This window comes from Hesperophylax consimilis, chromosome 7, assembly GCF_061612785.1.
Source record: "Hesperophylax consimilis isolate HC1 chromosome 7, BYU_Hcon_1.0, whole genome shotgun sequence".
Classification (NCBI taxonomy): Eukaryota; Metazoa; Arthropoda; class Insecta; order Trichoptera; family Limnephilidae; genus Hesperophylax; species Hesperophylax consimilis.
The window spans coordinates 22,803,826-23,083,895 of record NC_142842.1 but is presented as its reverse complement, the minus strand read 5'-3'; the positions used below and the strand labels follow the sequence as shown (position 1 = coordinate 23,083,895).

General features: G+C 35.0%; 12 protein-coding genes across 14 annotated transcripts; 7 read left to right on the top strand and 5 right to left on the bottom strand.

The window, feature by feature from the left end:
* Window positions 1–45,507: 45,507 nt before the first annotated feature.
* LOC149422503 (sodium-dependent neutral amino acid transporter B(0)AT3) lies at window positions 45,508–114,812 on the top strand. Of its 2 annotated transcripts, XM_089633330.1 has the most exons (8): window positions 45,508–45,668; window positions 104,040–104,282; window positions 105,676–106,245; window positions 107,275–107,949; window positions 109,018–109,379; window positions 109,888–110,151; window positions 111,425–111,637; window positions 113,847–114,812. In XM_089633330.1, the coding sequence occupies exons 2-7, from the start codon at window positions 104,154–104,156 to the stop codon at window positions 111,609–111,611; spliced, it is 2,187 nt and encodes a 728-aa protein (XP_089489456.1). In that variant the 5' UTR covers window positions 45,508–45,668; window positions 104,040–104,153; the 3' UTR covers window positions 111,612–111,637; window positions 113,847–114,812. The 2 variants fall into 2 exon arrangements, with proteins under 2 accessions (XP_089489456.1, XP_089489455.1); XM_089633329.1 differs by having other exon boundaries at window positions 111,425–114,812.
* A 5,914-nt stretch (window positions 114,813–120,726) lies between these two features.
* RpS28b (Ribosomal protein S28b) lies at window positions 120,727–121,659 on the bottom strand. The gene is made up of 2 exons (XM_089633839.1): window positions 121,358–121,659; window positions 120,727–120,802 (listed from the first exon to the last, which is right to left on the bottom strand). Exon 1 carries the CDS (start codon window positions 121,560–121,562, stop codon window positions 121,365–121,367), a length of 198 nt encoding a protein of 65 aa, XP_089489965.1. The 5' UTR covers window positions 121,563–121,659; the 3' UTR covers window positions 120,727–120,802; window positions 121,358–121,364.
* Window positions 121,660–128,823: 7,164 nt separating this feature from the next.
* On the bottom strand, window positions 128,824–144,418 carry LOC149422501 (major facilitator superfamily domain-containing protein 12-like). 2 transcript variants are annotated; one of them, XM_089633838.1, is made up of 10 exons: window positions 143,957–144,418; window positions 141,926–142,195; window positions 140,577–140,784; window positions 139,107–139,191; window positions 138,340–138,522; window positions 137,445–137,630; window positions 135,936–136,047; window positions 134,383–134,533; window positions 133,067–133,173; window positions 128,824–130,382 (listed from the first exon to the last, which is right to left on the bottom strand). In XM_089633838.1, the coding sequence occupies exons 2-10, from the start codon at window positions 142,185–142,187 to the stop codon at window positions 130,195–130,197; spliced, it is 1,482 nt and encodes a 493-aa protein (XP_089489964.1). In that variant the 5' UTR covers window positions 142,188–142,195; window positions 143,957–144,418; the 3' UTR covers window positions 128,824–130,194. The 2 variants fall into 2 exon arrangements, 1 of the variants encoding a protein (XP_089489964.1); XR_016302422.1 differs by having other exon boundaries at window positions 130,249–130,382; window positions 132,969–133,173.
* Window positions 144,419–148,271: 3,853 nt separating this feature from the next.
* LOC149422499 (alanyl-tRNA editing protein Aarsd1) lies at window positions 148,272–172,983 on the top strand. The gene is made up of 7 exons (XM_089633837.1): window positions 148,272–148,488; window positions 149,509–149,616; window positions 157,164–157,323; window positions 161,257–161,569; window positions 169,360–169,500; window positions 169,896–170,201; window positions 172,550–172,983. Exons 1-7 carry the CDS (start codon window positions 148,450–148,452, stop codon window positions 172,689–172,691), a joined length of 1,209 nt encoding a protein of 402 aa, XP_089489963.1. The 5' UTR covers window positions 148,272–148,449; the 3' UTR covers window positions 172,692–172,983.
* LOC149422500 (uncharacterized) lies at window positions 152,351–154,086 on the top strand. Its single transcript, XM_089633520.1, has 6 exons — window positions 152,351–152,355; window positions 152,610–152,811; window positions 152,892–153,074; window positions 153,190–153,291; window positions 153,429–153,675; window positions 154,031–154,086. Exons 1-6 carry the CDS (start codon window positions 152,351–152,353, stop codon window positions 154,084–154,086), a joined length of 795 nt encoding a protein of 264 aa, XP_089489646.1.
* A 2,604-nt stretch (window positions 172,984–175,587) lies between the features above and the next one.
* On the bottom strand, window positions 175,588–176,267 carry bc10 (BLCAP apoptosis inducing factor bc10). The gene has a single exon (XM_089633836.1). The coding sequence runs from the start codon at window positions 176,066–176,068 to the stop codon at window positions 175,811–175,813; it is 258 nt and encodes an 85-aa protein (XP_089489962.1). The 5' UTR covers window positions 176,069–176,267; the 3' UTR covers window positions 175,588–175,810.
* A 2,629-nt stretch (window positions 176,268–178,896) lies between these two features.
* On the top strand, window positions 178,897–192,396 carry LOC149422497 (GEL complex subunit OPTI). Its single transcript, XM_089633835.1, has 4 exons — window positions 178,897–179,048; window positions 179,433–179,536; window positions 186,477–186,606; window positions 192,089–192,396. The coding sequence occupies exons 1-4, from the start codon at window positions 178,941–178,943 to the stop codon at window positions 192,134–192,136; spliced, it is 390 nt and encodes a 129-aa protein (XP_089489961.1). The 5' UTR covers window positions 178,897–178,940; the 3' UTR covers window positions 192,137–192,396.
* A 385-nt stretch (window positions 192,397–192,781) lies between these two features.
* On the bottom strand, window positions 192,782–207,528 carry Tcs3 (Probable tRNA N6-adenosine threonylcarbamoyltransferase Tcs3). The gene is made up of 6 exons (XM_089633834.1): window positions 207,355–207,528; window positions 195,801–196,022; window positions 194,992–195,142; window positions 194,791–194,897; window positions 194,210–194,376; window positions 192,782–193,336 (listed from the first exon to the last, which is right to left on the bottom strand). Exons 1-6 carry the CDS (start codon window positions 207,467–207,469, stop codon window positions 193,097–193,099), a joined length of 1,002 nt encoding a protein of 333 aa, XP_089489960.1. The 5' UTR covers window positions 207,470–207,528; the 3' UTR covers window positions 192,782–193,096.
* A 5,124-nt stretch (window positions 207,529–212,652) lies between these two features.
* LOC149422495 (5'-3' RNA helicase armi-like) lies at window positions 212,653–226,122 on the top strand. The gene is made up of 6 exons (XM_089633325.1): window positions 212,653–212,943; window positions 213,125–213,612; window positions 216,491–216,888; window positions 217,811–217,966; window positions 218,693–221,011; window positions 223,773–226,122. The coding sequence occupies exons 2-6, from the start codon at window positions 213,435–213,437 to the stop codon at window positions 224,109–224,111; spliced, it is 3,390 nt and encodes a 1,129-aa protein (XP_089489451.1). The 5' UTR covers window positions 212,653–212,943; window positions 213,125–213,434; the 3' UTR covers window positions 224,112–226,122.
* eIF3e (eukaryotic translation initiation factor 3 subunit e) lies at window positions 226,117–236,248 on the bottom strand. Its single transcript, XM_089633327.1, has 9 exons — window positions 236,049–236,248; window positions 235,741–235,857; window positions 235,313–235,480; window positions 233,862–233,984; window positions 229,645–229,877; window positions 229,107–229,241; window positions 227,607–227,801; window positions 227,283–227,517; window positions 226,117–226,238 (listed from the first exon to the last, which is right to left on the bottom strand). The coding sequence occupies exons 1-9, from the start codon at window positions 236,142–236,144 to the stop codon at window positions 226,212–226,214; spliced, it is 1,329 nt and encodes a 442-aa protein (XP_089489453.1). The 5' UTR covers window positions 236,145–236,248; the 3' UTR covers window positions 226,117–226,211.
* LOC149422494 (uncharacterized) lies at window positions 231,051–233,062 on the top strand. The gene is made up of 2 exons (XM_089633326.1): window positions 231,051–232,247; window positions 232,344–233,062. The coding sequence occupies exons 1-2, from the start codon at window positions 231,094–231,096 to the stop codon at window positions 232,651–232,653; spliced, it is 1,464 nt and encodes a 487-aa protein (XP_089489452.1). The 5' UTR covers window positions 231,051–231,093; the 3' UTR covers window positions 232,654–233,062.
* A 153-nt stretch (window positions 236,249–236,401) lies between the features above and the next one.
* LOC149422492 (type 1 phosphatidylinositol 4,5-bisphosphate 4-phosphatase) lies at window positions 236,402–253,285 on the top strand. The gene is made up of 4 exons (XM_089633328.1): window positions 236,402–236,662; window positions 243,431–243,615; window positions 248,321–248,530; window positions 248,766–253,285. Exons 1-4 carry the CDS (start codon window positions 236,554–236,556, stop codon window positions 249,036–249,038), a joined length of 777 nt encoding a protein of 258 aa, XP_089489454.1. The 5' UTR covers window positions 236,402–236,553; the 3' UTR covers window positions 249,039–253,285.
* Window positions 253,286–280,070: the final 26,785 nt, after the last annotated feature.

Below are 280,070 nucleotides of genomic sequence, written 5' to 3'. Positions count from 1 at the left end.
GTTTTTGTTTCATCACTTTCCGTGACTTTATATAACTTTTTTTAAATGTGATGATTTATCCGGTCACCCTTATTGACACTAGATGGTGTAATTGTACTCACCAATATTGCGGTTGTACATCATTTGACTATTTCTTGTGCAGCGATACGTACAAGGGGCCATGTGTTTCATGTTTTGACTTACAGTATAAGTGGCTAATAAGATGTGAACAATTTCTACTTTTAGAAGACTTCAGAATTCGATTGGTGTAGAGAATCTATAGTATTTTTTAAAGGACCACACCTAGCAAAATTCGTACGCCAAGGTCTTGAGCATAAAGGTTTGTGAGAGTAAAGAGGTGAGCAAACTCTATCTGTCTGACTGCTAGTTGAACAACCTAACCACCGGGCGATCACTATCTTTTGAAGATTTGTATTAATAAAATAAATAAAAAGAACTGATACTGTTTACATATTTCTCGTGAGCACTCAGGCCACAGGCCCATTGTGCTATTTTCCATGTTACCTCACTCTTTTGTCAGTAACCCGGTCCCTTTGATAAAATTTACCTGGTTTATTATTGAATATGTCTTCTGGTTTCGCAAAGTGTCTTCCCTTGTAGCTGAGCCTTGTTCCATTCCCATCAGGGCGAGACATTGGCAACGGTGACCGGGTATCTCATCAAAATGACAGTTCAATACACCTACAAAAAGTGATATAAAGTCATGAAAAGTGATGAAACAAAAACTAGGTTACATGGGTAATTATTTAACCTAGTTTTTGTTTCATCACTTTTAATGACGCCATATCACTTTTTGAAGGTGTGTTTAATTGTCATTTTGATGAAATATCATGGAACCGGTGTAAAAAACTGCCATTCCTATGGCCAGCTCAGGGTCCCACAAGCAGTGCTTTCTTTGCTAGTCCTTCATCCTGCTTGTTACCTTCAATGTCCTGTGAAAAAATTTGTAACTCTGTGGTGAAACATTACTAAAGATATAAATGACACAATACACCTTTCACAAATAACACAGTTTACATAATACTAATAATAGACTGAGAAATTACTTATTTGATATGTGTATGTTTATATATCGTGAAGTTGTTAATTGAGGTATATAAATAGAGTCTACGTTCCTTTTCTCGTCAGAATTAATATATTGAACCAAAACATCGCACATTGGAAGCCGCGAATTTTCCTAGTTTCAACATTTAGATGTACTTCACACAGACTTCAAAACTAAGTTTGAGGACATTTTGACTGTGGAAATAGAACGTTGAAGAATCGGATATCATGTGACAAGAAGAACTGACCGGAATAAGCACTGGCAAAGAACTTAAGGGGCAGTTCTGCAGGGCCAGCTACAGAAAGTAATTCCCGTTGCTTATCCTGCTCCGTTTTCATTTGGTGTAATACCTCACAAGGGCGCCCCTGTCGGCACAATTCAAAAACAGAGTAACTATATTGCTACCCAGTTGTAGGGCAGGCAAGCGAAGGGAATCTTTTTACGAAAAAAATAAATGATTATCACATGGGACGTTAATAGTTTTAGGAAAATTCAATATTCGGCAGGCAGGGGGTCTACGGCAAAAAACAATGTTTGGCAAGTGGTCTACGGGGCAAAAAAGTTTGGGAACCTCTGCTCTAAACTATCCAACCACCTGAGCTTAGGCCGAATGAACTAGCCACAAGTTTAATGCTCACATTCATGGATGGCGGCACTACTTAGTTTATTTTATTTACAACACTTGTCCATATAAAAACAAAATAAAATAATTCATCTTTTAAAGAATAACTGGTAGAAAGTGTTTATATATAAAATATTTTATTTACCGCTATCTATGAATGCGAAGTTATAATTAAAAACAGATTTTACCAATTTGTCACCGACAAATAATAATTCAGTATCATCCTATTCAGAAGCGACACAACATTGAAATGATTTTGTGTTTTACATTGGAGGTGTAATAATTATAAGTATATAATAATTTATATTATGTTCCTAGCTTTGAGTACTTGAGATACTTATATGGTAAAAGTTTTGACCGATCGTTTTTAATTTGTTTGTCGAGTTTTTGCGAATTGTGTGTGGGACAAGGAGGGAGGAGAGAGATATTCTATGTAGAAGAAACCTCTTCCCACCAAGTTTTCAGATAATATACCAGTGGCATCTCGTGAATGCGGTATTTATTTTTAATGCTTTGTATTTATTAAGCAAAAATAAAAAGATATACATTGTATCCGGGGGTAATTTGTCCAAACTTCGGGAGGTGATTCTACGTGATAGTAAAAAAAAATAACTTTTTTAAGTATGATTTAAGATTTTCACGAAAAGTATTTTTGTTATTTGTTTTTGGGGTGTTATGCCGTGTTGCGCTAACTCCTTTTTTAGCAACACATCTGCCCTGATGATGGACACTGCAATGCTGTCCGTTTTTGTTTAATTCAAACTTTTTAGGGAAGATTTTAGGTACAAAAGTTGAATTGTGTATATGGAGAAAATAATAATCTTCTATGGAAAAATATTTTTGTATTTTCCAAAAATGTCATTAAACTTTTTTACTTCTACCATCATGTAAAATCACCTCCCGAAGTTTGTGCACTTTACCCCGGACACCGTGTATATAATTACAACTTTTTAAAGTTCTACTAGGAACTGGGAATAATTAATAGTGTGACGCGTGATAGTTATTTCACAATCATTTTCAAACTGTTTTTGATAAACAACATTCTTTTGCGCTCAGTGTCGAAATCCGCGTTGTCACCATTGCAAACAGCTACCCATAAATATACCATTCTGCAGCTACTTACAGACTACAGAAAAATACTTCTAAAAACCAAAGCAAACATTAAAGAAATTCCTAAAGTTCTTTCTGGGAGCGAATCTTTTACATGAAAAACGTACGTAAGTACCTAAATAAATAATTTAAAATGTCATTGTTCACATTCGGTGGTTGATTTAAGCACGGGAGAGACGAGTGAATTGTAAAACCACTTACTTACGATGACGATCGTATTACATATGGGTAGATCTGAAAGTAATACAGTGCCAGTATTCTAATATTAGAGGAAGACTAATGAACAAGATAAAGAGAGGGACGCTCGGATGGTATTGACATTTAGAGCGGAAGGACGGAGGAAAGAGAGTCAAAAGAATATATTTATATGAACGGATTTAGTAGTCAGGAATGTCCCAGGAATACATTGCGCGATCGAGCCAATCAAATAAATACTGGAGTCATGTCATATCAAGAGTCGGCAGTCAGCACTGAAAAATAATATGTATGAATGTAAATAAAGCAAGAGGTGTGAGTCAAGGTAAAGTTGCCTACTTCCAACCGCGGAATTTTTTTTACATTAACTCCACACAGGAGGCCTTGAGGAAAATCGAGGAGCGGAAGGAGTGGGGTCTTGAAAGACCCATATTGTGGGAGGGAGGCCCACAGAGGCCGGCAAATAGAACGAGTCGCAGAAGCGACCCGTTCTCCTGTGAAAAATGACAACAGTGTACATATGTTGGACGCGCGTTTGGCGTGCTTTCCGATTATGCACCGGTGCCGAGGGAATCAATGACTCTAGTTCCTCGGAGCACCTTCCATTATAAAACCGGTAGAACAAAGACAGCATACCTACCTGACACTTGTGCTTTAAAGATTGCAATCCGCTCGTTTAGATAAGGAAATCGGACCGAATCGGATAACGGACTGCTCGTTTCTGCACAGAGTCAAGGATTTTTTTCAGGTATTTTGGGTCTCCAGACCAGAGGTGGCTGCCAAATTCAACAACTACGCAATAATAAGTCAGTTAGTTACTTATACATTTAAATAATAGATTTTCTGTTTTGTTTTTGGTACGCCACTGTCTTATGAAATAGACATGCGCCGGCGCATTTTCATCTCTGGTATTATTGATCTGGCCTTCCGCTATAATTGGTCCATTCATAAATTAAGTAACGCGATTATATGTATTTTTTTCTAACACAAGTTAAGCGGAAAAGGTTTTTTGCTAAATAAATGTAATAAATATGGACGAGGGTTTAAATAGAATTACGACAAGAAATTAATTTCAGGGGTTGTGGATAATTTATGACACCGTCGACCAAAAAATAAGCTTCTAATGTGTTTTTTGCTTGCACTATTGTGGGTGAAATTGACAAACTATAAAGTTTTATCGAAATTTGCAATTAGAATCGGATCTCGGAATTTTTGTAGGTACCGATCCACCCATGTAGGTAATGACTACTGTTCTCGCCTGTCTTTTTCTCCTCTTCATAGGCTGGCTTTACATTCATAAGTAAAATTGCAAGAACAGGAGCGTTTACATATGCATCCAACTTATGGTAATTAATGCTTACGGAAGTTGTTCGGAAGTTTAACTTACGTAAGTGTTCACAGCGACCGCTAGAACCGTAATTCTATTTGTAAGATGTATTTCTGTAAACAAAGATTTGCTGCTGTCAAATTTATGCGGTTTTGTCAATAAAGGCGAAAAGGTCCAAATAAAGTGTTGGAATAGAAATTGGTTCGAGAGAAACAATTATCCAAGCGCTTTCATTCCGTTAACGACGAAATTGAATGGAGTTATAATTTTATCCGAATAACAGCCAGATGACATCAACTATCTTAGAATTAAAATACGTAATGTTATAAGGAGAAACGTTGAGATTAGAAAGGATTGGATCGATAATTAAAAATAAGAATGCTCATTTGCAGAAAGCTTTTTCCGCCTGAAAAATAAACGATATCTCTTCGCTTTTTGGAATCAGAAAATTTTCTTTCCTTTTACATTCGTTTCCGTTATTCTTATTTGAGTTCTATCTGTTATTTATTTATATTTTATTTCGAGATTTAATAATGTACTTATCCACTTATCCTAATCAGATTTCAGTTCACATAATAAATAAAGCTAGTTTTTATAAGAAAAAAATCCTACCAAAATCTGTCTTGATTTTCGACTTCTCGCATTTGGGTATTATTTCTTAAGGCGATGTACTACGTCTTGTAATATTTTAAATTGAACCGCTATCAATAACAACCCTTACGTAGATGGCGATAAGGTTTAAATTCCCGCTTAACACCATCCGCCTGTTTTGATTTATGCAAGAAAAAAACATGGCCAAAAAGTGCCTTTTATTTTATTTTGTGGATGTTCAGGCATAGATATATTATTTTTTCGATCATTTTATAAATAACTTAATTTTTCACATTATGCAATGAAATCATAACCAAAAATGGGTTCATAAGTAGTAGATTATGAACTTTAAAGAAATTTTCATAAGCGTTTAAATTATTTTTTTTCTGGGCTTATAAAAAGACTTATCTAAAAAATACTCGATTATTTCAAAGGCCAAGATGTATTCTACTCGCAGTATTTAATTAAAGCATCTGAAACATTTCTAGATGACCAAATTTTCAAACCAAAAACAAATGATTTTGAATTACTACGTATGGCATCACCTTAAGGTAAGCGTCTCAACTAATCAAACTGATTTCATAAGCTATGAGAAGGCTAGAAGTTCGCGCGGACGCGATTAGATCTGCCAAAAATTTACGCCTCTTACGACTTCTCTAACTTGTTATAAATTTCGGTAAAAGACTTAACAGTGTCGTTTACATTGGTATTTTTGTCACTTACGTGAGCGACTTACAGGAAAAAAACTTACGTATGTAAAGGCAGCCTTACTCCTAGTGCTAATTTATAAAATGACACAAGTCGACATTGTAATATAGTATATTATTATATTGATTTGAACTTCAAACCTCTCAAAAAATCTTTTTTTATTTTTGTGTTTCTTTATTCATAAACTTTTAAATGATTACAGTTTTCTACAGCCACCATACTAGGCACATTCCCGTATTATGGTAGCCATATTTCTTTGGATTACAATGTTAAGATCTTAAGATATACAGAAATAAGAGAGAGAAAAAAAAAAGTGGGTGTGTCAAGCCTACGCAAGACAGAAGTGAAACTTCTTTTGTTAAACCGTATGAACCACAATCAATTACGTATTTCACTCGTATTACACTCACGACGCAGTATACTAACCAAGCAGCTGATGCTTGGCGTGGCGCAGTTCGCTGGTGTCTGAGAGAGAGGAAAGAAGAGAAGAGAGAGAACGTTCGTGAGCGGCTCCCCCACCTCAACAAGCGCATATGGTGAGAGAGGGACAGTGAACGGTGAGCGGTGGTGGGGGTACCCGCATTTTCGTGTCGATCCTGACTCGGTTTTACTCCGTCCCCGAATTACGCGCCTAAAGAAGTTTCACTTCAATATAATATATTTTTAAAAATAATGTACAATGTACAGAAATAGAATCCCACACAAGATCGCGTAGTGCGCTCTAGCGAACGGATATTTTATCAGAGGGAGATAGTTTTAATTTTTTTTTCTGTAAATTATTACATATTATCAAAATAAATAAATTAATTAAATAAATGTAATACAATTATCATAATATACGGATTAGATAATAATTTTAATCCAACACAATAACGCAAAGCGCGCTCTAGCGGAGTAATGTTTTATCACAGTGAGATAAGTGTTTTTATTATTTTGCAATATTATTTTCTTTTAAAAAATGTTCTGACCTACTAAAAAATAAGATATTGAATGAAAAAGGCGTTAAAAACAAAAAAATAATGTGCGATGGCCGAGAATCGAACTCGGATCAACTGCTTGGAAGGCAACTATGCTGACCATTACACCACCAACGCCAGTTGTCGGGATGAGCTAAGAAGCATTTATATGTTACTTCAAAACTTTGAAAATTATTACATATTATCAAAATAAATAAATTAATTAAATAAATGTAATACAATTATCATAATATACGGATTAGATAATAATTTTAATCCAACACAATAACGCAAAGCGCGCTCTAGCGGAGTAATGTTTTATCACAGTGAGATAAGTGTTTTTATTATTTTGCAATATTATTTTCTTTTAAAAAATGTTCTGACCTACTAAAAAATAAGATATTGAATGAAAAAGGCGTTAAAAACAAAAAAATAATGTGCGATGGCCGAGAATCGAACTCGGATCAACTGCTTGGAAGGCAACTATGCTGACCATTACACCACCAACGCCAGTTGTCGGGATGAGCTAAGAAGCATTTATATGTTACTTCAAAACTTTGACTAGATCAAATGAACTTTAATCGGTGGTGGGGGTACCCGCATTTTCGTTTCGATCGTGACTCGGTTTTACTCCGTCCCCGAAAATTCATTACGCGCCTAAAGAAGTTTCACTTCAAAAAAAAATAGAAATAAGAAGAAAACATATTAATATAATGGAATAAAAGAGCAGTTAATTTAATTTAATGACGCGAGACATTTTTTGCAATAGTTCCTTCCCTTTACCGATATTCAGTTTCCGATTTTCTGGTACCTATCTATATTGAGTGAATTAAATATCTTGGGAGCAATATAGGAAAATTGTCGCTGGGCAAATGCTGTTTTTGTTGAAGGAATTACACATTTTAGGTGTGACGAGTAACGCGTATGAATATTTTGTTGTGTTTTTTGATGATATTTTTTTTCCATATGTATATAAGAATAGTCTTAATGTATAATTGACGAATATCTAGGATTATAAATTTTTCGGAAAGTGGCTCTGATGGGTGTGACGGGTGACATTTGAATATTATCCTTAGCAATAGTTTTTGAATTAAAATCTTAAGACCTTTCGACTTCTAGAAAGAATTTTGAAAATTAAAATGTTTGATTACTTTCACCGTAAGTAAGGACACATTGAGCTTACTTTGCGCCCTTAAGACACTTCTATCGGTTAAAAAAATACAGACAATGCCTCTACACACTACACAGCAATCAACTAACGTATTTTATAATACCGCTTATAATCTCAGTGCGCATGTGCACGCATACAGATTTTGAAAGCTTTTAAATTGAAATATACAACGCCTTAAAGTTGGCAAACTAAGCTACATCACGTTTCATAGATAGTGTTTATTGCTACATATACATTATTGCTTGTCAAGCCTCGAATTATGGGAAAGGAACAAAGCGATCGCAAGCGGTGTTTCGCGCCATTTGCTGTTGCTTCGTTCCTTTCCCATAATTCGAAGCTCGGATCGAGTGTCAGCTTGCAAATGTATTCGCGCTATTATGTATTATCGTATACGAGTAAATTAAACGTTTCATTGGGTTCATTAATCTCGTTTTCTGATAGCTGAAACAACCAAAGTAGAGTAAAGAAACGGAAGAAAATACAAATTTCATAATGATATGACTTAAATCATGTACTCCATAAAACCTTGTAGGTACAGGCTTTGACTTGGTATTATCTTCTGTATGCACATTTCTGTCATAGCTTTATTCATGTGTGATAGGTTTAATGGCCGAGCGGTCAAAAGCGTCGGGTTCCCGCCATGCGTAGCGGGTTAGAGCATCTTTCAAGTCCTCCATCAACTAACATTTTCAGCTTAAAAAGGTCGAGGTATAAGGAATTTAAACATTGTCAGGTTATTCCATGAACCTAAAAGGCCCTACGGAGAGAGCTATTTGAGAAGAATTTGAAGCCGCTGGGTAAGGGGGAAGCTGTACGAAAAATGTCTTTACCTACTTAATTTTATCAAGACATTCCCATTCCATGTCTCATCAAATACCCAAAAATACCAGATAGCCCGTTAATATGCATTAAAAATATAAAAATAAAAGAGTTAATTTTATACCATTTTGCATTTTAAAAGTTTGTCATACAAGATGGCTGAAAGACATATTCCCCTCACCCTAGATTTGAATTCAATGTCTTATATATGTACTCCTCCAAGATTATTTGTAACCCTGGATTGTTTGTCTTTCTTTAAAAAAGGAGAGCATTAAGTAGGTAAATAAAATTACATTAAATCTCCCTCGGCGTAGAAACTTTCAGGTGCTTAGTAAATACATGATTAAAAATAATAAAACTAAGTGCTTTCAAAACATCTATTCAAATCTAATCCATTCCTACCCCATTCATTGTAACTAAATCAAACTTCAAAATGAAAAGATGTTTGCCTCGTCACACAATGTTACTTGACAAAGGGCAACAAACGAATAAACCCCTGGAGGGATTAAATCAACCAAAAACGAAATCAGCCAAAAGTTCTAACATAGAAATAGACCTCCATCGTTTCTTTAGCGGCAAGCCAAGATTCCGGAATGTATTAGGTTCGCTCATATAGGCACTTTTCGGAGAAAAAGCAATGGCGGGGTATAATATTTTCTTTTGGTGGTGGGCATAAAATTACCATTTTTGGGGATGCTGTGTGGTGTCTTTTCATGGAAAGGTAGGAGAGGTAGTTCAATGAATGAAACAGGTATGAATTTGGTAGTCAGTGTGTCCAGGAGTGACAGAAGTTTGAATCCATCCCTCCCACTGAGGTGTAAGGCAATGTTTCGAGAGAGTCCTATTGGAGAAGTTTTCCCGGTCACTCCAAATCCGGCCCGCCAAGCAGCAAGTGGGCAGACGCATCCCTGCCAAGACTGAGAAACCTCACCCCATGAACCCGGACACCTCTGCTAAGTCACCAAGCGTATCGAACCCCTCGGGGAGAGCTATGAGAGTGTTGGTTATCCAATAAAAATGCTTCCCGGGGCGGAGGTACCCACACTTGCCTTACTTAATTTGAAAATTATTTTTATAATTCCGACTCTTAATATTATCCGACAAAAATATTTAACTTTTTCGTCGTGCTACGTATATTCTTCAAGCGATCCAGATTGCTTCTTCTGCGTTATATATTCTTCTGACACTCCTTTCCCGTCTATTCGAACTACATGTCCAAAACAATCTTCTTACATGATAGTTTTGATAATTGAGATTACATTGGCCCAAACATTGTTTTCGATAACCCTCATCCGATCTCTTGGTGTCACACACCTTTAATAAGTGATGTAAATTCAAATAAAGTCATGAAAAGTGATGAAACAAAAACTAGAACAGAAAAACGATAACCCTCATCCGACCTCTTGGTGCCACTTGGTGACCGGATAACTCACCAAAATGACATTTCAACACACCTTTAAAAAGTTATATAAATTCAAATAAAGTAATGAAAAGTGATAAAACAAAACCAAAACCGAAAAACGATAACCCTCATCCGACCTCTTGGTGCCACTTTCACACTTTCAACACACCTTTAAAAAGTGATATAAATTCAAAAAAAGTAATGAAAAGTGATAAAATAAAAACTAGTTTAAAGTATAGGTTATGTTTGTAGGTAAGTTTTTTTATCGCCTTTATTGATATTTTCTATCACTTTTCAAAGGTGTGTTTGTTAATCTAAGAATAAAAATCTAATAGTTCTAATCTAACAAGTTTTTTAATAAACAAAGCAGTTCTAATTACCAAAACAAATAATTCTAGCGTAATCGTAGCTCTCCTTTTGCAGGTGGTATTGCACGTGTTCGGATAATATCTGAAAAACGTTAATAGATGAACAAATAGAAGAGTGTAAATTCAAAATCAATGTAATATGGAACAACCGACCGAGCGCGAAGAAATAATAATTTTAAGTATGTGATAATACGAACGTTTTATATTTTTATTTGGGCACTAGTGAAAAAAAGGCAAGACTTTCTTAATTAAGTTTTCCATGAATAATTAATTTCCTCCCAAGGTTCCACGTTATTAGCGTGGAACACGTTGTTTTTTATAGTTTATTATCTGAGAGCTCTGTTATAACCTATTCTTCCGTTACATAAGAAAGAGTGACAGAATATTACAAAGGTATACACACACCTCCAAACTCACGCGTATACACGACACACATACTATGTTGGATAATTCTTGCACCCCATTCCCGCCATAATAAATTACTGTAGTTTGGAAGCTTATCGAATAAAATTATACGCCCGATGGTAATTACCAACTTATTATTACCATAAATATACAAACAGATATTTGTTATCTCTCTCTCCCCACCCACGTTCCAGAAAAGCAGTCCAAGTCTGGAGGGAAATCGGTTGCTTAATGTTTAATTTGATTAACGACTAATTATTAATTAATTAATTAATTAAACATACTAATTTCCGTTGTCGGTGTGTGGGTGGGCAATTTGAAATATTCCTGCGTAATGCGTAAAATTGTTCAAGTTAATATATAATAAGATAAAATTTTAAGTGGTTCAAAACAGGATAATTAAAAATTACAGCTATGACAGCTGTATAGAGAAGATACGTTACTGACACATCGCGGGTGGTTTCACTGAACTAGGTCCAGTGGACATAGTTTAGTAGGCAATTCACATAACAGATATTTCATTCGTTCACACATATGTGATACTACATTTTTTGCTCGATTAGTATGAATATAACATGTAAGCACGTGTTCCGACGTCGTGATAATGTATTTTTATGGGTCTGCGCCAATATCCAATAACAAGTGATATTATTTAAAATATTGTTAAGACTGGCAGGCATATTATAAAAATATTTTAGAATTTTGGAAAAATATCACAAATTAAATAGTGAAAACGAAGCATTTTTACATATCAGAAAAGTTTTTTTACACTCCCAGCGCGGTTAGTGCACGAGCGCATTCCCAACTAGCGAATAACCATTTTTTTTGTCAAAATGGCTTATAGTGACTATAGTATTATGTAACTTATTATATACTTATCTCATACTTATCTGCTAGTTGGGAATCGCCTGTTCCGAAATGGTGTTGGTATTTCAGAGATTTTCAAGGGCTTCTTAGGCTGACAGCATCCGACCCGTGGGTGTTCAGGATTTGAGTGGTCTGGGGTTTAACGTTTTGTGTTACAATTTTACTACGCACAAAATTGTTTTTTTACCTTGGGGGTTAGAATCCTGCGATACCCCACGAATGGAAAAACTACAGAATAGAGAATCCAAGAGTAAGTGCAAAAAAATTACGAATTACAAAGCACAACAAAAAATAACTTCGCTTGGTGTATAATTCGAACCTTAACATTATTGCGCGATGCGATAATATAACTCTCTCTCTATCTAAAGGAAACGATTTTGGACTGGGGCAAAACCACCATTCAGAATTCAAAGGTTGCTTGAAATGGCTTTAGCCGTAGCTTTGGTGACCAGATCTGAATAGCTAGAGACTCCCCCACCTTCCTCTTCCCCATCTCCTTCCCCTCCCAAATACCTTCAGCCTCACAACAAACCCCATTAGGGAATAGCACGGTTCAGTGGCTCCAAATAGTTGGGACTCTTATACGGTATTCACACTTTAAAAAATGGTGTAAGCCGTTTAAAGCAACGCTTTACCACCAGTAGCGTGCGTTATTACTCTATAAATAAGGATAGGCTAAGATATGTGCATGGTCGTCCTGAGCCAAACGGCGCCTGGCGCTAGTAAAGACATCAAGGGTGCTGTGTTAGGTGTGAGGTATTATCAGCGCCTTGTCGGTAAGTCGGCTCCCCAAGCGGGCTTCTCCTGGACCGGCCCTGGCTATGTAATGTCCTTCAACTGATTATTGTTGCCTACTGAAAAAATTAGCATTCAAGTTATTGTAGTTAATGACTTGTTTATATCTTGACCGGTCAGTGGTTGAGTGGGCATAGCGCTTGGGTCTCACCCGAGCGTCGCGTGTTCGATTCCTCGGCTGGCTAAGTCCTCCATCACAACACAAGCAACATTTTCGGCTTTCTGTGGTGGTAGTAGGAGATTTTCCAACATTGTTGGGTTATTCGTAACCCGGGAATGTTTGTCTTTCTTTTAAAAAAATAAAAAAAAAAAATTTAAAAAAATCTTTGAAATTAGTCGAATTATTTTATTTTTCCACTATCTTTGATTTTCTTTATATAGCTCGTTGTTTTTCTTATGGTAGGCACAGATTTTTTGCCTTTATGCATTACACGCTACTGTCTTACGTAACCAATTTTTTTAAAGCTTATGAAGTTTACGCTATAGTTCTTTAAAATGAATGATCAATTTACTGTTTTACTTTATATCAGTATTGCTACATCGCCGTCACTATCCTAGTAGGTCCCGAGTAAGATGTTAAACAAATAATTAATATCCTCGCTGTGCGTTTGAACCACCAGCGAGTAAATATTAACTCTGTTAAGTAATCTCCCCAATCCCTCGAAGGCTCTATTTAACCTAACTAAATATACACACTAATTGAACTTCCAGCCGAGGAAGGCTTCTTTCCATGTGTTTTACTTATTAATAGAATCATGGTATGAAATAATGTAGCTTTAAAATAACGAGCAGGAAGGGACGGCCATAAAAGACAAATGGAAAGGGAGGGAAAGAATTGGCTGTGACATTTTTGGTTCCATGATATCTCAACACAGTGACAACTCAACACACCTTTAAAAAGTTATATAAAATCACTAGAAACGATGGAAAAAAATTTAAACCTAACCTAATCTTTTAGTTATATGACTTTCCGTGACTTTATATAACTTTTTAAAGATGTGATGAATTATCATTTTGATGATTTATCCGGACACCGACATTTTTTTACACATATTGAGACGACAACTCTTTTTGGAAATATTTGGCCCAAAAAAGTATTATTACGACCTTAATTTGGTATTGTTAAATACCAATTATATGGTTAATTGAAAGAGCTTTGCTTTGTCTGGAACGATGGTGTTTTTCCAACTTGTGGTCATCTAAAATTAAATTTGGAAGAACTTTGGCACGTGGTTAGGTAAACTTTCGTGCTAAACCTTTCAACGGAAAGAGACCTCCAATCGTAATAATATAATTGTAGTGTCATTATTGTACACGTAAAATAATTATAATATTGATTTTCAGATCATGATTTTGTCCGACGGGCATAGTTTATCTTATATTTTGATAAATTTGTTAGTCCCATATCTCATGTCTCTTACGACAGACACTTTTTAGTAGTTCTGTGAATAATAGACCTCACGTCCTAATTTTCACTTATTTAATAAATCAACTAATCAAACCATATTTCAAGAAGAAAAAAAAACAAATCAACAATGACACAATTTGTCCAAAGAAACGTCATATCTCAATGACAATTTCGTTTTACAAATGTTCTTGAGGCAAATAGGTACGATAATATTGATTATTTCGATTTGACAGCTTGTAGTGGATCCACGGTCTTACGAACTCTTGGGGAGAAAAGGTAATATCCAACATGGACATCATCGTGAACCGGAAACGAAACACGCAAACAATTTTACAGGTAGATGAAATCCCAAACGGTCAAGTTAAAACAGTACTTCGTAATAAGTAGATTAATACGTTAATTAATACGTAGATTAATTCGTATATTATAATATAATTCGTAGATTAATTATATCTGATCAAATATTTTTATACAAAATTCTGAATAACGGCCTGGACTCTCCTGAACTCTTAAATAACTCTGAACTCGTAAATTATTTAAGAATTCACATACCTAGGCCAACCAGACAAAACCATTTTTTTCATTTGCCCGCGTGCAGAACCAACCTTAGAAAAAATTCTCCAATTCCCCGTATATGCGCGCAATATAACACGCAATTTAACAATATCGATATACTTAATAATACTCTTGTGAAATACCAAAACGAAGTCAAGCGTACGACCACAAATGTTAATTAAATTAAAGCACAGTTATAGAAAAGGTACAACATGAGCATCTCCTGTCCCCATCCCATTTTCCTCTGCCTCTTGCCCTTTCCTATTCCTTCTTCCTTCTAATATATTTATATGATTTTTTTGTCTTTTTTGTTAATTTCATTTTCAGTTAATGGTTATAACCAATTACAATTTTGTATTATATCATATTAACCAACATTAGAATAAGAAACTATTTTGGCTTACGTCATATTTAACCTCTTGTATAATTCATCCTGTATAAAATTGCTGTTTGTTTCTTACAATAAATCAATAAATAAATAAGTGCTATTTTTCATTTTATATTAACTCCACACGGAAGGCCCTGAGGAAAATAAATTCCCTCGGGCATATTTCATATTTTGTGTTGCTGTGTGGGAGGTTTTTTTAAGGGAAGGAAGGTGAAAAAGTTCTGAGAAGGTAAAGGGTATGAGGGTGGGGTAGGAATCTAGGGATCAGTGCGTGCAGAAGTTACGGACATATGAACATATCCCTCTCACTGCGGCGCAAGGCGATGAGTCTAGAGGACTTTTGTACCTTTAAGTAGTTGCACACTAACCGAATTGCTAATATTATATTGTTATAGATTTATTTATTTATAACTTTGGTGTTAATTTTAAAATGCCGTCATTTATTGGTGAATGATTTTTTAAAGAAAGAGTTTTTCAGTTTATATGACTAGCACGATAATATGTACCAACATGTTTTATTATAATCACATTACGTGACATTTCGTACAAAATATAGCCATAAATAAAACTGTCTCACAAGCATAAAATTCACAACCTTACATTATGTTATAGTATTACTAGGTACATATAGCATAAAAATTATAAAGGGATAAACTTTAAGGGTAGAACCTTTTTACGATCTAGGCTTTCATCAAAGGATTCTAGAACGTTCGTACCAACTATATACATTATAATACAACCGGATAAGGCTATATTTCAAACTTCCACCGACCAGTGCCGCCCAAGTAGAAATGCTTTCTCCCGTTGTAAGTTCCGTAGGGGTACGTGCCCAGAATTCAAGCGACAACCACCCCTAGTTGGCGATACCCTAATTTTAGATGGTTGAATAACCACATATACGTTGTGCCCACTAGGAAACTAATAGGAAGTTTGATCTAAATTGTTTATTTGTGCCTGTACAGTGTGTACACACAGTATATGAAGATGAATAAGTAATTTTGTTAGTGTAAAAACTCAGTTTTTTCAAGAATGGCATACAAATACAATATAAAATCGGTAATTACAATCCAATATTGTATTTTTACGCTTTTCTTGAAAGAACAGAGTTTTATACGAACAAAACTATTTATTCACATTATTTATATACATAATGTAAGCATTTTTGCCAAAGTATGTACATTCTTTGGCTTTTTCGTCATATCCCACAATGTTAATTAATTTTTTTTAATGGTTATATTGGAAAGTTTAATAGTTTTAACGGTAAATTTATTAATTAATTTAAGTAAGATTTCATAATTAATTTTAGGTGTATAAGATTAAATTTGTGGTGTCTTAAATAACTTTCATTACACATTTTTGAAAATATACAGTCAATCCGAGGATTTTTGAAAACGTCAAACTTCATATTCCGTTACCACGATTGACCATGACTGCGACAAAAATTTCATTATAAATATATACCTCTAGATTTTTTTTACCTATCAACTCTCTTTTAATGTAAACCGGCAGAAATTTGCAATTAAGAAGTCGGTGTGTGTCGGTATCTCTGTCGGTGGCTTTCTGAGTTGTTCATTTAAAAGTTCCACTAGTGTGATCACGATTTTTAGAACGAATAATTGCGTAGATCAATTTCATGCAGTAGGACGCACGGAGCTTATCTGACTTACTATAGAAATAATAGTGGAAGATCCTTTCAGCTTCGCCCGTGTGACCACCATTCAGAATTGAAATGTTACCGTATTTGGTGAATAGATCTGAATAGCCAGGTACTTTCCCACTCTGTTCTACCCCATTTCTTTCCCCTTCCTAGTATCTTCAACCTCACAACATGTTGTTGGGAGCTTGGTAGTTCGTATAAGTTTATCAATAAAGTAAGTAAAATATCAGCTACAAACATTTCTGATATATCTAATACGTTACTTTTATTCCGAAACTATATGTGGTGGTAACGTATTACGTAGAAGGTAGATGGATTGCACAATATTGTTGTTTATTTACTGTGTTTAATTTATGGTAATTTTGGTCAATTTTGAGGTTATGGACGATTCTTTATTTTTTAAGTATACATTCCTATATGGTTCCTATATTTCGTATTTGTCCATTATTTAGGACGGATTGTTTGACGGAATTTGAACAATTCAGGGTTCTATTCAAGTTTATTATTAAATAATTATTGGCCAGTTGCTTCACATAGCTGAAATCATAACAGAACTTGAATAGAATGTTCACACAACTTGAAATTTGACGAATTGTTCAAACAGCCCGTCCTTAGTATTTTGATGATTTACTCATCTATTCATATTTTAAAGGCTTCAATCCTTAATTATTAAAACTATTGTTGACGTAAAATCGAATGACTAAAGAATCTTCAACAATGGTCCAGAATGAATTCATTCTTAAGGGCTACAATTTTCTTCTTAGATTGCAATTCTACTCCAACATTATTAGCATAGTAAGTCGTTCATTCCCGGCACCCCATGCAAAGCGGGAAGTTGGTTGTATCCCTACGGACGGGATGGATGAACTCAGAGAATGAACATTGACCTAGTTTTCCCATTTCAATAGCGGTTACTTTTCGTACTCACATTTTACCGGAAAGACATTTTTTAGGCTCGATCGATCGAGGTCTCTAATGAGGGAAGCTGTACTTGATTAGGATCAGGGATCTTATTTAGAACATCAATTTAACCGAGGAATTATGGACTAAGTTATGTTTTAACTCGACCGTTTTGCATTTCGTCTGTCTGTAAATTTATTTTTACGTTCCATTTCAGTTTCAAAAGGGTGGTAGTTTTAATGGTTCAGTAAAAATCATTTTTTTAAATGTGAAATCGTCGTGTTTATATGTACTTTATGATTATCATTTTTAAATATTGTTGTAGGTGCCTACATGTTTGAAGTAAGTTAAAAAAAATAATTGTCATTGAGATGGTGAAGTTTCCTTGGACACATGGTTTAATTCCATGTTTGAAATAAAATAAAATTAATAAAAAAAAAAACAATATTTTTTTTTAAAACCACGTTTTTTATTAATTTATTGACCGACAGGTTTCGTTTAGCTCAAACATCATCGGGGTGCAAATTTACACTCAACTTACAACACTAACTGCATTTAAAAATACGTTTAAAATAGGTTTTGGGCTATCTGGATTTAATGTATAAGCGAATGAAATTAAATGTATAGAATCAATGAAATTAATTGTCAATCTTTTACAAATTAAGATGATTCACCGCTCAACATTAAACAGATTGCTGTCTCTCACTGACATTGTCCATTGGTAGGCAAATCAGTAGCACTTTGACTTTATCATGAGTAGGCAGGGAATTGCCAGGGAATTTATTGGTGGACATCAGCAATCAAAATAAAAGGTCAAAAACATAGCAAAATTTGATTAGAATGACGAATTTATGGAAATGAGTGTCTAAAAGCTTAAGTATTCATTCAATCTTTCTTATGCATCAGAACTCTTCCTTGATTTCTCTCTGACTCCTTCAAATAACTTTGGCTGGGAAATTTATCGACTTTATGGCTTTGTTTCTTTTCAGTTTAAATATTTTCTTCCTGTTGATTATCGATTTAGTGTCAGCCTCATTTCTCAGTTCTTTGTGCAAATCCCAACATGAACTCAATGTCATTAATTTACCCAATGTTGGGTCGGAAAAAGATCCCGTTTCCTGCGGGATAGGATTATACTATTTTGCGAAATTGAAAATGTTAAGAATGCTATACTCTTGCATATTTCGGTAGTTTTAAATATTTTATTCCATTTTATGAGCAGCTTCGAATCAAAGGCAGAACTATCTAGAATCGATCGAAATCTAACAGTTCTGCATTTGATTCTAAATTAGTGGAGGGTTATATCTTTGATATCAAAAACGATTTTCAAATCATTTTTTTAATACAACAGAAGTACGATTTAGATACCATTTTGTTTTTAATTATAAACATTAAGACCTAAATAATAATAAGGCATATTTAGTTTATTTTGTCAATATTTTGGATAGGTTTGCCTTTGATTCTATACGACTCATATATGAATATATTTATTTCTGATTTTTAATTACATACCCATAAATTGAATTTCAATTTTGTTTTTGGGGATGAATGAATGCAAATCTTGGAAGTGGAAATTTACCCACGTTCCGATTGAGCTGAAACTCGATAGATAGACTCGTTATCGATGACAATGCATTCTGTCAACTTATGGCAATGATGTACACACACCCGAACATTACGCATTTCTCTGAAATTTAATGACATAATATATAAAAATAAATTTCGGTGCTACCCGATTGGCACTTGGCGAGGTTGTTAGTGCGGTTGACTCCAGTCCCTGTGAAGGAAATTATCCTCAATCAAACCATTATTTTTAAGTTTTAAAAGACATCTTGCAGAAAAGACAATAGATGTCGCACATTACATTCAAATGTATATATTTATCTAATACACTATCTAGATTGCATTAAGTCCAGGAAGAATCTTATGATCATACATAAAGTAAGCAGCCAGTAAAATGTGTGTTAAGAAAATTAGGATAATGTTGGTAGTTCTTGGTAGAAGTATAATACAGCTAAATGTACCTGAAGGAAATAGGGTCGGATTAGCTCAGTGGTAGAGCAGACCCCCGGCAAGGCTAAGGTCCTGGGGTTAATTCCTAGATGCTACCGTACCTTTTCCTGATTTTTCTGTTTCAAAATTTCATTTGAGAATGGCTTATATTGTCTTCAATGAAAAATAATTTAATTTATTAATAATTTTGATTAGTGATATTTTTGTCGAATTGAATGGCGAGTCTAAATTTAAACTGAATTTATAAACGTTGCTACGCATTAAGTTTCTTTAAGCATTTGGAACTGCATGCAGGTGTTCCAAACTACTTCGTAAAACTTTTGATATTTTCGATGCCAAGTGTCCTCTTTAAAATGATTTTCCTTTAAAAACGTGGTAACAGGTCTCTTAAAATATTAAGGGTGCGCAGGAGCGCCGAGAAATTTTAACGATAGGTATTTGTAAAAATTATTTCTATTTCGTTCATCTCAGCGGGGACAGCAAAAGCGCTATCGGTGTATTGGTGAACCCCAATGCGTGTGTGTGCCTGCTGTTGACTCATCATCTCAGTCACATCGCAACTTGTGCGTAGGTATATACATGTGACTGCCTGCTCCGAGCTCATCTTCTGCACACGCACAAGTCAATGAGACTTGTGCGTGCGTGTATACAGGTTGCTGCCTGCTGCAACAGATAAGTCAATACGCGTCGCGACTTGAGCGTGCGTATTCCTATATAATAGATATCTTCTGCGCTCATAGTTCATTCATTTTGTTACTATTAGTAAAGTAAGATGCACGCTGTTTTGGTTTAGTAATATCGGGAGATTCATACCATCTTTTTTTATAAAACGGCAGCATAGGCGCAGTAGGTCCTTTTTTAATTAAACATATAAATATCGCTAAAAATGTTGTTGTTTTTTGGCTCTCCCTGAATAACGTAAATTCATCAGTTTTGACTGTATGCATAAAGTGCATTAGTGCAAGTCGGTACATTTGTTAACATATCTAGTAACCTATAATAAATATTATTCTACGTCTTAGGCTGCGTATACACACGCCAGCCGAACAACGGATTATGGGAAAGGAACGAAGCAAAAGCAAAACTGCCCGAAACGCTGCGCCGCTTGCGGTTGCTTCGTACCTTTACCATAATTCGTGGTTCGGCTCGCGTCTCTGTCCGCAAAGAGTGGCGTGCACTGATTTTTCAGTGGGCTAGAATCCTAAGATTGAAAATACGACATTAATGATGTTGTCGTAGCTGAAAAATTTTTTTTTCCGAAATTTCAATTTTCAAATTCTGTGCACGCCACTATTCGCAAATATATACGTAGCATAATATATGTGTATTTAGAAATTGAGTTACATAAAATCGACTACTATATTACCTACCTTCAACTCAAAATTTTTTTTCTTACAGATAAATAATGGGTAAAAGAAATGGAAACAAAGCGCGTTTGTTTTTATCTACTAGACGAAAAAAACCGATTATTAGTATCAAACGACAGATTCATGTTGCACCACGTTCGACATCTAGGTAAGTCGAAATATCGCTTTCCTGTTACTCTTACTAATGAACCTTCCTAAGGTTACCTTTACGTACGTAAAGTTTTTTTCCCGTAAGTTGCTCACATAAGAGAGTTATGGCAAAATTACCAATGGGTATCGTTTACATTGATAATTTTGCCATAACTCTCTTACGTGAGCGACTTACGAGAAAAACCTAAAGATTTATGCTATGAGAGCCGTGTATTATGTAGCATGTATAACGGGAAAATGGGATGGACAAATTTAAATAAATAAATCATTTGCATTTACAGGGATATGGATGTCATCGATACTACTTTTGGAAACTTAACTACATCTTCACTAATGCATGAAACTTCCATGGATGAATCATTTGCTCCAAATATAGACGAAAACGCAAGTTCATCATCATCAACAACGCTTGATGATTTGGTGATAGAACCAGACCATATTGATGAAACCCATAATTTCGAAGGTCGCAGAATTGTGGATATAAAATATTTGTTTTCGGAGATATCAAATATAAAGCACGAACACACCAACTGCACATTTTCCGATTTAAAATTTGTGAAGGAACGACGAAATGGTCTTCTAAGCTAGTATGTTTTCGAGTGCAAAATGTGCAAGAAAATAGAATACTACACTCCGAAGACCCGAAATGGAAAATGTTTATAAATACTGCTGTCGTCGAAGGAGTGATGTGTACAGGAAATGGGTATTCACAATGGAATGAAATTTGTGGGGTTTTAAATATGCCAAATATGGATTGTAAGACTTACACGAACATAGAACAATGTTTAGCGCCAACAATTGAAGAATGTGCCTTAGAAGAAATGATCGCAGCTGGTGAAGAAGAAAAAAGGCTAGCCATTTTAAACGGTGACGTAGACGAGGGTGGCTATCCTTTGGTAACGGTGGTTGCAGATGGCTCCTGGGCAAAGAGGTCGTACAAAAGTGGATTTAGCTCCTCATCTGGCGCAGGGTGCATAGTTGGACTACGAACTAAAAAGGTTTTATTTCTGGGAGTGCGAAACTCATACTGCTGCATATGTGCTAGAGCTACTAAACTACACATAGTTGCTTCTGAGCACAGGTGCTTCATAAACTGGCGTGACAGTGCTAATGCCATGGAAGCCCACATTATAGCAGAAGGGTTCTCGAGAAGCATGGAAATGCATGGATTGAAATTTAACAAACTAGTTGGTGATGGCGACTCCAGCATCATGAAAAAAATAATGCAACAAATGCCATATGGTCCTAACCTTATAGTACAAAAAATAGAGTGCAATAATCACTTACTCCGCAATTTTTGCAACAAAATGAAAGTACTTGGAAAAAAAACCAACAACGCTAAAGGCTTTGTACCAGTTCATATAAGGAAAAAGGTTGAAGCAAACGTTTTACGCATGAGAAGAGCTGTAGTTGGAGCAGTAAATTACAGGAAAGAGCAAGAAAACACAGTACAAAGTGATAAAATAAAAAATTTGAAAATGGACATAAAAAATACCGCAAATCATGTGTTTGGTGATCATAAAAATTGTGCATCTTACTATTGCAAGCCGGAGAAGTATACTGGTGATCCAAATTTAGTAAGCGATCTTGGAGATTGTGGAATATGGACTGATATCTAACAATTCTTATTGTCTCTAATAGCAAATGCAGAAAGTCTTATTATTGACGTGACAAATAACACTGTGGAGCAATTCAACAACGTTATCCCCAAATTTATAGGTGGAAAAAGGGTAAATTTTACTACAAGAGGATCTTACCAAGCAAGATGTTTTGGAGCAGTAGCTTCGTGGAATAGTGAATTGGCAACCCATTCAAGAATACAAAAGAAAATCCAAGGCCACAGTCCCGGCAAATACACGAAGCACTTTATAGAGAGAAAACGACGTTCGAAGGAGAATACACAAATGTGTCGAAAAAAAAAAATAGTATAATGAAAATACGACAGAAAAAAGAAAAAAAGTTACAGGGCCCGATGAAAATTATGGTCAATTGGAATTAGAACCAGATATGCCACCTGAAATATTTGAAACGAAAAAAGAGGAATTTCTCAAAGAATTATCTTCAACAAATAAGGAAGAGCTCAAACGGAATACGGTAGGCCAAAGCAATAACAATCTGTGGGCAATTGAAAGACGTAAGCGGATAACGGCGTCTAACTTTGGAAAAATATATAAGCTTCGGCAAAAAACTTCAGTTACGGGAGTATTAAACTCTTTACTGTACTCACAATTCAAAGGAACTATGGCCACAAATTATGGGAAAGAAAATGAAAGCCTAGCAATAGAGCAATTTTCAAAAAAAACAAGTTTGCAGGTATCCGCTTGTGGGCTATTTATCGATAAAACCAAAAACTTTTTAGCGGCAAGTCCGGATGGCCTTATCGGTGAGGATTCTATAATTAAAATTAAATGCCCTTATAGTATAGCAAATATGTCACCAGAAGAGGGAATTGCACAAAAGATAATTGATTACTGTAAATTGGAAGACCATTTTTTAACATTAAAACGGAATCATAATTACTTCTACCAATTACAAGGCCAGTTACATATTACTCGTCGTAATTATTGTTATTTTGTTGTGTGGAGTCCAAAAGGTTTGCTGTAAGAAAAAATTGAGAGGGACGATGAAATCTGGCAAAAAATCGTTCCACTGTTAGAAAATTTCTACCACCAATGCCTTTTACCAGAAATAATTGACGGTCGCATACCAAGAAATTTACCGGCGAGGGAAAGGTCTGGACCATAAATTGTTTTAATTTCATTGTGTAGATGTTAAACAGTAATTTTTTTTACAGTAAAGCGTTTAAAAACAAAAAATATTAGATCATTGAAGAAGATTGAAAATGTCAAGTGATGTAGGAGGTATTCCCAAAAGTGCATTTTTCTGTAATAATATAACGTATTAAAAAATTTAAATAAAAACTAAACTAGTTATGTGTATGTACCTAATATGTAGCACAATAAACAATATGGTGCCTCTTATACATAGATTTCAATATTCATTTGTATAATATGATATTATAATAACATAATCGATTCAACAACATGTGATAGATGCATGTACCACTGAACATACGCTGTACCAGCATTCCATCAAACGATCAGTGGTGTGTGTACTTACCATCACACATTTTCTTGTAAAATATAATTTATTTTTAAATCTAGAACAATATATTTAGTCAAATATAAAAGTTTTTTTTGGTTCGGTAGTTGTATCTTAAAAAAAGTGTAAAGATAAGTCACCAAACAGAAAAATAATTTTAAAAAAACATCGATAACTCGGGACATGACAACACTAGTGGACTAGTGTATCGATATAATTATTGAGAATTTCACATCACTTCGTTGACTGTATACGTATTCAACAAACCCCCCCCCCCTCACCCCCGAATACTGAGAGAAAGGGACACATGCACCTCAGCCTGATAATACCTAAATAAAATTGTCAAAATCGAGATTTTGTAGTCCTCATTTTTCTACTCCAAAACTGAACCGATTTCCAAGATTTTTTTTACCAAATGTATTGGAAGAAAACATTCTATGTCTGTACGTTTTGCTTCTTTTAAAAATACATCGTCTTATTTCGTCATCATCGTCTTTTGTATACTGAACGTTTGTTGATGGCGTTAAAAAAGGCAATTTTAACAATTTTTGAAGGGTTATAACTCCTATAAAAAGTAACTTATCAAAAAAATCAAAACGTACCGACACGCTTGCGGTCAATATTCATATTATGTAAAAAAATTATTTCCTCTAGTGTCAAAATCCAGAGAGGGAAATGAGGAATACGTTTGTATGGAAAAAACACCACCCGGTTTCCTCTTAATATTTGAATTAAGGAGGCGGGTTTGGGTACCGCTGCCCTGGAAACCATTCATTGGATAGCCAACACCCTTGCCGTAGGTCACCCCAAGTGGTTTGATACGTGACTGGATTCATCAGGTGATGTGTGTTGTGCGTGAGAAGCTGGTTTGGAGAGACCCTTTGACCTCTCCAACTGGTGTCTCTTGAACCATCGCCTTGCGCCGCAGCGGGAGGTATAGATTCTTACTGATCCCTAGATTCATACCCACCCCTGATACCTTTTTACTTATCAGAATTTCCTATCCTTCTTTTTCTTAAAAATAAACTCCACACAGAATCCCCAAAAATGACACAGGCCCTAAGGGAAACCAGAGGAAATTCCTGTGAGGGGTTAATGTAAAAAAAAATACTTTGATTCTTTAAAACAAGGAAAATGGCGCTTTCAACGGGGCTTTTGTTGAATATAACGCGAGGGATAAATATATTTCGTCAAGACCATTTAAGATGAGTGGCCAGTTTTACGAGAGAAATTAAAAATGAAGCTGACTGTGAAATATGGTGCTTTTGGATAATATTTAGAGATAGCTTTATCGTGCGTCATCCACCCTAGTATTATGAGGTTCTAATTCAGTTCGGTTGATTATAATATTTAATCTATGCTAGTAATAACGGCCTCCGTGGTCGACGGGTTTACGGCTCTCGGCTAGCAAGCTGGAGGTTGCGGGTCGCAAGTAAATTTTATTTGATTCATTCGTGTTATTTCACAAATTACTCATTAAAAATCATATACATATATTTGCTGCACGTTCCAGTGAGGAAGTCACTCTCAGTATCTCCCTGGTGTAAGACCACCATTCAAAAATTCAGAAATGGCTTAGGCTATTTTTGATGACCAGATATGAACAGCTAGGAACTTCCCCACCTTCTACTTCCCCATCTACTTCCCCTCTCCTCTACCTTCAGCCTCACAACATCCCCAATTTGGGGATGTTATAGTCTCACCGGCTCCAAGCGGTTGGGAGCAGTTGCGACTCTTGTGCGGTTTCACATAAAAAAATAAAAACCGTGTTCTGTGTTTTTTTTTACTAACAAAAAGTATAAGCAACAGTTCTCTGACATTTTATATTTGAAAGTATTTTAAAAGTATGTTTCATCCCTTTCTTTACAACCAATTGAACTGCGCACATCACATGTAGGTACACGATGTTTATACATAATAATAAGAGATTCAACAGTTTTAGAAGCTTTATCTCACATAACCCAACTTGCTGTTTGATGGAGGATAAATGTATCAGTGAAAAAAATGAAGTTTTCTTTTTAGCCCTTTCGAATTTTCAGTATAAAAATCTGTTCACTGATTTTTCTGAGCCCATTAACGCTAGTATTTAAACATGTGTATACATCGAGTTAATACAATGTTTTTAATTTTTAAATGCTAGATTTTTCTTAAAATAGCTGAAGTACCCGGCGCTGCCCGGGCTTTACACAAAGTTTTTTTGAAATCGGACACTAATTTTCCTTTAATAATTTTTCTTATTTTGAAAGTCAAGTGTGCAAAACTTCACCAAGATTCAAAATTCTGCTTTAAGAGTTGGAAAAAGAAGTGGGGGTGGTTTTTTGAAATCTCATGTAGACAGTAACTTCCTCTTGTTTTTGATGGCCAAGTGTGCAAAATTTCATAGATCATCCGGGACACTCTCCTTTGTACATAATATTATGCACGTACCATTTTCGTAGTGACCAACATGCACATTGAAGTTGGTGATAGGTACTTACCCACCTTTTATTTTTTTATGAATACCACACTAGTATTCCAACTGCCCGAAGCCAGTGAAAGGGAAGGAAGCGGGAAGGGGGATAGTAGGAAGTATCTGACAATTCAGGCCTGGTCACCAAACAAGGCAATTGCCATTTCAATCAACGCTTTGATTATGAATTATGGTCTTTCACCACGACGAACTTCCACTCTAATCCAAGGTTCAAATATATATTTACCCAAATGGCTTATAACTTTATAACTCATAACTTTACCAATAATGTACAAACGATTTTCCACGAAATACAATACGCGTTCCCGCGCTAGTTTTAAGCAACTTGATGCCAATATTCTATACCTACATAGACACATTTGCGGCTATCTTATGATGACGTCAGCAGACGGATCGATACCAATGTTAGCGATTTGGATGATCCCGTAAACTATATTATTATCTCTGGTCTGGTATATTCACGGGTAAATCTCTACAAAGTCAACTGTGGAGACGGCCGTAAGAGAAACGAAAGACATCGTGTTTTCTCACTTTAGAATGATTATAAGTTGGTGTAGGTACTTCAAACATTTGTTCTGGTTAAATTAACGAAAGATTTTTCATTTAAGTAAGACGTACATTGTCGTTCACATACTGCAAAAAGGTTCAATGATATTATTTGATAAAGTATTGGGATGAGTTGCTGCCGCTTCAGATAGATATGTTGTATATATGTTTTTGAAGGATTTGCACATTTACCATTTTCAAGAAAGCTAACTTATTTACTAACTAGATTTAAAAAATCCCAAAACAGACAGACACGATAAGCGACATTATTTTAAACTATTTAGCAATAAACATTGGGACGATGTCTAAGGAAATGAAATTACAAATTCATTACAATTACGAGATACACGGACACCTGACGAGAAATGCAAAGCAAATTAGATTGCCCACAAGGAAACAATCAAGCACCCAGAAATCTCTGATGTACCAGGCTGTCCAACTTTACAACAATATCCCGAATTAAATTATTGAGATTAAAAATATAATTCATTTTTAAAAAGAATTAAGAAAGTATGTCTATGAATGAATTAAGAAAGTGTATTTTAGGGGGATTTTCGATCTGCTCTATTTTTTTATTTTGTTTATTTTTCCCATTTTTTACATTAATTACATTCAATATTATATAAATCAATACGAATAATAGGAACCCACTAAGGCGCAGCCTGTGCGTGGGTATTATATTTAAGTTTTTATATTATTGTACCTAGAAATAAACAAACTGTGGGCATATAAAACAAAAACACGACTACATTTTATCTAAGCAGTTTGTATAAAAAAGTGTTTAGTATAGTTTCATTTAATATTTTATTTCAACCTAAATTCTCTAAGCTCGTAACCAAGGATTTCACTACTCTGCCACAGGTCTTAAAAGATAATAACACGCATAATTTTCCCTAAAATGTGAATTATTTAAAGCCTGGCTTAATATTATTACACGAAAAATGTTTTTCCAGCGAATCTCCAACTCGATTATTAAAAGGAAAACTTTTCCCATTGAAAAAGTTTCAGAATGCATTACGTAATCACTTGAAATCGTAATTAACCACCTCGGTACGGGTGATAGAGAACTTGTCTTTTTCCTCGTTGGGGATATTTTACACCTCGGCTAGTTGGTTGGAGAAAGATTGGAATTTGTATGGAAAGAACTAAAGTTACGAGGTACTTCAGCCAGGTTCTTTGAGACAAGAAGGTTTTTAAAGATGAATGACGTGTAATTACGATAATGTACGTTTTCAAATTGCTCAGATGTAAGACTGGGTACAAAACACTGAACAAGAAATCAATAGAGGAGTGATCTACGTATGAAAATTATACGTATTCCAAAGAAAAATGATGTTGAAAATAAACATGTTTTAATATGAATAACGCGCAAGAGTCCCAACTGTTACTGTTAAGAGGCTAAAGGGAGTGGGCAAGGAAAGAAATAGGATAACATGAAGATTAAAAGAGAATCGCACAAAAGTCCCATCTGCTCCCAACCTTCTGGAGTCAGTGAGACAATGGTGATTGGGGTATTTTTGAGTTTGATGGTAGTGGGGAGGGGAACGAGATGGGGAAGAGGAAGTTGGGGAACTATATAGCTATTCAGATCAGTTCACCAAACACAGCTAAAGCCATTTCAAGCAACGTTTCAATTCTGAATGGTGGTCTTACACCAGGGCGGTACAGAGAGTATCTTCCACTCTGGAACGTGTCGCGAATCTTATCTTAATCTTAATATATAAAAATAACGTGTCACTGTGTTCGTACACGCAAATCTCCGAAACCACCCAACCAATTTCAATGAAATTTTGTGAATGTGTATGGTTGGTTTCAGCTTATAGATAGGATAGTTTTGGACCGGATAGCTGTTCAAGATCTAAAGAAAATAAAATTTAAATATTTTTATTATTTCAGATTTCTTATTCAAAAATATATACAACCACAACTTCCCTACACTCCCTCCTTCAATATTTTAAGGATGTTTATAGTGAAACGGTTCGTAATTAAATTTTACGTTGTGTAAGCTTTCGATAGATGGCGGTGTGAACAAATCTATTGCGTGATACACGCATATAGAGAAAATACCGCCTTTAAATATCGTTTCATTTTCAGTGCTGAGTGAAGTGTTTTACGGATATTCGAACATAAAAACCGTATATGTTTAGCTGTATATACTATATATTATGTTATTTTAAATTAAAATGTCGTGAAATATCACAAATTAAACAAATAAAATTTATTCCTAATTTTTGGAATAACTTAATGAGTTAAATCTCAAATTGTAATATTTAATTATTGAAGACAACATTAGCGATTCCTAAACGAAAATTTGAAACAGAAAATCTGAAAAAGTATAGTCACATCTAGGACTCGAACCCTGAAAAAATTGTAGCTCTGAAGGATAAATTCACTCCGGAACATTTTTTAGTCAGTCATTTAAGTTTTCTTAGATTTTACGTCAATAATAGTTGAATAATTAAGGATTGAAGCCTTCAAAATGTGAAAAGATAAGTAAATCATCAAAATACTAAGCACGGGTTGTTTCATATGTTTCATAGAATTTGAACAATTCGTCAAATTTCAAGTTCTGTGAAGGTTCTATTCAAGTTCTGTTATGATTTCAGCTATGTGAAGCAACTGGCCAATAATGATATAATAATAGAACATGAACAGAACCTTGAATTGTTCAAATTCCGTGAAACAGCCCGTCCTAGATAATGGGCAAATACTAAATTTAGGAACCGTATAGGGAATGTAAATTTAAAAATAAGGTATCATCTATAATATTAAAATTGACCATGTTATAACCATTATTAATTACCATAAATTAAACACAGCAAATTAAAAAAAAAACCTTGTGCAATCCATTTACCTTCTACTTAATAAGTTACCACCTCATATAGTTTCGGAATAAAAGTAACGTATTCTATATATATATCAAAGATTTTTGAAGCTAATATTTCACTTACTTTGTTGATAAACTTATAGGAATTATTTTTTTGTATTTGAATACCGCAAAACTCGTAACTATCAAGATCCCAGCCGTCTGAGTATGTTGTGAGGTTGAAGATACTAGGAAGGGGAAATAGATGAGGAAGACCAAGGTGGGGGAGTACCTTCTTATTCAGATCTGTTCACCAAACACGATTAAAGACATTTTAAGCAACGTTTCAATTCTGAACGGTGATCTGACACCAGGGCGATACTGACAATATCTACCACTTTAAATTGGTCCGTATTTCACAGGTCAATGAAAATGTGTATTTGTTTAAGAAAATATTGATAATATTTGATCAATTTCACGAGAAGTAAGATAAAACAGGCCTCACTTCGTACACAGAGAAAACTTACTGATATAAAATATTACAAATTTATAAAAAAATCTCTTCAATTATTCATATCCCTGTTAAATACGAGACTGCAGGCCTTTAACGAATGAATTGACAGATTTCCTTATAAACTATCAGTAAAACACGAATGTGCTATTGCGATGTCGGAACACGTGACAAAACCACCGTACCGATAAAACGACCGATGTGTCAATTCGAATTTTAGGCGGAGTTATAATTAGCTCAATCTTATATCAGAGCCTGTGAATTCCTCCACCATACGAGCGCTACCAAAAGAAAACCAACTCTTCCGTAAGTCACATTTGCGAATATCTATCTTTTTGGTTCAACGAACGGAGCTTTAATTTACATAGGCACATACCTGCCTAGATTATAACCATTTTAAATCTAAATCATGTGTCGATAGTCTGCGCGATTATCGCACAACCCTTTTAACGGAACTTTTATAAATCAGCAATACTCATTTCTCTCTATGTAGTACACGCCTGCAAAACGCTTCTATCGGTTTATCTATTCAGTGGGACAAATTATGTTCTCCCTTTATAATATATTATATATTATGTTACTTACTCTGGAACGTGAGCCCTGGCGTCAAGAAATTCACAGCGTATGTATTTCCAGAAGGCATCATCATTTCCATGGTTATCTATGAAGTTTTGATACATTAAGTTCAAAAAAAGATTGTAAATATATACCCATACATTATTGATCTGAATTTTTCAAAGCTTTAAGCAAAACATAAAGGAATATAAAATTATTTAAAAACCTTCCAGAAATCAGATCCCAGACGAAGCAGGGTAAAGTAACGCTAGCAATCAATAAAATTTTATTACTTTTTTATTAGAAGTCCATAAAAGAGTGCCATTTTCCTAAAAAATCAGTGGGACTATTTACTGCCCCTCCACCCTCCACCTCATCGCATTTTGAGGCGAAGGAATGAGGAAAGGGAATGAGAAACGATAAGAAAAAAGAGTTAAAGCCTGGATATTCCGCCCACTAAAATTGGTAAACCATTTCAAAGAGCGTACGCCTTAAATCAAAAAGGTGACATTCATTTTAACAAAGCGGGGTGGAAAAAACAACACGGCATATTTATTTCTCGGTAGTCAAAATTTTAACTTAAAGCTTCTTGGCTCACGATGAAATCGATGTGGAGTACATATGTCTATGAGTGTGAATTTGACCCCAAATGTCAATAAGGGTTACTAATACCGAAACATTTTAAATTTAAAATAACGTCTGGGGAGTTACATCCTGAACAATGAAGTCAAACTAATCTTTGAAAAATACTGAGTGGTCAATATTTCGGATTTTCGGAGATTGGAAGCTTTCATTGAAAGTAGTTTTTACTGGAGACACACATATTAATCTACTATAAATATACCCAATATACAGATTTATAAACTTGTGCAGACCCCTAAAAGAGAAAATTTTGAACAGAAACTTCTTAAAATTACATTTTCATTTGAAAAATTGAAAGTGAAATTCTTAAACGTTTTTTCCAGTTTTGTAACAATTTTTCAATTTTAAACAACATTTTTATAAATTTTTGATAATTTCGCTGGTAATAAAAAGTACAAATGTTTGTTCAATGACGGATCACCAGGATGGACTCGCCGAACGTCTATGTAAGGTGTCAGCGCTTTATTAGCAGCAGACACATACCTGGATGGATGACGAACCTCGTGCTGGCACTGTTGTTGGACTCTCTTGCTGCAGCAGCTGGTCCAGTTTCTTCACCACCTAGGATTCTTTTGCAGAGTCTCCATCTTCTATCTTTGTCAAATGTCACAGTGGTGCTGCCAAGGTCTGGTATATGTTAGAAGATATTGTGTCAGCGCTTTATTAGCAGCAGACACATACCTGGACGGATGACGAACCTCGTGCTGGCACTGTTGGTGGACTCTCTCGCTGCAGCAGCTGGTCCAGTTTCTTCACCACCTAGGATTCTTTTGCAGAGTCTCCATCTTCTATCTTTGTCAAATGTCACAGTGGTGCTGCCAAGGTCTGGTATATGTTAGAAGATATTGTGTCAGCGCTTTATTAGCAGCAGACACATACCTGGACGGATGACGAACCTCGTGCTGGCACTGTTGGTGGACTCTCTCGCTGCAGCAGCTGGTCCAGTTTCTTCACCACCTAGGATTCTTTTGCAGAGTCTCCATCTTCTATCTTTGTCAAATGTCACAGTGGTGCTGCCAAGGTCTGGTATATGTTAGAAGATATTGTGTCAGCGCTTTATTAGCAGCAGACACATACCTGGACGGATGACGAACCTCGTGCTGGCACTGTTGATGGACGCGGTAGACTCTCGCTGCACCTGTTCCTGTACTTCATTTTACTTAACTTAACTTCACTTTATTTTTGTAACATGTATATTTTTTGTAATACCTGCATCAACTGTAAAGCGCCCTGAGGTGATATCTCACAAAAACGGTGCTTTACAAATTGTCCAATAAATAAACAGCTGCGTGTATTTTTATTGGGTAGATAGGTGGACATTTCCGCCACCTTGTTTCCGTACCTTGCATTTTTGATGTCCCACGATTTTGTTTGACTTTTTCATATTTAAGTGTTGAGAAATATCTACATAAATAAAAATTATTTATATTCGTATGTTCAAAATCTTATAACTCCGAAAGTTCTCCACCTTTGAAATTTCTACACAACGTTGCATTCGAATACGCGTATGTTATTATATAAATATATCACCTGTGCGAGGTAAATATATATATTTTTTAAACAGCGCCATCTCTTGGATGTAAAAGCAACACCCACTATTATTTATCTATCTGCACAGACAGACTGAGCCACAGCAACGCATGGCTCTGTATAGTTAGTTATAAAATATATTTTTTTAATTTTAATTTATTAATTTACTTTATTTAGTTCGTTCAACAAGTATATATTTTGAATGAATTATTTAGAACAAGATCTAGTGTATTTTTTCATGTCCGATATCTATATTCAATCAGCCAAAGTGTTTAAGAAATTAATTTTTGTTGCACAAGATTAATTTTGTTGTGTATTAAACAGCTATATATAGTTTTTACGTAAATTAGGACCGACATTGAAGAAATCACGTTTAACATTTCTGGTTGTTAGCTCCATTATATGTATATTTTTGTTGCTGTTTTTAGAACCTATTTATTAGGAATAGATGATAAAATTATAAACAATTATATTACTTGTACACAGCTTTTTAATTTTTATCTTTTGTATTTTTAAGTGATAAATTGAAGATGTCTTCTGAATAATCCACATTATAACCCTCTATTAGTATTCTGGGCAATGAGGAGTACATATTACGATCGTTAGTCTCAGAATTTCTCCACTGAAAAAAACTGACTTCTAGTAATCTGGTATAGGTGAAAAATAAAACATAAAAGTAACGAAATGGAAATTATACAAATGATTGATTAAATAAACCATTCGGTCAGCACATATATTGAATAAGTGTATTTCAAAATATTCCCTGAAAGGCCGAAATATGCCACGTTTTCAGAATAAGCGGCAGATATTTTTTTTAAGATCTAAGAGATCCTTTAGTAGTACCTTTCTACTTACCCATATTCTTTTACAAAATAAAGTAGAAAGAAGAAATTTAAAATATAACTACACGTCTGCTTTTATGCAGCTTACATTAAACTGATGCTATGTTAAATTAAAAGTAGGTACTACCCGACTTTACCAGAGTTACAGCTTTTTTCCGGAATAATTAAAAAATATTTATAAAACAAAACGGCTTCATATCTTATAAGTGATATTTCAGTCACGGTAGAAATGACATTATTTAGAGTTGAACTAAAATTGTAGAACGAAAAAGCTGTTAAAATTTCATGATGCCAGAGCTAACCGTTCAGGAGTTATGGCTGCTTATTAGATTTCAATTAGATAGATCGCCAGCCTTAGAATCTTTCAGCTAACCGTTATTGAAAAAGTATCAAATTTTTGATATTGAGTAATAATAATTCACCATTACTGTTATTTTTATCGCTTCGGACAGTTTTGCAAAGTTTCTGAGTTGGGCAACACCGTACACAGCTGGTTACACCGTTCACAGCTGGTTGAACGGTACACGGTGGGTAACACCGTACACGGCGGGTAATACCGTACAAGGCGGGTAACATCAAACACAGTTGATAACACCATAAATGGCGGATAATACCTTACAAGGCGGGTAACATCAAACACAGTTGGTAACACCATACATGGCAGATAATACCGTACAAGGCGGGTAAAATCAAACACAGTTGGTAACACCATACACGGCGGGTAATATCGTACAAGGCGGGTAACATCAATCACAGTTGGTAACACTATACACAGCTTGTAACACCGTACGGCGCAGGTATTTACCGTACAAATGCTCACCTACATTTCACGCTCTGAAAAGTGTTCGTACATACCCCTCCCCACCCCTGATAAAAGCGCACGCATCCCACTTTGTATCGATACAAACCTAGGAGGAACCCCCCGGACAGGGGTGTATTGGTGGGATTTAATCAAATTTATTTAAAAAAAAGGATACCCATGAGCTACGATGAAATGCATTTAAATAATGCGGAATAATGTAAAGATACATCTCTTACTGTTCACTTCTTCCGTAATTATTTTTTGTTTGAAGACGTAATAGACGAAGACACCGCACCTAGTGCTTTCAAAACTCATTAGACACATATTTATATTATACGCCCGAACGGGCTTTTACAAACATGTGATATAAAAGCTAACGTTAATATTTACTTATGAGGTATGTTATTATATCCCTCTTGTAACTAAATTCCCTGAAGTTGAACACATGTACTATTTCTATAAAGTATTGCCAACTGCTTGCAATCTAGGTACAAGCGAGTAACTAAATGATTCAGTACAGATATTGTTGTTGCAAATAAAAATAATTTTGATCGAATATCTAGTCAGTATGTGGAAGGTAATTAGGATAAGGAAATCAGGGCTGTGTATAATACCATTAACTTTTTTATAAATATATGTGACTGGTGCAAGTAAAGATTCACTGCGTTGGTTAAAATTCAATGTTGCAGATAAAAGCCGACCTTTAATGGGAGAGAAAGAAGAAGAAAAAAATATTTTCATTACCATATATTTCAAAGAGAAAAGCTGAAAATAATTGATAATAATATGAAACTACAAATATTAGAATAAAATCGAAACATATCAAGTTATCACGATCTTGTTAAGTACCTATAAATATTTTTTTAGAAAATTGGAATTTGAAACTTGCATAGCTTTTTATTTCAAAATTCACTAGCTTCTTTTTAAAACACAAACAACTTTTATCTTTTCGAAACCGAAAAGGCGCTCCTATTTTCAGAAATATCAATTTTTCTCATAAAATAAGATATGACGCCATATTGCTAGTTTCATATTACTTGTTGGTTGTTCCGAAAAAAGAAATTTCGAAAATCTGCTGCATCCACATTATTGTTCATGCAAGCCTTACTTTGACTAGATGGCTAAATTGTACTACTTGGCTTGCAGCATCCACTTTATTATACAAACACGCTTTACTTTTACTAGATTGCTAACTTTGAGTAGGTGCTCTTTGACTAGATATTTGACTGATTTGCGGTTTCGAAATAAATAATTTCCACAGAAACTGTAGATGAAGTATATTTATTCAATTTATTCAGTAGGACTAGGTGGCTAACTTTTTTTTTTTTTTTTTTTTTTCTTTAATATTTGTATGTTTTTTACAATAAATATACAATTATACATATTATACAGTGTTATCAAGGTAAATAATAATAGCTTTTCCTCACCATAAAGAGACGAGGCTCTTGTGTTTGGTGAGTGAATCCTAGCTCAATTATATGGAATTATGTAAGTAAGTAAATAATATATTTGCAAAACTAAAGGGATAAGTAAGAAATAGGCAAGATTTATCAATAATACAGTTTCAAGATTTGAAGGAAATAATAATAAGAGTAAGATATGGACTTTTATAGTAGTTTTAGGTAATTTTTTAATTTTATTTTAAATTTCTGAATATCTTCAATATTTTTTAGATGTAATGGAAAGATAGAATTAAAATTAAAAAACTTTTTTCACTTTGTTCCACTTATTTATTATTACCAGGACCGGTTTCATCCTACTACGGACATTTTCAGACTGGTAGTTGAAACTCTTATGCTACTGATTTTATACAAACTTAGGCAGGGGTATACAACATTGTTTATATATAATGAATGATTCTATTTTGTTAATTTGAGGTAGGTATTATGAGTTATTTTGTTAATTTAGGGTACATTAGGTAATTATAAAGTTTATTTTTACAAATTATGAATGATGTTACAAAGCAAGTAGATATTTATAGTTCATATGAATATAAAAGAATTTATATAATTAAAAAGGTTTGTGATTTCTGATATTTTATTTTTGTAATGTTGGGATATTCCCTCCTTGTTGCTTAGGGCTTATTGTCAAATATTGATAGCACTTAAATAATTATTATTAGGGTTCCCCACATATTTGGGTTATTACATCTTTAAATTGCATACTTAAATTATACCACTGCTCTCTGAAGTAAAATTATTCTAAGTGAATTATAATGGGTAAATTAATGGTGATTGAGCATTATGTTCCAACTGTTTATTCATAACATATTTACGATCTATTTTCTTCGTTAAGCGATTGATTTCTAGTGACTCTAATCTGTCTAATTTTTGTCCTTTGTTGCAAACATGAAGGATTTTTACATCTCTATCTTTGTCAAAGGTATGTTGGTTTTCTAGTAGATGCAAGGCAACGTTCGATAAATCTCCTTTTTGATTAACCCAACTAGCGAAATGTTCTTTTATACGGGTTGATACTGCTCTTCCTGTTTGTCCTACGTAATACGCGGGGCAATTCGAGCAGTTCACCTGGTAGACTCCAGAGTTTTCCAGATTACCTCTTTTATCTTTATTGTTTATAAATATTTTACCCAAAGAATTTACATTATAAAAGGCTGTCTTACATTTTTTATCACTGTCTATTAATTTTGAAATTTTATTTGATATTTTGCCAAGGTACGGTATTTTAGTCCATTGTTTTGTTTCTATTTCCTTGTCCGGCGTAAGGCCATATGTAATTGAAGCTACGGTGAGTTTTTTATTCTTCTTCTTTATTAGATTATCAATCATTATGCTATCGTAACCATTATTTTCTGCAATAGTTTTGATAACTTTTAATTCATTATTGTAATTTATGTCGTTTAGTGGTACATGTAATAGTCTATGGATTAAAGAATGGAATACCGACAATTTATGTGAAATATGGTGTCTTGAGGAGCTGTGAATAATATTATCGCTATATGTCGGTTTCCTGTATATCGAAAATTCTAATTTGTTATTAACTATATTCATTCCTATATCTAAAAAGTTGATTTTATCTCCTCCTATCTCCATCGTGAATTGAATTGACTTATTGATTTGATTTATTTCTTTGATGAAGATATCTAGTTGTCTCTGCGTACCGGTCCATATGATCAAAATGTCGTCTACATATCTCCGATAGAAAATAACATTTTTAAATGATTTTAACTTTTCGATGGTTTCTTCTAAGTGGTCCATCATGAACTCTGCTAATATTGGTGAGATAGGACTGCCCATGGCCAACCCTTTTGATTGTAAATAGAATTTATTATCAAATCTAAAATAGTTTTGTTCAATGCACGTATTTATTACTTGATTAATTTCTCTCTTTTTTATTATATTTAAATTGATTTTCTCCATGTAATTATTGATTATTATTTTTAATTCATCTGTGGGTACGCTTGTAAATAGACTAACAACATCAAATGACACCAGAGAGGCGTTGTTTGGTATATGTATATCCTTGATGAGGTCTATTAATTGCAAAGAATTTTTTATTCCATATTTTGGTTTGAAATTTAAAGTGTTTTTAATGATTCTATTTGCGTATTTTGCTAACTTATAGGCTGGTGCTGAGTTATATCCTACGACTGGTCTCACTGGTATATCTAATTTGTGAACTTTAGGTTGTCCATATAGCCGCGGGCATTGGGGGTTCATGACAGTGAGGTTGGATTTTTGGAATTTATCTTTAATGAGTGTTTGGCATGTACTAAGAATTGAATTTATTTCTGCGGTAAATTTTGGGGTGGGATCTTTTTTTATAATAAAATTACATCACTAGAGTCCAGCACATTTTGGACTTTTTCAATATAAATATTTTTTGGTAGAATTACAGTGCTATTCCCCTTATCAGCTTTTGAAATAATTAAGTTATTTTCTTTAATTTTATTTTTAATTGATTTTATTATACGAGCTTCGCTTGAAAACTTACTATTAGTTATAGCGTTTTTTATTATTTTTGAACATAAATATTTTTTACCGTAATCTGATGGAATTGCAATGTCTACGTCTAATGCAAAATTCTCGTAATCTTTTATGTGAATTGGTAAGTCAGGGCAATGTTTTAATCCTTTATCTAGTATTTTTATTTCATCTACATTAAACTGTACCTTGGACGTGTTTACTACTTTTTCGTAAAAAGTTGTTTGAGGTAATTCTATATTAACATTAGTCGGTGATTTTAATTGTTTTTGTGTCCAATACTTTAATTTTTCGATTTGTTTCTGATATGTTGCATGTATTTTATTATTTACCATAAGGGTAGTTTCGTTAAAAAGGCAATCAAATTCTATTGGATGTAATTTTGATGTGAGAGCAGTGTGTATGTAAAATAAGTACGTACTGACATTATCCCGGATGCTGTACCACTTCTTCATCTCCTGTGTGGTCCAAGTCCTCTGGGCTGCTGCAACTGCAAGTGTGGCTGCTCTGCTATTCGTGTTCGTTTTGATGTTGATGTATTTTGGTAAAAGTCCTCGTTTTTTACACTCACGATTGAACCAAAGGTGTTGTGTCGCCATCCGTCGCTTCAGATTGAGTTTCTTGTATAGTCTCTTCAGTGTTGCTGTGTTTGCTGCTTTTAATGAGTCTAGTTTTTGCACTGTTAATTCGTGGTGGAATTCCATTGTAATAGAATTAAAATTAAAAAACTTTTTCACTTTGTTCCACTTATTTATTATTACCAGGACCGGTTTCATCCTACTACGGACATTTTCAGACTGGTAGTTGAAACTCTTATGCTACTGATTTTATACAAACTTAGGCAGGGGTATACAACATTGTTTATATATAATGAATGATTCTATTTTGTTAATTTGAGGTAGGTATTATGAGTTATTTTGTTAATTTAGGGTACATTAGGTAATTATAAAGTTTATTTTTACAAATTATGAATGATGTTACAAAGCAAGTAGATATTTATAGTTCATATGAATATAAAAGAATTTATATAATTAAAAAGGTTTGTGATTTCTGATATTTTATTTTTGTAAGCAACAAATTTTTTATTTTTCTAAGCAACAAGGAGGGAATATCCCAACATTACAAAAATAAAATATCAGAAATCACAAACCTTTTTAATTATATAAATTCTTTTATATTCATATGAACTATAAATATCTACTTGCTTTGTAACATCATTCATAATTTGTAAAAATAAACTTTATAATTACCTAATGTACCCTAAATTAACAAAATAACTCATAATACCTACCTCAAATTAACAAAATAGAATCATTCATTATATATAAACAATGTTGTATACCCCTGCCTAAGTTTGTATAAAATCAGTAGCATAAGAGTTTCAACTACCAGTCTGAAAATGTCCGTAGTAGGATGAAACCGGTCCTGGTAATAATAAATAAGTGGAACAAAGTGAAAAAGTTTTTTAATTTTAATTCTATTACAATGGAATTCCACCACGAATTAACAGTGCAAAAACTAGACTCATTAAAAGCAGCAAACACAGCAACACTGAAGAGACTATACAAGAAACTCAATCTGAAGCGACGGATGGCGACACAACACCTTTGGTTCAATCGTGAGTGTAAAAAACGAGGACTTTTACCAAAATACATCAACATCAAAACGAACACGAATAGCAGAGCAGCCACACTTGCAGTTGCAGCAGCCCAGAGGACTTGGACCACACAGGAGATGAAGAAGTGGTACAGCATCCGGGATAATGTCAGTACGTACTTATTTTACATACACACTGCTCTCACATCAAAATTACATCCAATAGAATTTGATTGCCTTTTTAACGAAACTACCCTTATGGTAAATAATAAAATACATGCAACATATCAGAAACAAATCGAAAAATTAAAGTATTGGACACAAAAACAATTAAAATCACCGACTAATGTTAATATAGAATTACCTCAAACAACTTTTTACGAAAAAGTAGTAAACACGTCCAAGGTACAGTTTAATGTAGATGAAATAAAAATACTAGATAAAGGATTAAAACATTGCCCTGACTTACCAATTCACATAAAAGATTACGAGAATTTTGCATTAGACGTAGACATTGCAATTCCATCAGATTACGGTAAAAAATATTTATGTTCAAAAATAATAAAAAACGCTATAACTAATAGTAAGTTTTCAAGCGAAGCTCGTATAATAAAATCAATTAAAAATAAAATTAAAGAAAATAACTTAATTATTTCAAAAGCTGATAAGGGGAATAGCACTGTAATTCTACCAAAAAATATTTATATTGAAAAAGTCCAAAATGTGCTGGACTCTAGTGATGTAATTTTATTATAAAAAAAGATCCCACCCCAAAATTTACCGCAGAAATAAATTCAATTCTTAGTACATGCCAAACACTCATTAAAGATAAATTCCAAAAATCCAACCTCACTGTCATGAACCCCCAATGCCCGCGGCTATATGGACAACCTAAAGTTCACAAATTAGATATACCAGTGAGACCAGTCGTAGGATATAACTCAGCACCAGCCTATAAGTTAGCAAAATACGCAAATAGAATCATTAAAAACACTTTAAATTTCAAACCAAAATATGGAATAAAAAATTCTTTGCAATTAATAGACCTCATCAAGGATATACATATACCAAACAACGCCTCTCTGGTGTCATTTGATGTTGTTAGTCTATTTACAAGCGTACCCACAGATGAATTAAAAATAATAATCAATAATTACATGGAGAAAATCAATTTAAATATAATAAAAAAGAGAGAAATTAATCAAGTAATAAATACGTGCATTGAACAAAACTATTTTAGATTTGATAATAAATTCTATTTACAATCAAAAGGGTTGGCCATGGGCAGTCCTATCTCACCAATATTAGCAGAGTTCATGATGGACCACTTAGAAGAAACCATCGAAAAGTTAAAATCATTTAAAAATGTTATTTTCTATCGGAGATATGTAGACGACATTTTGATCATATGGACCGGTACGCAGAGACAACTAGATATCTTCATCAAAGAAATAAATCAAATCAATAAGTCAATTCAATTCACGATGGAGATAGGAGGAGATAAAATCAACTTTTTAGATATAGGAATGAATATAGTTAATAACAAATTAGAATTTTCGATATACAGGAAACCGACATATAGCGATAATATTATTCACAGCTCCTCAAGACACCATATTTCACATAAATTGTCGGTATTCCATTCTTTAATCCATAGACTATTACATGTACCACTAAACGACATAAATTACAATAATGAATTAAAAGTTATCAAAACTATTGCAGAAAATAATGGTTACGATAGCATAATGATTGATAATCTAATAAAGAAGAAGAATAAAAAACTCACCGTAGCTTCAATTACATATGGCCTTACGCCGGACAAGGAAATAGAAACAAAACAATGGACTAAAATACCGTACCTTGGCAAAATATCAAATAAAATTTCAAAATTAATAGACAGTGATAAAAAATGTAAGACAGCCTTTTATAATGTAAATTCTTTGGGTAAAATATTTATAAACAATAAAGATAAAAGAGGTAATCTGGAAAACTCTGGAGTCTACCAGGTGAACTGCTCGAATTGCCCCGCGTATTACGTAGGACAAACAGGAAGAGCAGTATCAACCCGTATAAAAGAACATTTCGCTAGTTGGGTTAATCAAAAAGGAGATTTATCGAACGTTGCCTTGCATCTACTAGAAAACCAACATACCTTTGACAAAGATAGAGATGTAAAAATCCTTCATGTTTGCAACAAAGGACAAAAATTAGACAGATTAGAGTCACTAGAAATCAATCGCTTAACGAAGAAAATAGATCGTAAATATGTTATGAATAAACAGTTGGAACATAATGCTCAATCACCATTAATTTACCCATTATAATTCACTTAGAATAATTTTACTTCAGAGAGCAGTGGTATAATTTAAGTATGCAATTTAAAGATGTAATAACCCAAATATGTGGGGAACCCTAATAATAATTATTTAAGTGCTATCAATATTTGACAATAAGCCCTAAGCAACAAGGAGGGAATATCCCAACATTACAAAAATAAAATATCAGAAATCACAAACCTTTTTAATTATATAAATTCTTTTATATTCATATGAACTATAAATATCTACTTGCTTTGTAACATCATTCATAATTTGTAAAAATAAACTTTATAATTACCTAATGTACCCTAAATTAACAAAATAACTCATAATACCTACCTCAAATTAACAAAATAGAATCATTCATTATATATAAACAATGTTGTATACCCCTGCCTAAGTTTGTATAAAATCAGTAGCATAAGAGTTTCAACTACCAGTCTGAAAATGTCCGTAGTAGGATGAAACCGGTCCTGGTAATAATAAATAAGTGGAACAAAGTGAAAAAGTTTTTTAATTTTAATTCTATTACAATGGAATTCCACCACGAATTAACAGTGCAAAAACTAGACTCATTAATGGAAAGATGTTAAAATATGTTATACCTAGATAGAGATAGGTATTTTGTGTGTGCTTTGTATTAAGTTTTGGGATATTGATAGTTTTTTGATATCTTGCTGATGAATTGAATTGTAAGTTATTTAACTGTATTTCTTTAAAAATTTGTAGAATTGAATATTTTTTATATATATTGTCTATTGTGGGTACATTGAATATTGAAAAGAGAATCTCAGTAGAAAATTTGGATGGTTTTTTCAATATTACTTTAATTATCAATCTTTGAACTATTTTAAGTGGATTTAATATATTGTTATAAGTTCCTCCCCAGCCAATTATACCATATTGTAATATAGATTGTACAATTGCATAGTACACTCTTTTTAGGTTTTCTAGTCTAAGAATATTTCCAAGTCTTATAAATATATAAATACATTTTCTAATTCTTTTGACAAGTTCACAAATTTGTTTTTTCCATTTAAAATGTTGATCTATATATATACCAAGATATTTAATTTCAGAAGTTAGACTAAGTATAGAACATTTTTGATTGCAATTAGTTATGTTACATTTAAGTTGATGTATTATAATTTTTAATTCTGGTATTGATTTAAATTTGTTGATAGAGAATGGGATACATTTTGTTTTTTCAGTATTTAATGAGAGGAGGTTTTTATCGAACCAATTTTTCAGTATATTTATATCAGTATTTGCTAAGTTATTAACATTATTTCAATCAGTACCTTCAATTATTATGACAGTGTCATCAGCATAAGATATTATTTTTCCATTTAATCTTTGATTGAATATGTCATTTACATAAATGATAAACAGTAACGGTCCCAGGACTGTACCTTGAGGTATGCCGAAGTGACTTGTTTTTTGTTGACTAAGAACATCGTTGATTTTTACGACTTGAGGGCGTTTGAAAAGGTAGCTTTTTATCCATTCTATAGCTGTACCACTTAATCCAATGTTTCTTAATTTACTTATAAGTTTGTCGTGTGATATGCTATCAAAAGCTTTTTTAAGATCTATGAAAATGTGCTTTTGATTGTGCTTTTCTGATTGAATGTACTTGCCTGACGAATGTTTGAAAAATGAATTGTCATTGAGTCGTCTCTTTGAAAAAATTTTATAATTCCTTATTTTAAATACAAAAAAAAAAACATTTACTCGAAAAATATAATATGATTATTATTTAAATAGGTGGGTATTTATAAATATGCATATATAAAAATATTTATAAAATACTATAATTCTAATGATTTCAAATTTTAATTTCTATTAATCTTAATAGATAAGAGAAAATTTGAATGGTCATTTTCACGGAATTACTAGCTATTTGGGACACAATAAACGCCACACGATAAACGTTGCAACAGGTTCTCTCTTTCCATCGCAGTTACCTATTATCGGAAGCCGGGAGGACTATGGCATCCTCAATTGGGTATGTTGTGAGGGTGAAGGGAGTCGGGAAGGGAAGGAGATAGTAAAGGGAAAGGTGGGGACGAATATGCTATATTTTAGTACCTATATCTACCGACTTGAAAAAATGCACATGTTTGTCTCTTAATTTTTTTTAACACTAGTTGGTACTCGTGAAAAATCAAGGGATGACTACTTATCAAAATGAAAAATAATTGATTTTTTTTTTTAAATGACCTAAAAAAGTAATCCATAGAGACGCATGAGTAGGTAACTGAAATTTAAATTAATTACATTATTTTACGCTTATTTTACTAAACTTTCGTTTTTATTGAATCAATTTTGATTGTTATTATTTTTCTTTATTCGGTACGCAGATATCAAAATGTCTATGATTTAGTATTTAATTAATCAAAAATACTAATATCGGTTAAACTCTGGTTCGTTAAACTTTTATTTGCTTTGAAATTGGGTGTCATTATCAAAATTTGAACTGATTGTGTGTGGAATTCGAGCAAGCGATAAAGTACCTACCAATAATATAATATTTTTAACAGACAATAATTTTGTGTAATTTTTCAAAATTGGAACCGATTAGTCAAGAATTCAGACTATTAGACTGTTGCCTACGCTAGTATAAACAATGTAATTTCTCTTGTGATGTGATAAGAGTATGTAACATTCTAAAATTCAAAAATAGAATTCTTATTATTTTCAAGGCATTTATTCCGCTGTTTTTACAATAGTTTGAGGTATAATTATTAGTCCGCATAGTTCCAGTTTCGTAGTAGTCGTGTAGTCGGATTCGTTTTATAATTTGAATAATAATTTTCTTAACACGTATTTATGATTATTGACTGTTTTCAATAGAACTTTAGAAAATGTCACATTGCATGTAGGTACGGACAATGAAACCCTCCCACGTAATGTAATATCGATTGGCGGAGCATCCCTTGCACCGGCCCGCGTCTCGGCCAGACGGCAAAAGCAGTGAGAAAAGCGCGGGCTTTCAGTCGATCCCCGTCCGCCATTACGCGGATACGCGCCCTCGCATACCCGCCGCCCGAATATTAAATTAAAAATATTACACATCAATTATTTTTTAAATACAGCCATTAGGCGAGTGAATTTGAAAGTATTCAAACAGGTTTCCACTGCTGCGTGTCCGCGTGGGTAACCCGATTTACACATAAAGGGTGAGTTATTATTTCAAAGTCGTATTCATTCAGTCTAATTAGGAAGGTTATATAACAGGTCAATGGTTTAACAAATAATACGTAATGACATCCACAAAACAGAATTTTATGTGTTTAACATTATTATATAATGAACGAACCTTTGTTTTAGGGGATTGGATATTATTTTCTTTGTTTGATAACGTTACAGCAACAGGGCTGATCGTAGAAACCCTTTTCCATAGGTACCTACCCACTTATGTCTCTAAGGATGAGACAAGTTTCATTTGCAAACAATATAGTTCGGCTATTTAAGGACATACGGCATACTGCATTTAATTACTTTCAAAATAAGAACTTATTAAATAGTACTTGACTGAGATAAATATTTTGATATCAGAAATAAAATAACGTTTAGATTAATTATTCATCATTTGGGAATTAGTTTACGAGTTATGTAAGCATGAAAATCAATATAAAACCTTTTTTCTACGCAGAACAGATTATTAATAACTCTAACAAAGTAAATAAGTAACTAATCACGTCGTTAACCCGTGGGGGTAGGTAGGGAGGATGTTCCGCCAAATAACTCTTTCTTGGCAAACACTATTTGCCTCATTATACCTACTTGATGATACCCATATAATATTTTAGTATTTTCCTGACTTGATGCACGTAAAATATTTGATTCATTTTATCGGACCGTCTTCGTCTTATTCTACTATTCACTTTTCAACTTAGAATTTTTTAAATCTAAAGTACTTTCAATATAGCTCTTGTGAAATACCACCATTCAGAATTGAAACGTTGCTTGAAATGGCTTTAACCGTGACCAGATTTTAATAGCCAGGTACTTTTTCCACCCCATTTCCACTGCTTTCAGCCTGACAATGAGGTATGTACCCCAATTGGGGATGACATAGTCTCACTTTCTACAGGCGATTGGGAGCAGTCGGGACTTTTATACGGTATTCAATTTTAAAAACTAAATGGTAGGATATCTGTTTTCGTGTCCCACTCATTAAAAACTAGCTAATGGTGAGATCTGGCTTTACAAAATTCGCACAACTTATTCCGTCTCCAATTTGAATATCAGAGCAACCATTTTAGGCTCAAAACATTTAAATAATATATATATATAATTGTATATATATAAATACTCATGTTATTATGATGAGCAATGTTGCATTGATGTTCTCACCAAAAAAACAAAACTCTAAATTATTATTTTTTAAAAATTTATCAAAATCTTATCAAGATTATCGAGAAAATGTTTAAAATCAGTTTAGTCGCTTTAATGCTGTCTGTCTCGCATTCCGTGCGTCTATATTCAGTAATATATTCCTAGATCCTAAGTAACTTGTACTATAAACTGGTAAGTGATCGCACGATAAAAATAATTTAACCCTCTACAAGCTCTACCCTTCCTGGGCTAAGACCGTCACCCACTTAGCCGCCGATTCAACCCTTAATAATTTGATTGAATTCAGAGGAAGGGTAAAAGTAGACTGAACGCCGTCTAAATAAGACCCTTTAGGTCTAAAGCGTATGTGCGATAAAGCCATGCATGACCGTATTACAAAAATAGCCAGTTACTTTCTCTAACCTTCCTCTTTCCATTACCTTTCCCTCTCCACTTCACTTGAGGATGCCACGGTCCTACAGGCTACCGGCCGCGGTAGTTGGGATCCTTGTGAAGTTATCACACCAGAAAAACATAATTTCCCGATTTTCACTCTCTTGAAAAATTGTACTTATGTTTTGGGAAAGTTAATATTTTCTTGTGAAACATGCTTCGAATTGAGCTCGTGTAATTAACTTCCAAACTTCATCGTCATTTGTAAAAAACGGTAAGAGTTTGTAAGGATGTCAAAATCGTACATTTGAATTAAGTAATTTTAAATACAACTTTATATTTTAATTATGAAGCACCGTCGTAGAAAAATAGTGTCAAAAGTCAAGTAACGAGTCAAGTCTCACCTTTATACAGACTCTTTTACCGGTTGGTCGTAAAGCAAAAGTGAATAGTAAAAAAGGCAATAAAAGCTCCAAGGCGTACAAAGTCTCTTGACTTAATCCGTAAAAGTCCTAAGGTAAGGAAAATGTACAGGAAAATGTAAATGACATTTCTTTCAAATGGTGATTGCACAGTTTGTTCATTTCCACAGGCAGAAGTCAGATACTCAAAGAAGAAGAACAAATGCAAAATAAAGTTCTCAACTTGAAAATATAATATATTTATATTTACATATATTTTTATATTATTATTTTTTATTTCTTGGTAGAGCAATCTCGATGAGTTATAAAACTAAAACTAAATTCATTGTAGGAAGAGAGGAACTTACAATATATAGGTGGGAGTTAATGGGTACAATTTTACATTGGTATTTTGATGACAAAATTATAAGTTTCACATTCAAAACAGAACAAAAATAGAAAACTAACATAATTTTAAGTTTCACATACAAAACAGTACACAAATAGAAAAAGGAAGGTTAAGTATAACAAACAGGAAGAAACCATAAAGGAAACAGACACATAAGCACAGAGCCAAGTTGGAATTATGCAGAAGTTACTTACCCACTAATATCTACATTTGCAAAAATTGATTATGCTCGATTACAAATACAAGGGATAGAAAAGGAGAGAGAGAGAAACAAAACAAAGTGCAACACGACAAGAATTACGTATTTTCATTTTTATATGTTTTAAAAAAATATTCTTTAAAGCCTTACTTTGAATTTTTGGATTATGATGGCTGTTTTTATACAAATCTGGAAGAAAGTTATAGAGTGTGTAGGCAATAATATTGTTTGCATGCAGCAGTAAAAAATGTCGTACGGTGAGTTCTGGTATAATGAAATTTGCACAGCTGTTTTGTGTACGGGTTTTGAAGGTCAACGCAATTGCTTTCATTAACAACTCATTTTCCAAACTGAATTATGTGGCTTTGAATTTAAAAATGGTATTATTTAACTCTCAAAGAATAAGACAAGATACCATTTTGTCTGTTACGTTTTTAGCAATATTGTTGCACCATTAAAGTAAAATAGCTCAAAACTGCGATCTACAAGTGTTATATTATTTTTATTGATAAGAAAAAATAGAGATTTTGAAATCTCTGAGGAAGCCTTTGATTTTAGTGCTGGAAGTTTTTGACTTGGGTGAGTTGAAGTCATAAGATGAGTTTATAATGTAAACGATAAAAATATTTACTTTGGAACCGACAGCATTTTAATTTAATTGATGCATTATCAGGACTTAATAGTAACCCTTCAAGCCTCGGAAGGACATTATCAGCCCCAAACATCATATTTTAATTAGAGTCACTGAATGACATACATTATATAGATATTATACTATTTTTATAATGTGAAGGCATCTGATTTGTTCGTTGTTGAAAAGATAAATAAATATAAATAAATATAGGAAAAGCTATTATTATTTACCTTGATAACACTGTATAATATGTATAATTTTATATTTATTGTAAGAAACATACAAATATTAAAAAAAAAAAAAAATATTCTTCACAGTTTTTTCTCAAATAAATCCAAAAAATATTAAAAGTGTATGTTAAAAGTTAAACAAAATGTTAACATTTTTATTGTATAAACGGCATAAAAAGTGATGTAACAGTTATCTTACTAATCTCCAACACAAAAGTTATGTGTTTTTTAAATATCGAGTTCTTTCAAAATTATGGACGTTTCGGTAAGTTTTTCTTAACATTTTTGTTTAATTTTTTTACTAAAAAATCAATGTTTATTTCAAATGCAATCATCTCAAAGACAATTGCATTTAGTTTCTAAAGTGGTATTTTTTTTCATCAACTTCAAAAATAAGAAATATTCCGCACATTTAAGATAACTCAGAGCATTCCAAAATTCCATGAACTTTCACAATATCGTTGGGACTTGTAGGTAAACATATTTTAATGCCGGACGAAATCATTATAATCATGTTTTTTATTGTGTCACAATGTCACCCTTTAAACGTTAAATTATTAGTAAACAGGTTCGTAGCATCAATAAATGGCAAAAAACATAAATAAATGTAATTATAAATAAGTAACATACAACAGATAAAATATACTGAGATAATTATAAACTTAAATATGGTGAGCGATCATTTAGGTAGATGAACAGCCTCTGGCTCGGGCTACATTATCTCTAAATAGTATAAAATAAAGACGTTATCCGCGTCTTTCTGTTTGTGCGCTTAGTTCTTCTAAATTACTCAACAGATTTTGGTAAAATTTCACTATCATTTAGAAAATTTCTTTCGGAAGATTCATATATACATAATACATGCATATTATGCTTATAAAAAGTAAAGAAAAGTCGATGTTTTGTAATTCAGTCGTAAAAAAATATTTTGGGGCCCTTTCATTGCTAACGCTGGCTAAACCTTATGAGATATATCAAAATAATGTTCTACGGAATTGTATATCATGAAAATACCTACAGAAAAGTCCACGATGATATATGTATATCTCCGGTGGTATATGTATATCTCCGGTGGTATATGTATATCTCCGTTTGTATATTTATATCTCCGGTGGTATATGTATATCTCCGGTGGTATATGTATATCTCCGGTGGTATATGTATATCTCCGGTGGTATATGTATATCTCCGGTGGTATATATATAGGATAACCCCCAGCAACTCCGGGTACACGTCAGCTAGTATTGTATATTTTACATCCATAAATTTAAAAAGTGTAAATAAAACCGATAAACATACATAGGTAATTGAAAACAGAGCAACATAGATAAAAACATAGGTACTTAGCTATATTAGATTAGAATCATTGGAAGCTGGTAATGGCAAAATTGGACATGGACAACGATCTTTTAGCAAGATAAATGGCGCCTGGCTCGGGCTCCATTATGATCCCGTATTTTAACCATTTACTTTCTGTTTTGCTTACTTTCAGTCCATTACACATTAATAACGCAAGTTCTCGAAATAACGCGTAGACACATTACGAGGATGAATTGGGACATTATTTTTTACAAAAAAAAATTGTCAAATCCTCACTTACATTTTCATGGTGCGTATTTTATAATATACGCATATCCGAGATACGAGTTAGTGGTGATTTGTTGGATAAATATTTGCAATCGGAAATGTTATTTGAGTCTCAAGTTTAAAAAAAACTTCTTTAATTAAAAATTCCAAAAAAATAAATCATTGACATTTCTAAATAAATATGTCTGATAGAAGAAAGAGTCCCTTTGAGATTTCCAGCCGGACTCTTTCGACCTCAACGCCTTGCATTGCAGTGGGAGGGATCCATTCACACGTCACTTCTGGACACAGATTCTACTTATCCACAAATTCCTATCCACCTCTCAAACCATTTGCCTTTTCAGAACTTCCTATCTTTCCTTCCCAAAGACCCTCCACACAGCATTCCCAAAGACCACACAGGACCTAATGGAAATTATTTTCCTCGTTACCTACTATGTGGATTTAATGAAAAGAAATTATAATACACGAATTAAAAGATTGCAACATAAACATTAACTAACTACCCATATATAATTTACAGAAAATCATTTTTTGTAGAAATACAAAATCCTCCTACAACCATAAATATAAGCGGAAAATGCTGGTGTATTTATGAAGGACTTCGCTAGCAAAGAATTGTGCGATGATTGGTTGGAAAACCAATACTTTAGCCAATTTGCTACTGACCGAAAAAGTCGATTGAAAAAGTTTATTACTAGCATTTCAAAATATATTGAATTTGGCGGGTTTAAACCGCAATTTTCTTCGCACCAATCTCTAATACCTCTCAGAAAAGGCAATATATATTCATTGATTTTATTCGTGTGGGTATCTACTCGCTCCATCCACGACATCCATTAATCTCTTCCCACACGTGTCAGTCCATCACTCTCACATCTGACGCCTTCATTGTTGTATAAAAACTGTAAACAGGTACTACAAAAAGCAATTCAAATCACTGAACAGATAATATCAAGAAGTGTGATCCGTACCGATTTCAAAGAAATCTGATGTGGTCAGTCTACATGAAACCTTTCGACTCCTACACTTTTTAATGTGAATACCGCGCGAGAATAACAAATGCTTCTAACCCTATGGAGTCAGTGACATTATTGCTTCACCAATTGGGGAATGTTATGAGGCTGAAGGTAATGGCGAGGCGAAGGAGACGAGAAAGAGGAAGGCGGGGAAGTACTTGACTATTCATTACTTACTTAATGAGCCGGCAATGACAAAAACAAGCCATCAACAAATTCCCGCTCCATTAATTCCCCTGCTGGATCGATGAGTTCCATAGGGCGACGCATGAGGCCCTAGACAGGCTCGCAGACCTAGATTGTCTGTCTGACCCCCTACCACAATACAAAAGAAGAAGAAGAATTCAGATCTGGTCACCAAACATGGCTAAATTATTTTTACGCACCGTTTAAATTCTGAGAGTATCTACCATTCTCAGAATCTAGACTCCATTATTTGTGGGATGCAAACATATTTAACTTATAATAAAATACGTATGATTGACTGGTAAACATATACACTATTTTACGCGTTTACTCCTTTCTGACACCGAACAATTTCAATATTACAATACATATGCCTCATTTCACATCTGTTCAGGCATATGTATGAATGCGTTGTTTCATATTTATCCATAGATACTCCTCCTTACATGAACATTAGGCTGGACCGTCATTCCCAGTTTTTTTTTACAATTTTTAAACTACAGACATTAATTTTTAAATTCTATTGTAGGTTCTTGTGTTCCTAAACCAAGGCTTAAATGTTGGGAAATGAAACATAATATTTTTTAATAATAAATTGAAGCATATATTTAAAACAAATAAGGGCTACTTGGTTTATTTCTGTTTTTAGTTATAGAAAATAGGCCATTAAATAAAGCGACTTTTCACGATTTTATAGGCAAATTTGGAAATCATTTGTGAGTTATTAAAAATACCTTTTTTTAAATCTTCCCTACCTGCTATGTAAATATAATTAAAAATGAAGCAAAAACTGTAAATTGTTAAAACAGCATCATGACTGGCTTAAATTTAAATTACAAACGAAATTGAATATGATGAAACACAAATTTGTAGGATATAAATTTTTATTTCAACCCAAAAATCGTCTTTTTATTTAAATTTCATTTTTAATGTTATATTTACATAGAAGTTTGGCCAAGACTACTTTTTAATAATTACCATTCACTCTCAAAAATAGTCATGAAAAATTAAAATTTTGATGGCCTTTGTTTTATAATTTTTTATAGTTTTAAAACACAAACAAATAAAATAGCACAGATATTTGCTAAAAGATTAAAAAATTATATAATTTTTTTTTTCAAGTATTTTGGTCTCAAATTCAAATTTAAGTTTAATATGAGCCGATGAAAAAGGTCGCGCAGCCGTTTCCCTTATACCATATCAAGTTCATATTCAATTTTAAAGCCAATCTAAAAAAAGCTTTGCATTGACGACCCACCCTAATACAAATGCCTTGTTTTATATTTCCACATAGATGAACATAATATAATATTACATATGCCTTGTTCATATTCCACCGTATGCCTGGTTCATATTATTATTTCCAGTGGTATATGTAGATGTCGGCGGTGATTGATGGCACAACACCAACAGAACCGCTCCCGTCTCTCCTTGTTCATATGGAAACATCAACCATTTTCCAGTCTGGTAATCTCTTTGAAAATAAACACCGGGTTCGGTTGTGCGACTGATTTTATGTTGTCAACTTTATATTTGGTATATTCATTTTAAATGGTCTCATTAGAGTTTGTTTCTAACAGATTTTAAATATTTCACCAACAGGTGTAGAATGTGTTTGTCACGTTTAATATGACAAATCTTTGATTCCGAGATTCAAAACAGGAGAAGGCACTATCTATGTGGAATTTTGAAAAACCACCACCATGAAGAAAATAATACACTTGAAGTTCAAAATAAGAGAAGAATTGATGTCTACATCTGATTATAAAAAAAACTTTGTAAAGTCCAGGAAACGTCGGGGACTTCAACCAGTAAAAAATAATACTTCAGAATCGAAATGATGCTTAAAATGGTTTTAGCCGTGCTTGGTGACCAGATCTGAATGGTCAGTCCCTTCCCTAAATTGAGGATGTCATAGTTTTCTGCTTCAGACAGGAGGGGGCAGTTGGGATGCTGATGCGATACTCTATGGATACTCCGTATTATACACGGTGAATAGATTATTCGCCTCGTGTAAAATACTTACTCTGAATAACCGATATCCCCGATCGGATTCTACATTCACCTGAAATCCGGGAATATATTCCTTTAACGATTGAACAAAGAACACTTCAGCGACGACGGTAATAAAGTCTTTAGAATTTTGGAGCGACGAAGAATGAAGGAAGACGGATGGAGGAAACAGGAGGGCGGGAATAATCTCCGCAATTCAAACAAACGACACGTTCAAATTTACATCTAGCTGTTGACTGTTGAGAATTTCATTTTTTTACCAGCGAAGACTCGCAAAAAATCACAGGATAATACAAGCACTATTAAGCGCTTTTAAAATTCATGTAATACGAGCGAGGGAGATGTATGATAATGATTGCATTTTTCCTTTGAGGGAAGCAGACATACTTACACCGTTTGTCTCATTATTGTTTAGTGTGTAAGTAAGAGCTGCAGCATTATTGTGATTAAGAAGTGCGTTTTATGCTTTTTTATGCGGTTGCCGTAGGAATTTCGAAAGCGCCCATTGTGTACTATCTCGATGAAACGTTCAAAATTATCACGCTAGTAGCAGTGCGCGGGGATCCAATTCAGTAGTTTGCGGTCGTTGAAGGTCAAATAGGACTAATTGGTGGTAAAAAAGTGCAACCAATTTTTTTGCTTAGTGTCTCATCTAAATGGGATAGTTTGGCCAAATCAGTTCCGATCTTGAAAATAGTAATTAAAATAATTTTCTGTCAAAATATTATATATTCTGTATTTAACTAATTTATTGTTTGTCTAAATTCTCCAAACATACACTCCCAATTTTGAAAATGAGTCTTGAATTCAATATAAAAGTTGAACCGGCGTTACAGACAGACAGAATAACAACCAAAATTAGTATTTTTATATAATAATCAATATCCTACTTACGGGTTAGGTTAGGTTAGGTTGAATGGCAAATTTGAATTAAAAAACGGTTTCTAGGGGGTTAATTTCAGCTGTTCGATGCCTTTTAAAATGTATGGAAGCTTAGAACCGGCTCCAAAACTTATTTTAACCCTTTAGATGCCAAAAAAAGTTTTGAAATTTTTTTTTTTTTTTTTCTATTCTGGTCTCGGACCAATCTAGTCACTGTTTTGTGCTACTTCGCTGGACATCGTTACTAGTAGGCTAAGCCTTGTTTCACATGGCCTCTGGAGTTACTTTTCCCAACTTTACCTGGGGAATCGCACTCAGTATTTTAAATAGTCATTACATGTATTGGTACATTTACATTCAAAGCTTGCTATATTTCTGTATCTATTAGAGAAATGCGTAAACAGTTGCTTACTTACAAATTTAATGATGTTATCAGATTCAACATGCTGCGAGATTACTTGCAAGCGTTTTTATTTCTTCTATCCAACAATGAGTGTCTTAAAAATTCACGTTCATTCTTTAATCTTCTCAAACTATCGAATGCATTAAAAAATATAATCCCATTATTGGGCAATACAAAATCTACAAAAAATGAATTTACAAATCGTGGAAAGGTCTTGCAATTTCAATAGATTTGGACCTTGGAACAATTACCTTGGACTAAAGGCGATTTACGCTTCAAAAGGTGGGAAAATCAAGCATCTTTAGTCTGTCAACTAAAAAATTGTAACACGCAGAGACATATAAAAAATAAACAATGAGTTCAAACATGTAGACATTAGAAAATGCCCATGCCATAGAAATGTAACTTCCTCTGGTGAATCTCGTCTTTATCCCCTCGGCAGCCCATTATGGTAAAACCTTTACTTTCGAAGCCTCCTTCAATTGGATTATAGCTTAACCGATGAGTTTGTCGGATAAAGAAAGCGGCAGATAATCCATGTCTCCAAAAACTAACGAATTAAATATTGTGATGCCTGAAGGCAAAATGCCAACCACCGACCATTGGTACTATTTTCTTGAAAAAATACTTGTTTTTCTTAAATTGCAAAATATGTTTTTTTTTTCAAATAGTACCGTCTTATTAGAAAATTTCTCTTAATATTAATAAAAAAAATATATGTCTATCCTATGTAGATTCTCCAGGGTAGCTACTTATATTTAAATATGTATTTTTTTCTAATACTGCAAAATATTTGGTTCAAATACATATAATGACGACATACGAAAATATTCTTGAATTTTATTTTATTTTCCAGCTAAAAAGGCGTTCTTAAATGTAAAAATAAGTCTCATATGAGAATTTCTATAAATAAATACAGTAGGTACTATGACTTTTAAAATCGGAATTACGACATTTGACGTGGAATTTTGTGACGCGCTTTTCTACAGATAAAATAAACATATCTGTTGGTGACAAAACGAAAAGCTAGAAAATACTAAGATACTTCATTTCTTTTCCAAGCGAATTAAACATATTTCAGTAAGCTATGAACATTTTTTAGGTTCAAAATACCATAAAATCTAAGTGCTATGAACTAATAATAAATCCATTGTGGATTTCTTGGCACATTCGGGATGTTAATCCCTGTTTAAAAAACATGGCGTATAGTTCGAACGTTGGAGACACAATATCTACAATATTTTTAACCATTTTTTTTCAATTATCATATTCCTTCATATTTATTTTGTCTTCATGCTGCCATTTAAGATGGTTAATTCATTTCAACTCCGTTAGATGTGTTGCAGGCAAATCGCCCAAATCACTTAAAACTTATTGTATTAACTTCTCACTCAAACATACCGTATGCTCGGATTGTACGTATGTCTCCAAAACGGAAATACCCACTCAGAAACGACTTTTGAATTATATGCTTTAATCACCGCTCACGCGTTTCTCAAAGTCGAATTGAGGCTTTGTAAACTTTGTATTGTTTTTTATCTTCTTTCCACACTTTATTACGTAATGTTTTAAAAAATCACTATGACGTGAAATCTATCTTATCATGATTGATGTTTGAAAAAGTCCAATGTTATGGACGTAAATAAATATTTCAATACTCAGTCTAAATGGTATTGTTGATGACGAAATATCAAAATCTAACATAAAATCCTCTATTTACCCTGTTTCCCGGGATTGTATTGAAAATTACCCAAATAATCGCCTAGCAATGGGAAATTTAAGAGTTCAGGGTAGGCGAGAATGTCGGCTCTTTTTCGGGGAAATATTCGACTTATTTTTGAATACGGGGCCTTCGAAAGGAAATTGATTAACCTTCTTTCTCGTGGAAGCAATTCATCACTTTTATCGTCGCCTTAACACGACGAACAAAAAGGAAACGTCAGTTTTTTAGTCCAAGGACGTTCTGAAATTCGTAAAACACTAGAAAACCTTTTCGAATTATCGTACATTTTTACTATCCCAAAAAAGTTTCTTCAAATATGTGTAATTTAATGCCTTTTCTCTTTTCTTTAATTGTAAAATAAAAAAAGGTTAAGGTAAATTGTCGAATTGAGAGTTTTTGGTAGTTAGAGTAAAAAAATTTCAAAAGTTCCATATCGTTCCATTCCTATAATAATACAGTATACCCACCAATCAATCATAAAACTTTAATACATATTTTTCTTTTGATATTATTGCCAGAACCCATCAATAAAAATCATCCGCAAAGTTTGTTTTTATTTTTATATTGCCTTAAAAAATGGAACACATATTTTTATATTGACTTTAAAAACGGGATACACATTTTGAATAAAAATCTTACTAAAGAACTTACCTTTATCATATTTCTTTTGCTCTTACAATTTTATTAGGTTTATTTAAACAATTACATTACAGCTTTGTAAGCATCTTATTTGACCTATAAATTCCAGTTGTATAAATTTCATTGCACCAGGGCTCATTATTAAGAAATGTTTGTTGTGGCAGCAATCATGTTTTTCGCTTTGTAGTCACAAATAATAATTTAAAAAATTGTGATCTATTTCGATATGAAAGAAAAGTGATGTCGCAATGGCTTTCAACTCATAGTTTCAGAGAGTCCATCAAAATTGTATGCACATTCAAGAAATAAAGTAAATTTTTGAAAAAGGTTAATCAATTTTGTCAGTGGTAAGAAAAAACAATTGAATGAAAAATGATGGTCCTTCTGGCATATTATTTCATGGAATATACAACTTTTAGCAGTTCAGGCATTGCAGTGAGAAATGAACGAATAAGGTTCTGGGAAGGAAAAGGGTGTGGGTTTGTAGGAATAAGGTCCAGGAGGGATGGAAGTGTGAATCCAATCTTCTTACCGTGGTGCAAGGTGATGGGTTGAGTCCAGAAGAAGATATTAAAAGGTCTCCATTAACCGGCCACTCCTGATGCGGTCCACCACGCAGTTGGTGGACAAACGCATCCGCCTCCAATACCAGGGCAAAGCTCATCCCATGAACCCGGCAACCTCCGCTAAGTTACTAAAGAGTAAACAAATCACTCGCGGTGGTGGAGGCCCGAGGCGGCGGTACCCGTACCCGTCTCCCAAACGAGAATGCCTACTGCAGAATACTGAAAGAATGAAATCCCTGATTCGTACATGTGGCAAACCCATTCAATAATAATGCAAGTCTGATATAAGCAAAATGAAACTGGGCGACAGCCTGGACGAGAGTGTTGTCGGCTTTCAGGTAACGCTGATTTGTTCCGGCTTTGTGCTACAAATATTGCCTAACTGCCAGGAGCTCATAATGATGTACCAACGTCTTCATATTGATTTACACCGAGAGAACTTTCGAACAAACCGCTTTCCGGTCCATTACTCCGAGTCGAGCTTCACACTTAACACTTTAATATGAAGTGGGTTATCTGCTCCTAAATTGGTGTCAAGAACACTGCTTCATTTAACTTGAAGCCATAATTAGGCACTCGAGTTTGAACCGCGGACGATCGCAGCCCGACAATTTAAAGTTCACAATACGAGCTTTTACCCGGTGATTGCTTTTATTTACTGATAACTAAAAATTAAACTGCTTACGAAAACACTCAGGTAAGTGTGTATTTTCTATTTTAGAAATAAGCCCTGTGGAAATAAACCGATAGAAGTGTGAATTATACAAATATGAACTGATGTTGCCAGTGGTAACTGGATAAAATAAAACACTGACAAAACAGAACATATAAAAATGAATGGTCAAAATAGGTTAGGTTCGATTAAATTATTTTTATCTTTACTTCTCTTCTATGTTCTGTTTTGTTCATCTGATCACTTTTTTGTTCAGCTTGCAATGTTTTCTGTGTATTTCAAATGCGCCATATAAATTTCTTTTTTTCCGTATAAACAAATACTATTTCAGAAACTAGATATAATTATCTTTTATTTAAAATATTAATTACTTTTTCTAAGTAATAAATTTTAATATCAAACGTGAAAAATTGAGCCAAAAACGCTAACCACATTTTTACTTAATTTTTTACTACAATCATAGAAAAATTGAAAGAACTATATATTTTATTATTTATTATTACACGCCCTAATAGGCTTTTACACACTACAAAGTTTAATAGTAGAGTATCACAGTTATTATAGATTCTACAAAATTAAAACAATAAAGGAAACATAATACAACGAAAAAAGAAAAAAATATTAAATGTTACAACAAAAGCATATAATAAAATGACATACATTAGTAAAAATGATAAGAAGTCTCACATAAATAGATATTCAAAATAAAAATATATATATTGCGGAAATAATAGATGTCTATTTGTGTCTCGATCTATAAAAGAATTGAAATAAACAATATTTATATTGATTATTTTTAAGATGAAATATATCTCCCAGATCAGAGTATTTATTTCCGAGACTGTGAAGTTTATGAATATGATAAACAAAATGGGCCCTAAATGAGAGCCTTGTGGCACTCCACTTGTGGCTATAAATCTGTAAGAGTTTGTGCCATTTATTACACTAAGACTTCTTTTGGACAAATAACTAATAAACCAATTTAATAAAATACCATAAACTCTAAGTGTGGCTAATTTATTAATTAATATTTTGTGACACACCTTATCAAAGGCCTTGCTAAAGTCAGTGTATATTGAGTCAACCTGGCATCTGTTTGCTAAAGAATTGGATATGAAGTTTTCGTATATTAGTAAATTAGTTAAAGTAGATTTATTTGAACAAAAGCCATGTTGGTAGGAAGTTATAATTTTTTGTATGTTGGAAGTTATCTTAGAGAGTACAATTTTTTCAAAAAGTTTGGGTATCGCTGATTGGATACATATCGGTCTATAATTTGTAATGTCCGTTTTGTCCCCTTTTTAAAAAATAAGAGGTGTAAGAAAACTGTGTTTCCATGTATCAGGGAAACAACCTGTTTCTAGAGACTGATTAAAAATTAGGAAAAGAGGAACAGTTAGGCCGTTTAAACATTCCTTAATTAACACCGGTGGAATATTATCAGGTCCAGCATTTTTTCTAACATCTAACAAATTTACATGCTTTTTGATATCATTAATTTCTATGCGTATTTCAGATATATCCAGACTAAGATTTGATGAGAATTGAGGAATTTCGTTGCTAGGTATATCCTCTTCATATACCTACAGACTTAAAATAATCGGCGAATAAGTTTACAATGTTTTCATCATTACAACCAATTTTCCCATTGAAGTTCATACAAGGAGGAATACCCAAGTTATTATTTTTTTGAGAATTAGTGTAATTCCAAAAATGTTCTATGTTTACACGAATATCATTTTCAATTTTATCAATATAATTTTTTTATCACAATTTTGAGATTTTACAACACTCCTTTCTTAACAATTGAAATTTATTGTAATCACTTGACATTCTGGATCGCTTGAAATTTATATGAGCAATTTTCTTTTTATATGTTAATGTGATCAATTCGGGGCTAAACCAGTTTGGAAAATGAGAAATTTTATTATGTCGAAAGGGCACAAAATTTGTAATGGCATCATTAAGAATAGAATAAAATGTATTGACATTATTGTAAATATCTGTGTTTTCCAGAAAAGACCAGTCTGTCGAATTTAAAAATTTGCTTCATAAAAATTATAAGGCGACTTGACATTTTTAAGATAAGTGTTGTTAATAAATGGAATAGTTATATCAAGAGGAGGATGGTAGAGGTCTACAGGCAATAGTTCATCCAAGGATTTACATACGGTAGCAGTGGGCTCACTGCAAAACACTAGATCAAGAAGACGACTATTTATATTAGTGATAGTGTTTAATTGTGGGATTGATAAGTAATTCGACATACCCAGAATCTCTCTCTCGCTGAGATTTGTAGTTGACAAATTAACACCAGATAATTCGGGGTCGTCATGGTTCCAACATATATTTGGCAAGTTATAATCTCCTATTATTATAAATTTAGCACTAGGATATTTAAAACTTAAAATTTCTACATCTTCCACGTGATTCTTGTAAAGCTGTGAATTAGAAGATGGCGGGAAATATACACATCCTAATATTAACTTGCCAGCATTTTTATTTTCGAGCAACACGAATATTTGTTCAACATCACTATTTTTAATTTTAAGCACTTTCGAAGTAACCTTTTTGTGGACAGCTATCAGGACTCCTCCGCCTCTTGTATTGGAGCTGGTTTTTAGACTCCAGTCTACTCGATAGATGTTGTGATTTTGAAATCCAAGTTCAGCCGAGAAGATTGATGGGATTAACCAAGTTTCCGTTAACATGATGACGTCGTGTGAGAAAGTCGGAACATTTATTCTGAAATCATTTAATCTAGTTCTGATGCCTCTGATCTTCTGATAGTAGAGGTTACATTTATTCAGTTGGAGTTTTTTTGGCAAAACATTGATAATTTTGGGGAGGTTATTAATATATTTTATAGTTAAATTTGGTTCGCCATTTTTCTTTCTAGTTTTTAGTTCGTCCCGAAGTATCATAAGTTGTTTTCTTTGTTGACTCGTCTGATTGTTGCCGGTTTTAACACCATCTTTGAAATTTTTGTTATTAATTAAGATTGTCCGGACTAAATGCTCCTCATTGAGTTCTATCTTGATTGGTCTACATTTATTTCAAATTTTCTTCGTTCCCAACCTGTACATTTTAATGTAATGTCTTAAATGGTAATATCAATATTTTTCAGGGCCGTAGTAACTTTTTTAACATCATCGGAAATATTTATAGATGTTAGATCTGACGTACTCTCCGGGACATTGAAGAGAATTACGTTTTTTGCACGAAGCTTCCTCTCTTCAATTTCGGTGAATACTTCACAAATATTAGGTGGAGGATTTGTGGGATTAGTATCAGTAGATTGAGTAAGAGCTGCACTTTTTAAGGTCTATAATTCTCCTTCGAGAATACCCATCCGGACGGCCATAAATCCTGTTGTTCCCAAGAGTTCCGTTGTTAAAGGTGTTATTTTTCCCATTTGTTCCTTTGTGAATTTGTTACCCGGGTCATTTGTAATTTTGATAAGGGAACTAAGTAGATCTTTTACCTTTGTCATGTAGTTGAGCGAGTTTTCGTTTAGATCCATGTTTATAAGAGTTAAGACGATGTTTACACTATTCTTTGAAAAATTTTGAAAACACTATCGTTTTGTTTGGGGAATTTGTAAGAAAACTGTAACTTAACTTTTATCTTGTTCATATAATAAAAAAAACATAATATTTTAAACCGATCGTTACGATAGCGATGCGAAATATGAATTATTCATTTTGGCTATTTTCAAGTTTTTGTTAACGGCATCCAGTATAAATATTTGAGGCAAACGCGAAAAAATTATTTTTTTCTTTCTAACGTCAAAAAATACGTATTTTCGCATGATAGAAAAAAAAAGATAAAAATACTTTTATCAAATATAGATTCTCGGTCATATATGACCCTAAAACACTGGAGGGGTTAACACCATTACTCCTAGGCCCGTCCAATGATATATATCTTCTGTTCAAGTAAGAATTACAATTTTTGCCGATTTATTTCTTCAGTAGGCTCCAAATATAACATCAATACTGAGTGGAAAAAATAACTGTTGCTAAAAAGTCTGACACTTTTCAAATTATTTGTCAAAGTGGAAAAATTAAGTAAAACTGTATATTGGCATGAAAATTTCTCGATAAACGTCAGACTTCGCACATATTTGTACCAGTCACAAGTAATGCGGGTGATGACAGGGGGTGACCCCTGTGACATGACAGTTCTCCCCCTTTTACAGCCCTGAATAGCCCTCAGAAGTCATCGAAACTTTCAACTGTCAACAGAACACTCAAGCCAGACTAGTCTTTGTTCGTGGAATGCCACGTGTCAGGAGTGTGGATTACAATTCATATTTGGATTTCACGTTTATGTATTTTAAATACGGAATATTATTTGAATTTTAAACCAGTTTTAGTGAGATTGAAAGATGATCATTTCAAATAAAGCTGCTAGCAATATAAAATTAAGATTTATGATTTGGAATATGTAACGTGGAAATAAAAAAATGAAAACTGGTTTTCCTAATTTAATGCATGTAATTCGCTGTCATTCCCAATTATTGGGGTATTGTGACATTTAAAATTTATTGTGATGATAAAAGGTTGGAAAGTACCTGGCTATTCATTTTTGGTCATCAAACACAGTGTGTGCCTTTTAAAGTAACGTTTCTATTATTTATATTAGTATTTAACCAGGACGATAATCGTATGTACCACCTGGGACACAATATCAAATTAAATTATTTAAAATTTGAAAAAACACACAAATTTTAAACCGCTTTGACTTCATATAAGTCTGTTATTTTCCAAACGGTGTTCGCGTGTTTTGCTACGTTCATAAATATATATTTATCTGTTTCTGATAAATACTAGAGTGAATCATTCAAAATTTGTCTCAAAAAAAATGATGAAATTTTACTCCTAACATAAGAAAAGAGCGTTTCAAAGATAGTGATATTTTACTACAGTGATATTTTAAAAAAATGCTTCCTTTATTAACAAATAATATATCACTTTGCCGACACTAAAATAGACGAACGATACATTTGTTTAATGTTATCATTTACTGGTATAATAAAAGTACAATATTTACAGGATTAATGGGCCGGAGTTTTTCCTGATTTCGATTCTATTTCCTAAATACATTAATTATACTTAAACGGGAAATGTTTCGAAAGATACGGGACCTAAGTAACATTTTCAGCAATTTAAAATCTTCCGAACAATGCCCAAAGCGAGACAGCTTAATTAGAGACTGTTTCCTTCGAACAAACGAAGACAAAAAAAAGTGGGTGTGTCAAGCCTACGCAAGACAGAAGTGAAACTTCTAGTATTCCTCTCTCTCTATTTTCATTTCATCATCTCTATTTTCTCTCTTAGGTTAGTTTGAAAATTAGAGGTTAAATAATTCAACGACGAAGCATGGATTTGCTTTTTCTAATATTTTCTTATAGATGAATGACGTTCGATTAATGTATAGTTCCAAAAATTTTCAATTTATTCACAAGTATACAATATTACATAAATAACAATATTACAATTAAAAATTACAAAGAAATTACAATGACAATGATGTGTTCATCACCTCTATCTCGTCACTACTCATTTTTAACACTGAAATTCTGTACCAAACCGTATGAACCACAATCAATTACGTATTTCACTCGTATTACACTCACGACGCAGTATACTAACCAAGCAGCTGATGCTTGGCGTGGCGCAGTTCGCTGGTGTCTGAGAGAGAGGAAAGAAGAGAAGAGAGAGAACGTTCGTGAGCGGCTCCCCCACCTCAACAAGCGCATATGGTGAGAGAGGGACAGTGAACGGTGAGCGGTGGTGGGGGTACCCGCATTTTCGTGTCGATCCTGACTCGGTTTTACTCCGTCCCCGAAAATCCATTACGCGCCTAAAGAAGTTTCACTTCAAAAGGTTTTTGTAATTTTACGATATAATACGAATTTCGAATAGATAAAATCTACTTTATTGGTTACGGCCGCCAACACAACAATAAAACAATAATTTTAATTTCGATATTATAACTTACAATCTTCTTTGTGGGAAAGATCTTTTTTTCTTTTTTTTTATAGAAAGACAAACATTCTCGGGTTACGAATAACCTGAGAATATTGTAAAATCTCCTACTACCCCCACAGTAAGAGGAAAATGTTGGATGTGTTGTGAGGTGACCGGATAAATCATCACAATGATAATTCGTCACATCTTTAAAAAGTTATATAAAGTCATCCAAAGTGATGAAACAAAAACTTTATTAACTGGGTTAAGTAGGTTAGGTTTGGTTAGGTTAAAAAAATATTTTTTCATCGTTTCTAAAAACTTTATATCACTTTTTAAAAGTGTGTTGAGTTATCATGGAACCGTGTTGTGATAGAAGACTTAGCCAGCCGATGAATTGAACAGACTACGCCTGGATGGGACCCAAAAGCGATGTCAACTCAGCCACCGGATCTAAAGTTTAAGTCAGTAACGTTTTTTCCTTTCAATTTTTTTTTTAAATTTGAATTCCACACGAGAGTCCCGAACCAGAGTCTTGATATTCTGCTAAAATTATATTCATTTATAAAAATCTGTTATCGAAGAACATAGAACTTGATTTTAAATTTAATATTTTATTTTAATTCCACTTCATCTTTTAAATTTTGAACTCGAATCACGAAAAAACTAAGAATGGTAAACACAGCATTTTCTTTATAGATTTTATTTTATTTATTATTATTGTTTTTTTATGAACACATTATTACATTACATTATAGTTAATATAATACAGGGTTTTCCAATAAGAGGTGTTATTTTGATATTCAATCGTAAAACATCAATGGTTTCGTTGCTTGTGTGGCACGTAGCGCCGTTTTGTTAAAAGTAAACGTTGTCCAGATCAATACCATTCAATTTAGGCCATAAAAAATTATTAATCATCTCTCGATAGCGCAATCCATTCACCGTAACTATTGCTCCAGCCTCATTTTCGAAAAAGTAAGATCTAATGACTCCGCCGGACCATAAACCGCACCAAACAGTCACCCGTTGTAGATAGAAAGGCTTTTCAACAATAACTCTTGGGTTTTCTGAGCCCCAGATGCGACAATTTTGCTTGTTGACGAAGCCACCGAGGTGGAAATGGGCCTCATCACTCAAGATGATTTGCATTTGATTAACTCAAGTGAATTTTAATAATTTCAATGCGTTGTTGAAGCGTGTATCGTTCCATTTTTATTAATGACGTAGTTTTTACTTGTCAAATGTTAAAAAATGACAGCTTCAAAAGTAACATCTACCGAAATAGCGGGCTATTCAAAATAACACCTCTTATTAAAAAAACCCTGTATTACCCTATGTGTTGTGTTGATGCATTTAGTACTCACTGACAAAAATCTTCTAAACTTTCAAGAATACGTCGAATTTATCATCTCCCGTATTCAGATAGCGGGCTGCTCTCCCCGCGGGTTATTTTTTATTAATTATCCGGTTAATGCAAACTTTTTCAGCTTGTATTGTCATTTACTTAGTGAATCACGGAACTTTCGTATTCACGTTTCTCAAAAGAGAGGACGCCATAATGCTACATTAACATGTTTACCAATAGAGTTCAAAATATTTTTAAAAAACTTAACGTGAATACCGCATCCTAATTGCTAACAACTGCTCCCAACCGTCTCGAGGCTTAAGGTTATGTTGTGAGGACGCGACAGCATTGATTTCGTAATTTGGCGGTAGCGCGCCAAGGCTTATATCATAAGGCTTTTATTATATACACATCACTGTATATAATAAATATACACATCACTTATATACACATCACTCTTCCCATGGATTATTTGCCGCTCCTCATAATATACAACCACGATTTTGTTTTTTCAGTCCATCTTATGTTCGATTAGATGAAAAACTGGTTTAGTTTCCATGTTTCAAAATATTAGATGTGTAACATGTTAGACGTCAGTGACGTGTGTAGCATATAGGTGTGTGTAATGTATCTGTGAGTGTAGGTGTCTGCGTACATGTATGCGCATTAAGCAGTTTATATTATTGATATGATGCCACGTTTGAATTTGTGCAGTGAATTCGAAAAAAGATGTCAATGTTTTAGTTTGGACAAATATTATTTAGAGTATGAAGAGCTTTGGTTAATTGGCGAATTAGATGCTGCATTTGTTTTATAATTAGGCGTGTGTAATAATAGCACTGTATGTCGTGCACGTCTTAAAAGTATGTTAAGATTAATTAATTAAAAATTAATTAATTAAACGCACAGAAGTTTACTCTTGAATATCGAATGAATGTCAAATATACGAGGATTTTAAATCCTACTACATTCTGTGGAACATTGTTCAGTTATTCGAAATATTTAATATGGGCTCAATCGATATTCGTAAAGCCACAATGTAAACGTAAGTCAACTTTCTCCGTATAATATTGTTATCACTTCCAGCTATCACTTCCAAAGTATCTTCCCGCCCTGAGGAATTTCGGCAATTGGATGTGCTATGATAATAAGCGCTTTACAAATAACCATTAAAAGGACTCAGAACTTTGAATAGAAATGTAATAATTAAGTGAGTTTGGCTTAGCTTCAAATTTAATATTACACGTTAATAATTGTCAAACAATGGTTAGCATTTTGGAACATACATTTTGTATATTTAGGAATAGGAAAAGTTATTATAATTTTGTTTCGTACAGAATCAAATGGTACTCGACGAATGGACCGTAATTTTTAACCAGAAAATAAGATTAAACAATCGTGTTTATCACAAGGAAAAATAGGAGTGCGAAAGGAGGCTTTTATCTTGTGAATGCTGTTGCTTCAATTGGAAATTCTGATGTTGGTCTTGATTTTTCTGTGATGGGGAAAAGGAAGGATACATGGGTAAAGCCATTTCCAGCCACTTTTCTACATTTGAACGGCGATACTGAGAGTATCTCCCACTCTGAAACCTATCTTCTATCCATCTAATCGGTTCAAGTTAGCACGAAAATCATTCTTCTGAACAATTATAAAAACCAAGGATTAAAAATTATGGCACCTTCCCTTATTTTTAAAAACCTAAACTATTTAAATTTTACATGCAAATATAATTGGTTGACAACTTTAAAATTTCAGAAATTATAAAAAGTGTTTATAGTCAATTAAATATTGTTAATAACCATTTTTTAATGGTCTCTCAAATTTATTTTTGCATTGCATGCTACTCGTGTTTTGATAATATATATATTTTTTTATTATTTGGATATTTTATTTACTTCTTGATTCTTTTTATTTACAATTATAGCTAATTAATCACCGCTCATAGTAAGTTTTTGTCTGTAGGTACTTATTTGTCCATTTAAAATATTTGATTTTTCATTCAGTAGTGGTGTTTACAAAGTTATTTATATTATTTAAATTAAAATGACGCCATAAAGTAATTTAGAATTTATTGAAGAAGTTAAACTTTTATTTTAATACTTCGTATCTCATGATCGAAATAACTTCACGAACTGAAAAAGTTGCACTGTAGTGAACGTCCAGACAAAAGAAACTGTTCAGTCTTCATAACCAAGAGATCACCGTTCTAAAGTTTTTTTAGTGGGACACGATTTTTGTAATGAAATATGTCTAAATGTATGAACGAGACATTTGTGTATCGAAAAGACAATTATTCTGACTAGTATAAAGGGCAGGTCTTTTGTTTCACTTAGCTTTCTTATGAGTAATATGTACCAGTAATGAGGCAATAAAGTGTCAAAAGTGTATCTACACTCTAGTATCACTTATTTACACGAGATTATCCACTAATCTCTACCAGGAGAATACTTAGTATATAAATAAAGAAGATCCAGTCCTCCACAAGTTAGTGTCGTTGAGACCACTACTAATTGGTATAGCTAGCACTACAGATTGGCGCAGTCGAAACATTTCATGAATAAAATATTTTTGTTCATTAACTTTGGTTTGCTGTAATACATTTCAAGAAAATTTTAATTACAGTTTCAAACGTAAAGCCTATCGTTGCCGTTGGAAATTAAACACCGTTACGTTCACCACGTGCCAAATACCTCCCCCATCTCTGAACATCGACTCTTTCAAATGAAAATAACATTTCACGTTTAAGGCCCCGTAATCCGATTTATAATCCTATTTTCAGATAAGCGCTTTATTAAAGAGATTTAATCTGAACGTTTTGTGTACAAAACATTTTTTTTAAGTCGGTTCGTAAACTTTTTTTGCCGCTCTGAAGTTTTACTGAAATTTAAGAAAAAATATGAACCGATATCGTTGTGTTCCGGGCGTGTCTGTGTGCCGTGAAAATCTTCCTTGAACAGATAAACTATTTCACTGGCCGGTTTGGTGCCTAGGAGTTGACATTGGTTTATTTGTAAATTGGTGTTGTTCACACTTACGGCCGCTGTTCCCAATCCTAATAATCAAATTCTAAGCGAATCACCACTGCACTACGTAATTCCAACACACAATAATTGCTTAAGCAAGTCGCTCAGTCTAAGCCAGCCGGACAGCTGGATTAGCTATTTTAGCAATATGTAAGGAAAAAGCTAGTTACAAAAAGTGTCGACTGAGTGAAAAAATACCGCGAATCAATGATCAAATGTCACTCTGACAATCGACAGTCGCGCTCCTTTCAGTTTTTTGTGTTGCATTTGTCATTATCGTTTTAAAATGGATAGAGAAGTTTTAGACATTTTAGATATACTAGATATTGCGGAATGGGCCGAAGTAATTTATGAAAACATCGGGTTATACAGGCGGCGACAGGGTGTGGATGTCAATTACATCAAACTATTTATTTATTTATTAATTTACGGACAATATGTCCATTAAAACCATAATATTGACACGAATAAGAAAACATAGATGACAGTGAATGGAGAGTACATGTATGTGAAGGACAAAGACAATGTAAAATAGAAAAAGTACATATAGAAAATAACTACAAATGAATTAAATGACAAAGAATTTTTTTACCGTTTTCGTATGACGAAAACGTGTTGTTTGTATATGTTGAACCTAATTGAGGGGTATTTAATTTTATTTACGCAAGTGTCATTTTTGCGATGAATGTGCGAAATATTTTGCCCTTACCTCATGTCAGATCTGAAAACCTTTCTATTCTATCAATTTAATCTTATTCTTCGCACGCTTTGCTTTGATCTCCATTTTAAGGTTTGTTTGGGTTTGTTTTGCTGTCGCACATCAAATGGGAAGTCCCGATTGTGGCATCACGTTCAAGTTGTCACTTTATTTTTAATATATTATATACGTTAGTTAAAATATGAAATACCAGTTTATGAATAACGGTATTTAAAAGAAGTAATGTGTATTAATAAGAGCTACAATAATTAACTCTTTCATATTAACTTAACATAGAAAGTTTTAATTTGATGTCATTTTATTGTCTATGGTAATGTGCGGTAGTGTGTGGGGCTACTTAAGATTTTCAAAGATAAAATGATTGGGAACAACGCAAATCGCACGTTCCCTACAAAATGCTTAAAAATCGCTTGGCTGAGCAAAAACAAAGATTTGAACTTAGATAACGATTAAAAAGTTGGGAACAGCAGCCGTTATATTCGTTAACCGTATTCAGTGACTTTCGCTGTGTTTATTGATATATATATTACTAGGTAGGTAAATTCTTCCCAACATTCCTTTTCTTTATCTCCTTTCCTCCTCAGATGTAACAATGTTTTCCTTGTGGTGATGCTATAGTTCTATTGGCTCCGGGCAGTATATGGTCTCAAGTTATTTTTTTTTTATTTAAATACTAGCTGAAATTACTGGCGCAGTCCGGGATTGACAAAGTACTAGCTGAAGTTCCTGCCGTTGTCTGGGGTTCACAAAATACTAGCTGAAGTTCCTCGAATTGTCCGGGATTCACAAAGTACTAGCTGAAGTTCCTGGAGTTGTCCGGGATTCACAAAGTACTAGCTGAAGTTTCTGGATTTGTCCGGGATTCACAAAGTACTAGCTGAAGTTCCTGCCGTTGTCTGGGGTTCACAAAATACTTGATGAAGTTCCTCGAGTTGTCCTGGATTCACAAAGTACTAGCTGAAGTTCTTTGTGTTGTCCGGGATTCAAAAAGATTTTTTCATGATCAGATGTAGAGAGTAATTTTCCTCTTATTTTGAACGTCAGATATGAAAAAAATCATCAAGAAGTTTAAAAAACTTTGGTCTAAGGGGTGGAAAAAGGGGGGGGTCACCTTCCTCTTGTTTTGATGGTCAAGTATGTAAAATTTAATTCTATAAAAGACAAAACCACACCGCCACAGAAACTCTTCTACATGAATATAAACTAGCTGATGTTTTTTATTGTGCAAGTTTTTCCGAAATGATGTAGACCGTAATTTTCCTCTTAATTTTAAAATCAAGTGTGCAAAATTTCATAAAAAAGTATAAAAATTCTGCTTTAATTGTGGGAAAGGGGGATAGGATGGTTTTTTCGAAATAACATGTAGATGATCACCTTCCATCTGTTTTTAAGGTCAAGTGTGCGAAATTTCATGAATTTTTGAATAAAAGTTTAGATTTGCATAGTAATCAAATCCGTATTCCCCCGCCACAGACACGCTTCTTTATATAAATAGATAGACACCATTATATTTATAAATTTCTCTATTTATTTACGTTATTTCCAAGCCATAGATTTTTATGTATATAATCGTTTGGGATTCCGATACATTAAACCACGTGTCTCGTTTATCTAGCGTGATTTTGAAATATTGATATCTGGCACCCCGATTCAGAATGTCATAGTTCTACACTCACTAGACAGCTAGTCCTACACTCACCAGTATTAAACGCCTCGGATAAAAGTTCCATTTTTCATGATTTTCCGACTCTGAGATAAACACGCCGAAGTTTATTCCGGTGATATTCCATCTTTCTGTTTGCTTGGCGATGATATTGGAGAAGCCTCATTGACTACACCCCGTATAACGTCAAAAATATCCCGTCTCAGGGATTAAGTGTGTTTTCTCAGAGCCTTACCGGAAATTGTTACCAGTTTATTCCGTCGAAAAATCAATACCCCAGAAAAGTATTTTGGAAACCGATCAGACTTACAAACAATTTTATGGTTAATTTATTTTTGTGTCATATTGTTTTGCATATCACTGAGATATTTTTGTAATAATCAGAAATCTTTGTAAAATACGTTTCGATTAATAAATTATGTTTTGATTCATACCTTATATTGTTTATTATGATTAAATACATCTTTTCGATTTTCACTTTTGTTTTCGTGAAATATTTTTCAAATCTTGGAAGTTTAAACTAACCCACTTCCCGATATTAAATCGGGATGAAACTCGTCAGACAAACTTGTTGTTGATGACAATTTTGTATATCAACTTTTGGTGGCAATCACACATACACTAACTAACTAACCATCACGCCGTTTCCCCACAGGGGTAGGCAGAGAGGACGGATCGCCAAACAACTTAGCCTTGGCACACACTTCTTGCCTCATTCACATTCATACATCGTCTCATACATACTCTTCTATTATTCTGACTCTTGACATGGCCCGACTCGAGTATCTGATTCACTTGATCGTGCCATGTCTTCCTCGGGTGTCCCCGACTTCTGCTACCATTCGCATTTGCATCATATATCCTCCTTACACTCCTATCTTCGCTCATTCGCTCTACATGCCCAAACCATCTAAGCGTCCCTTTCTTAATCTTACTCACTACGCTTACATCAGCCTTGCACTCTTTGCGGATCTCCACATTCCTCACACGATCAAACATGGTTTTACCACACATATGCCTCAGGGATCTCATTTCAACAGCATTCAATCTACTTTCATCTTTTCTTTGCCAGTTCCATGCCTTACTTCCATACATCAAGGTAGGTACCAGCAATCCGTTGTGGACTGCTAAATTCGCTTATTTCGACAATTTTTTTGTTAGCGCCAACTGCGTTCAGTCCTCCATTAACGGAATTACCTGCATTTACCCTTCTTTCAATATCTCTGTCAGCCTTCCCATCTCTCGTAAACATTCTTCCCAAATACACAAACTCATCATATGATTATATGACATATTCGTATTTCTCTGAAATTGGATACAGTTGTTAGCGCGGTTGCGCGAGGATAGTTCAAGTCTCGTTCAATTTACTGTAAATAACACATAGTATTATCTCAAGTAACAAATGATGTTGAAGAGACAATAAACAACCATTCAAACTCTGTCATGCTCTCTTTGATAATATAAGAAAGACAGTCGCACGGTAGTTACAAATACCTAAAAGATGTTATTCCCAGAAAATAATAAATATTTAACGAAACGAGGCCATCAACTCTACAATTCCGTTTTCAGAATCTAAAATGGCTGCTAAAATTAATTTTTCAACAATTTACTACAGAGATTCTCAGTCGTATTTTCCCCAGAAATTTCAAACGATGTCTTTATTGCGAAAATTATCACTTCCTTCTTTTTACAGCAGGCACCGTAAACGGAGGTATTCTTTTCTTTGTTGTGGAATATAACAAAGGAAAATGTTTCTAGAAACTATATTTATTGTCTTTTGTCTCTCGGTGCATAGAGCTAAGCGATATATGACAACAGTTTTTTCGATTTTATACTTTTGGCATTCATTGGATGTCCTACCGCTCCCCGTTTTAAGCCTAGCCAAAGCTTTGTCTATTATGGGATCCCTGAGGCGAAAGTGTGGTAAAATCATGTTTGACCGAGTTAAGAGGAAGTTACAAGCCAAAAATGTGTATGGTCTTGGTATACCTTATATCGTAGGTAATAGGCATTAAAATCGCTTGACAAACGGAGTCTAGAAACGTTCGATTTCAAGCAAAAAACTGGTTTTTACTTATTTTGAAAATAATTTAGTAAAAAAGCAAAAAAGTTAATCAAGTGAAACTGTCACAGATAATCTTAGCTATAAAACTGTATTTTTTAAAATTGGGAAAAAGGATGGTCAGGACACGTGAAGAGTATAAACGGAGAAAGAAGTGTAATGAGAATATATCTCCAGTTTACAGCTGACTAGCATGGTAACCTTTGTTCAATGTTTTAAAGCCAAGTATGATGTACGAATATGCAATAATATATTAATTAAATAAATGTTTTTAAGTATAAATATGATGCGAAAGTGAATTGCGGATGTTGGGGACGCCCCAATAAGAACATGATACAACAAAGTGAATCAAATATTTGGGTCGGGTCATGTCAAAAGTCACAATAACAGAAGACAGCCTATGTCTGAAACAATGCATGAATGTGAATGAAGCAACGTGTGTGTACTATATTGAGTTGTATGGTGGTCTATCCTCTCTGCTAACCTCTGCTGGGAAATGACGAGAAGATTAATTATTTATTTAATTACTACCTATCAGTTCGGGATCAAAATCAAGACCCCGGGAAAAAACAATTATCAAAATTTGTGCCGACCTCTGAAACAAAATAATAGTTCCCTCAAAAATTTCACCTTCAAGGCAAACCTCAAGTAGCACTTTATATTCGAACAGCTTATTGCCTCACTTCCACAGCCAATTTCCTTCTCTACCAAGTGTAAGTCTATACAATTCAGTGGAAACCGCTTAAGACGAAATATAGAAAAAAAAGACCGGTCAGTGGTTGAGTGGGCATAGCGCTTGGGTCTCACCCGAGCGTCGCGTGTTCGATTCCTCGGCTGGCTAAGTCCTCCATCACAACACAAGCAACATTTTCGGCTTTCTGTGGTGGTAGTAGGAGATTTTCAAACATTGTTGGGTTATTCGTAACCTGGGAATGTTTGTCTTTCTTTAAAAAATTAAAAAAAAAAAAAGTAGAATTTAACGTTAAAAGGAGGTCAACAAACAACTCACTAGTGTTTTATAGCATTAAATATGACACTTAAATACTCCCTTGTCAATTAAAACGTCAATTCTTTTTGGCAAGTTTTTTTTAATGATTTTTTTTTAAATGCGTAATTTACAGCTGAATAAGTAGAACGGAATAAATGGAAACAGAATCCTTTTCCAATTTAACATTAATCAGGGCAATAAATATTACTTACTTAAATATTTCATTATCCCATTTGCTTTCAATGAAAAAAACCGGTAACATATGGGCTTGACTTGCCACGCAAAAGTTTCATTCATATAACCACTCCTTATGCGGCCGGAGTAAGGGTTGTGAGTGCCAAACGATCTCCTTTGAACTTTTGAAAAGGGATCCGTGACACAATAGTCAATAGGAAGTTCAGCCACATTTCTGACAATATGGCTGAATTTCCTATCTACAAGACCTTAAAAAAATTTGAATACTTTTACTGATTTTTTTTACTGATAATGCGGTTCTCTATTGCTCTGAGGTGCGATTTCTTGTTCTAAAAATATTACTATATTTGAAAGTCGAAATGAGAATAATGATGATAATAATGAACGCAACAACCGAACTTATGTGTTAAACATTTTCTTCTAAAACGGTATTCACTATAAATTATTTTTTTATTATTGCGTGGCAAAATTCCCGTGGGAATATAAATCATATTCAATTTGTAACGGATGTAGATCTTAATCCTTTGCAATTCATCCATAAATCGGTTCACATTATTTGAATAGTGCTGTAACTGCTATCGTCGAGGTTATTGGTTGAAAAATTAGTCTTTAAACACAATTATAAATTTATCATTAAAAACAAAAAAGTGAATATTTTCATCTATTACTTTTAAATCTGGTTTTGATTTGACGCTGCACAAGTCCAGCTGTCCCATGTTTGGATTTTGTTGTGAAACTGAAGAAAGTAAACGCGCAGGGTAAGACAGTCAAGTACCTCGCTATATATATATATATATATCCTGTCACGTAACGAATCGGACACGTTCAAAACTCCCGCGAATTCAAATTAGTCAGCGGTGAGTTGTTACCATTGTCGCTGTGCGCGCGCGCCTACCTTGTGCACGGCCAAGTTGGTAAAACTGCTCTACGCTCGACACGCCGGCCATTCAAATCACCAACCGCCCACACTCACAATCTAGCATTGGCCCTGTCAACATGTCTGTTTTGCTATCAACCAGGACGCCATGATTGCGCGCCTAAATTAACGGCCGCTTTGTACAAGTATTTTCGAAGCCTGTACCTAATTGCTGTGCCTACTCACCATGGAGAAATGTACGCGTAATAGCGCGTACAGTACGGAAGATAACCCTCCTTTTGTGGTTCAACATGTACGCGAAACCTACTACAAATTCATGTAAGCGGATTAACTATCTTTACCTTTTATGTGCCTTTTGTGACTTGAATTATGCCTACACACACGCTTGCCAGCCAGAACCTAAATTATCAAGAGAGATTGTTCCTAACGAAACGCTAGGAATATTTAGGATGTAAATGACCCATCTCATTTGTGTATCTGTTTGTAATTGTGCTTTGTGAATATACTATCATACCCCATTAATGCGTTTCCTTTGACGAATTCGAAGTGGTTTGTTTGGCAATCAGTTCCCCGTGTAAAAGCCGTAGCTGACCTGACGCCTGATGATCATGATCTCAACCTCTACCACCTGAGCTAACGCCGATATGAACTAAGGCACCCTTTTTGCAATGGACCTCTCACAGGGAAATTGCGCCCTTTACAATCCCTATATATATATATTTTTGATCAAACATAGATTAAGCCATATTAAGCTCGAGAGCTTAGAGGATAATAAGGCTCTTTAGATCTGGACCGAGGTCCAGATTTAAAGAGCTTCCTGGTTGCTACATAAGTCATCAGTTTAACAAATAAACGATTTTTTTATTTGATTTTTTGATCCAGCAGGATTTAGGAGGATAGTACCTACAATCCAAGTCTGCCATAATACATGAGATAAAACACATTTATCATTTAAAGAGAAAAAGAAAAAAATTTAAAAATTAAAATGAAACATATAATACATAAGTAATGAAAGCATAACATAAAACGTAATTTAAATCATTTAAATTTAATTAAAGTATCGTCCTTTAGGATAAAATTAAAGGGAGGTCGCCGCATTGTCTGTATCCATCGCCCATTGAGGGGGTGGAATAAATGAAAAAAAATCCACAGTTCCAGGAGAATTTATAATAAGAGTTCGTTGTTTGCTTTCCAACCGTTAATAAAAACCGTTATTTTTATCAAGAGATTCTGCCATTTTATTTGACGCCACAAAAAGCGAAGTGAAATTCCAATATTCCCACTTTGAATGTCCCGACGTTCAGCTGGAGAAATATTGGGACTGAAAAACAAGGTATAAATTTGTCGTAGGCGCAAGCTGTGCTGGAATACCACCCCAATAGAATAGAATATTATCATCAAGGATAAATCGGCCAATTCTGGTAGGGTTACCAGGCGTTTGGTTTTCCTCGGATTTGTCCTGATTAAGAATCTGTAAGCTCGACTCTGACTCTGTCCCTCTACATTACGGTTATTCAAAAATGTTCGAAAAAAAAATCTTTCTTGGGAGACCTTTTCAAATGTTTCCATACATCTAAAAACTTACACATTTTTTTCTGATTAATATTAAACTATTTTAGGAGTCGATGCCGGCTGCACAAGTATAGGATTTAACCAAAAAATGAGGACTTGGTGTTTAAACTCAATATTTATTGTAAGCATATTTTCATAAAATGTGGTTTAACACAAAGTTAAATACAATAAAAATAATTACAGAAAACATTAAGAATAGATGAGAATATTAACCTCTCTCTTTTGAAGCACCCTACACAGCATCCCCACATATATGATATAGACCCTAAGGATAGTTGTTTTCCTCGGGGTCTTCTGTGTAAGTTTGATGTAAAAAAAGATAAATTCGTGCTTTGCACAGACAATCTTATTTTTAATTTTGGAGATTTAACGTCCGCCAAGCAAAGATTAATCGTTGTTCGTGGAACGGACGGGAACGGTAAACAACTATCGTTATGAGAGCGAATATTGAAAGCTATGAAGTTCATTTTAGAGAAATGCAGTAAGGTGATTTCATTCTCGTGTATAATGTTTGTGTTTGCAAAGAAATTTTATAAAGGTTTTTTAATCACAACAGCTCAGCTGAGCGAAAACACAGTAATTAAATTTTTTAGAAATATAGATGCGAAAATATTTTTTTTAAAGTCTAACTTAATTATTCTACAATAATTTACTTTGTGAGATATAAACACGAATGGATAAGGGATTAACAAAATAAATAACGTTTTTTTACTTTAATCCCGTTATCTGCGCCATTTTGAATAACTTGCAACCCTGATAGGTAGCATTTTATCGTCTGTAATTCTTTCCCCGTCTGGTATCTGATTAGACTCGAGTCAAAAACGGGTAACTTCTGGCATTATGTATATTTTTTCGTTTTAACACGACTGGGTACTAACAATCAACAAGGGTGAATATTCAGGTTTCTATTAGGTGTATCCCTTTTATGGCCAGTTGTTTCACTGAATTTGGACAATATTTAGCAAAGCGAACTTTGAAAATCGCTCGAAAGGATTGAAATTTGTGAAAATAAAAGCAATAACAAAATCTCAGTCAAGTAGCATTTGTAGAAAAATCATAAATCTTACGGGCGTAAATGTAAGGCTTGGGTTCGAACTTTAAAACCTGTTTTCTCAGGTTCTGTGGCTCTGAACGAACTGAAATATTAGAGTCGTACTAAGTACGATCTTAAACAGAATCAACCACCTACCAATAAACTACGGAGTTCCGCAAGGATCCATACTAGGACCACTTCTGTTCCAAATTTATATAAATGATATCTCCCAATTTGATTTAAACGGTGATATTTTTTTAAATGCAGATGATACTGCAATTTTCTACCGGGGTAAAGATTTAAACATCTTACTAGAAAATGCACAGAGTGACTTAGACAAAATTAACAGTTGGCTCCAATCAAATATATTATCAATGAATGTTAAAAAAACAGGATACATGATTTTAAGCTCAACTCGTAAAATAATTCCTCCTCATGTACCCTTAAAAATTGAAAATAACAACCTGCAAATCCTGATACAGGAGAAATATCTTGGACTGTGCATTGATAAACACCTAACTTTTAAACAGCATATTCAAGATATTAAAGATAAAATCACCCCCTTAATTAGCGTATTCAGCCGGATATCATATCTGTTACCAAATAAAATTAAAAAAGGTTTATATTATTAGTATTATTATTTATTGATACATTACTCTACAGTACTTAACATTTCAATTCAGCAACGTTGGCCTAACTGGGTTGTTCACCCGTGCTGAGGCCCCCATTTTAAAATATACGAGTTTATACATTTAAACAAAAAACAACATTAAAATAAAGATAAATTTACATCAAAAATAAAGATTAGAAATCAAAATCCAATTCTCACACCAAAATAAAAACATTAGAAGAGAATGGAAATCGGCATTTACAATGATCTATGTGCTTGTGCGTGCCGCTTGCCTTATACATTTTTTGTGTTGCGTGTATATGTTTTATTCTCTTGTATATGTTATAGAATTTTGGAAATATTGTCTTTTTTGTTCTTTAATCCATTTTTTTATTTTGTGTTTGAATTTATTTTTATTTTCCTCAATTTTTGTTTCAAGTGGAAGACTGTTGAATGCTTTGATTGCGTGGTATTTATGGTGTCTTTGTCCAAAGGTAGTGTTTACCGTCGGAGTTTGTATGTTTTTTTTATACGCTTTTCTGACAATTATTAATTAATTATTTTTATTATAGCCTCGTACACTCACATTTAAACTACTTGGTTGAAATCTGGGGAAATACATGTGAAACATATATAAACGAACTACAGGTAACACAAAACAAAGTAATCAAAAAACTATTTCACTTCAAATCTAGAACATCAACAAAAAAATTATATATGGAAACAAAACTATTAAAATTAAGAAAATTATATGAATATAATATATGTCTTCAAAATAAATAATAAACTCATACATACAAATACAGAACTCATTAAAACGTCCCAAGTACACACACACTTTACACGGCAACACGATAAAATAAATTTAAACACCATACATACTCATTGTGGCAAGCAATCCATTGGTTACGAGGGAAGCAACATATACAATTGCCTCCCAGACGAAATTAAAAATGAAAAAAGTATACGTACATTTAAAAAAAAATTGTTCAGTTTTATGCTCAATCAACAAAACAATGAAAGTGAATAATATCAGTGTGTAATATATTTATGTGTAATATATATGTTATTTCTAGTTAAATAAGTGAAAAATGTTATTTTCTTTTATCTAGAATAAAAATATTTAAAAAAAAATTACAAAACCTTGGCATTGGTTTGTTGTGAACATGGAAGCAAAGACAAATTGTCAGTAAAGAAGCATTTGCGGAAAAATCATCAATCTTACGGGCGTAAATGTATGGCTTGGGTTAGAACTTTTAAAGCCGTTTTCGCAGGCTCTATGACGCCGAACGGACTGAAATTTGAGAATCGTACTAAGAGTTATGTTTTGATGTGTATGCAAAGGCAAAATCTCAGAAAAGCAGCACGAAAAATCGTCATTCTTACGGGCATAGATTAGAACTTTGAAAGCCGTTTTATCGACTCTGTGGTGAAGACGGAAATGAATAGAATTATACTAAAAAGTTCGCTCTGAAATAGAATCATTGACAAATGTAAATAAAAAAGAATTTGTAGAAAAATTCATCAATCTTACGGGCCTAAATGTCAGGCTTGGGAACAAACTTTGAAAGCCGTTTTCTCAGGCTCTATGGCGGCGAACGGACTGAAATATTCGAATCGTGCTAAGTACGGTCTGAAACAGAATCAATGACAAAACCTCAGTTGAAGAGCATTAGTGGAAAAACCATAAATCTTACGGCAAAAAATGTAATACTTGGGTTCGAACTTTGAAAGCCCTTTTATCAAGCTCTATGGCGAAGAACGGAATTTAATATTAGAGTAAAAAAACGGTCTGAAATGGAAGCGACGACAAAATCCATAATATTTACTTAATTATAACACTTTCCTAATCAATAACAATTCGTGTTAGGATGCCATAATATTTACCTAATTATTTCTTAGAATATAAAAATACCATGAAAATAACATAGCATTTACTTAATTATTTCTAAGAATCCCAATTCTACTTAGAATACTATAATATTTACTTAATTATTTCTAAGAATCGCAATTCATCTTAGGGTGCCATAATATTTACTTAATTATTTCTAAGAATGCCAATTCATCTTAGGATGCCATAATATTTACTTAATTATTTCTAAGAACGTCAATTCATCTTAAGATCCCATAATATTTACCTAATTATAGGACACCAAAATACTTACTTAATTTTTTCTAAAAATGCCAATTCATACATATTAGGATGCAATTATATTTACCTCATTATTTCTAAGAATGCCAATTCATCTTAGGATGCCATAATATTTACTTAATTATTTCTAAGAATATCAATTCATCTTAGTTCGCCATAATATTAACTTTATTATTTCTAAGAATGCTAATTCATCTTAGGGTGCCATAATATTTACTTAATTATTTCTAAGAACGAATTCATCTTAAGTTGCCATAATATTTAATTAATTATTTCTAAGAATGCCAATTCATCTTAGGGTGCCATAATATTTACTTAATTATTTCTAAGAACGTCAATTCATCTTAAGTTGCCATAATATTTACTTAATTATTTCTAAGAATGCCAATTCATCTTAGGATGCCATAATATTTACCTAATTATAGGACACCAAAATACTTACTTCATTTTTTCTAATAATGCCAATTCATATTAGAATGCCAATAAATTTACTTAATTATTTCTAAGAATACCAATTCATCCTAGTTCTCCATAATATTAACCTAATTATTTCTAAGAATTCCAATTCATCTTAGGATACCATAATATTAACTCCTAATTAAGTTCTATTATTATTAAAGTTTTGTGAAGCAACTGGCCTTTAATTATAAAATAACAGAACTGAATAGACCTACTGCAGAACTTGGAAATTCACTTTGAAATTTGATGAATTGTTCAAATTCTCTGACACCATCCTAACACTTATTTTGTAGCTATACTCGTATTTACATGACTTTATTTAGCTTTTTGTCGGTACAAACATGAAACGATCTTTTTTTATTGCTTATCTTTCCATTTTGTATTTAATTCATTAAATGTACCATTTGATGTGCCTATGACCTATGAGAATTGTTCTTTATGTTTTTTTTATCTTCTTGAATACGCTGTAATTACAATTTGAAGTATACGTATATAATAAGAACGTCTCTATTTAAAAACACTATAATCCGTTGCTTTTTAATATCTTTTTTTTGCCATTTTGTTTTGCGAAGTAGCTTATTGTACACAGAGAAAGATTCCCGAAATCTATAGCGACTTATGTTAATAGATAATAAGACAGATTAAAAACTGATATTTAATACAGGAAAATATTTTGTTATAACCTATATTTTATTGGGTTCAAATTTTGCAGTAGCTTTAGGAGTATCGTCCCAAATACATAAACATTTCTCAGTAAAATATCAGTGTATAAACGTCTTATAGAGGACTGAATAAATAAATAAACACTAAAATCTACAGTCAATCCTCCAGGCCATTATATTTATTTTATTTATTTAGTACAGGAAATACAAATTGGACATTTGTAAAATGTTTTGACTCTCCGACTATGAGGAATTCCCGTTTTAGCACAGTCAAAAGCGACCACGTGTATGAGCTTTTACGAGCACACATATTGTATCTTCTTAACAATATAATTTATCTTTATGCTAAACAAAAGTTTATGTAAAAATATCGTATTTACATCAGATACTGGTACCACAATACGAACTAAAAACTTGTTTTCATATTATAAATCTACTTTTCGAATGTTTCCAAAATTTCAATTTTGGGTTTCTAAAAATTTTTATTTATGGAGATACAATATTTTAACTCTTTCCTATTGATTTACTCATCTCGTAGCTGACAAAATAACTTCAACTGGCGGTAAATTATCCAAATACAGGAGCTATCGGAGTTTTGATGGATTGCATTAGTAGAATAGAAGTCCATTAATGTCAATAACTTTGGGATCCCAAATCACAAGAAACATTCGTCTTTAGTTTATCTTTTGGCCGCCTGTTGTTGCTCTATACATACTGAAGGTTTATCTAAATGAGATAATCGTCAGGATTGCTTTCGAATGGGTATTAATAAACAATGACATGTAATAAGTAAATGTAAATATTATTTCACGGTGAATACAATGTTTATACTCTCTGTCTCTTTTCCAGTAAGTAGTCACAATAAGCAGTACCCACAGGGGCATTTACTCTGTCACGGTGAACACAATGTTTATATTCGCTTTTCCGGTAGGTAGTCACAATAAGTAGTAGTTCATGGAAAAAAACTTACGGTCTTACTAAAACAAGTGGTGAAAATTTCATTCTATTGATTAAATAAACAAAGTGATTAGACTATTTTAAACAGTGAAGTTTACTGAGCGACAGCACTGACTTTATAAATTGGCGGTCGCGCGCCTTGGTCTCTAGGTACTCTAGTCAGTCTTAATACGACAAGTTCAAGCTAGTAAGGGCCGAGGAGTCGCGAGGCTGGCCGAATGAAGCATATTTCCGTGCAAGAGCGTCGTCCCGTCTTGCCATGCTTTCTACACAAGAGTTGGTTTTACCCCCAAGACGTGCAAAAGATATTTCACACCAAAAAGAGAAGAAAGACTGTAAAGTGTTCAAAGGATCCAAAAAATTCTACAGAATTCTACAATACGACCTATTTTTGAAGGTAGTCTAAAGACGGACAAACGAAATACCATTTGTTAGACCTCACAGATTTAACTGCAGTAACGATGCCCCGATAGCACAGAAAAGATTTTAGACTCCTAGTACATTTTTAAAACAGTGCACCATCTAATCAGTGAAAGTATTTTTTAATTGCCAACTAGTATTTACGGAAATTAATTTACTCACATTTTACACACTGCAATCTTCTGACCTATGGCAAAGTTTTACAGTTTCCTAAGTTTCAACAAGGGGATCTTCAAAAGGCAGAGAGTTAATCCATTTACTTTGTCCAGGAGAAACTTTTGTTGGAGGACCCATCCACATTTTAGAACACCGACTGCAATAATTGGACTATGTGAACTTTAAACGAACTGAACTTCAAACTAACCGAACTTTAATTTGCGCTCCTTCAAAATACTGGTAGCCTTAAGTCCCAAGCATCATCTGGCATTATTAGGATGCTCTAACTCCTGAATTGTTTAGTAGTTTTACTTGGGTAGAAGAAGCCGGGGATGCCCAGAGGAAGACATGGCACGATCAAGTTAACCGAATAATTTAATCGGGCCATATCAAGAGGCAGAATCACAAGAGAGCATGTATGTATGGGACGATGTATGAATGAGAATGAAGCAAGGAAAGGAGTGTGTGCCAAGACCGAGTTTTTTTTGGCGGCGTGTTGATTTGAAACGGCTGCTGGTAAATTAGTTAGTTTCCTATTGATGGCATGATGACTATTTTGGCGGTGTGTTAATTTGAAACGGCGTGCTTGTTAATTAATTAGTTTCCTATTGATGGCATGATGACTATTTTGGCGGTGTGTTAATTTGAAACGGCGTGCTTGTTAATTAATTAGTTTCCTATTGATGGCATGATGACTATTTTGGCGGTGTGTTAATTTGAAACGGCGTGCTTGTTAATTAATTAGTTTCCTATTGATGGCATGATGACTATTTTGGCGGTGTGTTAATTTGAAACGGCGTGCTTGTTAATTAATTAGTTTCCTATTGATGGCATGATGACTATTTTGGCGGTGTGTTAATTTGAAACGGCGTGCTTGTTAATTAATTAGTTTCCTATTGATGGCATGATGACTATTTTGGCGGTGTGTTAATTTGAAACGGCGTGCTTGTTAATTAATTAGTTTCCTATTGATGGCATGATGACTATTTTGGCGGTGTGCTAATTTGAAACGGCGTGCTTGTTAATTAATTAGTTTCCTATTGATGGCATGATGACTATTTTGGCGGTGTGTTAATTTGAAACGGCGTGCTTGTTAATTAATTAGTTTCCTATTGATGGCATGATGACTATTTTGGCGGTGTGTTAATTTGAAACGGCGTGCTTGTTAATTAATTAGTTTCCTATTGATGGCATGATGACTATTTTGGCGGTGTGTTAATTTGAAACGGCGTGCTTGTTAATTAATTAGTTTCCTATTGATGGCAAGATGACTATTTTGGCGATGTGTTAGTTTGAAACGGCGTGCTTGTTAATTAAATAGTTTCGTATTGATGGCAAGGTGACTATTTTTTATTTGATTTTTTTACCATGACTATTGACTATTTGTGGAATGTTGTGAAACTGCCAAAGGTGTTCTTTATTATCAACTGCCATTCGCTGGAACGCTTAATTATTTTCAGTCGATTCTATATTATTCCGCTATCCCAATTTCACAGTAGAATTTTAACGTTAAGGGTAATAATTGACAGAGCTTAGTAAAGTCCTGTTTTAACTCGACCGTTTTCCATTTCGTCTGTAAAATAAATCAATGTGTACGTTCCATTTCATTTTCATTTGTAGTCGTTTCAATTTGTCAGTAAAGATTTTTTTAAATATGAATAATTCGTGTTTATATGTACAAAAAGTTTAAAAATAGAGTTGACACTGAGATAGTGAAGTTAATAATACATTTTACACCCCCCAAACCAATACTAAATTAATGCAGACACATAGCAGTTTCATTGGTCCTCGTACATTTAACATTATACCACTACAAACTCAAATGATAAATAAAATGATAAAATATGTTAAAGACGTAAAATTATTAGAGATGTGCCGATTATGACTTTCGCCGACTAGCCGACTAGCCGATTAGTCGGTTGTAATAAGACCGACTAGTCGGCCGACTAGTCGGCTAAGCCGATTACGGTTTCGGGGATAGTTCTAGGTACCCTGAAATGTCGCGCATGGCCAAAGTGTACCTCTGCTGTCCCGCAAGTTCTGTTTACAGTGAGAAGCTGTTCTCAGAGGCCGGAAACATATATGAAACAAAAAGAAATCGATTGCTACCAGAAAGGCAGAAGCTTTAGTCTTCTTACATCATAATTTACCCTTAATTAAAAAATATAAGTATGTTATAAAAAATATAAGGAGATTATGATATTTTTGGTTGTCACAATTGTGACTTTGATTTGATTAGATTATGTAGGTATGGTTATAAGAAATATGTTTTTTCATTTTTTTTTGTTTTTATCAAACAGTTCATGTTTAGAATTTTTGGATATATATATATAATATATACATATATTACTGTGCATCTTGTACATACAATCTTGATTTAATACATATAACTGAGATTGTTAATTTAAAAAATCTACTTTTTATTTTAATAATAAGAAATACTTATAAATGTTCATTGAAGATAAGAAGATATTATGTTGTTTTTTTATGTTAATTAGGATAGATACTAATTTTGTTCAATAAATGTCATAATTATGTTTTCTTTACAAGCAAGTAATTTTAAAAAGTGATTACCAAAGGAAAGATTGCTTTACATTTTTTAATGTATAAGACTGATTATAAAAAGAAAATATATATAATCAAGGTTTTTATTTCATGTAGTTCCCCGCATTCATATTATTGAGAAATACATACAACGTAAGAAGCCGGATAGTCGGCGCTCTTTGCCGATTAGTCGCCGACTAATCGCCGACTACAATAGTGGCTGGATAGTCGGCTTTACCGACTAGTCGGAACATCTCTAAAAATTATGGCTGAATGACGCAGATATTGAAAGACTAACTAACTAACTAACTAACCATCACGCCGTTTCCCCGCAGGGGTAGGCAGAGAGGACGGACCGCCAAACAACTCGGTCCTGGCACACACTCCTTGCCTCATTCACATTCATACATCGTCTCATACATACTCTTCTATTATTCTGACTCTTGACATGGCCCGACTCGAGTATCTGATTCACTTGATCGTGCCATGTCTTCCTCGGGCGTCCCCGACTTCTGCTACCATTCACATTTGCATCATATATCCTCCTTACACTCCTATCTTCGCTCATTCGCTCTACATGCCCAAACCATCTAAGCGTCCCTTTCTTAATCTTACTCATTACGCTTACATCAGCCTTGCACTCTTTGCGGATCTCCATATTCCTCACACGATCAAACATGGTTTTACCACACATACGCCTCAGGGATCTCATTTCAACAGCATTTAATCTACTTTCATCCTTTCTTTGCCAGTTCCATGCCTCACTTCCATACATCAAGGTAGGTACCAGCACTCCGTTGTGGACTGCTAACTTCGCTTCTTTGGACAATGTTTTGTTAGCGCCTACGGCGTTTAGTCCTCCATTAACGGAATTACCTGCATTTACCCTTCTTTCGATATCTCTGTCAGCCTTCCCATCTCTCGTAAACATACTTCCTAAATACACAAACTCATCCACCTGCTCCAAATATTCCCCATTCACAATTATATTGCACACTATTTTCGTACTCTCTCTTTCAAACACCATTACTTTAGACTTACTTACATTCATCATTAGCTCATTCTTCATGCATACTTCGTTCATCCTAGACACGAGAGACTGTAGATCATCTATACTATTAGCAATCAGCACCGCATCATCAGCATACAACAGGCAACATACTTTAAAATTATTCAAATTCGCGCCCAATCCCACCTCTTTCAATTCTTGCATACAATTATCCATGTATAGATTGAATAACCACGGTGACATTACGCAGCCTTGTTTAGCACCTTTTGTGATATCAAACCACCCCGTAAAACCACCGTTTACCCTAACACATGCAACGCTTCCCTCATACAGAGACGCAATTGCCTGAATCAGATTCGTATTCACTCCATACTTGGACAACACCTTCCATAGCTTTTTCCTGTCGACTCGGTCGTATGCTTTTTGTAAATCTACAAAGGCACAGAAAAGTTTCTGGTTTTTTGCCAGAAACTTCTCAGTGAGCATACGCAATGAGAAGATCTGGTCCATGCACCCCCTTCCACTCATGAAAGCACCTTGCACATCCCATATTTTATCCTTTGTTTCCTTTCTTACTCTTTCAATCAAAATTCTACCATACAGCTTGCCAACTGAACTAAGCAGGCTAATAGCCCTATGATTCCCACATTCCATACGTGACCCTTTACCTTTGTATAATGGCATGATCACAGCCCTTCTCCAATCTAAAGGCGTGTAACCTTCCTTTAAACATTGGTTAAAAAGATTGCACAACCATGTGAGAATTACACGGCTACCTCCTTTAAAATATTCAGCAGCAATATTGTCAAACCCAACAGCCTTACCATTCTTCATACATTTAATCGAGCTTTCTATCTCATCCATGCTAATTTCGGTAACATTCACTCCATCGTCATTCATATCTGATTCGCCACTGGAATCACTGTCATTCACTTCGCTTTCGAAGACTTCCTCGAAATAATTCATCCATCTCTCTTTTATTTTTTCCTCATTCGTCAACATTTTTCCATCTTTTGATTTTATCACTTTCATGCTTCCGTTTTCTGGGCCACTCCGGGACCTTTTGACTTCTTTCCAAAACAACTTAATGTTTTCTTGGAAATGGTTTGTCATTTTCATTCCTTCTTCCTCTTCCAGGCGTTTCTTTCGTTCTTTCACTCCAACTCTTACTTTTTTCTTACATTCCTTATATACTTCTTTCGCTCGATACTTCTCTTCGCTGGAAGCACTGCCAGCCGCAATCAGACACAACCATGCTTTCTTCTTTTCTGAGACCAGTGCTTTAATCTCATCATCCCACCATGCATCACCTTTCTTCCTACCTTGCGTACTTATTCCACAAACCTCCCTAGCAGATTCACAAAGACACACTTTTATGTGGTTCCATGTTTCGTCTATGCTTAGACCATCCATTTCCTTCGCATTCAATCTTATCTCTGCACAATTCACATACTTACTTCTCACATTATCGTTTTGCAGTTTTTCTATTTTGACTAAGACCTTTTCTATAAATTTATCTATCCTTTCTACAACTCGTAGTACGTAGTACATTATGTTTTCTCTTTACTTTTGATAATAACTAAAAACAAAAAAAAAAATTCTACTTTTGTATTTTATACTTTCGGTACTTGGAAATATAGTACCTAATCGTTTTTATATTACCCACACTCAGGCAGTGCCTTAGTGGGTTTTCATTTCTTGTTTACACTATTTGTTAATATATATAATAAACTATTATATATGTATTATATATGTAAAGAAATTAAAATAAATAAAGTAAAAAATAAATAAAAAAATTGACAAGTTTTATAATTCCCAATTTTAAAATTTTAAATTTGTTTCATAATTTATATAGTTTACCATTAATTAGATAGGTATTTAAGTACCTATTTAAGATTTCCAAATCTTATGATTTCGTAAGAAATTTTGGTTTTGATTTACTACGAGAAAAAAATTGAAACATTATTTTTTGCACACGAAGTCTACTATTCACAAAACTGCTAGAAAAATATACATCATTTTACAGATTTTAAAAATAAGTTATTTCTAAAAATTATATTTAACCTTTTGTTCTCCCACGTTCTAATAAAGTTATATGATTTACGTGGCACTGGCAAGTGACGCCGTGACGCGAATCGGTGGCTGTAGCTAATTTAAGGTGTGTTGTGAACGGCACAACAACCCTAAACTTTCTCCGAAATTCTCTGCGGCATATTTATTGCCTCGGGCGAGCGGTAGGGGCTTGGGGCAAGTTACATCACACTTAAGAGCTCAGTTGCGGCAAGCAATGGGCATAATAGAGATAACCTCCAAGAAAAGCTCTGTAAGTACTTTATCGCTTTACTGGATTTAAAAGATTAGTTTAGATTATTTCACTAACTTTTAATTTTAAAAATTGGAACTACTTATCATATCAGACAAGCGATAAAGTAGGTACCATAATTCGAATTAAAAATTCTTTATTCGAAATGCGTATTTGTTTTTTTGTAATGCTTGACAGATACAGAGTGGTTTATTTATGACAGATACTTTAGTGAGCAATGGTTCAAAACGAAATCAGCCCGAAAATCTCTTCCTTTCCGGTGTTTTGAATGCCAATTATGATTATTGTTAATAGCATGGTTAATATAGTGTAGGTGCGTTACTGAGAAAACGCTTGTGGTTTCACTTAACTAAGTCCAGTGGACATGCTTAGCGGCTCGTTCAAATACATATTTTTGAATGGCTACCTTTTCATAGGCGGTACTAAATTTTTTGTTCGATTATTATGAATATAACGTTTCTTTTGTTTTTAACGTGTTCAGATGAATGTCGTAATTTTGCAAGTTTTCTAACACATGTGGTAGATTTCTTCTTTTGAAAGGCAACTATCCTGAGGCAAATATTTTTAATATTCTTAATAGGTACATCTATTTGAATTTCACTTCTGTTTTCGGTAATGAATGAATACAAATCTTGGAAGTGAGTATTAACCTACTTTCCGAAATCCGATTGAGCTGAAACTCGGCGAATAGACTTCATTAACATGGACCATGTATTTTATCAACTTTGGTGGCAATCGCGCAGACACACTCGGACATATACGCATTTATCTGAAATTTGATGTGACATTAAAGCAGTTAATATACGAAATAAATTTCGGTCCTACCCAATCTGGATTTGGCACAGTTGTTAGCGCGGTTGATTCCGGTCCCTGGGGAGGAAGGTTCAAGCCTTAGTCACACCAAAAAAAATATTTTTAAGGCGATGCACTACGTCTTGTAATATTTTGAATCGAGCCGCTATCAATAACACACCTTACGTAGATGGCGATAAAGCTTAAATTCTCGTTTAACACCATCCACCTGTTTTGATTTATGCAAGGAAAAAACATGGCCAAAAAGTGCCTTTTATTTTATTATGTGGATGTTCAGGCACAAATATTCAAATTTTTTACGATATTTTATAAATAACTTTATTCGACACATTATACAATAAAACCATAACCGAAAATGGGTTCGTAAGTAGGAGATTTTGAACTTTAAACCAGTTCATAGGCCTTATACATTATTTTTTTCTGGGCTTATAAAAAGACTAAAAACTACTTGATTATTTCAAAGGCCAAGATGTATTCTACTCGCAGTATTTAATTAAAGCATCTGAAACATTTCTAGGCGACCAAATTTTCAAACCAAAAACACATGATTTTTCATTACTACGTAGTGCATCGTCTTAAGCAATAATTATTAGCCCGAAATACCAAATTTATTAAATCTTTCGAGAAAAAATACATGCCGCCCACGGGAATTGAACCCGCAGCCTTCTTAGTGTCGGTCAGGTGCTCTACCATTATTCATTTAAAATAATGTTAGTAAGTTTTAAAAAAAACTCAGTTTTAAGCCTATATTTGAGATCTTTTGAGAGATGACACCACGTAGTTAGATAATATTTGATTGCCAATGTATTGAATTTGTTTAGAAATATTACTAGAAAATGTTTTCATTTATAATAAAAAAAGTTTTATTTTTTACGGGTTGTTTTTTTTTTATTTTAACCTAACTGTAAAAATACCGACAGTTATTAAATCTGTCACGAAAAATATGTCACTTTGCGCAACTGGTACGAACGTGGTAACGCAATATGTATTTCTGTGAAAAGCCGGATATAATAACAATATTACAAAATCCAGCATTCTGGCATTACCGAATAACTGAATAAGAATCAATACCAACTGGGCAGTATTAGTATTGACTTTCAAATATGTCGATTTGATATTAATTATTTTTAGGAATATAAAACGTAATACCTAGCAACAGCTTTCTGGCACGTACAAGTTTTTCATTGTTATATCAATATCATTACTGCCCAATTTAATTCTAAGAATAATTTCACAAATTTTCACTGCCCCTTTTCCGAATTCAGGAAATATCCAGTTAAAAGTTTTATAAAACATTTTCAGAGAACGTGATCGGACGTTCCTTTCATGTTTTTGTTCTCGTTTAAGTACGATAAATAAAATTTCTTTTTTTACTTTGACAAGAGAGAAATGCTTCGGAACTCTTAAATACGAAGTTACGACTTTGATACCATTTGTAATATAAAATGTGTAAATGTTAAATATTTCGTTTTAACTCAGAAAAGAATTTCTGGTTTAGATATTTATGAATCCGGTAAAACGACGATGGATTTAAATATCAGATTTTTTCACCTATTTGTGAGAGAGGTGGCATGAAAGCGATACAACTCTTGGTATATAATAGCGGTTCAGACGTATCGATTTTAGTTGATCAACTCGACACGCATATCGACAAATGTGAACCTCTTCTTTCAACAAAGTTGATCATGTTTTTGGTCAGAAATCTTGTCGTTGAATTAAAGCTATAATTGAAAGGTCTGAACACGGTATAAAGAGTTCGTGTGGTTGTCCGGTCTTCATTATAATCTTTTGACTAGTATTATTTCGCCACTTCATTATTATCACAGTACAACCTTGATGTAAAGGGCCAACAAAAATCAAGACATTATGTACATTTATAAATACGTGACATCTCATATGAGCCTCGAGTACGCACACGCGGTTTGACGACATGTTGAAGCGGATTAAGGAAGACACAGGTGGAAATGTGGGTTGTGAAGAGCCCGGGATGAATGAGGAAGGAAATACTATCGCTTTGGAACTAACAGAATCATACGGTGGTTTAACGCTCAATTCAGAACTAATTTTAATGCTTTGATCCAGTTTTTATAGCAAGTCCGAAAATTTTACCAAAGTAATTTGCATTCAAAGACCGCTTGTTGTTTTCTCAATACCGGGTTAGCCCCCAAGTATAAAACAGTATGTAACCACTCCAATATTTGCGTCCAAAGACAGCTTGCTGTTATCTCCATACCGGATTAGGACCCACGTCTAAAACAGTATATAACCACTCTATTATTTGCGTTCAAAGACAGCTTATTGTTATCTCTATACTGGGTTAGCCCCCAAGTATAAAACAGTATGTAACCACTCCAATATTTGCGTCCAAAGACAGCTTGCTGTTATCTCCATACCGGATTAGGACCCACGTCTAAAACAGTATATAACCACTCTATTATTTGCGTTCAAAGACAGCTTATTGTTATCTCTATACTGGGTTAGCCCCCAAGTATAAAACAGTATGTAACCACTCCAATATTTGCGTCCAAAGACAGCTTGCTGTTATCTCCATACCGGATTAGGACCCACGTCTAAAACAGTATATAACCACTCTATTATTTGCGTTCAAAGACAGCTTATTGTTATCTCTATACTGGGTTAGCCCCCAAGTATAAAACAGTATGTAACCACTCCAATATTTGCGTCCAAAGACAGCTTGCTGTTATCTCCATACCGGATTAGGACCCACGTCTAAAACAGTATATAACCACTCCATTATTTGCGTTCAAAGACAGCTTATTGTTATCTCTATACTGGGTTAGCCCCCAAGTATAAAACAGTATGTAACCACTCCAATATTTGCGTCCAAAGACAGCTTGCTGTTATCTCCATACCGGATTAGGACCCACGTCTAAAACAGTATATAACCACTCCATTATTTGCGTTCAAAGACAGCTTATTGTTATCTCTATACTGGGTTAGCCCCCAAGTATAAAACAGTATGTAACCACTCCAATATTTGCGTCCAAAGACAGCTTGCTGTTATCTCCATACCGGATTAGGACCCACGTCTAAAACAGTATATAACCACTCTATTATTTGCGTTCAAAGACAGCTTATTGTTATCTCTATACTGGGTTAGCCCCCAAGTATAAAACAGTATGTAACCACTCCAATATTTGCGTCCAAAGACAACTTGCTGTTATCTCCATACCGGATTAGGACCCACGTCTAAAACAGTATATAACCACTCTATTATTTGCGTTCAAAGACAGCTTATTGTTATCTCTATACTGGGTTAGCCCCCAAGTATAAAACAGTATGTAACCACTCCAATATTTGCGTCCAAAGACAGCTTGCTGTTATCTCCATACCGGATTAGGACCCACGTCTAAAACAGTATATAACCACTCTATTATTTGCGTTCAAAGACAGCTTATTGTTATCTCTATACTGGGTTAGCCCCCAAGTATAAAACAGTATGTAACCACTCCAATATTTGCGTCCAAAGACAGCTTGCTGTTATCTCCATACCGGATTAGGACCCACGTCTAAAACAGTATATAACCACTCTATTATTTGCGTTCAAAGACAGCTTATTGTTATCTCTATACTGGGTTAGCCCCCAAGTATAAAACAGTATGTAACCACTCCAATATTTGCGTCCAAAGACAGCTTGCTGTTATCTCCATACCGGATTAGGACCCACGTCTAAAACAGTATATAACCACTCTATTATTTGCGTTCAAAGACAGCTTATTGTTATCTCTATACTGGGTTAGCCCCCAAGTATAAAACAGTATGTAACCACTCCAATATTTGCGTCCAAAGACAGCTTGCTGTTATCTCCATACCGGATTAGGACCCACGTCTAAAACAGTATATAACCACTCCATTATTTGCGTTCAAAGACAGCTTATTGTTATCTCTATACTGGGTTAGCCCCCAAGTATAAAACAGTATGTAACCACTCCAATATTTGCGTCCAAAGACAGCTTGCTGTTATCTCCATACCGGATTAGGACCCACGTCTAAAACAGTATATAACCACTCCATTATTTGCGTTCAAAGACAGCTTATTGTTATCTCTATACTGGGTTAGCCCCCAAGTATAAAACAGTATGTAACCACTCCAATATTTGCGTCCAAAGACAGCTTGCTGTTATCTCCATACCGGATTAGGACCCACGTCTAAAACAGTATATAACCACTCCATTATTTGCGTTCAAAGACAGCTTATTGTTATCTCTATACTGGGTTAGCCCCCAAGTATAAAACAGTATGTAACCACTCCAATATTTGCGTCCAAAGACAGCTTGCTGTTATCTCCATACCGGATTAGGACCCACGTCTAAAACAGTATATAACCACTCTATTATTTGCGTTCAAAGACAGCTTATTGTTATCTCTATACTGGGTTAGCCCCCAAGTATAAAACAGTATGTAACCACTCCAATATTTGCGTCCAAAGACAGCTTGCTGTTATCTCCATACCGGATTAGGACCCACGTCTAAAACAGTATATAACCACTCCATTATTTGCGTTCAAAGACAGCTTATTGTTATCTCTATACTGGGTTAGCCCCCAAGTATAAAACAGTATGTAACCACTCCAATATTTGCGTCCAAAGACAGCTTGCTGTTATCTCCATACCGGATTAGGACCCACGTCTAAAACAGTATATAACCACTCCATTATTTGCGTTCAAAGACAGCTTATTGTTATCTCTATACTGGGTTAGCCCCCAAGTATAAAACAGTATGTAACCACTCCAATATTTGCGTCCAAAGACAGCTTGCTGTTATCTCCATACCGGATTAGGACCCACGTCTAAAACAGTATATAACCACTCCATTATTTGCGTTCAAAGACAGCTTATTGTTATCTCTATACTGGGTTAGCCCCCAAGTATAAAACAGTATGTAACCACTCCAATATTTGCGTCCAAAGACAGCTTGCTGTTATCTCCATACCGGATTAGGACCCACGTCTAAAACAGTATATAACCACTCCATTATTTGCGTTCAAAGACAGCTTATTGTTATCTCTATACTGGGTTAGCCCCCAAGTATAAAACAGTATGTAACCACTCCAATATTTGCGTCCAAAGACAGCTTGCTGTTATCTCCATACCGGATTAGGACCCACGTCTAAAACAGTATATAACCACTCCATTATTTGCGTTCAAAGACAGCTTATTGTTATCTCTATACTGGGTTAGCCCCCAAGTATAAAACAGTATGTAACCACTCCAATATTTGCGTCCAAAGACAGCTTGCTGTTATCTCCATACCGGATTAGGACCCACGTCTAAAACAGTATATAACCACTCCATTATTTGCGTTCAAAGACAGCTTATTGTTATCTCTATACTGGGTTAGCCCCCAAGTATAAAACAGTATGTAACCACTCCAATATTTGCGTCCAAAGACAGCTTGCTGTTATCTCCATACCGGATTAGGACCCACGTCTAAAACAGTATATAACCACTCCATTATTTGCGTTCAAAGACAGCTTATTGTTATCTCTATACTGGGTTAGCCCCCAAGTATAAAACAGTATGTAACCACTCCAATATTTGCGTCCAAAGACAGCTTGCTGTTATCTCCATACCGGATTAGGACCCACGTCTAAAACAGTATATAACCACTCCATTATTTGCGTTCAAAGACAGCTTATTGTTATCTCTATACTGGGTTAGCCCCCAAGTATAAAACAGTATGTAACCACTCCAATATTTGCGTCCAAAGACAGCTTGCTGTTATCTCCATACCGGATTAGGACCCACGTCTAAAACAGTATATAACCACTCCATTATTTGCGTTCAAAGACAGCTTATTGTTATCTCTATACTGGGTTAGCCCCCAAGTATAAAACAGTATGTAACCACTCCAATATTTGCGTCCAAAGACAGCTTGCTGTTATCTCCATACCGGATTAGGACCCACGTCTAAAACAGTATATAACCACTCCATTATTTGCGTTCAAAGACAGCTTATTGTTATCTCTATACTGGGTTAGCCCCCAAGTATAAAACAGTATGTAACCACTCCAATATTTGCGTCCAAAGACAGCTTGCTGTTATCTCCATACCGGATTAGGACCCACGTCTAAAACAGTATATAACCACTCCATTATTTGCGTTCAAAGACAGCTTATTGTTATCTCTATACTGGGTTAGCCCCCAAGTATAAAACAGTATGTAACCACTCCAATATTTGCGTCCAAAGACAGCTTGCTGTTATCTCCATACCGGATTAGGACCCACGTCTAAAACAGTATATAACCACTCCATTATTTGCGTTCAAAGACAGCTTATTGTTATCTCTATACTGGGTTAGCCCCCAAGTATAAAACAGTATGTAACCACTCCAATATTTGCGTCCAAAGACAGCTTGCTGTTATCTCCATACCGGATTAGGACCCACGTCTAAAACAGTATATAACCACTCCATTATTTGCGTTCAAAGACAGCTTATTGTTATCTCTATACTGGGTTAGCCCCCAAGTATAAAACAGTATGTAACCACTCCAATATTTGCGTCCAAAGACAGCGTGCTGTTATCTCCATACCGGATTAGGACCCACGTCTAAAACAGTATGTAACCACTCCATTATTTGCGTTCAAAGACAGCTTATTGTTATCTCTATACTGGGTTAGCCCCCAAGTATAAAACAGTATGTAACCACTCCAATATTTGCGTCCAAAGACAGCTTGCTGTTATCTCCATACCGGATTAGGACCCACGTCTAAAACAGTATATAACCACTCCATTATTTGCGTTCAAAGACAGCTTATTGTTATCTCTATACTGGGTTAGCCCCCAAGTATAAAACAGTATGTAACCACTCCAATATTTGCGTCCAAAGACAGCTTGCTGTTATCTCCATACCGGATTAGGACCCACGTCTAAAACAGTATATAACCACTCCATTATTTGCGTTCAAAGACAGCTTATTGTTATCTCTATACTGGGTTAGCCCCCAAGTATAAAACAGTATGTAACCACTCCAATATTTGCGTCCAAAGACAGCTTGCTGTTATCTCCATACCGGATTAGGACCCACGTCTAAAACAGTATATAACCACTCCATTATTTGCGTTCAAAGACAGCTTATTGTTATCTCTATACTGGGTTAGCCCCCAAGTATAAAACAGTATGTAACCACTCCAATATTTGCGTCCAAAGACAGCTTGCTGTTATCTCCATACCGGATTAGGACCCACGTCTAAAACAGTATATAACCACTCCATTATTTGCGTTCAAAGACAGCTTATTGTTATCTCTATACTGGGTTAGCCCCCAAGTATAAAACAGTATGTAACCACTCCAATATTTGCGTCCAAAGACAGCTTGCTGTTATCTCCATACCGGATTAGGACCCACGTCTAAAACAGTATATAACCACTCCATTATTTGCGTTCAAAGACAGCTTATTGTTATCTCTATACTGGGTTAGCCCCCAAGTATAAAACAGTATGTAACCACTCCAATATTTGCGTCCAAAGACAGCTTGCTGTTATCTCCATACCGGATTAGGACCCACGTCTAAAACAGTATATAACCACTCCATTATTTGCGTTCAAAGACAGCTTATTGTTATCTCTATACTGGGTTAGCCCCCAAGTATAAAACAGTATGTAACCACTCCAATATTTGCGTCCAAAGACAGCTTGCTGTTATCTCCATACCGGATTAGGACCCACGTCTAAAACAGTATATAACCACTCCATTATTTGCGTTCAAAGACAGCTTATTGTTATCTCTATACTGGGTTAGCCCCCAAGTATAAAACAGTATGTAACCACTCCAATATTTGCGTCCAAAGACAGCGTGCTGTTATCTCCATACCGGATTAGGACCCACGTCTAAAACAGTATGTAACCACTCCATTATTTGCGTTCAAAGACAGCTTATTGTTATCTCTATACTGGGTTAGCCCCCAAGTATAAAACAGTATGTAACCACTCCAATATTTGCGTCCAAAGACAGCTTGCTGTTATCTCCATACCGGATTAGGACCCACGTCTAAAACAGTATATAACCACTCCATTATTTGCGTTCAAAGACAGCTTATTGTTATCTCTATACTGGGTTAGCCCCCAAGTATAAAACAGTATGTAACCACTCCAATATTTGCGTCCAAAGACAGCTTGCTGTTATCTCCATACCGGATTAGGACCCACGTCTAAAACAGTATATAACCACTCCATTATTTGCGTTCAAAGACAGCTTATTGTTATCTCTATACTGGGTTAGCCCCCAAGTATAAAACAGTATGTAACCACTCCAATATTTGCGTCCAAAGACAGCTTGCTGTTATCTCCATACCGGATTAGGACCCACGTCTAAAACAGTATATAACCACTCCATTATTTGCGTTCAAAGACAGCTTATTGTTATCTCTATACTGGGTTAGCCCCCAAGTATAAAACAGTATGTAACCACTCCAATATTTGCGTCCAAAGACAGCTTGCTGTTATCTCCATACCGGATTAGGACCCACGTCTAAAACAGTATATAACCACTCCATTATTTGCGTTCAAAGACAGCTTATTGTTATCTCTATACTGGGTTAGCCCCCAAGTATAAAACAGTATGTAACCACTCCAATATTTGCGTCCAAAGACAGCTTGCTGTTATCTCCATACCGGATTAGGAACCACGTCTAAAACAGTATATAACCACTCCATTATTTGCGTTCAAAGACAGCTTATTGTTATCTCTATACTGGGTTAGCCCCCAAGTATAAAACAGTATGTAACCACTCCAATATTTGCGTCCAAAGACAGCTTGCTGTTATCTCCATACCGGATTAGGACCCACGTCTAAAACAGTATATAACCACTCCATTATTTGCGTTCAAAGACAGCTTATTGTTATCTCTATACTGGGTTAGCCCCCAAGTATAAAACAGTATGTAACCACTCCAATATTTGCGTCCAAAGACAGCTTGCTGTTATCTCCATACCGGATTAGGAACCACGTCTAAAACAGTATATAACCACTCCATTATTTGCGTTCAAAGACAGCTTATTGTTATCTCTATACTGGGTTAGCCCCCAAGTATAAAACAGTATGTAACCACTCCAATATTTGCGTCCAAAGACAGCTTGCTGTTATCTCCATACCGGATTAGGACCCACGTCTAAAACAGTATATAACCACTCCATTATTTGCGTTCAAAGACAGCTTATTGTTATCTCTATACTGGGTTAGCCCCCAAGTATAAAACAGTATGTAACCACTCCAATATTTGCGTCCAAAGACAGCTTGCTGTTATCTCCATACCGGATTAGGAACCACGTCTAAAACAGTATATAACCACTCCATTATTTGCGTTCAAAGACAGCTTATTGTTATCTCTATACTGGGTTAGCCCCCAAGTATAAAACAGTATGTAACCACTCCAATATTTGCGTCCAAAGACAGCTTGCTGTTATCTCCATACCGGATTAGGAACCACGTCTAAAACAGTATATAACCACTCCATTATTTGCGTTCAAAGACAGCTTATTGTTATCTCTATACTGGGTTAGCCCCCAAGTATAAAACAGTATGTAACCACTCCAATATTTGCGTCCAAAGACAGCTTGCTGTTATCTCCATACCGGATTAGGACCCACGTCTAAAACAGTATATAACCACTCCATTATTTGCGTTCAAAGACAGCTTATTGTTATCTCTATACTGGGTTAGCCCCCAAGTATAAAACAGTATGTAACCACTCCAATATTTGCGTCCAAAGACAGCTTGCTGTTATCTCCATACCGGATTAGGACCCACGTCTAAAACAGTATATAACCACTCCATTATTTGCGTTCAAAGACAGCTTATTGTTATCTCTATACTGGGTTAGCCCCCAAGTATAAAACAGTATGTAACCACTCCAATATTTGCGTCCAAAGACAGCGTGCTGTTATCTCCATACCGGATTAGGACCCACGTCTAAAACAGTATATAACCACTCCATTATTTGCGTTCAAAGACAGCTTATTGTTATCTCTATACTGGGTTAGCCCCCAAGTATAAAACAGTATGTAACCACTCCAATATTTGCGTCCAAAGACAGCGTGCTGTTATCTCCATACCGGATTAGGACCCACGTCTAAAACAGTATATAACCACTCCAATATTTGCGTCCAAAGACAGCGTGCTGTTATCTCCATACCGGATTAGGACCCACGTCTAAAACAGTATATAACCACTCCATTATTTAAGTTCAAGGACAGCTTGTTATTATCTCCATATAGGGTTAGGCCCCACGTCTAAAACAATACTCTAAAAATACATACATTAGAAGATAGACGTAAAATAAACGATTTAACGTTCTTATTCAAAATACTTAACCCTAAATTCGACTGTTGTGAACTCCTGCAACTTATAAACATACATAAACCCACAGTAACAACACGACAAAATACAATATTCTACAGCAGTACACATAAGCGTAACTACATTGCCCACTCTCCAATACAACGACTTCACACCATGGGAAATCATTACTTTGGTGATGTTGACATATTCAATACCAACTTGGCAAGTTTTGTGGATCATTTAAAACATTTATTTCAACAATACTCCTAAACACATCATGTAAACCTACAAATAGCTGTAATTTTCTGTTTTTGTTTCTTGACTTGTTGCATAGCTTTTATCAAATGTAATTTTATTCTTATTTTTTATGTTTCAAAGTATCTGTCAAATTAAAATTATACTACCAACCATGTAAAAGCCCTCTGGGCGTTAAATAAATAAATACGTAACCACTCCATATTATCATTTTCTTTATGAGCAGTCGGTTTCTATTACTCACTCTTTTTTTAAGCCCAGTAATCCCTTAAGCTTTTTGAAAGCTTCTGCCACGTTCTCTAGACAATAGACATCCCCAAAGGTGAACGTAGTTCAAAAAGGTTAAGTCCCCGTGATTTAAGGGACGATTCTGATGTCTCGGGAATGTCACTTGAGATTTAGCCACGCGGCGCTGTCTGGGCAAGTTTGTGGATTTTTCATAAACCAACCACACTTTTGTGGTATTTTTCTGTCTGCGAAATCGAAATCATCATTTTTAGGACGGGTTGTTTCGCAGAATTCGAACAATTCATCAAATTTCAAAGTTAATATTCGAGTTCTATTACTATCTAAGTTATGTGAAACCAAATTATAATAGAACTTGTGCCTTTCTCAGAAATTGAATATTAACATTTAAATTTGATGAATTGTTTAAATTCTGTGATACCACCCGTCCCAAGTGGGAAATTACCTGGTGAAAGAGCACAATTCAGAATTGAAATGTTGCTTGAAATAACTTTGGCCGTGTTTGGTGACCATGGCCAGGTGAATAGCCAGGTACTGCCCCACCTTCCTCTGCCTCCACATCCTTCCCAAATGGCTCGCAACGTACCCCAATTGGGGATGTCATAGTCTCACTGGCTCCAAGGTAGTTGGAGAAATCTTGTTCTGAATCCACATAAAAATGAAATTGGTGCTTTACTTGATTTTCATTCTGTATCCCTACGCTGGATGTGACTAATTGAATAACTCAGTGCGGAATGTCACCATTATAGTGGTAGGAAAGGTAGGCTTAATCTACCATCTATGAATAATGCAAGAAAGGTTTCATCGGCTAGTGAAACTCGTGACTCTGACAAAAAGGGTTTAATTTAATGTCAATTTGTTCCGCTACCTACTTTAAAGCCGTCCTGCTTTGGTTTCACTATATACTTACGAAATAAATATATACCTACAATTATTTATATTTAGTAACGCTGTAGACATAGACCGCGTACACCTGAGTAGACGGTTCCATGATAACTCAACACAGTGACAATTCAACACACTTTTAAAAAGTGATATAAAGTCATTAAAAACGATGAAAAAAAAATTTTTTAACCTAACCTAACCTACTTAACCCAGTTAATAAAGTTTTTGTTTCATCACTTTCCATGACTTTATATAACTTTTTAAAGATGTGGTGATTTATCCGGTTACCGAGTAGACCATATTATAGCAAGAATATATGGTAAGCAATTAATCGCACCACTTAAATCAATATTATTGTAAAAAACTTTCATATATACCTATTACTGTTCGCTCTAAAAAATTACTCCACTTCAATAATATAAGTATGAATAATTGTTATCACTTAGGTTTATTCGTTTGCTTGTATTTGTTAAGAAATACTTACATCCCTCAGAGTTTTTGTTGTTAGGAACATATAATATACCTACCTGTACATTATATCATATTTCCCGCACTAACTAACTCAACCACGACTAACCTTGCACAAGCTAACCAATCTTTTTTAATATAATACTGGCTGAAGTCCTCCGTGTTGCTCGCACATTACACAGATTTTTTCGATTCCTAATGTAAACAGTGACCTTTTTATTGTTTTGAAGGTCAAGTGTGCAAAATTTGATCAGTCTCGGAATAAAATTGTAAATTTGTATACAAATCAAACCAGGCTTCCGCCCGGGCCCACCCGGTCATGGTCACGGACTATTTTATATATTATATATCTACAGACAAACTTTATATAAATAGAAAGAGTAATTTCTTTTTTCTATTTCTGTATCCTGTGATGCTGTATGGAAGGTATCCTATTTTTATATTCCTTTCAATAAATGTATATGGTTTTCATACGTCTTTCTGCTGTCTGAAATTTATTTCGAGCATGGTATTATGATTTTGAAAATGCGAGATAAAGTTTTTCATATTTCTCAGTGACGGTGTTCGTAATTTTTTTACATTTAAATCATTTTTATATTTGGTTTCTCTGTCGGTTCAAAAAGGTATTGATTATAAAATTGCGGATTTGTATATTTTATTAGAAATATTTTAACTGTTGGAATTTAATCCTTTGAAGTTTGAAGTGCCTACAAAATAATATAGACTTTTAATATCTTATAAAATACATACTTTTATAATACAGGGAGTCCAGGTGTAAAGGGCGCTAACTTCGGGGGATGATTCTACACGCTAGTACAATAAAAAAGATACATTAATTTTTTCGAAATTCCAACGTTTATTTTTTGGTAAAAAAAGTTGAACTGTTCGTACGGGAAAACAAATATTCTTCTATCAAAAAATAATTTTGTATTGAAGAATAAACATTGTAATTTATAAAAAGTTATTTATCTTTTATACTTCTCCCATCGTGTAGAATCATCTCCCGAAGTTAGCGCACTTTACCTCCGGACTGAAAACCGTATGAACTGTTATTGAAACACCAGAAGTGCCTTTCAAACAAATTTTAACGGAAACAAATGTACCATTTAGCCCAATAGCCTAACCCTCTGTATCACTTACACTCGACTGACATCGCAGATCGTCATCCCATTTGATTTTCGTCAATACAGTTTTATATTGAAGGCTAATATTTGGATCACGAAACACATGGAATTTCTTGTGTTCTTATTTATTCGATGCAAACGACACACATTTAATAATAATATTGGATAACTTGTATGGCGCCGTTTTTGTGAAAAATCACAGGCGCTGTAAACTGTAAACGGTTTCTTGTTATATTGCATGTATTGATGCATATATACGCAGGTAAGTAATAAAAAAGGGTAACCGGATAAAATTATATAATAATAGGTTAGATTAGGTTTGTCGTTTATTTGTTATTTTTCTTCCTTTTCTTCAATGCTTTGTTTTAGCATGGAACCGAAAAAAGACTGCAATAAGAAACACTTCTTTTCAGATAAAAATGGCGCGACAGGTTGATCGACCCACCTCCAGCCTGACGTAATTTCGACAAGCGTGTCCTCATCCCTCTCCCACACATCACCCGAAGAGTGTACAGGAGCTGCGCAACATGGCTAACACGGCGCATCTCATGCGCAGACAGAGCAGCCGCGACCTCTATGCGCAGAAGTCGCAGGACAAGCTCGAGATGAAGGAACTGAGGGGAAGGCTTGTGAGGATGGAGAGTGGAGTTAATAGGGTAAGTTTTTTTATGTTGGCCACACTGAATTTTCTTTTAATTTGTTTTTTTGTGAAATTAAAACATTTCTGGGTTACGATTAAGCTTCTGAACTCCACACAGGAGGCCATCAGGAAAATAATTTCCGTAAGCGCCTGCATCATCTTTGGGGATGCTGTGTAGATGTTTTTTTTTTAAAGAAAAGAAGAGAGAGGATGTTCAGGGAAGGAAAAAGGAATGAGAGGTGGGTAGGAATCTGGGGGTCAGTATGTCCAGGAAGTATGAATCCATTCCTTCCACTGCAGTTCAAGACGCTGGCGATGAGTTGAAAGAGTCCTTTGGAGAGGTTAATAGGGATCTCTCTCAACCGGCCTCCGGAAAAAACTGTTGAAACTTCGGTCGAAACCTGGAGGTAACTATCTACATTATTACTGGTACTTAGATTACACATCTGCCATGATGATGGACACTGCAATGCTGTCCGAAGCGTTGGCTAAAGAAGGAGATATAAGAGGCATAATACCCCAAAAACAAATCACTAAAATACATTATTACTAGTTTATTGTATAACATAATATATCACTGAAGATATAAACCAATAGACGTCCGTTGTGGGAGTCTCATTGTGCCAGAATTAATGTAAATTTGAACTTAATTCAAAATTTATCTTACTTATTTAAAAAAAATTAAATTCTTTCTTGAATATATTGTATGTCATCAATTTAATTGGTTGTCCAGAGGCCTAGGAGTCGAAAATTATTATGTTAATTGACGACAACGGTTTCCTTTCATATCGGAATTGATCACATTTCTAAGGATTATATTGTGAAAAATTTGAATTTATACTTACATTATATATATTTATTTATTGTTTTTGTGTTTAATTCGTAGAACTCCATTTAATTTTTTTTTTAAATTTAATTAAAATCAAATTTAATAATATAATTATTAAGTTCTGCAAGTATTTTTTGGTTAAAAAGTTCCCCGAAAGTTCCCCGAAACAGCTATAACAATAACAAAAACCAAAAAATACTTGCAGAACTTAATAATTATATTATTCAATTTGATTTTGATTAAATTTTTAAAAAAACTTACATTAAACTTTATATCTACATCATGTACAAACTTTTCCATTGAAACTAATTAAAAAAACAAAACAAAAAAATTTCAGTGTATAAAATCATATTATAATCCAGAATTTTTACATGAAATTACAAAAGTGTAAGCCAAAGTTCTGCAAAGAGAACCCTTTTCTGTTGACCGTTTGATTGAGGTAGCTATATTTGCCAACAATTTCAAATTGTGACAGAGGTTCAGGACAAAAGGATTATTACCATCCCTTTGAACATTTGAAATACAAATTCACCTATTTATTTTAATAAAATCTGACATATGACATTTACAACTTTTTCAGTCGGTAAAATATGGTGCTACAAATGCTGCTTTCGAAGACACTGAACAACCGTCAACGACTACAACAAGGCTTGAACCAATCCCAGATCCGGTCGCAAAGATGGGATCAGGAGATGGCAAAGGAGTCTTCAAGCCTGAGGGTGCTGAAGAAGACAGAGAATCTTGGGACAGCAAGTTAACATTCTTACTGGCAACCGTTGGATATGCTGTTGGACTTGGAAACGTTTGGAGGTTTCCTTATCTAGCTCAAAAGAACGGAGGCGGAGCATTCCTAATACCTTATTTTGTGATGCTTGCTATTGAGGGCATTCCAATATTCTACCTCGAGCTAGCTATCGGTCAACGCTTGAGGAAAGGAGCTATAGGTGTCTGGCACCAGGTGTCTCCGTACCTCGGTGGGATAGGCATCAGCAGCGCCGTGGTTTCCTTCAACGTGGCACTGTATTATAATACCATCATCGCTTGGTGCCTGTTCTACTTTGTACAGAGCTTCCAGTCGGAGCTGCCATGGTCTGAATGCCCGAACAAGTACTTTCCAAATGGATCCTACATAGCTGAACCAGAATGCACCGTAAGTACGATTAGTACCAACATACACGTTTTTATCTATCATTATCATTATTATTTATGTTTTACTACATTTGTTTACAGACTGTTATCCAATAATAACACAGTACAAAGCATATAATACAAACTGAAAAACAGTAGAAATGAACGAAGAGAATGGTAGGTACCTAGCTACAAATTAGCTACACCATGAATAAAGCAATGACAGATTGTTCAAAAACATACATCATTTCTGAACATGGTTTTGATGAAATACGTGATTCATCCAATAACGTAGGTTTTCTTGTTACATTTCAGTCCAGCCATGATAAATGTGAGGCTATATACAGAAGTAGTTTTTCAATCCAAAGTAACAAATTTTCAATATCTTGTACAGTGCGTTTTATTTTAATTAAAGTGTGTACTTACATATTTATGTTCTATATAATTGAAGAATATAATACTAATCAATCTGAACGAAATATGAAAATAAAACACAGAAAAATAAAAAGGTAATGATCTCAACTGGGAATAGAACCCAGGATTTCAGTCTTACTGGAACAACGCCTCTAACCACTTGGCCATTGGAACCTAATTATTGTTTATTTTTGTCGATCTTAGAGACTTTTTCTATCATTGATTGAGTTTATTTTATATAAGTACTAACACTTTTAATCAGATTTTCAAAGAATAATGTGTCACAAAAGACCGAGTTCAGGTATTTATACTGTGTTAATATTATTTCAGAATAATAATATACCATCACAATATAATATAATGTTACGAAGTTCTGCCTAAGACATAGACAAATTATAGGGATTATCCCAGATGATTAAAATTAATTCCCACTCGACAAATTTCAGACACTCTATCTCCCTTCGTAGCATATTTAAGTTAATGTGAATTATCCATCATTCAATTAATTCTTCATCCTGAAAAGCTTTTGTCTTATAACAGTTATAACTGATGTGTCTTTCTCTGCAAATTCTTCAGTTATTCTCAAGCAGCAATATTTACAGTGTGAAGTGAAAAGCAAAATGAATTTATTTTTCAGGTAAGCAGTCCCACACAATATTTCTGGTACCGTACGACACTCATGGTTTCTGAGGATATCAACACGCCTGAAGCTTTCAACTGGAAGATAGCCATCGCTCTGATAATAGCCTGGATCCTGGTTTATATGTGCATGATAAAGGGAATAGCGTCATCGGGAAAAGTGGTCTACGTAACTGCAACTTTTCCCTACATCGTATTGGTGATATTCTTCTTCAGGGGTATAACTCTGAAAGGCATGTCTGATGGCTTGTTACACTTCATAACACCAAGTTGGGGCAAAATTTTGGATCCTGTCGTTTGGTTAGAAGCCGGCACTCAAATCTTCTTTTCCCTCGGACTTGCATTTGGAGGCCTAATAGCGTTTTCTTCGTACAACCCCGTGAACAATAATTGCTACAGAGATGCCATAATGGTGTCAATGACAAATTGCCTAACATCAATGTTTGCAGGTGTGGTTGTATTCTCGATTATTGGCTTTAAGGCGACGATGGTGCATGAAAAATGCCTGGAGACGAGGAATGCAACTCTCGTGGCAACCCTTGGCATAGGATACGATCCGATGAATTTGCCTGCAGAGGGATCAATAGTGAATATAACCAATACAGCGGGTGGAATCGATGCAATCATCATGCCCATGCTCAAGGAATGCGACCTTCAAAAAGAATTAGACAATGTGAGTATTTTTAGCGATTTATGTATCGGCATTCCACGTCTAACAATAGTGTTTTAATGATATAGGGTTTTAACTTATGTCAATAGATAGGATAATATGTATTCATAAGTTAATACAATGTTTCCATTTGTGTCAAGAGAGTTCATTCACCCAAGGGATCTACTTACCGACATTTCATTTTATGTAATGTTATATCAAGGTTAAACGTAACATACGTTATAATCTATGCGTCCATAAATGGCAGTATTTTTTTTTTTTTTTTTTAATTCCCTTTATGCAAGTTATTCTTTAAAATATTAAGATGAATTATTTTTTTGCGCCCGTACATACCTACACAATATGAAAATAAAATAATAATTTTTTCCATATAAAAACTCAATTCTTTCAAGAAAGGCATAGAAAAATAATATTGTATCAGTGATTCATTCCAATATTGCATTTATATGCCATTCTTATTCGTCATCGGGAAAAGTGGTCTACGTAACTGCAACTTTTCCCTATATCGTATTGGTGATATTGAGTTTTTATACCGACCAAACTATTTATTCATATTGCGTTTGTACAGGCACCAACAAATATTTGGTCTTAATATTTTAAAGCATGTATTGCAAAAACTGTATTTTCATAAAATTATTAAATTATCGCCATCTATGAACACGTCACTTTTTGCAAGTAATGCTTTAAAGTATTACGTCGAATTACTTGTTTGCGCCCGTACATATGCAAAATGAATATGAATAAATAGTTCTATCTTTGTAAAAACCCAATTATTTCAAGAAAGGCACGTGATTCAATCTAAGTTATTTGAAATTAAAGCACAACTTGCGATAAGTGTATAAAAAAAAAAAATCATAAAATAATTAAATGAATGTGTGAACATTTTTTTAATCTAGGCGTTCATAGATGGCTTTAATTTAATTATTACGTATGTTACGTAAATTACTTACTTTTCCTTACAAAAAACTTAGACGAGTGATATTTTTACCGTATAACTGATTAAATGGAATAAAAAATTTGCAGCATCGAAACTATGCAGTACTAAGCCTAACTTAACTTTTTAATTTTCAGTCAGCTGCCGGCACCGGTCTCGCCTTCATCATATTCACGGAAGCTATCAACCAGTTCCCCGGCGCTCAGTTCTGGTCTGTCCTGTTCTTCCTTATGTTGTTCACCCTGGGCATAGATTCCCAGTTTGGTACCCTGGAGGGAGTGGTTACTTCCATAGTAGACATGAAACTGTTCCCTAACCTACGGAAGGAGTACCTCACGGGGGGAATATGCTTGGCTTGCTGCCTCATCTCAATGGGATTTGCACACGGAGCAGGGAGCTATGTGTTTCTGCTGTTCGACATGTACAGTGGGAATTTCCCACTCCTCATCATCGCATTCTTTGAGTGTATTGGAGTATCTTATGTCTATGGTCTTAAACGGTGAGTTACAGTATTGTACTTTTCAATTATTTTGTCAATCTTAATCATAAAGCTAAAAATGTGTAAGTTTGCAATGTTAAGTTAAACTATTTTCAACTTGCAACGTTAATTCCTAATTAAGCTATGTATGCAATTTCGAAATGCTCATTAGACTGTCAGTAAATAAAACAAGACGCCATATTGTTTGATACATTTTTTTCAAATGTGCTAAAAGGAAAAAGATTTTTAAAATGGAGTGTTGATAGTTAATTTGAACTAAGCTAATGCAATCATATTCAATGTTTAGCAGCCAATCATCTTGAAGGGTTTTCAATGATAACCGGATAAAAAAGAACAATAATAGAACAGAATATGATAAAATAATAGGTTAGCTTAGGTTGGTTTTCTTTAATTCTTCTTTAACTTTTATTCAACGTTTTATTTTGTCATGAAACCGTTTTCAATATATTTGATGTTTGTAGAAGAAAAAAATCACTTAACTTAATCAATGTTTTAATACCATTTTCAGGTTTTCCGACGACATTGAGCTGATGACAGGCCAGCGGCCGGGGCTCTACTGGCAGATCTGCTGGAAATACCTGTCCCCGCTGGCCATGCTGAGTATCCTGGTGGCCTCCTTCGTAGAGATTGCCAACGAGGGCTCGGGCTACCAGGCCTGGGTGAGCTCCACGGGGCAGTCGGAGCGCCGGCCCTGGCCCACGTGGGCCATTTGTCTTATTTCCGTGCTGGTGCTTGCCTCCGTGCTGTGGATCCCTGTTGTGGCTATTGCTAGGTGAGATAATTCAATCAGTCATGTCATCAAACAAACTACTTCGGTGTGAGCAAGGTTCGTAGAAAATATATTCTTAACAAGGTTGGCTAAACGAAGAAGTAGAGCGGTGATTGGTTAGAAAATTTTTGAATCGTTGAAATTCATTATCCACCAGGAGATTTTAATTTACTACAGTACAAATGCCAAATAATTTATTTATAATACATTGGTAATTTTACACTAATTATTACATTAAAACTAATGTTGGGGAATAAAAGAGGAAAATCCAAGTAATATTTGTAGTTACTTCTATATTGATGATAAAGAATCGGTTTTATTATCGCCTTGTTATATTGCCTTTGTATACATCGTAATTTTCAAATTGATCATCATCAATTGATGTGTGATCTAGCAAACTAGGTATCATGACAGGGAAAGCGTTGAGAATATGTTTAGGTATTCATACAAAGAGTTGCACAGGGTGGTAGATACTCTCGGAATCGCGTTGGTGAATGTCGTGAAAGACCACCATTCGGAATCGAATCGTTGCTTGAAATGGCTTTAGGCATATATGGTGAACTGCATTTGTGACCGTATGTGAACAACAGAATTAGCCCTAACGCTTTTCATCACAGCTAACTAATCATACCGAAATATGACAAAAACATGGATAAAGATACAAGTATTTTTTTAACATTAACTCCACACAGGAAAATAATTTCTCCCAGGGCCTAGTGTCAACCTGTCAAAATTTTTAAAATTGGAACCAATAGATACTAGATAAAGATGGCAGTAATACTAGTAGATATCTTCAGGAAATTATCAAATTAAAAATAATCTTTTTAAATCCAGATGAGACATAGATACCCAATAATGTATTTTATTTGGCTTACTTTTGCAGCCACTTTTAATGTATTTTATTTGGCTTACTTTTGAAGCCACTTTTAATGTATTTTATTTGGCTTACTTTTGCAGCCACTTTTAAAAGTGGAACCATAAAGTCAAGTTATATCCCTTGATTTTTCATGGGCAACAACTACTACTATGTAATATAAATATGTATAAATGGACAGATGCTTCTCATTCCCCGTTCCCACCCAGGCATTGTGGGTTTGATTCATCTGCTAGTCTATTATTATGATGTTTCTATCATTGCAAACGCAACATTTTCGGCTTATAATGATGGTAGTAGGAGTTTTTAAAATATTATCCAGGTTATTCATAATCTGAGAAATGTTTGTCTTTCTTTTTAAAAAATACATAATAATTGGTTTTCCTGCATCTTTGCACACAGGTATTTCAACTATTGCGTTATCGATGACAACGAGAAGGCTTGGTTCCCGGGCGAGGAGTTAAAGGAGTTCCACGGCATCGTGGATCACGAAGTCACTGCTGCCGAAAATTTACTGTTCTGCATCCGGCCCGACGGCCGGGAGGGGCTGTGCTGCGTCACTGGAAATGATGACGATGACGAAAACTGATCCGGAATATTCCAGCGATATGATTGGTAATGATGTTTACCTTATCATTTGCAATTGGTCAGGCCAAAATACAATTTTTTTTTTATATTAACTCTACACAGGATGCTATGAAGAAAATAATTTACCTGTGGACTTACTATGTCATCTTTGGGGATGCTGTGTGGAGGGTCTTTTTAAGGAAAGGAAGGAGAGAAAGTTCTGGGAAGGAAAAAAGGTATGAGGACACACCTGCTAAGACACCAAACATAGCGAACCACTTGGTGTGACTTTGGCAGGGGTGGTTGGTTGTCCAATTTCCCGGGCGGCGAATTTACCCCAAAAAGAATAAAAAGGAACAAGAATTATGCAGGACGGTTATTTCTTCGCCAGCTTTTCTTGTAAAGATCACTAATCAAAAATTATTGCCTATGAAATGTTTAAAATGTTTTATAATTTTTGGTAGGAAATGGCTGAAAAATTGATTTTCGATATTGAAATACTTTAAAATTTTTTGGGAAACGAGAATTTTTAGACACAAATATTTACACAAAGGTCAGAAGCTTGACTATAAAAATTAATTTTGATTATTGGTACGAAGTCAAATAGTTTTTTTTTGTAGTTCAAAAAACGGTTAAACAATTTTTTTATGAAACTTTAAGCCAAGATAATATTATATAAAATTGCTGCATGAATTCAGAGCTTGAAATTTTTATTATTTTTTTTTTAAAACCATCAAACCTAACTGAAAATCATTTTACAGATATTTTTAATTGAAATGTGACTTTGGGCATATCAGTCAATTCAAATCAAAAAGAAATCTTAATTATAAAGTGTTTTTGAATATTTACAGATTGGTAAAATAGATGTAAATAATGGCAACATATCTCAATATAAAACAAGTCTGGAATTTGTTAGTAGAGGTAATCCAATTCATAGGAATGCAGTAAATCAATATTCAATACTATGTATACCGATTGAAGAATTTAACTAACAACAGAACTGTGAAAGGCATTTTTTGTGAAAACTTAAGTTTTCGATAGACCATTGTAAAACAATAAACGGTGTAAAATAGTTCAAATAATTACCACCAGGTGGCAGATACAATAATCAACAAAAAATGATTTTTTCAAAAATTTAAGGATTACTGAGCGATAGGTTAATTCCATTCGTCATAGTTCATAAAATACAATGATTAAAGAAAATACCCTTCTTTATTCAACGTTAAAATACAATTTTTTAGTTTTATCTATAATTCAAAGGAAATAATATTTAAAATATTCTTAGTGGGTGAAAATACAATTATTCCAAAATTAGGTTTTAATGTTTTCTCTGACCTGCACTTACTCTCAGAAAACTATTTGTTTCATGGCATCAAAATAATACTATTTTTCATCTTTAAACAGAACAATGTCACTTCTAGCGAAGCATATGTAGGTAATTGGTATTGTTAAAAGACTTACAAGCAGATAACTTCACTGAAAAAAATCAATAAAAAATAGAATCAAAATTTTAAATGCATTATTTGTTTTTATCTAGAGGTAATCAGATTATCTTGAATTAGCCTTAATTTACGCACAAAAAATCAATTCCCATTTACCGTCCTATCCATAGTTCACGCATCTGAGTGCATAAGTAATTGAATGTTTGTAAATTAATTAATTTAAAGTTGATGCTATGTTTATGTATAAAAATTATAATGAAAATGATGATAATACTGTATACATTGCAATGAAATTATAGCTAGTACTTACATTACTTATCTATTTACTCTAACACTCCAATACTCGACTAAACATTACATTGGCATTATATTTGTAAGAAATCCAACTAGCATTAAGTTCAACAAACTTTCGCTAAGCATGAAAAGAATAATAAAAACTTTTTATTTGTATAACTCTGTGGTCTTAGGTCAAAATAAGCATAATTCTAAGAAAAACACAGAAAAACCACAGAATTTTTCAAATATCTATCCCTTTATAATTGAAAGTGTCGCTGGTTTGGTGAATTATCTGTGTAGGTATATTGTAAAGTTACTAAGCTTACCTTCTCAAAATTAAAAAGACAAACAATTACCATCTATATTAATAAAAGTGTAAATATTTGTTTGTTCAAAATCTTAAATCTCCGACAGTTCTTTACCGATTGCTTTGAAATGTTGACACAACGTTGCATTCGAATACTCTTGTGTTTTATATATCTATATATGTTATAGATGTCACCTACGACAGGTAAATACATGTATTTTTTTTAAAACAGATCCATCTGTTGGACGTAAAAGCAACATGCGCTATTGTTTCTCTATCTGCACAGACCGGCTGAGCCATAGCAATGCGTGGCGGGGTACAGCTAGTTTTTAATAAATTGATGTGAGACCACAGATCTATATGTTTAATGAAAACTCCACCGTGGGCTTGTTTATTATAACCGTTTATCGAAGAGAGAATTATTTTGCTGGTGTTTGAATATTTCAACTAATGAATATAAATAATACAGTGCTCTTATATTTATGAAGATTGTTATCGGTGTCCATTCCATACTTATAAGACAGTTTGAAAAAATTTAATACATTAACAATAGGTACACATAATAAATATGTATAATGTAAAAAAAAAAACAATAAGATTCACAGAATTGATGGGAGACAGATACATAAAAGGAAAAGATGAATGCTAGTTTCAAGGTACAAGGCTGAGCAAATGATTGTATTTAAGCAAATAATCAGTTACTTTGAAAAAACATGACTTTTACATGGAATGCAATTCATTTAACGTTCCTAAGCCTCCTGTGAAATTAATGATTAGTAAAAAACACCATAAACGCTAAAAAAAAACAACAGAAAGGGATTAGGTTTGTTAGTTTCTAATCAAATTAGATATGTACCTATTAACGATGATAATAATTATTGCAAATAAATGGTGTAACTTATTTTTAGTCAGTCCTGTTTACTTTGTTTGGAAAAATGTTAAATAATTCTATTTATTCCAGTTTCATATTGTTATTATTGTAATATTATTAAACCAACTATGGTACATACAATTTTTGATTGCTCTTTACAATGTTATTGTGGTGATATTTTATTACTAACTTGTTGATCAGAATTACTCTATGAAGTATTTTACTGACAATAATATATCTTTAAAATTGAAAATAAATTGTAAACCTAGGATTCCATTGAAACCGAAGAAAGACAATAAAGTTATTTATACAAACTAAACGGTTTAGAACATATCACTTGTTTGGATTGCACTTAGAAAAAATAAAAGAAAATAATATTTTGAACTTAGTGTAGGTACAGATTTTTGAAAATTTTACATGAATTTTATTTAACTGAATAACAATATTTCTAACCTATAAGCCAACTGCGGAATAAAAATTATAAACATATATATGTAGCATGTACATTTTTACTTGTTCTTGAAAAATACTTCAGAATGAAGTGTTTAAATTTTTAAACACATGTAACTGAAATTTGTTTGAATAAAGTCGTTAAATGAACCGTCAAATAAAAACATAAAATGACAATGTAGTTGTGAATAATATGATATAATAATTGTGCTTGATTTGTTATTTTTATAGAAAACTTTCATTCCATGGTAAAAAAACAAGGTAGGTAATGCTTGCATACCTATGTGTTATGTATACATCTAAGCAATATGTATTATGTTTGAGAAAATGTCTTCATTATTCAATTTGTGATTAGTGAAGGCCTCTAAAAATAATGACAATAATAAAGTCTTTAAAAATACTGCACATGTTATCAAAAATATCACCTAATATTTTAAAGAATTTAAATGTTTAAACAGTATAAATCTCTCGGTAGTATTGAGACAATAAAAAAATTATAACATTACAGCATGTAATTTACAATAATGGTGATATGACATGAACAATAAAACTAAAAATGTAATTATTAATTATGATTGTGTATTACTTCTAGAATTGCTCAGAACACAATAGTTCAGGTAACTAATATTTCAATACAAGTATATTAAACTAAATAAGTGATCAGTTGACAATATTCCGCAAAAGTAAGTTTTGCTTATGGCCTAAGTATGTTAAATTATTGAAACAAAGTGTTGCTTCAAGCTGATATGCTGCGTACACACTTACAAACTGAAACACGAGCCGAGCCAACGAATTATAGGGAAGGAACCAACCAACCGCAATTGGTGTTTCGCACCGTTTGCGATTGCTTCGTTCCTTTCCCATAATTTGTGGCTCGGCTTGTGATTGGCTTCGCAAATGCATATCCAGTATTATGTTGTTTATTTTATTCAAACATTATCAATAATTTGTAAGAAATTCTTGAAAAAAGTATTGTTTTAATGAAAACGTATTTCAACAAACAAGAATAGTTTCTGCAAGGAGTACTTACTTCAAAATTCTAATAAATTACTTTTCATTACAACACTCTTTCCATGTTTTTACTAGTGGCAGCTTATGAATTTCGGGTGTACTAGAATGCTAATATTACAAAAAATGTCATTATTGATGTTTTCGTAGCCGAAAAACTAAATCAATTATGCCGAATTTTTCGAACTTAGCCCTTTATCTCACTCAAAAGTTACGAACCGCCACTGGTTTTTCCTCTTGTTTACTAGAAGCATATTTATGAAAGTTGTTTTTATTGATAATTCTAAAACATGAGTACTCAAAATGTTTAGTAAATAATGTTAATAAAAATGTTATTCGGTTCACGGTAACTGTTGTCTGTTTTAAATGTAAATGGAATAAATCCTGTTGATGTAAATATTATATTGGTGTTTTACCATAAGTAAATTTGTATTATTTATCCAAAACACATCTGTTAACCATGTAACTGCGGCTGACTCATACGAATGCGATTCGGAAAGATAAGACCACTGAGGACGGCTGTCACATATGTGTGTGATAGACAAAAAATTAAATCAAATATTCATAAAACATATTTCAAAAGGTACTGAACCTGGAAGGTTTTTTTTTTAATAATGTTTACATTTGTTGAAAAGAATGTGACCTTACTGGGATACCCCATTCTGAGGACACATTGTACATGGTAATTTGTGTGAATTATAAATAGTAAATTTGGTCAAGTTATTTTGTTACGTTAATTAATAGATGAAAAACATAACATTATACAAGAAAAATGTATAGTGGAAAAACCTAATATAATAATTAATCTTCGTTACGTTGCAACATTTTATCCATATTCTTCCTTCCCGTGTCCATAATAAATATCTTAATACTTCTTTTGAAGTGGCTTCTTCTTTAATCTGTTGACATAATTCTTTTTTATGTGAATACCGCACAAGAGTTCCAACTGTTCCCAACTGTCTGTAGTGAGTGAGAGGCGTCCCCTATTGGGGTAAGTTGTGAAGTTGAAGGTAGTGGGGAGGGTGAGATGAAGAAGAGGAAGGTGGGGGAGTACCTGACTATTAAGATCTGGTCACCAAACACGGCAAAAGCCATTTCAAGCAACGTTTCAATTCTGAATGATGATCTTATACTAGGAAGATACTGAGAGAATCTACCACTCTGGAACATGCTGCAAATATACTATATATTATTTTAAATAAATGAATTCTGAAGTGACACAATATTATTAAATAAAATTTACTAGCACACGCCGGGATTTGAACCCGGGACCTTCGGATTATCTGTCGAGAGCCTTAAGCATCGATGACACGGGGCTAGTTTACGAGCTGCTAGTCGACGAGTCTATAAGCTAGCGAGTAAGCGAGTTAGCGAGTGTCGATGACACACAAAATTTTCCACTCGCTCAAAGCCAAAGGATCTTCGTCCTTGAACTCTCTCAATAAACGGCTGGAATCACCATATTCATCGCGTTTTTCTATCCTTGATCTTGCCCATTTTCTTTTCTGCTTCAAGTTTTTCTTTAGTTTTCGTTGTAAATCCTTCTTGATAGCACAGGCTAAGATAACTACTGCCGCGCGAACTACTTCCGTTGACAATTTTGCTGACTGCCAAAACGCAAAGATACTCGCAAGTAGTTCACTAGCAGCGATGATGACACACGGCTAGTTGACTAGCTTATAAGCCAACACGCCAGCGAATGGCGAGTAAATTAGCCCGTCTTTTTATTTTACTCGCTGCTTTTTTACAATCGGATAGTCAACTAGCAGATTGTAAAAAAGCCGATGACACGGGGCCAGTTTACAAGCTGCTAGCGAACTCGCTGGCTTGTAGCTTGTAAACTAGCCCCGTGTCATCGATGCTTTACCCCTCAACCAAGGAGGTCGTCATTCATTCTGTTGAAATATTCAAGAAGAAATATCTTACCGACCTCCTGATAGAAGAACCTATTAAAAAAGATCACTCTGGACAGCATGTCGCTGGTATTGTACTTGCAAGCTATTTGAAGTGCTTGTCTGTCTTAGCACCCATTCAAACACCCAGCGCCCATAAAGGTTGTATTTTGATACTCGGTGCGGGAATCAAACCAGCAACCTAAAGACAAATATGTAGGCCTCCACACTATGGAGGCCATGACAAATATATGGCAGCACTAGCGAGCACTTAGACGCCTCTCGTATATATAAATAAAAAAGGGACACCCAAGGCTCGATATGCTATACGTGCTCCACGTTAATTACCCCATATATTATTGGAGTAGGAAAAATGTAAATTTGGTTCAAATCTCTAAATAGTATAAAATAAAGTCACTATCCGCGTCTGTCTGTTTGTGCGCTTAGTTCTTCTAAACTACTTTCGATTTCGGATTTCGATACTCTTAACAGATTTCGAAAGGGTTTTCACTATCATTTAGAGCAGTGCTCCGCAACCTTTTCTCACCTAAGACACACTAAAATTCTTCCTGGAATTCCGCGGCACACCAAAAGCTAAAATATATAGGCATTAAATTGATACACATTTTTTTTTTGTTTTTTTTTATTTGAAAAGTATACATACATATAACTATAACATATTTATTAATTATTATAAAATAATAATCAATATAAGTGATACCTGCGCAAGTCAATACGCAATGTCTAATTTCTAATGCCCTTTGAACCATCTTCATGCTTTGACTTATTATTATCTCCCATTCTTACTTTATATTATTATTGTCATTGTTACTGTCTTCGCTCCTCATTTATATATGCTCTCCTTTCACTGTCATCTCTGTTTATAAAACTTATTCGTGTAATTAATATGTTGTTAATGGACTATTTGTCCGTAAATAAATAAATAAATAAATAAATAAATTTCAATGAACACAAAAGTATTATATTCGACTCGATTTTTGACAACACGACTTTTAAGCATGACCGCTTATAATTTTTAATTAATACAAACGTTGAAAAACTTTGTTCACTTAAATATGTCGTTGAAAATGGAAGTTGTGCTAAGATTGCTGTGTCGAAAATGCGAGGATATTCGTATAGGATAATGTAAATCCAGAAAACATCTAATGGAACTTCGGAGAAGTGAAGCTTTAAAGTCATGTCATTATATAAATTTGTAAATTCCTCTCGAATTATATAGAGGCAGTTCTTCCGTAAAATTTATTGCATTGGTTGCAAAAGGATTTCGAATCCAATCTTATTGTTCCGTAATAATGGAACAAAAATACAGATCAAATTTGTGCTGAAGCGTACTTAAATGTTGTTGGGCCAGATCCACAATTAATTGCTTGTTTTCAATTGTACTATGGTTGGTCCTTTGGTTTAAGTTCATTCAAATGCTCAAATATATCAGCCATGTATGCAAGTTTAATCTATCAGTAATCATCGATGAGACGCTGATACAGTTCGTGCATATTTTGATTTAAAATAAACTCACGCACCTCGTGACGAAGCTCAAACAATCTAGCCAAAACTTTGCGTCGGGATAGCCAACGATTTTCAGTATAAAACAACAGGGATTCATATTCGGCTCCCATTTCAGCACAGAATATTCCAAAAATTCTAACTACATTTTGAAAAAGAGACAATATTATAAAAAATAATTTGTCATTGTGTATTAAATACATAATGAAATATTGTAAAATGTCAAATACATTGAATTTGACCGCGGCACACCTGTAACCAGCTTACGGCACACCAGTGTGCCACGGCACACCGGTTGTGGAGCACTGATTTAGAGAATTTCTTCCAGAAAGTTTATATGTATAGTACAAACATATATTTATAGAAAGTAGAGAAATGTCGATGTTTCGTAATCAAGTCATAAATAATATTTTCAGGAGTTTACATTGCTAACGCTGGCTAAACCTTATGAGATACATCAAAAAAATATACTAAGGAATTATATACCTCAAAAAGGCCTAAAGAAAAGTCTTCGATGGTATATGTCTATCTCCTAAGTATAACCCCCAGCAACACTGGGTCAGCTAGTAATTTAATAATTATATTTTTTTGTGTCTAATTTAATATGAATACTGCAAATACATTAATCTAGGGAAATTCATAATCATTATCAACTATTGCTATTATATATATTATAATACAAGCATGTTTCATTTGTCCTGTTTGTGCCTGTAAGAAATAGATATTATTACAAACTTCAGAAATATGGCAATGAAAAAACTTTGAAAATTGAAAAAAGTGGCTTGCAGTGAAAAATAATTTCAAAAACAACAGATTGTAACACATCACTTTAGAAACCAAAAAAATATATATAATTACCTGTTAAACAGCATTATAAATTTCTCCAATGATCTGAAGTTACCAGTTATCGTAAAATTACTAATAATTTAATTTTGGTGAGCGTTGGAATAAGGTAGAATTTCAGTACCCCGTTTACTTCTAAATTATTGATATAACACTTCCAACAACTATTTACATCAGAGACGGAAAAACATGCACAAAATAGATTAGTTTGGTTTACTTAAATAAGTTGCGCGTATTCTGGATTGAAATGAAACCCTGCAGCATGTCACATACTAACCAAATAAAAGTTGTCATCAAAATGTGTCAAAACAAAGGAAATTTTGGCATTGAAAAAAATAGAACTAATGCATCTTTTACCATCTCCCCACCGTAAACAGCCGTTTTTTGTAGTAATTAAGTTGAAATAAAGTGTTATTTAAACAATTTATACATAGAAGTAAGCAGAGAATGGAAATTTAATTGAATATAATTATATAAATATTATGATTATTGAATAAAAGTCACAAAGAAAATAAGAAGTCAGATTTAGGCTATAAATGTATGTTTATTGAGAAATTATAACATTATGTTTATTTTCACTCCATAACGGACATTCACGACCTGAAACAAAAGAGAAAAACAACAATTAGTTATTATTTACAAGTGTGGGTACTTGATCCCGTTATTCAAGCCGTTTTAAGCTCAATAACTGCACGCAACTAGGAAGGAAGAAACTATTTACTAAAGGCACTATTTAGATATCAGTTTAACGTTATTTCATGCTTAATGTGTAATTTTCGATATTCACTAGGTATATTCTGTTCTTAAATACATGTAAAATGACTGGGAGTAAAACCAAATAAAATAAAAATTATTTGTTTATAACGAAAATATGACATGTCGGTGTGAACATAATGAAACCTAACCTCAAAAACTGACATTTTACGAAATGCAAACCAAATTATGAATACATTTGAATTTCAACAACACAATAAAGCTACTGTAATAAGAATAATACTTGCAGAAGAGGTTAAAATTGTACAAATAATCATCTAGAGAACAACGAACATCAAACGGCGTGTCCAGACCTCGCTCGGGTTTTGACGTTAAATACGTGAAATATATGGGAAATAACCGCCATTTTATTGAATTTCTAAATGGAAACTTCAGACTCACCTAAAAATTATCTTAGCCTCCTAGCTTCACGCTCAGACTCGAGTAGGGTGAGGATGTCTCCCTCCCTGACAGGTCCCTTGACGTTGCGGATGATCTGTCGGTTAGTTTCTCCGATGAACTCAACCTTGACCTGGGTACACTGTCCCTGGGATCCAGTACGGCCCAAGACCATGATTACTCTAGCGCGAACAAAGGTTTTGTCCATTTTGAGCTGATTTTAGGATTTTATCAGACGCACGTGTCCAACAAGCGACAACCTCGTATTTCTACCGGAAGCGAAAAGACCTATAGACAATTTTGATCATATTTTGATGAATTTATCATAGATGACCACAAACAATTTGAATAATGGCGGATATGTGGTGATACCAGACGATAAAAATAACATTCCGAATATTTAAAGCTAAAAAACTTTTGGCCTGTTCGTAGTGATTACCCGCAGCCGTGTAAATGCTTTAACACCTCGACTCCGGTGATGGGTCTGGTTTGACCCAGTGTTTTAAAAAAAAAAGATTTTGCCGCAAATATCTCGTTTAGGCTAATTTCCTTTTGTCTATTCTTTCATCAAATATTTACCCACATTTCGACTCAAAAATGATTAAAATCGGACACGTTTTAAAAAAGTTATAAGAATAATTGTGTATAAAAACACGCAAAAACTCCATTAATTTCTTCTCAGTTGAATTCGAGCAGCCGACGAAACAGCATATCTCTCGCTCTGTCCTTCCGTCTTTGTCTCTCACAGTCCCGCGCAGATGTTGTCAACCATTCGGGCACATTTCTAGTATTGTGATTTTTGTTTGTGACTTTGTTTTAATTTTTTTTCGTAGCGTACGAACGCAATGGCAAAGCAAAATTATTTATCTGATAATGAGATCGAAAAGCTACTTAACAGTTCGAACAGTGAGATCAGTGATGATGGCGACTTGGAATTCGAAACATTAAATCCAGAATTTGAAAGTGATCCGGAAGAAATATTACTAGAGGAAATATCTGAAAGTGGAAATGGAAGTGATAATGAAGTTAGTGTAGGAAATTCGAATGAATCCGTTGCAGATCAACATTTATACGTGTCGAATTCCGGATTCCAATGGAATTCTGCGCCACCAGCCAGCTCACGTACCAGAAGCCATAACATTATTTCTTCTACCCCTGGATTGAAAAACGGTAGCCAGAACATAGTATCCATCAGAGATGCTTTTGATTTGTTTATTTCAAATGAAATGGTGGAGGAAATTATTGAAAATACGAATAAATTCTGTCAGCTCAATTCGAAAAATTCCAGCTTTCCTAACATTACGAAGACAAAAATGTATGCATTTTTTGGAGTTCTTTTGGCTTCAGGAAGAAATCGCGGCCGAAAGTTAGAACTAAGCGAACTTTGGACTACCGAGGATTTATTCCGGCAGCATTTTTTCCCCTCCGCTTTATCTAGAGATCGCTTCCGCTATATTTTTAGCAATATACGTTTCGATGACATTTATTGAATGATATAATATATCGATGAATTATTTTTGTGAATTTTAGCATTTTTAATATATTGTAACTAATAAAAAACTGTTAAACTTTTTATAATTGGTAGTGCTATATAATTATTTTACTGCTGAATTTGTAATAATAAATCCATTTGGTGTTTTGTGTATGTATATAAATTTTATTAATCGTCGAATCATTTTTGTATTTTCGTATTTAGAATATTGCTTTTATTCCGTTTTTTTAAGTGAAAATTGTTAATTTAAATTTGTTTTGTTGAAAAATAAAAGTTTTAGTATTTTTTAATGTGTGTCATTCAATGGTTTTTTGTGACAAATAAATGTGTGAGGAAAGTAAATACTCAACTTGAATTTGAATGCCATTATATAATATTTTCTAATATTTGCATAAGCAATCATCGTTTAATATGGCTATAAATTGAATTTATTTTCTCTTTACACATCTTTCTATTAGAGGTACAGCCACAAGGAAATTATCAAATAAGTGATTTATTTCTGGTATTTTAAATAATACACGATATTCTTGTAAATGCACACCATCGAAAATTTTAATAATTATAGAAATAAAAATGTTTGTTTCCGCTGACGAACGTTTCCTGTACCCCCTCTCCCGCACTGCCCTCCTCATTCCCCTGACCGTCAGCCGGCACCCGCATCAGCCGTGTCGGGGCCGTCGTCGATTCAGTCGTTGATTAGCTGCTGAGCGGGATGTCCGCGCCGCTGTATATCGACGAACCGCAAAATTTACGGAATACTAATTTCTAAAACTTCCATCTTCATACAAGAAACACAGGGGATTTGTTATGAGTTAATGAGGAACTACAATAATATCATATAAAAGTAAGAATATGAACGAAAAATGCATAAAAAGCCTTTTAATTTCATCATTTCAGCCGGGTCAATCTGGACCCACCACCGCCGCATGTGTTTCATTTTCAACCTCCGGGTATTACGTGTTAATAAAATTTAAATGCTTTTATTATGTCTACTATTTTCATTTTACTCGCTCGGCAACAATCCTTCAACTTCTCCTCCCCTTACCCGGCCAAACTCTAATACTAATAAGTATTTACCCGGTTTCCCACCATCTAGGTATAGTTGTTATAATCACATGTATTATTGTTGTATAATGTATTATATAGGTATATTTGGTAAATATTTACCTAACCGCTGTACTTTTAATATGCACATATTATGGAAATTAAACTTGGTTTTGACTAAATTACTGTTAAATTGGTTTTCCTAAATAAATAAAAATAACAGAACAAAACAAGATGCGCCTTCGATTCAAATTTGAAACGTGCCACTTTCAAGTCTGTCTCTTGCCTGAAATTGTATATCGCAATCCCATTTGAATTTCGTAATTATGTTGAAGCACAGTTAAGCAACTGGGCTTATTTTTGGATCACGAAACTCTCCCACAAGGCACTTCTTGTGTTATTCTTTATTCTATGTGTTGAATGGGGTGAAGCCGGGCACACTTGTGGTATTTTTTCTATTGGGTTGGAAAAATTAAAAATAATTCAAACATTTAAGAACAGGCGAAATACATTAATATATATATATGGTATTATTTGTACTTGCAATTTTCGAAGTGTCCGGATTCACCACATGAAGTCCGGTAAATCCGGACGGCTATGAATTGGGGAGAATTAAATTTTGTACAGAGAGGTTGACAAGAGTAAGAAAAAATTTTAATTGGTAAAAAATAAATAATAAAAATAAAATTTATTAAAATAATTTATTGAATTGTACTTCAAAACAAGAGTTCAACATTATTTTAAAAAATAAAGGTACACATATTATTTGTTGATCCAAAACGGTTTCTCATTTATACAAAATATTATCGCACCCTTGAGTTCAAAGAAACATTTTTAATTTTACAGAGCAGCTCAAAAACAAGTAAAATAATGTTTTGCTGATATCAAATCATTTTATTTATAATACATAATTTTAAGTACCAAATATACATTTATTGAGACATGTTTCTCTGAAGACAAGTGAATGACACAATAGGAAAAAATACACTGATAAATATTTAATTACGCATAGCTAATAATACATTTTTACTAAGACATACATTATATACATGGTGTTGGAAAACTAGTGGTACACGCTGAAAACTGGTGATTCTATGTCACATTTGGAGTTGATTTTGTGATTTGAGCTTTCGTTTTCAAGTAAATCAAGTCCGAAATTGGAATTTTTTAGGTTGAATTTGAAATAAACCGTTCACTACAGGGTTACTAATTTTTTAACTGTCTTAAATGTGTCAAAGCACAGACCTTGCTTCAAAAATTTTTAACCCTTTAGTTGCCGAAAAAAATGAAAATAGAAATAAAATAATCAAAATGTAATAATCAAATGCAAAAAGCAAAAAAAAAATTTGAGTCCTCTATGTGCTGTAGATTCACCAGTATCCCGTTTGCACCACTAGTTTCTGAACACAGTGTATATCCATATTATGAAAGTTTTTCCCAACCCAATCTAAACGAGTTACGTAAATAAATCAAAATTACATGATGTTGTAATACAATTTGTTACCTACTTTTTAATATTGAACATACTTTATCACAGTGATTGAACTTAAACATTTTAGGTGCAATTGACATCCATGGAATATTATTGACATCCCTATCAATAATCCATGGAAAAATAAAGTAAATAAATAATATTTTCGGACCACACAGTGGAGCAGGCAATGTCTATAGAGCTTCAAAGACAATCATCCAGAGGTAGACCAAAGAACTCCTGGATGACCCAATGCTCGAAAATCCTACAAAGAAACGGCCTAGATGAAAGCGACACTCAGAACCGAAGAAGCTATAACCTGAGAACGAGAAGAGCCGACCCCAACAGCCTACCTAGGCAATGAGTTGGGATAGTGCTAGGAAGAAGAAGAAGAAATAATATTTTCGGTCGGTGGAGTTGACATCGTGTTTGGGTCCCACCCAGGCGTAGTGTGTTCAATTCCTCGGCTGACTAAGTCCTCCATCACAACACAAGCAACATTTTCCGCGTACTGTGGTGGTAGTAGGAGATTTTCAAATATTTTCAGGTTATTCGTAATCCAGGAATATTTGTCTGTTTTTTATTAAAAAAAAATTATATTTTTCTAATAATATTTTTTGAAAATTCTTCGACTTTCTGACAGAAAGAAATCTTAAAGAAATATAACGATCAATACGCCAGAGGCCTGAAGGGTTAAGGTTGGCTAATGGATGGCTATTTGATTAATAAATTAATAACAAGTGATTTCTGTGAGTCACATTTGCAATCTATATTGTAAAATTGGATTTCTTTGAATAGCCACCGAGAAAAAAAGTGGTAACAATGTTTTTTCATTACTTTGGCAACATTGATTTTAGAACAAAAATGATAGTAGATTCAAATGTGAGGAAGTGTCCAGAAGTTCATAATTAATTGACAATGGACTGGAAAAACGGCATAGCTCAATCATTTTATCGAATGTCTCAAAGCAGTTTGGTGCGCATTTCTTTTACATGTTTTTAATTTGATTTAACATCTAATAAATAGCTTATTTGATATGTACATTTTTCCATGCAATTATTTTGCTTACAATACGTAAACAAAAACAAAAATATTATGTAGAATCATCTCTTTTCAGAAAGTTTGATTAATTTCTAAACATATATATCTTAATATATAAAAATCACGTGTCACTGTGTTCGTACATGCTAATCTCCGAAACTGCCCAACCGATTTCAAAGAAATTTTGTGAATGTGTATAGTTGATTCCAGCTTGAAATAAAGGATATTTTTAGACACGACAGGTGGCGCTATTGTCGAGATCTAAAACAATGTCTTATGTTATAAAATGCATTCCAAATGGTTGAGTTAAATTCTAACTGGTTTCTAACCCTAATATTTAAAAATTCAGCCTGCTTATGTTCGTGCTCGTAAAACTCGAAAAGTAGTCGTCCAATATCGCTGAAAATTTCGTTGTTATTAGTGCCAGGAGTGTTTAGAGATGTTTAAATGGTAGAAGAAGTGAAGGACGTCCAAGGAATACTTAACACAATATTTCTGTACCGTAATGAGATATGGAGTAGAATTAAAGTCGATGTAATGTAGTTTTTGACAGTAACATTGTGGTACACAGTAGTGAGTGGTGGAAGAAGTCAAAGGTGCACGAGAAAGACATTAGCAATAGCGAAGCATTGCAGGGGAAAAATAAGCACTCGGACCATAGTACTTTTTTAAAAATGCATTCTTATTCCTTTGAACCATCTCAGTGTTGCCATCGAAAAAATTGAAGAGCCCTCCATTTCATTCTACAGTTTTATGTCAGACTGTAAGCGTGCCTTTGAGGATTGCCCTAGAAAGAATGAATTGTGTGTAATGGAATTACTACACCCTAGTGAAAAGACCACGCAATGAACCTAACATTAAGGTATGATTCCACGGGACGATATTTGGAAGGTATTACATTCCCCATTACGTTTCTTCGCTTTTATTTTTTGGAGAATATTTATTAGACTTAGTGGAATTCCTTAGATACATACATTATAATATAATAAGTTTTGACATCCAATTACAAGCCAATAACACAATAACATATTTCTGTTGAACAAATGTTTATGTTTTATAATACATATTCAAGAACAAGGTTTCCCCAAATATGTATGACATTTTGAATATTTTAACGTTATGAGTGTTTCCGGGAACTTCTGGAAACCGATTGGATGACAGGAAAACATCAATCACACTGCATCCATAAATATAATATATTAAATATTCAGTGACTCGGTATGCTTAAACTATGTATTAAATACTTGTAGGAAAAACTACTAAACTAGAAATATATTACTTTGCATACTTAGGTTGGGGTTTTTTAAACTCCATCTAATTATTCTTGTCACTGGATCACAATTTGATCAAAAACTAAAAAGTTCGAGAATCAGCGATTAACGAGAAATTTTCTAACATTCAAAATGGCATTGGTCATCAAATAAGTTTGAAATACACCAAAAAACAGAGTGATAATAAAATAATAGGGTTCTTAGGAATGGATTAATTATTTATCAATAATAACAAGGCACTTTTAAAGTACTAATCACCTAAGAAAATAATTTTACTTATTTATTTATGTACAAAGTAATATGTACTTGAATTGAAAACAATAGCTATAAAAATACAAAATATTTCATAGCGTATTATGAATTATTTGTGTTCTGTTAATTATGCTAATATTAAATGTGGAATTTTAGTTAAAATTCAGCTAAAATATCTCACCAATTATATGAAAGAGTATTTATTATAAAGGTCAACAGTCACTTTAGCTTGTGTGAAAGAGATGAAAAAAGGATGTGGAACTTCGGTTTGCAATTAACTTTGTTTGTGAGTAACTTTGTGAGTAACTCTGTTTTTGAGTAACTTTGTTTGTGACTAACTTTGTTTGTGAGTAACTTTGTTTGAAAGGGTTTCGCAAGACGAGCAATAAAACAAATTTAACTTGATAATTGAAGGATGTCTTGATATAACAGAGGCTTCCAAACTTTTTTGCCCCGTAGACCACTTGCCAAAATTTTTTTTTTCCGTAGAATATTGAATTTTCCTAAATCTATTAACGTCCCATGTGATATGTAATCTTTTTTTTTTTCGTAAGAAGATTCCCTTCCCTTGCCTCCCCTCAAGTTCTATGTTAGTGCTTATTCCGCTCAGATCTTATTGTCGTATGGTATGTGATTCTTCTACATATTCTACATTTCCATAGTCAAAATGTCCTCAAACTTAGTTTTGAAGAATGTGTGAAGTACATTTAAATGTTGAACGTAGACAAAAACGTCATTACCCTGAACATTTTTTAAAAACAAGTTGGGGAACTAGGAAAATTTGCAGCTTCCAATGTGCAATGCGTTTTGCTTAAATATATTAATTCTTACAAGAAAAGGAAAGTAGACTCTACTTATATACCTCAATAAATAATTTCACAAAATATAAAGTATATATACATACATAATATATATATGTGGCTATTATTGTATAAATCATTTTAAGATTGATGTTTTGAAAAGAATCACACTAGTTCCAGTATTTGTTACGAGGAAATTTGCTTAGATATACGAGGTTTGGATTACAAACACGTTTCCTGAACAAATTATACTTGCAATTCGAGGTTCTACTGTACTCTTTCCCCTAATAAGTAACTCCACTAAATAATTATGATCTTTTAAACACTACACTTGTCTTTTTAATAAGATAGGTATTTCAAATGCCCTTGGAGATTTTTCACAAAAACGGCACTATAATATTGCATGCATTATAGTAAAATTGGCTATTTACCTAATACAATGAGATCACAATCTATGATTTCTCAGATCAGTTTCCAGCATTTGACAATTCATCAAAGTTACATAATTCATTATTTAATACATACAATATAACTTTGACCAAAACACAGTCGAGAGTTTCGATAAAAGACTTAATTCCACAATTTTGGGAATGAAATTTCACAAACGTTCAAACAACTAAGCCTATTTTTGCTTGCCCCAAAAGTGTGGAATAATGCCTTTGACCAAAACACGGCCGATATTATATATTGTATGGCACATATTATTAAATAATTTTTAGAAGAATGTCTTCATAATATTTGTTCATTCCTTAATCTCTACATTGTATTACTAAACTGCATTAAGGACTCTCTAGATTATTATTTGTTATTGTTATTTTAAATTGTTCTGTATAATTCAATAATATAAATTGAATAAAAATATGTATTACTGAATGCATAAAAGAAAATCGTAAAATTAAAATACAGCTCAATAAATGAAACTTGATAACAATAAACAATCAACTTTTGTAAAAGTATTGCGTAATCAAAGAACTAAGCAATGAAAAATACAATATGTATCTCTTTTTTCCTAACAAAAATATTGGAGGAAAATATACTTGGGAGAAAAAATGGCCACAAAAAAGTTGGGAACCTCTGGCTTAGATCTTAGATTGCGCAACACTTTCACAAGAATTTGGTATTCTAATAAATAACAGTAATACACAATTATTTATTACCAATTCCGCTGCCATCTTTGATAAAATGAATGGACGTAAGTGTCAAATAATGGAATGTGAAGTTGATCACTTAACGTTGATAATATAATTTGAATTAACAATAATTTGATAACGAGGTAAATATTAAAATGTAATTTTGTATTTTATAAAAATATCGACATGTCGTTTTACTTATCAACTAACAATTGAGCCTAGTGTAACCGTATTGGTCATGCCTCTGATAGCTCCATTGCAACTTCTCTTTTTGTTTCATGCAACATTTATGAGAAAGAGGGCGAGGTTACAATGGAGCTATTAGCGGTGTGCCTTTAGTTAAAATTGAGCTGGAGTTATCACAGCCGGGTGAGGGTGGCCCCCCTCTCCTGAAGGAGGATCCACTCTATTACGTTCCTCTACTTCTTCTCTGCTATCCACCACTCTCTGATCCTCTTCTTCTTTCTCTTCTTCTTCTTCTTCCAGCACATTTTTTTCTTCCTCTGGAACCTCATTTTCACCACATTCTGTAATACAATCAATATTACATAAAAATACACCAATTAAGCATTAAAACATTTTGAGCGTCTTTGCTCCGCATTACAATACGTAAGTCTCTAACTTATAAAAACCCTAAGGACGGGTTCTTTCACAGAAATTCAAATGTAACATTGTCATCAAATAGTCATTCAGCATCATTTTGTTTTTTTGACAGTTAAAATATTTCTGTTAAATGCCAATTCTAAATCCATTTCAGCTTTTGAACATATTGTGATCAGCAGAAGAGGACAACTATCATGATGTTAAGCTTGACGGCTTATTACAATTTAATAGAATAACATTTGTTGTTCGGTAATGAAAATGTGAAAACTAGTATTGTAGAGCATAATTGTTATATATATTATTTTTTTGAATGTGTCATACGAAACAAAATTAGCAATGAGCAAAAATTTCTAGAGGCATTGGATATTATTGACTGAGGTCAATAGTTTAGCGAAGTCCTGTTTCAACTCAATCATTTTGTATTTAGTCCAAATGTAAATTTGTTTTTAAGTTCTGTTTCCATTCAAGATGGTGGCCATTTTAGTGGTTCAGTAAAAAAGAATTCTCTTTGAGATAGTGATGTTTCTTTGGCCAAATTCTGTAATTACTTGTTTGAAACAAAATGTTACGTAAAATATATGATTGATAATTAAGTAGGTAGGTATTTAAGTACCTACATACTTACAAATCTTTGATTTTAAAATAAATTTTGGTTTTGATTTATTGAATAAGAGAAAATTAGAAACATTAGAAATTAATAATATCCGACCCAAATGGAAATAATGGAAAACTGTTCACAGGCAATGTTTAAAAAATCACTAGTATACTAACTAACTAACTTGGAGTAAATATAGTTAGTTTTATCCAAGGAACACAAAACTAGAACAGAAAAGACAAGACAGATAATGCATATATACAAAATACAAGGCAAATAAAAGACAAATAATAAGATATTCATAAGGATAGAATAACAAGCAATAGAATGCCTAGCGCCGAAATCTTAGTTATAAAGGGTGTTTTTTTTAAGAGGTATAGAACTTTAAAATTTGAAATAAAACACATAAAAATCGTGGTAATGGCCATGGTATTGGCTTTATTATTACATAATTTTATGCCATTAGTGTTTAAATATGATTTTGAGCATATGGGCACCTCGGCTAGCCCAAATAAAGCGCAATCTGGAAGTTTAAGTTTAGAGCAGCTGGGGCCGTATATCGGCAAATGCTATTTTCCAAGTCGTCCATCGTCTCTGGTTTACTGACGTAGACTAGTGACTTTGCATATCCCCACAGAAAATAATCAAAAGAAAAATCCATGATTCATACGATCCTGGAGGCCAATTCACAGGTCCATAACACGAAATTATGCGATCATCGAATGTTTACTTCAATTAATTGATTGCGGCGAGCTTTTCCATATTAATGCCATTCAATTGGGGAACAAAAACTTAGTAATCTTGAAAACGGTGAAATGGCTAACCAAACTGAGCACAAATCAGCTATCGTCTGTCGCTGTAAAAAGTGTTACCAGTTTAAAAAACAAACCCATAAAAAACCACCCGTTACATAGCATAGTAAAGATAAAAGTAGATATTTGTTTAAGCATAAGATAATACATAATAATAAAACATATAATTCAGTGCGTAGTTGGAGGATTACAAAACAACATATGAAATAAAATAATTCATATTACACAAAATTTATATTTATTGTGTAACTGAAAATTTAATCATGGCTGAATTGTTTGAATGATTGGCTTACAAGTAAAACTGATTTTCTGCCCAAAATTTGGACATGTACGTGTACTGACTTTTTCGTCATTGGATATTCTTTACTTAAAAACAACTACAACTCAAATGGCCAGATGTTTTTAGGTTTTTTTTTTTAGATATTTTCAATTTATTTAGCACATGTATATAGCATTGAAAACAGAAAAGGAGGTATTTACGGCGATACTATAGTTTGGCAAATAAATGTAGAAAATAAGAGGGCGCTGCAACACCCAAGATGGTTCAAAGGCAAAATAATGTAACTTTAAACATTCTACTTACAGTGGAACAAGCAAATAGAGAAAAAAAATTGAAGGCACAGCTATCGTCTAATGTGTTATAATTTTTATATATTAAAAAAAAAATGACATGTACATTTTTCACTCCAAATAAGGTCACTGGTTAAAGTATGTTGTCAAGTCTGTTGTCACGTCTGTCATCGAGTCCTGTTACACCCTGTATATCAAAAAAATCATTGACGAGAATGATCAAAATAAAAATAACATTGAAGAAACGCACATTTTGTGCAAAACATTATTCATATCCAACACAGCATCCCCAAAGACAACACAGGCCTCCTGTGTGAAGTTAATGTTAAAAAAATAATATGTATTTTTTTAAATTGAGTTATGCCAATTTTCCTGTAAAATTGTCAAATTTGGGAGTCAAACATAACCTCACATCTTAATGTGCCTCCTACAATTGTTCCAAAAACAGCGAAACTCGTTATATATAAATAATGAAAATTTTCAGTTCCCTTATTAAGTTTCTACATTAAATTGGCAAACCATAATATAGTTACCATTTGTGCAGTTCAGTTTTACTTATAAGCCTTGACGGCGGGGTGGGGTGGTTAGGGCCTAAGGAGGTGGTGTCGGGGGCCACGTTGGGGGGACGCACCGAGCGTGGGGGACAACGGCAGGAGGGCAACTAGAGCAGCCAGGGCGGGCACCCCGCAACCCAGCGCCACAGCCCAGCGGTAGAACCAGGGCTCTGCTCCCTCTGACCTGCAACCAACGTAGTTTATAATAAGTAATAATAACTATATAAGTATATACAGGAATATCTTAGTCATACGTAGGATTCATCCTAATTCATATGCAAGCATTTTGTTGACAAAAGTTTTTCACAAAATATACACAATTTTTTATTTTTACTTTTAATTCAAATTTAAAAACAAGCTTTTTTACAGTAACTGTGACACTTTGGTTTGACAAGGTTGTAACTGAACATTACCTTATTCTGATTTATAGGGTTCCAAACATTACATACTATGTCAATTTCTCATATGGTCTATAACAATTGCTAAATTTATGGTTTGATCTAATGTTTCGTATTTTAGTTTATTTATTTATTTATTTAAGGAGAAAACACAGATACAGACAGTAATTAAAAGATAATTTTCTAAAACAATAACTTGAGAATTCGCCTGCATCCTAACTATTTCTCACTGATTGACTGGTAGATAACAATTTTAAATATTTTTTTACATGTAAATAAGGTAAAAATTAATTAATCATTATTAACTAAGAAATTTTGTAAATCGGATGTATATTATAGATTTTAGAACATAACTACTTGTGAAGTTAGAACCTTGTTTGACCAGCAAGGACACAATATTTCATTTTACAAGGTTCTAACGTTCCTTTGAACCTTGTTCAACTGACATTTTGTTCTTAACTGACAGTTAGAAACCAAATATGTTTGGAACAAAATGTCAGTTGAACGAGGTTCGAAGGAAGGTTAGAACCTTGTCAAAATAAATTTAAATTAAAAGAGTCTGATGTGAGAACTTTGGGACATTACTAACTTAATTAATACTTAACGGAATGACTTAAAAATTATTTTGGATGTAGATATGAGCTAAAGAAACAGCTTCCTATTCAAAGGTCATTTTGGTCCAAAATGTCAGTTAGAACCTTGTCAAAGCATAGTGACATGTTGCTATTTCACAAAATACGCTGTTTTAATTTTAAATGTTTATTGATGAAATTAAAAGGTTTTTGTCCCTCCTGAACATTTTGATAAATGGTTCTTTGGCAGTATTTTGGACATAAACCGACGATATCTCATCTAAGTCACATTGTTGGGTGTTGTCATTATGAATTTTTGAAATATCGACGGTCCCTGGATAATTGAACAAGTGGATATTGGAGTGGGGATCACAGTCTCCAAGAGAGAGTTAGTAAGCTGGCTAATAAGGGCAGTTTGCTTACAGGTGTTGTATGAGCCAGATTGCCAGCCCATTGGCCAGCTTGTCCGTGAAGCTCATGGCGCCATAGACGAACGCCGAGGTCCCCGTGGCGGAGCCGATCAGATCGGCCGTGAGCCCCAAAGAGGTCACCAGCATCACGGCTCCCCCCAAACCTGGAACACAACTCAACTGATTAATTTACTAATAATGGTATTTATATCATTTTTGTTGACCATTATTCTGTCATAAATACTAACACATTGTTTTCGGCGTGCACAGAAAATTTATGTTGCGACGTTGTGCTTTTCAACTTCATGTACAAAAAACACGTCTGAAACTTCTAATTTCTTTGTCATATTTGCTTTGCTGTGTAGCGGATAGGTATCAGTATAATATAAAAAATAATATGGATTGCTCACTGGTTCAAAACATGGCTAAAAGTCTAAATTCTTTTCAAGGAAGTAGGTATTATAAATTAATTTTAAACAAAGACGATAGGTGTTTTTTTCTTCTCTGTCCAAAAATTAAATAAAATACAAGGATCATTGAATTTTACTTTAATAATTTATTAGCTGATACTTGTGAAGCAATAAACTCAAGTGGAGAAGCCCATAAATCATTTTTTTATTCCCAGCTGTTGGGACTTCAGCATTTCTTTAACTGTGTTGTTATTATATAATATTATATCAAATGTATTTGACATTTTTTTACTATTGTGATCAGTGGACTTCCGTGATTTTATTTTGAAACGTTGGAGACTCTTTAACCGAATTTGTATTTTTTTCGAGTTCGATCTCAGAGTATTATTGTGTAATAAATATATAGCGATGCTACTGGAATATTCTGGAACGTTCGCCAATGCAAAACTCATCGTAGCTAGAACTCTATAGATACAATGCTAGCATTAAGCACACACCTACTTACAAGTCTGAAAATTCTCAACGCACTGGACACTACAAAACGGGCGCATCGAGATGTACTCAGTCAGTTATCAATTAGCAGTTACAACAGTGACCAACCTGAGAGCTCTGCGACTGCTTGCTGCCTACTGAGGCGGCCGGCCACCCGACTGGCCGGCCCCCCCGCGTCGTGCCCCGCTGTTACTTCACCGCGCCACTATGGGCCACGGACCTACTTACCACGTCCAGCTTTACACCTCGGACTCCTCGGGATCACATCAGCGAATTGGCCCGGGATATCATCCCTACCCTGACTCTATTTTTATTTTTATATTTTTAAGTCACTGATTATATTGCAGAATAATCGATTAAGTTGCTGAGATACATTGTCTTAATTTTTTTTTAATTATATATTTTTTTATAGATGCGACCGTATCTTTTTGGATTTTTCTCTTTCAAATTTTTATTTGAAAATCGCTAATATTGTCTTCAATGATTAAAAAAAAGTTATTGTTGAGTAATATGGTAGATTGGCTAGATTGCAAAATTATTGGAAAGATTGTAAATTTTTTGACTAGATTGAAAAATTATTGGGTAGATTGTAAAATTAAAGAATAGATTGCCAAATTATTGGTTATATTACTGTATTATTGGATTCACAAGCGGTTACACTTACCAAAGAGGACAGCGACACAGTATATCTCGTAGGTGGCGTAGGAGGGTCCCTCGCCCAGGAAGAGCCACACGCAGCCCCCGCTGGCTAGGAGGGACCCCACGCAGTAGGCCCACTGCACACAGACAACAATAACTGGTTAGTCAGATACTCCTACTAATAGCAACAGACAGAATAGTTTATATACATTACATGGAGACACACCCAGTGAATGAACATAACCTGATCAACACTACAGCGGCAGATATGTGATCTATCTACGGCAATCCTCATACATAAATGCCGTATAATATGTGTGCCATCTGTTCATTTCGGTTCCATGATAACTCCTAAAAATGACAATTCAACACACCTTTAAACAGTGATATAAAGTCATTACTAGTGATGAAACCAAATAGATTACATATGTAACTATTTAACCTAGTTTATTTTCATCACTTTTCATAACTTTATAACACTTTTTATAGGTGTATTGAATTGTCATTTTGATGAGTTATCCGGTCACCGTTCATTTCAATATTCAGTGGTCTTCACTATTTTTTGTAGTTATTCGATTAAAATAATAAAAAGATAACCTCGTAAATTATCTACGTTCAAAATTTCACTCTATTATCGATATATTCGCCAACATATATAATATTACATTATGAAAATACGAGTAAGTATATTAACTATCATCACCTGTTAGAGGCTATCGAGAAAACTATCACTAAATTGTCCATCACATAAATCTGTAGCTTGTGTTTATTGTTTCGGTTGTAAAATCTCGCTTGTTATTAGTTTCAGTAGTAAAAAAATATTTGTAAAAATAACAAAAGTTCAAGTGTGTACATATGTACAATTTGAATAAAATAACAAAAAAGGTAATCAAATAAGGTTGGTTTCTGGAGGTGAAGAAATTTTTTTGTTATAGACTAACTGAAGGGTATGTTTGTAAAACTTATTCCACCTGAACATTTTGTTATGGACTCTAACTGAGGGGTATGTTTGCAAAACTTATTCTAACTGAAAATTTTGATATGGACTAACTGAGGGGTATGTTTGCAAAACTTATTCCATCTGAATATTTTGTTAGGAAATCACAAAAACTGATATGTATAGGTAAGAAATTAGGTGAATTCATATCTGTTTGTTTTTTAGTACATAATATATTACTTTAATAATGTTCGATTTGAAACATAAAGATATTGAAAAGTAAAAAGGTATTTTAAATTTATATTTTGAACAAGTCTGTTTTGTAACACAATCTTCGAATAATACTCTTTTGCAACCAACTGTCTTGGAATTAGTTGATTTCGGAATGCCATAATAACAACTGACAGCAACTTCCATACAAATCAAGTAAGCGGCCATTTCATGACGTGACCAAATGCTCTGTTTCTATTGGCTGAAATGGAATAAGCCTGTAATAATAGTAACATTAGATGGAATGAGACGAGTTCATATTGCAAAATCATATTGCAAAAATATTGCACATGTACACCACAGCCACATGCAGTAACACCATATTACCTTGCGGCCGGCACCAGTGTTCAGGCGGCGCACCAGCAGGCTGGCCACGAAGGAGGCGAGGAAGGAGGCCAGCGGGACAGAAGCGAGCGCCGCGCCCGGCAGCACCAGGCAGTTGTGCAGGTACAGCGGCAACACCGCCTGCCACAGGTTCACGCTGAGACGTGTGCACATATATACCATGGCCACCTAAAAATGCAACCAACGTGTCACATTACCACAAATTTGTAGAAAGAGCTATTGTATTAAATTTCATTGATGCACAATCCAATGCTCACTTCACCTCAGGCTAATTTGTTCTCTTTCATACAGTTTCATAGAAATCGTTGTATCTACCTTACTGTCATGGTGAGAAATATCATCTGAACGTTGTTAGAAAGAGAAAACACCACACTTGATATTCAAATCTGGAAGTTTACCACAGAAGAATTAAAATGTTCACCTCTGTGAAACTAAAAGTTCTGACAAAAATTGATAAAATTTCCCGAATTTTTTATTAAATATTTTTATATGAAATGACAAAAAAGTCTAATCAAATGTATTTTTATTTTTAAAATTTTTACTTAAAAAATCAACCAGTTTGTTTCCCGAAAAAATTCTTAAGAACAGACTTCTTCTTCGTATGGTGGAGGAGTTTGTGGAGGTTAAAGTGGGATGTTGAGGTTATCCAGACAATCCAGGCAGTCACTTGCTTCAGCACAGATGTTATACTGATGAAGGGGACATTCTTCTACAATATGTTCACATTCACACAATTCATTAGGCCACGATTGTGCATCATATAAGTACAGTGAGTGTGACTGCATGCGGTTTGATGAGATCCACGTCTTACGAAGGAGAGAGAACCCTGGCAGTTTAATAGTCGGGCCCACAAAAATAACATGTTAAGAATAGAGACCTGGTAGAAGGCAGGTCGCCTGAGCAGCTGAGCGTGCCCCCCGCGCCCCGTCGGAGTCCCCGGGGCCCGCGGCGCACCGGGGGACTCCCGCAGCAGGCAGTGAAACACCAGCGAGGTGGCCCCACCCAGCGCCAGCCCCGTGTACACCACCTGTTGGAACTTTCCAGCATCATGGGGGCCAATCTAGAACAGAAAAACATATATGCACATTAAAATGATGACTATTGCAAGATTCTGAAAGTCCCAAAGACTATGATGGGCTGGACATATAGAAAGAATGCCAGATGATAGGATGCCAAAAGTTATAATCAAGCAGGTGCCCCAGTGGAAGCGACCCAGAAGCCAACCGAGGAAGAGGTGGATACACTGAATGGGGGAGGATCGGAGCACGATGAGGACGGAGGACCGGAAGCGAATTTGGTCCCCTGAAAACCTTATAAGAGAGTTTAGATTTAGTAGTAGATTTCTGGTGAAAATAAATACATTTAATTGAACCGATTTTTGTGAAGTGATTTATCGTGTGTGGAGTTGCAGTAGCATAACACAATATTGTTAATGTACAAGGTTAAAGTGACCTCAGTTCAATGACATGGCAACAGTGACCAAAATGTCTTGCTTCCTGGATATCACTATGTACATACTTATTATGTATAACCAACTGAGGGAAAATGAATTGCAAATACTGTTTTCAAAGCGAATTTGCTTATTAGTGGTTTTAAGTAATTTTCTAGTAATATTATATTTAGGGCTAGTACTATAGGGGATACCTGTTGTGTAGAACCGTCATCGAGATGAAGGACAAGCCAAGTGACCAGGTAGACCACCACGTTAGAGAAGACGGTGAAGCTGTACCTGTAACGGGAGAGAAATAGATCACATCAGTACAGAAACTTACTAAGATAAGGGAATCTATACAACGCATTGCCTGTGCAACACGGTCATACTGCTAAAATATGTTAAGTCGGAAATATAACATTTGACTTAATAAAGCAGCATTATGAAGTTATTTACGCTCTATAAACTGGCAGAACACACCAAGTCATATAAAATATAAATTTCACTGGTTTGTGACTTACAGCCAAAAATCAAAATGATCCTGAAAGCTAGAAAATTTATGCCAAGTGAGATTTTACAAGCGGTAGGTACAATAAGCACAAGGTAGTGATAATAACATTATTACCAATATTTGTTTTACAACTGAAACTAATAACAAGCGAGGTTTTACAATCAAAACAATACACACAAGTTACTGTCTGATTCATATGTAGGACAATTTAGTGATATTTTCTTGGAAGCCTTGAACCAGATTATGATAGCAATAATGCGTTGTTTGAGGAGGAAATTGAGAAGCATGAAAACGAAATCTTTAAAACATGATAATAAATGTGTATTCTTCTTATTTATTTTTTTAATAAGTAATACCTACTCGCATTTTGAAAATATATTGTACATTTGCGAATATATTGATAGTAGAGCCAGGTAGGTATGTACATACGACTTTTAAAAACCTATTTTGGATTTAACGAGTAATGGCTATAAGGAGCAAATTTAGCCGGTCTCCTCGTGCTCGTTATAACCATGTTTGACTGTAATTGCTACCAATTTGGAAATAAACTTAAAAAACTGGCTGTTTGTAAAAATCAAGCAAACACAAATGAAAAAGATATTCATAAACAAACACACATCATAATGTCATATTTTTACATCAACACATAATGCAATTTGATCAAAAAGTACACAACTTAAATGCTTGTTTTCTCAAAACAGCGATTTTTTGGTAATATTTTGGCCAGTTACCCACGATACTATATCTAGGGCTAGACCTCATCTCATTTTCCTTCACTTGCCCTAATCAGGTCGGGAATCCATCACGGCACGCCCTTACACACAAGGTGCCTTTAGGTATCCCTAGTCCTGTGATATAGCAGGCCCAGCCTCTCTGAAGTTGGAGATAGTCAATTCTGTTTTTAGACAGTTTTAAAATACCACGGTTCACAAAGCGTAATGTATCTACGCCTAGAATTCAGTTAGAATAGAATCAAATCGAGATAGAAATGATTTAGCACCAAACATGCAAAAACGGATGCGCTTACCGTCTTACCGTGGAAACTATCTCCCATTTTCCTGTACAATATGTACTTTTAATAACCAATTTTTTTTATACAGAATTTTACAGCAAAATTTTGCAGGAAGCCATGCTCTTATTCTGGTTGGATGCATTGACTGTGCGTACGCACCTGATGGCCGTCAGTCTCGTGCGCTGGTGCTGGTTGGACGTTAGCTCCGGGATCAGTGCAAGGTGGGACACCTGCACGCACGCCCAGCCTATCTGGAACAGTATGACGAAGGCGCCGTAGTACACGAGCTGGGCACCCCAGTGCGTGTTGGCGCAGCCCACACATGGGGAGAAGATGAAGGGGAAGGCCCCTAGCACGCAGATTGTACCTGTAGATAACACAGATAAAAACAAAAATTAAATGAGGACCAACGTAAATAACAATAAGTGTATTTTGTCCACATTGAAATATTTAGCACAGTAAACTAAAAATTTCAAAATTAAATCAGTAATCTGTAATAATTATAATGTGAAAGGAAACATTATTTTAATAATAATATACAAAATACATTTTGTAGCAACTCAAAGGGGAAAAAATACATGTTTAACCTTTTATTTTTTATGTGATTTGGAAAGTGAAGAAAACTTTCAGGTACGTGTGATCGACCGGCACTCGGCACTCACCAGTAATCAAGGCCAGGAATCAAAATTTCGCCAAGCAATTAGGTCAAAGATTCTGAGCCTGGCGCTTTTTCCATTGACATCAGTTGAAATATTTAAAAAGAAATACTTTTCTTCATACATTAAAGGGTTAAAAATAATTTGAGAAAAGCAAATCGCTGTTTTCTCAACAAACCCAAAACAATTTTTTTTTCTTAGATTCCCACAAAGTTTCGTGGTATGTGTATGAAACTCCTTGTATCTATATATCCCTTCAAGATTTGTTATGAACTCAACCACTCACTCAAGTACAATGTTAACATTAACCGGATGAAACAGAACATCATAAAATAATGAGTTAGAATTAAATGAATTAAATACTTGAATCGGGTCATGCCAAGAGTCAGAATAACAGAAGAGTATGTATGAGACATTATAAAAATGTGAATAAAGCAAAGAGTGTGTTCCGAGACAGTCGTGAGGCTGTTTCTCTGCTTACCCCTGCGGGGTAACGGAGTGATGCTTATATATGTTTTATCCACTTGAGTGATAGAGATTTCTGGGTGTTCGGCTTTCGATTCGGCCATTCAATTTAATTAATATTTTACCTCCAAATGTGAATACGGGAACATATGAGCTGCTTTACTGTGGTTTTAAGACAAATAATCCACCTACATTTCACCATTTACCCCATATTTTTAGGTTATATAAAAAAAAATTTGACTGTTAAATTTATAATTAATAAATTTTTTTTAAATCATCTACCTAAATTTAGGTGGCTATCGCTCAAGTGGTTATGCTTACATCACATACAAACTTTGGCATATAATCTAATAAAAAAATTAAATTAAAAGTTAGTTATAAACTTACCAAACAGATGCCAGCTCTTCCGCCGGCCGTAGCGGCTTGGCACGGCCGTGTCCGAATGGTACCCCACGAAGGGTGTGGCCAGCGCGTCCGCTAGCTGCCCTATCAGCAGTAGCAGGCCGGCACGCGCCGCCCCCGCCCCAAGAACGAGCTGGAAGTACACCAGCAGGTAGCTGAACCACATGGACGCGCACACATCGTTCAGCACGTGGCCCACGCCATACGCCAGCTGGACGCGCTTAGGGATAGAGCGCTCTACCTCCATCACTGGGCCTAGAATATTAACAATTGTCCACCTGTATATTTAAAAATGTTAATGTCTGTTTGTTAAAAATCTGAAATCTCCAAAAGTTCACTGATTGCTTTGAAATTTAGACACAATGCTGCATTCAAATACGTGTGTGTTTTTTATATATCTATATTATGTAGATGTCACCTGTGACAGGTAAAAAGAATCTGTTTTTCAAAAACATCGTCATATGTTGGACGTAAATGCAACACACGCTATTGTGACGGGGTACAGCTAGTAACTAATAATTACCTTGAAATGGCTTTAGACCAGAACTTAATGACCTGGTGCTGGAAATTACCTGGTTGTACCTCCCAAACCACCTCCCTCTCCTCACCACTACCTCTATACCCAAAAGCCATTTCGATTCTAATTGGTGGTTTTTCACCAGGGCGATTCTGAGAGTAACTCTGGAACTTGCGCTAATTTGAATGGCATATTTTGTGCGAAATTACTGTTACCCCTCACCTTTTATATTGTTATTTTTACCCCTTCCCTTGCAGTGCTAGAAATTACTGTTACCTCGCCTTTATTATTATTTTCAACCCTTCCCTTACAGTGCTAGAAATTTCCTCGAGCTACACATTTAGGATTGTGTCATTTTTAAGTTGGTAATGAATGAGTAGTTTATATTTATTACTTAATGTAAATCATTTTATTAATAGTACATATGGACACATGGGCATAAGTATTAACCTGTTGACGGCCGGAGCATAAAACATAAAAATATTAGTGGAACCTAACGGTTTATTAGCCCAAACGATGTTGATTTTGTTTTTCATACAATTTTTCAAAGCATTAAGGTCAAAATCGCATCGCAAATTATTCTAATAAGGATCATATTAGAATGCTCGCATGCTTTCCAGAGACCTATCGGCGTTCCACTGGTTAGCACTGAAATTGAGGAAAAAAGATAGTCTACACATAAAACAGATGCCAGCTTATAGCCGGCAGATCTTCGGCTACAACTGACATCGTGTTACGATGTGTGAAACCCCGTAACCCTCTCGCTCATTACCGCACCACTCAGCAAGATATCAATGCAAGTAGACATACGTATATATTAAAGAATCTTCAAAATTACCCAAAAATGTGCATTTTTTTAAGTAAAAAAAAACTTGCCTAAAACCTATTTTATCTTTAATACGAAATATCAGAAATAGTGACATACCAAAATGTTAATATGGCGGTCAGCCCAAACAAAACGAAATTTTAATTTAACACAATTGTAATTTTAAATGCAGTATTTACCATTCCCAGCAAGTGCAAATAGTTGTCTTTTATAGTAATTAAGTTGAATGAAAGTGGTTTATTTTTCTAATATATATTTGTAGTAAGCGAGTCCAGCTGTTCTAAAAGTTTACCGATAATAGAGGTTTAAAAAAAAAAAAAATAGTAAATTATAATAAATATGCAATCACACAAATTAGCACAAAATAAATAATGCCGAAAAAAATCAGTCAAACCGTGGAGCATTACAAAAATATCAGCTACAGAAGTTAGCTATGGTTTTACAGTAATGTAATTAATACTTTCCTGGAACAAGTAAATATTAGTAACCAGATGGATTCATGTAATCGGTGTTAAATTATTATACTGTTCACTGATAATAGTAACTATGCCGAATTTTATATCCAAAGTATTCAAAATATAACCAAACATAGAAACAGTGACTGGCTCACTCTGGAGAACAAAAATACTTTAGTATTATTATAACAAAATAACAAATAATTGATATGACTCACCTATGCGGATCTGTTATAATAACGCGAAAACACTTCTCGCGGCGGATGTACAGTCAATTATAGAACAAAACAGTTGCATAGTGTGCAAAAACCTATCACTATTCTTGTACCATCGGTTAAAAGTTACCGATTGTTATTAATTTAGTCGAAGGAACGTAAACACTTCAAATGAGTAAGCTAAAATGGAACTTTTCACAAAAGATATATGTTATTCAATACTACATTCCACCCTTTGACCAAATATAATCAGTCTGTTAAATGACAATCAGTTCCGGCGTTTATTGACCGATAATAACTGAGTAAACATGATCACTTCAAACGCGATCGCTATAGCTATATAAAGTACTAATTTATTACAAACGTCAAATGCATGTCAAATTTTGACACGCAGCAAACAAAACCAAAAACAATATTATAGAAGTTTATAACATCTGTCACTGTCACTGACGGTTCGTGGTCAAGACCTTTTCTAGCCAATCACAGTTTTGGCAAAAGCATTTAAAAAAAGCCAGACCGGGCCGTTCATAGAAAACGAACCTTGGGGCCGGACATAAATAAACCACACACGGGTCGGGCTCAAGGTTTGTAGAAATTTATTTAACAAGGTTGACTCATACAGGCACTTTGCGGGAAAAAAAAAACGCTTCGGTCCGCTGCAAACTCGTGACGTCACTCGAAGACCAGTTTGGAAGTCCGAAAGGAACGATCTCTTTCACTTTTAACTAGGTATAAAATGTAATACTATTTTTTGGTAAATCTAATTTCCTCGTTATTATGTTTTTTTTTTTTTTAAGAAAGACAAACATTCCCGGGTTACGAAAAACCTGACAAAATTTGAAAATCTCCTACTACCACCACAGAAAGCTGAAAATGTTGCTTGTGTTGTGATGGAGGACTTAGCCGGCCGAGGAATTGAACACACTACGCCTGAGTGGGACCCAAGCGCGATGTCAACTCGGCCACCGACCGGTCGCCGAGTGTACATATTACTCGAATTAAAGTTGATAAAAAAATGTGGCAATCAGTAGTGAATGGTAGAATAAGTCGGGGACGCCTAAGAAAGACTTAACGCATTATCTCTGACTGAAATGATACGGAGTCGAATTAAAGACTATATATTTTTAACAGTAGATAACAATGTGATGTACAATAGCGAATGGTAGAAAAGGCAATGTACTCTGCACTGGAATCATACACAAGGACAAATTAAACACGATATAATCTTTTCTTTTAACAGTTACAATATGGTGTACAGTAATGAAAGGTAGAAAAATTCGGGGACGCCCGAGTAAGACATGGCGCGATCAAGTGAAACAAATACTTTTGAAATCTTAACAATAATATTATGTATTTCCAACTAAACTACACCCAGTTTCCAGGTACACTAGAACTTTACTTAAAACCTTTCATAACCCTGAGCAACGCCGGGTACACGACAGCTATTAAACATAAGTTTTGGTATATCTTTTAACGTACTGTAAGTTTGTACATTTGTTGAAATTTGACTTACTTCGATATAATTATGTTGTGTTATAAATAAATAGTTCTATTTGATTTAGCTCTGATGAAAAGAATTTAAGCTATTTCAGTATGGTAAGGGGAAGGAAATGAGGAGGAGGAAGGTGTGGACGTACCTGGTCACCGACTACGACTAAAGCTATTTCAAGCAATGCTTCGATTCCAAGTGGTGATCTTTCTCAACTTTCATCAAGGTGATGCTGAGAGTATCTACCACTATGTGCGACTCTTTGTATAAATACAATTATTCTCAACACTTCTCTGTCATATCCTCGCTTAGAGTAATAATAATTTTCTAAATGGGATTTGCAATTTGAATTTTTTTAATGTCTTCAAGTGTAATATTTTCTAGGTGCTAACAAATAACTTCTACTCTACCTCATCAATGCATAAGTAACACTGCAAATATTCTTGGGATTTTCCCCTTTTATTTCGAACATTAGTTTTAATTTAATAATATTACCAACGCATTATAAATAAATTATTCCAAATGCAGTAGATTGACGCCACTTGTATTGCAGTAAAGTCAAATCTTCCAGTGAAAAATGGGCTTCTATTCCCGTCACGTTTTTTTTAGCCAATCACCGCTTTACCCTCTCGATGAGCTAACCTTGTTAAATACGTTTTCTACAAACCTTAGGCCGGGCTGTTAAGGTTAAACGCAACGCTCGTTGTATTCTACGTGTTCACAGATGGCGTTAATTAATTAATTTTGTTTAAATACGCTTTTGCAAGGTATTGCTTTACAATATTAAGACAAATCATTTGTTTGCGCCCGTATATACGCAATATGAATATGAATCAATAGTTTTGTTCGTTTAAAGACTTAATTCTTTCGAGAAAGGCACACAAATACAATATTTTACCGATGATTCAATCCAATATTGTATTTGTATGCCTTTCTCGATAGAATTGAGTTTTTATATGGACAAAACTATTTATTCATATTCATATTGCGTATATGAGGGCGCAAACAAATAATTTGTCTTAATACTGTAAAGCAATACATTGCAAAAGCGTATTTAAACAAAATGAATTAATTAACGCCATCTGTGAACACGTAGAATACAACGACCGTTGCGTTTAACCTTAACTATCTCCCGATAACCAAAGACGCAATACGATATTTTTTTAAACATAAATAATTCCCTTGTGCTCACTAAGCGGCAACGGCAGATCCGATTATTCGAGCAATCCAGATTAAATTAAATTAAAAAAAAAATGATTTAAAAAATAACCTGTTCCTCTGAAAAATAGCATCCTCTTGTTATTACTATACTTGGGAGTTTAATATTAACACTATGCATGTAAAAGAAAAGGAGGAACGAGTAAAAAAAAGAAGTTACGTAGTTACAAAATTTTTAAACATTTATTAAAAAAAGTGTTTAAGGTTGAGTGTTAGTTTAAATCTAGTCTTAATACTATTCTTAATTATAATTCTTTTATGGCGGTTGCCGGCCAATCTATACACTAAATATTAAAGGTCCAATAATACGAACTACCGCCTCCATCTGCGTGTAAAATTACGGAGACATATGCGAGCGCACGTGTTCAATTTAGCCGTTCTGTGAATTCAAATCACGTAGATACCTAGGGACATATCAATCTGACAGCAAAGTCACCGAAACAGGAATATAAGATGGAGCATCTCTAGTGGGAGAGTGGTTTACATAAATATACCACTCTCTAGATCGATATCTTCCGGCTTTTTGTATCCAACAGAATTATACAGTACTTAACCACAGATATACAAGCAGTACCTACCGTGCGGAGCAGAGCAGTAGACAAGGTAGAGGAAACTCAAGGCCATTTAAAAAAATATGCGACCATAGACAACATAATTGCTCTCAGCCTACTCTATTCACTCACTAGCCCAAAAAAACTATTGTAAAAATAAAAATGTCCTTGAAGCAGAAAAATGTCGAAATGTTTTCCAAGGGCAAGGTTCATCTGACTAAGAAAATAAACTTTTACAGTGCATTTCCTTAAGATGAAACTTGTTAATCTGAGAAGAAGACACCCAAAATGACAAGAAATTTGCAAAAACACTGAAGAAAATTTCCAAAACATGATTGTCCGACAGTACGACGAAAAATTCCGACATTTTTCAGCCTCATGAACTCATGGTTACATATGTTTAAAAATCTTTAATTTCACCAAAACAATAAGATAATACAGGATAACACTAATCAATAACATGAATAAGTTTATCGATATAATAAATAACATTTATACGTTGTGGAGGAAGACATATGTCAAGTATCAAGCATTGTTCAAAAAACCGAACGAATAACCTAAAACTGTTAATTCACTTTAAACTTGAACTTACGTAGGTAGGTTGAATATAATATGTTTGTAACTCGCTAACACTATACTGGCTTATATTGTATTTTTATCACGAACAACTTTAACACGCAATATTTTCGACGGAAATGATAGTATTTCGGCAGCAAATGACAACCCGCGTGTATAAATAAACCACTGTCATTTTGTTTGAATGATTTGAAAACTGTCAAACGGCATAATTCCGTCATCTCTTTCTGTTACACGAGTCATTATGGTAGAGAGCGAGAGATCAAACCAATCCTTCTGTTCTCACCAATGAGATCTGAGCTTTTAGCCATATTATTCGTTTTCTATAAGAATTTTGAGGTGGGCGTGGCGGTTTCAAATGAGTTTCAAGGCCAAAGCTTAGTTAAATGCCCCTGGTGGTTTATTTATGTCTAGTGGTCATAATGATTTTATGAATCTTTGGATAGGTTGAATATCTATGGTATGGGCTGTCAGACGACCACAGACGACTGTCAATTTGGTTTGGTCTGTCACCTGTCATAAAAATGATATTTGCTTATAACTATAACCTTAAAAATATTTTTTTATTCCCATTTTTATCTTTATTAGCATAACACATATTTTTTTATTATTAGCTTATACCGTAGCATTGTACCTTCAACGGATCACTGATAAATTTGACGATGGTGTTGAAATGTCAAGAGGACAGTTATTTGCGAGAGGTAGATAATATACTGCTGCAACTACTTTAATTTGGATTACTTTGGCATAGGTTTTTATTTCTGTATTGTTAGCTCCAAATGTCAGTAATCTGGGTCCTTTTTAGCTTCAAGCTTTCTTTCGCAAATCTCTTACAATGGGATTCTGTTAGTGCAATGTAAATATTGACATACTAAGTTCGTATGGAATATAAATTGCCGCCCGGCTATTTTGTACTGCAGTTGTTTTGCCTCTGCTGACTGTAAACTGCAACTATTTGCGACGATTCGATTCTAAATGGTGGTCTTTCAACAGGGCGAAACTTATACTATCTAAGCACTGTGGAATCGAAATGAAAACATCGATGATCTATGCGCATTTAATATATTTTCAAGAGAGTTTGCAAGAACCACCGGGTTATGCTTAAAAATAACAATATCTCACTTTGCAATATTATACACGGTGTCCGGAAACTCGTAGTACAAGCGGGAAACTGGAGAATCTACACCACATGGGGAACCCAAATAAACATAAAGTTTTATGATTTGAGCATTTTCACAAAAAAAAATAAATTATTTTTCGGCTATTTTAGGGTTAAAGTTTTTTCTGGTGTTTAGGGTTGAACAACAGATGTTTTAACCCTGCAGAGCAGAAATATTTTATGATTACACCAGATTAAATGAAGGGTGATTTCAAAATAATGCTTCAAATCCGAGTTTCTTCATTTGTTTTACTTTCAAATAGTTTTAATTAGTTGGGTACTTTGATCTTCAGTAATAATTTATAAGAATTTGATTAAAAAAATAAAAAATCAACTTCTAACTCGATTTACTCGATAAGGAAAGCTCAAATAAAAAAAATATATACTACAAAATCGACTCCAAATGTGATGTAGATTCACCAGTTTCCCGCTTGTACTACGAGTTTCCGGACACCCTGTATAAGCTTAAAATTAGTTTATGGGAAACCGTTATGTGTTATTAAATAAAATAATATTTAAATAAATAAACGAGTACTTACCCAATTAATATTTTTCATTGCAGTGGTCTGCCCGAGTAGAAAGCTGTGAGGAATTGAAAGCCGAGGGGGGTGAAGGGGGTTACCGTGTACAGCTTAGCGATACAATCATCTTTCCAGAGGGAGGGGGGCAGGTTAGTCTATTACTAATAACCTAGTCACCCATCTCATACTAACTAACGACCACACTGAAGGTTTTAAAAAAATAATATGAATACCACACAGTCCCAAGTCCCAACTGCTCCCAACCATCTGGAACCAATAAGACTCTGCCATCCCCAATTTGGGCATTTTGTGAGGCGGAAGGTAGTGAGGAGGAGAAGGAGATGAGGAAGACGGAAGAGAGAATGGCGGAGTACCTGGCTATTCAGATCTGGTCACTAAACATGCCTAAAACCATTTCAAGCAACGTTTCAATTCTGAATTGTGTTCTTACACAAGGGCAATACTGAGAGTATCTTCCACTCTGGAATGAGCGCAAGTGTGCTATTATAATAACAGTAATATTTGGATGATTTGTATAGCACCGTTTTTGTGCAAAATCACTTCAAGGGCGCTGTACAAATATATAATACATTTCTACAATGATCTATGTTATTACTAACTGTATATGGAGATAATATACATAACCATACCTGGTAGGTCACTTGAGATTAACACTTAATTAACATTGAAACTAAATTGACACCGAGAAAAATGTATTATTTTAAATGAATAAATAATGAAATAACTATAATTCATCAAATAAAATTTATCGACCTTCGGATTGCTAGTCGAGAGCCTTACCCCTCGACCATGGAGGCCGAAGGGTGAAGGAGATTACCGCGTATAACCCAGCAAGACAATCTCATTTCTGGTATTGTTCAAATAGGTCATACTCTAATGACAACACTTCAATTAATTGAATCTTGCTGTTGTAAAACCTGCTCTGAAAATTTTTTAAATACGGAAAAACTGGAACATGAATAAGTTTGGAAAAAAAAAGAAAAAAAGAGAAAAAAAAATTTACATTTGTGTCAAATATCTAAATAATATGTACATTATTCTTTCGATCTTTAGCAACGAAATATTTATTTTTACATGTTAAAAGTGTAGAGGGGGATACTCAAAAGAAACCAAACTGATGTTGTGGGGTGCTTACTTTTGTAGTATCGGATTCTGCCAAGCCATGTCAAGCATTGTGTTGGAGAAGTGGTCCTTTCGGCTGGTGTGAATTTTTTGGTGATTTGTTTTTTTTACCATGGCTGATTTTCAGTAATGACCCAAACTTTTTATCCAAGGTCAGGAATTTTTATCTCTGAAACAAAGCAACAATCAATCCAATGGAAGGCAAATCTCGCCCATTGTAGCTTATCGTTGATTTGTTTTTTCAATGTGAGATGAGTCTTCCATTCATAGTTTGTTCTCCATTTGGTTCTCAAATTTTATTTTTTCCCATAGCATCATCCTTGTAGGCCGTTTTTAACGAGAGTTTCTGTACCAGTTTTAAAAATTTCACAGCCGTACGCTGTTCACAAAAATAAGCCATCGCAAAGTCGACGAGCACACAAAACAATTGTCACCAAAAAATTCATACCAGCTGAAAGGACGTCTTCTCCAGCACAGTGCTTGGCATACTGACCGGAGAATGGTAGCTGTACACGGTCGTACCGGCAGAACGCAGTACTACAACAACGGTGCTCCCAGCAACATCAGTTCGATTTCTTTTGGATACCCCCTCGTAATATAAAGAAAAATAATAATGAATTTTCCTCACTCATATCAATATTATATTTATGTATTTATTTTCATTGTTTTACTGAATAATTTTTTTTATGAAGCTGTTGTTTTAATGAATTTTATGTATTTAAGGAAACTAGTTGGCATAATATTTAAAAAAAATAAATATACATTATTCCATTATTGAAGACAATATTAGCAATTTCTAAACGAAAATCTGAAACAGAAAAATCAGAAAAGGATATGGTCACATCTAGGACTCGAACCCAGGACCCTTGTCTTTCCGGGACACCGCTCTACCAACTGAGCTAATGGGACCCTATCCCCATCGGTCACTTTTAACTGTATCATATTTCGAATAAGAACTACCAACATTGTCTTCATTTTTTAGCCGCACATTTTTACTGGCAACTATCTTTATGTATGATCGCAAGATTCAACCCGAGCTAAATGCAATCTAGGCAGCGTCTTTTTAGATAAACCTATCTTATTTTTTATTTTTAATGTGCGACATCTATTGACTTTTCTGCAAGTCTAGAATGAATATTGGTAGAGCGGTGTCCCGGAAAGACAAGGGTCCTGGAGCGGGATTCACGTTCTCTTCACCTTAACCTATCTGCTAGCGTTAGCCAAATAACGCTATCACTTGTAAGGATAGCATTAAGTTCGCTTGTAACGATCCTATTGTGGACTAAGAGCGATTCACGAAGTAGCGATAGCCTTACATTTTTAATTTAGGAGACACTAAGTAAAAAAATCCTAAAAAAACTCGGTAAAGAGTTGTTGAGACATTGTTTGAAAACACAGATATATGAAATATAATCAAATGACGCAAGATTTGAACCAAAACTTTGTAAAACAATTGCTTTATATTATATTGTATTTTAATTAGTTGTTATTTTATTTTTAAATAACATAAATAAGCACTTTATCGAAGATTTTCGTTTTGTTAAAAAGTACCTGCCCCGAGAGATAGTAACGACTTTGTTGTTCATTCACCACTGAAAGTGTCAATTTTGCCCACCAATCGCGCCACCGAGGGGAATCACTTTTGTCTTCCAGTAAAGTTGACAAGTTGTTTATTCACTTCAATTCAGTTCAAGTTGTTTACTTGTTATTTTTGAGTCGTTTGCTGAGGAATTCAATAAAATGAGGTAAGTAGGTGCTATATTATGTATGTAAAAGCATTTAAATATTATTCGTATGCTTTTCACTAGGACTCAAACGGAATTATCAACAGTATAAATAATTATGTCTGTACGAAGTTGACGTTTGTTTAGAAATGTTTAAAACCAAGTAAAAAGCGATACAGTTCTTGTATTATTATATTTTGTCTTTATTATTATGTGTGCAAACCTAAGAAAAAGTGTGTAATTAAGAATCTGACGTTAATTTAATTCTCTTTCAGTGTACAAAAAGCAAATCGATCTGCCCGTACAACAGCCATCCAGTTTACGATAATGGCCGATGCAATGGTCGCCGAGCCGCTCTTCGCGGCAAACCGTTTTGTCGGTATGCATGGAAAAGAGAATTTAGCCGCATTTTGGCGAAATCTCACAAATACATTGAATAACGCTGGTCCACCAAAATCAACCACTCAATGGCAAAAAGTGAGTTAAAAGTTTTGAATAGTTTTTGTCAATGTTGTAGTGAATTTGATCTGTCAACTGTAATGAAATATTCGTTTCAGGTGTGGACCACATTAAAATCGAATGTGAGGGCGAAAGTTGCCAAAATGCGGAAAGACCGCCTGCAGACCGGCAACACATCAGCGAGGACCACATTGTCCGAGCTGGAGGAGAAAGTATTTAGCCTGATAGGCAGAGTGGCTGCAGAAGGATTAGACGTGCCTGACAACCTTCCCAATGATGATGTATGTATTTTACCACGCTCGTTCATGTCAAATATTTTGCTAGTTTACATAATATGAGTAAAAACATAAAGAAATTTCATAAGATAGATTTTGATATGTTTATTTCGTTTTACAGAGATCTCTTCTCGCACTGATGGGAGTGTCATTATCAGTTGATGACGAGCCTGCTGTGGCTGTAGAAGGACTAGGCGTGCCTGATAACTTTCACAATGATGATGTACGTATTCTGATTATTTTTATAGGACTATACCCACGCTCGATCATGCCCAATGCTTTTGCTAGTTTACATAATACGTGTAATAACATAAATAAATTTCTAATGATACATTTTGATCTGTTTATTTCGTTTTACAGAGATCTCTTCTGGCATTGATGGAGGTAGCAGATGGTGAGGAACCTGCTGTGGCTGTAGAGATGCAGCAGGAGGATGATGGTGTGGTCGAGGAGCTGTGGGTTCCGAGTGGTAGTGGTGGAGTGAGGGGTGAATTCCTGAACCCTGTGATTAGCCCTTCACCGCCGACCACTCCTCACGCAGTGGACAGACCTCCCACTCCCCATCCATCAACCCAGAGACCAAGGCGGAGGCCTCGACTCATGACAGGTAATTCTTTATACAAATCAAGTAGATTCGCGTCCATCGAATCTAAGTTCGCAGGATAACCAATTATTATTACGTGAAGCAGATCAAAATATGTATTTTAATTGATTTATATACGTATAAATTCTATTTTTATAATAATCGAAAAATCAAGTATTCAAATTATGAGAGACATCAATTATATTGAGTTTAAACTTTCAGACCAAAACGAAGCCAGGGCTGCAGTTCAGAAACTAATGGAGCAACAGAATTGTACTTTATCGGTGAGGAAAACTTACTTTACTATTGCATATTATTTGTGGCCTTCTTCCTAATTAGTAACTTGATTACATTTCAAGATTGAATTTTTTTTTTACAGAATATTGCAGAAACCCAGAAGAGACGAGCAAATTTAATCGAGAAATATTTAATTGAGAGAACGAGAGAAAGAGAAAGAGACAGGGAAGAAAGAGAAAGAGACAGGGAAGAGAGAGCAGAGCAGTTCGCTCAGCTCATGCTAATATTAAGTAGACTAGTAGAGAGAGAGAGGAGAGAAGAGGAGAGAAGATGAGAGACGTAATAGAGGATGACGAAAAGGGAGTAAAAGTCAGTATTTTTTGTAATGCTCATGCTATTATTAAGTAGACTAGAATACAGAGAGAGGAGAGAAGATGAGAGACGTAACAGAGGATGAGGAAAAGGGAGTAAAAGTCAGTATTTTTTGTAAAAGCGGGTTTTCAGTCTCACTCTTAACTATTTATTTATTCTTTTAAATTGATATTGTGTTTTAAAACGTTAATTTTACAATAATACTAATAAATGTGATATTATCTTCCTTTTACGTTATAATGTTGCTGTGATTTGAAATGAGAGTGGGATTTACGAATGTAAAAATAGTATTGTTTATTATTGTTTGTTATAGTTGTTTAATTGACATGATGTTAAGATTATTGAAAAATCACTTCTAATTCTTACAGAGCCTTTCAGTGTAATTTTCATGATGGCTTTTTTGATTTTAATTAGTGAATATAGAATATTTTCATTTGTACTGCCTCATCCGATAATATCATAATCAACAGTGAATGAAACTTGGCTGAAATCTGGGGAAAAGCACTTGAAATTTACATAAATGAATTACAGGTAATACAAAACAAGGTAATCAAAAAACTATTTTACTACATATCACAAAAAATCATATAGGGAAACAAAACTGTTAACAACATTAAGAAAACTATATGAATATACAAATTAAATTGTACACATAATGAAACTAGATAGTATTAGTTATGGAAGTGCGTAGTGATGATGTGACTTCTTACACGTCTTCCTTCAGCAAGACGTGTCCTTGGAAGTTCTGACTCTTCTCTATCTGAAACGGATAATGGCCTATTATCCGTTTCAGAATGGTTATCATGCTCATGGATGCGAGTTAATCTCCGCATATTGTGCAGCACAACGCACGAATTGATTATGTGATGAGCTCGTTTGGGTTCATACATTAGTATTCGCTGGGCAGACAGACACCTCCAAGTTCCTTTCAGAACTCCAAAACACCTCTCCACAGCTGACCGAGCTCTACAGTGAGCGTCGGTGTACCTTTTCTCACTGTCAATGGCTGAATTTGGAATGGGTGTCATCAGCCATGGTTCCAACGGGTAGCCTGCATCTCCTGTTAAGTACAAAAATATTAAAATGAAAATTAATTTTTGTTTTAATTGCTTTTAGAACCAAAAGTAATTATGTATTTTTCCATTTTTTGTTTTTTATATCGAATAAATATATCAAAATCTCTGGAGAGATTATAATTTTTCCTATTCTATGTGGAGAGGAGACAATGTTAATTGTTGTGAACTAATAAAAAAAATATACTATTTACTACATGTCCAATGACTTATTTTTACCTATTAGCCAAGTTTTCCTTTCTCCTCTTTCATGCCACAGCTCCATAATGCGACGAGGTGGAGAATTGGCCCAAATCTGGCTATCGTGCCGCGTTCCCGGATATCTCGGGTTCACGTCTAAAATGATGAGGTTCGGATCACAAATCTGAAATGTTCATTTTTTAAATTACAATATTAGGACTTTTTCACACATATGAAAGTAGGTACACAAAGAATGGTCCGAATCAAGGGCTTACCATTTGCACATTTAAGGAGTGATTCCCATGATGATTTAAGTAAATCTCTTCCTGATCTGCAGGAGCGATTATTGATATGTGGGTGCAATCAATCGCTCCTATAGTCCCAGGAAAAGGATTATCTGATTGCTCAAATAATAGCCTAGCTTTCTGCCTTTCTGCAGCAGTTGTAGGAAATTTGACCCACGTTATCGTTAATGTTTGGCTGATAGCCGATGAAACATTCTGAATGCATCGGCTAACTGATGACTGGCTGATTGCCAAGCCCCATTCGTGGCCTATACCTCGCTGGTACGAACCCACCGCATAGAATCTTACTGCAGTAAGTACCTGTAAGTATAAATTTCAGTCATGAATACCATACCTCCTTTTTCATGGATTAAATAATAGTTATGTTTATTAAATGTAGCACCGACCTGTGATTGGACAGACAAGCCATGTCTTCTTTTAGGTTGTAGGGTCAGGGATAATGAATTAATTAGGAAATGGGCAATTTCCTTCGAAATTCTAAATAATTTAATGAATTCCGTTTGCCCCATTTCCATCGGATTTTGACCATCTCTTAAACGTCGAAATGGGATTCTCCTCTCGTTTTGATTATCCTCCAAGTCTACAATCTCCAGAGCCAAAAATCCTGCAGCCATTTTATCTGCAAGATATTACTATTATTTATCTGGAAATCCCCAATGGCAAATTATATGTGCATCACACAACTATAAACGTTTAGTTTATTTTAATCTAAATCACTTGATATCTGATATTAAATTTCGTGCGTTTTGAAAGTTACATAGGTATTTTACAAACATCGCAAATACGTTAATTCGGTTAATAATAGCATTATTATGCGAAAAATACTTCACTAATCATGTTTACAGTAAAAACTTACGATAATATGAAGTTTTCTTTTGTTTAAATTACACTAATATCACTATAATCGTCACTAAGTCCGCAAATTTATCAATCAATGCTTTGCTAATGACAGGTCGACCGGTCTCCATAAAACATGCTAGCGTTAACTCGTTTAAGGATAGGATTTTAAATGACAGGAGCTGTCAACGAGAGAATGGGAATCGCAATCGACGTTAGTGCTAGCGTTAATTTTTATAATGCTAGCATTTCAACTGTCAAAAGAGAACGTGAATACCAATCGTAGAAAAATGCGTTAATATTAAGGTAAGGCGAGGATTACTGTCGTTAAAAAGAACCGGAATCGCGCTCCTGGGTTCGAGTCCTAGATGTGACCGTATCCTTTTCTGATTTTTCTGTTTCAGATTTTCGTTTAGAAATCGCTAATATTGTCTTCAATAATTAAATATTACAATTTGAGGTTTTACTCAATAAAGTTATTCCAAAAAATAAATATACATTATTCCAGCCGAGCGATGAGGGTCATGTGGGGGGCCTGGCAGTGCAGCGTTTGGAACGCCACGGGGGCACCGTGTGGCACTACCTCAAAGGGGCCCTTAGCCCCGGAGAACAGGTTTCCATCTCCATCAACTGGGAAAGGCGCTTCGACCACATGCAACAACATTCTGGTATGTGTTATTAAACCCTTTTTGTTGGACTACCTACTTTGCTCAGCATCACAACCAGTGGCGGCTAGCGCTATGAAACGTTGGAGCAATGCACTCCCTAAAATTCAGTCAGTCTAAAAAGAATGATTATCAACCTATAATAATATCACCAAAAATCAAATCAAATAACGGATAAAAAAAAAATCAAAACAAAATCGAATAAATAAATTTTTGTTATATCAGAAATAAAAGAATTAGCTTTGATCCCAAAACATATAAATATTTGAAGATAAGTATATATTCAAAATAAAAGGTAAGAAAATAGTAGTATCGGGCATTTCAATTAAAAGAGGGATTTTTATTTATTTATTTAATATCAACGGTATAAATATACCATAAACAATGATAACATGTCACAGTTAAAATCGTAGAAATATTTTTAAAAAAGAATTACAACTATATGTGGCATTTGATTGTGAAATGACATTAGAGAGTAAATTACATAGACATATGAATATTAGTAGACCTGCCCTAAGTGATTAAAAGCGTATTATCCCCACTCCCCATACCGGTTCCATTGAGCCGGCTGGGCTCGCGTACGGCCTCAAGTGATATTTGAAAACGTGACGTCATCATTCTTGTGCGAACTATGGTCGAGGCATCATCGGTTCATTTTACGAAATAACACGGCAAAATGTTTACTTGTACTATGAAAACTGGTAAAAATAGATGCGAAAAAAGAGAATAAACCCAATTGTCGTATTACATTCCATATATAAGCATTATTTTATTTTATTTTAAGCATATTCACATCGTATAATATGAATCAGTTGTTACTATACATCGAGAAACGTCTGGACGCGAAACACAAAGCTGGCTGGTTGCTGGGAAGTAAATTATGAACATTTATAAAAGTGTCTTAACTAAATACTCTGAAACTAACTACGACTCTGAATATAGAAGCTGCCTTACTTTGCCGAATTTGGACTTCGCAAATTTGTTCATAACGTGGCGAGTAATTTGCGCTCCCATGTAAAAATGTCTATTCATTCAAAGCAGATTTTACTTTTAAGAAGTAAATGGTGATATTATAATGCGAGATGCCTATTTACTGTCAGATTGATTTATTGACGAATCACAGTCATCTTCACTCCCTTCGTTCTTCAACAGTTGATTTTACCCCTCGCCTTTATCTTCTCGTCTATTAATTCCTATGTCTGTGGTAAATTAGTAATTTTTCAAGGAGACTCATTGAGTCCTCTTTGGTTTTGCTTAGCATTGAATCCTCTATCTGAAATGTTAATTAAAAGCAAGTTTGGAATAAAAATTTAGGGTAATACAAGGGAGAGTATTACAATTTCGCATTTATTATTTATGGATTATATAAAATTATTTCCAAATCCTGAAAAAAAATTTGAGAGAAAATGATCAAGGTAGTTAAAAACTTTTTACATCATATTAAAATGACTTTTGGTTTAGATAAACGTAGAACGATCCATATAGAGAAAGGCTAAATTGTAGATGGGGTCGAGAGTATATTTAGAAATTTCCAAATTACTAGTATAAAAAGGGATGAGGTTTATAATTACCATAAATATTTAGGATACCCACAATCAAATAGATTAGACCATAATAGTATTACAAATGATATTAACGAATAATTAGAACTACGGTAACATAGTTTAATTGCCATCATCCAAATTCAGCTAAAGAACGAATTAATTTACCTAGAAATTTAGGAGGTAGAGGTATAGTCAAAATTACTTCCTTGAAACACAATCAGGTAATGATAAATAATCAATAAATGCTAAGAACTTTTTTTCCATAGGAAAGCTAATAGCTCAAAAATGAACAAAATAATTTGCAAGGCAAAGAAACATTACACCTTTAAATTTATACGACGAGAATGCCAAAATTTTTATAAATCTAAACCAGGAATTATTAGATTCCTGGTCAAATAAAATTATTCAAGCAAAACACTTCAATTATCTTAACCAAACGTATGTTGACAAATTTTCGTCAAACAAATGGTTGAGTATTGGAGAGTTGAGCGCAGAAATAGAAGGATTTACGCTTGACATTCAGGATAGAGTCATTAATACTAAAAATTATAGGAAGCATATAATCAAAGATACAAATCCAATTGATGATTTATGTAGAAAATGTTTGGCTTTTCCGAAAACTATAGAACATATTATATCGGGATGTTCTGTATTGGCGCCGTCCGAGTATACATTTAGGCACAATCAAGTTTTAAAAATAATTCACCAAAGTTTGATAATTAAACATAACTTGATTGACTGCCATAATATAGTACCATATTATGAATACGAACCAAACATTTTTAGAAAATGAATTTTATAAAATATATTATGATAAAACTATACTAACAGAGCGAACGATTAGCAATAATAGACCCAATATAGTTTTACATGACAAAATTTTAAAAATTACTTATATCATTGATGTCACTATTCCAAATTCCTGTAATATTCAAAAATCTGTTTCTGAAAAAATAAGAAAATACACAGATTTAGGAAATGAGATTAAAATGATTTGGCAATATAAAAGTTATTTCGGCTACTGGCATTATACCTAGCTCTCTGATTAAAAATTTAGGTATATTAGATCTGTCAAAGAATTTATATATATAAAAATGCAAAAATCAACCATTTTAAAATCAACCATGTAGGATTACGAAAGATTTTGGAAATATTTATATTGAGGAATCAGTAGGATTTATTGGTCCAGTTAGGAGTTCTACCGAGCCGAACCGTTTGATATGAAAATATCTGGAGTCGGTGAATTATTTTCCCATTTGATCTCTGGTGAGTTGACGTGTTGTTCTTGTATTGTTTTGTATTTATTATGCTTATATAATGCACTTGCATAATGTGGATTCAATAGATGATCGTTTGTGGAAAAGTGTGTGGAAGGGTTTAGTTTTTCCTGTGGGGAAGATTTAACCCAGACATAAAGTCGAAATAAAATAAAAAATAAATGTAATACTACTATAAAAGTACTAAGTTAAATTCAATCGGCGTGAATTTTCATTCTTTGTATCGTGTGTCATAAGTCACGTGGTGCGTGCGGATTCCATATCACTCATCGAGAAATATCACCTGGGAACATCAATGAGGATGTTGACCATAGTATTGAAACTTCCTCGAAACTTGAACGGCGCTTATCTCGAAACTCTTCGGCTAGGTGGAAATACCCGTAAACACCATATGGCAAACGAGATGGCTCCACTTTAATTCACAGTTCGCACACCAATAATATAGCATAAATTGCTGGTATCCTTTACCTGACCTTGCATAGGGGATAGATTGAGAATATTGCAACGTGCTGCAATTATTACCCCAAGGATGCCATAATATTTACCTCTAAATCGGCATCACAAATAAAGAATTATTTACAAATGTGCTCGCGGCTGACTATGTCCCCGCGCCCTGCCACTTGACAGGCTAGGTTAGGTCAAACACTACATTTTTTACATCACAAGATTTATAATAAGCACCGTAAATCGGGAACGCCGAGACTATAGAAGGTGCCTCTGTGACCCAAAATGAGCCTTGCGGTTGTTTAAACATAATGGAAGAGCGGTCGCTTTTCGACTGCAAACCCCGTGCTTTATACATAACATATGTACACAGTTGACATTTGTCACATGAGAACGGGTTGCTTCTTCAACTCGTTCTTGAGTTCAACAGCTCGGCTGTGGAACGATTTGCCGGCCTCTATGTTTCCTCCAACAACATGTTCACTCCTTCCTCTCCTCAAAAAGACCCAAAGACGACCTAGGCCCTGAGGGAAATTAGTTTCCTGTGTGGAGATGAATGTATAAGAAAAAAAAATTAACCCTTCAGTGTCTCTGTGGGTCCCCGGTACCCACATCCAAACTTACCCCTCTCTCTTTCTATTCAAGGCTCGGCCCATGTGTCTCTCTTCCAGGGCAACATCTACTATCAGCCATCCTGGAACACGAGTATGCCGTGGACACAACCTCATGGTGGCTAGGGGGTGAGGAGTGTCACATAGAGGTAGGCGGGCCCCCGGCCCCCCTAGCCGCCCTGCTGCCAGAGGTGGAGGCCCGATGCAACGCCCTCATCAGGGAGGCGCGCCCTGTCACCGTGGCACTCCGCCCCGCTACCCCCACCGAGCTGGAGCACCTGCCCGAGGATCAGAGGGAGGAGCTTCTCCGGGTAGTGACCATCGTAGGGGTTGATGATAACCCCTGCTGCGGGACCCATGTCACAAATCTGAGGTCAGTATTATACGAGTTTGTAAAAAAAGTGCAGAATTTCATAATTGCGACTGTAAGTCAAATTGTAACATTTTTTGTTATTGTTGTGTAGGTACATATTTCTTTGATGTACATTTTTTATTCTATTAATTTATTTTATAAATATAACGTCTCGTGTATTGTTTTTAACTCATCAAAATGACAATTCAGCACACTTTTAAAAAGTGATACATATAAAGTAATAATAATAATAATAATAATGATTTATTGTCTTCTTTCACTGCCATCTCTATTACAAGCCGTGCTGTAGATTTGGCGGGAAGTCAAATTTCAAAGTAAAGAGGCCTATTTCCCCAAGAAGCAAAAACATCATTCCAGCTCTGATTTTAAAGGTTCTAATGAATTTAATTTAAAGTGAAGGCATGGATATTTCATATTTATAAATACTTACCTATTTTACCTATGCAAATCGTTTTGATTCATATTAATGAATACATACTCACCTAAATCCTATGGGTAAAAAAATATATTTTTATTGTGGGAAGTAGATATTTTAGAATTTCATGGATAAATAGTAAAAGATTTTTTTGTACAAGTATATATTTGATTACACTATACACAATACAATTATTTTCAATATTTGTATTATAATATATGGATAGGAACATTGGAGGGGACCCACCCATACAAATATCCGAGTCCATAAAAATAAAGAAACAAAACACAGGTTACATAAAATGTTACAAAAGTAGGCAACGTAGAATATAAATTATTAAGTAAAATAGATAAACTGCTAATATCCTTCAAATCAACAATAATATGTATTGATAAAAAATAAAGATGAACACTAACTATAATATTAACTAATTACAATATGTTTTAAGTTTTCTTGTATTACTTTTTTTATTTGAAGAGATACGATTGTTTTGCATTTTGCTATAATTATTAAGCAAAATATTTGATAGAGTTTTCACAATCATAGTGTAAATTCTGTGATTTGTCATCCCACAAATACATTGTGAATCTAAATCTACATAAAAAGAACCAGATCTTAGGCTTAAAAATGTTAATGTTAATAATATGTCCTTTTGGTGTCCATGTTCCAAAAATTTATGATGTAACTCTTTTTCATTGACAATGAATTCAAATATGGAACATAAATGAGAAAGTAGTTCTAAAGAGTTTTTAAATTCATATTCAAGACTACTGGCAGCGTCTAGTGCGGACTTTAAATAAATATGAGCTTTTAATAAATGATTATTTACAGTATTCTGACTCTTGTCTTCATAATTAACATTGTCATCTATATTAATATTATGATATCGTACCAACAAATTTTCTAATTGTGACCATAAACTCAATATCATAGTTTTGGGGAATAACCACTTCAATTCACTATGAGAAAGTTCATTTGTTCCGACAAATACTTTGATATTCAGATTATGGTCAACTACAACTTGAGAACTTAAATATAAATGTTTATCTACATTGTCAAAGTTTGTGGTGTATAAATATGTTATGTCATTTATAGTTTTTACATTCCACTCACCGAGTTTAATTTTTATTTGCATATTTCTAACAAAATCACTATAATTCACTATTGTGTCACTTTGAAAGAAAAGTTCAACTTGTTCCTCGTGTCGGTGTTTTATTTTTAACTTCCTATTTTCGGGATTCACTCTATCCAGTGCCTTTTTCTTTGTTAAATTGGAAAACCTTTAAAAATACTTGGTGTAGCTCCGATGGCCAATTTTGGTTTTTTAGGGTGCGATATAATATCCTTTTTGTCAAAATGATTGATGCAAACGGCAGCGAAAGCACCTGGAATCCAATTTTTGTGAGGAATGGCCCTGATCCATGACTGTCTGCGTTCTTCCTCCGCTGGAAACTTGAAGATGGTAACCGCTCCTTCCTTCTTCAGAGAACTGGTGTAATTTGCTTTGCAACCGGGAACACAGCACTTATGAGGCATCTGAAAATAATATCCACTAATAAATATATTACGTATTTTCAAAACAAATCAAATTTCACTTTGAAAACAAATCAACAATCGAGTTGAAACGAAGTATCATTTCCAAGTGCCTACTAAAAACGTGGCGGCTTATGAATTACCCTATTATTCTCTCAGAAAGCTCTACACATGTTATTACATAGTACTATTATGTAGATTATATTATATTATATAGATTATATTATATTATCTAGTAAATTACACCATTTATAATGATAATCTGTACAGATCCAAAGCTAAGCGTCATCCGCCATTATGTAAGTTGTTGAAAACATTATTTACTACGTTAAAATTGTAAATATATTTAAAATGTCTTACCTTGACGATCGTATATAACCACCAACGTATTGTTTTACAAAAATGAAGTATAAATATTGCAGAAACGTGATGTAAAATGTAAAATAACTGCTTAAATCAGTTGCACACACTTTCCAGACGCCTACAAAATCCATACTGGCGCATAGAAAAAAGCTACCACGAAGTCCGAAAAACAGGACTCTTTGAATGTCAGTTGGTTTTCTACAGCACGGCCTGTAATAGAGATGGCAGTGCTTCTTTTCATTGGTAACATATAGATTTAATGATATCCTCACTGGGATCTCCCGTGCTGAGGATGTCATTTACATATTATAATTTAATTATAAGAAATTAATATTACAATGTAAAGGATGAAATAAAAACTAGGTTAAATAGGGTAGGTATGTAGATTTAGTTTATAGCTTAGTTTTTTTTCATTGATAACTACAGTCGAACTTGGTTATAACGATCACGGCTATAATGAGCAATTACAAAACAATATTATTTTAGTTCAGGCTTATCTTTATATAATTGTTGACTGTTATAACGAGGTTGATTCACTGATATACCGAGCAAATAATTTTGTCAACACAATTTCTGAGTACATGTATGGGTCGTTGAATCTGAAAATAATAAATTCATATTCAATAATTTTTCTCGAAGTAGTAATAAACAAAGGGACGGGAATTTCCTATCCTATTAGAGATGGATTCATATTTTTATGGCACTGCCTGTGTAAGATTGTCAGCTATGTGAACCATTGCTATCCATCGGGCACAATTTAAAATTGTCATAAAATCTGCAAAAGACATGCGAAATTTGAGCTACACAATTTTGTTCTCTTTTTACGTCTTCTTTTGTATTACAACTCATCGTCAATACTATATATTAATACTCAGTTTCTTTTTTTTTTTTCGGGGGCATTTAGGCAAAAAGCGACCACTCTCCCCCTTAAGTCGATACGACTCGAGGTTCATTTTCGCTTGCGCGGCGTTTCGGAAAAAGTAGCCTTTCATTTGTTTCGGGCTTCAGGCGAAAAGCGACCGAGACGCCTCTCTGTCGGCACAGAAGCCGAGGTTCAATTCGGCGTGCAAAAACCGAAAATGCGAGTCAGTGCAAAATGGCATTAACTCGACCGGATTCGTTCGGGACAAGATGTCGACAAAAATTTGAGGAACTTCTGGCGGCGGAAACTGGAAGCGCTCGCGGCGCGCCATACTGAGGCGCCTCAGTGCGCTCTCCCGCCGCCAGGACGGCCCCACTCTGGCAAAAAGTCGATTTGCGGCCGTTGAATTGTCAGAGCTTCCCGATTGGGAATCGACGTTTCCCGGCGAGAAATCACGAGTGTTGCCACACGCGCGGTTTCAAAACGGCCAAATTTTGGTGCATTTTCGCAATGTTTCGTTTTCATCGATCGCCATCGATCTGAAAAACTTTTTCTCCTTCACCGTTTATATTTTTATTCAATTTCGAACGCACCCCGAACGCGAAATGATTCAATTTTTTTTTCGTGCGCCTCTCTCGCTCGAAAATGTTTCGTTTTTCGCATTACTCTAACGTAAATTAAAAATACGATTGATTTTGATCGAGCGTCGGGTCTGATTTAATCAGATATCGTTGTTTTTTTTTTAAATTTTCAAATTTTCGAAAAAAATCATCGTCCGAAGGTTTAGGAACGTTAATCGGCCATCCTACATATGGCGCTCGGTTCAAAATGTCTCACAATAACCGGATGAAGTTTTGACATTTGCGATTTGAACGAAAAAATGCCATAGCAAAGTGATGTGCTTTTATTTTAGGGATGTGAATTCAAAGAAACGATAAAATCTGTGCAGGTACTTACTTTGGCAGTTTATCTTTTGAAAATCGATAATGCTTTTGAACGAAATAAAATTAAGTTTGGTAAAATTAATTTGGCACGGGTACCGTCGCCCCGTAGTGAAAAACTATATCAATAGCGTAACGCAAATTTATAATTTATACCAGGAGCGCAGAAGTTAATAGAGTGAAGCGATGTTAATTGTTTTGTAAAATAAACATTTTTTTTAATCAAAAGTTTTTCCAGTTTGAGTGTTTGTAATATAATCATCAAATTTGGGAGGCGGGCATGGGTACCGTCGCCCCGGGAGCCATTCATATTTAAAGTTCTTACATCTTTTTTTTTAACGAGTAGGTACCTAATTGCGCTACGAAAATATTTTTTCGGGATTTTTTTTTTAAGTTTTAAAAGTTTGAAATGACGACTTTTTTCCTCCATAATGATAATTCTTATAAAGCCATTTCTGCCAAAAGTTACCTCGAGGACGCTGTAATCTACCACGAGCACAGAAGTTTGAGAAAGTTATTTACTATGAAAAAACGGATTATTTAATTTTTTTTTTTTTTTTTTTTTTTCAAATGAATGTTTTAACATTTTGCGTGTTTGTAGGGCAATGTTTTTTTCCAAAATAAAACTCGCTGAGACTTTTGAAGAATGTCTGTGACAAAAACCATACATACGATATGGGTATCAAATTACGCGTCTCGACCTTCACAACCCGAACGGCTCGGTGAAAAAATGATCAGTAAGCTCCTTGGCTCTTTTTTTCTCCAAATATACAGTTTTTGCTTTTTGCGTGTTTATAATAATATTAATTATCGCAGGCGGGCATGGGTACCGTCGCGCCAGGAGAAATTCATATTAAAAGTGTGATCCCTTTATTTTTTTACGAGTAGGTACCTTATTGCGTTATGTATGCATTTTTCCGATATTTTTTTATGAAACTAAATTAAGATTGTAATGAAGACATTTTTCCTCCATAATGATAATTCTTATAAAGCTATTTCTGCCTAAAATTACCTCGAGGACGCTGTAATCTACCAGGAGCACAGAAGTTTGGGAAAGGTATTTAATATTAAAAATGGATTATTTAATTGTTTTTTTTTAATATAATTTTTTCCATTTTTCGTGTTTATAGAGCAATGCTTTTTTCCAAAATAAAACTCGCTGGGACTTTTGAAGAATGTCGGCGACAAAAACCGTACATACGATATGGATATCAAATTACGCGTCTCAACCTAAACAACCCTAACGGCTCGGTGAAAAAATGATCACTAAGCTCCTTGGCACATTTTTTTCTCAAAATATTCATTTCTTTCTAAACATACATATATTTTAATACATTTGTGGACACACATTCATTGCTTCATTTTTAAAATTAGCGTGTTAATTGAGCAATTCTTTTTCCAAAATAAGATTCGCTGGGACTTTTGAAGAATGTCGGTGACAAAAACTGTACATACGATATGGGTATTAAATTACGCTTCTCGACCTACACAACGCGAACGGCTCGGTGAAAAAATGATCAGTAAGCTCCTTGGCTCTTTTTTTTCTCAAAATATTCATTTCTTTCTAAACACACATATATTTTAATACATTTGTGGTCACACATTCATTGCTTCATTCACATGCAAACATACATATTACATTTTTAAAAGTTTTAAATTTTGCGTGTTTTTGAGGTTAGGTTAGAACATGGAAAAGGGTATTAGAATTAAATCACAAACCAGTCTATACAAACCTAGCGTAGCCCACAAACTACTTGAAAACTGGGATATAACTCTAAAGGGCACGCGAGCAGGCGTTATTAAAGGGGCATTTTTTTGTTATAGAAAATCACATTTAGGTTAGGTTATATATATATATTAATTTAATATTTTCACCACATTTTTACGCATTATATCACATCATAAATATAAAAGTAGGCACACACCTCTCGCTCCACCCGCATTCAACGCCAAATCATACATTCAAAAGTATTTTTACCCATTAGTTGCCTGCAACGGGCGAAAAGCTACATTACACCACGCACCACATTTTTACGCATTACATCACATCAAAAATATAAAGGTAGGCACACACCTCTCGCTCCACCTGCATTCAACGCCAAATCATACATTCAAAAGTATTTTTACACATTAGTTGCCTGCAACGAGCAAAAAGCTAGTTTTGTTTTAAAAACCAATAAATATGTTTATGAAGGTACCTAGTTACGAGCATGTGGTAAATTTATGATAGTGATGCACAATTTTTTCAGCGGAGGGGCCGCATTGCCTATTGTTCAAACGGGCTGCGACTTATAAGTGGATTTTTTTTTGTTTTCGTTGAGGAGGTGGGGGTTGACAGCGAAATTCAAGAGTTAAGGTTTACTTCGAATTTTTTGTTATCAAAATCGGTTCTTCAAATTTGGTTCCATTGAGGAAATGCAGCGTAAATTAACCTAAACTCTGTAAAAAAATGTTCTCAGCCAGGGTTTTCAAGAGTTACCCCAAACATTGTGATTTTTCTCTATAGCCAAGTGGGCCGTATGAAATTGATATGCGGGCCGCAAGATTGGGGCCGCGGGTTGTGCATCACTGGTTTGCGACAAGTAAATTTTTACAGTCGAAAACCAAAACAATCCCGCAAGCTAGTTATTTATGAGAAGTGCGATTTTACAAGCGATAGATACAGTACGCACAAGCTAGTGATAAAGAGACAATTTAGTGATATTTTTCTCGGAAGCCTTGAACCAGGTGATGATGGCTATAATGCATTGATTGTTATAATATAGAGGAAATGGAGAAGCACGAAAGTGAAATCTTTAAAGCAATCATAATAATAAATTTGAGTAATATAAGTTTATTTTTTTATATGTAATATCTACTCGTATTTTGAAAATACATACACTGTAGAAGCAGGTAGGTAGGTACATAAAACTTTTAAAAAACAATAAGGAGCAAATATAGTTGGTCCTCTCATGCTCATTGTAACCAAGTTTAACTGTATATATATATCTTTTTAAAAGTGTGTTGAATTGTCATTGTGTTGAGTTATCATGGAACCGTTTTTAACTGGTTTGAACCCAATATTGAACCAATGAACCAAACAATATTAATCAGTTATAAATAGATTGCACACACTTGGGAACTTTTATGCTAAAATCGCAGATACTTTTAATATTTCCCTTGTATAAAGCTGCACTAATAACACATTTTAACGCCACTTATTTTAATGAGGTCACTACATAACAGGTTTATGTCATTGCTTCTTTCTTTACTGTTATGTTTTCACTAAATTTAATTCTTTAATTTTTCTCATCAAAATTTAAAACTGCACTATGTATGTGTAAAAAAAAAATATAAAAACTTTTGTATGTAAATGGCACTTGTGCCGTAAATTCTAAATAAATAAGGAAACTATATACGCATCATATTACATATAATCTTGAAACTTGCAATACAAAAGTAAATTTTGTGTTGTTTTATGTAAGAAAAACTAATGCATGCATTGAACCGAAGTCGGTTATGCCAGATGTTATTTATCATTAATGTTCACAATATAAAATGTATACATATTTATAATTTTTAAGACCTAAAATCGACATTTAACATTTAAATGTCAAAAAAACTAAATGATTGACCAATTGATGACAATGTAACATTTTTTAATGTGCGTGAAACAAAACAAAATGATACTTTACAGTCAGCTGCAGGCGATCAAAGTGTTGGGCGTGATAGCCGGGAAGAAGGGCAAGAGCAATATCCGCTTCCTGGTGGGCGACCGGGTCCTGCAGCGTCTCCAGCTCTGTCTGGACCGGGAGGACTCCCTCACACGTCTGCTCAAGTTAGTTCACTCATTCAATTATTCAAAATGTATAAAATCTCACCGTTAGATTCACTCAGTTTATTTTGATTTTGTAGAAAATATAAGGTGAAATAAATTTCCGCAAACTTAACTGCAAAGTTTGGGTCCAATTCTAAGAACCTTACAGCTCTGCTACGGAGGCAGTTGGGGTTGATGCTTGGTTTATCAATTTACCGAAAGGAAGATACTCGGCCTGGTGAAAGACTACCACCACGTTGCATCAAATGGCTTTAGCCGTATTAGGTGACCAGATCTGAATAGCCAGATACCTTCCACTTCCCCTCCCCTATACCATAGTCCCACTGGTTGCAGATGGTTGGGAACGGTCGAGACTCTGGGTAGGTAGGTACTCACACAGTAAAAACTGTTTCCAGGGGACAGGCATCCCACCACTGCCAACTGATTGAGAAACTCCAAGCGGGATCTAAGGCAGGCCAGAAGCTGTTGGAGGAGGTGGCCCAGCTGGAGGGGTCGCGGGCCCTGGCTGCCTTGTCCCCCGGGAGCCCCCTAGTGCTCCACCGGGCCCGCGCGGCCCCCGCCTACCTGCCCGCGCTGGCCCGGACCCTGAACACAGCGCCCCCTGAGGTGCTGTTACTCCTCAGCGCAGGAGATGAGACCGGTCCCGGAGGCAGTGTGACCATGCGGGGCCCCAAGCAACACATCGCAGTACTAGCGCCTAAGTAAGTGTTTTCATACCAAGCAACGTATTGCAGTACTTACTAGCGCTTAAGTAAGTGTTTCCATACCAAGAAATGTATTGCAGTACTAGAACCTTTTTTTAAATTTTTTTTTTTACATAAACACTACGCAGTAAGTAGTAATAGGAAAAATAACTACTTTCAGGGCCAATGTCATCTTTGAGGATGCTGTGTGGAGGGTATTTTTGATAAAAGGATGGAAAGTAAGTTCTGGAAAGGAAAAAGATTCGAGAGGTGGGTAAGAACCGGGGGTCAGTGTGTCCAGGAGTGAAGGACTTATTAATTCATCCTCCCACTACAGTGCAACGTGATGGGTGGAGAGAGTCCGACTGGAGAGGTCAAAGGAAATCTCTCAACCGATGTATCCCGATCTGTCAAGCAGTTGATGCATCCGCTGCCAAGACCTTGACACTTGGGGTGATCTATGGCAGAGGTCGTGGTTATCCAATTAATGGTTCCCGGGGCGGCAGTACCCAAAGTTCTGGAGTGTGGTTTCTTGATGAAATTATGGCATCGACTACGGCAGAAGTTTTCAGACAAAAATAATCCATCGAATCCAAAGAGGACACAACATGGATCTCTACAAGACCCGATTCACTCCTTCTTTTCCTGAATGAGACTCTACATCTCCAAAGATGACAAAGAGAGGAATGATTAAATAGTACAATTTGAGGTTTTTCTCAATAAATTAACCACCACAAAAAAAATAAAATAATCTAGACTTTAACAAGTCAATAGATGTCCCATATTAAAATAAAAATGGATACATTTATCCAAGACACTATCCAGATTGTAATTTAATTTGGGTAGAATCTTGCAATCGTACATAAAGATAATGTTGGTAGTTCTTAGTCAAAGAATGATAAAAAATTATGTAAGTTGACATGGTCGAATTAGCTCAGTTGTCAGAGCAATGCCCCGGAAAGGCAAAGGTTCTGGGTTTATTTTCCAGATGCAACTAATCTTTTCTGTTTCACATGTTTTAATTTGAGAGTGCTCAAGTCTTCAATGATTACCGGCCGTTGTTTCCAACATTTCGAACGATCAATCTCAGGGTCTGATCAGCTAAGTGATTTGTTCAGTAACATTCGATTCGCCTGTTTCCAAATATCTTTACTGTTGATTATCCCGCCCACTTTCATAGCCAATAAAATAACATTAAAGTAAAAACTTTCAATGCTAAATCAATATTGACGAATTACCTATTGTATTTATTACTAAGGCATATATTTTACTTAAATACTGTAATACATAAACCGATAGTTTATATTTTTTTAAACAAACATATGAAATATGTTAAAAATTAAGTGTGAAAAAGCTTGACTTTAATACCGCCGTTCCTTGGCGTCGTGAATATTTTTCACTCTGTCGACACTTTTTATAAACTAGTAATTTACTGAGGCAAGCTTAATCCAGTAGTTTGGCTTCCTTAAATTGGTTGATCGCTCAGTTGTCACCTTTCCGTTGGAAAGAGCATAGTCGCGCGTTTGAGCAGTGTTGAGCCAAAATTTCGGCTCAAAAGTTGATCAACAGGATTGGGAACAACGACCGTAAATATTACAATTTCAGGTTCTACTCAATAAGTTATTCCACTAAAAAAAAGGAAATGATTTCCCTCCGGGCCTCCCATGTTGAGTAATATAAAAATAAAACAGATTTGGAAATCTCAAATCTCCGAGTTGGTGCCTGAATGTGGACGATGCGTTATGTTCTTATCATAAATTTACCATGTTTCTTCTTATCTTATATTGACTTAAGATCACAGATATGCATGTTCAAACGCTTTGATTCTGATTTGTTGTCTTAACCTCTTGTGTGCCAACATATTGAAAAAAATCATTTCTCTGAATATAACTAGCTATTCTGGTGATACTACGTATTTTTATAAATGTATAAACACATTATCTGGTAAGACAGTACAATTTACAAAAACATCATTTTGACAAGACAAAAAACAGTTATATCGAAAATAGAATAAGCTGACGCAAAGCGAAAATTTACAATCAAGAAGTTAATGACCGGTTATTGGCAGAGTTGAGATATGCGTCTGGTTCCCACCGGTATCATGGCTTCAATTTCTTTCCTAGCTAAGTCCTCCATCTTTGCACAAACAACATTTTTAATAACAGAGCCGACCCCAACAGCCTACCTAGGCAATGAGTTGGGATAGTGCTAGGAATAAGAAGAAGAACATTTTTAATAACACAGTTTTAATGATGGCAGTATGAGTTTTTCAAATATTGTCAGTTTACTCGTTACCCGGGAATGCTTCTAACTTTAAAAAAAAAATTATGTATTGCACCTTGTGACTGATGTGTCGAACGTTCCAGGGTATGCAGCCTGCTCCAGGGTAAAGGTGCCGTGCAGGGTGGAGGGGAACGCTATCAGGCCAAGGCTGGGAACATGGCGGCCATTGGCAAGGCACAGAACTTGGTGAGGGAATACTTCCTCTCTCCAGCAACTGACGAGTGAGGATGAATCAGATTGGGCAAAATCTAACCAGGCCTAACAAATTAGGCCTTTCCTAAACTGGCCAATACAAATTAGGTCTAACCCATCGGTCGGCAGACTGCGGCTCTGTGCGTAGGCGTTTGTGGTTCATATTTTTATATATATGGCTTTCTGATACATTTGTTATCCTATATCCTTGACAACTTGGCTCTTTTCACTTGAAAGTCTGTCGACCCCTGGTCTGACCTAACAATAAGTACTATCACTATCTATAATATGTACATATTCTTAAATAAAAAGTTGCTGTGATCCATCATTGTTTATTTATTTACATTCACTTATAATACCAATATTTGTTGTCGAATCATGGCGTTTTTTCAATTTGTTGTGAACACCAGTTTACGCGAGCTTAGTACTTGTCATTTCTACTAAGCGGCTTACTAACTAGCAAGCGGCACATAATCATTTACACGATTGGCCATTACTTGTCACTTGTTACAGAAAAAGGTATTAGTAGGAAAACATCCGTTCGGAATGGACCACCGCCGCTGCTTCATACATCATTTTAAGATTCTTGATAGCAGAGAAAAAAGGAAATTTTTTTGGTTCCATAAATGTTCGTAGGATTTAAACTCCTGGATGAATTAATAGTTGTTTCGTGATTCCATCTCTCCGTCGCCAAAAAAAATTTACAACACATCTTCACAACCACAACAAGACTATTTGCAAAGTACATTATATTCACCCAACATTATATGTCAATTACATATCCTCCTATTTCAAATTCAAATTAACAAAAAAAATATTATTGAATTGAACTATAGTAAAATAATTTTACCTACCAATAAAATGTATATTTTGTTTCCATCGATGCCTGGAATCCAATATGAGAGAGATTTTGCTCTTTCGCCTATTTCATTTACGTTTTGCGCATGTTTATTCCCTATATTTGCCCTTTTTTACCTACCCTGATGTACGGAAGTGGGGCATGGAACTGGCAGAGAAAGGATGAAAGTAGACTGAATGCTGTAGAAAAGAGATCCCTGAGGCGTATGTGTGTAAAACCAGGTATGATCGTGTGAGAAATGTGAACAGGATAATAAAAAAAAGTCAATCAAAAAAATTCCCCAAGAAAACAAACGGTTTGCAATAACCGACTGTTCAAACTTGTTTGGAAATGGTAAGAAGTCACAGAAGAACGTCATTAGATGGCATGAATACTAAGGACGGGTTGTTTCGGAGAATCTGAACAATTCATCAAATTTCAACGTTCATTTTCAAGTTCTGTGAAAGATTTTTTCAAGTTCTGTCTTTATTTCAGTTTTGTCAAGCAACTAGCCTACAATGATATAAAAACAGAACTTGACTAAGACTTTCACAGAACCCGAAAATGAACGTTGAAATTTGATGAATTGTTCAGATTCTCCGAAACAACCCGTCCTTAATTAAGAAAAATTGTATTCGTTGAGCGCTGACGATCCAATTGGTCATCTGAAATACATTATTTCTGTTGGGGGGATTTTTACTCTCGGCACAGTACATAGGTATTAGGTTGTGGGAACTTCAACATTCTAAAGGTTAATAACTGGTGTCAATTAAATATTACAGTTTAATATAACAACAAAGTCCAGTTGTTATTAGCAGGTAAGTTAATTTTTTTTTACATTAACCTCACACAGGAGGCTCTGAGCTATGTCATCTTTGGTGACCGGATAACTCATCAAAATGACAATTCAACACACCTATAAAAAGTGTTATAAAGTTATGAAAAGTGATGAAAAAAAAACTAGGTTAAATAGGTTACATATATGCAACTATTTAACCTAGTTTTTGTTTCATCACTTTTAATGACTTTATATCACCTTTTAAAGTTGTGTGGCGGGATCTTTCTTGAGGAGAGGAAGTTCTGGGAAGGTATGAGGGTTGGGTAAGAATCTAGGGATGAGTGTGTCCAGGAGTGATGGACTTATGAATATATCCCTCTAACTGCGGTGCAAGGCGGGTCGAGAGCCAGTTGGAGAGGACAAAGTCTCTCCTGATCTGGCACGCCACGTAACCTCACCCAATCAACCCGGACACCCCTGCTAAATAACCAAACGTAGAGAACCACTTGGCGTGACCTATGGCAGAGGTGATGGTTATCCAATAAATGGTTCCCAGGGCAGCGGTACCCGAACCCGCCTCCCAAGTCAAATCAATCTCAATGAATGACTTTTATTTTGACGTCCTACATACCTAAAAATTATTCTTAAATATTTACCTAACCGCCGCACTTTTGATAATCTCAGATTATGGAAATCACACTCTATTTCAACTTAATTACTAACTATTACACAGTGGGAGAGATAGTAAAAGATGCACTAAAATCAGTTTTTATTCAATCGAAGTTCAAAGTTTCCCTTATAAAACAAATCCTTTGCCGCCATTTTGGATTTTTTTAGAATTGGATTCTGAATGTTCAATTTCAATCTAAATTGCAAAAATGACTTAATTGTTAATCAAACCTAACTAAAAACCTATTTTGTGCATGCAAATAGTTGTTTCTCGTAGAATATGTAGAATAAAAGTGTTATGTGCCTAAGAGTGCAGCAGTTTGGTAAATAATTACCACATTAATTATTGGTAGATCATTAATTTGTGCTTGTATATTTAACCCAAATTAAGAACCTCATAACCTATTTTGTGCATGTAAATAGTTGCTTCTTGTAATAATTGTTAAACAAAGTGTAATTTCCATAATATGTTCCTAAAAGTGCAGCGGCTTTTTAAATAATGATCACATTAATTTGTAGCTGTATATTATTTTTTGAGCATTTCCAACATTCTAATCTTTGGGTATTATTCAATGCAATTGATATAATATTCACAAAACAATGCTTGCCAGAACTCTGCGTATTAAGGTAGGAAAAGAGAGAGAAGGCAAAGTTTAAATAAAGAGTTTATTAATAGTACAAGTAGATAACATAGAGAAGAACGCTAGAGATTAACAATAATAATAAGGGAGGACTAGCGTAGTCATCGTTGCGCCGACAATGCCTCGAGGACATGTTGCAACCTTGGCTGGTAGACTTGGGAACTTCAATAATAGTCTAGTTAGATTACAGAAATTATGTACAATGGCGGGATGTATTTACAGTGGATTAGGACGCGCCAGCCACGGCGCTGTCACAGCGTTCCATGTCGCAGTGGTTAGCCCAGAAGAGGCAGTTTCCGATGCCGCTGTAGCAGATGAGGAACACGGCCGCCAAGAAGAGCAGGCTACAGATGGCGCAGGGCTTGCGCTCGAGGAAGAACCCGATAAGGTACAGCACCATGAACATGACGTGCGTGTGCATCAGCGCCGCGTTCACGGGCTTGGGAATCAGCAGGACCGGAATTAGCCATTGCAGGCAGTACATTATGCACCTTCAATTTTATGTACAAACTATAATATTTACACACATCACTACCTCAGTAGAGTATAACTGCCAGCTTTCGTGTAAGTGTAACCCATCGTTCTATTGTCAATGGTTCACCAGCTCCTCGACTTGCAAGAAATCGACCTGACAATAATTTTGACGTTTAGATTTTGGTGGTTATCAGCGTTGCCCGGTCAAAAAATCTAGTTGACCATAAACATAAATATACCACTCTTGATGCGAGCATAGATAATATTGGACATAAATAAACCACTGATATTGGATAAATACCACTCGGCAATCAGCATGGATATATTCAGTTCGGTACCTACGGAACAGATTCGGGAGGTTTTGCTCAGTCTCGAAATAAATTATAAATGCTAACTACCAACATTTGAAAAAGTTTCTTTATCGAAATATTATACTCTGGGAAAAAAATTGTTGGTTAAGGTCCTTAAAATTTTTATCGAAACGACATTAGTTACCAATAGTTAAATAATAAAAAAATTCCAAGCCTCCGAAAAACAACCAACCCATCCGAGTAAGTCCATCACTGCCCGCCACAACTTTATTAACAGATGATTAACAGCATGTTAACTCACGGAGGAATACATTGAAAAGCGCCGGGGATAAGCATGAACCTAAAGTGCTCTTGGAGTTTAAGCCTAGCTAAGTTTGAAGTATAAGGAATAGATCTTTAGAAAAAAAATGTTTCTGTTGAACCATCAATTTAATTTCTCGAGGGTGCTGCAAAAATCAAATTTGGAATTAGTGACCCGTGAAATCAATACATGGCGAAGTTAATCGTGATTATTTTGCCGTGTCGCGATTCCTTCTTCTTTAGCCAACGTTTTGGACAGTCTTACAGTGTTCATGATCAGGACAAATGTGTAGATTGTGGTACCAGATATTTAGAACTATTAAGCTTATCCCCGTCCCTGTTAATATTAAAGCTGTTTTGTGAATTTCAACTGCCTCCGTAATTAGGCGTGCTCAATGCGTTTTGGGTGTTTGAAGGACTTCAGGAATCCAAAGTTACGGCCGGTGTTGAGACTAATTAAGTGCTCAGCAATTGCTGATTTGTCGGGAAGGCTAAGTTTGCACGCTCGAAAGTGTTCTAAGATCCTCTTAGAGATCGTCCATTCTGTCTGACCTACATACACCTTATCACACCCGGAGCAGCTGATTTTATAAAATCCATCGCGTCTCAAGAGGAAACTTACTTTTTAAACTTAGAAACGGCGAAGATTGCTGATGATTAACATGATAATGGGAAATTATCAGCATTACCTTTAAATTTTGCTTACGATAAAATTTCAATATAAAATCAATCCATGACGAATATTGAGTAAGTACCTACGTAAGTTACCTACGTTTGGTAATTTTTTATGTGGATTATGAAGCAGCAAGACGGGAAGAGTGGTTTATTTATGAAGACGAGCAACATTCTCTTTGACATTTGCCCACAGTGTTACCGAAGCTCCCGATTTTTCGGGAGATCTACCGATTTTTCACTTCATCTCCCGATCTACCGAAATGGCACCAAAATCTACCGATTTTTCGGTGTTCTCAGCGATTTATCGTTTCTCGTCGATTCTTTGTTTATGGTCCGCACAACAGGCAAATAATTGTCTATGGTACCGAGTTGCGGCAGTCTGTATCTGGCTTCACTGTGTGCGCTTTACTACGTTTACATACAATATGCATACAATCATTCTTGTCGGCCGTCGGCCGCCCATGCGCCGACTGCTTTTCCCGCTTTCTATGTGGAAGGACCCTATTGATTGGTATTATTTTTATGCTTTCCGGCAGCACATTATTATTTTTTATTCCTTATAGTTATGATATTGTTTTGTAATATGTTTTCATTATCATTATTATTTTGGTAACACATTGTTTATTATTTTTTTTTTTTTTGTATAAATATTATTGTTTTTGATATCTTTGTTTTACTTTGTACATCGTACAAAAAAAAGGATTGTTGAGCAGTGATAGAAATGCGGAGTTGTATACTGCGCTCACAGCTTTTTGGGATAATTTTTGAAGGATTCTTCCCAGATAAGAGATTCTACTGCCCAATTGTCTTTTGTATACACTCAGCATGCTTGTAAAGGTTTAATTTTAATCTAATATAACTCCATTTATAACAATTTCTGTATAATTTCATTAACAATTTTAATTTGGCCCATGCACTTTCTTTTTGTTTTTGATGATTCCACTGAGATATTTGTAGGTATTTCTTAATAAAGGATTAAGGATTACTAAACAGTGTACCTACCGTTATCAAGCATCTGTCGCCAGGTGACAGGTGTTTTGAAAAAGCCCATGAGGTGGTTGATTGGTTCCTAAATAAAATTAAAATTCATAAATTTTTTTGTTTCATTTAATTGTACACATCCCGATGACGAAGGTCGTTACTTGTATGAATGTCGCTCACTTTTAAAAGTAAGTAGGTATTACATGATTTTTGACGTCTCGCAAAGTGACAGGTGACAGTCCAAGGTCGATGTTTCACAAAAATTTGCGCCGAGTTGCCAGACGTAAAATAAGTCCCCGTTAAACGTTAGGGCAAATTGCGTTATTCCACGGGCAACATCTACAATAATCATATTGACGGCGCTGCTTATGGGTTTTTTCGTTAGTTGTTAAGGTTATGCTTCGGAATAATAAAAGGGATTCGTATTATTGACAAAGGAGAAATTTTGTTAAAATAATTCTAGTGATCTCCCGATTTCTAAGAAAATCTCCCGATTTCTCACGATTTCTCCCGATTTTTAGGCGTAAATTCTCCCGATTTTGAATTTTTGAGTTCGGGAACACTGTTTGCCCATGTCGCACTGTCACCTACTCGTGAACTATTTTATTTAACACGATGGCTACAAAAACCAAGACTGTCGAAGGAAATGGTTTGAATAAATCATGTGAATTATCATCTGTCTGGTCTAGAGCGATCACAACAAAGTCAGAATGGCCAGATAAGGTATTTTTAATTGAACAATTTCGAATGTAAATTAAGGTTTCCGCGTCCTTTTCAACGAATTAATCCCTTCAATTAGTAATTATTACTCGCTAGTTATTGGTTCGCTGCATTTGAAAATATATATAGACTACTTATTGTGTCATTATTGTAATAACCACAATTTTAGATTTCAATTCAATCTTTGGAACCATTTTTTTAAATCCCTGTTTGTAAGTAGTTTCTTAGTTTATTGATATTTGGTAGTATTCTGACTGGTTAATTCAGCTTCAACAAATAGTAATGAAGGCAACTGCTAACTTCATTATAACCTGTCTATATCTCTCATAAACAACGCTAGTAACAGAAAGAGAGGTTAAAAGGTTTCTAATATTGTGTTACCCGCAGGACGAATTCTTGGATGTGATCTACTGGGCGCGCCAAGCCTTGGGAATCATCCTTGGCCTGGCTTGGGGGGTTGTGCCGCTGAAGGGTTTCATCGGATTGGTCCTGTAAGTATAAAGTTTTACTTATTATTACTATATCTACAACTGTAACCGACCAACTGATAAGATAGAACTTCCATCGTTTTCTATCTATATTTTAGTTTAGGAGAAACAATCTGATAAAATATGCTGCCCAAGATTAGCTTCTGTGCTTGGGGATTCAATTATTGTTTTTTCTAAGTAGGTACATAATAATATGATGAATGGTGTTGCAAACTTGGGCATACATTTTTACAACTGTTAGTTATTTATTATTACAAAACTATATCACAACAGACATGGCTAGTGAGCTAATTACTGTTAAGGCTAAGTGTTGCATCCGAAACTGCTTACGAATTACAGCTTCACATGAACATGATAATGAACTGTAAATTATTTAAAAGAGACGAAATGAATTGGTGTTCGCTGGAATTGGGTAATAGTATGTGTAGGAATGAACGATGTATGCAAAGAAGTAAAACAGGATGACTTATCACTTACCACTGTATCTCTGCGAAGGAGTACACAACACAATATAGTGAGTTCCACCGGGATAACTTGAGGTAATTATCGCCAACAAAATGAATGAGTACTTAAAATGATATTACGCACTTTCAAGATAGTTAACTTCCTTCTTTTTACTTTCAAAGAGATTATATTATACGAAAACCAACAACTTGTTTCCAAGGTAGCCCGATCCATAAATAAACCACTCACTAGATCGATAACTCTGTGCTTTTTGTATGAAACAAATTGGTCCTCTTTATAACCATAGGTATGCAAATATTTAGACAATTTTTTTGGGTGCGATTATTCCACGCCACACACCATAGACAATATAATTCTCATTCGGATCCTACTCCCCTCACTAGCCTAAAATATTATTTAAAAAATAAAAATGTTTGTCAAAATGTTCCCTCACGACAGTCACAACATAACAGAGAAATGAAAAACTCAAGACAATAAATTATAGACGAAAGGGTCAATCCGCACCAAATCATCCAGGCCATGTCACCCACCATCTCAGATTTTGATGAAACTTTAAATTTTTAATCCTTCCATATAGATAAGAAAATATACCAAATTTTACCTTCCTACCTCAACTCGTTTTTTTTTTATGGGCAGTTGAAGTTTGGGCAAAATAAGCGTTTTTACATATTCCGAGCACTCCGGAAGAGCTTGTACCTTCAATGAAAAAAAATTGTATCTTTGTCATTTATAGTGCAAATGCAATGAAAATTTTCAATATTATCAAGAAAACTATGCTGATTGCAGAAAAAAATAAATAAACCCTTTACATTTATCTACTTGACTTTAAAAAATTACCAAAAGTAATTTTTTAAGTAATTTTTGGGACGGAAAAGGTACTTTACAAAAAAGCAATATCTCGGGAAGGTACAGTGTTAATGAAGTAATGTTTTTTTTTATTCATATCTACAAATAGCATAGAATCACATACAAAAATAAAATTCATGGCATTTTACTTGCTTCAATAAATAAAATCCATTTTAAACTTTTTTCAAACTTTTTGTAATTTTTTTTTATTCTTATCTACAATAAACATAGTACAACCTAAAAAAATAAAACTCCTGGTATTTTGTGTGCTTCACAGTGTAGAAACGTTTTTAAAATAAGAAATCTTTATCATACAGAATTGTTCTAGGTTTTTTTAAATCTAGATACAAAAATAAATAAAATCCATTTTAAACTTTTTTCAAACTTTTTGTGATTTTTTTTATATCTATTTTTAGTTTGTAATTGGGCAAGTTATAGTTTAGGTATATAGCTAGTAATATAGGTTGAATGAATGGACTAATATCAAAGAAACAGTCCTAGAGACAAGTCACTACATGGAAATGATGTATCTGCAACAAGAACAAGACAGAACATGAAAATTACTATCTGCCTCATCACTAAGTTTGCAGGATACTACATGCTTTGTTTCCTCTGACATGCTTAGTTCTGAGTCAGCTTCAAAGCAGTGATCATCTATATAAATACAGTAGTTGTTTCATGTTATGGTGTACGTTGTTAAAATGTCTCTAATCGAAACAAGTTTAGTTAAATGTAGTGTGGGACAACATAATGGTACTGAATGTCACAAAAAAAGTTATACTAAGTCAGAGAAATTAACGAGTGTGGATTTGTTAAGTGAATTTGAAAAAAAGCTTATTCAACAAAGAAGTTTTGTATCTACAGACTTGGTTTTCAACATTTGTGAGCACCACAGAATATTTAACTTAAATAAATATGAAACATTTCAAAAAGCTTGTTTTGACCCGTTCCAAAGCCACAAAAGGAAAATTACAAAAACTTTAAGAACAGTATCCTTGGAATTTTCAGAGAACATTAATACCATTCTAAAAGTAACTAATAAAGCAATCCCTGGACAAAAAATTTGTAATGCATGCAGAGCAAAAATTAGTAAGAGCCAAAACCTTAACAATGAAATTGAAGAGCTTAACACTTTTCAAGAAGACATAAGTGAAGTTGAAAATGTTGAGACTGTATGCTTCGACATTGCGATAAGTGTTCAACATCTAGTGAAAATCTGAAACATTTGTTAGAAAATTTTGAAGAATGGGACCAAGAAGATGAAATCACATACAGTGCATGGGTAACTACTGATAGAACACAGCAGGTTTCAGTTACAGTTCCCTTTCATGAATATGTAGAACATCTTGTGAAGAGTCTTGTAAAACTTCTTCCTCATTCTTTTATAACAAAGTCTCAATCAAAATATCTCAAAGAGTCCCTAAAAGCACAGCTTCAGATAAATGAAGCTGTTGTGTTATTAGACTTCAGTGAAAACTTCTCCTATGTTATCCAGAATGAAGTCCAGGGTTACCACTGGACGCAAGACAGTTGTTCACTCCACCCAGTGGTAATTTACACTTGTGAAGAGCCTGGCAAAGATCTCACAGTGTCAAGCTTGTGTGTAATTTCAGATGACTTGGAACATGATGTAAGTTTCGTTTACGAAACTCAAAAAATTGTTGCTCAATTTTTAAATCAAAAATTTCCCCAAATTCAAAGTGTTCATTATTTTACTGATGGTTGCGCAGCGCAATATAAAAACTGCAAAAACTTTTTAAATCTGTGTCACCATCAAAAAGACTTCAACTTGAAAGCATGTTGGTCGTTTTTTGCTACGAGTCATGGGAAATCTCCCTGTGATGGAATAGGTGGAACAGTAAAACGTCTTCTAACTAGAGAAAGTTTGCAACTTGGCCCTGGCAACACTATCACAACTGTAGACAAAACTTTTAAGTTTTGTCAGTCGAGAGTAGAAAATATATATTTTTACTTGCTGAGAAAAGAAAGCTTATTCACTTGCAGGCAACAATTACAGCAGCGTTTTTCACAAGCTAAAACAATACCAGGCACTCGAGGTTTCCACTGCTTTGTTCCTCTGTCTGAAAATGAAGTTGGCACAAAAAGGATAAGTTCAGATTCAGATTATGCTTTGATTTTTAACTTCAGTGGGGAACGAAATCGCTCTGAGCAACTAAGTATGGTACAAATTTGTACAAACTCTTATGTAGCTTGCGTATATGACAACCATTGGTTTTTTGGACTTGTGGTTTCCAAAGATGAAGACGAGTGTGATGTATCAATCAAGTTTATGCATCCTTTTGGCCCAGCTCCATCCTTTTACTGGCCACATCAAAAAGAAGATATTTGTTTTGTTCCACTACAAAATATTTTTAATATCGTTGACCCTCCCACAACAAAAGGTTCAGGAAGAGCTTACTACTTTCTTGAAAAAGACGTTCATCATGCTGATCAAAAGTTCAACCATCTTATGGGTCAGATCAAGAATAAAAGTAAAAAATGAACTTGAACATTTATTTGTAAACAATATTATTGTAATGTACTTTCATTTAACCTAATCCTACATTGCCTGTTTTATTTTTATTGTATTTGTTTTTTAAAGAGTTAACTTTGTATTGAAAAGAGTTAAAAAGTTGATCTTGTTATAAAATATTGCTATGGTGTATGCATTCAGGGTAAGGAACAAGGTACATTATTTTGTTGGTGCCTTAAGCTTACATTGCAAGCTTACCAGCATGTTGTAAAGGACCGAATAAGTTTGACTTTTTTTATTTGCAAATACAGTATCTAGATTTTAAAAAACTTGGAACAATTCTGTATGATTAAGATTTCTCATTTTAAAAACGTTTCTACACTGTGAAGCACACAAAATACCAGGATTTTTATTTTTTTAGGTTGTACTATTTTTATTGTAGATAAGAATAAAAAAAAAATTACAAAAAGTTTGAAAAAAGTTTAAAATGGATTTTATTTATTGAAGCAAGTAAAATGCCATGAATTTTATTTTTGTATGTGATTCTATGCTATTTGTAGATATGAATAAAAAAAAAAAATTACTTCATTAACACTGTACCTTCCCGAGATATTGCTTTTTTGTAAAGTACCTTTTCCGTCCCAAAAATTACTTAAAAAATTACTTTTGGTAATTTTTTAAAGTCAAGTAGATAAATGTAAAGGGTTTATTTATTTTTTTCTGCAATCAGCATAGTTTTCTTGATAATATTGAAAATTTTCATTGCATTTGCACTATAAATGACAAAGATACAATTTTTTTTCATTGAAGGTACAAGCTCTTCCGGAGTGCTCGGAATATGTAAAAACGCTTATTTTGCCCAAACTTCAACTGCCCATAAAAAAAAAACGAGTTGAGGTAGGAAGGTAAAATTTGGTATATTTTCTTATCTATATGGAAGGATTAAAAATTTAAAGTTTCATCAAAATCTGAGATGGTGGGTGACAAATCCAAAATTTTCTGGATGATTTGGTGCGGATTGACCCGAAAGGTTAAATATTAATGAATAAGGTTGAACGATGGAATTATACCTTACATGATAAAATACACACAATCCTGGCAGGAACTCGGATACTCGGTCTGAAAAAGAAAATAGATTCAATTCTACGGCCAAGTTAAGTTAAGGCTGTTACGAATTAGAAACAGAGAGATTCGCACCTGTTTTTTTGGTTACAATCACGAGATATCATGAAGATTAAGCGTTGGCAATGCGCAATTTCTCAACGAACCACTTGACCTTTTGCTTCCGATTGAGAAATGAGAGCCACAAACTGACGGACATCTCGCTAATATTGTGTATTCAATTCACAACCATTCCCGAAACAGTCTCTCCTTACAACTTAAGTAGGTTGGGAACTTATGTCGAATTAAATTGAAATCTGTGTAGCTTTTAACACAACACTACTTTAGGAATTGACATTTTCAGCAAATAAGATATTCAAAATTACTTATACGTCGGCGTCTAGACCATGACAAAAAACAACAAGAAACAAAAACAAAAGATTTCAAACCATCGTAGATATTCCACTCAGCCAGCAATGTGATTATCGTGTCTTTTCTTCAGTTCCAATTTTTTTAATCTTAGTTATACCCCTCTGTCCCAATGTTTCCTTTTACTTTTCAACATTCACGAAAAACACCAGCAACTTGTTTCCAAGGTAGTCCTAATTCTTCTTTTGTTTTTAAAACAAATGCACTCGAATTTGCACTATGTCCTTGCCATTGTTCCAAATTTCAAATTTAACCAATGAACAAAATTTTCCAGCAAGGTGATGATTAGGGATAGGTAGGAAATGGATAAATTCTGGAAATGGAAAATAATGAGCTAAAATAGTTATTTTATTAAAATTAAAATCGATTGTTCACTTGGCGGCCATCGCTATTGTTACGAAAGTTAGTTTTAGAAAGTTAACTTTTTTCTCTTATTCAACTAAAATATTAACGTACGATCCTAAAATAGGTTTTTAGATTGGATTTAATCAAGAAATAAATAAATAAAACTTGCCAATAAAAATATTTAATATTATTATGTCAAAACATGGCTTGAAGAAAAGATGTCAAATTATCAGTTTTTTAACAAAATTGCTACTAAAATGCATTAATTTACATTTCCGGAAACTGAAATACTTACTTTTCATTATCATCAAACTGACACAAAGTGTTTTTTTAAATAAAATGTGCATATTAAGCGAGTTCCTATTTTCAGTATATATACCATCTGAACTTGCGTGCAACGCTTGCCCTAGACAAGTATCAAGCAATATACAAACACTTATGGAAATATCTGAATATACTCGTATTATTATGGTCACAATTAATTTTTTTTTTTTTGCAACTGCAAATACATGATTGAAGCTTAGGTAGTAATGTTCTGTGAACACCTCACTAGGAGAACCTGTGCCGAGGTGTTCGCATGGGTGTTATTCTGCCGTCATAGGTGGAAACACAATATTCTCCTTGGGAGTCTCCACCGTAGTTCCACCCATGGTGGCAGTATTTTACATTATTAGGTTAGAAGTTAGAAACTGTGTTGACATGTCCATGATAATATTATATAGACACAATGTAGTAATTTGAGGTAAGTTACGTATCAAAATGTTCTATAGACACACTGTAGTACAAGAGTACAAATACATTGTACAAATGTAGAACATGATTTAAATTTTTGTTATTTGTTTTTGGGGTGTTATGCCGTGTTGCGCCAACTCCTTCTTTAGCCAACGTTACAGTGTCCATCATCAGGGCAGATGTGCCAGATGTGACACATCTGCCCCGATGATGGACACTGTAACGTTGTCCGAAACGTTGGATAAAGAAGGAGTTAGCGCAGCACGGCATAACACCCCAAAAACAAATAACAAAAATACTTTTGGCCGTGAAAATCTTAAATCATATTTAACATGATTTAAACTTCATAATGATTAATAATAATTTCTTACATTTTATTTTGCCGACTCAATTATTTATTTGTTAGTTGGCTATGTGTTTTGTGCATTGTCTGGACGAAGCAATGCATCTCATAGACACTCTTCTGTTATTGACTCTTGATTTGACCCCACTCAAGTATATTTGATTCACTGTTCCTTGAAACTAAAGTAAATACTATAATATTGGTTTCAGGTTTGTTTTAGTCAATGCTGGCCTTATTTACATTTATTGTACAAGTTTTCAAAATATCGACGAAGAAGAATACGGAGGCATCTGGGAACTGACGAAGGAGGGTTTTATGACGTCCTTTGCTGGCTTTCTGGTATGTAACTCTCCTAAAACTGTCAATCAAACATTATAGGTCAATCCATTTAATCATTTCCGAGACATGATCCCTTGCAACAATTAGGCAGTATGAGTAGAGATGGCAAAATTTCGTTTTAACTAAAAACGCGAAAAAATATTTATGTTTCGAAAATAGGGCATTTATAAGTTTTCTTTGCGTTTCAAGGCATTTGAAAGTGTTTCCAGTGATTTCTATTTCGCGAATTAACGCGAAAAACGTGATTTTTGCCGTATTTCAGCTAAATTATTCTATTTAGCGAAATAGGCGCGAATTTCCCGAAAATACCGGGTATTAAAATAATATGTGAGAATTTCAAAAAATCGATATTTACATTACGATTTTTTATAATTTTTTTACTATTTTATGTGTAAATATTTAATATTTTTGTACTGTAGGCTAAAATTGCTTTTTGACATTACACAAATTGTGCGAAATAAATTACGCCTATTGATGTTAATCGCAATCTGCATTTGTTGTGTTTGTGTTCGACCCGTACTTAGAGTTTCCTTCCTTATTAATTTAATATTAAAATTAATTATTTATAATCTTTCACATGGATATACTTGCAAATGAAGGTTAAACATATATTTTACCAAAAATACTTAAATATGCACTAAAAACATTCAGGAAATACATTTTTTTCTATTTTGCTACAAAACGCTAAATTATGCCTCAAAATGCTATAAAACGCTAAATTTCCAATTGTTAATGCTAAAAAATCTGAAAATTAATGCTAAATTTTGCCATCTCTAAGTATGAGGGAGACCAGGTCCTCTCACCTCACAACCATAAACTACATTTCCCACCCGATAGTTGCAAACCCCCCCGGGCCCCCGCCCGACCGTGAGTAATGTTCTTTCATTGCCTCAATAATTGTGACAACGGACAAGAATCTCAATTCTGCCTGGAGACATTGGAACTATGGCATCCCCAATCTTCTATGGTTGATGGAGCGGGGAGGTGCTTGGGAAGTACTTGACTATTCAGATCTGGTAGCCAAACAAGGGTGATGCCATTTCAAGCAACGTTTCAATTTTTATCAGTGATCTTTCACCAGGACGATTGAGTAGGTATCTACAATTTTCGGAAATCGGGCAATTATGCCATAGGTCTAAATTATTATTTTATTCAAATTGTATGTGAAATAACACACATCGTCTGGGTCTTAAGAGGAACCCTTTGATAATGTGTTCTGGAGGGATGACAAAAAATCTTGCGATTTCGTCGACAAAAAAGATAAAAATAAATTTTAATGCATTTTATTTTGTGTTCCTGTTGTATATGTATTTGTATTATAGACAATATTTTTTAATATCTTTAGTGTCTATACAAAATTAGTTGTGGTACATCAGTCATTGCCATTTTTTTGTTCCTCCTATTTTTTTATAACATAAATTTACTATAAAAATTAGTTGTGGTACATCACATTGCCATTTTTTTTTGTACCTCCTATTTTTTTATACCATAAATTTATTTTATAAATTATAAGTTTTAAATTTTTTTTATTCACCAAATTAAACAAAATATATTTTAGTGTATTACTTAACTCTTGAAAAATATGTTTTTCTATGTGTATTATTTAAAAAAAACGCAGTGGAAGTGCCCATCCGGAGTGTGTTTTACCTGTTTTGTAACAAAATTATAATAATATTAAATAATTAATTTTGTGCACTCTTGATTAAAACGTGTATCCCACAACCTTATGATATAGATTCTTTTTTATATATTAACAGCGAAGATGATGAAACGCACTATAATATTTAAAAAAAATATATATATTATTTAACAGTAAAAAGATTCAATTTTTAATAATATATTATTTAAATTTTAATTATAATTTGAATGTCGAATTGTTTTCAGCTTTATATGGAATATAATTAACAAAAAACGCATTCTTTTAATATTTATTTGTGAGAAAAAAACAGTCAAACTGTTGAGGATGGTTTTGGGATTTATGGACATAGCCCCCGACATGATGTGTGCTTGTTATTTCTCCTGCAAATCGCAAAACATACATTAAGGGTTAGCAGATACATCGAGGCTTTTCACTGAATTGGACAAATATTTTTTTACAATGAACGCTTGTCAAGAGTATATCACGAATCGAATTTTAAAGATGTAACTTTACAACGCTTACCGATTAAAACGAAAAGATTATAATTGAATTGGCTTTCAAATATTTAAAGAAAATGTCAAAAAACGTTGTTTATTGTGTTTTTCTATGAACGAAGTAGAACAGCCAACACATAAATAAACCACCCACAGCCAACACAAGGAAAATAATTATTTTATATCATCCTTCTTCAGTGACTCTTCTTTATTCATTTCAACACAGTTTATAGTCTGACAATAGGATTTTAGTAAAAAAAAAAAAGGGTAATTTCCAATCTAAATTATTGACCTCATCTCTGAATGTCACGGTCATTCGCTTGTTCATTTTTATTCTGTTGCCGTTCTGCACGTTGAAGTATTGACTATGTATAATGATTTTAATATCGGCCTCCGATATTACAAATTCAATGTGAACGACTCAATAATAATCATCACTCTCGTGAGTAGAAACAAGCGCAGTTTTTTGAAGAGGATAAATACCCAGAGTACATACAAATATATTTTTAATATTTTGCTTTCAATAGTGCTAGTAGTTTTATTTATATTAGTGATATATTTCTTTAAAGATTACTTAAAAACTGTGTTGAAATTCATGCTGTTCATATGTCTGTTCACGGTGGTAAGCTTCCCGGTGACAATCGGGTACCTGGTACTGATTATCAAGAGAGGGTATCTGTTCGGCATCCTGCGCGGTCACGCGGTCATCACCAATGGGCACGGTGCTCAATCAATTTACATACCTTGTGTGTTCAATGTTCGTATTCGACAAAAATTTCCCTCAAATCAAGTCCAAGCACGCCCACTGTTATAACGCTACTCACTGGCTGAAGTGAAAAGTCAAGATTGCGGCATACCGTTCACCTGGAAGTTTTGCTTCACCATAAAAATTAATTTTCCAAAAAAGTGTTTGTACTGGTTTGCGTTACAAAACCGAACAAAAAATTTTAACTTTTTGTAGGACATACTAAAATTGTATATATTTCTTTAAATTATGTATATAACTGAATAACTCTTATAAAAATTAAATGTTTTATTATTTGCACTTCAAAAAATTACAATGTTTGATGCCTAAGGCTGCCTTTACACTTGTAAGTTTTTTCCTGTAAGTTGCTCACGTAAGCGACTTACGCCAAATTTACCAGTGTAAATGACATCATAAGTCGCTTACCGTAATTTATACCAAGTTACAGAAGTTTTTCTTATGTAAGTTTTTGACAGGTCTAATCGCTCACGCGGTAATTTTCGGCTCTCTCACAGCTTATCAAAACAGATTGATAAGTTGAGACGCTTACAGTAAGTTTTGACATCACTGTCGGGATGGTAAAACAGAAATCTGCAACACCGACAGTAAGATTCGGTCTGTCTGCCGTTGCTCCTCAGGACTTGTTTACTTGTCGCCATGAACAGCTTTATGAAATAATACACTGCAATAATCTATGGAGACTAACATAACATTATTTATCATTCACACAATGTCATGTTTAAAAAATGCCTGTGATAATGATTCTACTTTTCGACTTCACGAACTGATGGATCAGCTATCAAACTTCACAACAAATTAATATCTCCAATGAATGCATACAAAAATGCAATACAAGAATACATAGAAAACATTACCTGACGTCAAAAATCGAAGAGTCACCATTATTTTTTCTAACTAACTAACTAACCATCACGCCGTTTCTCCGCAGGGGTAGGCTGAGAGGACGGATCGCCAAACAACTCAGTCTTGGCACACATTTCTTGCCTCATTCACATTCATACATCGTCTAATACATACTCTTCTATTATTCTGACTCTTGACATGGCCCGACTCAAGTATCTGATTCACTTAGTCGTGCCATGTCTTCCTCGGGCGTTCCCGACTTCTGCTACCATTCACATTTGCATCGTATATTCTCCTTACACTCCTTTCTTCGCTCGTTCGCTCTACATACCCAAACCATCTAAGCGTCCCTTTCTTGATTTTACTCATTACGCTTACATCAGCCTTGTACTCTTTGTGGATCTCCGCATTTCTCACACAATCGTACATGGTGTTTACACATATGCCTCAGGAATCTCATTAATTTTTCAGCTAGCATTCCGAAAACGAGTATCATTCTTTTTAATTAGCGGTCCAACCATTTCCAATATGTATTAGAAGTCAGTTGCTGTTATTTGGATAAAATTAAAGAATTGTTGTTGATCCTCAATTCTTAATTCTGCCGTTAAACGAACGAAAGCCCCATCAGTACTTCTTCTTTGAAGCCAACTCCTAATCCAACACTCTCTACGGGCCCTTACGTTTTTATTTGCCAAAATTGTGCATATTATCGCAGCAGCAATCCGCTGTGTGCGGAAATGAGGATCCATGATCTAACCGTAAATAAATTCTCGACTTTATGAACCGTGAACAAATCCCTGTTATCAAATGTTACTAAGTGACAGCTGTCAAAGTCGGCGGCAACGTGTTGTTGTCAGGAAGCCATCTTACCAAAAATAGAATTACTGGTGTAGCGGTCTTTGTGAGAACTTCGTAAATTAAACTTCTGAACAACTTCCGTGAGCATTACTTTATGTTTGTGATTACTCTTATGTTTGCTTCACTCAAATGTAAATTGTTAACCTCGATACAGGCTTAGTCCTAGTTAGTGTTTTATGTATAGTGAGATGCAATAAATAAATAAAATAAATTATTTACGATAAGTTGAATGCATATGTAATCGCTCCTGTGAGTAACTTATCAAAAATTTACGAAAGTCATAAATTTTACTTACAAGTGTAAACCCAGCCTAAGGATTGTTTTAATGAAAAATAGGAAGGTCGAATCCAACGTATTCAAATTGGGACACATATTTTACTATGAACTAAAAAAAGATTATTTAAAAAAAACATGAAATGTATGATAAGTTAAATAAATGACCAAAACATTGTTTTTATCCATTACAAATTAAATATATTTCTCAGATCTGTAATCATTTCAATAAAATAAGTTATTTTTAAGTTATAAAAACATTATTCAAAGTCAATGGACAACGGCTTGCTTCTTTAGTTTTGAAGATTTATTCGTTGTATAAACTTTAACTGAGTGCAAGCAGTCTATTGGTCAATTTCAATATTTTTTGGTGCCAATCAATGCTTCTCATGTCATTCAACTTAATGCGCTTAAAAAACGTATTTTTAAAATTATTGGCTCATACTCAGTAATGAATTAAGTACATTGACGTTGTATTGAATATATCTTTGTTTTCTGAGCCAAGAAGCCTGCCGCTCTGCCATCAAGGCTTAGGCCGAGCTCAACCTCTTCCTCGTGTCGAATGCCAAGTCCTTTAGGAAGACTAATAACTGGTTTCATTGGTTGCAGGTCACATGGATAATAATGTATACAGGCCTGTATTACGGGGCGTTATGAAGTTAGCAGCTGTCGACTGCAGATATCCGAATGTTTTGTATGTCCATACAAAAGCGAGATGTGTTTTCCGATTTGTTTTTGTAAAATTCCTCACGAACTATTCCCCTATTTAAAAAGACTTGTGAATAAATAGTATAAGTGCATCCTCATCCCAACATAAATGTTAATTGTTATTTAATATAAATATTATTTGAACCTATTATTTTATTTTCACCCCACATAATATAAGCAATGTTATGAATTTTATTTATTCAAATGTGATTATATAATAATATCTATTATTTACAATACAATTAAGGAATTTTCATTATTGCCTTTTTTCTGACCTAAACAGGGTAGCGACAAATGATATTATAACATTATTTTATTTAAAGGAAAGACAAACCGTCCTTAATTACGATTAACTTGACAATATTTGAATTCCACCTAGTATTGTCTTTATAAGTGGAAAATGTTGCTTCTGCAACAATGGTTGACGACTTAGCTAGAGAATTAAACTCACAACGCTTGGGTGGGAACCAGATGCATTTTCCAACTCAGCCACTAACCGGTTCGTTTGGATTGGGGATCAAAAGGATTTTTTTTTTAATTGTTGGAAATGGGAAGGTCAATAATTTAAAGTACAAAGAACAGTATTGAGTAAAAATAAATTTATTAATAACGTGCAAATGTTAGGATCCAGTTGTTTCACAGAAATTCAAACGTAACATCGTCATCAAATGGCCAACCGGCACCATTTTGTTTTTTGGACATTTAATAGGTTAAACGTCGATTCTAGGTTTATTTCAACTTTTGAACAAATTGTGATCAGCAGAAAAGCACAACAGTCTATGCTTGTCAGTTGATCACAATTTGATAGATCTGAAACGAACCTAGAATAACAGGGACCTTTCAAATGTAAAAAAAAAAACTCTCTAATTAATTTGAAGAAAATTTTAATTTGTGTGAAACACCCCAACCTTAATCTCTCCAAGTGACGAACACCTCGTCCGTTCGGTAGCGCTGTGTGCACGTGGCGTTGGTCCAGCGCATCTTAGACCCGCTGGCGAAGGCCTCGGCGCCGGCGTGTGCTATCATCACACCGTTGTCGATGCAGAACCGCTCGTCGGTGGCGAAGAGCGTGGCGCCCCGCTCCCGGCACATGGCGCCCATCATCTCCTGCAGGTGTTCGTTGCAACCCACCCCGCCTACAATCAAAACCTGAAAACAAAAATTGGATTATGAGATGTTATACCCCTGAGCAGGGATCAGCAGACTTCTAGAGAAAAGAGCCGCAGTCTGACGGATTGGGTTATCTGACGATTTTACCACCAGGTTCATTATTATTGTTTTCGGTTAGTCAGAAGTATATTCTAGAAACTGTTGCATCTGTTTTTGTTTCTTTCTACCACATATTGTATTAGAATAAGTTTACAAATGGAGACACCTTAGCTTACCGAAAAATGGATATTTTACGAAAGATTAACAGCGGTGTTTGTTTGCTATTACGAAACACCTGTCTTCATTTTGAACATATTTTGTATGTATGCAATATCCGCCACTTACACTAATTTAAGACACTTGCCCGGTTTTTGCGATAGCGGATTAGTACCTTCTGAAGGGTGGGTTTGGGTACCGTCGCCCCGGGAACTATTTATTGGATAACCAACACTTCTGCCGTAGGTCACCCCAAGAGGTTTGCTATGACGATTTAGGAGGGGTGCTCGGGTTCATCGGGTGAGGTGTATTCAGGGTGCACCAGCTGCGTGGCGTGCCGGATTGGGTGAGGCTGATTTGGGGAGACCTTTGACCTCTCCAACTGGTCTCCCATAGCCTTACACCGCAGCGCGAGGAATAGATCATTTGCCTGTTACTCCTGGACACGCTGATCCCTAGATTCCTACCCATCCCTCATACCTTTTTCCTTCCCCTCAAAAAGACCCTCCATACAGCATTCCCAAAGATGACATAGGCCCCGAATTAAATTATTTTTCTTAGGGCCTCCTGTGTGGAGTTAATATTAAAAAAATAGTTAATTTAATTGTTGGTGAATGATAAAATTTAATTAATTCCAAATTATTGTTTAAACAATACCTCAGAGGAACCGCAATGCGCCATTGCTCTCTCAGTTGTCTCCACAAGCATTGCAAATATAGTTTCTTGTAAGGAAAAGCACAAATCTTCAGCTGTGAACTCTTTGCCAATCTGTGATGCCTTTTCTTCAATGAAGGACAGGATACCAGAAAAGCTAACATCCATTCCTGTTGAAAACAATAATAAATACAACCAAAAATTAGTTTCTTGCCTAACAAAAGCAGCAGTCTACATTGTATTATCCACAGTCATAATTTGAAAACCATGATTATTTACAGTATTGGCTAATAGCTGTTGTCCATAATTACAACATGCTTTGATATTCTTCCCTCTGGTACGAAACATTTGTCTCAATGAAACATAATATATTATGAAATGTAAAAGCACATGTAAACTAGCAGAACTTCATAATATTTTATTAATCAACCATCAGGGAGAAACTGTGACTGTAATAATACAGAGTAGTCTATATTTGATCAGTTTCATAATAAAGTAACCTAAGAAAGCTGCTTTAAAAAAGACTAAATGACCGACCGCTCCAGCTAATATATAATGTATGAAAATGTGATGAAGCGTATTACCTTTTACAACATATGGCAGAGGAATGTATTTCTTTCCTAATTTGGCAGCTTGCTCTATGTTGTACCCCGGACTGGGATCATTGGAGAGCTTGAGGACTCTTGCAAACCTAAATAAAACTTTTAACTTATATTTATTCTCCTCGAAACAGAGATCAATAAAATGCATGACATTCTGTATTCAACGGTGCAATTGTGGCCTACCTATCCAAACAGTTCCCAACAGCAATATCAATGGTTTCACCAAATATCCGGTACCGTTGCCTGGAATACGCGATCACTTGGGTATTTCCTCCGCTGACGTAAAGCACGGTAGGATTTTGCGCTTTTGTTATCAATCTTCCCATTTCAATATCTGTACTAGACTTAAGGAGAACAACTATGTACTTTCATTTAGCAGGAAACCACTGCAAGATTCTGTAGGTCCTGAAGAAGAACCTACATAATCTTATAAGACCATAAGTGGTTGCCCCGGTGGAAGCGACCCAGAGGCAGGCTGAGCAGGAGGTGGACTGAATGCATGGAAGAAGATTTAGGTAGGATGGGAAGGCCTGAGGACTGGAGATTTTTGGAGGAGGCCGAGGAAGAGGTTGACTGCATGGAATAAGATTTAACCCCTCAGGTCTCTGGCAGAAAGTCGGAGTATTTCCGCTTTGCAATAAAATCCAAATAAATGGAATAATACTGAATTTATCCAAAAACTAAAACTGTTTTTGAAAGGTGATGAAATATGCTTTAAAATTTTATTATTGTTGTACTGTTGACAGCACCGACAAGGAAAAGAAAGACAAACAATCGCGGGTTACGAATAACCTGTCAATATTTTAATTCCTCCTATTAGCATCATTATAAGAGGAAGATGCTGCTTGTGCTTGATGGAGAATTTAGCTAGCAAAGGAATTGAACCCATGACGCCTGGTTGGGAACCAGATGAATTTTTCAATACAAACACTACGAGGTTCTTTTTAAAAAAAATAATCAGTTCTTAAATTTAAATATCTAAAAAAGGATACGGCCGATGCAGTGGTTGACCCCGAGGATTGGCTTGTTCCAGAGTTGAGCCACTGTCTTGGCTACCACAGAGACAGTGACCAGTGGCGCCCCCATCCCGGGCCCCTTAGTGTAGCAAACCACGTCAATATCTGCCGGCCGGACGCCAGACTGCTCCAGGGCATCCTTCAATATCTTCAACACATTTTTTCTGTGATGCTCTGCAGTCTCACGGGGCAGAAAACCTATTATCGAAATTCATTATTTTTAACACTTAAGTTGCGTGGTAAACGAAACCGACCGTCATAAATATACTTTGTACTTATGTGAGCGTGCTGTTTATCCTCCTGTGCAATCTCAGTGAGAAAGTAGGAATATAGAATAGAATGAGAAAGAATTTTGATATGGGTTACGGGAGCCCACGATGCTACTTGTGTGCTAACATACCCTTAGTATATTTAAAAAAAAAAATTATTTCTCTGAATATTATTATTATTTATGTTTTTTACAATAAATATACAATGTTTACAAGTCATACTGTTTTAATTTATACTACACTTCCATTAAAAGCATTTGCTTGTGGAGGGAAGAGGAGTGTACAAAAATAATATAACTAGGTTACAAAGTAAAAAAAATTTCAAGTGAAACTAGGGGAATCAGTTTTTTTGTTAACAATTTCCCTAAAATATTTTTTATATGGTTCAATATTTGTTTTTTATCATTAATGATTCTAATTTCTTCTGGTAATTTATTAAATAAATGTTTTCCTTGGTGGGAAATATAATATATAACTAGCTATTCTAGGAAACTACTTACGGTATATTTTATACTATTTTTATAAATATATAAAAACATTATCTGGTAAGACAGTAAAATTTACAAATACATAATTTTAAAAAACAAGCAAGTTATTACGAAACAAGAATCAGTTGGTGAAAGGTGAAAATTTTGTATCGGCAATCAAGAAATCGCGGGTTATGAATAAACTGACGATATATGAATTTCTCCCGTATTTATATATTATTTACTTGTATTTGTGTGTAGATCTCGCGTCCAAAAAAGTATGTTTTTAATTTACTCTTGGACCCTCCATACATAGAGATACTTACAAGCTGCGTGACTGTGACGCAACCACAGTATCCTACCGATATGCTACCCTTCAAAGCTGGTTTCCGTACACGGCGCTACCCGAATTCTACTATATTTTTTTCAATTGCAGTCATTGAATTAATACGATATCAAGTGACTAAGACAATAATATTGTTCACCCATAAAACTGTAGCGGCATGCTACTAGAAAGTTCGAGGATTTCAGTATGAGCAGCGCGCATTACACAAAGAAACTTCTAGACACGCATCGAAGGCACACCAGTCTACTTGCGACTGCTGGAACATTCCTGGCTTTACAAGACGCTCACGGTTCTATATAAGCGCAGCTGTGCAGCACTACAGCTCAGTCTTGGAATTCAGTATACCCCGGGTACTCACAGCTACGCCTAGACCGACAACACCTCGCCGGCTTGCGCCTCAACCCACCGCGCTCGCAACCGCGGTTGGCGAGGTCCATCGCATCTTCGGCTTTCATCTTACTGGAGCATCAGGAAGACCTGTGGTCTTCACCACCAGTGATTGAACATCACCAATCAGTCTGATCTCTGCAGGCAGCGCGTCGAGCCACTGATTACTTCACCGTTACAACACTCCACCACTCTGCTTCTACGGTGTCGAGCAGTTGGCCTGGAGGATTCGCCACCGACCATCTCCACTAAAGTGTTGAGCATCATCAGCAACAAACCACTACCACACTGTAGTCAGTGTAGTCAATAGTGACTGTGATACCAACCACCTCCTTTATTCGTCTCTGCCCACCATCACCCATACAACGAAATATCAGTAGTGTGCAACTGATATCAAACCCGTAGTCGACATGTTGCATCGTGTACGAACACTAGCAAAATAGTATGGCGGGTACTCACAAGCGACACATATGCTACGCGCACAAAACTCGAGTCTATTGTACAAACGGCCTTATTATATAATAAATCAAATCCAAAATTTCCTCTGAAATCATAAAATTTGTAAGTGGGTACTTAATTACCTACCTACTTAATTATAATCCATATATGAATCCTATAATTTCTATACCCGCTATATCCGATTTTTTGACAAAATGATCTGAGTATGACATCTTGTTCACATTTTTGCGAGCAACAAGAGGAGCCTAAAATTGAGTTTCAAAACCCTCCTTATCATTACCAAAAACCATGTTAAAACTGCGAGTGAGAAACCAAATCCGCTATATCATACAGAAAGTCACTATCAAAACCCGCTATATCGGATTCAACGAATCACAAGCAGTTATTTTGCCAAAATACAATATGGCCGCCACTCTGACGCCACGCTCCAGTGTCAAAATGATCTACGCGTGAGTTTCTAAACCCGCCATGTCGCCTCAGTTGACTTTCAAAATCACGAAGTGAGTATCAAAATCCGCTATATCCATTTTATTTATCGAAATTACTTAATTATTGCTAGACATATATAGAAAAATAAATGCTTTTCGAAATTTTATTACTCCAATTCATTATATAAAAAATTTTAATGCATTTACTTATGTACGCTAGAGATGTGACAGTTTTTTGCGGTTTTCTCCAAATCAATGAAAGTTGATATAGCGGGTATAGAAATTACACGACTCATATATTATTTTATGTAACATTTTTTTATTTTTTATTTATTTTTATTTATTTAGAAAAAAGTAAATATTCACAAGAGATAAAAATATATTACATTTCATATCAGACATCACTTTTTTTTGTCTACCCAATTTGTAGAGAAATATTCTCGGGTCAAACTGGGGAGCTAGTCTGTGCTTATATATATATATAGAGATAATAATATGTATAGTTACAAAAATGGAAAAAGAATATTTTCAAAAATACTGTAAAATACTACAAAATATTGTACAATAAGAAAATTACATATAATTATAGAAACAGGATATCAACAAAAATCAACGAAAAATCAACAAAAATATAAGCAACAGAATATATCTGAAAATCGTCGATAAAAGTAAGTCAATCTTCTCTGTAAAAACACAACGAAAGTTTTTTTTTAAATTTAAAATAATTTTTCTCACTTTTTATTGTATCCGGTAAATCGTTAAATAACTTTGGGCCTATATATTCATAATGGTGTTGTGCAGCTGTCGTGTTGCATCTAGGTACATACATGTTCCCAGATGTTCTAGGTCTTATACTTCGCGCTGAGGACCTTTCAGAATCTTTAAAAACTTTTAAAATAGCATTTCTTTGAAATAGTTTTGAAATCGGTAGGACATTAAATTTTTCAAAAAGTTCGTTGGTTGGAAAAATTCTTGGTTTTTTAATAATAACTTTGATTATCATTTTTTTGTGTTGTTACTATCGAATACAGATTATTCTTATAGATACCTCCCCATCAGTGGCGGCCAGCTAATATGTGCTCCCGAGCGCCGAACAACCAACAATATTTCCGACATGGCTAATCACAATACGAAACTCGGTTCGGTTATAATATCTCATTCAAAAGGTACCTACTTAGCGCGCAACTTGCAGACCGACTTGTGCCTATGTTCGTAGCAGTTCGTTTTCGATTGCGATCCAAAATTTAACTGCTTTGTCGCATATTCTGTGGAACAGTCGAAAGCGTGGGTACATACCAGTTCATACTATTCTTTGCAAATAATACCATATCATGAACGACGTTCGGGGTTTTACCACCACATCAGAAGGAACGGTTTATTCAGTAGAAAGTTAAACTAAAACGCGTATGTTTGATGTTATTGTCGATATCGTGGTTTCAATTAACCATCTGCTATTTTCAGCGAATGTTTCGCTTCTTCGATACAAGCATTTAAGATAAAATTTGTCATTAAGATATGAATGATGGTCAGATTACTTATTATCAGTTCAGTCAGCCGTCGCCTTTGCCGGACACTGTCTGTTGAATTTAAAACTTTTCTTACTCTGCGAAAGTTTTGAAGTTGCAGGTTATATCGATCTTGTATATCAACTTTATTAATAAGGCATATCAATTGCAGGTTATACCAATATATGTTTACTTTTGTGTTTGTTCAACGTATAAATTAAGAATGAGTTTGAATGTGGAATATATTAAGAACAATAGGTCGAGTTTTGAAAACAAAGTGATAATAAAAAATGCCGGTCCACCTAAACCTGAACTGATAATAAAACAAGAGTGCAAATCTGGATCGAAGAAGTTTACTCGATCATTTAACAAAACAATGTATAACAAAGCTTCTTGGCTCTGTGGATGTGATCAATTGAATAGTTTATTTTGTTTTCCGTGTTTAATTTACGATGTTGATTCAGTTTGGACAATTAGCGGTGTTACTGATTTAACTCACCTTTCTGAAAAAATCAAAAAACATAATTCTTGTCATTTACATTGGCAAAAAATTTTAAGCTTAAAGGTTTTAGGAAAAGTTGACATCAGAATGCAATTGGATTCAGGCTACCGTGCCCAAGTTAAACACCATAATGAGCTAGTTAATAAAAATCGATACATCCTGTCCAAACTTATTGATTGCGTAAAATTTTGTGGTGCATTTGAATTAGCTATGCGTGGACATGACGAAAAAAGAGACTCGGTTAATCCCGGAGTGTATCATGGTTTAATTGATTTTGTGGTCGAACTTGATATGGCAATGAAGCAGCATATGGAATCAGACTCTATATTCAAGGGTACTTCAAAGACAATACAAAATGAAATATTAGATGCAATTTTGGAAGTGTATCACAGCGAAGTAAAATCACAAATTTCAAAGTGTGAATTTGTAGCGATTCAAGCGGATGAAACGACTGATGTATCCACAGTTATGCAAATGGTAATGATCATTCGTTACGAACGGAATGGCGAAATCTGCGAACGGTTTTGGAAGTATTTAACACCAAAATCCCACTGTGCCGTTGGATTATCAGATTCGCTGTTTCAAGAACTTGGCATTTTAAATATATCTCCGAAGCAATTCATTGCTCAGTGCTACGACGGTGCTTCTGTAATGAGTGGGAAAATTGGCGGGGTTAAGGCCAAAATTCAAAATGTGTTTCCGTATGCGCATTACATCCACTGCTACGCCCATCAACTAAATTTAATTGTAGAAAAAAGTGTGTCCCAAAGTAAAGAAGTGAAAATGTTTTTTTCGAATTTGCACACATTCCCCAAGTTTTTTTCGCGGTCGTCGAAACGAACAGATATTTTAAATGAAATAGTGAAACGCAAAATTCCCTCAGTTTCTCAGACGAGGTGGAATTTTAATATAAGGACAATTAAAACCGTTGGTACCAATCGCGAATCCCTAATTGAGTGCATGGAGACGATTTTGGAATCCGACAATGACAGCAATACCATCAATCAAGCTGATATGCTCTTACGATACCTCAAAGATGAAACATTTATTTATTGGTTGAATTTTTTCCAAAAAATTATGCCGCATTGTGATATTTTATTCCGACAATTGCAGTTAAAAAACTTAGATCCCGTTATAATCCGAAATAACCTCAATGAGTTTGAAAAATCTGTTCAAAATGTACGCAATTCTACAGACAATTTTCCTGAGCCACCTACTAAACGACTAAAAACCGCCAAATCAATTATTTGTAAAGAGGTCTGCGATACAATTCTGTCCGAAATGAAACAACGCTTTGAATTCAGTAAACATCTTTCTGCAGCAACATTACTCGATTGCGAAAAATTCACCGTGTACAGGTCAAATTTCCCAGAACATGATTTCAATGTGACTCTTAAAACATATGACTTCCTAAATAAAATTCAGTTAAAAGGTGAACCTTGTGCAATTTACGCCCGCGACGATTTTTCAAAAGCTGACGGAGCTTTATCAATTTTACAACTTTTTTATAGTACTTGTTTATTAGAAGACTTTTCCGAGACTGTGAAGTTACTAAAACTTGTGTGCACCATTCCAATAACTTCAGTTGAAAGCGAAAGATGTTTCTCAACGTTAAAAAGAATAAAATCCCTTTTAAGAAACACGTTTAGCCAGGACAGACTGAACGCTCTATCAGTGTTAAGCATTGAAAAAAGGTTTATTCAGTCTATGCCTGATTTCAACACGAGAGTCATAGAGGTCTTCGCTAAACAAAAGGAGCGGAGAATAGAACTTCTTTATAAATAGGTATGTACCTTTATTTAATTTATTTTCTGACTTAATGTTGTAATCCGGTGAACCGCGACATATTTTGACCACCGGCCGCCACTGCTCCCCATGCGATTATTCCGTACTGCAACACTGACTGTACAAGAGCAAAGTAAACCATTTTAATATTTGAAAGATTTAGGATATTTCTTAATTGTATAAAAATGTAAGTAAATTTTCTAATTCTTTTTACATAGTTTTCGATATGTTTCTTAAATTTCATGTTACTTTCTATAGTGATCCCTAGATATTTGACATCTGGGGTTTTCTTCAGGATTTTACAATTATTATCATTACATTCTCCTCCTTTACACGAACGACTGTGCACTATCACGCTAATATTGGAATCTGTGACAGGATCATTAAGATAAAAAGGTATATATGATGTTTTTTCTACAATAAGACTAAGTAAGTTATCATCAAACCATTCCTTCAATATGTTAATGTCAGCATTCGCAGCTATATTCACTTCTGTCCATGTTATTCCTTCGATTATGATGACTGTGTCATCCGCATATGAGATGACACTTCCATTAACCTTTCCCTTACTGTGCTAAAAAAATACACGCGTTACGGTGCTGTGTAGTCAATACACATCTCAAAATAAGCGATTTAATATCGGAAAAATATGAATATTCATAGCTAATCGATTATTTTTATTATATTTTATATCAAAAGTGATAATAATTGTAATTTAATTGCTGAAAACATGAAAAAACCATCGGCATATGCTAAAGAAACGTGCGAGGGGTCCACATCTAACGACGGTTCGCGGCCAACTGGCTAGTGGCGCAGCTGGCACAAACACAGCTGTGCGGTCGTAGGTATCGATGGTCTAAATCAAAAACTACAACTGCAGAAGTGTGGATGTCTCATATTCCCGCATGGCGAATTAAAGCGGGACATCAATAGCGTGTCATTTCCTCGCACACTCTTCGCGTATTTAGTATCACACGGTTGATTGTATTGGTGTATTTGTTCCCGATTTTTAACAAAAAACTCTGATTTTTAATTGAATTTGAAAACTATGTAATATATTATTATATAATATATAAATTAAGATATCTTACATACACATTTTACAGACTAAAAGAAGTGCTCAATGTTGAAAAACTGAAAATTATTTATTTTTCTTTGGTGCAATCTTCACTCATATACGGAATAATAGGATGGGGCGGTGCGCTTAATGCACATATCAAACCTTTACAAATAATTCAAAATTATATCATCAAAGTTATGTATAGTCGGAAAAGAACATTTTCAACGGGTGAGTTATACAAAGAATCTAAACTATTCTGTCTCCGTAAACTATTTATTTTGCAAACTATGAAATACATCTTTAAAAACAAAAATAAATTCGAAATAAATGAAAACAGAACCAACATTAGAAATAATAATGTATTTTATACTCCCCAAACGAACACAAAACAAATGCAAACACACTGCAGTTTCATTGGACCTCGTACTTTCAATCTTTTACCGAAAAATATTCAAGTGATAACTAAACTTCCTCAATATTTAAAAGAATTAAAATTATGGCTTTTTGACACAGCAGTTGAAACTTTTTTTTATTTAATTTTTATCAATTTATGTTTCTCATAAAATATTCACCATATATTACATATATTACAATAAACACTTATAACTTCACTATACACTATTATAAACACTTTTTATACAAAACGCTTATACAAAATGTAATCTTGTTTTTATTTTATATGCCCACAATTTGTTTATTTCTAGGTACAATAAAATAATAACTTAAATATATTACCCACGCACAGGCTGCGCCTTAGTGGGTTCCCATTATTCTTATTGATTTATATAATATTGTATGTAATTAATGTAAAAATTGGGAAAAATAAAGGAATTAAAAAAAAAAAAAATATATATTTTTTAATTCAGTGCATAAATGTATAACGGAGGAATACCTAAAATCTGAACCCAGAATTTATTATATTTATAGAGTTATTAAAGTTATTAGAAGCAATGTGTAGTAAATACACACCACAGATGAGGAAAGGTTAAGAGGGAGAGTGAACATGTCATTGACATATATAAGGAAAAGTATAGGCCCAATTACTGTGCCTTGTGGAATTCCATATTCAGAAGACAAGGGTTCACTTAGTAAATTATTTAGTTTAACGTATTGTTCTCTATTTTTTAAGTAACTCTGGAACCAAGATAAAGCTTTGTCTTCCAGTTCAATTTTCTCTAGCTTAGCGATCAGCCTAGAATGCGACACACTATCAAAACCCTTTTTTAGTTCGATAAATATTCCCAGACACTTCCGACGTCTATCCAAGTTCCCCATAACTAGAGAAGTCAATTTTGCAATTACATCATGAGTTCCTAGATTAGGTCTAAATCCATATTGGTTAGAATGCAGAATTTTTTTTTCTTCTAGAAATAGGAATAGTCTCTTTTTCACTATTTTTTCAATTATTTTAGAAATGTTAGATGTCAAAGATATAGGCCGGTAGTTAAGTCATTTCCTCTGGGTTTCCAGATTTAAAAATCGGACTAATAACAGTTTTTTTGTAATTATTTGGAAATCTTCCAACTGAAAAGCTTAAATTAATGATATGCACGATAGGTATTTTTATAAAATCTTTAAGATTTTTTATGGTTTCTACTGTTATTCCATCGTATCTCGGCGCTGAGCCACCTCTCAGTGAACTAATTATATTTACAATTTCCGGTTCCGATGTGAGTCCAAGAAGTTGCATTTTATTTGTATCTATTGAATTTCTCTCAAAAGCCTCAGTGGTTTTGCTAGCAGCTAAAGGATTAATTTGCTGTGCTAAATTTTTTCCAACATTTACAAAAAAATTATTAAATAAGTTCGCACATTGAGTCTGCTCATCTTTTACGTCTATAGAATTACCGTTGTACGTCAGTCTGTGTATTTCCGACCCTTTCCGTTTCTTATCAATAATTTCATTAATTGTTGACCACATTTTTTTTTTATCATATTCTACTTGTGACATTTTTATTTTATAATATTGTTCTTTAGTATTCCTTATTAAATTTGTAAGCATATTTCGATATTTGACAAAGGTATTTTTTAATATATAATTGAAAGGATTTTTTTTACAAAGAATAAATAAACATTGTTTTTCACGCACAGATTTCACCAATCCAGGACTAATAAACGGTTTTATTGGGCGGTATTTAGAAACTAGCTTCTGTACCTTAGTGATGGTGCTCGCCTCTACATGTTTTAAAATTTATTTCAAGTAAGGAATTATACATAGACATCCAAACTAACATAAAATCTGGGAATCATTTCGATGAGCTGAAACCACACAAAGTGACCATACTTTTGGCACCAAGAGGTTCAAGAGGGCTTTGAATAAACTACAACATCAGTCGTAAGTTGACCGCCTGGAGGTGCAATGGGTAAATTATAACGCAAAGTGTCTAACTAAATAGTGTAAGAAAATATTGAATTTGGAAACATATAATTTGTGCGACATTGTAAAAACGACTAGTAATTTTAGACAGATTTAATTTTCGTAGACTAAATAGTGATTATTACATTATGAGTTGCCTGAATGCCATCAGATTCATTTATTAACAAATTATAAAAAGGGAGACGGTCAAGCTACCTCCCTAATCCGTGCAACTTGATTTGTTCCTCTTTCCCTGATAGGTTGGCCTATCATCAATTCGAATGTCTATGGAATTGCACAATTTGTACAAAGAAATGTCACTGTATAAATCAAAAGCCTTAAGACACACTACGCTATATTATGCGTGCATAATTTGGGCGTGGCATAAACGTATTATATGTTGGGGTGACACTACGCTATAATCTTCTTCAGGAGAGGGGTTCAGATCAATTGGGGAACTGCAGCGGAATATCATTTATTTGTATGAGATCTGTCACTTTGACAGATGATACTCCGTAAATTGTTCTGACCACCTCGACCTGTCGCATAATTTTCAAATGTCGCCTGGCTAGCAGATCACAGCGCATATCATCGCAACGCCAACACTTATCAACACATCATCTTTTTAGGTGTGACAGGTGTATATGGGATTGTATGGCGAGCAATATGGAGTTATATAAAACGCTTTGAACTTACAGTGTAATCTGTCACCCCCTTTATTCTCAAACTTTCTTCAGGCAGGTGGGTATCATAATATTGAAACACTGCGAATAAGAGAGCCCAAATAAACATGACAATTTCACATTTGTAAAAAGAATATGTACTGAAAGATAGTTCTCCTAGTCAAAGTAAGGCTAGCTTAAATAATAAAGTGGATGCAGCAGATTTTCTAAAACAGAATGCACAAGCAAATTTACAGACAGACTAAATGCAAAACGGTTGGGTTCAAACAGGGCTTCACTACGCACCGTCAATAACACGCTTAAGGAAATTTCATTATTAGTTTTTTTCCAGACTAAACAGAGAAGCGACTAACGACTTTATAACATTTTTTTAAAGAAAGAGAAACATTCCCAGGTTACAAATAAAAGTGAAAATATTTTAATTCCACCTACTTCCATCATTATAGGCAGAAAATATTGCTTGTGGAATGATGGAGGACTTAGATAATAGAGGATTAAACCTACAATGCCGGGGTGGGAGCCCGACACATTTGTCCATTCGGCTAGAAACCAGTGAATAAATTTTGTGTATTTGACAGATTCTACAGCCATTTAATATAATCGGTGTCAATAATTTGTTAATCTGAAGATAATAATTAATCACGAAAACTGTTGTTTATCAGGAATAACTTCGGATAAACTTATTGAAGTCCGCTGCACACTTAATATGCAAAAAAATTAAAAATAGCACATGGTTTAAATATGTGAAATAACTATTTATGTAGTGGGAGATAGTAAAAGATGCATTAAAGTTCAATTTTTTCTCAATCAAAGTTAAGTTTGAATCTTAATAAATACTGTTTTGTGCAAGTTTACTTCAACCCCGACTTAAATAGTTGTCTCCGTTAGATATTTAAGTTGAAATCAACTATTGTTTTTTAAAGAGCCTTTGCATTCAACGGAATTCTAGAAGTTTACCTAACTCTCATCATGCACTTTACAATTTGTAACCAAATCAAATAATTTATTTTTCTTAGTTATTAGATTGTGTTATACATGGTATATTAGGTAAGGTTTATTATTATATTTCGAACTTGCAGAGAAGTGGCTCTAGATTAACACGAAAGTATTTTTTTATTATATTTTCACCGGGCAAGACTCGCCAACCCGCCAGTTAGTGGCACTATGACACAAGGAATTGGGGGAGGGGAAGGAAATTGGGAAGAGAAAGGTTCAAAGAGCTTGGCTATTCAAAAATTACAATATTTTGCGGTAAGTTTAGTAATGCTCGATGTACGATTTACCTTCCCCAGGAGGCGTGATGTAGGTACAGCGGCAATTGGAGAGTACCTTGCCGTCTTTCACTATGCCTATTCCAAGTTTATTGGCGCTACCTTCGAAACCAATGGAAATAACCATCCTGAAAACCCTTATCTAAAGTTAGTAACTTTCAAATGCCGGTTTTTGATTCTGACTCTGACAAGTGACATGCATAGATATTTGGATATTGCTCATCATAGTGAGTGGTTTATTTTAGTGATGGGCAGGATCGAAACATTTCCATGATCGAAACATCAAAAGAATTCAGTGATTAAGAGAGCTGCGTACAGAGTGGTACAGATGGGTACAGACATGGTACCATAAATAAACCCATAAATATACCACTCTCCATGGTACAGGGCATAAATCATAAATAAACCACTCTCGCATAAATCAACTGTACAGAGGTAGATTTTTGTCGGGGTGGGGGCACATAGACAAAGCATGGTACATTGGTATGGCAACATTTTATTAGGCAAGTACTGCATTTGAAAAAAATGGGCTACACCAGTGTTTTTATACTGGAAATGATGTTTATTGTTTACTTGCAGATAGTAACATAATGGTTCTTCCACACCAACGCCAACCTTCCAACTCCGAACTTAGTTCGGAGTTGGAAGGTTGGCCGATCGTGTGGTGGCCACCTAGAGAAACTGCTGCCAACCCTCCAACTCCGAACGTTTGAACGAATCCGAGTCCGACAATATTAAATCGTTACTCCACTCTGCCATTATGTGTTAACGGATTGGCGCGAAAAAGATAATACGTAAACGTCACTTATACGCAAATGTCACTTTTGTTATGATTGCCTGCCGTTCGCAGAGATGTGTCGGTTCGTGCGGGTTGCCATAGAGTTGGCCGTAGCGATCGCCTCGAAGGCGATCCCCGGCCAACTCAAACACCAACCTTCCAACCCGAACTTCCAACGCACGAACTTCCCCTCCACACGATCGTCCAAACGTTTGAAGTTGGAAGGTTGGCTTCGGTGTGGACCAAGCATAATATTATGATAATTTATACGAATTTAAAAGCGTTTCATATAACGTAAAATTTGTAATATCTACATTTAAACTGAATAAATAATACAAATAAGTTTCGGATCTACTTCGAATTATAAGGAAATTCTAAATACATAATGTTATTGTATGTACTTGAATAATTCTACTGGAGATTTGAAATTTTATAACATTTCTCATTATTCCGTGAAGTCATTCTTCAATCGAAGAAATAGTGAAAACATTTCATCCCCACAGACATAAAAACCTGGACAATAAAACAATACCGAATATAATATTTATATTTCAGGCCGATTTCACATAAAATACGTACATAACTTTAAAATACATTCAACTTTAAGATTCTTTATGGAGCCCCTCGAAGAGATTTTTCACAAAAATGGCACTGCAAGAATTAACAAATTATGTTTATTAATAAACTTCCAACTAATTATAAGTCAGAATGCCATTTTTTACAAACACTAAATGCACGGGGGTCGTAAATTCGAAAATAAAATAAAAAAACAAATTGTTCTTATATTCAAAGCTTCTTCGGTTGGTGTATAATATCCTAATTAAACATTTGAAAAATTATCAAAGAATAATTGCGTAATCCCAGTTCCCAGTGGATATCGAATCTTATTAGGTAGTACGTAACACAATGTATTACGGGAATAATATCTCGTTTGTCAAGCAATTCGAGATATTTTTGACGTTTCTCGAAGTTGGGAATCGATTTACGTTTTCGAGTGAATTCTGACCAGTGATGTCACTGGCTGTGGTTTTGATTGATTTTCAAAACGATTGTCTCGGACTGTGTGATGATTTTTGACAGAATCGATTTGTCCATGAAAATGAATCGAAATATTTCGATGATCAAAAAGTTCGAGTAAGGGCCCGTTCCCACTTCCGTTTTCAAATCGGGGGCGGGTCCCGTTTTCAAAACGGATGCCCTAGTGGCTGTAGTGGATGTATGGAGCTGTTCACACTTGTCCGACACGATTTGAAAACGGATCCGACATTTTTTGTCGGATGGCTCGCCTACGCAGCGCGTCCGTTTTCAAATCGTGTCGGAACACGCTCGCTCATAGTGTTGTATGGAGCTGTTCACACTTGTCGTCTACTCGTTCCGGCAGAGTCCCCTCTCACACCCCGACCCCTCCCCGCCCGCTTCCAGTCGCAAGGAAGCAAGCACGCTTCGCAGTTGTATTTGATTATTTTGTTGTAAATAAATTAAAACTATAATAATGGGTAAGGAAATAAATCCCGAAAATTTAATCCCACTGGTTGAAGAAAGAGTTGTGCTGTGGGATAAAACGACAGAAGGCTATAAAAATAATTCATTAAAATTATCGGCTTGGCGAGAAGTTTGCTGTATATTCATGCCGGATTTTGATAAATTAGAAGAAAAACAAAGAAAAGATTTTGGTAAGTACCTACTTTTCTTAAAATTGTTATTTTTTTGTTTTTATTTTGTGTGTGTAGCTGCTGCTTGCCAAGATACAGATCCTATTGGAGAAACGAAATAGTCGGCGAATTCTGATCGTATATTATTTGCAGTAGGACCACCACGAGTAATGTGTGTTTGTGTACGCATCGGATGCTCCACTGGGGTTGCAGACTGGATATCTTCAAAATTAAGACCGTCCCTTTCTCTTACAAAATTGTGGAATGCTGTACAAGCTTTTATTATTTTGATGGCTGTTTCTGGGTCGACATCCAATGGTCGATGTAGTATTCTCCACTTATTGGCTAACATACCAAAAGCACATTCAACATACCTCCTGGCTCGACTTAAACGATAATTAAAAAATTTCTTCTTGTCATCCAAATGAGTGCCTCCGAAAGGTCGCAATAAATTTTTTGACAACGGGAAAGCTTCATCGCCAATAAGTACGAAGGGAAAATCTTTTTCCATATTATCATGAAGAGGTCTAGGCTTTGGTATATTCAAACTACCGTCATCCAATTTCTGCCAGAAAGTAGTCTCCTTGAATATCGAGGAATCACACTCTTTTCCATATGAACCAATGCTCACGTAGGTAAATCGGTATTCCGAATCAACTACGGCAAGTAAAATGAAGGAAAAATAATGTTTGTAGTTATAATACATAGAGCCACTATTTTTTGGTTTCACAACTCTTATGTGCTTCCCATCAACCGCTCCGAGACAATGAGGAAAATTTGTTTTTATTTCAAAACCTTTTGCGATGTCCTCCCATTTACTTTCAGTATCAGGCAACATTATGAACTCTTTGCCTATCGTGTCCCAGATAATGCTACTCATTTCATTAATAATTTTGCTAATGGTTGACACACCAACTCTGTAGTTAAAATGTAGTTCTTTGTAGGAACATCCCGATGCTAAATATCTGTAAAATAAAAATAACAAGAAATGTACACAGCCGTATATTAGGTGCAACACAAGTTAAAACTACTTTTATTTATTGCAGGTAAATTACTTTCCGCTAAGTGGAATAATTTACGAGATGGATGGATGAGAGCACACAGAGACGAAAAAAATGTTAAATCTGGAGCAGCGGCAAAATTCAAAAGGCCTTATATTTATAAGGAACAAATGAACTTTTTGCAAAAAACTATTAATCCTAAAACTACCCATGAATCTGTTTCAAAACGTCACAGCACTAATGATTCGGGTTACAACCCATATAATCTTGAAGGAAGTTCTGATGGGTCTGCACCGAGAAAGCAAGACTCTCTACCAAGTTCTTCTAAAAAGAAGAAAATGAACGTAGATGAAAAAATGTCTCAGTTTTTGGACAACAGGCTAGGTGTGAAAGAAGAACATCCAATGCTTTCTTATTTTAAAGGGGTTCTACCGGCCGTAACATCATTCGATGTTGATGAAACTTTAGAGCTTCAAGCAGGCGTGTTATCGTTAATTCAAAAAATTAAGCAGAAACGTGAAGATAAATTCTACTCACCACATTATGTATGGAACACGCAACCAAGAAATCACGGATATATACAAAACCCAACCATCGAACAACCGTCTTCTACACCTTCTGAGTGTCAATATCAATTGAATTGTCAACCGAACGAGCCGCCTGCGGGATCTGCATATTATGCACGGAAACAAACCACAAATCAACCGGCTGCATCACCTACTCATTCTGTATTGTCTCAACTATCTAATAACACCAGTCAAGATAGTACGGATTTAAATTTTGATGAATTTAACTAAAGACTTTTAACTAATTGCAGGGTTAGAAGACCCCAGTGGCGGTCCGTGAGTTTACAGTGAGCTAGAGTGATAAGATTGAAAAATACGACATTATTGAGTTGTTGTAGCTGAAAATGATCAGATTAAAAATAAAAATTTTCGTAATAAGATTTTTTATACCTACACACATTTTGGTTGAAAACAAAACTATACATTCAGTTAAAACAACATCAATAATGTCGTATTTTTTATCTTAGCAATCTAACTCGCTGAAAACTCACGGACCGCCACTGGAAGAACCAGTAGTCAACATAATAGAATAATTTATTTTTAATTAAATAAAAACAAAATACTTGGTGTACACAACTTTTTTGTATAAAAATTATCAACTTGTTTCAAAATTTATTTTTTATTTTTTAAAGTTTACTTAGTTTTATATTTCTTTATTTTAAAGCTTAAATGAGCTGCACGTTGCACGGAACGTACGTGTAATAAACACATATTTAAAAATATTTGAGTTGTTATTGTTTTCTTACCTTAAATATCGATAGCCTTTCTTCAGGACAGATGCACTCTCTCAATTTTGTATTTTGATATGTTAAGCTCTCTGAAACTCGTTCCAGTAGATGGTTAAAGGAAGTGATAGACATTCTAAAATAATTAAAGAACTTTAGTTCATCACTTCTCAACTCACCAATTAACACTTGGAAAGTTCCTACAGAAAATCTTTCTGCTATGATTGGGTGAACCCAAAATTTTCTTTTCACTTTTTTCCTTCTTTTTAATAAGTACCACATGACAACAAGAGCTTCATCGTCGTCCATTGCGCACGATCGTCTACTGAAGAATGAGCAAATAAAATGTTTTGGTTGAATCGACAATTATTTTTTTTCGTAGAGTATGGTCCGTTTTTAAAACGGTAGTGTGAACAGGGCCATTGGCCATCCGTTTTTAAAACGGGACCGCCTCCGATTTGAAAACGGAAGTGGGAACGGGCCCTAAGCCAGCGATGATTCAACAATTGTGCCAAATTGTGCCCATCGCTACTGTCGAACTAATAGACAATTCCATAGAACAAAAATAATTTTTGTTTTTCTATCCGTTTCCCATATCGTGAGTGGTTTATTAAGTTTATTTATGTCTGGCGCATTTGGAAAGTTAATTATTACTAATTTATAGTCTGGCGAAGCGAAAATGGTTTATTTATGGGCGAAGCACTTGTGATTTATGCACTTGTTTTGTGTCTTGTAATCCGGAATTGTGTCAGGAAAAACCGTTGTTTTCCTTAGGTAAAATCGTTTTTTCTTGATTTACTTTCAAAGCTGATTATCAACATGAGTTCTGTAAACGTTACCAAATCAGTGTTGTCGTCGCCAAACCAAATCGAAACTGAGGTAAAGGTTTATCTTGTTTGCAATGTGAAGTGTTCGGCTGTTTCTTAACATTATTATCGAGCGCTGAGACGTGATAATAAACACTCTGATTATCGTTGGCTTTACAATAAACCCTTGTTTTTATTTATTCTTTATTTCTATCATCTTCTTTCCTAAAGGCTTAAATTTTATTGTTTTTCAGGTGACGGAGTCCAACCCCCCATCCAGCGCTCTCAATGATGTCGCCTTAACTTACATGAAATACGAACATAAGATAGAGCAATCCCTCAAGCTTTCACAGAAGGAAGCTCACCAGAAAAGAATGCAGTCTATGAGGAAGGAGTTAGACTATTTGAATGGCACTGCTTGGCAATTTGAAAATGCCGACAAGGGCTTCTAATTGAAATAAAGCTACTACTACTTGTATCATAAAAAGACATTTTCACTCAAATTATCTTATTCAATATTTCTTTTGTATTTGTATTCATTTTAAAGTAAAATTTGCAGTCAAAATGCAGGCTTTAAAATATATTAAAGACTACCTTTGGGGTAGTCCCGTTGAAGATGAAGCCAAGGTTTTGGAAGCAACAATGGTGAGAATGATGGAAGCTATTCAAAGCAATGAAAGTAACCCGGATGAATTGGAGCCTATCACTACCGATATGATCCAGCAATGTGTTAAAAGAATAGGTAAGTTTTGATCTCCCAATCCTGATAAAAAATGGACAATATTAGTATGAAAAGTGCGACACTGTACATTGATAACCGACCCAATTGCCCACTCGGCTACTAACTGGTTCTGATTTAATTCCTAAAAACTACAACAAAAATTATATTATTTTTCTCTTATTCCGCTTCACTCTTAATACGCAATATTTCACTTTCAAATAAATGGATATAGCTTTATCAATTCAAAACATGATTTATTATGTCGGGGGAGACGGAAAAATACGCACTTTTAGTTTTAATTTCTTTTATTAAGTCACTTACGCAATATGTCAATTAGTATGCTGCTCCGTTATAGTCGCAGCCGACGGCGACTATGTTCTTATCAAGAGTTGGATTATATTCATAATATCGTATTAGAATTAAATCACAAACCAGTCTATACAAACCTAGCGTAGCCCACAAACTACTTGAAAACTGGGATATAACTCTAAAGGGGACGCGAGCAGGCGTTATTAAAGGTTCCCCAACATAGTAACTTTTAGTAATAATAAAACTAAATTCAAGTATTAATTCAAAGTAAACATTCCATATTTACCGTGAAGCGGAATTCGTAACCTTTACCAAAATTATCATACAAAGCTTAACCCATCAGGCCTCTGGCATAATCTGTCAGGAATTGTGTGTATTTCTGCTTTCCAATAATATCCAAATAAATGGCATACTTCATTATTAACCCTATCCCTGCGGGAGACGCACGCCTGCGACGCACTGTACATGCCCTGTACGCGGGTGGCACATCTGTGCGACGCAAAGTTTCTTCGGCGTTATGGGTATGAAACATGCTTGAGCACGGTAAAACTTATACTCCTAAAAAATCTCACATCTTTACACTACTGACATCTTACGATATTTATCCATAATACGTATCCTAATCATCGATACAAAGATTTGAAGGGATCTTCCAACTCGGAGCGAAAAATGAATCAGTTTGAATTCTTCCCGCGTCTTTACACACGTTATTGCGCAGGCGCATTTTATAAGATTCTCAAACAGAGACGCTCGCCGTGTAGATTACATTGTTTTATCGAATTATTGTTTGCTTTTTCGTGGATATGAACTATTTTAATTACAGTGTACATTCATCTGATTTATCATATTTTAAAATATGTTCAGTTACATACATTCATTCAAACTATTGAAGAAATATAAAATTTCGTCAGTGTTAGATTATTTTCAAATAAAGATACGTGGTTAAAACTTTTTTTTAGTGAAAAATCAAGTGTAAAGTTGTACAAGTTTGACTTTTTATCAATTTTTGAAAGTATTTTTATTGCCAAAATACAAAATGTCGGGACGTGGTCTTAATGACGAAGAAATATTTGGTGCTACTTTAGAAATAGATTCAGAATTTGAAATAAGTGACAGTGACGTCGATAATAATTGCGAAGCTGCTGAAATACATGAAAGCCATGATTCTGCCGTTATGCGTTGAGAACTGTTTCAAAATTTATCACAATGAAAAAATATATTAAGTGATACATATTTACGGTGATATAATAACAGAAAAATTATTTCATTATTTTTGTAAATTTAAGTGTAGTTTTTTTTTATTATATGAACCTTTTTAAGTGTGTCAATATTTCATGTATCCAGTCAAACGCGACATCGCACCCTAAATCAACCACTTACATCGCACCACAGTTGAAGAGCTCTACTCCGGTATGTTTATGCATGTGTATCGTTATCCTTGAAATATTAACATGGCCGCCCGGGCATACCGTATCAGTTACATTATGAATATATACTTCGAATTTTTATCAAGTCCCATTGATGTTCGGATTGTTTATTTATACTTGAAAAGATAATTCAAGACATAAGCGACGTATTTTTTAAAACAAATTTTAAAATCCATGAGTGATTATTGTTTAAAGTCATAAATTAGATTGATGATAAATAGCCCCGCGTGTGAACGAAGTGATACAAATTTATGACGCATAGAAAAAGTTAATAACACTTCATTATTAAAAACACATCATTATTATTAATACTACATTTGATGTGTTTTTAAAAGGTGATGAAATACGTTGTTTCACCCGGTGTTTCTCGGGGTTTCGAATGATTTGGAAAAACATTGACTTTTATAATAAACCTTCAGGAAGAAATTCTCTCTAAATGAAAATGAAAACACTATCAAAATCTGTTGCGTAATTTAGAAAAACTAAGCGTACAAACAGACAGACACGTACAGTGACTTTATTTCATACTATATTTATGAATAAACATGCAACTTTTGAAATATTAAAATTTTGAATGCAAACATAAAAAAGTTTTGAAATTGACCACATTTTATTCGACAAATGTGTTATAAACATTACTATTAACCTCAAAATTAATGTCTGTTTGCAATTCCGTTGGCTCTCCAAATCTTCTAGAATGCATCTGTGTTAACCTGATCTACAAGCCTGTTGCATATTTATTTATTTATTCAAACACCTTATAATAATATGATAACCCCAATGTAATACATTGGGGGTTATCCTAATACGCGGATGTCGCATGTGTAATCCATGGAGTTTCATGAAAACACACACATACATTGTGTCCATGCTGCGTGGTGGGATAGATCATTATTATTTAATGAGCAAGAAGCATTCTGCTGATGCACTCATATCTGATTTCACAATAAGTTTAACAGTAATTGAGTTGTTTTAAATTAAAAATTAGTTAATCCTTTTGTTCCTCCAAATAATAATCCAATCGAGCTTTAAATTGGTTTGTATTAGTAGCATCGATGACATGTTCTGGAAGTTTGTTCCATGCATCCACTACTCTATTTGCAAGGAAGTGTTTCCTATTGTGTTGAAAAGGCCAGCATTGTAAAGATTAATTGAATATTTAGGTAAGGTGGAACTGTTTTCTAACCTCTGCGGCATGCTGGATGGGATTCAGTTCTCGAGCACCTGTGAGCGGCCCAACAACCTGAAGAGCGGAGACGCGGTGGAGTACCTGTGCTATCGTCAGGACGAGGTCCACAAGTCCCAGATTGTGAAGATACTGTCCAAAGTGGACGACTTATTGGATGTGGAAGAGCTGAGCAAGACCGTGACGGGGTATGACGTGGACACTAAGATGGCCGTAGCCATGGTAACCGGCCGCGAAGGCCGCTTGGTGCTGCTGGGGGACAATGCACCGAGGTTCAGCCTGGACACGGTAAAGTCCTCCTTTGTGCCGGAAGTGGGTGACTGGCTCTCGCTCCTCGTCAAGTATCAAGTAACGGAAGACGGAGAGGCCGGAGAGGTACGTCCCTTTCAATTTATTAAAAGACTTGTTTCATTCTTGAATACCGAACAGCCCACTTTTCCTTAGAGATTTTCCAACCCAAAACGTATTAACTTGTAGGTATATATTTATAGAACCGCTCCTGCCATCATCAGCAGTGGCATTAAAGCGATTTAAAAAAGGAGAGAAAATCAGATTTTTGGGAGCAGATTTTCTTCTTAATGAATACTTGGAGTCGCAACATTTTAAAAGACTGCAGATGTTTCCAAAAGAATTAGCAAAATTATTTGTCTATGAAGTTTAAAAATAATCGTAAGAAATAGTATGTCCATTGAATAAAGTCATTTTAAATACGAAAATAACAGGTTAATTAAAATCAGTGCATTCTAGATGATACAGGAACAAGTAAATAAAATGTGTAATCATTTGCTTGATACAATAAAGCAAATAGCAATGCGCGTAATATTTTTAAAACTGTGAATAATATATATCTGCGTAAGTGCCTAAGTTCTAAGTCCACATGCTCATCCGAATGCGTAAATTTTCGGATCCGCGTTCAAAGATGCCATCGCGATGCACTTGAATAACAAATTTTGGCTTTCAGATATATGTACTAGCACTGTTCGAAACAGACTTTAGCTTCATTGTGCGTTCTGGAACCCGCACTGGGTCGAATTCCCATTGGTGTATTTTTTAGTACGGAATAGTAGCGCGCTGTTCAAGCTGTAGTAATATTGTAATCCAAGTGAGTGTTGTTCGTCATAGTTGTTCTTTGGGAGTTCACTCAGATGCATCAGCCTTACCCTGATGATGGACATTGTAATGCTATCCGAAAAGTTGGCTAAAGGAGGAAGCACAACACGTCATAATACCCAAAAAAAATAAATCACTAAAATCCCAGGTTTCTTTTGTATTAATATTGTGTTATTTTTTTAATAAGATCCTGGGGGTGCTGGAGATCCAAACGCTGCGGACCAAGATCATTGAGGGTCGGGTGACCTCGTGGGACGCCACCTCGCAGGTGGGGGTTATCGATGGTGAAATCTTTTTCAACAAGACTGCCTGTCATTGCTACAACCCCAAAGTGAAAGATGTCGTAAGTAGAGTACCTGCTTCTACTGTAGACTGTAGTTATCATCTCTGTACATTGGTGCCTCAGTGCCACACTCATTATAATATTTGTATAATTTCTATGGCACTGTTTTCAATTTTTTTAATGTAAATACTGTACAAGAATTCCAACTGCTCCCAATCGTCTGGATTCAGTTAGACTGTGGCATCACCAATTGGTGTATGTAGTGAGGCTGAAGGTATTGGGGAGAGGAAGGAGGGGGAGTACGTGGCTATTTAGATCTGGTCACCAAACACGGCTAAAGCCATTTCAAGGAACATTTCAACTCTGAACGGTGGTCTTACACCAGGGCGATACTAAGAGCAGTGGCGGGTAGTGACTTTTGAGTGTACTAGAGTGCTAATATTATAAAAATATATTGCATTTTTGATGTTGTAGCCGAAAAAGATTTTTTATTTTTTTTCGAAAAATCGATTTTTTGTATGAATATTTTCAGGAAATCCGTGCGGCGCAAGGCCATACTGAAATTTCCTGAAAATCTTCATACAAAAAACGAATTATAAAAATAATAATCGTTTTCAGCTACAACATCAATAATGCAATTTTTTTGTAATATTAGCACTCTAGTACACTCAAAAGTCACGAGCCGCCACTGACTGAGTATCTTCAGTCGGTTGTATTCTACATTGTTATGATTAATTTCCTTGTTATATTGTATGTACACATAGTATAGTAGATGTTTGTTTGCAGGTTACTGTAGATGCCCTAGAGAGTAATCAAGGAAAACACCGATGGCGAGCCATCAGGGTATGCCCGGTGGAAAAGGTCACGGCACAGCGCCACTTGAAGGTGGATGAAAACATGGTCTCACAAGATGAACATCAATACCGACTGTATGTGACGGAAGATGTTAGTTTTGGAACTCTGAGCATCGGAGAAACCAAAGACTTGAATGTAGAAGTGCACAATAGAAGCGCCGTAGCATACACGCTGAAAAGGAGCGCCTTCCACGTCAAAAGAAGCGAATCACAACTGAGCATCTTACGTGCTCCAGATAATGATGCACTCATCAAGCCTGACACTAAACTCCACATTACATTCCGATGTTCCCCTACTTTCCTCGGGTACTCCGAAGAAGTATTCGTTTTTACGTTCAACAAATTTTCTGTTAAACGTGTGTTCAAAATATATGTAGTGGATCCTGATACTTGGTCCAAAGTGCCCAATATGGATATTGCCTCCAAGAATTATTCTTTTACACAGAAAAGTAAGAAAAACTCAGCTAAGCACAAGGAACAGGGTAACATGAACTGCATTCGTGGTATCAGAATGAAAAAACCACCCAACTTCATAGCGATTCGTGTGCCTCCTTACAACATACCCGACAGACTCTGGGAATCCGTTTACAAATACTATGACGAGGAACACAAGCCCCTGCGCTTAGAAGATGCTTTCCCTGCTCTGGCAGAAGATCTGTGCGTGGACAATTACAAATACAAGTTCCATACGATGCTGTATCTGGAGGAGGTGGATTATCAGCTACGTATGCTGACATATGATTTGGAGCGAGCCTACATGACGCGCGAGGGGGAGTTCCTGTGCCTGGAGGTGGAGGGGCTGACGGAAAAGCGGCCCTCCATCATGCCGGGAGATGCGGCCATGGTGCAAAGCCACCGGGACCAGCGTGCCCATCTGCACGAAGGGATAATTCATCAGATTGGAGGTACTAAAGTCTATCTGAAGTTTGCCGTAGCATTCCACCAAGCATATAATGGTGAAGACGTCACCGTCCACTTCTCTTTCAGTCGCTCCAATTTCATTAAAATGCATTTTGCCATTGATCAAGCTCTGAAAGACCTCGATAAAGAAATTCTGTTTCCTGATAAAATCCACGCAAAACCACCGCAGGTGATGATTGTGGACCCTCTGGATGTAGAAGAAAGAATAATTACAGATTTGAAGGAAAGGAAAATACAGTGGTTCAATCATAACTTGAATAGTATTCAGAAGAGGGCGGTAAAGAACATTCTCCAAGGAGAAGCCCGCCCACTGCCATACGTAGTTTTCGGCCCCCCCGGAACTGGCAAGACACTCACCCTGGTGGAGGCCGTCATGCAGATGTACTGTCTGCTCCCGGATGCCCGAATCCTTATTGCCACTCCCTCCAACAGTTCCGCCAACCTGTTCATGGAGCGGCTGCTGGACACTGGCAAGTTTATGGTGGGCACGGTCATGAGGGTCTTGGCGCACTACATTGCTATGAAAGGTAACACTCCCGAGAAGCTGAAGCCGTACTGTGGAACTATCGATACTGCCCTGGAAACAGCTAACACATATAATTTACAACACAAAGTCTTAAAAGATGGAATGCAATTAAATTGCAAGAAGTCCAACATCGGTCGTCATCGCATAACCGTCGGTACGTGTTCAACCATAGGTGCGATGTATCGGTTGGGGTTTGAAAAGGGACACTTTACCCACATTGTGGTGGACGAGGCGGGTCAAGCCACGGAGCCTGAGATCATGACTGTGCTGGCCTTCCTGAACAAGGAGGGTGGGCAAGCGGTGCTGGCGGGAGACCCCATGCAGCTGGGACCCATCGTCATGTCCACTGCAGCTGCCAGCACGGGTTTGGCGGAGTCCTACTTAGAGCGCCTTCTGAATGCCTTCCCCTATCAGCGGGACATGGAAGGCTTCAAGGGAGATCTGTGTGGCTACAACCCCTGCTTGGTCACCCGCCTCATCATCAACTACCGGAGTATACCCAAGCTGTTGAAGCTGCCCAGCGACATGTTTTACGATGGCTCGTTGCGGTGCCAACTGTCCGAGGAGGATGATTGGATCCGAGACATGATAGTGACATTGCATTCCATGTTCAACTGTTCTGTGGATAAGAAGTATCCTGGGCTGGTGTTCCACGGAATACGTGGAGAGAATGTGCAGGCAGAAGAGAGCCCCTCGTGGTTCAACCGTCATGAGGCATCCATGGTGGTGATGTTCTTGGCCCAACTCTACCGCAAGAAGTTCAAGCCAGATGACATTGGAATCATCACCCCTTACATTCAGCAGGTGTGTATTTCTCATATTATCAGATGCACTCTGCACCACTTACACACATATAATTGTTACAAACAACCTCTTATTAACCAACCTTGATCTTTATTTATTTATTTATTAACGGACATCATCCAAATTATAAAATAATAACACGAATAAAGTAAAATGAAAAATATAGGAGTAGACAAAGGTACATAAAAGCAAAGACATATGGTAGATATAATATAAGAAAATAAAGTGACAAGTCGAATCAAGTCAAGAATACGCCGTGGGTCAGGACCACAGGACACTTATAATATTCCGTCACTTGTTTAGCGACTGGCAAAAATCATTTAGACTTATCCCAAAAAAGTTAAGGTTTTGACTTGAGTTGACCAGTCTACACATTCTGGACAATGGTGAATAATATCCATAATTTGTCGAATGATGGTTGAGGAAGAGCAGTTCATTTCTGAGTCTTTGCGAGGGGATATTGAAGGGAATGAGTTGCAGTAGAGTAGGTGAATCAATAATACCATTTATAATTTTGAAGAAGCAAAGGTCATTTCTTTCCCGACGGACTTCCAAAGGAGAGAGGTTTAGAGTTAGTTCAATTTCATCATATGAGTATTTGCCTTTTTCTAAACCTAGCCTCCTAGCAATCCCTCTTAAGAACCGATGTTGAACAGATTCAATGCGTCGAATGTGGACAGAATAAAAAGGAGACCAAATAACACAAGCATATTCAAGATGGGGGCGAACCAAGGAGCAGTAAAGAGTTCTAAGGGTATTTACGTTTTTGAAGTCCGAAGTGATTCTAGTGATGAAACCAAGTAGTTTGAGGGATTTATTAACGATTGCAGTTATGTGATCCCGAAAAGAAAGCTTGCTATCAAGAGAGACACCAAGGTCTTTAATAGATGTAACAGTTGCTAAGCAAATATTATTAAGTTTGTATTCGAAGACAATCGGTTTTTTTGATCTATAGAAGGACATAATTTTGCATTTATCGACATTTAGTTTCAAACAATTAATTTTACACCAATCATTGAAAGAGTCGATATTCGATTGGAAAAGAAGGCAGTCATCGTGATTTTTTATTATCTTTAAAATTTTATTGTCGTCCGCAAAAAGCCAAAAGCGTGTATGAGAAAAAATACTAATAATGTCGTTTATAAACAAGTTAAAAAGAAGCGGTGCTAGATGTGCTCCTTGAGGTACGCCGGACGTTACTTCAATAATAGTAGACACAAAGTTGTTTAATTTAACTCTTTGTTTTCTATTGCTTAAATAAGAATTAAAGAATGATAGCAAGGGGTTTCTAATACCGATAGCATATAGTTAAGGATTGAGTGGTTTACTTTGTCGAAAGCTTTAGAGAAGTCGGTATATAGAACATCTATTTGTGAGTTATCTTCTAGGCCATTGACGATGGAATTGGTAAAGGATAGTAAGTTAGTAGTAGTAGATTTAGCAGATCTAAATCCATGCTGTTCCTCGATCAGTACATTTTTAAAGATAGGTGTGATTTTCTTCGTGATTATTGACTCAAATATTTTAGGAATATAGGATAATATCGATATGGGTCTATAGTTTTCTACGTTCGACTTATTGCCTGATTTGAAAATAGGTCTGATATAAGAAACTTTCCAGGAGTCTGGAAAAGTGGCAGATGATCTTACGGCATGTTGATGACCAATACCACACTGTAAAAACCACACTGAAGAAATGTGTTATGGGTTTAATTCTGTCATCCCCACGGGTCGGTAAGCAATCACATGAACCGAATGTTGCAAGACCGTGTGCAGAAAATTAAGTTCGCTGTAGTGAGGTAATGGTTTGCAGCGCAGTTCAGTGTGGAATTTTTCTGCGCAGGATCTTACAGCATTTGGTTTATGTCGATTGCTTACTACCGACCCATCGGACGACAGGCTAATTTGTATATTTGTCTAATTGATGTTGTTTACATGTAAAAAAATTAGGAATTGTGTAGTTGTAAAAATATATTTTTTAGGAATGGCTGAAATTTTTAATTAAAGGCCGGTGTTGTGTAAGCTTATTTTTTTTTTTTTTTTTTACAGTATTACCGCACAAGAGTCCCAACTGCTCCCGTCTGGAGCCAGTGAGACTATGGCATCCCCAATTGGGGTATGTTGTGAGGCTGAGGGTATTGGGGAGGGGAGGGAGATGGGGAAGAGGAAGGTGGGGAAGTACCTGGCTATTCAGATCTGGTCACCAAACACGGCTAAAGCCATTTCAAGCAACGTTTCAATTCTGAATGGTGGTCTTACACCAGGGCGATACTGAGAGTATCTTCCACTCTGGAACGTGCCGCAAATATACTATATATTATTTTAAATGAATTAATTGTGAAATAACACAAATTAATCAAATAAAATTTATTTGCGCACGCCGGGTTCGAACCCGCGACCTTCGGATCTGTAGTCGAAAGCGTATACCACTAGACCACGCCGGCCGTCCCCTTAACCCCTAGAAGCCCTGCATTTGCAGTGTTGAAGAATTGTGCCCACCCACAATTACAGTGTCGATCTTATACATCCATTTTCCTTCGGATATTACTTCCATGTATTGGATTTGTTGAACACAATAACCAAAATGTCCTTTATCTTGTGCGGTATTGTCTATATGTTAGCCTTAATAAAAATGTATTTTTATTTATTGAATATTCTTGCCAACTCCTGCGGGTTAAAGAGGAAAGAAGTCATGTAGCATCGTTTGCCATCTTGGGTACAGGAAGGTTAATAAAGTATAATAATTTGCATTTAAATTACAGATCCGATTCCTACGTTGGCTAATGGCGGATCAGGAGCTGGAGTGCCCCAAGATCGGCACTGTCGAGGAGTTCCAGGGACAGGAAAGGAAGATCATCCTGATGTCATGCGTGCGCTCCTCCAAGGAAATAGTGAGCACTGACCGCATCCAGTCCATTGGATTCCTGCGCAGCCCCAAGCGCCTGAACGTGAGCCTGACGCGCGCCCAGGTGCTGCTGGTGATCTTCGGGAATCCTCATCTCCTCAGCGTGGACCCCCATTGGCAGCAGGTCATCAAGTATGCCGTGGAGCACGGGGGCTACATGGGTTGTGAGCTGCCCAAGGAGTTCATTGATCCTTGATAGTTCATTTAGGTTGAAATTCAAAAGTTACATTGTCATCAAATATCCATTTAAGAGCCTTTTTGTCATTTGAGAGGTCTCCGTTAAATGCCTATTGTAGGACTGTTTCAGCTTTTGAACAAGTTGTGATCAGCATTAAAGCACAACTGTCATATTGTTATGCTTAGTATTTGAGTTCGTTTGGTATTCGGGCTCATTTAGTATTTGAGTTCGTTTGGTATTTGGCCTCATTTATTATTGGAGTTCATTTTGTATTTGGGTTCATTTTGTATTTGGGCTCATTTAGTATTTTGAGTCCGTTTTGTATTTGGGCTCATTTAGTACTTGAGTTCCCTCATTGACTACAAGGATGGATAATCCGTATAAGGGTTTTACTATTTATGGAAAGACAACCTCTGTGGAGTATGGCTTATGCATTTGACTTTGAGGGTCCAATTCCCGCCGCAATGCCAAAATATATTGACTTGCATATTTTCATTTGGCAAAAGGAACATTATAGCTTTTGTTCGATGCAAGACCAAAAATGTGCAAACATTATATAGAAAACCTTTTAGGCAGTTCCATTTCCTGCATTGTTGTCTCAGATGGAGAATTTATATTGTTTTATTTTTAACCCCCGCGAAAAGTCCCAACTTTAAAATGTTTTAGAATCTATAGTATAACAATGGAACCTCTGATCTACATCATTTTATCCAACCACTTCTCAGTTTCTATAAATAAATATGCCATTTTTATTTTCTCTTAAACAGACACTAATTTCTTCTCAGCATATTTTAAATGTATTATCAAATATGGAATGATCCATTGTCACAGATCAATAGTACTTTAGTTTCCTTTAATGTTTTTTTTTTTTATCCGTTTGAACTTCCTCCACCTGTTTGGGAAAAAGTCAGCGAAGGGTGATTTTTTAAGTTTTGTATAATATTTTAGGTTAAGAATTTTTTATGATGTTTGTGATGTAAATCTAGACACACACGGACGACCTTTGTCATGGCAACAGTTTCAAAATTCATTGCAGTATATGTAGGTGCGAACCCGACATTTTAGTTACTGAAATGGATTTTGAAAGTGACAAAAGTCATCTGTGCGCGTGTCTGACTCAAGAGATTGAAGACTGGTGACACTGCTTGCTAGTTCTACCAAAAATAAAACCATTTCCTAGCGTTGCCCGGAATGAAGTGCGGTGTGGCAGGCCACCAACAAACGCTAGTGATCTACTAATAAATCACATCCTTTCTGCGCATGGCAAGAGACGTGCATTTGCGTATCTTCTTTAGCTTGCGGTCTAGCTATATCGATGTTTGTAACTTTTAAATGAGAAATGTTATTTTCACATAATATTTTTTTTTCTACACCATATTAACACATTTGTTGCCTTTCCTGCCAATGGGAGTTTTTCAACAATCATTCACCTTATTTTGATTGATCCATTTTTCCTGAATTGTATATAAATTTATAAATCGTACCCACTTGATTTTTCACAAAACTATGTTTCTACGTAGAACTTATGGCAATTTAAATCTATCATAGTACAATATCGGCAGCAAATGTGGTTTTTGTTAAAAGTGTATTCAGTGAAACACTCCTATAAAGTTAAAAGGAACCTAAAAAAACAAAACTTCTTTTGTGGAACCTTTTCGTTGGGTTCCACTTTATTTATGGAAATATCACATCTTATTTAATTTTATATTTTTATGCTTTCAAGTACAAATACATTTTTTAATTTGAGTGTCAAACTAATATAACTTACTATGGCTGTTGTTTTTCTAGCAAAGTATATTCTTAATTTTAACAAAATGTGATTTGATAATGTGAACATCATTTTTAAAATGAAAAGAAGCATTAGTAAAATATATTAGTATATTATTTTGGTAGTTTAAGGTCTAGGATAAGATTTTAATGTTTTGAATAAAAAAATTGTCTTTGTATGAAGCCGTAGTCAGGAGTCAGAAGTGTTATCTTTGCAAGAAATAAAAATGGAAGAAAATAAATAAAATATAATATGTTCAATGTGATCAATCTTTTTAATTTTTGTTATAAACCTTCACAAAATTATTTCACGTTTACCAAATAAGAGATGAAATTAATTGGCGTCTTGTTTCAAAATTCTTGTGTTCCCCAACGTATCTGGAATGAAAAGTAAATAGGTCAGTCATATGTAATTTTGAGATTCATAGGTGCAAAAAATGACAATTTGACGATTTACTACTTAGGGTAAGGATTTCGTAATCTGTATTGTTGGCGTCAGCTAACCGCAGATTAAATCCGCGTTAAATGAGTGGCATGATATTAAATGAGACTCGCCCTACAGGAGTTTGTATGTATGTACGTTATATGCGACTCATTAAACGTCGCGTTAGCTGATGCGAGGGATACAGACTAACTCTCCAAGGTATATTATACCATCAATCTTTCAAGATTCCAGGATCGAGAAAGAAATGCACTGAATGCATCCAAATGCCGGCCAGTAATGGATATATGAAATTTGAACTTTTTTTTTTTTTTTTAAAGTCGGAGGCGGTTTACTTACGTTCCCCGCGAGCACTTAGGCCATAGGCCCATTGTACTATCTCCCATTTTACCTCATTCCCTTGCCAGTAACCCGGTCCCTTTTATGAAGTTCACCAGGGCAAATTTGAACTTGAAAATCAACAAAGTTTATTTTCAAGTTCTGTGAAGGTTTTCTTCAAGTTCTGCTATTATTTCAGTTATGTAAAACAACGTGCAAATGATGATATTCATAATAACAGATCTTGAAAAGAACCTTGACAGAACTTGAAAATCATCAATGGAATTTGATGAATTGTTCAAATTCTGTAAAACAACCCGTCATAAGTGTAATATAATAAAAAATTTTATGCAAATATTATTTAATTATTTTTATTTTAGTAAATATTTGACTGATTTTTTAAATTTATTTTCTTTTAGTAAGTTTTAGGAATATCTTGGGTGTTCAATGTTCCCCATTGACCTCAAATATATCTATATCAATACCGAATAAGAGCCCCAACAGCTCCTAACCATCTGGAGCCAGTAGGACCATGGCATCCACAGGGGTAAGTTGCAAAGTTGACGGTAACGGGGAGGTGAAGGAGATGGGGATGAGGTAGGCGGGGAAATACATACTGAGATTATCGTCCAATACGCAGTATTGATGCAGTCTGTACTTACATCTTGGTTCCTGGCTTTATGTTTCCTCTCCACAAGGGAGGTTAGCGCCTCGGAGCGCACTGACAGAGAGTCGATCTTCTCAATGAGCTGCTGGTATGGCGACATGGGCTGCGTGCCCATCACCACATGGCCGAGCTTAGAGTCGATCTTGGCGTCGAGCCGCGCGTTCCTGATAAGGTTCACGATCCAGCGCTCTGCATCCTCGGGGTCCATGTTTAGCTTCTCAGCCAGCATGCTGGAATACAAGGAAATGTTCATTACATGAGTTATTCCACAGGCACCATGCTGTTTCTCTTGACAAGGTCTATCAGGAGTGTTCCTCACCCGATGCTGATGCACTGATGGATCCTGCAGAAGGTCTCGAATATCATGAGGCGGGCGTTCTCCACAAACTCGTCGATGCAGGCGATTAGGAAGAAGTCACTGAGCAGCACGGCTTGGCACTCGTGCAGCTTCTGCCGCGCTCCCTCAAAGTCAAAGTTTACGTACAGGTGCTCTATAAACTCTGTGATCGGATCCCTGCAAACAAAAACAATCCTGATAAGTACAACCCTTGAAGAGTTTTGGGGCCTTCAGGAAACCCCCCACTCTGGCCAGTCTCATGCTATTTCTCTGCCGTTTCCATGTCTAAGGCTGCAGTATTGGCCTCCACATCATCCGGCCACCTAAGGTGAGGTCTCTTGGTACTCTGTCCTGCAGGTTTATTAAATAAGAGCTTGGTGGTCGGCAATCAATCTCGACTGACAAAAGAATTGGCACCACAGAAGAAATATAGGAAGTTTTTGATGGAGGCCTAAGTGGTAGATACTCTCAGTATCACTCTGGTGTAAGACCACCGATCAGAAATTAAAACGTTGTTTGAAATGCCTTTAGCCATGCTTTGTGACCAGGTTTGAATAGCCAGGTACTACCCTACTCCACTAACTTCAGTCTCACAACATACCCCAATAAGGTATTCCAGTATTTTTATTTATTTTTGCGGCCGACTGACCGTGAAGTAGCAGTTTAAGTGCTGTCAGAACCCGCCGACCAATCACAGGGTGTTATTATTAGTGTCTCAGGTTTTTAATCATTTTTAAATGACGACTCATTAATCCTACAATATAAAAATCCAACAGAATCTAGCAAATTAAATAATAATATTATGTTTTACTTCCTTATAGCAAAAGTGGGTATCCGCCACATTGTTAGTTAGTTTTTAAATTAAGTAAAACGCTAAAATGTTATGGAAATATATCTTTCTTACCACCGTCATTGTTTCCTCAAAGTTTGTATGGAAAACTGTAGGATTATCCACCTTCAGTTTATGCCGTGTTTGTGGCAATCAAGTTTTAACAAGTTTTTGTTAAACAAGGCGAATTTTACAACCCTGTATGAATTGACATGATTATCTTAATTGTTCTAACTTGCTCAGTACGAAATCAGTTACTTACATGAGGTAAACAAGTGGTTGCAAATTTTTTCTTGTTCCGGTCGGTTCGTGTTACATTTCCAATCTTTATTTTATTTTCATTAGCATTTTAGAGCGGAATTTGGGTCACACCTTATCTATCCTATCCATATAATAATGCAAGTTTAAAAATTATATTTGCAATAACTGTTTTTAAGATACGCAAACAGATGGTAATGTAAATAGGTAAGTTAAAAAATATAGGGGAACTAGATTTTTTTAAATCTCAAAGTGGGCGGTGGTCGAAATAAGTTTGTGAACCTGAACCCATAATATTTTTCACTCAAGTTCCTATTGGGCATGCCATAGTCTCACTGGCTCCAAGCAGCTGTGTTAATATTGCACCTCATTACAAGAAGGGGCGAGATAGTCACCTGTAGGTGTAGGACTCCTGCTGTATGACCCTGACAAGGTCCTTGAGCGCATTCCTGCGAGAGCGGTTGATGATGACGGCAGTGGCCAAGTAGCGCAGGATATGCGGGCACATAGTCTGGATAGCGTTCAGATACCTGGAAACCAATCATTCATTACATACACCGCTTCAGTGATAGACCGGATAGAATTCAGATATTTGTTATAGTTATAATGGCGAGAGGAATTTCCACATTCCGAATCTCCACATTTTAACAGTCATACAAAGGTTTACCACACATATGCTTCAAAGCATACAGCATTCAGCCACCTAAATGAGTATTTTTTATTTATTGCTATTTACGAACTGTCACGTGCCATCTGGACTAGCTAGTTGACCGGTCGGTGGCTGAGTTGACAAATGCATCTAGGCTTCATGGGTTTAAATCCTCTGCTGCTAGTTCTCCGCAATTCCACAAGCAATATTTCCGCTTCGTTATTCGTAACTCGGGAATGTTTGTCTTTCGTTAATAAATTCAACTAGTGTAACAATGGTCTTACAGCGGCTTGTGGAGGAAGACATCGATGATGAGGTCCCGCCCCTTGATGTGGTTGAAGTAGACAAACAGACTCCAGTGAACGAGCCACGTCCTCTGCTGGAGGACTTGCATGTTGTTGGCGAACTGGTTGTTGTCTATGAACTCACGCAGCTTGTTCAGGTCTTCCAGTGCTCCGTCCCAGTTCTGCACCAGGATCTCCGATGCCAGCTTGCCCCACAGCACCGGCAGGTAATTCTGCAACATTACAATTAATTCATATTCAAAACAACCATAATTTTTTAATGATAAACTAATGTTTATAAGACGAGGTTTTTTATGCATAGCACAAAGGTAAGTAGCTTAGTGGTACAGACCACCTAACTGGACATGAGAAGGTGCAGGTTCAATTCCCATCAACGGCATTTATTTTTACTCCGGAGATATTTTCAATTTGTATGGATATTTCAGGGGACTAATTATTGCTTATAATAATTTGTTGTAATTTTTTTATTTATTCAGCATCACGGCGCTACGTCCTAGGGTGGGATTTGACCTCCTCCACAAATGTTCACCACTGGCGGCAGTCCAGTTGCCTCGCCGTTTGCCTCCAGTCTTCTGTCCTCCGCGTCCTGCTCCAATCCTGTCTCTGGGTCACTTCCACTGTGCACTTGGTCATATTACAATATATAGACATTAACCACTAGAGCGATAGAGATTTCCGGGTGATTGGTTTTCAATTCAGTCATTTGATTTAATTAATATCATACCTCCAAATATTAATATGGAAACATACGACCTGCTTAACTGCGGTTTAAAGCCAATGAATTCACCCAGATTTCCAATTGAGCTGTAGTTCAATTGAATCGACTCTTTGTGAGCCGTACGAAAATATTGAGCTGGTACCGTGACTCTTGCTCTTAATAAAATGAGTCATGACCCATGAGTGTGATGGTTAGTTATACTCCATTTCGAACAATTAAATATTATCTGATCATTCTGAGTTCTAAAAATAATGATTAATCATAAATAAAAATTAATTAAACTAATCAAAACAATACAACTTCTATGAATGTCAAACTTTTGAGAATACCCTTTTGTGTATCACTTTTCACAGGTTTCCCAATTTATTGTATCGTATCAATTATTATGAAGAAACCCAATTGAAAATATTTTGACAGCCAACAAAAAAAATATTGTCTTTAGTTCCTCTTCTGGTTGTCTGCAAAGATATTATTATAAGTTTCAACATTTCAGTGATATTAGATTTTATAAAAAAAATAATTATAAATTATATTACTATGCACACATAGTAAGTAGGTACCTAATTTTTTTTTTTTTTTTTTACCATACATAATTCATTATCTATGGTAGAAAATTTTGAAAAAAAGAATGTAACATTTATTGTAAATGAAAGATAACCTAATTACTGTCTTTTTATAATGTGTTTAAAATGCACAGCTTTTGATAAATAATGAGTGCAAAATTAATAATTAACAGATATGAAGAGGGAAAAGCAACTCAGTTTATGGAAATTATCCTCCGTGAAGAAATTGCAAGTGGTCAATCGAAGGTCAAAACCATTTGTGGGCCATGGTTGGATGGGGAGATATTATTTAAGGTTAAACAACCAAAGCTTCATGTGAATATACATAAAATAAACGAAAATAGTGATCTGGATGTGGATTTAGATTCTATACAAAAACATACGTTATTTAACAGTCCTTCACACAGTGGCAACAATCAAAATGATGCTCACTTTTCGACAGAGTGGAAAGCAAATAATACTTTAATTTGGGACAGTTCAGAGAGAAAATCTAAAATGAAAATTGATGAAATAACTGAATTTCTATCTAAGAAAGCTGAAAATAGCAAAGAAAAATCTTGTGAAGAGGGGCCATCTCTACAAGGAAGAGATGAGGCTGATCATGATCCACTAGATCAGAAGTTGGAGAAGATACGAAAAGATAACGAGAAGATAATGGAAAATATTCTCTTCCTAAACAAGAAATTGGATTATACACGCAAGAAGGAGGTTGAAGAGTCGATGTCCGCCCGACTTGCTTTGGTAACATTCGTATGCGACAAGTGCGGCAAGTCATTCTTCAAAAACACCTCCTTTCAGTACCACATGCGCCAGCACAAACTGAAGATGGAGGGGGAGACCGGAAATCCCTTCCAAGTCATGACCTCCAAGCAGATCGCCTCCAAAGTGAGCAAACCTTGGGTTTGTCCCAACTGCCATCAGGTTTGGCCTGATGAGTCTCTTATCAGGGAACATTTGATTCACTCTAACTGCAGGAATTCCGACAGCACAGTTGACGTAAAGGAAATCCTGCAGCATGCACAGAAACCACATATAGCGTTTCTAACACAGTGCGAGTTCTGCGAGAAGCTGTTCTCTAGTGTGCCCAAAGCTCTGAAGCATCAGAAGACGCACGGCACAGAGAAGAACTACGAGTGCACTGAGTGCACGCTGACTTTCAGCAGCTATGCAGGGGCCGCCCGCCACTGGCGTCAGGACTGCGTCTGGCTAACTAACCACTATTGCTTCACCCTCTACAAGTGCTACGCTTGCAATGTGTGCTATGAAAAGTTTGATAATCTGAATAACCTTTACACTCACAGGTAATTATTACTTACTTAATTAATTGCAATTACTGGGTTTATTTGGTGGCTGCTTTTCATTTCTACTCAGAATGAACTAACATTAGCTGTTTCTAGATATGAATACGAGCACTTCTTGCTGAAATGCAGTGCAACAGACGGAAGCTGCAACACAGATACACAGGAAAGAAACCAAGTGGAAAGCTGTGAAGACTCTTGGCTAGCTGCCAACCAGGAAGTGGGAGCCGAGTACTCGGTGCGCACGGACAACTCGGAGAAGCTAGAAGCCCCCCAACAGGTCATTAGGTACATGGTCCATCAGTGTGAACTGTGCGGCTTTATTTGCCAGTGGCAAAAATCACTCCTGCAGCACAAGGAGGAAGGACACAGCACGTTGCTCTGCCAGAAATGTGGAGAGGTAGGTTAACCTAACTTTTATGACAGAGCATTGAATATGGTGGACTGTACTTAGGTGGAGTCTAATATTGTATGACGGTTGCAGATATCTGAAGACAGAAACGCCTTTATTCATCACATGGATCAACACACTGATGCAGAGCAGATGGGTTGGTATTAGTAAATATGGATATGTACTTCATTATATATTTTACCCAATCAATAATATGTAGTACTAAGGATAGCAATGTCAGAAGATGAAATAAAATTAATTTCATGAAGTAACACAACATATTTTTTTAGTAAATTACTTTTAAAACTAAATATTATTCTTTCGAAATTTAACCCACAGGTGTATATTATCCCCCTTACTTATAAACAAACGTAGTGTAAATATAATGCGGCACGTAAGGTCGGAACAGTGAAAAACTTGACTTAACCCTTCAGTACTTTCAACACTTTTGTTCAGTTGGCAATGTTTTCTGTGTATTTCAAATGCGTCATATACATATAATTTTTAAATTTTCCTTACAAACAAATACTGTTTTAGAAACTAGATAAAATTATCTTTCCGGTGTATGCATTTAAAATAAACCTAATTCTAAATAATAAAATTATAATATCAAATGTGAAAAATGTTGTCAAAAACGCTAACCACATTTTTACTTCATTTTTTACTCCAATCGTAGAAAAATTGGGAGAACTCGATATTTCAAAAACACATTCGTTTTGTTTGGGGAATTTATAAGATAAATGTAACTTCAATTTTATCTCGTTCATATAATAAATAAGAAATAATTTTTAAAGTTAAACCGGTTGTTACGATTATTAATGGCATCCTGAATAAATTTTTGAGGCAAACTGGAAAGAATTATTATTTCTCTTTCTAACTTAAAAAAATTACATATTTCCGCTTATAGAAAAAAATACTTTTATAAAATGTGGATATCTGGTCATATATGATCCTAAACGCTGGAGAGGTTAATTACAATAGAGTTTATACGGTTAAAAAGGCCTTAAACCAGGATTAAGGCTGGCTTTACCATACCATTGTTGAACAGGCATATAAGATACTAATTAGTAAGTCGGTATGTATTTAAAAAAAAATCATTTCATCAGTGAACAGAGTAGAGTATTTTTGAAATAATTAATTGCATTGTTTTCCAATCAGGATTAATTGTGGTTGTATAGTGCCTGCCCCGGGTGTGATGTTACCCCCCTGGGTGGCATGTGCATTACCTTGTCAGTGGGCGGCATTACCAGCTGGCAGAAGTAGAGGTAGCTAGCGGACTCGCAGTAGTTACCGCACTCGTAGCGATACTTGGCTAGGCGGTACATGCTGTCTATCATCTCTATTTTGAACTGGAAAAAGAAAAAAAAAACGTAGTAATAATATTCCATGGGAATGGCACTTTTCAGCAAGAATGTAATAATGTAATTAAAAATCAATGAGTTCAAAATAAAACTGGGTTTTTCACATAAAAATCGGGTTTGAAAAGAACCTTCACAGAACTTGAAAATCAAATTTGATGAATTGTACAGTAGATGCAGAGATATCTAATCAACTCATTGGAGGCGTGACACCACTTCCTCCATCTTTATACGTCCCACTCCGATCTGGATAGCCCAGATCGGCGCAGCGATGGAAGCGAGGATTTACGTTACGGTTCCATGATGAAAATTCAACACACCTTTAAAAAGTGATAGTCATTAAAAGTGATGAAACAAAAACTGTGTTTAATAGTTACCTATGTAACCTATTTTTTGTTTCATCACTTTCATGACTTTATACCACTTTTTGTAGGTGTGTTGAATTGTCATTTTGATGATATACCCGGTCAGCAAATTGTTTTATATGAAACTAAAAAAAATATGGTGACAATGATGTTTATAATACATTTGTCCAACAAAGTGTGTTTTTTCTCATTATCAGTCATTTTAATTGAGTGTTTAATTGAAAAAACTTTAGGTAAGCCATTTTTAAAACTTTTTTATTATTTTTGCATTAAAATTTTTTATATTTCCTAAATGATATGTTTATTTATAATAATCACCTTTTAAAACCAGTTTTTAGTTTTCGGATTGGTTCAGAATTTTATTGCAAAGCGAAAATACTCCGAACTTCTGACAGAACATGCCAGAGGTCCAAGGGGTTAAATTATATTTTTGGAGGATATTTCCCTTTAGAAAATAAATATCTCTTTTTTACATACATAATTTTACATTGGATATATATCGATGTTTTGATACAAATTTCATGATATTTTCGAACCCTAATAAAACAATAATGGTTCTGAAGGAAGTACATTTTTCTACTTATGGAACCGATAAAATAATTATCTACTACAGTAGGTATTGCACATGCTTAGGAAAAAATCTCAAAGTCAAATGATAACACTTTTTAAGCAGTTTCTTATTTGACTGAAATCTCCAGGGGAAGGACATATTTACAAATCACAACAGTGCTCTAGTCAAATCCCACAAAATGTTAAAATTCGCAGAAAATAAAATCAACACCCCCAACCTAAAAACGGTAAATTTGTTAATTTAAAAAGTGTTCAATGAAGTTTTTTTACTGTGGTTTTACTATAAATTTCTATGTTAGATCCTTTAAATTGTAAAAATAGTTTACTTAAGATTGACAAAGATAATGGTGGTTTCATTGTTTACACTGCGGTGTTTGTGGTTACCTCAAACTCCTTGTTGGTGGTGAGGTAGTTGATGAGCATCTTAGAGTCTCGCATAGTCTCCATGGTCTTCATGACGTCGTCCCTCCGCATAAGGCGCAGCACCGGGTCCACAGCATCCTGCAGCTCTTGTAGTTGCGTCAGGATTATGTTACGGCGAGACTTGATCTCCTGCAACCAAAACAAACAATAGACTTACCATCTGGAACAAGTGTGCATTACAATTGGTAATCAATTAGGATCTCACTAATTACTGCTTACCCTCATAGATAATTTAAATTCGAAATGCAAAAACTTTTGCAGATTCATTCTTGATCAGACAAGAAATCTTGCAGCACTAAGTACATTAGCATAAGATGAATATTGCCAAATTTGTTGTTGACCAACAAAGTTTGTTTTTTTCGGAAAAGAGGAATTAATGTTGTACTTACTTCAGGGACTTCTTCGTTTGGATATAGCATTTTCCTAATATCAATAACATAATCGATCATGTTAGTCTTGCTAAGAATATCCAATTTCGCCTGGAGGAGTTCATTTTTGTCGTATATCTGAAAAGTAAATGTGGCAAATGTCAAATACACATATCACCTGGATAGGCTGTTAACAAAAGCATTGCAATAACAAGGAGACATAAATAATCGTATTCTGATAATACAAAAACATGAAATAAGGTGTGGAAATAATGCGACACAAAATTGAAGTAGGGTTAAAAGTTTTTGACATAAGGACCATTACTCACGTATTTCGCCGCTAAAAATTCCAAAAGTGGAAATACCATATGACGGTCAAGGTATTGACCATTTTTAAAAGTCAGGTCGAACTTTGAATAGCTCATCTTGGCGAGCGTTTGAAAAACGTGTAAATATTAAGTGCACATTCCGCCGGCGGAGAAGCAAAGAGGTGGCGATCCGCACTTTTCTATGTTTCTTTAATTAGCATAGACAAACGAACGCTTTTATAACCATAGACCGTCAAAGTCAACGTTTGTAAGCACAGAAAGACGGTGAAGATATAACATTACGGAGAGAGTGGTTTATTTATGATTACAGAGATAAACCTTACGCACACGAAAATATCGTAAAGTCAACATCCAAACCGGTAGGAAAACATAAAATTGCAATCATCAGCCACAGACAAAATTTAAAAAAAATATTGCCGTCATCCATTTCAATTTTCAATTCACTTCTTTGTCGTAGTTTCCTAGTGGTTGATAATAAATTAATATTTAATTTTTAGATTCAAAAATGGGCGATGGAAAACAATGGGAGAGAAAACCATTGCTGCAGGGAGGGCAGACAATCTATGATAGCGAAGGCACTACTAACACGCAGGACGAAGAGGAATACTCTCAAGGTAAAATCAACTTTCCAATAATTGCGGTGTTTTGACAGCTGATGAATCAGATGTCAGATTGCATTTTATTCTCCGCAATATTATTTTCGAAGGGCAAAGTCATCAGCGCAATGGTCTAATATACATCATAACATTAGTTTATTTCCCGACGAACATGATTTTTTAATTTGTAAAGCGTTATTATAAAGTATACATCATGTTTTGATGACATTATTCAACTCGGGTATTTACATAAATGCTTATAAATTGTTGACATTCATAACAATATTGTTTCTACAATTTCAATGTACTGTTTATGCTGAAAGATAAAGAAAACCAGATATGGATGTGAATCATCCGCATAACGAATAGTGATTGAGAATTATTAATAATTATTAGAAATGATTTATTTTAACGTAATCTTGCTTGGAATATCCTATTTAAATTTTATAAAATTAATGAAATGGCTACTGTAATAATTTTTATGTATTCCAATAACTCCACATATAAGTCTTGTGAGAAAATAGTTATAAAAAATATGTTACATATTCTTATGATTTTGTTTGCCAAATATTAAAAATTATGTTAGAGTAACCATATTTTGCAGACAAACATAAATTTAGCTGACAAGCATGTACTAACACATATTTATGTTATTGAATGTTTTGACAGTATTCCTTTATCCTTTTCCCGTGATCCACTGAATTGTATTGTGGCATTTGTGTGATAATGATTTTCTTGTAAATTATTAAAGTATGTTTTTATACAGATAGATTGAAAAATTGCGCATGCAACAATAAAACGAACAGGTGTATTGCATAAAGTAGAATTCACATGAGAAGCATTTGACATACCTGTGTAGTGAGAAGATTTTTATTGGTTCCCTCCTTCTTCTGGTTCTAATGTTAGTTTGGGTTATTTTAATAATTTATGCTTATTTCCTAACTTTCAAACTTAACATTGATTGAGAAAAAATGGAACGTCAATGCATCTTTTACCGTTTCTTACGACAAATAGTTATTTCATTAAACTTGTCGAATTCCACTGCACAAAAAATATATATAAATGGCGCTTGGTTTTGACTTAATTACTAAAAGAAATAACTATTTATTTGGTGGGAAATGTTATGATACCCATATATTATTTTTAATTAATAAATTGTGAAATAACGCAAAACAAATAAAATTTACTTGCTCATTATTGACCAAGATTATTTCTGCCCTTTAAAATAATCTATGCGTTGTTTAGTTACAATAAAAATACGTATCCTGTATTGACCTGCTTCAAAATAATTTTTTGAAGAATTGGTCAATTCCTATAGTGACGACTAGTACACGGCAAAGCTGTGGCAAAATGAAGAATTCCAGAGCCACACATTATTAAAGGCAAGGCTCGTAATACTGCGAAGTTGTAGAAGAAGAAAAATTGCTACAATATTATGGTAGGTACTGTCTTGTAACTGTCCTGCCAGGAACATGGAACGAAATTAAATGTAGCAACTCAGGGGTATCCAATAACTAATTAATAATTTTAAATAAACACATTAAATCGCAAATAATTCTTCGTTTGGATAATTTTAATAAATTTAATGAATAAAGAAGGTAGCTGTAATCTAGGCATTCTCTAGGAATACCTATACCTTAAGAATTTATTTTGGATTCTTTCAATGGTGTGTGAATGAACTTCATAATTTTGAGACCAAACTGTGGAATTATACTCGATATGACTCCTTACTTTTGACATATACAATGTTTTAATAGTGTAGATATTGTGAAAATCATTGTATAATCTTAAAATAAAGCCCAACATTTTCAAAGCTTTGTTGAATGTGATTTCTATATGCTGTATATAGTTTCATTTCAAACCATATACCCAAGTCATTGATTTCAGAGACAGAAACTAAAGATGTATCACTATTAGATTAATCATTATTTTGATTTAACTTAATTACTATAAAAGGAAACTGATTGCATTTGAGAATTTTTTAATTTTAGCATTTTCATTTTTAATTACGTAAACAAAAATTCGCTTACGTTGTACGGGATGACAGCCATTTCAAATAATTTCTGTCAATTGGTATTCCTGATTCTAGTGGCTAAATCATAGCCGACTTCATGCGAATAAGAAAAACAATGGTGCGTAATTATGAAACCCTTTTGTGCATAAAAAATATATCAGCTTTTCATTCTAGAGGTGGTGTGATATCAATTATATGTTTTTACTAAAAATAATATCAAGTATCAAAGAATTGTCCAAAATTAAATTATAACTGGGTAAATTAAACTCTTGGGCACTTAAATAGTTTGTGTATTATGCTTAGAAATAATAATTCTCAAAAAGTAATGGCTGGTGATGTTTCCGCCTCGGATTCAGGAGAGAGAAGAGAGCGCGAGAAACGGGTAGGCAGTCTAGCCACCCTTCCAGGCCGCTCTGGCCACCCTCAGGATACTTCGCAAGTTCCCTTTCAGTGAATTGGTGCGGCGTGCCCGGGGTTGGTTGTTCTCGACACTTGTTACAAAATAAAAATAATAATTTATAAGATATACCAGTACTTTCTGCAGTCTTATTATACTGACCAGATGGCCATCTAGCTTGTACAACCGTGACATATAAAAGTTGAGTTTTAATGATAAGGCTAATATCATTCTTACAAAAAAAATCTAATTTCATACACTCCTCTTTGCCCTTTTTGTGCTAAAAATACCTCATTTGGCTTGCGAGCTGCAGCTCCCAAGTGGTAATGTGGAATATGATATGGCCTTTTATCATATTATGATGTTTATATATACAATTTTATTTTCGTCCCTTTCTCTTTAATGGCAAATATATGGAAAAGAAAAGAGACTTGTTATTCAGATGTCTTCAAACGAAACAACAATTTAAAAACTACAAGGGGAAGGTGGTTATGGCAAATATCATAATATTTTTAAAAATATCCACTTTGAGTGAAATGTTTTATCAATATTCATGGACTATAATATGAATATTTGATATGTCAAAAACAGTTTTCTGTTTTCATTTAGTTATACTTGATGGCCTCTGTGATGGAAGATCGCGGGTTCAAATCAAGGCGTGCGCAATAAATTTTATTAGGTGATTTAATGTTATTTCATAATTTTTTCCTTTTAATATATAGGCAATTGCGTCTCTGTATGAGGGAAGCGTTGCATGTGTTAGGGTGAACCGTGGTTTTACGGGGTGGTTTGATATCACAAAAGGTGTTAAACAAGGCTGCGTAATGTCACCGTGGTTATTCAATCTATGCATGGATTAAATGAAAAGAAGATGCAAGAATTGAAAGAAAAGATTGGGCGCAAATTTGATTACTCTGAAAGTTTGTTGCCTGTTGTATGCTGATGATGCGGTGCTGATTGCTAATAATATGGATGATCTTCTCTCGTGTCTAGGATGAACGAAGTATGCATGAAGAATGAGTTAATGATGAATGTAAGTAAGTCTAAAGTAATGGTGTTTGAAAGAGAGAGTACGAAAACAGTGTGCAATATAGTTGTGAATGAGGAATACTTGGAGCAGGTGGATGAGTTTGTGTATTTAGGAAGTATGTTTACGAGAGATGGGAAGGCTGACAGAGATATTGATAGAAGGGTAAATGCAGGTAACTCTGATAATGGAGGACTGAATGCAGTTGGCGCTAACAAAAAATTCTCCAAAGAAGCGAAGTTAGCAGTCCACAATGGAGTGCTGTTACCTACCCCGATCTATGGAAGTGAGGTATGGAACTGACCAAGAAAGGATGAATGTAGATTGAATGCTGTTGAAATTTGATCCCTGAGGCGTATGTGTGGTAAAACCATTGGTTTGATCAAGTGAGGAATGTGGAGATCCTCAAAGAGTGCAAGGCTGATGTAAGCGTAATGAGTAAGATTAAGAAAGGGATGCTTGGATGGTTTGGGCATGTAGAGCGAATGAGCGAAGATAAGAGTGTAAGGAAGATATATTATGCAAATGCGAATGGTAAAGAAGTCGGGGACGCCCGAGGAAGACATGGCACGATCAAGTGAATCAGATACTTGAGTCAGGCCATGTCAAGAGTCAGAATAATAGAAGAGTATGTATGAGATGATGAATGAGGCAAGAATTGTGCCTACCCCTGCGGGGAAACGGCGTGATGGTTGGTTAGTTAGTTATTTAGCATATATTTATTTATTTTATATATATTTGCGGCACGTTCCAGAGTGGAAGATACTCTAAGTATCGCCCTTGGGTAAAACCACCATTCAGAATTTAAACCTTGCTTGGAGTGGCTTATGACGTGTTTGGCTCCTTCCCCTCCCCACTACCTTCAGCCTCAAACATACCCCAATTGGGGGTGCCATAGAGTCACTGGCTCCAGCCGATTGGAAGCAGTTGGGACTCTTGTGCGGTATTCACATTAAAAGTTTTAAAATTAATTTTTGTTTTACATTAACTCACCACAAAATAATTTTCCCTCAGAGCCTACGTCGTATCTGGGGATGCTGTGTGGAGGGTTTTTTGGAGTAGAGGAAGGAGTGAGCATGGGTCTTGAGAAGATCCATGCTATAGGAGGGAGGAAACACAGAAGCTGACTGAAGCTCTTGAACTTCAAACATTTTCCATTGAAATACCAGTGGAACACAAACAGCATTCCCACCTGATGCTTGTGTTCTAATGATTGCAATCCGTTTGTTAAAATTAGGGAAGTTATCAAACGGACCACCCGTTTCTGCACAGAGTCAAGAGTATTTTGGGGCTCCAGACCAGAGGTGGCTACCAAATTCAACTGTGGGGGGCACCTGCGATTTGTACATGGTCCGCGGTTGAATGATATCCCCAATATATGTACATTTTTTTATGTGAATACCGCACAAAAGTCTCAACTACTCCCAACTGTCTGGAGCCAGTAAGACTATGGCATCCCCTATTTGGGTATGTTGTGAGGCTAAAAGGGAGGTGATAGAGATGGGGAAGAGGGAAGGGCGAGTACCTGGCTATTCAGATCTGGTCACCAAAACGGCTAAAGCCACTCGGTATACTCCGCGATACTTGCAGACCAACAAAAGGTAAAAAGCAATGCCTCTAGCTATCTTTTGCCAATGAGATAATGCACTTTCTTTTTCAAAAATGTTATCATCAACCAATATGATTGGTTCCGACATCAATTTCAGATCCACCCAGAGTTCGGAATGAGTGAGAGTGAATCAGGATTCGTTGTATTTTGTAAATTTGGAATGATTCAAGCGTCTTCAGAATGAGATTCATTTGGATTCGTTCCGGCCGGAGTGACACATTTCTTCCATCTATGGGTCATGTGGGCACAGCAGCTGTGGAAGCACCACGTCCTTATGATGGAGGACCTCCATAAAGGCTAACAATAGTTGTATAATCGATAATTTTTTACTCAAAGAAGCAAACATACTTGATTACGAATAACCTGACAATATTTGAAAGTCTCCTACTACCATTATGCGTATATAAGCCGAAATTGTGGCCTTGCAATATTTAGTAAGTAGGTAAATTACAGTAACCGGACAATTCAGCACAGTGACAAATCAACACACTTTTGAAAAGTGACATAAAGTTATGAAAAAAACTAGCTTCATCAGGTTAAATAGGTTACGTTAGGTTAGGTTTATAGGTTAGTTTTTTCACCGCCTTTATTGACTTCATATCGCTTCAAAGGTGTGTTGTTTGGCCACTGTGTTCAGTTGTCATTGAACTGTAAATTACAGCTTTTTACCATTTTTTTTTTTTTTAAATAATGGCAAACATCCCGGGTTACGAATAACCTGACAATATTTGAAAATCTCCTACTACCACCACGGTTAGCGGGAAATGTTGCTTGTGTTGTGATGGAGGACTTAGCCAGTTGAGGAATTGAACACACCATGCTTGGGTGGGACCCAAACGCGATGCAAACTAAGCCACTGACTGGTAATTTTTTTGTTTCAGATTCTCATGTAAAATATGTATTTTTCAGCTCATTGTTAATGTATCAAAACTTACAGAATTTTTCCTATGATTATTTTTTGTGATACTGCACAAGAGTTAGGATTGCATAAAGCTGTGTGGAAAGTGGACCTAACCCATGGCATCCCCAGTTAACCACTAGAGCGATAGTTACCCAAATTTGGGTCTTCCTGAATCCGCCACGCCAGGAACGCCAGGAAATCCCTTTTTTTTAAAATATGCTATATAGAAAGACCTGATTTTTGTTTTATTTTAGATATAGATGTCTCTCTTTTTATGTCTTCAGGTAATGCGTCAAACATTTCAGGGATTTTATGCCTCTTTGTTCTATCTCCGTACACACTTTGTGATTTGTTAATTATAAACATATGTGCTTCTCTATGTCTAGTAGGGTAATCGTGGTTAATAGGTTTTTTAAATTCTGTATTCCAGAATTCATCCAGCGTTAATTGGTAATCTACCCTATTACGTACGGGGATTACGTTACACAATGAAAACATTTTTTTATAATTGGATTTTTTTTGCCTGCTATCAATTTTAGGAAACGGAGTTGTATTTGCTCTGTTTTATTTAAGTACGTTGTGTACGTTAATCCTTAGCTATTGAATCCGTATCCTATAATTGATTCGGCTAATGCATTATATACACAGTATAATATATTTTTGCTAACAATATTTATTAGGAAGTAAAATTTCCCTAATACAGATCTTAATTTATTAAATATGTTGTCAATGTGATTTGACCAGTTAAAATTGACATTAAAATGAATTGTTAATCTGACAGACTGTCCTCCTTTGCACAAAGTGATAAGGTTATCTATCCAATGATGATTTTTCTCAGCGGCCGAAGGTGCGCAGTATGTGAGCACGGTTTCATCCATCGGGCCCGACGAGCTGCCGCCACCGTACCAGGCCGTGGCTGGCACGGTCCCCATGGTGACGTGCCGCGTGTGCCAGGCCATGATTGACATTTCCGGCAAGCGGGAGCAGCACGTCGTCAAGTGCGACCTGTGCAACGAGGCAACGGTTAGTAACAACCTTTTTATTTCATATAAAGGTTCATTCCTAAATAGCTGCTACATTATGGAAACAAATAATTCGTTTTTAAACACTAACCGTCTTACTTATTAGATTTTTTAAGCACCGGTTCAGCATTGGTATGGTTAAGCCGGCCTTTAGCCATGTTTATGGCCGTTTTAACCACAACTATGCCGTGGTAATAAGTCAAGTTTTCACTATTCCGTCTTTAGGAGCTGTGTAATATTTACACCTACTGTGTAATTGGGATTTATCCAATTTTATTTTTCTACCCAACTAGGACAAGAGGAATAACAACATGTTAATTTATATGTAATTTTTATTTGTTAAAAAATGACAAATTTGTGGGTTACGAACCAGACAATATTTGTAAAACTCTTGTATGACCACAACAAGTGGAAAACTTTGCTTGTGCAACGATAGAGGGCTTTGGTAGTAGAAGAATTTAACCCACAAAGCCTGGGTCGGAAAGCAATGAATTTGTCAAATTAGCTTCTATTACTTGATGTGTTTACTAGTGTGGTAAATTTCAGGTCAAGAATCAATCATAGATAGTTTCAAATGTAGTGTAAATTTAATCAAATGTTTATTTCTTTCGTAGCAATGCTGTCTGAGATAGTTATCTCATTAAGAAATCAATAAATCATTACTTTCCATATTATCCAAACAATTTAATCTTTATTATTGTTTTTATTGTTTTATCAGCTATCATCAGTATGAATATGAAGACATGGCGCTATCAACTGAAGATTTATCAATTTATCAGAGTCGGAATAACAAAGTAGTATGTATGGGGCGATGCATGAATGTGAATGCAGCAAGGAATGTGTTCAAGACAGAGTTGCGTGGCGGTCCATTCTCTCTGCGTACCCCTGCGGAAATGGTGTGATGGTTAGTTAGAGATCAGTCAACTTTGAGACAATTTACACATTTATGAAATAACCAACATAAGGGGTAAACAGGTATAGGCAACTTCTAGTGATTCGTAGAAAGCTTTTGAATTAAATTTCTTTATTTTGATGTAAACTATTCTGTCTTTGCAAAAATAAAAAAAAGAAATCAATTTTATCATGATTTATTTTTGAGGTATTATGCCATTTGCACCTTCTTCTTTAGCCAACGTTTACAGTATCCATAGTCAGAGTAGATCACATCTGCCCTGATGATGAACACTGTAATGCTATCCAAAACGTTGGCTAAATAAAGAAGGAGACACGTATAAACCAATTAAAATTTTAATCATCCCATTCAACATGATAATACACACCGAACAGAAAATCAATAGAAGTTTCATATAGAAATTGCAATTGAAATTGTATAATATCAAAAAACAACACGTAAATTAAAACCGCCAAAAAAACAGCCAAAAATTGTTGGCTTAGACATTTTGAAATATTACAATGGCAGTACATATGTAGTTTGGTTTTGCAAAGAAAAAAGGAACTTGTCCTCTATTAAAATTTATAGGCAAATCGAAAATCCATGCTTAATATCTATATATTGTATCAAAAATACACTGCGGTCATTAACATTTCGAGGCAGGAGATAATAATCTTTTTTTCTTTGCAAAAGGAACACGTTCCTCTATTAAAATCATAGACAAAATGTGCAATATTGGTGATATCTATGCTTAACAACCGTACAAACTACATACGGATTTATGTGCTATTCAACATCTACGTTAAAAGGTTCTGGAAAAAGTCATATCTCAAATGTTCTGAAATCCAGCTGTTTCTTAAAAATTCTAGTAATCCGAAAATTCATTAAACCGAACAAGCTCGGTTTTGAATTGTTCGGATTATAGAGACTATACCGAGCCATAATCGGCAGAACAGCGTAAGCGACAATTTGTAAATTATACAGGAGAAGGTTTTTTTTAATTAACTTTCTTAATTGATTCCAAAAAGGATTTCGGTTAATCAAGATTAATAATCTTTGGTTACCGCCTGTATGAAATGAAAATACTTTTTATTTAAATGCCTCCAGTTGTCGAGATAGTGGCGGTAACGCTGTTTTGCCTGTAACCCTAACAGATTTTTTTCCCTCTGAAATGTCGCTTACGCTATTTGGAGTAGATTTTTAAAAATGTTTTATCATGCAATAGACCATAAGTAGCTACTAATAAAAAACATATATATTTTTAAAGTAATATTTTTTTAATTATCTTGCTTGTACTTTACAGGGAAAATTAAAATTAAATGTTATTTTCTAAAAACAATAAAAATAAAAATGTTATTTCCAAAACAATAAAAATAAAACAAAAATATTTTAACAAATAATAAACATAATAGATACAACGTATATATATTTTTCAAAACTTAGTTGGTTTGAGCCACATTTTTCAAAACTATTCACATGTCTTCCTGGTCGGATTCAGGTAAGGTATCGTCCACTGTGGATCCATGTGGCAGTTCCAAAAATTCATGCCTCATCCTCTCAGGAATAATACCTTTCTTGCAGAGACCTTTAAGATCCCTATACTTGATCTCCGTATTTTCGACTATTATACAAATTTACGCTTTCTCCATGGGGAGTGGTTAGCACCTTCTCGAGGTCAAAACTTGCGCACAAAATATCATTATCATTTTTGCTTTTAGCCTGATCATTAATGAAGATCTCTTTGCATTTTTCCTTTTCGCTGAGGTGACTTTTGTAAATATCCATTTCAGTTTGCTGAAGCTTCTCGTCACCGGACAAATTTTTCACTTTCTCACATAAAGTTCTCACACTTGTCCTTTTTAGGTAAATGAAAACCCAAGTTGAAATTAGTATTAAATATTTTTCTAAAAATATTCAGACTCACAATGTTACTATGCCCAGATTCATCTAATGAATTAACATTTTCAATGTATATTTTATACACAGTTTTCACATTACGCAAATCGGCAGGAAGATATCTTTTCGAAGATTTATTTCGACAGTAGTGAGATGGAACAGCGGACAATTGTGTAATAAACTTTATTACCATGTCCTTTTTTTCTTGGTCCGTTTTATTGGATGGTTCGTGCTTTCCTCTCATATCGGCTTTAGAAAAAATATTTTCTAAAATATTATTGCATGCATGCCTGATAGTCATTTGCCCGATGTCAAGAGTTTTCAAAATAAATTGCTGACAGACTTGAACTCTTTTCCTGTTCCAATTTATGAAATATTTATATGATGTGTTTCTTCTGCTATCATTTTTAGCCCTTTTTCTTTTGATTGGCTGTTTGTTTATACACAAAAGAAGCCAGTCCCTCTGCCGCTGGTTGCTGGCCATGCCCGAATAAAATGCATGTATGTTAAGGCGATCTTCTTCACTGAATTGAATGGCACAGTTGTTGCCACATTTTTTATTTAGAAACGGATTTGGTTTAACACTTTTGTGCTGTCCAGTACATTTTTCTCCTCTCCTTCGCACTCTCTTTGGGACTAATTTTGATTTCCTTAACCCAGCATATCCAACAGATAAATGTGGATCACTAACACTGCCAATAAGTAAGCTTTCATCGCTCATTTCTGCATCTGCATCATCTGAATCAGGCTTCCAAGACTCTTCAGATGGTTCGAAATCTAAACATAATTCAGTATCGGAGAATTGAACAATTGGACTTAAATGTACTGTTGCTGAAGTGTTCCCATCACAAACATCTATTTTCTGATTATGGGGCTCCTCGTCAATACATAAAATTGTTCTTAAATTATTATCGGGGGGGTTCCAGAATGTCCATCGAATCACTTTCGCTATCAGTGTAATCTACTAGACGGACACATAAATGAACCACTCACGACGGCCAGTAGTCAAAGGTTTCGGTAATGTAGGTGACATTCTTGAATCACTATCTATCTTTGGCAGAATAATCGGTGAACCTGAAGAGGTATTGGCTATAGACTGTAATGCTATTTCTACCATCTTACGCGTTCGTGTTTGTGGAGCCATCTGCACAAGAAAAGTATTTTGTATTAGTTTACTTCATAACACAATGAATTTACCCCTTAAACGCATAGTGCGTAGTAGGTAACAGTAATTATACTAATATTATATAACTAATTATGCTAATATTTAAATACGTATCGTTAAATTAAACAGATTTACCGTGTAAAATTACTGCTGACACGTTCGCACTGGTCATCCGATGGACGCTAACTGACAAAACTGGAACATTCTCTACCGTTCGGCGTAAGAACGTAACCGACCATATTGTCGCTTACGCTACCAAATGACGTCGGTTGCGCTGTTTTGCTCGCCTACAAGATTTGTAAGGAAGTTCATACGCTAAAAGGCACAGGTACCAAAAAAGCGTCAGGCGTATAAGATAGAACTGTTATATTTTTGTCGCATACGTATTAGGTAACATTGAACTGCTTTCGTTAAAAATCGTAATTTGACAAAAAACGTCGCTTACGCTGTTCTGCCGATTATGGCTCGATACTGTAATTATATTTCCATGGAAAAGTTTTTTTTTGTATTTTGAAATGAATAAATCAAAGAAGCCATTTATTAGATGTTTAATCAAAATAATTTTTTTTTTAAATTTATGCCGTTTATTCAGTAAGTAACAAACTGTCAATTTCAGGATTCAAAACATAACATCACATATGAATATACTCAAAGTTGATCCAAAATTGGTGTTGCCATGGTAATGAAAAATTTTTGGACATTATTGGAACTGTATTTATGAAGAGTTTGTATATGAAGGTGTTGTGTGTTTAGCCCATCCGCAATGCCCCGCCGGGAAAGAAGTATGTGCGCTGCCCCTGCTTCTGCCTGTTGATCTGCAAGAGCTCTTCACAGCGCATCGCGTGCCCCCGGCCCAACTGCAAGCGCATCATCAACCTTGCCCCCTCGCCAGTCACGCCTCCCGTGCCACCCACACCCGGGATGCGCCGTGTGCTCTGCGGGAACTGCCAGGAAACCTTCTTGGTAATTTTATTACGTTATCTAAATCACGTATATATCCAGATGCTCTCCGTTGATCTGCAAGATGGCGTGCTCATGCCCCAACTGCAAGCGCTTCATCAACCTGGCCCCTCACCCGTTGTGCCTCCAGTGCTACCCATGCCCGGGGTGCGCCGCACACTCTGGAAACTGCCAGGTTCTGTTTGTTATAAGGTGTTATTTGTTTGTTGTTAAAGTGAGTATACGTATCTGTTTCTAGTTCAACATGCTGTTCAACTCGCTGGCGCGCTGTCCTCACTGCCGCAAGGTTTCCTCAATTGGGCGAACCTTCGCCCGCAGCCGCGCCATCGGCTTCCTGATCCTGTCCATGGTGATGTTGGCCATGGCCATCGGCGTGACGGCCGGCACCTACGCCATGGCGCGCCAGTACGGCGGCATCTACGTGGCCTACATCGGCGCATTCCTGCTCGCCCTGCTCTTCCTGTGGCGGAGCATTCACTATTACTCCGTCACCGTCAGCGTGCCAATGTAGATCACTTGTCAGTCGCTTGTACAGCCAGACCCTTTCTTTCCCACCCTTCGTTTGCTGACTTGGGATGACAAGTGCTGTATCCGTTTTCGACACATGTGGCGACTATGTGACATTCGAGGACAACAAAAAATATATGAATTCAATTAAAATACACAAGATAATACCCTTATTAACTTATGACAAAGTCATCAAATGGCCATTCAGCACGATTTTGTTTTTTGACAGTTGAAAGGTTCCCATTAAATGCCGATTTAAAGTCCATTCAGTTTTTGAACAAATTGTGATCAGCAGAAGAGGACAACTATCATGTTGTTAAGCTTGTCAATTTCTTACAATTTGATGGAATGTTGAAATATTTCAAATGTAAAAAGAAAATTGGCGTTGCATGGCTATTTGATGATAATGTTACATTTAGATTTCTGCAAAACAACTGGGCCTTAGTATGTAACGAGTTTCTTGCGTATTGTCTATTGTGCATATTATTTTTGCAAATGGATGTCATTTAATAGTTGTTGAACAAGTGTGGGTAAGTTTGTGTCTTGATCCAAAGCACTTTTCTAATCTGTATTATCATTCCAGAGAAGAGTCGCTTCACGATTCAAAATAATAACATTCTTGAATCGGGCCTTTGCATTCCATAGAAGACTCGCCGGTCTGCAGGCGGTTTACAATGGAATGGGATCTCTTGGCAACTTTAGAATCTTTGGAGATTTTTCCCCAAATCCCCAATGATTTGCAGTGCCTCAACGGTGCAATGTTTTGGGCATAACTTTATTGTATAAAATGATATTAAAAAGAAAAAAAAATGGACTACCTTTTGTATGGTAAATTTATACATTATGTAATCTCTTAGATAGGACATTTATTGGAGAAACAACGTGTTGACTGGAGGATCCATCATCACAGCTGTAGGTCAGTAGCAGGCAGTAGCAATAGGTCAGATGGGAGCGCTCTCTACAGATTATTCAAGGGTAGCTGTTTCTATTCACACATAATGAATGTGAATAAAGCCAAATAAGTACTGTAACTAACACACACACTTACTTTTTGTATAATAATCTTTTTGTTAATACAGAAATGGCAGAGACATACATTTGGTGAATCAATAGACAAAAAAGGAAGCAACGCATAAAATTATTTTGACAAATAATTTATTATGTGTGTACTAATATTTCCAATTCAGTAAGTTGAAAAGTACTTTAATTTCTAAAGTGTAATGCAGTTCATCCTCTGTGATTTCACCACTGCACAAATAATAAAGTTCTTATTAACATCCTGACCATTCTAGAAGCATCTCCATCCGTTGTTTTTCATATAAATTATCATAATTTTAATTATATTTCATTATTTTGTATTTAATAATAATATCACAAGTTACTTTAGTTTGATTTACTAATTATTTAAAACAATCAATCTGGTCAAATCTTTTGAATTATTACAATATGTTAAATTTGCATTTCATTTTATCATGTATGTAATTATGTACATATTACGTAATTATTATTGAAAAAATAGTTTGTCACTAAAACAAGTGGGACCGTAGTTTATGCAAATACCAAGAATATATTAACATCGGAAAAACAAAGATACACAGCCTTTCTATTTGTGGTGCTTAAATTGCGAGATTAAAGTCAGGTGATACATCTTAGTCAATTTCCGCGGCTAAGAGATGAGGGAAGGGGGAGGGGGTGGGGGGGGGGGCTGTCGCTGCCTTGTCTATATATTTTTTAAAATTGTTTAATTATTTAATTGGCTTTTGCAATGTGTGATAATTTTAAGCCAATCGGTATTGCTAAATAATGTGCATCAAGAAAAAGGATTTAAAAAGAAATGCAAGTTCTATTGTAATAATGATTCAAAGGGTCAGGATGAGTGTAGTAATAGTGATTATGTAATAACCTTTTGTTTTGTATTTGTTATCGGAAAACTTATTATTATAATCAAATGTTGTAATGAAATCACCTTTATTCCCTAATGGATCTGATTATATCTTGTCTTCATTTATTTGGCAGTTACTGTGCTTTACGAATTTGGGTGATTGGGTGGATTACCTTCGTGAACTATGCCTTTGTTAGTCTAGTTGTGTGAATGCCTTAGTGTTTAGCTTTGCATACAGTGTATAATCTTGATTGTTTGAAAAATGCCGTTGTTCCCAAACATACTTAGCAAATGTTGAGCCAAAATTTTGCATAACCTTACTTAAATGCACAATTACGCTCTTCTTATCGCAACTCTATTAAACTAAAGCTGATCCAGGTCAGTATTAAAGTTTGCTAACCAAAGGACTAGATTGATAAATTGTCAGCAGAGTGAAAAGGTAGCATTTTTCTGACGTTTGCGTAATTCTGTATTTGAATTTATTTAAATAATAATATAATATTGATTATGGGATTTAGTAGATATGTTGTTAATAGTCGGTTGGCCAGTTGGCATATACAATGATATTATGCGTTGGTATTCATAGACAAATACAGTGTCAGAATACTTTAAAATAAAGTCCGTTTTCAAATGTCAAAATGCATTATTTACAAGCAGATTGAATTCCTAGATCAAGACTAACTAACTAATCAAAATAACGATTTAATAACATATAAATATTTGTTTCAAAGTAATATAATACACAATGTGTGTTTTGTATACATATTTCAATTTGTAAAACAGTTTTTTTTTTTAAAAAGAAAGTAGCAGTACATATGTGATATACGATGGGTTTTTGTCAATTTTCCATAAAAAGCTTTAATCGGATTTCTTAAAACGGTGTGCAAGGAAATGGCTAATAAGAGAGGAGTCACTTAAGGCTAGACAAAGTTGGTAACAGACCGACAATACATTACTTATCTTTTTACTGAACTGAGCCGATGCTATCCATCGACGAGCGATATATGTATTGGGAACAATCGGTATTGGTTTGCCGAAGCTGATGTCAGATGCGCTTGTTTGTAATGGGTTTTATTTCTTTCAATTCATTTATTTATTTAAATCATACTTGTCCAATTCTGCACAAAAGGTGTAGCTAGGTGCATTCATAATATGGTGTCAAAATAAATAAACATATCTAAATAATAATATTGCATATTGAAATGTATTTTCTTAGATAGTTATCCTTTCCAGATAATTCTTATATAAAGTGTATTCTGGTTACACCGCAGATTTGGAGCGGTATTGTAAAATAATTCAATTGGATATTATATTGCTATATATATCACTGTCACAATACTTATGCAGATATGAATGAATATTTTTGTGGTCTTGTTTAAACATGGCTTTTTGACAGAAAAGTATACAATTATACAGAAATTTTTACTATGTAGTTTGATTGTAAACTGGGTGCAGAACGTGTTTGGTGATATTTAACCTCGTTTTATGAAAAAAAATTGTATAGCGATTGCAGTGGGTTTGTCACTTCGTTTTCTGGAATGGAAGTCTTTTTTTATTGCATTGTTGCATTGCAAAATAACCCGCTTTCTTCTAAAATAGATCGAAAGGTTTAAAATACATACCAAGATACTTCCAGTTATGTATTGCTAATAAGGTTAAATGTGACAATTTTTCGAATGTAATGGTTGCCTTTTTCATTTCCAATCCAGAAGTGTCCGAGTCTTAAAAAACACACGCAATGCAATACTGTTACTTTATTCTGAAATACATATAAACATACATGTTTGTTGAGAGCGTGGTTTGATGCTATTTTATTTTAACAGAAGCAAAACTATTATACACAAAGTAATAAAACTATAAAACTTGAAACATACATCTCTGGATAATTTATCATTAAAGTAAAAATGTAATTTTAACAGTATGTCACCATTTGTTTCAATCGTTAAAGATTTTGCTCAATTCAAACCATCAATACGTCTCTCATAACTAATATTTGGAAGTATTTTGGAGGACTTCAAGCAGTAAACGTGAAGTAGCCCTTACCACAGTGATAGGATAATGAGAGGAGAACAATGCTTCAAGGGAGAATGACATTATAGTTTGTTTGCATTTTGTGTAGAATAATTTATTATAACATTGTTATTAGTGATATTAGTTTATAAAGCTTGACTAGTGACTAGTGGTGTGGGGGTCCATTGAGAGTCCTGCTGCAATCCGCATGTCAACAATAATTACTTAAATATATGTATGCAATAAAGAATGAGCACTTTTTAACTGAAAGAATTATTATTTGAAAGTTATATATTTAATACCTACTATATTGTACAAAGGCTAGTTGTGTAAAATATACTTATTTAAATAATCCATAATAGATTTTTATTTCATTTCACTAATTCCGTACTATATGAGAGAGAGGTCCTATATGAAGAGCCTTATCCTTCAGGCTTTGTGGTCGAGGGGTAAGGCTTTCGACTAGCAAGCCAAAGGTGGCGGGTCCAAATCCCGGCATGCGCAACTAAATTTTATTTGATTAATTTTCTTCATTTAAAATGTTATATAAAGGGTGTCCGGGGGGTAAAAGTGCTAACTTCCAGAAGTAATTCTACATTTTGGTAGAAGTAGAAAAGCTGAAAAGATTTTCGAAATTTCAATGTTTTTTTTACCATACAAAAATATTTTTCCATGGAAGAATGTTTTTTTAAAATTTATTTTTCGGAATAACTTTATTGAGTAAAACCTCAAATTGTAATATTTAAATATTGAAGACAATATTAGTGATTTCTAAACGAAAATCTGAAACAGAAAAATCAGAAAAGGATACGGTCACATCTAAGACTCGAACCCAGGACCCTTGTCTTTCCGGGACACTGCTCTACCAACTGAGCTATCTGATTTTTCTGTTTCAGATTTTAGTTTAGAAATCACTAATATTGTCTTCAATATTTAAATATTACAATTTGAGGTTTTACTCAATAAAGTTATTCCGAAAAATAAATATTCTTTCTAGACTTGCATAAAAGTCAATAGATGTCGCACATTAAAAATAAAAAAATAAGATTTATTTATTTATTTATTTATAAAAGGTTTATCTAAAAAGACGCTGTCTAGATTGCATTTAGTTCGGGTTGAATCTTGCGATCATACATAAAGATAGTTGCCAATAAAAATGTGCAGTGAAAAATGAAGACAATGTTGGTAGTTCTTATTCGAAGTATGATACAGTTAAAAGTGACCGAGGGGGATAGGGTCCCATTAGCTCAGTTGGTAGAGCAGTGTCCCGGAAAGACAAGGGTCCTGGGTTCGAGTCCTAGATGTGACCGTATCCTTTTCTGATTTTTCTATTTCAGATTTTCGTTTAGAAATCACTAATATTGTCTTCAATATTTGTTTATTTTTTACTTCAAAACTACATTAAAATGTTGGAATTTAGAAAAAAAGTTATTTATCTTTTCGACTTTTACTTTCATGTAGAATCACCCCCAGAAGTTAGCGCACTTTACCTCCGGACACCCTGTATTTTACTAGAGGACCTTCGCTATTGCTAATGTCTTTCTCGGGCGTCTCTGACTTCTGCACTACTGTATACACAACGTTACTGTTAAAAAACTACATTACATCAACTCCGTATCTCATTTCGGTGCAAAGATATTGCGTTAAGTATTCCTCGGGCATCCCTGACTTTTTCTACCATTGAAAACACTCCTGGCACTACTAAGAATAAATGTTAAAATTTCAGCGATATCGATCAACTACTTTTCGACTTTAACGAGCGCAAACGTACTGTTATGAGTTGCCCACATCCTCCATTAATCAAGTATCCCTATGACTACAAATCACAGAGGATACACCTCCACATCGAACACACAGCAATATAGTGTAAAACATGCCTTGGTCACATGCAATCAGAAGGATCACCTTATATGTTGATCGACGAAAGAGCAGTAAGCTCCAACACAAAAAAAAGGCCCGTAAAAGGAATGATTAACTTACGATGAGGGGGAGAGACGAAACAGGAGGGTAAGCGGGAACACACAGCGAGACGGGGACTTGAGTTGGGAGAACTCCTACCTTCAGGATAGAGAGCCGTGGACTTCAGTTGTGCTAGTCGGGAGACGACCCATTGGTCACTCACACATAGCGGCGAGGCCGAATGCAGATTTACTCTGAACCTGAACGTTCACAGCACTAAGCGCTTTAAAATGGTACCTCTAACAAACTTAATGAAACAGAGCCAGTAACTTCCAGTGTACAATTGTTCCATGCAATAGTTTTAAGATAATTTAGTAATAATATGCATAACGTTGTTGCCAAATAAATGGTATATCAGTATAATTTCATAAGTGTTTTCATTTTGGTGGTTCCTTGAGAGATGGCCTGAACTAGAGATCCCTGAGATTTTTATCAATAAATCAGGTTAAGGCGATGCACTACGTCGTGTAATATTTTAAATTGAGCCGCTATCAATAACAACCGTTACGTAGATGGCGATAAGGTTTAAATTCCCGCTTAACAACATCCGCCTGTTTTGATTTATGCAAGAAAAAACATGGCCAAAAAGTGTCTTTTATTTTATTTTGTGGATGTTCAGGCATAAATTTTTTATTTTCGATCATTTTATAAATTACTTAATTTGCCACATTATACAATAAAATCATAACCGAAAATGGGTTCGTAAGTAGGAGATTTTGAAATTTAAAGCAGTTTTCATGGGCCTTATACATTATTTTTTTCTGGGCTTATAAAAAGACATATCTAAAAAATACTCGATTATTTCAAAGGCCAAGATGTATTCTACTCGCAGTATTTAATTAAAGCATCCGAAACATTTCTAGGTGACCATATTTTCAAACCAAAAAAACATGATTTTGCATTACTACGTATGGCATCGCCTTAAAGTGTTATAATATATATATTTTTTTAACAATATGCAGACTGAATTTTTATAAATCTGGATTTGTGGCACGTTCAAAACGTTCAAAGTGGAAGATACTCTCAGTATCGCCTTGGTGCAAGACCGCCATTCAGAATTGAAACGTTACCATCTCCTTCCCCTCCCCGATACCTTCAGCTTCACAACATACCTCAATTGAGGATGCCATGGTCTCACTAGCTCTAGATGGTTGGGACCACTTGGTACTCTTGTGTGGTATTCACACGAAAAAGATATACATATATGTAAATCCTGGTAGAGCAGGATTATTATAAAGTATGGAAACTGAAAAAAAGAATATTTGGAAAAACAGAATTGAACAAGAGGCAAAAGGCTGCAATTTCTTGGCATATTCACAATGTTACTGACAATAGTGAGGATAAGGAACTTGAGTGAAAAATATTGTGGCCTAAAACATATAAACTAATATATTTATGTAATGACAACACTTAAACCGCTACCTCAATAGACGTGTTGGCTGGCCGCGTGCATTAAGAATGTGGACAATTTTATCCCAAGTTGCCCTGCGTTTACGGGTCACTATTGCGTTTTTTAAATTATTTTAGTTCTTTGGAAATCTTGTAGAATATATGTTAAAAAAAATTATATTTATTTTATGGTTATAAAATAATTCATTTTTTATATTTTAAAAAAGGTTTGCGCTCTTACTAATAAAATAATTACTGACATCTACATCACAATGAACAAAGTTTTAACAATAAAAATTGAATACTTGCTGAATAACTTTTGTGTTTCATTCATAGATATCATTTATTTATGTATCAGTCGCACGCTTCCGACGCGAGTTGTTTATTTATGCTTCATACTTATTTATGCTTACAGCCCGGCGACCGGCCGGCTATTTTGTTTTGCCAAAGAATCCTCAAAACGTAGCACTATTATAGCGGACGCTAGAAACAAGCTATTAAATGACTTTACTAGCTATGTTATCAATAGTATATAAAAGGAAATTATAAAAACAACTAAGATATCTAGGTAAGTACTTTAAAATTTTAGGAAAAAATCTCAATTCTTAAACCGATGTCCTCTGACGACATGTTGTATTGTAAAATACGCTTATTTTCTAGGTGAGTATAATAATATTAATAAATTTTATATATGTGTTCAGAAAATAATGTTAAGACCTTTTGAAAAAAAAACACTAAAGTAAGTAGGTATGTTCTTCTTAGGAAAATCGTTCATCATCAGAAGACAGCATCACTAACGGCAAACTGATCGCAGATCCTCTTGACCTCTGCACGAGAAGAATCCTCAGAAACTAGGATCGCAGCTAAGATTCTGATCAGGGCCGGCCTCGAGTCAATCGACGCCAGGCGCTAGTAAAATGTTAGGTATTATCAGCGCCTTGGCTCCGTAGCTCCTTGGCGCCTTTGTAAGTCGACGCGAGAAGCGGACTCCTCCGATTGCGCATGTATAGGACCAGCCCGGCTTAGGTATATATTATTTCACCCATAGATGATAGAAATGAAGGGAGATATACGCCGACTGTCGCCAAGCTGTGAACTGCATGAATGGGTGAACGACGTTGGCGACACCCATTCATGCAGTTTATGACCCATCTCCCTTGCCTCTACTATCCTAACCGACCCTGGTTCTGACGAAGAAGTCAGTAGGATTGAAGTTCTTTGGATAGGCGTAGCGCCAGGGTATGGAGTAATTTCATATTATATTCTTTGTTGATATTTCAAAAAAAAAAAGGATAGGATTGATAGATATGAATGATAGAGGTTTTTGTGGTTTGTGACACAACCACACAAGCGTTTTTGTCTGGCTTGTGTACTCAGCCAGGCCCCGCTACTTTTGCCGGCCGGAGGAATCCCGCCGGCCCCCTGAGCAGGCGCTCGCGCCCCCAACTGCCTTTCTTAAGGCAAAGCTTTTTTAGCGCAAATACTCAATACTACGCAGATTTACGCTGGCCCCCACCGCCCGCAAGCACCCGAGAAGTGCTCCCTTTTTAAGAGGAGGCACCGACTTCCACAAGTCAAGATGTTCCCGACGAGGATGCTCCCCGCTGACCACGAGGACTCCCCGGTCGTGGTACCGCCCGGCGCTCACCAAATTACGCATCGCACTAAGACCGGGACCGTGCGCCTTACGATCCCCGCACCACAGCCCCGCCCCGAGGACCCAAGGACCCGGAGACCATCCACCACCACGGCTTCCACGACGCCCGACGCCACCGAGATGACGGAGCCCGCAGCAGGCCCCTCTTGGGCAGCAGGACCCAGTTCTGCCCCCACGCGCCCCCCGATAGGCCCAGCGTCGGCCTACGTGGCGCCCCCGAGACCGCAGCAGCCGATGGAGACGGCTGCCCCCCAGGATGGAGGCTGGACGAGGCCGTCCAACCCCGTGAAGAGGCCCATGTCCCCACGGGGACCACAACCGCTCCAGTGTGGCAACCGTTTTGAAGAGTTGCCCGAGGTAAGCGAAGGCGCTGGCGCGCCGCGTATAAAGCGTGCCAATACTAATACATCTTTCTCTCCCGCAGGTACCGGCAGGAGAGACCGCGTTCCCCCGGTTGTGATGACCCTGGGGAACATGACACACACGCAGATCACAGCTGCGGTGCAAGGACATCTGGGGGCTGGTAAGCTCTTTACCTTTAAATACAACAGGGGCGGCACGGCTAACATCTTCGTGCGCACGATGGAGGACCACCGCGCCCTTACCAACGGGCTGCGAGCGGAGGCTCGCGGCTTCCACACGTTCACGGCCGAAGCGGAAAAAATGAAAAAGGCCGTCATCAAGGGCCTGCCGCTCGTTGAAGTGGAAGAAATCAAGGCAGATCTGGAATCACAAGGATTCCCAGCAGTGAAGGTGGTCAAGATGACCGCCTCAATTGAGTATCCCCTATACTCAGCACACTTCAATAAGGAAGTCAACATGGGACAGCTGCGTGCGGCCGTCAAATATCTGTGCCACTGCCGCATTCGCCTCCAGAAGCACAGGAGCAACCACTTACAGCACGGCACCCAGTGCTACAGGTGCCAAGACTTCGGGCATGGGTCCCGAAACTGCTCGCACACAGCAAGGTGCGTAAAATGCTTACTGGAGCATGCTTCGGCAGAATGCCCCAAGAAGACAAGAGATGAGCCCGCCGCATGCTGCAACTGCTCAGGCCCGCATCCCGCCAACTACAGAGGCTGCCCCAAGCGGGTAGCGTACGTTGCCTCCATACAGCAGCGACCTGCCAGAAGGGCCCAACGCCCACCGGCAGAACAGAACCCGAGCAGGCCACCTCCTCAGCCGAGGACGGATGGACGCACATGGGCCAACGTAGCCGGAGGCACCGCCCCCGCCCAACAGCAGCGCGAGCCCGTGCCGCCCCCACAGCCCCGCCCCCAGCCCCGCCCACAGCAGGAGCACGTGCGCGCGCCCGACTCCTCAGAGGACAACCTGGATTTGATGGCCCTGCTCCAAGGACTCCTGAGGATGCGATCACAGCTCGCCCGCTGCACAACAAGAGCAGACAAGCTCGTCATCCTGATAGAGCTCCTAGACACCCTCGATGCCTAATACCGAGACGGTGAAAGTCCTCGTATGGAACGCATTTAGCGTGCGCAACAAGACAGACGAACTGCTCGCTTTGGCAAACGAATTACACACCGACATTATTCTCCTATCAGAATCTCACTTGAATCCAAGCGTACCGCTGAGAGTGCAAGGTTTCGAGATTTATCGTGACGACCGACAAGGAAGATCAGGCGGAGGAACCGCAATATTCGTTCGGCAATCTATGACGTCCACAAGAATCCCCACTCCGAAGTTGAAGTACGCAGAAGCCACGATTATCGAAGTCACCATAGAGGGTAGAGCGCACACCATCATCTCCGTATACTGCACCCAAAGTAACCTAGTGAGAGAAGATCTCAATAAATTGCTCAATCTGGGACCGATTGTTATGATGGGAGGCGATTTGAACGCCAAACACAACTATTGGAATAACTACAGAGGAAATGCGAACGGAAATACGCTCTTTACACACATGCAGACAAATACCTATTCGATAATGGCGCCCGACAGACCTACGTACTACTCGCAACTATCTAGATATCCGAGTACACTGGATATAGTAGTAGACTGGGTACGATTGAAACAAGTTATGATTGAAACATCTCAATTTACTCGAAACCTATAATACCTAAGAGTGTGACGCAACAATCGAATCTCCGTCAGATCTGTAGGTACCTATCACCAGTAGCCCTCCAGCCGGCGAGTGATACAGTCGTGCACAGGAGACATTATTGGATTTCGCGCTAAAAAGTAAGTAGTTACGAAATTTTTGTTTACGTTATAACTCATTTTACTCTCGCAGCTCGACGAAACTTTTTATTCCATTCTCTTTTTTATCTATTTTAGAGTATTTGTAATGCATTTGCGCGGCGTTTATGTCTATTTAAAGGGCTTATTTTAGACCTTAAAGTAGAAAATGCAGCGTGGGGATGTTTGAAACAACTCGTGTGGGGATGATTGCAACGTTTCAATCATGACCATGTTTCAACCGTCCACACGGAAAGAAAATTAAATAGTTATAATGAAAATTGATCAGAAATTGAAATCATTCTGTCTTCGGTAATCTTGAATACGGATGATGAAGTCGATCTCATTCGACCGTAGACAACCTCACTTAACCATATAATTATTATATATCTTTATTGAACGAAATTTTTAAATTCATAACTAAAAAAAGTTCATGTTCAGCGTTAATAGTATACATTGTCAATATTAGGACAAAAAGTTGACAACAGAGAAAAAAAATACATACGAACAGTAGGTAATATTTAAAGATTAGAGATTTATAATTATAAATCGAGTTTTCACACAGCCCGCCTCAATAGGCTAGCCTGTGTTGAGGCAGTCATTTTATAAGTTAATTTGAAATACATACGAACATACCTACACTTGTAAGGTTTATTCACTTAATACGATGGTTTCATTAATAATGTCGTATTTTGTCGGTAAAGGCCCTATCATTACTTTTATTCCATTTTTTACGATATCCAACCTCATCGTGATGGGTAGGTACCTACTCTTGCAATTGTTTTCATTCAGTATTTCTGACGAGGATTTTTTTTTAAATTTTTCAGATGCCTAGAAAACGAATAAACGTCACAGACCGAAATACTAGAGACATGTTTTCATATCAGCAAGCATATGAAGAAACATTATCTGGAAGATCGTTGAGAAAGGCTGCAGCGATGTTTAATTTGGACCACGTCTCATTGGGAAGATACAAAAAAAAGAGAGAAAGTGCACCAATAGATACATCTGTTGATTCCATAACCATGGGATACAATTCGGCGAAGAAAGTATTTTCCCCATCTCAAGAAACTGAGATTGCAAATTATGCAATAAAAACGGCAGACATTTATTTTGGACTGTCTAGAAAGGATTTAAGAAAACTGGCATTTGATTTGACCACACGGTACAACCTGACAAGGCCAAATTCATGGGACACAAATAGCATGGCCGGAATAGAATGGCTACGAGGATTTTTAGACCGCAATCCACAATTATCTGTAAGGTGTGCCCAAGCCACGAGTTTGGCACGAGCGACAAGTTTTAGTCGACATAATGTTGATGAATTCTTCAAAAATTTAGCGAACGTTTTAGATAGATATAAATTTGAAGCAAAGGACATCTACAACGTAGATGAGACCGGTGTCACAACTGTTCAAAAACCAAATCGGATTGTAGCCAGAAGAGGAACTCGGCAAGTAGGTGCGGTAACGTCGGCCGAACGAGGAACTCTCGTAACTGTTACTGTAGCAGCAAACGCAATTGGCAACTCAATTCCGCCGATGTTTACATTCCCACGTATCAAATATCAAAGCCATTTCTTAAAAGATGGTCCGATTGGTAGTATCGGTACCGCGAACAAATCTGGATGGATGCAAGAAGAAGATTTTACCATATTTCTAAATCATTTTCAAAGGCACACCAATTCGTCTTTAGATCATAAAGTTCTTTTATTACTTGATAATCATTCATCGCATGTTTCTATAAATTGTATTGATTACTGTTATGCCAATGGTATAATCATGCTCTCCTTTCCCCCGCATTGCAGTCACAAATTACAGCCATTGGATCGATCAGTGTTCGGACCATTTAAAAAAGCGGTGAATACAGCTTGTGATGGGTGGATGAGAACAAATCCAGGAAAACCAATGACTATTTATGATATCCCAAGCATAGTGGCGACTGCTTTACCCCGGGCAATAACCCAAACTAACATTCAATCTGGGTTTAGATGTTCTGGAATTCATCCGTATAACAGAGACATATTCAGTGATTTAGATTTTGAACCCTCGTACGTCACGGACAGACCAAATCTAAATGTTTTAAGTAGTGCCGAAAGTGACCCAGTGGTAGTTCAAAACTCAGAGATTTCACGGCCACTTGAAGCAGCTGTTCCACCTACTTTAATCTCAGTGATTTCGCAGCCAATTTCTGTAGGAATTGAAACAGTTGTTCCGTCCACTCAGAGAGGCTCGGTGACTCCAGAACCAAATGTTAGTACTGAATCAATAACATTTGTTACGTGTTCATTGAGAGGTTTGGTCAGTTTAACAAATAATACGCTGCCTTTACCTACAGCTTCTGATCCTCTTGAGATTAACACGACCGAGTCTCTGATATCATCGTCACAAAATTATGTACATGAATTACCAGTCGATTTTATTTCCGAAAGCAATTATTGCAACTTGTCCGTGCCTTCAACAAGTAAAATGTTTATACCAGAAAGCGTGCGACCATTCCCAAAAGCGCTACCCAGGAAAACAACTACCAGAGGTTTGAAGAAGAGGAAATCCATTATTTACACAAACACTCCGGAAAAAGAATATATACGAACAGAAACCAAAGAAAAGGAAAGAAAAAAAGGTGCTAACATGATAAAAAAGAACATGAAGAATACAGAGAGGAAGAAAAAGAAGACTGAAACAACAGAAATATATCGAAATAACGCTTCGAGATCAGATAAACATACTTTTTGTTTAGTATGTGGTGAAGACTATAATTCTAGTAAGTCCGGTGAAATTTGGGTCCAGTGTATGATTTGTGAACTTTGGGCTCATGAAAAGTGCACCAAACAAGAATTACAGTACACTTGTCATAATTGTGAATCTGACTAATTATTGATGGTGTGCCTTGTAATATGGACGGATAATTTTATAAATATATTTAATTGCGTAAGAGTAAGGAGTTTACCTAATATTTGATTACTCATCGTTTCATTAATGTTAATTTTTATAATGTACCCTAAGAAGTAGGTAGGTACCCCTTTGTTTTAGTGCCATTCTTTACATATAGGTGTTTTATTCGTATCATTCAAGTGTTCACTGAATTTTTTTGTAGGTAATAAGTCACAAGTAATTATAATGATACAGTACCAGATACTTACCTACTGATTGTTTACTTGTAATAGATACTATTTACTTATTTATGACCATTTTAATTTTTTTGTTTTGTTGGCTAAGCCCTTTGTTTTAGTATCGTTCTTTACAGAAAGACGTTTTATTCGTATCATTTAAGTTTTTTTATTTTTTATTTTTTATTTTTTTTATTTATTATTTAACATTATAAATGATAACAATATGCAGACTTATAAATAATTTGTTCATTATTATTCTATTTCTCCATAAGTTGAGCTCCAGGAGCTCGTGTTTATGGGAGGAGTCTTTACATTTAGTTCTAATGATTTAACAATAATCAAAAACTTTTGAAATAAATACAAACATAATATTAACATAGGTACACAAATTAGAAAATTGTTTTTTTAAAGATAATTAAAATAATTCATCTTTTTACAGATTAAGTAAGCGTGAGGAAATTAAGGGTACAATATATCAAGAAAAATTTAGAAAAGTAGTTTTTTTTAAAGACAATCAAATTAATATATATTTTTTACAGATTGAGTAAGTGTAAGAAAATTAGGGGTACAATATATCATTATCCAATTTTAGGGACTTAATTAACTTTTTGAATTGTTCATAATTCACAGTTTCGGTTACACTAATTTTATTTTTGGACAATAATATATTGTACCATCTCACACCTAAATACGAATAGTGGTGCTGAGCCGTGGTCGTTCTAAGCATAGGAATGGCTATTAAGCCATTTGTTTTGAATCTATTGCTTATGCTATCTGAGGGGTGAATTTTATAAATAAAATATTCTTTATAAATTTGATATAAGGCGATTCTCTTATACAATTCTGTTATAGATGGTACATTAAATTCCTGAAATATCTCTAAAGTAGGGGAGTCATAATATGGTTTTCTAAGGATGATTTTTATAATTATTCTTTGAATTGTAATTATGGGCTGTAAAGAAGCCTTAAAAGCCCCTCCCCACCCAATAATCCCGTACTGCAATAAGGACTGAATTAATGCATAATAGACAATTTTGATAGTTTTCTTATTTAAAATATTTCGTATATTATAGAAAATATAGATAAGTTTTCTTATTCTTTCAACAGTGAGATTAATATGGTCTTTCCATTTAACATTTTTATCTATTAAGATACCAAGATATTTTATATTGGATTTATGATTTAGTTTCGCGCAGTCCGTATTACATGTACCGTCATTTACACAGTTTTTAGAATGAATTGTTATGTTAATTAGGTTATTTGGCACATCTTCTTGTAGAGTGAAAGGAATACAATATGTTTTTTCTGTGTTAAGTGATAATAAATTGCCATCGAACCAATTTTTTATAACCTTCATATCCTGATTCGCTGCATTGGTAATTTCGTTCCATGTCTTTTTTTCGATAATTATTGCAGTGTCGTCAGCAAAGGATATAAGTTTACCATTAAGTGATAATTTAAACATATGGTTAACGTAAATTATAAATAAAATTGGTCCAATAACAGTCCCTTGGGGAATTCCAAATTCTAAAGTTTCATCTACGCTAAGTGAGTTATTAAGTTTTACTTTTTGGTTTCTTTGAGTTAGATAGCTTTGCAGCCAATACCTTACCTTACCAATAATACCGATATCATTTAATTTATTAATTAGTTTTGTATGGGAGATACTATCAAAAGCCTTACGTAAATCAATGAAAATGCCAAGGCATTTATTTTTTTTATCTAATGCACGGTATATAGTTGAAGTTAGTTCTGCAATGGCATCATGAGTGCCTAGTTTCTCTCTAAATCCAAATTGGCTAGGACTAATTATTTTATTATTTTCAATATAGTATAAAAGTTGCTTTTTTACGATCTTTTCGAAAATTTTTGCAATGTTTGAGACAACAGATATGGGTCGATAGTTTGATATTTCTTCAGGGCTGCCAGATTTAAAAACGGGTGTTACAATAGATTTTTTATAAACGGAGGGGAATATTCCACTATTTAAACTAATATTTATAATGTGTGTAATTGGAATTAATAATTCATTATAATTTTTCAACATTTCTACTGTGACTCCATCAAACCCTGGTGCAGATGCACCTTTTAATTCACTTATAATATTTTTTATGTCATCTGTTGTTACCGGTTTGAAAACTGACAGATTATTTTGTTTGTGACAGTCCTTTTCGAAATTATCTATTTTATAATTTTCATCAATCCGTGTAGCTAAATTTTGTCCGACGTTAGCGAAATATTTATTGAAGGCATTAGCACATTTTGTCGGTTCCATTAGGGCATTAATAGAATTTTTTCCGATATTAATTTTTTTAATTTGAGTTTTTTTGTTTTTTCTACTATTTATTTCATTTATTGTTTTCCATATATGTTTTACATTTTGTTTAGCCACATCAATTTCATTTTTGTAAAAGTTTTCTTTAGTTGTTTTTAGTAAACAGGTTAATTTGTTCCTAAATTTTTTATAATCTGTGTATATTTTTTTATCTAAGGGAAATTTCTTTGTCAAGCGATATAACTCTTCTTTTTTTCTAATAGACACGATTAAGCCATGTGAAATCCATGGTTTTATTTTTTTGAATTTTGATTTAATTTTTATGGTTTTAATATCTGTTGATGCTGTAATATAATTGCATAGTATATTATCAAAAATATTTGCGCATGTTTCAGCACATGTTGATTCTAATACGGAACGCCATGTTTCTGTTCTTATTTTTAGGCTTAATTTATGATGGTTTAGTGAATTTTTTGTAAAAGTATTGCATTTTGAATCAATATAATTATTAATATTAAGTTTTTGTATATAGATGCAAGTGTGATGATCAGTAATATTATTTTTTAATATTATCGTGTGTAATTTGTCGGTATCTTTAGTGTTACTCCATATGTGGTCGATACAAGATGGACGTTGACCCGTAATTTCTCTAGTATATTTATTTATACACAATATGAAATTCATTTCCGTCATATAATTGATAAATTCAGTTTTTATTCTGTTACTATTTTCGTTTGAAACATCTATGTTGAAATCGCCGATTATTGTTATGTTCTGTTTATTTTTTTTTGATAAGATAATGCTTCTCAATTCATCCATAAATGTGTACTCGTTTGATCCGTGTGTTCGGTAAATTGCAATAATATTAAAACACATTTTATTTACATTTAGATTAATATCTAAGCAATTAACTCGCTGCATAGGTACTTCTTCCACTGCGATGTTTGAATAGCAAGATTTAACAAATACAACAATACCACTATTTCTATTAATAGCACAAGATGTTGCGAAGTAGGTATATTCTGGTATGCAAAATTTATTGTATACGTTGGTGAATGCTTCCGTTAAAACTATAACGTCCGGTTTATGATTTAGTAAATTAATTGAGAGTAAAAATTCATTGAAATTTTGTTTCATTGATCTGATATTTAAATGGAGTACAGAGAATGAATTTGTTATTTTATCCACGATTTTATTACAATCTTTTAAAGTATGACAAATATATTCTGAAATATTAAGCGTTTTATCTAATTCCTCAGTGAAGAAATTATTCATTTTAAAAGAAATAAGGAAATAATATTGTTATAACTAATTGTCAAAAATGAATTTGATTTTGATGACAAACTATAAATTAGCAGCATATGTTCACGGATAATATCAAGGTTGACTTGAAATAGTTTTGGTGACAATATTGAACAACTTAGCATTATATTACTAGTGATGATATTATGAAGATGATACATACTATGTAGTATATTAATTTTGTTTTGTATAAATAATATTTTACAAACATTAACACTTTGAGAGTAGGCTAATATTTTAATGTTGTGTTTTTGTCTTAAAATTTTACAGAAATAGTTAATTAAATATTTTTTGGATATTACTGATAAATCGTTATCTCTTCGATGGTAGATTAATAACATTGAAATGTTTCTCAATTGTTCGAAAGTTTTAATATTAATAGCTAAATTGTGCGAAAAGTCAGAAAAGTGTGAAAAGTCAGAAAAAAGCGTATTTGAAACAAAAATATAAAATTTGGTATTGAGTCTTTAATCTTGTTAAGAATTTTAAAGTTAGTTATTAAGAATGTTAAAGTAGGTACATACCTATTCATAATTTATACGCCCTTGGGCAATAGTCATCATTTTTTTTAAATACATACAATTTTTGCTATTTGCTTTATGATTTGTATCGTTTGTTGACTTGAAAGTGTTGTTTTGGAAATCACAATTTTTGCATTTCTCTTCTTTGTTTTTATTGGGACAGTCTTTCCAAGGATGGTCCATGGCGCAGTGCAGGCACGAAGCATTCTTGTCCTTATTAAAGCAGTTGACAGCTGAATGTCCAAATCTCAGGCAATGGAAGCATTGCATTATTGGATTAGCATCCTCCACCCGCACTCTGTGGTATCCAATATTAATTTTCTCTTTAGATATGAGATATTTCCTAAGTTTTCCACTTGTTTCGACTATATAGTTTGTAAGATTGTTTTGTCCTTTTGGTTTAAGCATTTTTACTAATTTTACTGAGTTTTTCGGATCTTCATCCATGATGATTTTAATTCCATCATTTTGGGTTATTAATGATTCTATTATTTCTTCTTCTGATAGGTCGATGGGTAGGTTTCTGATGAATAGTTTAGGATTTTTTTTTTCTAATTCTTTCGCGATCATAGTATTTTTGAAGACTATATTTATTTCTTCTGTTAGTTTTTTTGCGTGATCCTTTTTGGGGCAAGAGATGATTAGTTTCTTATTTGATGCTTTTTGTACTCCATTTACTGCAATCCCCAAATGCGATGTTTTAATTTTTTTAACTATCATGTCTCGAATATCATCAGATGTTGTATTAGTATTTTCACTTGCAATTATTAATGAGTATTTGGCCTCTGGTATAGGTATTGAGAAGGTTGACTTGTTGTACGTAGTATTAGTTGATTCCTTTTTTTCCTTTAAATAATTTTCAATTTTTTCTGAATGTTTTTCTTCATTTAATATAAGTTTATTTTGTAGCTCAATTATTTTTTCTTGTAGTTGAAGTTTTTCCTTGCACCATATTTCCTCTAGCTGGTGTATATCTTGTTCTATGTTACTCCTTTGTTTTGCCTCTTTGACAGATGAGCATTTTCCTATTTCAATTTTAATTGAGTCAATTAATAATTGGACACTTCGGTCCATAATGAGTTATTTTTTTTTTGCGGGCTGTCTGGTGACTAAACGCAGCCAGCCTGCTTTATTTTTGCAACAACAATATGTTAAACTGGGTATCACTGTGGTTTGTGGTTACTGAGTTTATCGAAATTTCTGTCCGTGCGAGCTGCACGGCAGCAGAAACTAGACTCATTTAAGTGTTTACTTACCTTTTTGTAATTGATAAGGGGTTTAAAAAAAGGGGTTTAATGTTACTTCCAGTGTTAAGTACCTACCTACAATTTTTTTCTTCTTTAAATAGATACCTAATATATACTTATTTATTAGATATTTATGGCCCCTTAACCGATTATTTAGAGTTTTGTTAGTTCTAGAATATTGCGATACTTTGTAATAATATGATCTCACATCACAAACCACAGATACAATTATTTTCTATTTTTGATTTCTTAATTGTTGAATTTTACATGGAGAAAATTCTGTCGAGTCAGAGGTAAAATCAACATTGTTATGATTGAAACAGTGTGATGATTGAAACAAGCACTTTTGTATGAAAGCAAAAAACTTATTTTTAATACCGTTCTATTCTGTTCCAGGAAAATATCGCTGGAAAACTATGTTGATTATGCCAAATACTCATAGTTAGTATAACTAAGAGCACTTAAACACAAATAATAAATAATATATTTAAAGATGTTTTATTTCAAGACATTTATGTTTATAGTTTTTAAAATACTTGTGATATGTTTAATCACTATTCATGATCTCATTGAGTACTGTTTTTATAATGAAAATTTTTAATATTTATTAAAATTACTCCAATTATTCCAAAGATATTTAGAGTGTTTCAATTATCCCCACATACTGTTTCAATCGTCCACACTATGGGGATAATTGAAACAGATTTCCCCATCGTCTTTAAGTGGTTATTGTAGCTTACCTGTACGAGTTGTGGCCATCCAATAAATTTAATTTGATAACTAGATAGATCATAGATCATCTAGTATAAACATCTTATCCATAAATACAAAAGAAATATTACTACACCTAGTTAAGGTAAAAGTGTTTCAACCATACCCGGTCTACCCTACTCGAGAAAAATGTCAAGACAATATGTCCACTGCGCACACTAGACGAACTGTCATCGGACCACCTGCCCGTGAGCTTTACTATAGGCGGCACAACTTCAAGGACCCCCAGAAAACAGCGCAATTACAAGGATGCGAACTGGGAAGGATTCAAAAAAGAAGTCAACGAACGAATTCATCTCACTTCGGGAACTCTGCGCTCGCCACAAGAAATCGACGCAGCTACAAGCACTCTCACACAGATTCTTCAAACAGCACAAGATACACACATTCCTCTCAAAGAAATACACCCATACACGATCAAGCTTCCCGAGTACGTTCTATCGCTCATCAAGGAGAAAAATCGCCTGCGACGCATGTTTCACCGCACACGCGACGAATATTTCAAGACAGCGTACAACTGCATGCAGAGGGAAATCAAGACCGAAATCGCAGAACTCAAGCACGAACTTTGGGACAAAAAAGTCGCATCACTCACGCCGAAGGATAATTCCCTATGGAAAATGGCAAGCGCGCTGCGACATAAAGACTTCACAATCCCCCCGCTACAGAAATTGAACGGCCCCGGGACGGCGCTTTCGCTACAAGAAAAAGCTGAAACACTCGCCGACGGGTTCGAGAGAGCCTACGCCGCTACAGACGGCCTTTCCGACCCGGCTACGGACCGGATCGTAGCTGACTCTCTACGAGACTTGAGGGAAGCAGAGCAGACAAACGCTGAAGATATTCACTTTGCTACGCCAAGCGAGATTGCTGTCACAATCAGGCGATTGAGAACAAACAAGGCGCCGGGAAGCGATCAAATTCACAACATTTTACTCAAACATCTCCCTCAAAAAGCCATCATCTACACAACAAAATTGTTCAATGCCTGCCTCATGGCCGGGCATTTCCCCCAGATTTGGAAATCGGCGACCGTGCTGCCTTTCGCAAAGCCGAATAAAGATAGAACGCAGCCGACAAGTTAACGGCCGATTAGCCTATTATCTACGCTGAGCAAGGTATTTGAACAAATTATACTCAACAGGCTTGTACCACACCACGACGACAACAAAACGTTGCCAGACGAGCAGTTCGGCTTCAGAAAGAGGCACTCCACGACCCATCAACTCACCAGAGTAGCGGAATACATCGCAAGAAAATTTAACGAACATCGCTTCACCGCCGCTGCGCTCATCGACCTAGAGAATGCATTCGACACCGTATGGATAGACGGGCTCGTGCATAAGCTGCACCGCACTAACACGCCCATATACCTAACGAGACTGATACAGGAATACCTAAAAAATAGATCTTTCAGAGTGTTCATAAGGAACGTGCTATCTTCAATGCGTGAGATTCCAAAAGGCGTGCCGCAAGGAAGTTTACTTGGACCATTTCTCTTCATTCTGTTCACCTACGACATCCCCCGAGACGAGAGATGCAATCTGTCTATCTACGCAGATGACGTCAAACTATACGTTTCCTCGCTGAAAGCGAATATGGCCGCTATTTACCTACAGAGGGCGCTCGACGCGCTCGTAGAATACTACAAAAAATGGCGCCTGAAACTGAACGAGGCGAAAACTGAAGCCATCATGTTCACGAGAAAACGTGTAAACAGAACACCTGACTTTAACATCGAAATGGGAGGACACAGCATAGAATGGAAAGATGAAGTGACATATCTGGGCCTGACCATGGACTCCCGCCTCAACTGGAAATCTCACCAAGCGAAGATGCACACGCGCACGCGACAAGCGATCGGCATGATGAAGCCAATTTTCAATAGACGGAGTCCGCTACTTCCCAAAACCAAACTCCTCGTCTACTACTCGCTCATTCGTCCAGTACTCTCTTATGCGATTCCCGTATGGAGCAGCATCTCACACACAGACCACAAGAATCTACAGACACTTCAAAATCTCTGCATTAAAATCACATACAACACGAGACTCAGAACAAACTTGAAGAGATTACACGAACGAGAACAAATTCCAACTCTATACGAATTCACACACAGACTGACTGAACGCTTTTACAAATCACTCACACTTAGTAAAAATCAACTTATACGAGACATAGGACAATACAATGCTCCGAGCGACCTGACATTCAGATACACACATAGACTACCTAAACACATCCTCATGGACCATGACCACATATGGCACATACCAGAACTAGACGCGGACGAATAGCGAGCAGTAGGTATTTCCTAAACTCCCGACCTTCTTCCCAAATATATAATGTTTATATATCTATTTATATATTTATATAATATTTTATAATTTGTATGTATATGTATGTTTATTTTCTATCTTCCCATAAGTATATATTAACATAAAAACAGACACACACACACACATCTCAAAAATGCAGGACATCATATACCGATGTTACTGAAGGCCGCAAACGTTTCAAGTTGACGTTCGGCCGCTCCTTCCTGGGTAAGGTTTTCTGCGATTTTCCTTACTCCCAACGGCAAATGCGGAAGGACTCCAACAAAAGGGCGCAGTCGAAATTTCCTCCCCATTCCCAACACAACACAAACAGACACGTATGTAGTATATGGCCGCTGTAGGTCGCCGCTGGTGCTGATGCTGGATGACAATACATGCAATTTAAGTAGGGTTTTTAGGTAACAAATTTTTTCCCTACCGAGAAAATACAAGGCCTCTAAGTCTATAAAAGCCAGGTAATATTTGAATAAACCCATATGAGGTAAAAATTGTGAGGCGCATATGACGCCGTTCTATTTGTATAAAGAACATTAACTTTAAATTCAGTAAATTTAAATGATTCACCACTTCATGGAATATAAGAATCTAGAAAATTAAAAAAAAAAAAAAATAAAAAAAAAAAAAAAATAATAATAATTACTTATATCAATTTTTACAATTTATTACAGAAAATAGCACCAGACAAGTGTGTATGTTGTTATGTTCTTGCACGTTTAGTTAGATTAAAAAATAAATTCCATAATACCTGGAACGCCCGCAATGCAATAATTAATCTTTACAAACATCTAGCGTTGCAAAAGGCGTACCTTACTTATACATGGGATAGGCACTGAGCCAAACGGGGCCTGGCGCTGTGTTAGGTGTCAGATATTATCAGCGCCTTGGCTCCGTAGCTCCTTGGCGCATTTGTAAGTTAACGAGAGGAGCGGACTCCTCCAATTGCGCCTGCACAGGACCAGCCCGGCTTAGATGATAGAAATGAAGGGAGATTTGCGCCGACTGTCGCCAAGCTGTGATCTGCACGAATGTAGCATTGGGTGGACGACGTTGGCGACACAGTATCCTACTGATAACGGTTTATGACCCATCTCCCTTGCCTCTAATATCTATGATTTATTATGCTTTCCGCGTTTTCGATATATCTCGATAAAACCAATTACCAAGCTTGAAAGCTTCTTTCCCAAGATAACACGCTAGCGTTGCACTAAATCAGATTATTTACACATTTCGCTGTGGGAATTTTTAGAAAATAACTTTAGTTAATTATTACCACACAAAATACATTAATTTATTACATGGAGATCTGCGATTTTTGATTAAAAAAATGATGAACAACATATTAATAATTAAGTTGTGTATTATTATTATTGAGTGGTATATACTATAAGTATCGCCCTGGTAAGGTGGTGAAAGACCACTAGGTATTGACAATCGAAAAGCTTGAAATAACTTTAGCCGTGTTTAGCCGTGAATAGCCATGTACTTCCCAAACTTTATCTCCTCCATTTCCTTCTCTTCAGCCTGACCATTCAGCAGGTGAGTAGGAGCCAAAGATATTAGAAGAACGAGATGTGCTATGAGCAGTTCGTACTGAGTGGAATTGTTTTGCCGAGTGTCGCCGGTTTTGTTCACCAATACTACTGCACACCTTCGCTTGCGCTAAGGTATCCGCACTAATACATAGAACAGATTTCTGTGCGTACACGTCCCGATACCGTTCAAAGTACCCTAATTAGGTAGTACTCCGGCTACGGTCCGGCGGCCAACATACCATATCTCGTTCTTCTAATATCTTTGGTAGGAGCAGTTGGAATTCTTCTATGGAATTTACGTAAAAATTTTACGATTATTCACTTTCATAAAACGTCCATTTCCTCCGGAAGTGACGCATTCAACTATTTTTAGCTAATCTGTGGTTTTTTCGGTTTTTACAATAATTAACTAAAACATAACAAAGAGTGATAATGAATCGAATTATGTTGTTTGGTAGTAGCGTTATATATATATATGCGGTCAGGGATCACCGAATGTTCTCTTGTGTGCTGTTATCAGTTGCTTGGAACGTATCTGTAAACTTGTACAGTGTACAAAATGACTTTGTATCCAGTCAAGGTATCGTTCGGTATAATCGATTCAATATTTTCGCTTTAATTTGAAAAAACAATAGTAAGTATAAAAATAAATACTTAGTTTACAATATGTTTTATTTTTAAATTACACACAACAAACACAATAACGTAAAAATGACAAAAATCTTCCATATACGGTGTACAGCAATTTGTACAGGTACAAGTGAACACAAGTGTGAATCGAGTGAACATAAAACAATGGAAGGCTTTGTGAAAGAAAGAAGTGAATATAGATGTTGAAATACTAAATTACAAGAGATTAGGTATTGCAAAATTGTTAAGAATCTATTTAAATTATTGGTAATCCGGTTAAAAACTTTTATTAAATTCTTTAATACATTGGAATACGTGTTCAGGCACCTGCAAATAAATAATTAATGAGGAAGTGCGAAAATATTAGGATTTTTATGAACACGTATTCCAACATCTTTTTAATATATTCGTATTTTACTAAAAATTTAACAGGAAACTTATTAATTCATTCGTTAAGGGCCTGCAATCGCGTTATTAACCGGATTACCAATGATTTGAAGAGATTATTAATAAATTAGCAATACAGTACACTACCGTGTAATAATCATAAAATTTATTTATTTCTATTAACTAATTATCACGCCGTTTCATTCATATTAATACATGGCCCAACTCAAGTATCTGATTCACTTGATCGTGCCATGTCTTCCTCGAGCGTTCCCGACTTCTGCTATCATTCACATTTGCGTCAAATATTTTCCTTATACTCCTTTCTTCGTCTCATTACTAATCTTACTAATTTCCTACGCTTACATTAGACTTGTATTCTTATGGATCTCCACATTTCTGGTTTTATCACACATACGCCTCAGGGATCTCATTTCTACAGAATTCAGTCTTTAAATTATATTATTCATTAGATAATTCAATTTTTGAAATGTGTATATATTTTGTTTAAAATTTTGACAGATTTTGTGATTTTTACTAGACGTTCTAGCGCCCTCTATTAGAGTTGTGATGGCTTCTGTCTAAGATTGGTCTATGCCAGTGTTCCGCAAAGCGTGTGCCGCGGCACACTGGTGTACCGTGGTCATCAATTGGTGTGCCGCGGAAAAAAATCAAGGTACTGTGAAGATAATAAGAAAGCAAATGGGAGCAGATGAGGGATAATATCAGTCACTTCTGTTTCATACAGAAGTATGATGGCTTTCTAGCGGAAAAGTGCTTTTTGATTTACGAGCTAAAAATGAGTCCCAGACGTTTTTAGAGGCCCAGGGTTCAGATTTTGCTTCTGTGTTTAAAAAAGAAGAATAGGTAGTAAATCTTGCATATCTGGCGGACATATTCGCTCATTTAAATGAGCTTAACAGAAAAATGCAAGGCAGGAATTCTTATATTTTAACGTCTTCGGGCAAATATGAAAGCTTTTGCGCTAAGTTGGTATTATTGATCAGCCACGCTGTCAATGGTAGTAATGAATTGTTTTCAAATGTCATGGCTGTCGATTCAGAAACAAAGTGCAGGCTTTGATAGTAAAACACTTGGAGCTATTAGCAGAAAAAATGAACTGTTATTTTCCTAAGTGTGACCTATAACCTATGGATTGGGTACGAAATCCACTCTCGGATAACATTTCCCTTGGACACTTACCGATAAACGAGCAGGAATAATTCATAGAGTTAAAAACTGATCGGACATTAAAACTAAAATTTTCCAAAGTAGAGATAGCACATTTTTGGCTGCATATAAAAAATGAGTATCCACTGCTTTCAAAGCATGCTGTTAAAATATATATCCATTTGCCACAACCTACTTTTGCGAATTGGGATTTTCAACTCTTACTAATATTAAATCGAAAAAAAGAGAACGCATGAGGACAATCAATGAAGAGATGAGAGCAGCCTTATCAACGATTGCTCCAAATTTTGATCTCCTGTGCTCAGTTTCAACAGGCTCACATTTCTCTCTAAATATCTTTTGATATTAGGTATATTGATTTTAGTAATAAATAAATATTAAATAAAAAAAATTCTTTGGTGTACCTCTAAAATTTCTTGATTTGATAGGTGTACCTTGAACTCAAAAAGTTTGCGGAACACTGGTCTATGCCACTCGCTTCAGAGTTGTCTTCTTCACTGTGAGGAATTTTCCGAGGAGCTCTCTCAGGGTCGGAAGGAGAAATTCTCGTTGTTTTGAACCCGGTTGCCAAATTCCCGGTTGTCTTGGGGAATCTATTGATTGCTAAGCATCCTCTGAAATTCGTTAAATGGCATTAATCACCTATTTCTCACCTTCCATTAGATTAATTATTTTCGCCTTTTTGTTCTATACTATGTTTTGCTTTTAGATACAGAATATTTTTCACTTGCACCTCTAATGGAAATTTAGTTATTATCAAAGATTTTATAAATACTTCCAGCTTCACAAATCCTGCAATTATAATGTCACGTGATTTTTCACGGTTTGGGATAGTGTTGTAATAAGTATTGTTTTAAAAAACTGCGAATAATATATCGGGAAATCAGTACCTACGCATCTCCCCACCCTAATACGTAAAGGGTATACTAAAAATAATTCATAATCGGCTTTTTAATAGACCGAGTTAATTTAATTATTTTAGGAAAAACACGTTTGTCAAGCTTGTAAATATTAATAAGAATTGTTTGTTTGCTCCTGTACATAAGGAAAATGAATAAATAGTTCAGTCCGTATAAAAACAATTCATTCATGAAAGTCATACAAATACAATATTTTATCAGTGATTCATAACAATGTTGCATTTGTATGCCTTCCTTGAAATATTTGAGTTTCTGTACGGACAAACTTGATTTGAGATTTTCATGGCCAAAAGTATTAAAGGATTTATTGTTCTTCTTCAGACAACGTTTCGGACAGCATTACAGTGTCCATCATCAGGGCAGATGCTGCCCGAAATATGGCTAAAGAAGGAGGTAGCGCAATAGGCATAATACCCCAAAAATAAATCACAAAAACGGACAAACATTTTATTCATTTTTATATTGCGTATTTGCAGGCTCAAACAAATAATTCATCTTCATATTTTAATGTATAGCAGGTATAGCTTGATAAATCTATGTTTCCCTAAAATAAATTAATTAGCACCATCTATGAAAGTGCAGATTATGAATTATTTTAAGTATACCCTTAGGGCGAAGCTTAATGCCAAATCACTATTTTGATTAATATTTATAACGAATTAGTGTACATTATGAATACCAACAAATATGCTAGAGATAAATTGAAGGTTTTCCTATCGTTTCGCTTGAGTAGAATACAAATAAAAAAATAAATTACTCATTAAAAAATATAATATATATACTTAATAACTACTAAAAAAATATTTTTTCAGTAGAAATGTGTGAACGCAAAAAGGAAAAAACTTTTAAAAATACAGTATTATAGCTAAGATTCTCTTTGACACTTGATTAACTTTTTTGCTTTCTTATAAAATTATTTACAAAATAAATAAAAACCAGTTTTGTGCTTGAAATCGAACGTTTCTAGGTTCCGTTTGTCAAGCGATTTTAATGCCTATTACCTACAATATAAGGTATACCATATCCTCTTAACGTATCGGGGTGTAGGGATGCGTATTGATTTCTTTTAGAAATTTTACTTATATATTTAGGGCATATTTATAACCCTTGTAGCCTTGACATGTATTTTCTATACTTATAAGGAATAGAAGCCATTCTGTTCCCGCTTCCCCGTCTTTTAGAAAACATAACCTCAAAATCGTCAACCTCAGTTATACCTTTGCAAATTATATTTGTTCTCAAAGCACGATCACAAATCTACCAAGTCGTGCTGAAAGAGATCATATCATATTTAGATTTTTTATGCATATTTATAAACAGCTGTTTTGTTATTTTTTGGTGCATAGATTCTGAAATCTAGTAATTATTGAATAAAATTGTGGCTCAGATTTGCCGTTCCTTGTGAGCCAAAGTAGAATCTAAAGGTCAAAGATAATCACTTGACTGCTTTTTTATGGGACAAACAGCACAGTGTCAAAGGTGATTTACCATTTTTTATTAAATTTGAATGACAATTTTTTTACGGAAAAGATTTCGCGCTATGCTAATTGATGCTAAATTAACATTGACAATAAATTAATTATAATCAAATCACGCGTTTGTACGTTGTAGAAATAGAAAACACAACAAAATATATTTTTAAAAGTTGTAACATTGCTAAGTAAGGAGATTTTCACCTTTGATTTTCAATGTAGGTATGTATTTTTATTTTAATTTATATTTTTCCATTTTCGATTTGCCTCAAAAACGAAGAAATCGTTTTTATTCGTGAATTCGGCGGCGTTGACATCATTGGTGACTGCCGTCTTACCAGACATTGGCGTTTACTATCTCATAATGACACTGTAGCCAGTTGGAACCGTTTTGAAATGAGCGGTTTCAGTTCGTTTTTTTAATTCAAAATATTTTTAACGGTATTCATAGTTTGTGAAAATATCCCATTAAAAAGACAACGCTTTATGGAATGGGTAAATATGTAAGTCGGTTGGTGTGATAGCTCCGTTGGTAGAGCACATGCCCGGATGAGAGGATGTCCCGAGTAGGAGTCTTGGTCGTATCAAAAATTTTTTGATCAATTTACTTTTGAATATATTTTTTAACATAATCATATTCTATCTATTGCTGGATTTCGAAATGCGAATATGGTTGGTTCCTACCGTGTTGTTATTTATCCCCAGTATTCCAGTAGGTACACGGAGAATATGGTTGGTTCCTACCGTGTTGTTATTTATCCCCAGTATTCCAGTAGGTACACGGAGAATATGGTTGATTCCTACCGTGTTGTTATTTATCCCCAGTATTCCAGTAGGTACACGGAGAATATGGTTGGTTCCTACCGTGTTGTTATTTATCCCCAGTATTCCAGTAGGTACACGGAGAATATGGTTGGTTCATACCGTGTTGTTATTTATCCCCAGTATTCCAGTAGGTACACGGAGAATATGGTTGGTTCATACCGTGTTGTTATTTATCCCCAGTATTCCAGTAGGTACACGGAGAATATGGTTGGTTCATACCGTGTTGTTATTTATCCTCAGTTGTCCAGTAGGTACTTACTGATAAAATAGTACTAATTTATTAAAAATCCAGTCATATTATTTATTGAATTGACATGTTTCCTAACGATACATCAATAAAACACGAATGTGTTATGGGGATATCGGAACACGTGTTCATATATTTCTTTTGTATTTCCGCATCGTCATTATATTTATTACGAAAGGCGAAGCTGCATGAGAACACGTGTTCAGATGTATTATGAATGAGATATATTACTTAAAGTTTATTAAGAAACGGCCTTTATCAAAAGTTTATTAGAAAATGCCGTTTTTAACAGGATTTTAATAAATCATCAATACTCATTTTTCCTAATTATTGGAAAAATGGAACAGAAGAATGTTTAAATTCGCGTTCTTTTGTTTTGAGAAGAAAGAAAAGGATTACGTCAAACAGTGGCGTAGCTAGGTAACCAAGGGCCCTGGGGCAAATTAAAAAATGGGGCCCCACTGCTATGTAAACTGATTAGGTTTTATCAAATAAAAATATGAAATATACAAACACTTTAAAAATGCTAAGCTACTTAAGCTCTTTTTTGTGCACTGCAGACTACAGGGCAGGTAATAAAAATATTAAACAGTAACAACATAAATTACAATCAATACTTGGTGTAGGTTTGGCTAATAAAACGAAATAGAGAAGATTCAAGGGTTTATTATATAAAGGTCGGGCCTACCAACTGACTAAATAACAATTATATTTACAATTTTTTCCTAGCTTTAGTTTTCGCAAAAGTAACAATGACTTCGTTTAAATCCAGGCTTGATGCGGTTTTGTTTTCAATTGCTATTATTTGTATAAATGTCGGAGTCGAGTTTGGCCCATCTTATTTCTTAAATATTTTTTTATTATTTTTAATTTGCTAAATGACCTTTCAGCTGCTGCAGAAGTGACAGGAATTGTAAAGAATAATAACATTGCTGTAAATACTTCCGTTAGGTCGCATTCTAGCACTCCATATTTGCTCATTATTTCCTTACATAATTTGTGAACAGTCCATGCTTGAGTTAGTTGAGGTAAAACTAGATGGTAAATATTAATAAATTGAATTGAAAAACTAGGGCTTATTATATCTGAATATGAATTCGTCACACTTTTGTAATAAAGTTGCTTCATCAACATGTAATAAAAATGTTGGTGTTAGAAAATCGAATATATGA

Excerpts from the sequence above, each read along its gene's own strand:
- bc10 (XM_089633836.1), bottom strand. The coding sequence starts at position 176,068 with ATGTACTGCCTGCAATGGCTAATTCCGGTCCTGCTGATTCCCAAGCCC.
- LOC149422501 (XM_089633838.1), bottom strand. The coding sequence starts at position 142,187 with ATGGAGGTAGAGCGCTCTATCCCTAAGCGCGTCCAGCTGGCGTATGGC. Across the intron at positions 138,523-139,106 it reads ATGACGGTTCTACACAACAG|ATTGGCCCCCATGATGCTGG; the intron begins GTATCCCCTATA and ends TTTCTGTTCTAG. Across the intron at positions 133,174-134,382 it reads ATCTGGCTCATACAACACCT|GTCAGAGGGAGCAGAGCCCT; the intron begins GTAAGCAAACTG and ends CGTTGGTTGCAG.
- LOC149422503 (XM_089633330.1), top strand. The coding sequence starts at position 104,154 with ATGGCTAACACGGCGCATCTCATGCGCAGACAGAGCAGCCGCGACCTC. Across the intron at positions 104,283-105,675 it reads TGGAGAGTGGAGTTAATAGG|TCGGTAAAATATGGTGCTAC; the intron begins GTAAGTTTTTTT and ends CAACTTTTTCAG. Across the intron at positions 110,152-111,424 it reads CCTGTTGTGGCTATTGCTAG|GTATTTCAACTATTGCGTTA; the intron begins GTGAGATAATTC and ends CTTTGCACACAG.
- LOC149422499 (XM_089633837.1), top strand. The coding sequence starts at position 148,450 with ATGGTGTTGAAATGTCAAGAGGACAGTTATTTGCGAGAG. Across the intron at positions 149,617-157,163 it reads TTCCAGAGGGAGGGGGGCAG|CCGAGCGATGAGGGTCATGT; the intron begins GTTAGTCTATTA and ends ACATTATTCCAG. Across the intron at positions 169,501-169,895 it reads TCCCTCACACGTCTGCTCAA|GGGACAGGCATCCCACCACT; the intron begins GTTAGTTCACTC and ends AACTGTTTCCAG.
- RpS28b (XM_089633839.1), bottom strand. The coding sequence starts at position 121,562 with ATGGACAAAACCTTTGTTCGCGCTAGAGTAATCATGGTCTTGGGCCGT.
- LOC149422497 (XM_089633835.1), top strand. The coding sequence starts at position 178,941 with ATGGCTACAAAAACCAAGACTGTCGAAGGAAATGGTTTGAATAAATCA. Across the intron at positions 179,537-186,476 it reads GGTTTCATCGGATTGGTCCT|GTTTGTTTTAGTCAATGCTG; the intron begins GTAAGTATAAAG and ends TATTGGTTTCAG. Across the intron at positions 186,607-192,088 it reads CGTCCTTTGCTGGCTTTCTG|GTCACATGGATAATAATGTA; the intron begins GTATGTAACTCT and ends CATTGGTTGCAG.
- eIF3e (XM_089633327.1), bottom strand. The coding sequence starts at position 236,144 with ATGAGCTATTCAAAGTTCGACCTGACTTTTAAAAATGGTCAATACCTT. Across the intron at positions 235,481-235,740 it reads CAAACGAAGAAGTCCCTGAA|GAGATCAAGTCTCGCCGTAA; the intron begins GTAAGTACAACA and ends TTTTGGTTGCAG. Across the intron at positions 229,878-233,861 it reads TAATGCCGCCCACTGACAAG|AATTACCTGCCGGTGCTGTG; the intron begins GTAATGCACATG and ends GTAATGTTGCAG.
- LOC149422494 (XM_089633326.1), top strand. The coding sequence starts at position 231,094 with ATGAGTGCAAAATTAATAATTAACAGATATGAAGAGGGAAAAGCAACT. Across the intron at positions 232,248-232,343 it reads AATAACCTTTACACTCACAG|ATATGAATACGAGCACTTCT; the intron begins GTAATTATTACT and ends AGCTGTTTCTAG.
- LOC149422500 (XM_089633520.1), top strand. Across the intron at positions 153,075-153,189 it reads ACAACCTTCCCAATGATGAT|AGATCTCTTCTCGCACTGAT; the intron begins GTATGTATTTTA and ends TTCGTTTTACAG. Across the intron at positions 153,676-154,030 it reads GAGGCCTCGACTCATGACAG|AATATTGCAGAAACCCAGAA; the intron begins GTAATTCTTTAT and ends TTTTTTTTACAG.
- LOC149422495 (XM_089633325.1), top strand. The coding sequence starts at position 213,435 with ATGCAGGCTTTAAAATATATTAAAGACTACCTTTGGGGTAGTCCCGTT. Across the intron at positions 216,889-217,810 it reads AAGACGGAGAGGCCGGAGAG|ATCCTGGGGGTGCTGGAGAT; the intron begins GTACGTCCCTTT and ends TTTTTTAATAAG. Across the intron at positions 217,967-218,692 it reads ACCCCAAAGTGAAAGATGTC|GTTACTGTAGATGCCCTAGA; the intron begins GTAAGTAGAGTA and ends GTTTGTTTGCAG.
- LOC149422492 (XM_089633328.1), top strand. The coding sequence starts at position 236,554 with ATGGGCGATGGAAAACAATGGGAGAGAAAACCATTGCTGCAGGGAGGG. Across the intron at positions 236,663-243,430 it reads CGAAGAGGAATACTCTCAAG|CGGCCGAAGGTGCGCAGTAT; the intron begins GTAAAATCAACT and ends GATTTTTCTCAG. Across the intron at positions 243,616-248,320 it reads ACCTGTGCAACGAGGCAACG|CCCATCCGCAATGCCCCGCC; the intron begins GTTAGTAACAAC and ends TTGTGTGTTTAG.
- Tcs3 (XM_089633834.1), bottom strand. The coding sequence starts at position 207,469 with ATGGTTATTTCCATTGGTTTCGAAGGTAGCGCCAATAAACTTGGAATA. Across the intron at positions 196,023-207,354 it reads CATCACGCCTCCTGGGGAAG|GTTTTCTGCCCCGTGAGACT; the intron begins GTAAATCGTACA and ends TTTCGATAATAG. Across the intron at positions 193,337-194,209 it reads CGCATTGCGGTTCCTCTGAG|GTTTTGATTGTAGGCGGGGT; the intron begins GTATTGTTTAAA and ends TTTTGTTTTCAG.